Source organism: Clytia hemisphaerica, unplaced genomic scaffold, assembly GCF_902728285.1.
Source record: "Clytia hemisphaerica strain Z4C2 unplaced genomic scaffold, Clytia hemisphaerica genome assembly, whole genome shotgun sequence".
NCBI classification, from domain to species: Eukaryota; Metazoa; Cnidaria; class Hydrozoa; order Leptothecata; family Clytiidae; genus Clytia; species Clytia hemisphaerica.
In genome coordinates this window covers 1-235,077 of record NW_027103812.1, presented here as the reverse complement: position 1 = coordinate 235,077, position 235,077 = coordinate 1, and the positions used below count along the sequence as shown (strand labels likewise).

The window sequence follows — 235,077 nt, the reverse complement described above, 5'->3', positions numbered from 1 at the left end:
AATTGGCAAAGGTAGCTCTCAACGAAATTAAAAAATTACTGCTTCACCAAAAAATTGGTTACTCAACCAATTTAGAACTTTTAAAACTTTTTACTGCAAAATTAGCTTTCTTAAAGTATCTCGTCCCTTCCGTTTACAAGCCAGAATCTCGAACAAATCTGTGGGTTGTAGTAATTTTTCTTTGCAAAAATAACGCAGAAGTTGAATAAACAATAGTTTATTGTAATGATTGCGACTCACCCCATGTTAGAGAGGATATGAAAGATGAATGATTCTCTTGACCAATGGATATTTTGATCGAGGATCGAGGACCTTTCTTAAAATTTGTGGCTTAAAAGATTGAAAAAGAACTGTCCAATGAACCAAAAAAAAACCTTTGAAACTCGTGATGAAAGGAATCTAAAATGTCTCACTGTACTGGAGGAGTGAAATCACTGATTTGAATAACCTTTTTTTTTCTTTTGGGCTTTAGATGTTCGAGATATGAATGTCTATGAGAAGGTTTCATTATATGGAATCACGTCTCTAAAGGTTCCGTTCAATTCGCATTGAAAATCTTCTCTATCAAAGACGTCAAAGATTGGTCGAGATCGTCACATCTAAAATTCGGTGATTTGATGTGTCTTTCCACTGACGGGACGTTCAAGCAACCATTCTGGGTGACAGTCACTAGTAAAGATCACATGCAGGAGAAAGGTGTGGTTTTGGTCCAACCTTGTGATGAATGGAACGATTTCAAAGGTGCTGAGTTTATGATCTATCTCATGAGATCTAAAGGTGAATATTTTGTTTATGTGTAGATTTGTTAGCCTTTTCTAGTACTAATGCAGTGTTAAAAGTTCTTCCATCGCAGACTCAGATATCTGTCTCAGCGAAGTAACCGAGGCTTTTCCGTCTTGAAATTCAGCAAAATTTCAAATGTGTGTGCTAGTTTGCTTTGTAAAATCAGCTTTCCGTCGAGAAGAAAAACTTTAACCACTGGCTAAATGGGAACTTTTTGCTTAAATCTTTACCATTTTCTAATAGATTCATTCAAGTAGAAATTAAGACTCAGAAATTTTGCTTAAAGATTTTTAATAACAAATCGCCAATTACACAAACATTAGACAGTCACTAGCCCAAATCTTCAAAGTCAGGCAACTAAATTCCAAAAAATCAACAACAATAAACTTTGTTCATCTTCTTGTTTTTCTCAGGTCACATTTACATGGTAGAGTCACCGAACTATTACCGCTCCTATCAACCCGTCTTTAAAACATTGCAATCTCTCAATGTCAACCGCCTCAGTTTCAAGGAAGAACTCGTCAAGCTGGAGAAAGGACGACTACCTGATTTTCTAAACCCGTCACATACAATCGACTCCCGTCTTGTTTACCGGACTCCGACCATTCCGGACACGTCAGAACCACGTAAAGCAAAAGCAACCAGTAACTCTACTATAAATCATGATTCACCCGAATCCAATAAACCAATCGTAGCCGTAAATTCGCTATCCAGCTTGCCTCCCAATCAAACAGATTCAGCAACTAACCAAATAAATGCAACAACGTCGTCTTTAGCAGTGACATCAAATTCAGTGGCATCTGAAATAGCGAAGTCACAAAGTATGTCACCACCTACAACTCAAACTTCTTCATTTATAATGAAACTTAAAAAAGATATATTTCTACCGCCAACACCACCACAACTACCACCAACACAACTACCGTCACCAACACAACCACCACCTACACCAACACCACCACCACGTGACCGTGCATTCACAATGCAGCGTGAAAATGAAAAGCACAAAATAACATTAGAAGAATTTTTCGATACCTCACACAGTGACGTGAAAAGCATTTTCGATCCTTCGCAAGAGGAGGCCGTCAAAACATGTCTTCAAAACCGAATTGGAATCATCCAGGGACCACCGGGTTGTGGGAAAACATTTATCGGAGTACAAATGGTGCGTTTGCTACTGTCACTCTCTTCTCTGCACAAACCAAAGATCTTTGTGTTGACTTACAAGAACCATGCGCTGGATGAATTTCTCAAAGGAATCTCTAAGTAAGTATCGTAGATGTGTAGGTAGACAACAGTAAATCGAAAGTCCCGAAGGATCATTCTCTCTATAAAATCTAGCTGTTCACAAGAGTATTGGACATGATTTGATGATTTCTCATTTTTTAAACTTTCTTGGTTCTCCAAGACATATAGTTTGAAAAATAATGTTTTCTCCAGTCAGAATTACAAACCTACGTAAGACTGGCCGAATTCTTTTCTTCTTAGAAAGACAATCTTCTCTGGGTCCCTCTGACTTTTATCCTGGCTACATTACCATCAAAGTCGGGATTTTTATTTATAAGTTGTTTGATAAACGGGATGCTTCTCTTTTTTTCTATAGTCTGAATGCCACACAAAGATAGGAACTTGCCATAATCGATATTTTTTATTCTTCTTTTGTTTGTGAACTTCTCAGGATTGCTCGTTCTACGTTATTTTTCGAGGACTTGAAAGTTAAAGCCAAAGTTTTTATACAAAGAATGGGATAGTTCTCTTTTGGTAAATATGAAATATCACTCTGATAAACTATTGTTTCTTTATGTCTTTTAGATATGTTGGTCTAAGTAAACTGGTTCGCATTGGAGGAAGATGTAAAGACCCTGCATTGGAGAACATTACTCTCAGAAAACTTCGTAAAGAAAATCAAACCGAAATTACTGAAATGGTATTCAAAAATCGCTACGAAATGGATGAAAGCCGAGACACACTGCGAGCTACTTTTGAAGAAATTCGACAACTACCATACATCAGTTATGATCAACTATATAGAAGCCTATCTGATGCACATGTGTATTCACTATTAATTGGTTTGGATTGGGATTCCTTGTCGAGTGAAGAGACTAACTGTGTAGCATGGCAAGAAGTTGACAATTTGTTGAGAGGAGAAAACTCAAAAAGTTTTGAAGATATCAAGTTTTTATATGAAATCAAAGATATAGCTTTTAATCATTGGCTTCCATCTCAAGAGGAATTCGATGATTGCGAATATGAACTTACCGGTAAGTCAAAATTTCATTGTTATCGGTGAGTTTGGTGCGTTTCCCAATATATCACAGCTCTGAAGAATCTCTCACAGACAGGCAGGGGTTTCAATTCCAGTCCCTTGAAAACTCAATATTATTCGTTTCATTTTTTTAGGTGGCATTCAAAGCATTCAGACTTTCTCGAAATTGACGTTCAAGCAGCCAAGTGAGATTGACAAAGTGAAAAAAGGAGAAAAAGAAGAAGAAAATGGTGAAACTATGAAAAGTGAAGAAGAGATCATGGAAGCTGAGGAGGAACAAATGATGTTCAGTGAACAGCGAAGGTTACTTCATATTTCTTTATTTGTGCATTCTGTGAACGAATCTTCTTCAACCCAAAACCCAGTAGCATAGACTGGGGTGAATGAACATTTGCTTAGGAGAACAAATTTAAACGACACAATAATTAAATTTTTACACCACGAATAGGTAAGTACTTTGTCGTAAAAATCTGTTCTCCGACGCAAATCGTTCTTCACCTCTGTCTATGCTACTGAAAAGCTCCGTATCACAAACCCGGTAAACCTCCCTGTAGCGAAATCAGTAAAGAAACCTCGTCTCCAGTGAGAAAATTTGTCCCCTTTATTTCACCCCATTGGTTGAAAAAGTCTCACCAGACCGCTGAGACGGGGGTTTATCTTTTTTTAAATCTGAGAGAGAGGACCTTAGTCGGAAACAACCAAAAACCTTCCTTCAGCCTTTGCATTATAACCAGTTTCTAGATTAATACTTCCAAATGTCTGTCAAGGAATGTGTTCTTCCTTCTTGAAACAAGACCAAATAATTGCTGAATTTTCCTCGACTTCTAGTTTGCTATTCCCTCTTCTGACTTTATTAAAATAGTCTTTTGATGGATGTCTTCCCCGAAACTGATTATGGGTTAATGTGAACGCCAAACTTAATTGATAAATGTCTCACTCTACTGTGCTCCTCTCCAACCAGGTGCACGAATTTGGAAATTAAATGTTTCTTAAGCAATAGTTAAATCGTAGTTTAATTTTGAGTCGTCTAAATCACTCATTCCGCCTGTGGTTACGACCGGGGCGTCCCGCCTTACGAGTAGCGATACTTCTATTTGGTTCCGCGCAGTATTGACTATACTCTGAAAGCACAAACAAGGTGTAAGATGGTGGTGTTCAAGTCTCAAAATCTTTACCTCTCTCCCTCCCTAGAGATTTTGGTTGCCGGCAACCCTATTTCTAATTTATGTTAGTTTATCACTAGCTGGGAAGTACATTTTTCCCAAAAATGATTATGGTTTAGCCAAATATGTGAACGTCAAACTTAATTGAAAAATGTATCATTCTACTATACTCCCCTCCAACCAGATGAACGAATTCGGAAATTAAATAGCATTTTAATTATCTTGGTTATAGGTCAGAATTCGTAAATGAAGAGTTCAACAGTATTCTAAAGGTCGATGATGGAAATAGTAATCACCAAGGAGAACAACGAGTCAAAGGATTTTGTCCACAGGCCATCAAAAAGCTCACTGAAAATGGATATAATCTGCCTTACTTCGATGAGCAAGAGGACGTGTGGCAGTTGTCTATGCCAGATCGAATTCGATTGGTTCAACTTCTCATTGCCAAGGAAACAAACGAAATGTTGGAGAAATTTCAACGAAATTTACGAGAATTCAAAGACGAATGCAAACAGAAAGCAGAGCTGGAAACACAAAATGAGGTCGAGATTTTAAAAAGAAAACAAATTATTGCTGCTACAGTAACTGGTGCCTCGATCAACCAAGAACTTTTAAGAGAAATTAAACCGCAAATCGTCATTGTAGAAGAGGCAGCCGAGGTAGGATTGCTTGACGAATGAAGTAGAACTTTGCCTTTAATTCAACGGAAATCTTAGTTATTTAATCTCTGTCGTTTGCTTCAGGGAAATGTAATTGGCTATTAGAATTTACTTTTTTTCAAGTGACTCAAAGTTAAGGAGGTCTGTTATACAAAATAACTATATGCCTATTCTTTCTCTTCCCAAATAACTTCTTGAACTCCCCTCATTTTCCTTGCAGGTACTGGAACCACAACTAGTGGCTTCGATTGGCTCGTGGACGAAATACATGCTTCTTATCGGTGATCACCAACAACTACGTCCATCCGTTGACGCCTACCATTTACGTAAAGATTACAACTTTGATATCTCCATGATGGAAAGGTTGATTAACAACCAAATGCCCTACACCACACTTCAAATGCAGAACCGGCAACGTGTTGAATTCGCCGAACTCCTTCTAGACATTTATCCTAACTTGAAGACCAACCATAAACGAATCTCTGGACACAAACCAGCAACATGTTTGGAAAAATCGGTTTTCTTTTGGGATCATCAACATGAAGAAACAAAGGAGCGAAGCGTGAGAAATGAAGAAGAGGCGAAGAGAGCTGTCGATTTAGGTCTTTTCTTGGTTCAACAGGGCTATGAACCACGGAAAATCACAATTCTAGCTATGTATCGTGGCCAGACAAAGTTGATCAGAGACATGATGAGAGAACATGTGAAAATATATTCTCAACTTTTTTCATGTGACACCAGAATGAACAAGCTACAAACAGCAATGACAACTCATGCAGATAACAGAAAATCGACTACTATTCCAGAATCCAAGCAAAAGCAGAAAGCGAAAGAGAAACCAGACGAGCCAAATGTCATTAAAATCCATACAGTAGATATGTATCAAGGTGACGAGAATGATTTTGTGATTGTATCCCTAGTCCGATCAAATCGGGAAAGAAATATCGGTTTCTTATCGGAACGCAATCGAAGATGTGTTGCTCAATCGCGCGCAAGATGTGGCGTTTATTTCATCGGTAACTCAAGCATGTTCAAAGAACATAAGACCTGGAGACCGCTCATTTCCAAACTGGAAAGCGATGGTTGCCTAGGCGACAAGATTGGTTTGGTTTGCAAGGATCATCCAGAAGCCTCTTTCAAAGTTAAAGACAGTAAATTAATGGCATTACCGAAGTTGAAGAACTTTTGTCAACAACCTTGCGGTCGGGAAATGGACTGTGGAAAACATTTTTGTAAAGAAGGATGTCAAGTTCCACACACTCACTCAAAGTCAGCATGTAAAGAATTAGTTTTGTTTGAAGATGAACGTTGTCAACTGCATCATGAACCTTATCAGAGACCGTGTTGTTCACTCCGCAATTTTTGTAAAAAATTGGTACCATTCACTTTTGAAAAGTGTGGTCATGATGCTTTTAAAGAGTGCTACAAAAAAGCTGCATGGTTGGAATGTGAAACCCCCGTTCTTCATGCTATGGTGTGTGGACATGTACAGTCGAAGCAATGCCATGAAGACGGATCGAAATTAAAATGTAAGGAAAAATGTCAACGTAAAATGTCGTGCGGTCATATCTGTTCTGGTGGTCACAAATGTTTCGAACATTCGAATAAAAAGTCATGCCGAGATTGCACGAATATTGAGCGAGCGGAACGCAAGAAACGCCGAAAAGCCGAAGAGGAGCAAAAAAAGGCAAACGAGCGAAACGTAAGCTTTTCATTCACGCTTTGTCTGATCGTTTGTTGTGATTGATTCGCTCTTAATAAAAAAAATGACTTTGATCTGGACTAAAACGCTCATTTTCCTCACATTCCCCTCTCTTTTCATGGTTCTAATATGAGTATTCCTAATCGTTCTATTTTTGTTTGTTGTTCTTTTTCTTTCGTGACTTCTTTGGGTGTATTCACACTGTTGCTTAAAAGCTGCTTGGAAATATGGGAACAAAGAATTGCACGATCTTCTCCTTTGTCTTTTATTATCTAAGCTTGCACGATCGTGTAATCGTGTTTGAAGTGAACTTCAAGCCAAAAAACATGATTTTGTGTTGATAGTAAAACTAGGGGGGCACACGACCATACGTTCAGCCCAAAAAATAAGCTACGAAATTTGACACCCTAACAGTGTTTAAACACGTTTAGGTCATTAGCTTGAAACTTTCAGTGTGAATACACCCCAGGTCCCCCCTTCCTCAAAATTTATTACCCCTTTATCGACTGTTATCACCAAGAAACTTAGATAAAAGTTTTTTAAAGTTTCTAACCCCGTTCCTAACCCCGTCTACGTATTTCCAATTCTAAGATCTCAAGTTCAGATAAATGTGTTATCTGAATCTATTTTGAATAAGTTTCTGTCTATGCTATGTTTGCTTTTGTTCTCACAGGTGAAAGAACATATCAAGAAGCTTGAAAATTCGGAAGATTTTGAGAAGATGTGGTGTACCGAACTTACCAGAGAGAATCCAGAGACCATCGAAAAATATCTCAGAATTCAAGATGCAGTAAAGAAAGCGATCAACCAAGGACACCGTTTGTTTCCAAAGATTACGAAGATAGAAGAGGTGCGCAATTTGAAAGTACATGCTAAATTTCTTGAGAAGTCTCTTCATCTGTATGAAAATGAAATCAAATCCGAATCAAAATTATTCTTTCATGGTGTAAACGATACCATGCTTGAAAGTATACTGAAGGATGGTTTTACATTACCAGATGAAAGCCGGAGTTACGGTGCTGGTATTTATTTGACAATCGATTCTACACAGTCGCGAAATGAATCGCAAAGTGACCAATCAGGAAAGATGCTTTACTGTCAAGTTCATCTTGGCAGATCTTGGACTGCTAAAGAAGAATCGCCTGATTTCAATGCCGAGAGCTTACGAAAACTGAAGAAAGATTCCGTGTTCGCCCCGCGATCCACCAAAGAAGAGGGCGGTGAATCTCTCTCAGATCAGTACATTGTTTTTAATCCAGACCAAGTACTTCCAAGCTACGTCATCAGTTATGATTTGGAATTCCAGCCCTCTTTTATAGAAGTCTTTGGTTCTGATTTCGCGGCCAGCAAAAATATGATATTGCCGAAACGAGAGTTTAACACTGATGATGTATTGCAGAAGCATTTTAAGTTCGTAGAAGCTCGCTTTTTGAACATGTTGAATAAAGCCCGCAAACCAAATGTTTACGAAATCACTAAAATTGACTTTTACGAGAATCCAACGTTGAGAGAAAGATTTCTTGAAAAACAACGAGAATTTGAGGTAAAATAGTTTTTGCTTTACAATGATCCTTTTTAATCTATACGTTGTGAAAATAGAGAGCTGTACTATCAAATACAGTGGGCCTTTCCAGAAAAAAAACCGTTTTTTGAGGAGGTCATTTTTTATGTTCCAAAAGTTTGAAGCGTTTCTGAATTTGATTTGAAGTATAAAAATCGTCAAATAAAGTCGGAACTCTATGGGTGTAATTTTCAAAACCTTGTAACAACTAAGAATTCTTGAGGAATTTAAATCTAACAGTGCTGGGGGTCTGATTATTTTCAACCGGAATTTTTGAAAACTTTGACCTCTTCAACAGGGTGTGGAAGTGATGGATTTGAACCTTATTTTTTTTATTTTGGCCTCTAAAGGTTTATTCTTTCGTAAGTTTTACTGCAGTGTGTATAAGATATGACATATAAACTTTATAAACGGGACTGGAATAGTTTTGTGGAACGGAGCTTTTTGTATTTCGAGTCCAGATCCCAAGTGTGAATTATAGGTTCCCGATGCAAAAAAGAAGTTGACTACATGGGCATATTGCTGCAAATGAAAATTCTTTCCACTTTCTTGTTCTTATCTAGGATAAATATCCAAACTCATCCGAGGCTGAACCAATTTACGGATTCCATGGAACAAAAAAAAGCGACGTTGTTTGCGAGATCATGAACAACAATTTCAAAGCAAGTACACGAGGTAAATTTGGTGCTGGTGTGTATTTCTCGGAACAACCTGACTACACGTTTCGCTACGGTGGTAAAAACAACCTTATATTAGCACGAATCCTACCTGGAAAGATTAAAGAATGTGATCATATTAAATGGAACAGTGATTTGTGTACTGAAGGATATGATTCACATGGTGCATTCAAAAACGATGATGATACTTTTCAAGAAGTTGTTATTTTTGATACCGAACAAATTTTACCATGCTATGTCATCCATTTTAAACTAGTTTAAATAACAAACGAACATAACGAATTCTTGGATACAATATTGAGATAACTATTTTAAAAACGCGTGACACCGGGGATTACGATGCAAAAATTAATACAATACATATTTTTATGCATAAAGAGAGGTGGAAGATTCCACTCTAGCGTTTCGGGCTTTAAGCTCAATTGGCACCACTATTCTTCTACAATCAGGCGCTACTTTGAAATTTTCAGATTTTTGTAACCCTTAGAAAGACTTTGGAAGGTGAAACAACCGACCCTTATCATCCCTATCTAGCACTCATTTTTGCCTAAGTACCCTCCTTCGCGGGTGATGTAAATATATTGATTTTTTTTTGAAAATTTTTATAAGTTTTTTGTCTCTCATTTTTGTAATTTAAGCTAATTTTTTGGATTTTTTCGAAATCTTTTTTTTATAGCAGTACTACGGTGTGCCGTGTCAGACTGCACACGAGCGGGGAATGGTTTGGAACAATCAAAATATCGGTAGCATGTCAACTATCTTTATTGATATCAGAAGGTTCAAACTAGAAAAGTAAAAAATGACAAACATAAGGACTAGAAAAACAAAAAATAAAACAGAAATTTTCTAAGTTCTGAGGCTAGTGTAGTACTAGCCAAAGATGGCTCAGAGAAAGACAAGTCTTAAGACAAAACACTATTATCAAATTCATTGTATAATTATATGATGTAATAGTATAAAGTAAAAGTGAAAGATAGACTAAAAATATCTACCCTAACCTAAGTCCAGTGCTGTGCCTCAACACTGGACTGGTGAGCTGATGGGAGAACAAAAAGCAAAACAAAAAACAAAAATGTGGCCATGCAAAAAGGTTGCAAAAAGAGGAGTGGCAAAAGAAACTTACCAAATTGGCCACATGTGTGAGCTGGTGAAAATAGCCAAAAGAAAACACTACTGATGTGTTGACTGATCAGTGAGTGTGTGTGTGCAAGTGTAAAGTGTATTAACAAAAATAAAAAAGTGTATTAAATTTGTTGCATCCTCTCAAGAAAACATACATCTTGTCTCTATGAAGTATTCTCAAGAATGAATAGAAAAATGACACAAATCAACTCTTATATGCATGTGTGAGAAATCACTGCAGACCAATTATAAACTAATTATAAAAAGAGAAACGCTTTTTTATAAGAATATTTAAATCTAAGAAACATATTTTAATGCAAAATAAATGTGCTTATAAAGAAAATAGAAAATGATACTTTTTATAGGAAACAAAGTATGTGAAATATTTTAGCAAGAAGGAAATTATTTCCCCTTTTCTAATTAGACATTAGTTCATTTTACACTCCCCTCAAAAGGGGAATTATTTACTTTGTGGAAAGATCAATGTTTGTAGCAATCTTACCAAGACCAGTCATTATATCAGAGTCATCAGCTCTATGTATTACAACCAAACCACGTACAGCTCTCGATGTTTCACGAAAGACATTTTCGTTAGCATTTCTGTATTGGATGATCGCTTTTCGAGGTAAACCATCATTCGAAAGCTCCAAACTGACAACCTGACCATACGTATATGACTGACATATAATAGAGTCGATTTTTCGAAATATGATAACGTCACCAACATTGATTGAGTCATTGATAAACCACTTTTGTTGCTTCATAAGCTTGGGTACGTGTACGAGTAACCAAACTTCAAACCAGGTTTCATAGATTTTCTGGTTCTCCTTTAAAATTTTCGTCGGATTTTCACTTGTTAACATAATACCATCAGGACATCTTTCGTTGTTTCTTCCAAGTAGAAGACGATTAGGTGTGATAAGGTCCATAACTTCAAAATCACCTGTTATGTTCCCAATTGCCAATGGAAGATTATTTATCGTATTAGCAATGGTTGCTCCTCCAAGGGTTTCCCACTGCATCAGCGAGAGTCGATGGTTGTGAGCATTTTTCTCTATCGAAAGGTTGATTTCCTTTATCTTCCTCTCGACCTTGCCATGGAAGTTGTGTCCTTGGACAGGACATACCTTGAAATCGATCTTCCTGTTCGTCATCAGCTGAGATTTCAGATCTCGAATGTCCAGTCTCATGTCTTTGCACCCCTTTACAAGTTGAGTACCTTCGTCACAGAGCAGTTTGGCAGGGAATCCGTGATCACATGCAAATCTCGTAAAAGCAAGCATGAAAGCTGGTGTTGAATAATCGTCCATTAATTTGATCGAAACAGCAGACGTTGAGCAGCAACAGAAGACCACAAGCCATATCTTAACAGTCGTTCGTTTATGTTGTGGGGAATATGACATATGTGGTCCTGAGAGATCAATTTGGGAGTGGAAGAAGGCTGGTGCGATGGTCAGGTTTGAAACTGATACTGGGCCCATTGCAATGTTAACTGTCCGCTTCATGAGGTATCGACATCTCTCACATGACGCACTTGTTTCACCAACTGCCTCCCCTCGATTATGTACGCTTTCATCAAGACAAAACGGTGAGTTGTGTCAATGCCAGAGTGTTTGACTGTTGGGTGATTCCAATGCACATCCATGACAATGCTGAATGCCACAGGTGAGTTCTTCTCCAGAATTGGCACACAGAAAGACGAACGAGTGAGATCCTTCATCACTGTTGTGAATTGACCAACGATGGATACTTCTTGCTCGGGAAGAATTCGACCGGTGTAAACAAGAATACCATCTTTTTCTCTGGAGATCTTCTGGTATTGTTGTGGTTTCAGGAAGTGTTTGACTTCTATTGTTCCTTTCCTAAAGAAATATGATTCTGCATCCTTCATCAAATCTTGACTTGGTGGCTTAGAAGAATGCTTAGATTTCCGAGTTTGATTGATGAACTTCATGACAAAGGTAAGGATTCGAATAACCTTCTGAAAACAATGTTGATTAGGATCAATAATGTAACCTGAGAATTTGTAGCGTTTCTTGAATTCGTCTAACCATTCAGTCGTAGATAAGTGGACTTCGAATTGATTGACGGATAACTCCTTTTTGATTTCTGAGAGTTCGCTTTGTTCCAATGTGATCTCTTCAACACGTTTTGCCGGAAATTCAGACTTTGGTAGATGCATCCATGGTTGACCATTGATCCATGGAGATTCTGGTTTGACATCATGAATTGTTGCTCCTCTTCTAGTGCCAACATCAACAACCATTTGTTTTGACCTGATATGGTACCATTGATCTTTGGTGGTGAAACGATGTATCTCGATGACTCTGCTCCTAACCCATTGTTTCAAGGTTTTCTGGTCATTTGATATCCAGTGTAGTGATATCTGGCTGTCTGTGAATTTTGTGGATGATTTGAAGAAGGATTTGAAAGAGCGACGAACAATCTCTCCTGTATGAGCATTGATCAGCGATGCCATTAGTTCAGCACGAGGAAGTGTCAAATCTTTTGGAACCATTCGTGAACGTGCAAACACCAATTGACAAGAGAATGTTCCATCCTTTCGAAGGAATCTAGCATAGATGCCAACACAGATAGTTGTTTGACTGGAATCACCAAAATCCAAGGTTTCAACGTCAAGTGAGACTGCATCTTCTGGGACCACAAGGCGTTTGAATCTCAAATGATTGATTTCGGACATCATCTCAAAGTGGGATAACCAGACTGGTCTCAGTTCCTCTGGTATTGCATCATCCCAGCTGAGTTGGCGATCAGTTAATTCTCGTAAATCAATTTTCATTGCAGCTATCAATGGGACAATCTTTCCGGTTATGTCGAATATCTCTCCAACTTTTGATAGACAGTGTCGACGTGTCAGAACATCAGGAATCAAATTGGTTGAATTGGAACTTTTCTTACCTCTACGTTACGTTTGGGCGCAAAGTTGAGATCTGGAATAGACAATGACAATTCGTCAGATTTGGAAAACCACTTCATTCCACCAACACCAACGGAAATGCCATCTTCAGTCAAATGTGATGGTGGGTTTTCTCCAGAAATTGTGATGCCTTTCAGATTGAAAGCACCTTTGGATGTTACAATTTGAAGCTCATCAGCACGTTTGTAAGCTTCTTCTTTGGTGTCAGTTCCAGTAATGCAATCATCCACATATACGTCTTTTTGGATGATTTGGTTGACTTCAGGGTACTCCTGGCTGTTCATTTCAGCAATACGTCTGAGAGCGAATTCCGATTGGTTACCACTTGATTTAATACCATAGATTAGAAGTTTTGATAACTTTCTCTTTCGGAATTTTGGTAGGATCCAATTCTTCATTCCATAGGTAACGTTGCAATGTCCAATGATCTTGGTGTAGTTTGACAGTATTGTACATCTTGCTTACATCGCTGTGGATACCTACAGGGTGTATTTGAAATCGGATCATGAGATCTTGTAGTTTGTTGAGGTTGTTAGTTCCCTTTGCTAATATGTCGTTCAAACTGTGTCCGGATGCTGTTGGGTGAGAAGCATCAAAGACAATACGGCATGGAGTGCTGATGGATGAAGGCTTCCATACAGCTCGCCAAGGGATGAAGTTCTGGATACTGCTTAAACGCAGCATTTCTTGTTGTGAAGATGGAAGGTCTTGGACATAGGCGACAAAACCAAGGGTCTCCAACTTCTTCTCTGAAGTGATGATGTCATCCTTGTCCTGTTTGTTCTCTGGTTTGCAAAGTTTCTTGAGCTGCTGGTTGTAAACCTTTAAAGCAATGTCTTTATTTGGTGCCAATCTTGAAGGGTCTTTAATCAGTGGTAAGGTTGCAGTCACAGTGTTCGTTTTGCTATCAAAGGATACTGAGTTGTTTATGAGTTCTTGTTCAGCTTCCTCTCTGATGCTCAAATCATGAGTATGATCTGATTCCTTGCATGTCCTGCAGCTGCGACATTTCACACAACGATATGTGATTTCTGTTCCTGTGGTTTCAACTTCGTCAAAGCGTTTCAGTTTGGATGTGAAGGACAGTCTCTTCAGATCAGGGTTAATTTGTACACCCCATTTATAGAGCTTCAATTGATCGGTGAAGAAATCCATTGCTTGATCTTCACTGAAGTAGGATTGGTGGATTGCTGTAAAAATCTCATGGGGTCCTCCGATTACTCCCCTTCCACCATCGGCGTTCTTGAAAACAGATTCGTAGATACCCAGACCAGATGGTAGCTGATAGATTAACTTGGGATGATAACGAATATACTTCATACCTATCATCATATGGACGTCGCCACCAACCACTGGTGCAGGTTTTGGAAGAGTTGTAGAGGAGCCACTTGCGATGTGTGTGACTGCTTGATGTCGTTCATGACTTCGCTCAACGGGTACTGTGGAAATGTTTCTGTAATAGCATCCATGCAGATCCCACATACTGAAGCTTGTTTTCCATCAGCTAGTGGTAAGTGAATGCTGTAAATTCCATTGTTGGTTTCTGTTGATGTACCACCAACACCTCCAATACGCATGGTTCCTGATGACACTTGGGTTGCATTGTCACCAAGGAGTGAGATTGCTGATTTTTTGACGATAAAATCACTGCATCCATTGTCATAAAATATGGTCATACGATTCTTGTTAACATTGATAGTTTGAAGTAAATAGATACCTCTGTGCTCGTCCTTCTTTGGTGTTGAAATGTTGGATGGGAAGGCAGCATGAAAGATACTGATGTCCTTTGCAAATCTTGGTAGGTTGGCACTCTTCATGTATCTGTCTTTGAAGAGTTGAAGAACATCTTGATTTTCCTGTGAGTTTTTGTGCTCCTCACAGACCAGAACATGTTTGCGGATTGGATACTTCGCATGTGATGGATGTGGACAGGTGAATGTGCTTTGACATCTCCCATCTCTATGTCTTCCGGATGAAACATCAGCACCAGGGAACAAGCATTGGTGACAGAAGTCCTTCTTGCGAAGCAATGAATATCGATGTCCAGGTGTCATCTCGACGAACTTCTTGCAAGTGAAATATTGGATGAGTTGCATCTTGTTGGGTCCATTGGTTGCGATGTGGTCATCACTGCCGTCAGGACTGTCACAGATTGAACATGTTGGATTCGGCAGTGGACCAGAAGTGTAGGTGCTGTTTGATGATGAATTTCGATTGCCTCGATTGCCTCTTGAGTCTGAATTCTTTAGAGGTTGCTTTTTCTTGGAATCGGATGCCACTGAATTGAAGATAAGTACTTTCTGTTGTTCGAGCTGCAGTTCCTTCTCGAGAAACTTAATGAATCTCAACCATGTTGTTTTGGGGGATAACGTTTCGTTGGAAATTGAGGTTAGCCATCTGGTCAATCTGGTAGTGCCAATGGTGCGATAAATCTGGTTCAAGCCATCACCGTAGAATAAATGTTCTTCTATATTGTGTTCGACGGCAAGTTTCATCAATTCTTTGATAATATTGATAAGATTGTTGAGAGAGTTGATGAGATTGTCAGAATCTTGTTTGCGGTTGAGCGATTCATTTTCGGTGAGTGAATGTAATTTCTTTGATAAGAGTAGTTTGGTGTCACCATAAGCAGACTTCAGACGCGACCACATCTCGTCAATGTCATCTAGGGTCGTGACGAGTGACAGGGCAGCACCTTTCAGTAGATTGTTTTTCAGTAGGTCTGGAAGCATATGATGAGGGGTTGTACGATGATAAATCTTTTCGAATGCTGTTTTGAACGAATAGATATCCATCGGACTGTCGTAGCCAGAGAATTTGTCAAGACGTATGTTGAGTTTGGACTCATCGAAACTACGTTGTTTGTAGACATCTCTTGTGGTGAGTGAGTCATTGAGCATCTCTTGGTATTTGGCTTCTGATTTACAGAGTCCTTTATGCTGTTTGCCTATCTCGTCTAACTTATCGAGAAGTTCTGTGTCGTTGATATCTGATTGTAGTAAACGTTCATACCTCTCCGAAATTTGGATGACTGTAGTTGCTAGGGATGTCGAAGAATTTTTCAGCTCGATGAGTTGAGCATCACTTATTGCGTCGAAATCAGGTGATAAACTGGACTTGACGAGGGCCATACTTTGGGTGATGGAATCAATGTTCATGTAGATACGTTTGTACTTTGCATCATCAGAAGACTTGAGAGATCTTTCTTGACTTCGATTGAGTTGTCGTTTGTAATTATTTGAGTTTAAGACAAACTCTTTGATGGTAGCAAGGGTCGAGTTGATGAATGATAACAGCTTGGCATCTTCTGGACTGGGATCGTCAGTGGTTTCGTCTTGGTTGAGAACGTCCAAACGATATTGACGTAATTTGAGTCGAAATTGTTCAAGTCTTTCAAGCGTTTCATCTAACTGTGGTATTGGACAACCATCCACTTGAACTTCATCAACGATATCGGTTACTTGCTCGGACATGAGCATGACATCATTCATTACGGATGTCATTTTGGAAGAGCAATTTAACGTTCCAGCTCTGGTGGAATCGATGGAAGATACGATGTCTTCAAGTGAAGAGGAATGGTCTTCGAGTGATTGCAAAATAGATAGTAAGGATAATTGATGTACCTCAACAGATTTGATGATTGGTTGAAGTGTGAGTTGATCGGCTGAGGATCTTGAAGTGAGTTGATCGGCTGAGGATCTTGAAGTGAGTTGATCGGCTGAGGATCTTGAAGTGAGTTTGATCGGCTGAGGATCTTGAAGTGAGTTGATCGGCTGAGGATCTGAAGTGAGTTGATCGGCTGAGGATCTTGAAGTGAGTTGATCGGCTGAGGATCTTGAAGTGAGTTGATCGGCTGAGGATCTTGAAGTGAGTTGATCGCTGAGGATCTTGAAGTGAGTTGATCGGCTGAGGATCTTGAAGTGAGTTGATCGGCTGAGGATCTTGAAGTGAGTTGATCGGCTGAGGATCTTGAAGTGAGTTGATCGGCTGAGGATCTTGAAGTGAGTTGATCGACTGAGGATCGAGAGTTGAAGTGATCGGCTGATGATCTTGAAGGCTGAGGGACCTTCTCTCCAGTATTGTTGAAGATACGGTAGTTGATACGAGGATTTCGTCTACCAGACATACATACAGTGCACTTTGTTTGAATGTGCCGTGTCAGACTGCACACGAGCGGGGAATGGTTTGGAACAATCAAAATATCGGTAGCATGTCAACTATCTTTATTGATATCAGAAGGTTCAAACTAGAAAAGTAAAAAATGACAAACATAAGGACTAGAAAAACAAAAAACAAAACAGAAATTTTCTAAGTTCTGAGGCTAGTGTAGTACTAGCCAAAGATGGCTCAGAGAAAGACAAGTCTTAAGACAAAACACTATTATCAAATTCATTGTATAATTATATGATGTAATAGTATAAAGTAAAAGTGAAAGATAGACTAAAAATATCTACCCTAACCTAAGTCCAGTGCTGTGCCTCAACACTGGACTGGTGAGCTGATGGGAGAACAAAAAGCAAAACAAAAACAAAAATGTGGCCATGCAAAAAGGTTGCAAAAAGAGGAGTGGCAAAAGAAACTTACCAAATTGGCCACATGTGTGAGCTGGTGAAAATAGCCAAAAGAAAACACTACTGATGTGTTGACTGATCAGTGAGTGTGTGTGCAAGTGTAAAGTGTATTAACAAAAATAAAAAAGTGTGTTAAATTTGTTGCATCCTCTCAAGAAAACATACATCTTGTCTCTATGAAGTATTCTCAAGAATGAATAGAAAAATGACACAAATCAACTCTTATATGCATGTGTGAGAAATCACTGCAGACCAATTATAAACTAATTATAAAAAGAGAAACGCTTTTTTATAAGAATATTTAAATCTAAGAAACATATTTTAATGCAAAATAAATGTGCTTATAAAGAAAATAGAAAATGATACTTTTTATAGGAAACAAAGTATGTGAAATATTTTAGCAAGAAGGAAATTATTTCCCCTTTTCTAATTAGACATTAGTTCATTTTACATACGGTAGATATCTCATCTCATTGTAATCTTTATTCAATAATTCATAACAATTCTTAAAAGAAATTGTGCTTTCAAATGCAGTTGTGGGATTTTCTTTCAGATTGATTTTCTTGATCAATGACTGGACCCAGATACTTATTCATGTTATAAGTCTAACTTCGGCGGAAAAATATTTCGTCACTTACTAGGCCGTTAATGGTTTCTAACAATGGATCATTTAGGCGAGGCTAATTTGATTTGTTGTTTTACGGGCCAAGCTACCCAAAAAAGAGGGTCAGTCGGTCGGCGAAAAAATAAGAAATAAAAGTAGAATTTCACCTATAAAATCTCCTAAAAAGGCATTACAAACTACTACATCTTGACAAAAAGGCAAAATAGAAAATAAAAAGACACAAAAAGCTCGCATTAATGGAAAAAATGAAAATTGAACATAAAATTCTTAAAGCCTTAGAAAAACTACCAAAATTCTGTATAGCAATGAAAATAAAAATGTACTGCCAAAATCAATTTTATTTCTATTTCAATTTTTGGAATTTCAGGGTCGGTTGGGCCCGTAAAACAACTAATCAAATTGGTTTCGATTCGCCTATTTATTTACCAGAGTAAAGTCAACTTTTTGGAGGAATTGAGACTGGACTGGAAAACACTCATAAACTGGTGGGTAATTATTGCATTTCCTTTATTAATTTTCTGTGTGGCAATCCTTTCTCGTAATCATTTATGATTTTAAAGGATAAAAAATGTTTTAATGTATTAACCAAAATTCATCTATGGTTGAAAAAATGTTCATTTGCAAAGGTGCAAAAAACTTGAAGAAATTCGTTGGCTAAAAAGATTCTTCGGTAGAAAATTTTAGCTGGAACATTCTTAATTTCAAGCGCAGTTTATGATTATAAGAAGCAACGATGGCCAAAATTGTAAGAACAATGGGGGAACAATGTCCATATAATAAAAATGTGTATGTTTACGAAATGTATTTTGGCGGGAAAAATGAATTTCTAATAAAAATTTTCTTTACTCTCAGACAAAGAAACTCTCTCCCTTAGTGAATTCCGTATATGGAATAAAAGCACTCTCCCCCGAAGGTCTCCTTGGTGAAACTGACAAGTTTACTCTAAATTTTGGATATGTTCATTTCACATAGCCAGTTGCTTTTTCTATTGGCTAACGATCTCTCTTGACCAATCAGATTCAAGTATTTTAGATAGTTTCTTTTTTGAAGTTTTTTTAGATCACATGTGCCGGTGTATGGAAGGAATTTTATTTCGTAATTTTGTGAGTTGACTATCGCCATGGCTTCTCCAGTTTATTTGAAAACCGAGGTAATGGTTTTAATTTGTTTTGATTTATTTTCTCTTTGTTTTCTCAACTTTACTTGGTTATTTTTTGTGGTAGTCTAGGCCCTTTTTCTGTGAGCATTTTTTAAATGAATCAAATAAAAAAGGAGTTTTTGTATCGATGTGACCTGAATGAAATATTTTTGGAAGCCCTATATATTTGGGTTCCGTTTATCGTTGATATCAAATTATTAACCCTGAATTTTTCCGTAGATAGAATGTTTTTTTTTCTTGTTCTACCGTTTTATGCCGTGTATCTTCAGCGGTATGTAGCGTTTTTGGACATGGCAGGGTCACCAGAAGTTATTATCATATTGTGGTTTCAAGAAACTGAAGTCTTTTTCGAAAAAGTTTTAAATCAAAATTTCTAAATTCTAAATCTTTTAGAGCATAATTTTCATAATTTCTTTCATTTTTTTCTTTCGATTTTTTGCGTAGCTAGTACATGTTAAAATCTTTCGCATAAACGTAAAGTTTGATACAGGATTGTCTCGATGTAAACAATATCCAAAATGGCGGGAAAATGCACGAGGCGAAGACACGATTTTTTTTTTCGGAGAGTGTGGTGGTGTTTATGCTGAGTTGATTTGTGAATTTGTGATTTTTATGTCTGGGTCAGCTAGAAGAGCCAAACATAGACAGGATCAGGCTGTGATAACATTGTACCATAGAACATCACTGCCACTTTGAAAATTTGACTTTATCCCAAGTAGTGTGTTTTTTTTTTGTCTGAAATCCTGATTTTCCACCTTTTCTTCTTTCAAAAACATCTTTTTTTTTTCTTGAAGAGTTGATTGAAAGCGCCAACCATTAGACCCTCTTCTTCATTTGGATCTAGGCTGAAATCTTTATGCCAAGGTTGACTTGGTCATATTTTTTAAGGATAGGATCAAAAAATATAATTTTTTTGTGAATGATATGGATTGCTGAATATCAATGAAGATATTTATAAATAATGTTTTTATCTTAATCTAATCTTAGATTGAAAAGCATTACAAAGCCCAAAAAATACATTACGCCAACTTGGTAAGATTTAATGTTTAAAAGATTTAATATACAAAAATACATTCTGCTAAACTGAATACATGTTACAGTAACCAGAAATGTATGCAAAAGACAAACTTATGTAAAGTTGAATGAACATAGCCAAAACAGCCCTCAATTCTAAAAATTTAAAAGTTTTTTTAAAACATAAGCAGTTTTCTATTATATTTTAGTTATCATTAGCCATCTTGTTGTTTTTTATTACCATGATATTCTAAAAGCCCAGAATGTGGGGTTACTGTAAGTTGGTCTAATTCAACATCCCTTGTCCTATTCCGACACCCTTTTTAAACCTGGGAATAATGAAAGGTCGGAATAGCTGATCTCTAATGAAATGAAGGGTCAGAGAGGAAAATATTTTTTTTTTCAATCAGTGATTCCTACCTTCCTTTTAATACTATCACTAAGAAGGGTGTCGGAATTACATTAGACCAACTTTTAAGGTAATAATTTAGAGAACAGAAATTCTTTAATGCAGTGGAAATAACAGCAATTTTGTGATCCCAAATTTATGATACCAACTAAACACAACTTATTAAACCCGATTTCTTTTCTGAAAACTGGATGTGAGATTGTGGTTTTTGTATCTTCCCAATTTCAATTTCAATTTACTAAGAGACTTTGATGTTAAGTTGAAAAAGTTTAATTGGTTACTATTAAGTTGAAAAAGTTTAATTGGTTACTAACTATTTTGGCTAATTACTCTGTTCACTGGAAAAAATAATTTCATTGCAAATTTATTTGTCGTAAAAAATAAACCCAGACAGATGTCTGGAATTAAAAACCTATTGTTTTATTTGTGATAGGGCAAAAAAAAATTAGCAATGAAAAATGAAAACGTTTCCATTCTACATCGTTTATTATCTTTTACTTTGTCGTAAAAAAGAACAATAAATTTTTAATTCCAGACATAGGTATTTGCAACAAACTTATTTTTTTTCAGTGGACACCCAGCTTAAGGGTATGAAGCTTCATTTATACCAAAGTTATAAGTTTTCTACAGGACATTCATCAGTATAATAACCATTCTTTTTTTTAGCCATTCCATTATCACCAAACAATTTATACAAATGTTGTATGGAAAAGAGAAGGATCACAACGGATTAACAGAGTGAGAGTTTACAAGTACAAACATCAGGGTTGTATTTTCCCCAGACTAAGAGTAAGTGTTTCACTTTTATCTTTATTTTAACATACAATCTGGTAACATAGCATAAGCTTGCTAAGATGTCAACCAATCTCCTTTGTGACACAATATATATCATTGCCAAGTTTAGTTTGCTACTGTCAGGCTGAAATAAATTATTCTTCACACCATTGTATTGACAGTGAGGATAAGTTAGTTTTTGTCAATTCTTTCATCTTTAATTGTTATAACCTACAAATTGGGTCTCTGTTAAGCTGTCACTTCCAGATTCTTTTTGAAAGAAAAATTTTCCATCTTTATTTTCATCATTTAATTTCTTTGTGAAATTTAAATTCTACTTCCAGATTCTTTTTTGAGAGAAAGTTTTGATTCATCAATTCAAGAACATTTTTGCAGTAAATCTTTTTTCATCGGACTTTTCCTTATTTAAGGCTGACCTGCTAGTACATCTGGTTTAAGATTTATCCGTGTCAGAAACTATCAAATCAGCAAAATTAAACTAACCAACAAAAGAAAAAATGTCCACCTCAATGTGGTCTTGCTTTTTCAACTCAAAAGGAGAGTCTCTCATTCCCCTCTAACTAGTCAGGTTTTAGTTTATATTTACCTTATTTTGGCTCGGTATTTAGTTGTACAATTCCACCCCAGTAACTAGTTCCTCCTGTTTATAAAAGTTTTTCTAACCTCTCTGTTTATTAGGCATAAGAGTAACATTATTTAGGCCTACCTTTTAAAGCCAATAATCTTCTCTCTTTTGATTTTTGATGTGGAAGAGGTCAAGGTCAAGTAGGAACAGAAAGGTAATTTATTCACTCAAGTTTCATCTAGGTGTTTTCAAAAGGATAGAGACTTTTAATAAAGTATCTTATATTATGGCTTTTACAACATTTTATTGTTAATTCCCAGTATTTTTCAAGAAGATGTAACCGACTCATTTAGAAAATCTAACAAATGAAATTATTCTCTTTCTCCGAAAGTGGCAGAGTCCTATAATCTATTCTCAAAGATATCAAAAATACCAACAGTCAGTGAAAAAATTTGACCTAGAAGTACCATGCCATGATAGTAAATTTGAAATGGATCTCCAATTACATTTTATTACACTCCATGCATCAGTCTACAGCTTTATTGAATTGAGAAGTGCATTTTTGGCATACAGACTAATATTATGTGCCAAAGGAAGAGGCTTCTTATTGGACCTACCCGGTGGAGGTCCTATAAATAAACCCATTTTCTTATGTGCGTTCGTTACCAGCTTTTCTCAAGATTGGCTCATTCTATCTAATTTTTCTGATTTTTGGCACAAAGGTGTACGACTAATCCTCAAATGTGACAGAGCTTGATTTTCGAGAAAAAAATTTTTTGGGCAAATTTGGGCCAAAAAAACAGATAAAAGACAGGTTTATTGGACTTATCTATGGTTTTTTCTGAATTTTTGCACGAAAGTAGTGTATCCTCGTAGGTAACAGATGGGTCAAGCAGATTTTTGCAAAAAAAATGCATGTTTATCTATAAGAACCACTATTAATCACTATAAACCACTATTAATAAGCATAACCAGGTAGGTCCATAAAAGTATCGCTTGTTTTTTATTTTTTCATCACTTTTTATTTTCTTGTGTTTTTCAGATACCTTCAATTCCATCCCGAAGGTTCCAGAATTTACAAGCTCTTCCAAACAAAGGATTACCAAGACAAGAACAGAGATTATATTGATTTTTATCAATCAGAGGTGGAGATCTATAGCTCACAAGGACATGTGATGCTATCAGATACAGCAACCAGGGCTGTCGTTTTTCCAGTTGACAGTAAGGACAAAATGCTATTTTTTGACTTTGAAGAGATCAGTTAGACTTTGAAATTCACAGATTTGTTTTCAAAGTCTGATTTTCAAGATGCTGGAAATCTTTGTTTTTCAAGATTTTCATTGAACTTTTTCCTAACATTTCTTTGTTTTTTTTTTCACACAAAAACATTATTGATAACAATGCCCATCATCAAGCATGATTCAATTGTCAATAAAACTGATTTTTGAGGCCGATACCTTCTACAAATTGCTGAAAAAGCGGAGAATCGCCGGAAAAACGGTTTCTCTTGAATTTCTCGAGTATTTCTCATTACATTTTTTCATGAAATTTTGCACAGTGATGCAAAATAGCAATACCTAAAATGTGATGGAGCCTGATATTTTGGAGAAAAAAAGATTGCGGTTAAAAATGCCAGAAATATGCTGGAAAAACTGTTTTTTTGGCATTATGAAATTTAATGCGTTATGCATTTTTGCTAAACACTATATTTTCTGACTGATTATTTTAATTTTTCTCCTTATTGCTATCTAAATTTCATCATCAGGTAGTTCCATTCAGCATCTAGCTTTTTTTCTAGCTTGAAATCTCTTAGTGATTTCTACTTACTGTTTTAAATGCATGCCTGACCCCATTAAATTGTTTCTGGAAGCTAGACTCAAGTTTTCAAGGTTATTGTACTGTATCTGTTGTAAACTACAAGTTAGATTTAAAAGAATATCTCTTGACAGATTATAAAGTATGAAGTTTGTCAACCAATTAAAGAAACTTTTTTGAAAAAAGATTTTGAAAACAATTTATTATGACAACCGATTCATATTACCACCTTGGGAACTTAAAATTTTTGCAATCTGATGGTAAATTCTTACTTGTGAATCTAATTGGCTTTCAGAATATCTTGAGTCTTTGAAGGAGTCTTGATCTTTTCTACATTAAAAGAGCTATAACAATTCAAAGTTTAAGTCACTGTTCAAAATATATTAAAAGCCTTTTATGAAATTCCAATTAAGTGATGATTTTTACCTTTAGATTTTCTATTTAATCTTGTCTTATCTGTTTTGTATTGTGTATTTTGTTGTTGTTGTTTCATTCTTTTGCATTGATAGGCTTGTACAGCAAGCTCTTTCTAATAAGACAAAAAATTGTCCAATAGACCCTGTATTTTGCACATGGGAAATTCTTCGTAATCTTTACTTAAAATGGTCTAGGAAATTAATGAAATTTACATAGTACACATAATCTCATATTTACTGTTTGTCCTTGCTATTCTGTGTTATATTTAGTTATACCTAGCGTGAGAGAATAAAAATATCATACATAAAAATACAAAATATTTCATTATTTCTTTCTGTCTAGGTTTGGCACCTGCAACTCGGAGTAGAAAGCGACAGAGAGGTTAGAAAATTAACTTTGCACATCTTTGCTCTAGAGATACTCTTTATCCTCTTATTGTACTATTTCAACCCCCTTTGCAATTGGTCCTCTTATCCATTTATGAAATTTGGAAATTTTTCCAACCCTCTGTTCACCCCATTTATTTGATACCATTGCATGTTTTTTATTTCACTCTAGATGTATTACAGGAAGCCAGCAATGAAGCTAGTGGTGAACAACAAGGTGAATTTTTTTTATTGTCTTTTTTATTAATTTATATCTATAATAAAATCATTGTAGTTCTGCAGTGTCACTTTGAAATCCTATATACCATCAACAATCATTTTAAGTTGAAAGAAAAGATCAACTCTTGATTTCATACCAACAGATTTTATTCCCAACCGCGAAATTTAATCCCCGCGAAAGTTTATCCCATTAAAGTATACTTGTTGCGATTCAGCTCTCATTCATCTTCTGAAATTTCCTTTTTCCAGGAAAACGGACCTGAAGATCTATACGAAGCAGACAAAGAGCTTTACTACTGGAAGATCATGCGACGAGTTCAACATGGAAGGAGACGCAAAGATGGAGGACATGATGGAGACCAGGCACCAGTATCAGGCTATTTGCAACACATCAAGAGGATAATTGGTCAAACATCATCAGGGTTTCTGTACACACAGCAGTGGCCAAAACAACCGATGAGAGTGGTTCATGTTTTCCTTGCGGTGGTATGAACCAACTGTCATTCGAAGAGGCTGAAAAAGAAGCAGCGAACATGAGGTAGAGTGACGTCCCCTTTCCCTTACTTGTTGACTTAGGATACTCGAAAGTGTTTAATACTCGTTTTTTAAGGTGGTACTAGGAATGCTGGACAGTGGATATTGGCTGCCTGACATTGTTTACAATAGTAGCAAGAATTAACTGAAAGGGTTTTTTCATATTTTTCTCTTTGGGAAGGAATTTTTTAGAGAGTATTTACTTTGGGAAGTTTACCTCTAGAAACTGTAAAACTAAATTCCCTATTTTAAGAGGTTTTCAAAATAAAAGACGCAAAAATAAAAAAAAACAGGCAAAAATAGAGATTAAGGGTACTTCAAATAAACTACCAGTGAGACTGTGGCTTAAAATCAATGTGATGTTAACCTGCCAGAAATAAAGAAACAGAAAAATATGATTCTGAAAAAGAACTTACCGGGTGCACCACAAAAAGTTTAACATTTAAATTTAATTTTCTCAAATTATACAAATACCAGAGAGGTGATTTCTCACATCGGAAAGAGGAAAGATTAACTTAAATTTTGCTAGGCCACTTATCAAATTTGGTCTAAGCAAAAATTATGATCAAAAGAGTAAAGAATTTACTCTCAAAAAGTGCTCAAAATGTGCTCAAAAATTTAATATAAACACAATGACATTACACATCAATTTTTTTGTTAAAGTAATTAAATTTGTAATCAATTGTCAAATAACCTTTTGTTGAGAAAGGAAAAGTTGGAATTCACAGTGAACAAGAAAATTACTAAATAATTTCAAGAAATCTGATGAATTCCCTAAAATAGGTCAAACATGTGTTTCCTGATAAAATCAGTGTCATTCTGACTTTAAATTGTCTTAAATCAGAAATTGAAAGAGAATTCTGCAAAATAAATGTTTAAACTATTTTGATAGGGGATTTTATTTCTGTCGAGATGTGATTCCATAGCTTCACCCCCCTGGCTGCAGGGGGGACATAAAAGGTTCTACGATAACTGGTAACTAAAAATAGCTTTAGGTCAGGAGCCACCTCCTCAGCTAGAGGTCGCTTGCATTTATTCTGACTAAAATGGGAGCTAAATTCTAAATTATTGTGTTAATCGGTCACAGCGAATTTAAAATGGCTAAAGTCGTCGTCTGCGGTGCAAAACTTTGTCTATTTCATAGATTTCATTATACATTTTTTCACATTAATAAAAGTTCCATCTCAGTGAAATGGTAATATCTTTTAGGCTTTTTGTCAACAGACTTATGTGTTGCATTTAATTGTGCCTAACAATGAGATTATAGCACTTCTAAAGATTATCTTATTTTTCAAATTTTCTTAGTTAAACTAAGAAAGAAATTCTCAAGCTTAGGGGTCACCTAGAACTTGCTTATAAGCCATGGTGATCAATATTGCAAATAAAACCTCACCCTTACTTGCAAAAGCTCATCATCATTCTTCATTTTATACAAGTGATTTCTGACATTTTGATTTAAACACCATTTAAAGGTAAATTTGGCTCTTTTGATTACATAAAATTTTTTATCCAATTGAATAATTTTGATAAATAACCAACCAAAATTTTAAAGATTTATTTTGTTACAACTCATATAACTTGGAAATTAAATGTCTTTGGCGTACCTGCTACTTTTTTGTGAATTATTACTATTACCATTTACCATAAGAATTTCTGCCGTTACTGGAAAGTATAGCAGAGATTTAAGATTTTTCATTTTCTTTTTTTCTAGGAGGCTTCAGGATGTTCTGATTGGCATCAGGGTAAGTTTGGTTTGTCTTTGCAAACCATCTTTGTCGAATTGTTTCAAAATAAAGATTCTGAGATTGGCTTTTATTACAATTTTATTGGCTTATACTAACCAATCCAAGTTTGAAACGAAAAGCTGCCAAATCCAAAACTCTGGCTATAGAATTAGTGTTTTTTATTTGAACTCAGAGGTATTTCAAAACGGAAGCCCTCCCTCTGTTCTGAGAAGAGTGTTGTCCTCTCTCCTTGTGTCTGTTTGAAGAAATACGGCAGGGAGGGAATTGTTCAGATTTTTTTCTCGATATTGTTTCATATGTAAGAGAGGTTTTGGTATTTTTCTCGATATTGTTTCATATGTAAGAGAGGTTTTGATTTTTTTCTCGATATTGTTTCATATGTAAGAGAGGTTTTGATTTTTTTCTCGATATTAGCGAGGTTAAGCAAGAAGCTATCTATTACGTACGGAATCTATTACGTGAGTTTTTAGACTGGATCCGAGGCGTTTTAGCCTGATTCCTAAATCTTCACGGCATAGAAAAAAAAGTGGTTAAGCAAAAAGGCGATCTATGACGTATGACGTAATGTTTATTTTACCGTATCTCACTTTCGGCCCCAACTTATAAAATTTTATTTTTCTTTCTTTCTTTTCCAGCTTTCTTGTTGGTGGTTGGTCTATAAAATCCCCTTACTTTCAATCTTAATCTACTAAGTTTTTTCCCAAGACAAATGTTCTCACAAAAATTAAAACTAGACAAGCATAGTCAGAGTTTTCTCTGTATTACTTTTACTATTTTTATTCAACATTTTTATAAACAAAAAATATGTGTCTATGACTTATCATTTCAATGAATTCTTAACATTGCAATAAAGATATATAATTTCATAATTTCATTCCTAGTTTACATAGGTACCAATCATAAATTACTGCTTTATTTATATAGAAAAAAAAAATCTGTAAGAGCATAGTGTACAGTCTGTCATCCTTATTTAGCTGCATTTCTATATGATTGCTTCACCATTAGCATTACCAATAAAAACACTCTTATAATAAAGTGTGCAAACCAGGTCTCAAGTTTCATATCTGGCAGGTGTTCCTTCTTCTACTTCTTTGCATTCCAAGATATAAATATCACCTTTTTAGGAAGGGAGATGTCTCTTTAGAATCAAACTAAACTTTCTGCTGGAACGTTATAACATAATGTCGAGGAAGTTGAAGGATGACCAGTCAATAAAAATTTTTCAGTAAAGGATTGAGAACTTAAAGCAGTAGCGGTTGTCCAGAAGATAGAGCTTTATATAATTTTTGAGAACGGTTTGAAGTTCAGCGGTTGTGTGACATCAGGTTCTTACTCAGGCTGATTTGTACGTACAATATATGGTTGATGATGGAGAGCAGAAATTGAATCTCGTTGCTTAGTTGTAGCAGTTGAAATTGGGACAATAAATAAAGATTTCTTCTGTTATGCTTCGGATGGAAGGGTAAATTTATTTGAGCTTGGCAGAGCAGTCTTTTTCGTGTTTGTTGCTTTGGGTGGGTGACATTATAACTTTGGCTTCTTCGCACTTGATGGCGGCACCACAGAAACACTAAAAAACATGAAAAAGAAATATGGTTACATGCTGTTCATTGTAAAGGTTATTTTGGATGTATTTGGACTTTGAGAGCATAAAAAAAGCAAGATAAAAAACAGACGAAAAACAAACAGACAAAAAGATCCAGAAAGAAACTTTCTGTTTGTTTTGGTTTGATAAAAACGTCAGCAAAGGTTATTTAATTACACTTACATCTTGACCTTCTTTTGAGCAATAAATTCTTTCACTTTGTTTGTATGCATCATAGTTTCCACAGATGAGATTCAAAAACTTTCTTCTGTCAGCTCAAAATTGTCAGAAGTCAAAAAAATCTACCAAAGTTTCTTTTCTGTTTACATTTTTTTCGGGTGATTTTTGATCCTAAACGATTCAGCCCAATCTCCGTAAGGTAAATTTCCCTGGATCATGCTTATATCCTAATCGATATCTATTACGTGAGATTGGAGAATTTCGCGCAATAGATCCACTCCCCAAACTATGACGTACAGGTTAAATTTCACGGGACATAGTTAGCCTTGAGATTTGGGCGCTAGCCTGCGAAAAACTCACGTAATAGATTCCGTACGTAATAGATAGCTTCTTGCTTAACCTCGCTATTGTTTCATATGTAAGAGAGGTTTTGATTTTTTTCTCGATATTGTTTCATATGTAAGAGAGGTTTTGGTATTTTTCTCGATATTGTCTCATATGTAAGAGAGGTTTTGATTTTTTTCTCGATATTGTTTCATATGTAAGAGAGGTTTTGGTATTTTTCTCGATATTGTTTCATATGTAAGAGAGGTTTTGGTATTTTTCTCGATATTGTTTCATATGTAAGAGAGGTTTTGATTTTTTTCTCGATATTGTTTCATATGTAAGAGAGGTTTTGGTTTTTTTCTCGATATTGTTTCATATGTAAGAGAGGTTTTGGTTTTTTTCTCGATATTGTTTCATATGTAAGAGAGGTTTTGATTTTTTTCTCGATATTGTTTCATATGTAAGAGAGGTTTTGGTTTTTTTCTCGATATTGTTTCATATGTAAGAGAGGTTTTGGTTTTTTCTCGATATTGTTTCATATGTAAGAGAGGTTTTGGTTTTTTTCTCGATATTGTTTCATATGTAAGAGAGGTTTTGATTTTTTTCTCGATATTGTTTCATATGTAAGAGAGGTTTTGATTTTTTTCTCGATATTGTTTCATATGTAAGAGAGGTTTGGTTTTTTTTTTCTCGATATTGTTTCATATGTAAGAGAGGTTTTGGTTTTTTTCTCGATATTGTTTCATATGTAAGAGAGGTTTTGATTTTTTTTCTCGATATTGTTTCATATGTAAGAGAGGTTTTGATTTTTTTCTCGATATTGTTTCATATGTAAGAGAGGTTTGGTTTTTTTCTCGCTATTTGTTTTCATATGTAAGAGAGGTTTTGGTTTTTTTCTCGATATTGTTTCATATGTAAGAGAGGTTTTGATTTTTTTTCTCGATATTGTTTCATATGTAAGAGAGGTTTTGATTTTTTTTTCTCTATATGTTTCATAAGAAGGTTTTTGATTTTTTTCTCGATATTGTTTTCATATGTAAGAGGTTTTGATTTTTTTCTCGATATTGTTTCATATGTAAGAGAGGTTTTGATTTTTTTCTCGATATTGTTTCATATGTAAGAGAGGTTTTGATTTTTTTCTCGATATTGTTTCATATGTAAGAGAGGTTTTGGTATTTTTCTCGATATTGTTTCATATGTAAGAGAGGTTTTGATTTTTTTCTCGATATTGTTTCATATGTAAGAGAGGTTTTGGTATTTTTCTCGATATTGTTTCATATGTAAGAGAGGTTTTGATTTTTTTCTCGATATTGTTTCATATGTAAGAGAGGTTTTGGTATTTTTCTCGATATTGTTTCATATGTAAGAGAGGTTTTGATTTTTTTCTCGATATTGTTTCATATGTAAGAGAGGTTTTGATTTTGTTCTCGATATTGTTTCATATGTAAGAGAGGTTTTGGTTTTTTTCTCGATATTGTTTCATATGTAAGAGAGGTTTTGATTTTTTTCTCGATATTGTTTTCATATGTAAGAGAGGTTTTGGTTTTTTCTCGATTGTTTTTGTAAGAGAGGTTTTTGATTTTTTTCTCGATATTTGTTTCATATGTAAGAAGAGGTTTTGATTTTTTTCTCGATATTGTTTTCATATGTAAGAGAGGTTTTGATTTTTTTCTCGATATTGTTTCATATGTAAGAGAGGTTTTGATTTTTTTTCTCGATATTGTTTCATATGTAAGAGAGGTTTTGATTTTTTTCTCGATATTGTTTCATATGTAAGAGAGGTTTTGATTTTTTTCTCGATATTGTTTCATATGTAAGAGAGGTTTTGATTTTTTTCTCGATATTGTTTCATATGTAAGAGAGGTTTTGATTTTTTTCTCGATATTGTTTCATATGTAAGAGAGGTTTTGGTTTTTTTCTCGATATTGTTTCATATGTAAGAGAGGTTTTGATATTTTTCTCGATATTGTTTCATATGTAAGAGAGGTTTTGGTATTTTCTCGATATTGTTTCATATGTAAGAGAGGTTTTGATATTTTTCTCGATATTGTTTCATATGTAAGAGAGGTTTTGGTATTTTTCTCGATATTGTTTCATATGTAAGAGAGGTTTTGGTATTTTTCTCGATATTGTTTCATATGTAAGAGAGGTTTTGATATTTTTCTCGATATTGTTTCATATGTAAGAGAGGTTTTGGTTTTTTTTTTTTCCGATATTGTTCATATGTAAGAGAGGTTTTGATATTTTTCTCGATATTGGTTTCATATGTAAGAGGTTTTATATTTTTCTCGATATTGTTTCATATGTAAGAGAGGTTTTGATTTTTTTCTCGATATTGTTTCATATGTAAGAGAGGTTTTGGTATTTTGGACAAGTGTAACTAGACATCCCTTAAAATTGCTTCTTTGTGAATAAGAGGAGCTGCTTTATTCTCTGAAATCAAGATAATATGGCTTCGAATTAAATAAAATGAATAATATCAATAATTTTCTTTTCAGCGGTACGAGCACACTATTATTCCACAACTGTTACAGTAAGTTACGTTTTTAGTGATAAATGATTAGTGGACTTATAAATCAGTTAAAAAGCAAGAATATTCTAGCCAAAAGCAGATTGGTTTACAACATTCTGGTCTTTAATTTTACTTATCATCCTCAGGACCTTGATTTATATAGTTATGTAACTTTTCTTATTTTGTAGTGCGGATTTCTGTGTGGGACGTTACCCTCAATATCTCCGCAATATGCATGAAGTGTACAACAGAAGAAATTCAGATGTTGTGTTTGGGCCTAAGCCATCTGAGTTCACTGAGAATCAAAGTTATGTTGTCATGATGTTCACTCCTGAGTCTTTTGGTGATTCTATAAAGCCTTTGGTTGACGAATTTCCGCGATCCATAGGCCAGGCACGCTCCATCTTGTGGCAGATTGCCCACGGCCTAGCAGACCTCGAAGCTGATCCATTCAATGGTGAGATTCGTGATCTGCACCCGATGAACTTGGTTGTTGAGCAGGTAGGCTTTTTTTCTTTATTTTCCAATTTTTGCCTCAAGGGAACATATAATGAAAGAATCACAAGGGCCTCTTAATTTGAATACCTTTACAATGAGGTCTGTTTGAATCTTTAATTTAAAATATTAAACTAAATTTCAGAAAAGCCTGAATTCAATCTCATTTATCGTTTTGGCTTAACCCTTTTAGGTTCCACGACAAACCATGTGGCGTGGTGATAACCATTACTGTAACTATGGAGTACAAGTGGGTATAGTGAACACCAGCAGTATGCGACTGGACCTCTCCGGTGGTACAGATGGTATTGAGACGAACTTCTTTGACATCGGGCGTCATCAACATCTATTTGAAGGAAATACCATACTCGAGAAGACATACAGAGAAATGAGATGGGTGCTTGAGTAAGAATCATTCACACTTGTTTACAAACAACTTTGATAAAAAATTGGCTCATGCTCTGCTGTTAGTATTCTTCCCAGGCTTTAAATGTCTCTATGAAGTTCGCTTTCTTAGTATAAGTTTTTCTGAGGAGCAGGCTATTCCTAACTTTGTCTTCACGTTCAGCCTTGTTTTCCCATAAAATTGTTTTTATAAAAGAGTATTTTAAACCTTTGAAGATGGGTGTCTATCTTGTCAATTTGTTGTTTTAGATTTTCAGGGAGTATAAGTGATTTGGTCGTATTATCCGTTTTGGAAATGTCATGATGACCTTTAGGACCATTCGAAATAAGACTCTGTTGTTCTATTTTTCAGCAATGATTGGGAGAGGTTTGAACCAAAGACAAATATGCTCTGGTTGAGTTACCTGGCAGCCTTATTTTCCCAGGTCGTGGAACCTAAGGGGCCAGTTGCTCAATTGGCTGGTTTGGCTCAGACCTTCAAGAAGTACAGAAGTGCTACTGAAATTTGCCAATACTTGTAGAAGGTTGTAAGTTATCACTTGTTATTGTGTTTGTTATTGAGTGAGCAAAAAAATGCATTTGAAAAACAATTCCTCGTTTGTTTGTGGCTTTTGAAAAGCCTAAAATGTCGACAGGTCACTACCCCTTCATTTGCACACTAAAGATGAAAATTGAAGAAATTTTCGGTAAAACTGGTTAAAATCATATATTTTACAAAAGATTTCTCAAGCAACGCTTGTATTAACTTTTGGGGAAAAGGAATTTCCGCTGTCGAAGAACCACTAGTGCTTTTAAACCACCCTCATTTCAGCATTTTTAGTATAGAACCCTAGTCCCCTAGTCCCCTCGATTTTCACTGACGCTGACAACTGCAGAGCACCTCTTGAACCTTGGAAGCTTCTTAGATAACCAACCTAAAAAATCTGGATATCCACTTTTCAACCAATGCCCTCTGGACTCGATCAACTCAACTATCCGTTTTCGATCCAACTTAACCCTAAAGACCCTTTCACAGCCAAGGTCTTTCCTCAAGTTTTCCACTTTGACCATCCCTTTCCGACTAAGGTTTCAGGCTTTTGCTGGAAACATTTTTCAACGTTGAAAGTCTCGAATTCAAAACCATCTTGAACTCCAAACTACCCCTTTTTAGTGACCTAACCACCCTTCGGATTTCAACTACGAAGATCTCCTTTTGTCTTAGAAATGCTTGGATTTTGTGTGGTCTAGTCCCTTTTTCAGATGAATTGTTCATAGTATTATGAAGATAACATTATGACAGATGAAGTTCGTAGAATTTAAGTTAATTAACGGGTATAATTTTTAAAAGATTAAAATACGCATTTTTAACAAAATCTCTTCGCAAAACTCTTTACTACGTGGGGCTGATTAATATCATAAGTATAAACACGAGAGTTTTCATCTATTTTAGAAATAATATCTACAATAATTATGGGAAGAATGACAGAAGACGGACACTTTCTTTCTTTTACTTTACAAGATTTTGATTTAAATACTCTAGTACTATGAGTAATAAAATTTATGCAGATTTTACCAGATGAATATTGTGATGGTATGGAGTATAATTATTGTCTGGAAACACCTCTAAAACTATTCAAAATGAAGTTATCATTTTTGCACGTAGCCTCAGCATAAAATTGCATTTTCTTTCATAACCTATATGTTAGAATAATCTATGTTAGGAAAATTATCTCATGAGCCCATTTTTGATTTTTAAGTTAACTAAACGAAATAATAAAACGAAGAAATGTAAAAACCCTCATTACTTGAGGCAAACAACAAAGCTTTCAGTTGTTAATTATATTGTAACTTTAGCTGTCTTTTATCTTGAAAAAACTAGTTTTCAAAAATACTAAATTTAGTGATATCGAAGGGAAATTGTTTCCTGATTTCAGGTTTTATTATCCACCCCAAAAATGAACTGTCAAAACTTAATTTTGCAGATAATTCAGAGCAGAATTTTCAGTGTTTCTTCTTTAACGATGATGATAGTTTTTATCATCCTCAAAGTATTTAGAAGTTTACTATTTAAACAGTTGATAAGGGAAGGGTCTTTTTATAGGAAGATTGATCAAAATGAAGAGAATTTATTTCGATCGAGCAAACCGTCATTAACCCTTTTAAAGTGCCAATGTCTATATATCAGACATGGGCTATGTAGGAGGGCGAAGCCCTCCTGTAATGCCCAGTTTGAGTTAGAAATCGTCAATTTTAGTCTAACTCGTAGGAATTGGATGGGCTTCATGGTCAAGCAAAAAAAACAATCAAAAGCGAGTCTTTCCAGCAAGATTTTAAGCCAAAAAGTAAAAAAAAGATGCAAAAATTTGACAAAAATCCACTTTTTTAAGATTTTGACCGTTTTTTGACCAATTTTGGTCAACGCGTGATCCAAGAACCTCCAAATTTGGCCCTGTTTTACTTGATTCCGTCTACCAGCGAATTAATTTGAAGTTTTACCATTGGGCATCTTTCTATCATTCAGGCAGGTCCGCGCATTTAGAAAAAGAATGACCGTGGCACTTAAAGGGTTAAATCAAAAAATAATCACCTTGACTCGCTAAAATAAGTTCATGAAAATTAATTTTCTCCAGATGCGAACACAGCTTTTATATGTATTCAAGTCATTTAGATGATGTTTTGTACCCTTCATGATTTAGTAGCAGTCTCTTTGCTAGGACCATTTTGATTGTTGAAATGAGCTCTTTGTCACCACTTATCTTTTGTTGTGATCTGCTGAACTTTCCTGATAATTTTTCACTATATCACTCTCACTGTCACCTGGATGAGTTAAAGATCTTTGTCGGAAGAAGGTTTGGTCATGCCCATTCATTTTCTAATGTTGTAGTAAAGTCTCTCATGTTACCCATATCCCCTCCTCAATCTTGCTGGTCATTAGTATCCAGTTTGAAATCATTGACAAACACTTAGGAGTTTGTCATTTTAATTTCAATTGAACATAAAATTTGAAGAGGAGTAATATTTTCATAATTTTCTCTACAGTTTAAATATTGTTATTGGATCACTTATATCGTTCCAGAAACGTTTTATCAATACTGTTTAGACTGAATTATTTTGTTAATGATTTTCACTCTTCGATGTCATTGATTTTGATGCAAAGTGAGGAGAACTCGGGAGAATTCCACCTTTCTGGGGGATTAATTTTTCTTGTGAACTTGCATATCGTTGTACTGTTCTTATTGTGGCAGACATTGGTTAGTTGGTCAATTGAAGATCTTCTCTGTTCCTTATTCATTTTTCCATTTTTCGTCTCTCTTTTCAAGGATATTTTAGAGAGTTTAATTTAGAAAGAAATTTAGACTGAGCTTAGGCTACTTTAAGAGTTGCTACAGGGTGTTTGCTTGATGGTCAATTCAGCTGCGTTGCGATGATTTTCAATGGCTAGTTTTTAGGGCAACTGGGAGTGAATGATTATTGCTTGGTTCAGGGCATTTTGACCACAGTGTTGCGATGAGACTTGTCAGACACTTTTGTTTTGATATTCGCTCCTTTATATTTTAAACAAGAAGTGATAAATTTTATAATAAGTCTCATTTTATGAAATGGCTTTGTTGATTTTCTGTGTTTGCCGAGAGGTCTTATTTTGAAACAAGTGGAAACTGTTGTTGGTCCTGCACAACGTCACTCCTTATCGTTGAAATTTTCATACTGTTCAGTACTGTTACATGTTTTTTTTTTTATAAGCAAGTGTATGCCCCTTGGTCAGGCTCGTGTATGCTTAAGTCCTCAAAGCATCCAGGCATGGTTTATGCTTATTATATGCTTAAGAATTATGCTTATGATTCACCCCGAGCCAAGTTTTTTAGTGAAATTTCAGATATTTTGTAAAAAATTTGTTCAGATTTTGAGAGCAGTGGAATGTAGCTAGCCGTATAATGTCTTATTTTTTACTTGACCTCTACCAAACCAGATAAAAATGAAATAAAAACAGATAAAAATGACCACTTGAAAAATATTTTAGGCTGACATATACCAGACCCGATCAATCGAACTTGTCGAACCAATCGAACAATCGAACTAATCGAACTCCATCGAACGATTAAAGTTCGATTAAAAAAATTAATCGAACTCTAAGATTTTTTGAAAGATTGTGAGTGTTCGATTAAGTTCTCGATCAATGGGTTTCGGTTCGATCAGTTCGATAAACCAATTTTGTTCGACAAGTTTGTGCTGCTCCGCCACCGTATATTAGCTTCTTTTCAAAGCCAAATTCGGAATGTAAATCGGGAAATTACTTCCGACAACGGATTACATACTTTTCCTGTATCCTTTTTTAGCGCCAGAGGCGGTTTGTTGGGGCGTAGTATTCCGCCACTCGGCCGCGCGCGAAATCGCAACATAGGGGCTACGGACTTTATTCCGGATAGACAAATATCCGGGTACAATAAACGTCAAGCTGATAAGTCCGGGAACTGTCGAAATGGCAATCGCGTGCCAGAGGACAAAGTTTTTGCAAGCGAGGGAAGATATGAGGATTTAATATCATCGAACTAATCAAACTTTTTACTGACCGAACTAATCGAACTGCTATTGCTTCAAAAAATTGTGAGTGTTCGATTAGGTTCGACTAATTTTTTTAATCGAACTTTAATCGTTCGATGGAGTTCGATTAGTTCGATTGTTCGATTGGTTCGACAAGTTCGATTGATCGGGTCTGGCATATATGCTCATGTTATGCTTAGGAATTCTGCAAATCTGAGCCTTCATATGCTTATAAGCGTTATGCTTATAAAAAAAAAAACATGTATATACTGTTTATATTTGGTTCAAAAACTTTGTCAAAAATGAAGACAAGGCGCCCAAGGGCGTGAAGGCCCAGCTAAAAAATTCTGTAATAGAGACAAAATACAAGGATACTTGCTACATGGTTAATTTGAAAAATAATCCGCAAAATAGATTTTTCTATAATTTCCGCTTTTGTTTTATCTTATGACTTATACAGTAGATTGATTAAAACGAATTGATTAGTGAGGTTAAGTAAATCGGTAAAATCACGACGATGAACGAAAATTTAACAGGCTAGTGAGTTTCAACCAATCAAATTTCGTATTTTCACTAGCCTTATACATTTTTCGTCCGTCGTCGTGATTATCCTTGTACGCTTAACCTCACTATTGATTAATCTTAAAACGAATTTTTCAGCTATTTTCGAACTCCCGGTTATTCGAAGTAAATTCTTATCCCCCTTGGAGCTTCGAATAACCGGGAGTCTACTGTTTTTTTTCACATTGTAGGGATCGATGATCAAACAACTGGACGACCCATTTTGCATTCCCAAGGGGTTGTGTGAGGAGCAAGAGCTCCTGAATATGTAAATATCAATAGTAGTTTTTAACATGTAATATATCTAGACACTGTCACTTTTTAATGGTACTAATAAAATCTCCCTTCACTATTTCACCCCACCCCCCTTTTTTTGAAGGGAAAATTGTACCCTTCGCTTGCAAAATTGATTGTCACTTTCTCCCGTCACTATTTCACAAATTGTCTGATATGGAGAGTTCTACCATGACCACAAAGAAAGTTTTGAAGGGCTAGATCAGAATCTATGCGGCAAAAAGTGAAGTCAATTTTGAATGGGATTTCTTGACGTTGGCAGGCGTCAGCGCAAATTACCTCCGATTGATAGATTAGAAATAGAATTTTATCTACATTCACAAATTTTGTGGCTTGAAAATAATTTAACTATTGAATTTATGAAGAAAAATGATATCTATGGTCTTGACGGATTGGATTAAAACTTAGTTTTTTTTTCTCTTTTTACCACCAAAATAATGGTTTAAACGGATCTGTTCCCAAGTAGTAGCATTATAACAAATAATTGGGGTACTAAGCTAGATGGAGGTTCCCCGGCAGGGAATCCCCGTTGAGATAAGTGTGGAGAAAAAAGGGAAATAGGAAACTAAGCTAGAACAACGGAGAATTTTAAATGTAAACAAAGTCAAAGTGCAAAGTTTGAAATTTGTGTTAATTTGTGTTATATACTTTATTTTCAGTCCGACATTTGTTATATGTCTGAAAAAAGATTATTTCGATAGAAGACTTTTTTGAGAACTCAATATTGGAGGCTTTAGTACAAATAAATAGTAAACAGTTTTCAGTTTTTCTCTTTAAGATCAATCTTTTTCAATAAACTGTAACAAGCTTTTTATAACCAAGCTATCTAATGTAAATCCAGATTGACCAGAGTAGCTATACACTGAATGATGTGGACTTCATGAACCCTGAAAAATAAAAACAAAAACGAAATTACCCAAACAGTCACGTTCAACTGGAGTATACTACCATGTTCATAAATCGTAAAGCTCAGGAAGACACTTGCTTTTTGTTGAAAATTGAGGCATGCAAGCATTTATAGGTCACAATTTTTTCGCACAACATAAAGAACCCGAGATGAAATCTGATCATGATGTTTTACAAATACAAGTGAAAATCTCATTTCCAAGCTACCTTAAAGGGATAACCAGATAAAAAATAAAATTCAGCCCAAAGATTCCTTCCATAGTCCTTAGCAAACCAAATTTTACAGGCTACTTGTTTTTCAAAGTCGAAATATTTAGGTTTGTAATTTTTAATTTCTGCTGGAAAACAATAGAATTTCAACGTGAGGTACGTGTGAGGTACGAAAAACTGAGATTTCTAATTGTCATATCTTGACTCTGGAATGTTATTTCTCTAAAATATTTGGAGGGCTTACTAAGGACCATGGAAAGAATCTTTTAGCCAATTTTCATATTTTATCTTGTTATCCCTTTAAAAGTTTCAAAAAGGACAAAAAATTACGAATCAAAAAAAGAAATCCTTCTCTAGACTATAGCCAACAATGGCCTTCTCTTTACCACGTTTCCCCCAGCCTCACAAAGATTTTGCAGTAAATGGTAATACACAACTTGATTTTTCACTTAAGTCATTAGGTTACCAAGCCTTTTAATGATAAATCCTGAAGAAAATCAAATTCAAACTCACCTTAAGATTGGGTATCAATCAATCAGTGGGAACCAATCCGTCTGGATATGATGTACGATAACAGTCTTGATGTATATGGATGATAGATGGTCCAAAACTGTACAAAAAGAAAAACAAATATGATTCTTATTAACAAAAAGTACAATCATTAGGCATGACCTGGAGTAATACCTTTAAGGGAACATTTTTTGCCGAGAACTTATTTTGGCAAACAACTGAAGTCAGCAAAAATGTGAATAAATATATTATAAATTTTGATAAGAACTTATTTTGGCGAATGGCCAGGCAAATCTTCCCTTTCTATTACCTTTTTTAAATGATTGACGACAAGAATCAATTTTGGTTAGAACTGAAATTAGTGAATTTCAAGTTTTTGCTACCCAAGTAGAATTTTTTCTTCATTTTGACCAGACAATCTCAATCGAACGGAATTGAAATTCGATTGTCGAACACAACAAATCTCAATCCAACGGCAGAATTTCAGGTAATATTTGATTCGTTCGATTGAGATTTTCGTAAGCAGACGCCAAACGACCTGCGCTGCACTTTTTGTAAGTGGAATTGCCTGATTCTTACCCCTCCTACCTAGCCATCAATTTGAGAATTAACCTTGCAGAGTTTTTGTATTTCGCAGAGTGTCTTGTTGCAAACGGCCAATCAATTTTAATCGTTTGTTTGATTGCGTTCGATCTGGTTCGATCATTGGTTCCGTTCGACTGAGATCATTGGTTTCGAGTATCGACCGACCGACGTAATCGATAGAATAGCTGTTTTCAAAATAAAAGCAGACACCAAACGACCCAATAGTGACCGGCGCTGCACTTTTTGTATAAGTGGAATTGCCTGATTCTTTCCCCCTCCTACCTAGCCCTTAATTTGAGAATTAACCTTGCAGAGTTTTTGTATTTCGCAGAGTGTCTTGTTGCAAAAGGACAATCAATTTTAATCGTTTGATTGCGTTCGATCTGGTTCGGCCATTGGTTCCGTTCGACTGAGATCATTGGTTTCGAGTATCGACCGACCGACGTAATCGATAGAATAGCTGTTTTCAAAATAAAGGCAGACACCAAACAACCCAATAGTGACCGGCGCTGCACTTTTTGTATAAGTGGAATTGCCTGATTCTTTCCCCCTCCTACCTAGCCATGGTGGCCACAGAATTATTTTTTTCAAATTCCAGGACTTTCAAGGACTTTCAAGGACAAATTTCGACTTTTTCCAGGACTTTAGATCATCAAATTCCAGGATATTTCAGGACAAAATAGCATTAAACAGAAAAAATCAAGGATTTTCCAGGATAAAAAAATAAAATATTACTATCTCAGCAAGGAAAATATCAAATGAACGCAACTACGTAATAAAGAGGTTTTCCTAAAATAACTAACAACATAAAATACCACATTATAACATATGATTTTTATCAAAACGCATTGACACGTTAAGAGCTAGGCTAGCCTTTTACCACACAGGTTTTTTCAAATCCTTTAGATAGAAAAACAGCAACGCAAAGCTAATGCTATTTTTAGAAAAATACTCTATAGAATACAAAAAAAGGTAAATGCTGTCAACTTCATGACGAAAATATAAAAAAATAAACAAACTATATAAGTATAACTAACGAAAGAAAATATACAAAATATCAAAAGAAATCAAATCAAAAATACTTTTCGAACATAGTAAGTTTGGATCAACTTTAAAAAACTTAGATTATCAACTCAAACAATTGAATCCCTACGAAGGATTAGGGTTTCTTCCATTTTAGTAAACTTGTTAATTTCTGCTTTCTTCAATGCGGCTGCTTTTCTGAGATCGTTTGACCTTTCCAGAGTTTTGAAACATTTATTATCCTGAGCTTGTAGGGCCATACCGTCGGCATCTTTCAACAACTCGTCAATACTGGACTGCAAATGTCTCTTTTTTTTCGCGATCTGATTAATTTCTTCAGTAACCAATTTACTTTTAAGTTGTATATCACTTTTTGATTTGACTTTAGATTTTTTCTCCAAATCAGAGGTGTAACGCTGCCTCGAGGCTTTTACAGACCTGATCATATCTCGTGTGATTTTGATACTTTTTGCCTCTACATCCTTAGCCAGCATGTGATCATGTGCTACACGTAACGACTTCAAAGATTCTTCTGACTGGTTTTCTACTATGAACTCTTTGTTGGCTTTAAACCCTCGTTCGATGGCTGATTGCCCATGGCTAAGGCAAAAGATGATGATACAAATTTCCCGAAGCGCGGGATATTCTGATATGTAAGGCCACAAAAATGTGTCAAGGCGTTGATCAAATTTTGAAAATTCGGCAAATTTTTCCCGATTCTGTGGGATAGCTCCACGAAGAAATTTAGCGAATTGATCTTTCGCATCATCTGATAATTTAACGGTTATCTGCTTTTGATCTGTGAGTTTTTCGACAATTTTTCCAAATCGATTCTTGGCTGTTTCGTGTTTATCACTTATTGCCAATGTATTTGGATTTAAGCAACCAGAGGATCGGACAATCATGTACTTTAAGGGACATTTCTCGATAAAGTGGTGTGCGAGATTTGACAAAAACAAAATTGCTCCTTTATAAAATGTATGAACTAGACCACTTTTGTGGTTACGCGTTTTCTTGTATGCCTGAACAAGTAGCTTTGCACCAGTACCAATCAATTATTAGCAATAGTCAAGATTTTTATAAATTTTTATAAAAAGAAAAACAAATGATTATAAATCAGATAGCAGTCAAGATATAATTGCTAAAAAGAAAAACAAATGATTATAAATCAGATAGAGATAGCAGTCAAGATATTGCTAAAAAGAAAAAGAAATAGATTATAACGACAGATACATAGTCAAGATTTTTCCAATTTTAGAATGCGAAACGAAAAAGTCGATTGAAAAAAAAATATATTCAAAGAATTTAGAATATCCAGGACATTCCAGGACATTTTGAAAAATTACAAGAAATCCCAGGAGTTTCAAGGACTTTCCAGGAGAAAACATTAATTCCAGGATATTCCAGGAATTTCCAGGAGCGTGGCCACCATGCTAGCCCTTAATTTGAGAATTAACCTTGCAGATTTTTTGTATTTCGCAGAGTGTCTTGTTGCAAAAGGTCAATATTCTTATGATACTACTGGAGCACACAATAGAGATTTACCTTTATGAATGGCAGCAGCAGTCAGTGACAGTAAAATCTTGATTTATCTTCTTACTTCTTGAACTCTTTACTTCTCAGTCTTTGAGAGAAAAAGAGATCACGCTGAACACTCCACGTTGACTTGAAGATAGTCTATGTAGGTGGTAGACTATACGAAATACAGACAATAACAAGATACAGTCTTCAGCCATATATCAACATATGGCTTTGTTCGGCTTTGCTAGAGGATAGATAATTGTATGCTAGCCGACAGACAAAATTGACTATGACGATCCCTGTCGATCCCTCTACATTATAGCGCTATGACGATCCCTGTCAATCCCTCTACATTATAGCGCTAAGTTTAGCCTGGAAAATATATGTACTCTCGCGGAACACCGCCTAATTGCTTTGCGTAACTAACTAACAAACGTACGGGCACTGTGCAGATGAAAGGCCCACTACGCTGCGCTGCTGGGCCAAAAAAAGCAAATAAAAAAAAAACAGAAAAACTAAAACAACAAAAAACAAAACAAAAAAACAAAACAACAAAACAAAACAAACTAAATCAAAAAAAGAAGATAAAAAAATTACAATATAAAAAACTTTGTAAACAGGTTATTTGGAAAAAAATCATTTTGATTATTATATTGGACTGTAGATATATCGTTATTTCTTGTAAACAGAATGAAGCTAACGAAAACAAAACAAAAAAAACCAAAAAAAAACCACAAGAACAAAATATGAAACAAAGCAAAAAAATAACAAAAAAAAAATACAAAATTGAAAAAAAAAAGTAAAAAAAAAAGAAGATATTTTTTATTTTATTCGTGGGTGAAGTGAGAAACATCAAAATTAAAATGAACTTTTGTTAAAATTATTGGAAAAGAAGAACTTTATATGACTGGCAAATTGTTTGGTAAGGGAAATCCTTTCTGGAAACCACTTTCATTTTAGAAGGGCAATTTAAGATTGTGAAAGCAGAGATCAAGTTATTCAGACTTTTAACTTTAATGTGAATTGAGCATGAATAATTACAAACGAAATAAACTTGTTCAATGACTATTACTATGCATTACTTTCGAACAAAACATCTGCTGTCAATATCAATACCATTGAGCACACTGAGAACTTAAATTCATTTTAAGAAATGAACCACACCTTATAATGGCTGTGTCAAGTCAACCCCTGTTACTGTAATAACTGACATTCATTTAATTGAGAGTAGAAAAGAAAGTTTATATGAAAATGGATAATACTGTAATTCAAATGTAACAACTGAAAAGGAAATGTGGAGATAAATTCCCTGTCTATTCGCGACTAACAACCAACACAACCTGTTTTCCAAGACAACTGAGGATGTATTTACCAACACTTTCAAGTTCCTACTACTGGTGAATGATCATTGGAATGGATATGTCGAATAAAATTGGACGGAGATTGCTGGTTGGTTTTAATGGTCTGTCATCTCCTGACGTGGAAATAAATCTGGTTGGCTGACTTTCTTAACACTGATATTTGTCTGGGCTGGTTTTGCAAGAACACGTGCTTTTTCAAAGGGACACTTCACCTGCGCACCTACGTTATTTTGGTTATTATTTGATGTTATTTTCACGCAAATGTTGATAATTATACTGTTCTAACAGGGAGTCATTGATCGTTGCTTGCAGGGCCAGATTTCGAGTTAATTAGAATCTTACAAGATGAAAGATATAGCTTGAAATAAAAATTCAGATAAAAAGATTTTTACTTTAGTGTCCAAGTTTCCCATCTGTATCGTTTTGTCTTTAACCAGCTACAATCAAATTCCCGACTTGGCCTGTTGTACAAAGGAAGGTAACATTTCTGAATTGATCACAAAATCCAATGCTCAGTTTAGCACCTCCCTTAGATCCAAGTAGTATAGACAAACTGTATACAGCCAATATAGAAGTTAAGTAGATTAACGTTGTATGTCAAGGTTTTTCTTTGAAATTGAAAGCTTTGAAACTTTGCCTCATTTTTCGAAAACAACAAAATTCTACGAACTTCATCTGGATTTATGAAGATGAACCTACGAATGAACCGATAAAAATCTCTCGTTTTCCCATGTATAAAGAAAGCTCAATGACTGACTGTTATCCTGGGTTGGTACTTGCACTTGGGTAAAAAAGGACGGGGTGTTCTGCAGGATAGGATACCAAAGGGGACCAAATTTCAGTTTCGCCAGTCCTGGGTAGGGTAACAAGAACATCCCTTGTATATGCTGCCTTTCTGTTAAACATTTTTAGGTTTTAGTATCATTTGGGATGACTTCTTTCTTGAGATTGCTGATTTCTGTGAAAAAATAGGAGTTCAGAGATACCTAAAGAGGCATGGTAGAAGGACTTAGTTGGACCTAGTTGTAGATTGTTGGGGGCATTGAACTTTTTGTATATTGTCATTTTTGTATATTGTCATTTTTGTAGCTCGCAGATCGTAGGAGCTTTGTAGATTGTAGGATATATGAAGTTTTTATAGATTGAAGAGGCTTTTGACCTTTGTAGATTGTTGAGTATTAATTAGTGTGTAGAGCTTACGTCATTTTTCTCATATTCGAGAAGACTTTGTGAACATATTTCCATTTTATATGTCTCTCTGGATTTGAACTAAAATATTTCTAACGGAAACTTTCTGAGCCTGCTTACATTTGAAATGGTTTTGGGATTCTTCATCGACGCTTTCTGAACCATATTCTATCTGGAATAGCTTTCCCCCTTTTTATATGGGCCTTCTGACCCTGCTTTTCTTTTGAAATGACGTTGTGTAATTTTTGCAGAGAGGCTTGCTCTTTCCCTTTGAAATGACGTTTTGGAGTTCTTACATAAAGGCCTTCTGAACCTGCTTTCCTTTAAAATGACATTCTGAACTTTTAACATACAGTCTTCCTTAACCTGTTTCTACCAGGAATGAACTTTTTATTTATTTTCATGGATGCATTTTGATCCTGTTTCCCTTTGAAATGATGATACTTGTTTTTTTTTTTGCATACAGGCTTTCTGAGTCTGGTTCAATCTGGAATGATGTCCTGGACTTTTTGCATGAGTTTCTTTGCATTAACAGTTGTTTGTGATTTTAAAGTTCCCAGCCCTTTTTCAGTGAAATGTCGTTGAATTTTTGGACCTACCTCCGGGTACCCCGGTGGAGGTCCTTTAAATTAACCCCTGTCCGTCCGTCCGTTCGTCTGTTACTAGCTTTCCTCGGGATTGGCTCATTATTTTTTTCTGTTCTCAACTTCAGTTCTCAACTTCAGTTGAGCTAGAATCTGAGAATGTCTGTGTGTGTGTCTGTGTGTCTGTGTGTCTGTCACCAAAACTTTGGGGCAGGCTGGAGACTTCAAAAATGGTCCGATTGGGCTGAAATTTTGCACACTTGATCCTTGGGAAAATCCCTAGGGGTGTTTTTTTCATTTTTTCAAAATTTTGATTTTTGGGGCCTGGGGACGAGTTTTTCGCCAAAACGAGGCTAAAACTTTGGGGCAGGCTGGAGGCTTAAAAAATGGTCCGATTTGGCTGAAATTTTGCACACTTGATCCTTGGGCAAATCCCTGGGGGTGTTTTTTTCATTTTATCAAAATTTTAATTTTTGGGGCCTGGGGACGAGTTTTTCGCCAAAACGAGGCTAAAACTTTGGGGCAGGCTGGAGACTTCAAAAATGGTCCGATTTGGCTGAAATTTTGCACACTTGATCCTTGGGCAAATCCCTGGGGGTGTTTTTTTCATTTTTTCAAAATTTTAATTTTTGGGGCCTGGGGACGAGTTTTTTGCCAAAACGAGGCTAAAACCCAAAATGCTATAATTTTTCTTAAGCCATTAAGTTTACAATTGGGCCTACGAATGATTTCAAAGATACTGAAGTTGAGCCAGTGCGGTTAGCACGTTCGACAGTTTTTTAGCACAATGATGCAAAATGATGATTCCTATGCCGGAAAAACTGTTTTTTTGGCATTTTCTCGAGATTTTACCATTAGTTTTTTCAGATTTTTTGCTCAAAGATGCGTATTAACAATGCCCAAAACATGGCCTAGTCCGATTTTTGAGAAAAAAATTTTCCGGCCGAACATGCCGGAAATCGCCGTTTTTCCAGATTTTCATTGGATTTTTTCCTTATATCGCCTTTGCTTACCTCTTCCAACGTTGTGTACGAGTTTAAATGTCCTGGATGTTCTTCTAAATACATAGGGAAAAGTGATCGTACCCTATCTGAAAGGACCAGAGAACATGCAACTGTCAAGGGATCTGCCGTTTACCGTCACCTCACTAAGTGTGAAGGCATTAACTATATAGATTCCCTCTTGTTGATTGGCGTCACAGAATCGCTCACTGATGATGAAATACGTGATAAACGGATTAATCACGTTCGCAACAACATTCGAGTTGTTGACAAAAGCGATAATTGGTCTGTTCTTTTGTTTAAAGAGGCACTGGCAATTAAAGATAAAAATCCAGAAATGAACTCGGGTTTGAAAGCCTCTAGAGACTTGAATTTGTTCCGCTAGTTGATTTTTGATTTTTCTAGAAATTTGTTCAACATTTTCAGTATTACTATCACTCTGACGATGCTTTTGTTGTGAAGCGAAATATTAGTTTTTTTTCAAAAAATGAAAATTTTGTTGTTTGTGATCTGACTCCACATTGATCCATGGCAAAATCAATTTTCGGATTAAGTTTTATCTTGTTTTTCCTTATAATTGGTTGTTTTTTCATTAAAAAACTGACTGATTTTTTTCATTTTTCTTTTCGCATTGCTATCTAACTTTCATCATCAGGTAGCTCCATTCAGCATGTCGCTTGTTTTTTGGTTACTGCAATCGGGTTCAAATTTATCACTGGTCAAATGCATAGATTTAAAAAGCCCAAAGGGCTAAATATCGTGCTTTTGCTGAAGAGTGTAAATCAAAAAATCCTACCTAAGTCACGTGACATTACAATATAATTTCAGCGCTTGACCAATCAGAACCTTCGCGGGTTTTCGAAAACAATAGCAGAAATATTTTTTGCGATATTCACTTTTATTTGCTTAGAAGAGCTTAAAGCACGACATCTAGCCCTTCAGGCTTTATAAATCTACGGTCAAATGATGTTGAAATATCACTATCTGTGTTTGTCAATTCAATGGCCCCGCACAGCGGACGTTATATGACTAGAGCCTATAATCCCCTTCCATGCAAATTATCACATGATTTGGTACAGGCTAGCAGTAGATCCATGTTTCGTTGGTCTTCGAAATTATCACATGATTTGGTACAGGCTAGCAGTAGATCCATGTTTCGTTGGTCTTCGAAATTATCACATGATTTGGTACAGGCTAGGTAGATCCATGTTTCGTTGGTCTTCGAAATTATCACATGATTTGGTACAGGCTAGGTAGATCCATGTTTCGTTGGTCTTCAAGAACAAACGTTAAAATGATAGAATAGATCGGTGCTGGACTAATTACCCCTTAAAATACGAAGAGAAACCGAAAATAGGTTAGAAAAATAAGTTTATTGAGAACAATTTTAGATTTTTATAAATTTATTCAAAGAAAATAATAGTAGCGGATATGACAAGAAAAATTATATACAATATACACAGCAATCGTATCGATATGCAAAGAAATAAACAAAGAAACTTTGTTTCGATATTCTAACTCACTGTGGTATCATCAAAAAGGCAAAAGCCATTAGCAGGGATCAGGATATATTCATACACTTTGAATCTCATGCTCTTCATATTGGAGGCTACTTAATTATGCCAACAGCAAGGAGGCCAAAACTTTTGAGGCTTTGGGCGGATAAGATGCTGTTAGTTTCAAAAGTCCTGTCCACCTTTTCCCGATGAGATATTTAATTAGTCGAGCAATAATATAAGCATAAGGTCCAAAGGACATGAATTGTTCTGTTTCTCTGCTAGTTTCTTTTACTTAATTGATGAACTTCAGAGAGAATAGAATATAGAAACAAATTTTTTTCGTTCCTTTCTTCACATTTCGATACAATTGCTTTTGAAAACTTTGATTTTAGTAGAATCTTTCAAAAAAATCATTCAATAATGTATACCACATGGTACGACGTGGTTTCTGATTTTGCCGTGCAGATTCGACGGTATCTTTGTTGGATGACGACCCAGACTGGGCATTAGTGTCATTAGAGGGAGAGTCACTCAAATGGTCAGGTTGTGTCTTTTCGATATAACTAATTGATGCTACGTGCTCTATGTGGGCAGATTTGGTTTGCTCCACATCACAGACTGATGATACGTCCTCCATGTGGGCAGATTTGGTTTGCTCCACATCACAGACTAGTGCTACGTCCTCCATGTGGGCAGATTTGGTTTGCTGGGCATCACAGACTGGTGCTACGTTCTTCATGTGGGCAGATTTGGTTTGCTCCACATCACAGACTGGTGCTACGTCCTCCATGTGGGCAGATTTGGTTTGCTGGGCATCACAGACTGGTGCTACGTTCTTCATGTGGGCAGATTTGGTTTGCTCCACATCACAGACTGGTGCTACGTCCTCCATGTGGGCAGATTTGGTTTGCTCCACATCACAGACTGGTGCTACGTCCTCCATGTGGGCAGATTTGGTTTCTTCCACATCACAGACTGGTGCTACGTGTTCCATGTGGCCAGATTTGGTCTGCTGGACATTACAGACTGGTGCTACGTCCTCCATGTGGGTAGATTTGGTTTCTTCCACATCACAGACTGGTGCTACGTCCTCCATGTGGGTAGATTTGGTTTGCTCCACATCACAGACTGGTGCTACGTGCTCCATTTGGGCAGATTTGGTTTGCTCCACATCACAGACTGGTGCTACGTCCTCCATGTGGGCAGATTTGGTTTGCTCCATATCACTAATTGATGCTACGTCCTCCATGTGGGCAGATTTGGTTTGCTCCACATCACAGACTGGTGCTACGTCCTCCATGTGGGCAGATTTGGTTTGCTCCACATCACAGAATGATGCTACGTCCTCCATGTGGGCAGATTTGGTTTGCTGGGCATCACTAACTGATGCTACGTCCTCCATGTGGGCAGATTTGGTTTGCTCCACATCACAGACTGGTGCTACGTCCTCCATGTGGGCAGATTTGGTTTCTTCCACATCACAGACTGGTGCTACGTCCTCCATGTGGGCAGATTTGGTTTGCTGGACATCATTAACTGATGATACGTCCTCCATGTGGGCAGATTTGGTTTGCTCCACATCACAGACTGGTGCTACGTCCTCCATGTGGGCAGATTTGGTTTCTTCCACATCACAGACTGGTGCTACGTCCTTCATATGGGCAGATTTAGTTTGCTCCACATCACAGACTGGTGCTACGTTCTCCATGTGGGCAGATTTGGTTTCTTCCACATCACAGACTGGTGCTACGTCCTCCATGTGGGTAGATTTGGTCTGCTGGACATCACTAACTGATGATACGTCCTCCATGTGGGCAGATTTGGTTTGCTGGACAGCACTAACTGATGATACGTGTTCAACGTGTTCAGTTTGTGTCTGTTGACTAGCGGAGGATGGAAAAGTTCCAGACATCTTGCTACAAAGGAAAAGATAACGAACCTTGTCATTTAAAACAAAAGATAAACCCACTTACTCTACCGGGGAAAACGTTTGGGTTCTAATTAGTAAGGGAAAAAATTGACGGGGAAAAATTCGTCCCTTAAAGGTTTTGTTTTGATTTAAAGGTCTGATGATGCTGACGTAGCAAAAACAAGTGCCACAAGATTAGAATTTTTTTTTGAAATAATGAAAATACATCGAGTAAAAAAACATTCCTCAAGCAAAGGGACTTTTACTGATACTCTTTCGACTGTTTTTATGTTTATAATAAATAGAACGTTTTCTATCTTATAATCAAAACATTCGATTGTAAATTTGCTCGAAATCAACTTTGCTATTTTTTTGTTTACAAAAGCACTAGAATGTGAGTTTTGCAGGATATCGTTGCATAAAAAAGTAGTTTAATTTATCTGATTTAGCATGAAGACACTGCCTAAAATATGGTCCTTTTATTCCCGTAGAAAACCTTTAATTCTAATTTTGTCGCTTTTCCTAGACCAAAATGTTAAACTCGTCACAATTCAAAAATTTACAATTTAGTCACTCAATCGGACTAAACTCTGCAAAACAAATATTTCACTATCCCGAAAATAAATCTTCTTATATCGATTTTTAAAATCCCAATTCCGGTGAAGGCGTAAAACAATTTAGTGATAGTAAGAAATGGATAATAATCTAAAAAAAGCTTTGTCGGCTGATGATATATCGGGAAATTTTTTGTACGGGGGAAATTTCGTCACCCTTTTAAAGTTTTCGTTAATTATTTTCCTCGACTTTTTTCCCCTGATGAGGTATTATTTTCTAGATTTTAGTTCGCAACGTTGCAATTTACACTGTTGTTTAATCTAATTTTGAAACTCAACTGAATAGATGCATTTCACAGTCGAAATTAATTGGCAATCAGGACTGGTTACGCTCTAATAACCACTTAAAATCTTCAAAATATTTCAAAATTTTGGACCAATAGTAAGTCGTCATTAGCGCGCAGTGGTCCTGATTACCCATTACAGTTTGCGATAGTGAAATAACCTTTGGAAGGTCGTTTTTATTCGACAACAATTAATCGAGTCAAGTCATAATGGTAGACTTAGATGTAAACGAGTTCAAAAAAGAATCACATACCTTTTTACAAGCGCTTTCTCTCTTAATTGGTGTTTGGCTTCCTCCAATAAGAAAATCAATTTCGAGCATTCCGTGCTCAACTTATCAATGTGTTGTGATTGTGAGGCGATGGTTAGATTCCTCGCTTCTATCTCAGCCGTAAAGACATTAGACATTGTTGTTTTAAGGCTTATCACTTCGCCAGCCAATAATGCCTTTTCATCCTTGAGTTTCTCGATGTGGCATCGATACTCGTCGAACTATAAAAGAATGTAACATAATGCATATCAGACCTTAGCGGAGCGATCGGCTTTTTAAAGGACTGGAAATGAATTTACAAGGAAGATTTGCTCTCGGTGCACGGCATTTTTAGTCTATTAACTAAATCAAACCAAGCAAATTCCAGCCAAAACTCTAGAGGCATTTCCCGAGTCTTTGCGGTAGAGTGCAAACTATTTTCAGCATTCGTATGGCTTAACTATATTGAAGTTACTTTATCGCTTCAATGCAAGGGTATCTTAAATTTTTCACAAGAGCACTCCTACATTTGTGTTTCATCTTTCCGCGGACACGTGTTCCTTCCCAGGACATATCAGGCCGCGGTAAACGAGCGTGTTTCCACTAGAGTGCTCGAAACACTAAGAGTTAAAAAATATACCAGGTGCACCAAAAAAAAAAGTATACAGGTTTGTCGAGGATTTTTTCAGGATTGTTTAGATGATGCTCTAACTTGAATTTTGAGCTATCATACATTAGGTTTGAAAAAGTAGTTCGAATTATATTTCAAATAAACTGACTTTGATTTAATGTTGATAATGCCTGATTGACTAGAAAAGTGCAATGCAATTTTCCTACTAAGGGAGTGACGTTATTAAACAGTATTCCTGATTTTGAGAAAAAAACTATCAATTTAAAAAAAGTTAAAGCTACTCTTGTCTCCCGAATAGACGAATTTTTGTCTCCCCCCCACTTATTAGAATTAAGAAAATTTTCCTACCCCCTGCTTATTCGGACCCCCCTCCGTCTATTCGCGAGACAAGAGTACTTTTAAATATCTAGTAAAACTAGATTGCAAGAGTCAGGCCATTCGCGAAATTTTTTTTATTTCGCGGGAATTTAATTTTGCAAATCAACATAATATTCATTTTTTTCACGACCATTTAATTTCGCGAATTTTAGCAAATTCGCAACATTATCAACAGGTTTTATGTGATCGATCCAGACAGGTTACTTGAGTTTCTGTTTACCCAATTTCCTATCAATAACACAACATGTCGCCTAAGAACATTCAATTTCCATGGGTTGACCCGGGCAAAGGAACGTTCACTTGCCAAGTGAACTGCCGTGAGTGGGAATCGAACCCTGGCCTCCTGCACAGAAGCCAAGGTCGACTACCACTTTACCATGGCAAGCCTAACAAAAGACTTCCTTGCTCTATCAATGTATTTTAATTTAAGTAGTGAGCTGAGTATGGAAATAACACAGAAACTGAAAACCACTTCTAAGCTTCAAAATCTTCTTTGGGTAACGAAGGCTCATTGTGCTACAAGTGAGGGGACACTTCAAATATAATTATAAGTTGCCAGCTTCTAAAGCACTAGTAAAGTGATAGTAGAATCTCAAAAAAGAATAATTATTGTTATTCTCGATGTGATCTTGTTGAAAATTTAAGGAATCAAAAAAACTTACCATAGTCTCAGCATGTTGTTTAATTCGCTTGATTTGGACGTCTTTTTCCGACACCACCCTTTCGTGTTCTTCAAAGGGAACGCCATTGGGCGCCGAGGGTGGTTCAGCACCGGATGATTTGTTCCCCTCCATCACCACAACGCACAAATGTTTCAAGATGGTGTGCGTGCTATCGACTGAGCGTTTTAGAGAATCGATGTCTTTCCTCATAGCAGGAATGTCTGATCTCTCACCCTGAAGAACTGACAACGACTGTAGAAGTTGGGCAGTTGAAGTATTGTCATAGGTGGATTTAGTTAACTCTTGAGCTAAGCGCTCGATTGATGTCTGTCGGCTGCTGAGTGATCCACATGATGTGATGTGTGGATTTCGAATGTTCCCTTGGGAGCTCTTCTCGAGTTTCTCCAGGTGTCGCAATATGATTTCGTGTTGGTTTGGACTGATGCCAGAATCCATGTTGATGACACTGCGGGAAGCATCCATCAGTTTTTGTTTGTTGGTCTTCAGCCCTTGCGGGTGTTGTTCAGTGTTCTCATATTTACCCGTTGAGCTGGTTTTGTGAGTGGAGAGACCAGACATTTTGTTTGTATTGAAATGTTTAAAAAGCGGTCTTATGGTCCGTGCCTCGTTGTTTAAAATGTGTTATATTGAACGCTGGAATTCTTCGATGAAGTTTGAGCGTTTACTTCGAATGAAAATGTTGCGTTAAGACTGGCGTCTTGTTTCGTTGAGTTGTTTGTAGAAAAGGAAGTTTTCAAAGCTGTTGTACAAATTTTAAAAGTTTTTTTGACGTCAAAGTAGATAAAACTAGTTCAAAGTAGTAAATTGACGTCAAATATACAACGTAACTGATAAGCCGTCAAAAGCTTGTCTTGTTGCTATGATATGTCAAATATATTTATCTAACAAAGATATCATGACTACTGGGCGGTTCAAGGGTGCCAAATCACACCCTTCCGCCTACACTGTTCAATCATTTTCCACTGCTAGATTCTCAACCTTATCCGCATTTTTTTTTTTCATTTTTCTTTTTCTTTTTCTTTTTTAATTTGAGATGAACGGCTGCCATTTAACCAAACAATCCTACTATTACAAACAGAATGAACTGATTCCAAAAATGGTTTTTGTGTTTCAGAAAATTATTTTCCGATATTCTTTTAGACTTAAATCTTTTCTTAGTCGAACAAAAGAGGAAACGGATTTCGCCACCTCTGGAGCATTTGTCTATGCACTGACCCATTACAGCTAATTTCCAAATTTATTGCCATAGAGGGTCTCCTGTTGTTATTATCTTTTCTCATTTGAGATTTTGTCGACCGCTGCGATGGAGTGTTTGTAAGAGAGGGAAGACAACGAGAGAAGTGTTGCTAGATTTATAAATCATACTTCATCGCAGAGGTTTCCGTGCGGGAATTTTTTTATCAAACAGACAATGCGCACAGAGTGTACTACGAAGCGATAAACGTAAGATACACTCTGGTACAGAGTACTGGAGCATACATTTGATAAAATTATTGTTTCAATTCTGCTTTCTCAGCATATGAAACGATACGCCTCATTTTCTATATCATTGAAACACACAATGGTATGAGTGTAAATGTACCATATTTATTCTTTCAACATCGGTCTAGAGATACGCTCCCAGAACCAAGCTATATCCGCCATCTTTAATCGGTGTTTTTTTGGAATTGGTACCCGAGATGAAGCCATTGCAATGTTAGAAATTAACGTTTAACGGCGCTACATCATCAAAAGTATTTGAGGGAAAGTAGACCTAGCGCTCTCGATGCACAAATTTGATAAAATCTTTATGTCTATTATGCTTTGTCAGCATAAGATGCGTTCTTGATTTCTTTATAATAAAAAACAATGTAAGTAGGTAAGTGTATTCATCTGGTGGAGCCGGGAGTGAGGAAGAGCGCCACACCTACTCCACAGCTCACAGTAGCTTGGATACTTGAATCAGATAAGCTAATATAAGCTACTCATTCAATGAGTTGGCAGTGACCGGGGAATCGAACCCACAATCTTTGTATTATAAGCCGAATGCTCTACCGACTGAGCCACCCGGTCACTCAAAACAATCTACCTGAGTGTAAATGTGCCAACTTTTCTTCTTTCAGTATTGACCTTGAAATACGCGACAACAATGACCACGTTCCTTTATGGATGGCTATTCTTGCCAGCGGAAACAAAATCGAAGAAGAAGCCTCTGAGAAAACAGGATTCGCTTCAAGGCTAGTCGACCGTGGAAGTAGCGCTGATGCATTCAATCACTTAACAGGTGAAATCTCTTTTTATTAGCCCCTTTCTACACATCGGTTTTTATTGCTATCGAGAGGTGTTAAGTTGATTTAAATCCTATTCCGAAAATATTGATAGTCCGCACATTGTGAAACATTACCGAGTTTATGTATCGGAGGATATCGAGGGCGACGGTAAGTGAAATAGTACAAAACAAAGTCGAAAGTGTTGATGAACGACTCTATATCACCTTTGCTCACCTAAACTGACGACGGTATCTTGGTGTTTTTACCGTCATCGAGCAAAGTAGACGGCGATTTCGGCCCCATGTCAGCTTTGCTTTATACCGCCCCCTCGATTTTCTCGAATACATAAACTCGCTATTGCTCTTGAAGGAGAGAAGATATAATTAAAGGTAATGTCGCCTTGAAAAGATAATCTTAAGCGGAAGATTTGAACCTTCCAAATCTTTCAAACATTTTGAAAATGAAGATGAAAAATGAATATGAAAAAACGGAGATTTTTTCTCCACCAAAAATTTGAATTTGCACTTTTCTGAAATCTTTAGCATCAAGAACCATTTTCACGTCTTCGGTAAGACTCGACCGACGATTGAACCCAGGACGCTCGCCGTAGCCTTTATGCTACGACTGTCACAAATAAACAAAAATGTTAACCACCAAATCATCTTTCATCTTTCATGTTTTAGGGGATTCCTTGCTCCATCAAGCAGTAAATCATCTTTCTACATCTTTCATGTTTTAGGTGATTCCTTGCTCCATCAAGCAGCAGCGTCAAACAACCATTCAGCTGGCTTGTTTTTGATCGAACACGGTGCTTCACCACGTCAATAAAGCAGGGGAATCACCTCTTCGTTCGGCCGCTAGAAATGGTCTTGTTAAACTGGTCAATAAACTTCTCAAAAGGTAGATAGAATTTGAACTTGTGGCGGACATGATTATGAAGAGATGTTTTTGCTTCTGTTTGTAGATTTTATAACTCGACAATCAAACTGTTACGGTTACGGAGTTACGGTTACGACGTTCTGGAAAGGCTATTCCAGAAAAAGAAATTTTACTCTATGTCGAGGGAGCCAATAAGGACTTAAAAACCTAGAAACTCCAGGCGGAAATTACATGAGGAGAAGTCAAGGAGGTTTCTTAAACTAAGCAAAAAGCAGGGGAATTACCTGAAATTTAGACAAGAATTCGATGTTTCCTCAGAAATTTTCCAAAAATCCAGGATGTTCTGAAATTTCGATAAAAAATCCAGTGAATCTAATTCTAATGTTCCCAAAATGATCTCCTCGACGTTTGGGCAAGATGTTTTTTTTCTGAAATACTCCATTACAATAAAAGACTTTATTCCAATCTTATTATGCCTTGCTTTTGTATCCTCTCTTCTTCACTGTGATCAACAAAATTTCTTTGAAATCATTCACTGTCTGAACAACTGAAAGAACTGCAACTTTGTGCAGACAGGATCCAAAGTTAGAAAGGCTGTACTAAAAAACTTACCCATCTTATCTTGCAGTGGTTGTAATCCAAATATCGAAACCATCGAAAGTGAAGTCCTCAAAACACAATCGTCCGCTCGTAAAATGGAATTTCAAGAGAAATGCAAAAAGGCGCTTCACATGATTATCATGCTCGAAAAATCGAAAGCTATGAAGCGCGTAAAAGAATTACGAGAATTACGCGAGAAAGAAGAATCGGCTAACAACGAAAAAAAGCAACAAAAAACTCAACAACAGACACAACCCGAAACTTCCAATCCATTTGAAGATGAAGGTAACCCGTTTTTGGAAACCGGGGAATCGGGATTGAATCCGTTTGACGAGGATGATGATAGGGTTGATGGTGACGGGGATAACGGGATGAATCCGTTTCTACAGGAAGACGATAGTAAGTCTCTTAACACCTTTGTTTTATATTTTGTCCTTTTTAGTTTATATGATTTATATGATATTTCGATGACGAATTATCGGCAAACTACGCTATTATATAGAGGTTTTTCACATCTTGTTAAGTTACGTAACTTCAGCCATCCGTTTCTTCAGTAAAACGATAGTAAGTTATCTTCTATTCGTATCTTTGTATTACATGTTGTCTTTTCTAGTTTATATAATACCCGATAGCGCATTTTCGGCAAACTGCGCCATTTTTTAGAGGTTTCTCATCTCTTGTTAAGTTACGTAACTTCCGCATTATTGAAGCAAATGTTCGAATATGTGGAGGAGATCCATTACGCAAAGGCCCTCTTTTGAAAAATGAAAAACCTCTAAGCTTATTTCTCATTGCAGAGAAATGGTAGTCGCCGTTTGATGCGCCGACATGAACGTAAATCCGTAAGCTCTTAAACGTTGAAATATTGACGATATGAACGATTTATTGCGATGGGTCAAAGGATTCTAAAAGATAACCTTGACTTATTTTTTTAATTTCGCAGGTTCTTCGTCTTTCTACAATGACATGCAAGCAGCTTCTTCCGCTGCAATGGCGCTCACTTCAGGCGCTGTTTTCAACTCGACCACATTAACTACACCAGGTATGTGATTAATATTTCTTTTTTTTATAGTTCATTTTATAATCTCATGGTTGATTCAAATTCGATTGACGTTTTTTGCTTACGTTAATTTGTAATTACTGTAATTACTTGTTGCACTAGGGAAATTTCAAAATTGACCTCGGGAAATTTATCCCGAATTTCCCTCATAACTATGAGATTACTAGTACTAATTCGCAAAAGTTAATTTTGAGATTATGCCTTTCTTATACTCAAAATTTCTTTGCTTGATTTTGTTTTCTTTAAGAGTGCGTTTTCAGGAAGCTCGATATACCTCTCCTGTATTTTCAATGACTTTCGGATCTTTCCTCGTGGAGCTATCAGATTCCCTACCCCTCTTCAATAAGCGGAAGGGTTTGAATAATTTCGCCCTTTTGGCGTTGTACGCTTTGATTGGATTTTTTTTTTTTATTAGGAGGAAAGCGATGAGGAATACTGAATCTCCAATGGAAGATGAAGTCGCAACAAACAGTGGAAATATCATATCTGTAAGTGTATTTTATATTCCTCGAAATTATATTGGTTTACATTCGTGACATGATCGTATGGAAATTCTGCAGACTTGATATGACCTGGTGTATCGTGAGGTTTTTATTGTCGTGTTAATACGACTTTGATATTTTCGCTGTTGCCTAAAAAAAGTATACCAAAGCATTTGTGTCCAATGCTCACTTGTATTTCATACGATGGTTAAATAAAGAGTTTGTTTACCTCCTACATAAGCAAAAAATATGTAATTCATTTTGTCAGTATGTCTTTTCCAAAGAAACGTATGTTCTGATAATTTTTTTCTGAGAAACTTCACATAAAGGTTGGTCATTGTCAATCAATGCCAAAATCGAGCATTCCTTTATGACGTAATCATATATTTTACGTGGTAATCGTTCCTGTTTAAACAATAATGACGTGCTTTGTCAATTTTGAGCATTTCAAGTCACTGTCTTGTCATCAATTGTGAAACTTCTGAAAATTTCTCTCTGACACAATGACAATTGCGTTGACTTGGCATTTTATCAAAACTTCATGTCGACGCACTGTTGCAATTCCCTGACTTCATCAAAACTGTTGTTTGTATGTCTACACGGAGGAGAGGAACTTTGCACTCTATATTTTTGAAACGGTCATCAAGTTCGCTCCATCCTCGAGGCTCTTATGGACTCTTACCTAAGCAAGTCTTGATAAATCGGTCCTGTCTTGGTTAAGATCTATTTTACAGAAGATACCTATCATGATATTCAACAGATTCGTCTCATTTACTCGAAGTTACATTGTAGGGACTATTAGTAAAAGTCTCTAGTAATCGAGACATTATTTATTGACTTAGAAATGCTTTACATGTATAAAAAGGATTATAGATCTGCTCGATCCATTTAAGCCTCCTGTATACAGCAATAGGTATTTTTTAATATAATTCCTTTGAAGGTATTAAACTCAGTACGTTGATTTGATTTGATAGGCATTTTCTTTTATTGATTTTGTAATGTGATTGATGCCTACAGAGTTTAATATTAGAGGTATTTCTTATGTGGCTTTTTATGTGTTCCGACTTTTATGGTTGGTCTTGGACAAGAAGTTGTTGAAGTTGGACGATTTTTTGTTTCAGTTTTATGTTGTACTTGACTAGATCATTCTGATGCGTCTATTATATTGGATACTTCTTTGATTGTCTGAACTATCAAAGTTTAGCTTCAAAGTTTAGCTTATTTATTTATTAAACCTAGATAATACTAGTTAATGTATAAACTTTGCAGCATGAATAACTAACACAAAGATTGTTTTTTTTCAGAGGATTCCTATATCAAACAGGTTGTCGTAGATGGCTCAATATGTATATTAGTAAGTTTATTATTAGTGAAAAATATGAACCTCTTATATTTTACCTTTCCTTTTTATTGTAAACAACCCACAAACTTTGAATAGAAAACTTTTTAAGGCACTGTTTTGTGTATCACCATTTCTGTTATTTTAATAAAAAGGTTCTGTTTTTTTCTTTTGATTGATAGGATATTCTTGACACGGCTGGACAAGAAGAATATAGGTGAGTCATGCTTGCGAATATATACTCTTCTTGAAATCAGTGCTGCAAATAACGTCCAGTGACCGGTAATCACTGGCCATTTTTAAGCTAATATGTGTGTTTTATCCCGTGAAATTTTGATGGTTTCATTATTAGTGCTTTCTGATTGAGTAATCACCGGCCAACTTGAAATTCCTTTTTTGCAGCACTGCTTGAAATGCATGAAATCATTGTGTGCTTCTTCAAATTACCAAGATACTGCAACGTCCATAGACATATTAGTGTGTTTAGAGCTTTTCTGCTTTTGTATTGAAATCGATAACGGTTTTTTGGAAATGAAAATACGCATAAACTATGCTATTTTACAACGAGGCAAACAATAATTTTGATTTTTTCTTTATTCCTTCAATGCTTCGAGTCTCCTCAAAGACCCTTTACCTTCATCAAGTTGGTAAAAAAAAGTCAACGGTGAATAATAGGGTAATTTGTAGGAGCTCCATTGACCAAACACTTGTGATTTTGATTAAAGTTTACAGGTTAACTTAATTTGTTGACCAGTGTGCTCTAAAGTCACAATTTTGTCCTCAGTGTGGTTTGGCAAGAGGAAATAACTTTATCGAAAATTTTGTTTTTGGATTTTAGTGCGATGAGGGAACATTATATGCGAACTGGAGAAGGATTCTTGTGCGTTTTTGCTGTCACTAGTTTAAAGTCTTCCAAGAAATCGATAACTTCAGGACGCAGGTAATGTTTATTCTGCTAAATATAATCTTCAGCAGTGACGACTATACCATTTAAACGAGTTTGAATAAAAAAGTGGTTTTTGCTTGTTGGAAAGATATTCAAGAGTGGCATATTACGAACTAGAATAAATGGATTTTAAACATTTTTCATAGTAATAACACTCGAAGATTAAAGTATGGGGATTTCTAATATGAAAATAATGATCGAAATTTTCTTCATTATTTTTTTGGAATTTTTTCTTTTTGACAAAAAGTTCCACTCCTGATTGATTATCTTATAAACAAGCTAAAACTGCTTTTTGATTCAAATGCCCTATCAAATTCTTTCCACAGGTTTTATAATATTCAGCTTTTAAATCAAAACACACTAATTTGAATCTGTTTTTTTTTGTTCAACGCAATTCATTATTTTACCAATATAATATTACATCATTGCCTGATTTCCCTGCTTGTCTTTATATCCAGGCCCTTCGAGTCAAAGATGCTGATTCAGTACCTATGGTTTGTAAGTAAAACTTACCTTTAGCACTTAGTTTTTCCTTAAAAATTGAAGCTCTGAATAGAGTTTTACTTAAAAATTGGCATGGGTTTGTGGTACTTTTACATCCTGGGCCCAAACCGATCTCAATATGTTGTTCTTAATGGGAGAATAATAAGTATCGATTTAAATAAAATAAAAGTCAATTTACCATTATGAAGTAATTTTTCTTTGCAGTGGTTGGTAACAAAGTTGATCTTCCCAAACGAGACGTCTCAACGAAAGATGGAAATGAAAAAGCACAAATGTTCAACATCCCATATGTAGAAGCATCTGCAAAAACTAAACAAGGAGTCGTAAGTTAGCTTAATATTGTTACCAACTCTTACAAATCAAAATTTTGAAATTTTTCCTCTTTGGAATAAAACCTCTTTGTCATGCAAACACTTATCAAATATTGACTTAATTCCTCGATTTATTTTTTCATTCTAGGAGGAAGCCTTTTTTACTTTAGTTCGAGAAATCATAGCTGATGTAAGTTAACATTTTAGTCTTGAATTATTCTAACCCTTTCTTATGCCTGCGAATTTCGAATTCGTTGAGGAAATCTATCAAGAACTCTTTTATGGTTTAAAATAGCATAGTCTTATTATTATAAGAAACCGAGTTGCAGGGTCTTAAACCCTTTCTTATGCCTGCGAATTTCGAATTCGTTGAGGAAATCTATCAAGAACTCTTTTATGGTTTAAAATAGCATAGTCTTATTATTATAAGAAACCGAGTTGCAGGGTCTTAAACCCTAAACATGTCAAATTTAACTTAGGTACCCAGAGAAAGCAACCAGAAATTCCTTAAAATGTGTTATTTCAGCTTTGTTTCGCATTAAAAGCATGTATGAAGAATTTATAAGCAACCTTTACTGGAATTATGAACATTTCATTTAAAGTTATGTTGCTTTTTTCATTTTCTTAATTTACAGAGGCGTACAAGGGAAAACCAAAAGAAGAACGATTCAAAAAATAAATCAAAATTTAAATGTACCATTCTTTAAAAAAGTTCTATTCAACTTCAATGAGAAGTGCAACTATGTAATTTAAAGGATTAAGCAACCACCACCTCGCTTACTTAAAGACAATATCCTTTTGAAGGCCCCACAAAACAACTCGTATTACTACAAAAGACATTGATGGTTGGTGGCACATTAAAATAATGTAGATTTATTAATAATATACAGCTTTTTTGATGGTTTTTATACGATGACATTACTATTATAAAAATTGGATTAACTATTGGAAACATTTTATTGACAATCTTATTGTGAAGATGTCAAATGGCTCCCATTTTTGATTTTTTGTTTTTTTTGCTATTTATATTTTCATTGAAACTTCTTTGGAATGAATTAACTGATGAATGGAGTGAGACAAATGAATGGATGAATGAATGGGTGAATTATTATCGATTCTGGTGTTATATATTTGTTTCTCTCTATTTGAGTCGTATGTTTGACATAGGCTGGTCTAATTTCTTGACTATGCAATTGATTTAATCCTTAACCTGTTTAAAATTATCATTTATATGTTCACCCTTTCCTTAAAGATATGTACCTTTGCAATGTCTTTTGGCATTACAACGGCCAATTGGTTGTAAGTGATGTACTGGGTAGAAATAATCCAAAAATTACAGTACATAGTTTCCTGAAGTCATTGCAATGGTGCATATCATAAAAGAAGTGGGTAGCAAGAGTAGAGAAGAGTGATAAACAGTTATTATTTTTCGTGTATATCTTTATATCTTTATATCAGGACTTTTGTTTCCTTGTCTTGTCTTTTCTTACGAATTCATTTTATAATTGTTAACAATTTATTTTGTTTAGTTTTCTTCCCAATGGTGTATATAATATAATATTTGACTAGATACGTCTTTTAGTATTTACTTTTTGATGTCTTTGAACCTTTGATTTTTCAAAATGAGCATGTCTAAAATTCAAAAATGGAATTTTATTTATAAAATTATACAGAGTCCTCATGAATTAAAAGTTTATAAGATGCAAAAGTACATTCTTTTTGGTAGAAGACAAATCAAACAGTGTATATATTTCCTTCTTCCTTCGACGCGACTTTATCACTATACCTTCAGTTTTTATATGATTTATTTTTCACATTTGACTTTATACCTATATTTGTTTTATTTGATGGTAGATATTTACTTGTGGGCTTTTTTTCCCAATTGCCCTTTTAATTGATAGAAAAACCAATTTGAAGGAAAAAATTCTCCAACAACAAGATCGCTTCATTTTAAATTGAGTTTTGATCTTCTCTATTGTTTCTTTTTACGGGTATTCTAGTCTATTAAGCCTTTATTATGGTACTATAGAATAATGATATTTTTATTTTGAATATTTTTTCCTGTTTGTATTTTTTGACCTTCACTTCAATCTGGCACTCTATTTTTTCATTTCTATTTTTAACAATGTAAAACCCAAACCCTCTGAGAGGTAATAATCTCACCTAAATAACTTAATGATTTCGTTATAAAAAAGTTTTTTGAATCTTCAATTATGCTCTTAATGTCGAGTAAAGACTTTCTCTACGTTTTTGCTCAAATAATTGCGGATTTAATTTCATCTTTAGGTCATAAATATTTGATATCTTTTGTTTACATTTATTTCTACTTTGATCTAAATGTACCATTTGGGAAGAAAATGATACCTTCGTAATAAGTAGGCACCGCCGAAAAAGTTTTCTCCAACTGGGTACTCATAATATTTAATCTTGTGGACTTTTTTTTAATTCTAGGACATAGTTCATCTTTCATCTAATGAGCTATTCCAGCTCACCCAAAACATTCTCCTATAGTCATTTTGAAAGTTTTTGTTTTTAGGTAGTAAAAAAAATCACCTAGCATATTACCTTGGCTTTCCTTTGAAAGTATCTTTAAATCTCGATAGATATAATCTGTGAGTGTTGAACTTTTCTGAAAGTCCTATGGTCTTGCGTGCTATAAAGTGCTGCTTTCCCGATAAATATTTGATTTTTTAAATTAAGCCTTTCATGATAGTCATAGTCCTAGTCTTCGCATCATATCTTTGTTTTCATTATTTTGTCGGAAGCTGGGAGCATTTAAATATTTCTCAAATATTTATTGCAAATCTTGAATCCTTTACCCTTTCTTGGCTCTTATAATTCTTGATAAAACCTTGTTTTTGATTTTTGCAAGGTTAAAACAGACGATTCCCCAAAAGGTTTTAGATAGGCAAAGTACAGTGCGTACTGTTTGGTTGTTAGATTAGTAAGGGGGTCTGAATTCCCGAGTTATCTTTTTCCGAGTCATTTTTCTGAGTTATTTTGCACGTGACGTTATAATTTCAGTTTTGTGACGTCATGATGACGTCATCACAAAAATGATAAACTCGGGTTTTTATTGAGCTTTTAACTTTTCGAGTTATTTAGTGTTTTCTAGCTCTTTTTTTTTTTCGTGCCTTAAACTTTTAGAGTTATTTGGTGTTTTACTCGGTTTTTTTCCGTGCCTTAAAGTTTTCGAGAAAAATAACTCGGAAAAATAACTCGCGAATTCCAGGCCCCTATAATAAGTGACAAAAGTTGTATGTTATCCAAGCCAAAAAAAAGACAGACAATGGTTCTTGGCAATAAATCTGTCAAATTGTCAAATTATATCTTGATGTTCTCTCTTCTGCAGGAATATTACTAAAAACTAAAATTGATTAACCCAAAAACTAAATAACGATGAAAAAAAGAAACGAGGGCGAGAAAACAAGATTCGTGAATGAACATCAATCAATATGTCATGCTGTGTATCACGCCATACGGGTAAGATGTACTAGATTTCTTCATTAGCAATAGCAATATTTATTCTTTGAAATATCATTAGGAGTTAAGATGATCGTCTTCTTCTTGTCACAGATAAAATTGACAAAACAATTATGAATTTTTATGAATTTCTTTCTACATTTGACCAGTTTAATACTTCTCTGGTCGCTCTTTGTGTATATCAACAATTTAGGTTCCCTTAAAGAATTTACGTTTGGCCCTGCTTGAGAATTTTTTTTGAGGGTCGATGTTGGATTTGCTTGGACGTAGTCCGTCATTTTGCAAACATAGGACCTCACGATTTCCGTCCCTTTGTCTTGACTATCCACACTTTTCATTGCATGTTTTTTTCATTTCAACGGGCAACCTTTGAAACGTTTAAAACGTTCTATGCAATAAATCCATGTGAAGGATAATTGTATGTCTGAAATGACGAAGATTAAAACTACTTATTTACCAAAAATGGAATTTACACTAAAGGACAAAATGTTCATTTCTTTTCTTCATTTTTCATCTTCATTTTTTAAAATTTTCAAAAAATTTTTCTCAAAAATCTCTATATCTCTATGTTCTAAACCCAGGTGGTGCACTGATCTTGACGGACGACGGGGATGTGCCGCTTTTAATTCCACCCTGAAAATTGTCAAAGATTACCAAAAGTCGACCCTGTATGATACACATAGTAAAAATTAGTAAATTTGGGACCCTGTCACAGGGGCGTATCTAGGATTTTTAGGATACCCTGCAAAAAAGATTCAGCTATATATAGTGATTCAGCTATATATAGTGTCTAAGGAGGGCCCACCATGGTTGGGCCCGACGGGCCAGAAAATTTTTGAATTTCGACCCTCTAGATTGGCTAAAACAGCCACCTTTTTATGCCCAATGTACCATGAACCAGAGGTAAAGAATTAAAATTCATTTCATTTAAACACAAAATGAAGCTGGTAAAACTAAGATAGTTTTTTGGGTTAAATTGTTTTAAGAACCAAAAAAAGAGTGGCCTCTAAAATATGGAATAAATGAAGGAAAGAGAAAGGAGGTGTAAAAAAAATAAATAACTATCATGAATTTTTTAAAGAACTTTTTGAACTTTATATACAGAAAAAAGTGAAAAATGATAGCAAAATAATACAATAGCACACAAAAGATTATAAATTATACAAAAATCTTTATCTGATCGTGATGATAGCAATAACAATAATAATAATATTTACCAAACTGTCTAACATTTTTTATTATGATTTTGATTCTTATTGTGTCAAATTTATTTATCTTATTGCTGCCAAAAGGTGACTTAAATAATTTCAAGCAGTTTAATAATAAAAGCCTTTTGCCATTTCAAATGAAAATTTAGAGAAAAAGAGCAAAACTATTTTATTCAGACTGGTCAAGAAAAGAGTATTTCATTAGAAAATTGATTAATGTGATGCATTAAAGTATCCAAAACTAGAATTTGTACTGAAGCTGAAATCTCTATAGTTGGTTCATCTTGAAATTGTAGTCTAGCCCCATTCTGGTGTCTCGTTTGGAACTGTTTGCCAAATCAAGCAGAGAATCCTGTACCAGGGGTAAAAAGCCCCCAATCCGAATTGAAAACAAACCATATGTCATCAGAAACTCATTTATTCATTATGTACATAATGCAGCATGTTTTATGTTTGGTATCAAAATTCAGTTGTTGTGTTATAAATTTCATACATTATGCATCCAAATTCATTTGCATTGGCAATTACATATCAAAATCAAATCAAGATGTACTTTCCATTACATGACAAATATTGATATCCAGTTTACAGGGAAAATTTTGAATCCAAAAACTTCCAAGAAACTAAATGTTAGGTACACATCATCATTTTGATTGAATTATTCCATTCTGTTGTTTCCTTTAAGTTAAATATGGTTTCACTGATCTTATTAGCAGACTTTGTCAGTGTTTACAAAGATTTCGTACCAACCACGTGAAGGTGCAAAATAATCCATTGATCTAGGGGCTACTGGACAGTATGATGGCAACGGCAACTAACCTGAAAGTATATAATGAAGAGGGAATTAGGATCTTTGCAAGCTACACCTACATATTTAACAAACACAAAACAACAAAATTTAAGTCAAACGACAACTGGGTAACCAATGAAATTAATCTTATATAATAACCGACTGACTGTGGGTAACCGCCAACCGCAATGCTTCATGACTGAGCCAATCTACTAAACTTATTGGATGGGTTTTTTTGGTTCTGAGAATAATACTTACAATTCAGGAAAAGTTCTGCACACGTGCAAGGCATCGAAGTGTACCGAAGTGTATCCATCAAAGAATTGTTGCCCACAAGATGGAGAGAAATGGAACTGTACAGGCAATTTCCATTTGGAAGAGAACTAAAACAAAATAGAGAAATCATTTTTAAGATTGTCGTGCAGTTTTTATGACCAGTACTTGACTGGCAGGTGCTGGCCCGCAAACTAAACATAGTCAAATACAATATGTTTGTGTACCTCAAAATAGTGTGCGAAAGACCCACACAGATCTTTTTCTCTCCCCAGAAAAATTTTTTAACCGGCCAAAACATATTAAAAACATTAGGGTGTCAAGGTCAGAATCACAAAATTTTCAATGTTATTTTTTTTTCTCTTATTTCAAAATAAAACCACATAGGTTGGTTGTCCCTTTGCCTCTTAAATTGCCACATATTCATCTCCTGTCGTCAACCTTTTCTTAGCCAGAGTGATTGGCCAAACAAACAGTAAGTACGTACCCCGATTGATCAAATATCTTATAAATATTTCATGATTGGCCACTCACTCACCACTCACTCACCACACACAACAAGTGGTTTTGTTGATTACCAAAAATTATGACAAGTCATAGGCCATAGGCAGATAAGTAGAGAAAGAGGGGGAAGGGAAGCAGTTTTTCCTGCACTTATGCTTATCAGATTATAATTGATAACATGCAGGCATGAAAAATAATAGAAAAAAATACCACATACCTTACAGACTTGACTTTCCTTGTTGCAATGGATTTCAGAAGATAACCATAAGAAGAAAAACAAACATTGAGATGACCTTGATGGCAGCCCTCAGATGACGAATTTGGAGAAGATCGAAAATGTGCAGGCTTCAAATTCTTCAGAATTTGCGACAAAATAGATAAAATCAGGACTGTCTATTCTGTTTTTTCTTCTCCAAGCATCTAAACCCATTTGACGAGTCTTGACTTTTAACGTTTTGACACTAACAGCCATCAAATCCCGGGCAAACCCTGCATTTTGACCTCATCCAGGTCTTTCTGCAAAATTTTGCAGGGTGCAGGCCTGCAAAACGCTTTTGTACACAAAATCTAAAATACAGACTCGAATTCACGCTTCCTATAACCCGACTTGCTAAACAGTTTTCTTATATTTACCGCGGACTTTAAGTCAGTAAAATAAATTTAATGACACTAACGAATGATCCGGAAAAACAACTCGGGGTAGGCTAAAAACAAGCTGCGACAAAAAAGACTCCGGAGCATACCCTGCGAGTGCATGTTTTGCAGGGGTGTCGCACCGCCCCTGCTGTCAGATAACTTCAGAGCCTAAAAAAGGGACCCTGATCAGCGGCACGTCCCCGTACCCAATTTTCCCTAAGTGAATGCTAGCAAATCTAGCAAATCTGAATTATGTTCTCAACGGTATATAATTTGTTTTATTTGAGCATTGTCGGAGATTGACAAGCAAAACAAACTTTAATGCACACTTAAAGTGAAAAGACTTTAGATGAGTGTAGGCATGTCATATCTTCCTTCGTTTCGAGCGTAAAACTCCTACTCTTCAAGAGTAAGGCCTTAAAGCCTGGATCTGTCTATTGTGTAGACTAAGATGAGTGTGGATAAAGCTTTAACATTCATGATGTAAACAATCCCTTACTTTCGAACGCGCGTCACCATAATCAAAACCTTTTTAATTCGATTGGTCGATTTCATGCGACATTCTTTTTATATAAATGCATTGCGAAATCGACATGTTATCAACAACACGTTTTCATAATATTCCATTTTCAGAGAAATACTTCTTGAGTAAAGAAAGTAGCTAAGTTTTGTTTTGCTCTGGTTTAGATAGCAGAAATTCACGGATCAACTTATTGCAAGAAACATTCAAGTTGAAGAAAGTTAGAAAAGGTATGCATTTTAATGAATTTGATTTAGTACAAACATTCCTGTCATTATCGTCAGTGTCGTCAGTGAAGGGACCTAAAAAATATTTTTGAAAGCTGACACGGGGGGGGGGGTAACCAGGCAAAAAGAGGAGTGTGAGCTGCCCTTAACATTTGGTGTCTTTTGTAAGACCTTTAAAATCACAAATTTTCTTTTCCTCAAAAGGAGTCAAAAAGACTTTAATTTCGTTTTGAGAAAAGTCCGTGTTAGGGTTTTAAATTCCCAAATTTTCAGCTTTTCCCTTGAATTTAGATCCAAAACTTCCGATTTTTTATCCGGCGAGCTTAGTACCCCTGGGACGTTTTTACATAATCTAAAAGTCAAAATTCAAATTCATTTGTATAACTTTGAAAACAAACAGCCAGTATTTCATAATTAATTTTTTTTAAGTGCCTTGGGAGGGAGGGTCTTCACTACATTTATTATCCACTTTTTGAATAGTCTAGCAAGCTAGACGACTAATTTATACATAGTAGAAATAAAGCAAAAAATAATGAATGGAACAATTTTAGTCGTCTAGAAACCTTTGTGCACTAACTCCAAACAAAAGAAAAGTGTCAATATTGCAATTATAATTTTTTCCTGCTCAAAATAATTCTTGAGGAAAAAAATATGTGTGGATTTGTGTATTGAAAGTTTTTCATTTGAGTTGATTTTCGTTTTGAGAGTTTGTTGTTGCTTGATAAATTGTTTCTGCGTAGCTAGCCCCTGTATCTATAAGGCTGGAATACCGGATTCTTCCAGTCGTTTATACAAACTAAATCCCGTATTATTATTAGTAGTAGTATTGGTATTATTAGAATTACACGCATTATAAACGACTCCAGTCTACTTTTTGAACGGTTTTTTCATTTTTTTTGTGTCTTCTAAGACACTGTTCATTTTCATTTCTATTTGATCGGGTTGATTTTTTGATTTACCCCAGTTCGGCAAGTTGCATAGTTCCGTAGTGCTGCAATATTCCGCAACGTCGCGGTTTTCTATGCAACACTCCCGGTTGAAGCTTGTAAATTGAAATTATCAACGCTGACCAATTATCACAAAAACAAAAGTAAAATTAGGCAAAAAAACTCGCTATTTTGAATAAAGTAGCCTTACTTTCAAAACTGGTTGTGAAAATCCGTAAGAAAGAAATTAAAATCCTATGGTGGTGTTTACTTTTGGATATGTTCGTCACCATGCGACCCTGTTTTAGTTTCAAAGGAAAGCGTTGCCAAATCTGGCAGTGAAATAGCTGCGAAATTTGACAACGTTGGGAAGTTTGAATTTCGCAGCCCTCCGATTCTATGCAATTTCCCGAACTGATCCTGGAGGTCTCTGTTGAAGCGGATCACGAAATTCTCAAACCTTTGAAAAAGGTTTTCATTGAAATGATTCAACATGAAATCTTTTAAATCCTTTAATTTTCTTTTAATTTATTTACAAGTATTTAAAAAATATAATTATAATTACTAGAAATAATTCAAGATTTCAAAAAAGCAAAAAAGTCTTTTCAGCTACAATCACTGCAATAATATTTTATGTTAAAACTTATTTTCCCCTCCCTCTAAGCTTCAATGGTTGAGTCTACAGCCCTGTTGCCTTCTTCAACCATTGAAATTAGGGGGGAGGGGATTTAGGAGAGGGAAGTGAGTAAATCCAGTGTTTTTTTGAGGCTGGTGCCAATATATTATTGCACTGATTGTAGTAGAGGTCACGTAACGCTCTGTAACATTTTTCTCGTAATTCTAAAACGGGAGCTACTTAATCAAATCAAATCAAATCAAATTTTTAGCCCACCAAAATAAATTCTTGGGAAAGGATTATTATTTTGGTCAGTAGTAAAACATTACAGGAGTTTCAAACTGACGGTTGATTATCAATGATTTTTGTTACAAAATTTTCATAACACTTTATTTAGTTCGAATGATATGACAGCTATACGTCAAGCCTATCGAGATTTTCCTCGTAGGGTCATTTGCATACGAAGCGAATTGGTCTGTATTTTACACACGAAGACGCAAAAGTTTGTATGGTGATTCAGTATCTCTGACAAGTTAATTCAGCTGTTTAGTTTTGCATTTCCCTGTTCACCAATGGGTGCTGTTGTATGGTAGAATGTTTTTCTAAAATACTACGTCTCCTCGTCTTGTCGATCTTTTGTTTTACTATAAAAATAAAAAAATGGAATTTTTTTATCGAATGTCAGGTCTATCAATGAAGTTAACAATGATTTGTTGAAAAGTAATTAAAAATCTAATTTAGTAATTTCAGTCAATTTTCCCTTATAAAACATAGAAAATAGGGCTAAAATAAAAAAATAGTGTTTCCGGAAACCGGCCGGGTGAACAAAAAGTATTTTCTCACCCGGCCGCAGACTATGGGTTCATCTATATGGTTTTTCATAAAGGAAATCAAGTTGACCGTCCAAGCTATCAAACGTTGTTTGGTTAGATATTCCCGCTTGTAAACCAAGTTTTGTTCGTTAGTAGTTGATACAGCTGTATTCAGGGCTTATTTCATATTGTTTGTACATAAAAGTCATCTTTAAAGTTCTATTGCAATGATCTTAAGTTATCAAAATTAGCAAAAAAAAGCTTTTGCCGACCGGCTGCATGAGAGCCTTTTTCCTTCAGCCGCATTCCGGAAACACTGCATTTTTTTATTTTTGCCTAAATTCTAAAATTCTTCATTCACTATCGACCCTGTTAAAGTGAAACATTTTTATTCAGTTTAAAATCCATAAAATTATTCATTTTACCATAAGTTTGAAGTTATTAAATCAAGGTAAAAACTTTCTGGTTTAATCAGTAAATGATCAGAGTTAACATTTTTCTAGGCACATTAGCACTACAGGGTTGTGCTACGCAATGAGTACAAATAATACTTACTATTTTCATATGATTTATCGAGTTCTTTTTCTTCCAATGCTTTATCCCATAACGTCAAATAAGCCATTTCCATTTTCATCATGAAGCGTGCATCGACTGCATTATTCGGACGTCCGATAGTCATAATAGTGAACTGGACTTCCGGACGTTCAGCGGCCACGCCCTTGGTACTACCTATTTTGGTTCCATCTTGATAACCAGTTAACGTGTCTGTATTCCAAACAAAAGAAAGCTGGACCCACTCATCGTGTTTTATTTTATCTTTCGGTATTTCTAATTTCCATTGTTTTGTTTCGGTACTGATAACCATGACAAATTTACCGTGAAACCATAGGAAAGCGAAACCTGAAATAGAAAAATTGTGTAAATTAAATTGTAGAGCTCGTAGGAATTCTCAAGCTCGAACCGAGATTGTGCACAAGGCGAGAAATATCTAACTCTAGGTTGTCCGAATGAACTTCGAATTATCCTAATTACTTCTGATCACGTGATACAAAATCAATCCAAATTAATTATCCGTAAGGCGAAAATAAAAAAATGTAGTGTTTCCGGAAAGCGGCCGGGTGAAAAAAAGAAAATCAAGTTGACCGTTAAAGCTATCAAACGTCGTTTGGTTAGATATTCTCGCTTGTAAATCAAGTTTTGTTCGTTATTAGTTGATGCATTAGTATTCAGGGCTTACTTCATACTGTTTGTAAATAAATGTTATCTTTAAAGTTCTATTTCAATGATCTTAAGTTATCAAAAATAGCTTTTTTCCTTCACCTGCATTCCGGAAACACTATATTTTTTTATTTTCGCCTTACGTGCAATATTTGAATGTAAACCAACCTCGCGATTTCTTAGATTGTCCACCAGTGCTCAATATGTAAGCATCTCGTCCTAAAGCATTTTCTGTACTCTCCAATTCTTTTGCATCAATCTTCAACCAAGTGTATATGGTCATCCCGTTCAACTTACACAAGTCTGGATCACTAAAACAAGTTCCTGTCGAGGAAAACGTACCAAAAAATGTTACTTTGTTTTATAGGTGACACATGATGGCCATACTTTGGAGAAAATTATTTTAGCCTGGAATCCTTTTCTGGTCCTATTCTGGATATTTCACTTTTAATATAGGGGACGGCAAGATCCCAAATTTCTAAAATTGCCTTCCCAGTTTGCTTAAACTTTGATCGAGCCGCCACGCTACTGATGGTATCAAGTCTTTTTTCGAACTCGCTTTCATTTTTATGAATTCTAAGTACTGTGTCTAATAATATGATAAATGGTGTTCGTTTCTTACCATTAAAATCACCAGCGATAACGTAACTACCGTTCATTTTGGTGTCCAAAAACGAGTCGAAAACTTCTACATCCTCCTCTTCTTCTTCTCTTCTCACTTGGAGATGATTGGAACTACTTCTCTTTCGATGCGGTGGTATTTGTTGTTGTTGCGGTGGCATGTGACTGGCTCCTTGTGTATTGTAGTAATTTTGTTGCCCTTTTGGTGAATTTGGTGCTCCTTTGATGGAAAGAAAATGATATTGGTATAAAGAGTTTTGGATTCTTGAAGGTTATATTCTCTTTTGGATTGTCTAAAGGTGATTTTTCCTCAGTATTTTTATCGAAATTCTATCGTTCCCAGAATTCCTAATGGGATCTTTTATAGTGCAATATTTCTATTGAATTTCAAGTGAGGATGAAATCAACGTCAATTTACCATTGGGTAACATTGTAGGATATTTTTTTCCACCAGAGACGAAATCTTGGGTGAATTTACCAGTGGGGCGGGGGTCGGGGTCGGGTCTTTGACGCAGGAGTATTTAAGTGGTTGAAGAGTGTAGAAGAGGAGACCCTTGTGTATTTATTTGTATTTAACATGTATTGAAGGGTATAATCTCGGATCTTTAGACAACCCTTTGATTGATTTCATTGGGTCCCACAGATTTGTAAAGCCCGAAGGGCTAGATGTCGTGCTTTTGTTGAAAAGTGTGCCGCGGTTAGGTAGGAAATCCTACCTAGGTAACGTGACATTATAATAGAATTTCAGCGCTTCCAATCAGAAGCTTCGCGCATTTTCTAAAACTATAGAAACTATATTTCTTGCGATATTCACTTTTTTTTGCCTGCGATGGCTTAAAGCACGACATCTAGCCCTTCGGGCTTTAAAAATCTGTGGGTCGAACACCATCCGGCGGAAAATACGAAGATTCGCTATGGGGATAAGGTTTGCACTAGATTTGTAACTACTAACCTTTTTTAGTGATTTTAGCTCCACCCATTAAGATAGCATCTGAACCAGTGATCAAATCGCTTGTCAATATTCCTTTGTTTGTTTCGAACGGCCAAAAGTGAACGGCCTCGAGAAATGGATCCGATGCTGCAAGAAGTTATTGGTTTTAAATTATAATGAAGCTCTTTATTTTATAAGAGCAATTTTATTAGAAAATGAATCTCCTGAATCCTGAGCCTGAAATTGCTGAATTTCAAACATTTATAGGTTTAAAGTGCAAAATAGCCTCGATTTTTCGAATGCGAACAGAATAAGAACAATATGAAGCTCAAAGTGTCGAAATGATATGAACAGCCGAGTCGAAACAAGAATTTACTGGTTCTTATGAAAAAAAGAGGAATATATGAAATTATTTTCAGCTGCTTAAGTTTATTATCACAAATCGCAAACTCGTAGAAGACGTTTATGAAGACTGTTCTAGATTTTCGATAAACACACAAATACCATATTATAAAGTTTAATATGAACAAAACAATAAACAAACTTACTTAGAATACCATTTGATTCATCTCGCTTTCTGCCAGTAACCTGCTTTTGTTTTTCTAAAAGATTATCACATTTGCACATCAATATCACTTGTAAAAGAAGCCCCCAAAATATCAACAAACCCATCCTCCTTTAACTTTATAGGATCTAGTTCTAGATGCGGTCTATATATTTTGAAATGATATATTGCTGGGAAGAAGCTATGCAGTTTTGGTCAATCTGTTTATTTGCACATTTTGTGCATTTTTATTTCAATGCTGAATATGAGCTTAAGAATCGAAATCAGATTTACTCCAAGAATTTAACCTCCAAAGTCGCATCTCTTGGATTCCCGTCTTGGAAAAATGGAATATTCAAATAGCTGTTGATATTTGATCTACCTTCTATCTTTCTATCTACTTAAACACCTTGCTACAGAATAAACGTCCAATATACCGTATCTTGGAATATTTTATCATAGGGGAGGAGCGAGACAAAAAGTCTCTTCTCCTCAGAGTACACAATAACCTATTAAACTAACCAAATCAGATGGTTTGAATAAAGAAGTGTACTCACCAAATAGCCTCATGTTAGGCGGTGGTGGGTTGTTTGAAGAGTCTCTTTTAGCTACACTCCCCTCTTTCAAGTCTTGCTCTAAAGAGAGAAAAACATTTAAAAAGTCAATGTCGCGGCTTTCATTTTGACTGTTTTGCATTTTCAAATATTTAAAATGGAAATTTTGAAAGAGACGTGACATTGACGAGTAGCTCTCACTAAAACTTACCAACATTTATCTTGTTCATTACTGTGACTTCACACTCCCGCAGCAACAAAGTCGTGCGCCTAGTATAGCTGACCTCAACCTCGTAACCCCTGCGTATTAACGACTTTTTGATATGCTTACTGATAGCGTCAGATACAATAATATTCTCTGGCGTCCATCTTAACGTAAGTAGAGCCTAGAAATCTTCTCTTTTTATACCCTTTTCCTGCTACCCAGTAAATAACTGCTGCAACTAATCTTTCAAAATGGGACATTTTTCGACCCTCGACATTTTTCTACGATTCTAAGTTGTACGAAAAGATCAATCGAATTACTTTTAATGAAAAAGTTTGGGTCAGAGTCTTTGGTATACGTCTCTCCACTCGACGACAGCAAATTTGACTTTTGAACAAGATCCGCTTTTTCGTCTGCATGTACGTAAGGATTACTGCTACCGCCGAAATGCTGTACATTTTCGCCGTCTGTGTTTGAAGTTTTCGCGTTATCGAGATTGAATTGATTGAAATTTTCATGCACGGGTTTTTTCGTTTATATTCTTGATGGTTTAAGAGGTGTTCGGTCACGTTGGAAAGATGTTATTGAGTTGCTATTACCTATGTGAAATAGAGAGAAATAATAATCATAGTTCTTTTGGATTTTGATGGACTAGGTGAAGGAAAAATATATCGACTTGTTTTGCAACTTAAACCCCTCTAATTCAAATGCCTCCATTACTCGAACAAGTTTTATGGTTCCTTCAGTTAACAATGCCTTATAAATCTTTTTCCATAACTCGAAATCCCCTTAGCTCGAACAAATTTGTGTTCCCTATGCGTGCTCCACTGCATGCTCGTTGTTGAATTGAAAAGGACTTCCTCGGCTCATAGCTGATCTTTGGTCAACTTGTCGACTTTTACTTTCCGTGCAGATAATAATCTTTGATTATGTTCTGGGAAGATACTAAGAGACTTGCCTCGAACCCGAAAACTCTTCTCTCCTGAAAATTCTTCTCTCCTGAAAATATTGGGATCGAGCAATTCTCTGAGAAAGAAACTCCCCTTAAATACCATACCTGAATTTTTCAGTTCGGTATTTTTCATTTTATTCGTTTCAGCAGATTGTGAATGCTCAATCAGTTTATTTCCATCGCCTTGATACATCTCATTGGTCGATAAAGAATGATGTCCACCAATCATCTCCTCTTCTCCCACGTGACTAAAGGTAAATGATTCTTTGTTGTTTTCTTGTTGCTGTTGTTTCTTATTCTTTAACTTCTTAGCGTGATCGTTGATTACGTCAACATCTTCTTCTTGTGGCTTTGAATGCTGGGTCATACCTGGTGTTATAACATTGTTGAACTTTGTTAAGACATACTAGACAAGGTTAAACAATCGACGTACCTTTGAAACTTAGCGTTTCAACCTTTTCGAAGAAGATTTATTTTTCATTTTGTTTATTATTTTAGAAATATTTTGTACTATTTTGTACTGACCTGCGTTCAAAACCCAAAACTAACCATATCTGCCATTTTTATCTGACTTTTGAGAAACGATTAACTTTAAGGGTGGTATATTAACGGTATGTTATAGAATATAATACTTTACTACCCCAGGGCCGGCGAATCAATTTTGAAAGTGGAGGGGCCAAATAGTAAGTGTCTAAGAGGCGCCACCACGGTTGGTTGGTTTTTTTTTTCTTAGCAAAAAAGGTGGGGGACCATGCCCCCCCCCCCGGCCCCCCCAGTTTCGCCGGCCCTGTACCCATTATAAACATGTAGTGTAGAACTCTCTGGTCAAAGATTTTGGTTAGCCGGAAAGAAGAAATTGTCTCATATAATGTTTTTGTCAGATGTAATGTTTAATTTAATTCCTATTTGAGGCATTGCGGTTGAAAGAGACTTAGAACCAAAAAATGTCAAAATAAAATACCTTTTTCGCTTTCCGATGAAAAAGAACTTTGCTGAGAAGCTTCTTCATTTTCCTTTTGTTCTCCTCCTTTGCGTTGCTTTTGGTGATATTGAGAGCTCTCATTTTCTTCTTTTGACGACGACCCGTCATTTTTATCAGTCTTTCCGTTTCCCCTGAATTTCTCAGAACGCTCATTATCTTTATCCTGTTTATCTTGTTTACTTTCTCTAGACTCTTCCTTTGAAAAACGATTGATTTCATGTTCCATTTGCTGTTGGTGTGACTCCTCAGAGAAGTTCTCATTTTCATCTTCTCCTCTCTGGTGATGAGTTGGTCCATCAGAAAATCGACCAGCTTTTGTTTCATCATTGTCATCAAAATCATTGTTCCCTCTTACTTCATGTAAATGATGTAATTGTTTAGCTTCCTCGTTATCTTGAAACTTCTTCGGGCGTTCGTTGTATTTCTCAGTTGAATCGCTATCTTCATTTTCACCGACTTTTGGATTTTTCCAATGCTTATGATCCTCGTATTCGACCATGTTGTCGGAATTTTTATCGTTGAATTTCCACGACTTTTTAGGTTTATCGTGAACGAACTTCTCATCTTTATTATCAGAATGCCTTTCGCCATCAATAAATTGACCAACTTTTTCATCATTAGAATCTTTGGATTGTTTTAAACTGTTGAACAGTTTTTCTTCATTCTCTTTTTGCTCCTCATTCTCTTCGTGCTTGTATTTGATTTGATTACCTGGAATGAGTATGATTTATTACCACATGAACTTCTCTATAAAAATCAAAGGAAATTTCCCTCGTGGGATTTTGTTCCTGAAAGAGCCTTTAGAAATATACCGCCGAGGAAAATTAATCACCCCCCGCAGAATCTTTTACATTATCCTTGAATTTGCCCCACCTAGGAAATTGCTCCCATGAAAAAGTATATAGTCTCGCTCGTGGTCATTGGCGTACTCGATAACTCTACCTTTCATTAGCTACCTTTTGACTGTCCCCATGTTTTGATAAAAAGCACCTTAAAAGCCTAGCCTCTTTTCCATCCATACTCACCGTTATCTTTGATTTTCTTTTCTTTATCTTTTTCCCCATCACTGACTTTGATTTTATCGACGTTTTCACCTGGTCCATTATGGTCGCCCCCTTCTAACTGTTCTTGTACGCTCTCGTCACCTCCATATCTAGAAGAAATGAAAAAGATTGTCTATCAATGGCTTTCAAAGGAGGGCTGACCTGAGTGGTCAAATTCTTCCGTTCTTATGTTCCGTTCAGTGCATAGATAGTCCAACTGGTTTACCATGGACCCCCTAAAAACAATCAAAATTTAATAGTCCTGGGATAGTCCTGATTTTGGCTCTGTCATTTAGCTTTTGGACTTTGAATTAGGTTTTCTTTTCTCTTTAGAACTTTCAGCCCAAATATGTATCCATATTTTTTTGAACGATTGTTTTATCCAGGGTTAAGCAACATATAATCTGAGCGTGAATGAATTTCGGGTGAAATAATACGTACCGATGATTTGGGCTTGATTTCTTTGAGGTGATATCTTCGACTTTTTTATTGTGAATCCTGAATGTTGCGTGAGAATCTGCATAGCCTTTCACGTGATGGTGTTTACCTGTGTAAAAGGGAGAGAAATCGAATTTCATCAAAAGTGGCTTTCAAGGGTACAAAAATACCAAAATACTGTACTGGTTTTTCATGAAAAGATTTTTCAGGTACCGGTCAAAAATGTTCCGATGAATACTGGAATACCGGAAGTTCGGCTTTCATTAGCAGCAGTATGGATAAGGAGAATTATTTCGATTTTAAAAGTAAACTTAAGATAGTCTGTTGAAGACACATTAATCAATTACGCTGTATACCTATACTGAAAGCTTCCGACTCATTGGGAGCACTTGCGAACGATTCTCTGTTTGTGACTGATTGGTGTTCATTTTCGCCGTGTTTCTCTTGGATTTCATGGCTATGGTAAGGTGAAGTGTTCTTGTCCATTCCATTTTGTTGATGGCTTAGCGGCTGTCTTTCTATAATGTTGAAAATAGATTTAGTGTATTTTCTTCGGTCATCTCCTCCATCCGTTTTTTTTCAAGAGGTTAACTTCATCGACTTAAAATCGACCTAAAGGGAGTCATTTATTCGAAGGAGGGTTCAATTGAGGGAGGGGTGCTCATTAAAAATTTGTCCTCAAAGGAGTGGCGTTTATTCGAGAGGGTGGTTAAAAAAGAAGGATGCGTTTACAACGTTTTACTTTAAAAAGATTATCATTCATAAGCAGGTAGGAATGATATGATACCTTCTTCACGATTTTGATCGTCTTTGAATCTACTGTAACCAGGTTCTTTGGTTGGGTGATAGGATAATTTCTCCTCTGGCTCAAAAGGTGAAGGTGCCGTCCCCTCTTCGTGTTCGTGGTGGCTGCTCACTTTTGAAGGGGCGTCTGATTCCATTCCGCCCGTATTTCCACCAACCCCGCCTCCAGTACCAGTGAAGTCACTAACACCAAAATTGGCTCCGCCCACACTCGGTTTTGTCTTGATAGATTGTTGAGGAGCGCTATCATCGTCGGGGTATATTTTCTTTCCTTTCTTTAGCTTTTTAGGTTTATCGTCTTGTTGTTTGTTGAATGACTCGGTTGGGCCGTATCGGAATTTGAAACCTGTTTGAATAGTGTTACTTGTTGAATTTGAAAATCATTTCACTCAACTCTCTCTAATTCGAGTATCTATTAAGTAATAGAGTTATCAACTCTTCCTTAAATCGGCTTTCAACCATCTTTCTTAAGTATTCGAATTTTAGAAAGTAGGGAACATGTCTAGATTTTGAAAAATGGCCCAATCGAATCTCTGGTAGAAATTGACAATACAAAAGCTTTCGAATCACTTGAAAAACTTTCATTACAACGCATCGCGTTACCTTGGAAACTTTTGTATTTGTCATCATCTTCTTCATTATCTTTTTCTTTCTCTTTGTTCTTATCTTCAGATGTGAACAGTTCACCATTCTTCTTTCCATCTTCTTTCTTTCCGTCCTTACTCTGCTCGCCTCCTATGAAAATGAAAGGTGTAGTCTGGCTTATCTCTCTTAACCAGGAAAAAAAAGAGTAGCACATTCTTTTTCGCAAATACGAAGATACTTGAATGACAATTTTAAGAGTATCTATAAAGGAGTCTAGAAGTTTCTTAAAAAATATTCGAACTTCCATAAATTTCGCCATCATAACAATCACATTTCAATTCTTAATACGGATCTCCCTCTAAGACACGTAGCCTTGCCAAACTTCAGAGGATACACTTTATGTAGACCCTGATTTTACAATGGCTACACACTCCTCCCCTTCATTCAAGTTTCTTGTGATTTTATTGGCTGAAAGCAAATTCTATCCCTCCTGGGCTGTTTAAGTAAAGAATATTCCTACCTTTAGATCGGTCATTCTTTGTGCCATCCTCATTATTGAAAACATTTTTATATTTCTCCTCTGTCATTTCTTCACGCGTCATTGGCTCGTTTCCAATCTTCTCGTCCTCTCCATGGAACTTGTGTCTTTGTTGACTACTTTCACTTTCGTTTTCCATTCCATGTGATTCACTCGTTGGATGATGTTTATCTTCTTCTTGTGCGACATATTCGAATGGTAACTCGTGAGAACCTCCAGCTTGCCGCAGGGGTTTTGCGTCTGCTAAAACCTGTCAATTACAAAAGGATTAAAATGGAACTATAAAATATGAACAGCCTCACATTTATGGGCCAATCATGACTCCCCCTTGATGTGACACAAAATCTTCAAAATTTCGGATGTATTATAGGGATAAATTATTGATTGATTTTCATTGATTGCACTGTTACCCATCCTTAATTCATGCGACCGTTAAATGGCCTATTGTATTATTGCAAACCTGTTCCTCGTCTGCACGATGGAGTTTCCCTTCAGAATTCGATCCCATTCGTTCATCATACATTTGCTGTCCTTTGCCATACTGATTGTTATCTTGCTCATGCTGGTACATGTTAGCTGGGCGGCTCTGTTCTCCGCCCCCGCCTTCTCCGTGATGGTCTGATGGTTGGGAGTCCTCTTTCATAAATTCATGTCGATGTGCTTTCAAATAGTTGAAAACCAACCTATAGTTTTTAAGTTGAAAATTTCAAAATAAAATACTTAAACTTTAGAAAACAGTTGGAACAAAAAATATTTTTTTCAACACTATAGAAATTGGTATCTGCAGGCAACAAAAATAAGGGATGATCTCTTTAGTCAAAGCTTTGAATCAACGGATTATTCGATCCAACCTTTTACGAAGCTTGAGAAGATCTCAGTACAAGAGTTTGGATGACAAAAATTCTTATAAATAAAGGAGCTGAAAGGAGAGCGATGTTTGGGTTCCTTCAGTCATGTAAAGAGTCCACTTTATCAATAACAATGATTATTTGAATTTCTGACCTTTCTTTTTCTTTACTGCTCAGTTCACCATCACTAGCACCATTCTTTGATGGAGATTCATCAGTTTCCTTGCTATCTGCTTGATGTTGATGTTGTTGTGTAAACCTACTCTCCTCAGGGTATCTGTTCTCTTCCCTATTACCTGATGAAGGAAAGATACGGAGTTTTTTTCACGATCTCAATTTTCCAGTTTTCAAACATTTTTGACAACGTGACACAATCTTAACTAGTGGTGGTATTCCACTATGATTAAACTTTATTGTTTTCAATCAAACTTTCTCCTTGTTTTTAGTACCTATTTCGTTCCTCGTTTGGGTAATTGGAACCTTTGCTAAGTTCTGGTAAAAGCTTTTTCTTTAGACTAGCGGTAATTTACCTTCTTCTTGATGTGAGTATCCATGGTCTTCACCTTTGCTTTGATGTTGTTGTGTATATTTGCTCTCCTCCCCATTCCTCTCCTCGTCATTCTTACCTAAAGGTTGAAAAAAAATTATTGCATTATTGTGGTCAAGTGGCGTCAGTGTCGCAAGTCAGGAGTTCCCAAATTCTAGTCCTCGCTACAAACTTGTTAACTATGGACTCAGTAAAGGTCTACCGGCTTTTTGGAAGGAATGCTAGGATGGTATGGCCGTTGATGCAATAATGCTTTTGTTAATTTTGGGGCACTTGTTACTCTGTACCAGAGTGTATCTCACGATTATTATTCTCACGATCCTCTACGGCAACGAATTTTGAAACTAGCCGTAGATATTGGGTTTGTGTACAGACAAGGCACTTGTCGGCCATTGATTGAATGCTACCCGCTCAAAAATTTAGGATTTTGTATCTTGTAAAAATAAATTAGAATGCAGAAATTTATACCGGTTGAAACTAATTTTTCATGGTCTGCAACTTCTTGCTCGCCTTTCTCTCCTTTCAATCGATTGGACCATTTTCCCATACTGAACTTCCCTTTACCTGAGATTGAGACAGAGGGTGTGTATAGGTGTAAAGAGTTATTTCTTTCAGACAGAAAACATAAAAATCTTATGGCAAACGATTGACAAACGAATGTCTTCTTTATGTAATTAATCAAGTTTCAAAACCTAAAAAACATACGCAACTCTAATTTACCTTTCCAACTGACATCATTTGAAAAAGAATTAACACGTTGCTGCTCATTATCATTGCTGGGTGATTGTGTAAAATGTTGTGAAGATTCTCTCTGTTGTTCATCTTGTGTGAATCTACCTTCATTTTTTCCTTCTTTTCCTTGTCGAGAGTTTTCTTCGCCCTTCTCTTGTTCGTTAGAGTGATCTTTCACTTCTTTGAGCTTTTTTTCACTCTCTCCGTTCTTCTCTTGTTTGTCGTTTCTGTCTTCGGTATCACTCATTCGTTGTGGATGCTTGTTGTCTCCATCATATTTCTTACTTTCTTCTTTATCTCCATTCTTTTCTTTATCAAATTTTTGCTTATCTCCATTATACTCTTTGTCACCTTTTTGTTTATCCCCACCATTTTCTTTATCCGATTTCTGCATTTTCTCGTACATTTCCATCGCGTTTTCTTTCAATTTCGCTTCATACAAATCTAACTTCTTGTTGATGTTCCCAGTCCGCCTTTGTGAAGGGACGTTGACGCTTGTGGAGTTCACTTTATGATGCAATTCAGCCAATGGAGACGCATCCATCACTGGATGAGGGTTTAATAACGGTAACATTTTATGAAGCATCGCAACATTATCTCTCCGATGTCCCATTGCTGATATGTACCCGTTGTAATAGTGTCGAGGGAAGGCCTGATAAAACTGAAATGGAATTATTGTTACAGCAATCTCTGTAATTCATAGAAAAATTCTCAAGAGGTATTCGAGTAATGTAAAGTCGCACGTGATTTGTAAGTGAGAGGACAACAATAAATATACGACTTAAGGCTGACATAGTCGGTATCTAGCGGGAGCTGTGTTTAGGTGTGGCGCCCCACTACAGGATTCTCCACCTGCCCACCAAATTACTAGAACCAAAGGAATATTCGATGGAATGTCATATCTTCTACTATTGTCTAATCAACTTTACCTGGTTGCCTCGCTTGTTCCAGGGTCTATAGATAGTATTGTATTTAACAGCGTTTGCATCGCGCGGACTAGCTTCGACTGCTGTTTTGTAGACATTATAAAACGCTGCAGTCTCTTTATCTAGCTCTTCCTCTGCTTTGTCATCATTCTTGACGTACATGTTACACTTGCATTTGTCGACTGGCTCGTGTAGCATACCCCCTGAAAAAGATTCAATTTGAAATGAATTTCTAAGTGTTTCAAAGCTAATTTATATTTTGGATGTCAAATACTGATTCTCTGGTAGAGTATTTCATTTTTAAATACGCCAACAGAAATTAGAAAAGAGAAAAATATTTTCTCTGTGCACCATGACAAAACCTAGATATCATTTGCTCGAAAATCGTTGTCCGGCTTTAAAGCTTACCTACACACGCAGCTCGTTGAGTTCTACCAATAATGGTCGCCAAGCTGTCGTAATCTGCTGTAAACACGTGTTCCTCATCAGGATCTGATGCAATATCATTCAACTGACCACGGTCAACCTCAGGCCCAATCCCCACTGTAATAATCTTCACCCCCATATCCCGTAATTTCCTTGCCGGTAAAGTGACGTCGTCACTAGATGGCCCGTCCGTTAACAAGACAGCCACGTCCAATGCGTCTGCACGGTGTCCGCTATCAAACAACCCTTCTTTCGCTAGATCCAACGCCTGTCCGGTGTATTTTCCGGTATGTGGTTTAACTCGGACAGCATCTCTCGCCTCAACAATAGCATCTGGATCAGCATACCTGTAACGAAATCAAATATTTTGAGTTTTCTCCAAAAAACAGTACAGTAGCTCAATGTTATAAAGATAAAAAATAGTTTCTCCAGATCACTTATAGACTGATAAGGAACTGAACGACGAAAGAAAAAACAAGAAAATAGTTAATACAATCGTACCGGTGAAAATTCATCATGACTTGAGCATCTGTTGCGTATGTGATTAACCCGACTCGCGTTTCTTCCGGTGTTACTTTAAAAGCAGATGCAACCCGACGTCCAAACTCCATAGTTTCAGCCATCTTTTCTTTACCACCTTGTTCCGAACCAGCACCAGCATCAATAACGAAAGCAAGATCCAGCTTGGACGAACAAACTGTATAGAGAAAAGATGGTTTTGTTCGAATTGCTTGAAGAAGTCCAATTGCAGAAAGTAGTTTTATTAGGAACCTTCTTTGACGGAGATGGAGTTTTGTTTCAATTACACGTTTTTTTATAAGAACAAACTATATAGGAACATAAGGCTTCGATGGCCAAAATATTAAGAACTTAAGAACATTTTAAGGCTTTGCGGACTCTGGAGCACCCAATTCCTTACAGAAATGGACAAAAAAGCTCAGAAAATGCCAAAAATAAGAACATGTTAAGAAACATTTTAAGGCTGAAAACTCAAAAAATCAAGAACATCACAAGGCTTCAAAAATTTAGAATGTTCTCATAAAAAACGTGTACGAGTTTCTCATTGAGTCGGGGACTGAGTAGAATAACCAAGGAGGAGGTTTCAAACCATAGATACTGCTCTTACTTTTGTCAGGGCAAATGCAAGGTGGTTTATGTCCCCTGGCAATCGCATCTCCAAGCCGCCCAAATTCCTCGCCATCTAATGTCTGTTTTGACGTCAATACAGAGGCAGGAGGTGGTTCTTCTTTCTCGCCCTTTGCCGCCTTTAGATTTTTGACAATTTCTTTGACAATTTTGATGTTTTTCTCGGCTTGTGATTGCTTCTTGTTTTCAGTAACTTTGTTCATGATGTTTTTCAATGCTCCTGTAAAAAAAAGAATGAAACGAAACATGGACGTGACAAATGAAAAATTCAAAACCAAGTAACCTAGTTAGAACCCATTTTGTCTTAGACGCTTAGACCATACCATGGTTGTGGCTCTCGTGGTGTAAATTAGAATTCTTCTCCATCCCCAAATATTTTCCTAAGTACTATAAATACCTTTGAAGGAAGGTTCCTTGTTGTGCTGTTTTCCTTGGAAGTCTTCTACGATCTAAAATGTAGGTATACAAAGATTATTTATCATGATGTTTATTTATAAGATGTATAGTGCGGGCAGTTGTTTACAAAACGCAAAAAGACTCCCTTTCAGTTTTAGAAGACTCTACTACCTCCATGTCTAAAAAATATTCATTCCCCAATTGACCAAGAATAACGATCATCCAACACTCAATAATGTTGTATAAAGGTTTAAACTGCGTATTGAACCGACTGAGTCAACAATAGACGGCCTTGATGTAAACTTATCAAAACTAAATTAGTACCTGGTTATCCCTGGTCAGCCGTTGATCTTCATCTTCTTCACTGCTTAAGAAGCTTTGTTGAGTTATCTCTTCTTTAGGTTTTTCCACAGTTTGTTTGGTTTGTTTGGTTTCTTTGGGTACCCCGTCGTCCCGATACCTAAGATAAAAGATTGTGAGGTGATAGAGAAGGAAAATTTCTTATAACAATAGTTAAGGTCGATTTAGATAGTATCCTATACTGTATTATTGATTCGTGGGCTATCAAACTAATTCTAAAATTAAAGAATGACATTAACAGCAATCCCCTTCACAGGATAAAATTCCCCACCTTGAGCTACAAAACCTTGTACCTTGTACCTTGGTGACGGTACAAAAATCTGGAATGCACCAGCGTCTTTGGGGAAGGATAATAGTGTTAATGTTTTAATGTCGTTGCAGGTACAAGCAAGGATTTTCGGAAGAAATGCACAACTTACGAGTAAACTTCATTGGCCCATGATCCACCAAGACCATCCTCTAAAGAACAAAGAAAAAAATGATATCAAGTTGGTGAAGGGCAATGCTTCCCAGGTACCTTTTAATTTTGTTTCTATTGCTTGATCAGATTTTCTAAACTTTGGCAAAATGCATTGTTTTGAATAACCTCATCCTTTTTTATTTTTACTATAAAGAAACTTTGGGGTGTAAGGTGTAAGTAAATGTCAATGAAAAGTGTCGAAAAAATAGTTCGGTGACCCAATCATATCAAGCCAAAACAATTTATGGTGATTCAAGGTGATCGCGGTATTACCAAACGAGGGATATATTTAACCAAGTTTTTAGTCGGCCAAAGAAGTATAGATTGTGTAGAACTGTTATGGTAATTGCTTTGCTCACCTTTGCATTGGTCTGATGTCCCATAAACGTTATATCGAGATTCGCCTGTCTTCCCTCCAAAGCATTGTCCACCATTTTGAATTGCGAATAATTTCAATCCCTTATCTAAAGCAGCCTCAGCACATTTTTGTAGAGGATCTGAACGAGTCTTGTAGTCAGAATCCATGAGGAGTGGATGGTTTCCTTCCAAAGTTGGTATGGACCTGATCCACTTGTCCAAATAACAACCGACGTCTGTGAAGACTAGAAAAATAGTTGTTAAAGAGGAATCATGATATAGTCAATAGAATAAAGAACACAGTCTGGAAGAGGGTGGTCAATAAAATTTGGGTAGTCGTAGCCGTGGAAGACAATATAACGTTACCCAAATAATCGGCTGTAGATTCCTGGATTCACTAAATGATATTTCAAGAAAAAACTGTCACAATACGTTGTACATACCATTGTCTCCTAGGGAATAGACCCTCTTGCTGCCTCCTTTCTCCAAGTGCGTTTCTCTAGAAGGAGAAGCTTTACTCTCTTCAAACGTCTTCGTGATTGGTGCATGGTGAACTGCCACAAATGGTTTTGGTGTCGGTAAATGGAAGATCTGGGTCTCCTTCTTCGATGTTTTTGGTTTATTTGAAGTGATTGATTTCGCAGTTTGTTGCTGAGAATGAGTTTCAAAAGAGCTGCCGCCCGATGGTGGTGGGTTTAAATATATAGTGGGCGTATTTTGGCTAACCACCCTATTGAACGATTGGAACATAGCTTGTGTAGGTGAAATCGGAACTGATTCACTAATGATTGGAGAGGTTTCCATAGGCCTGCCCATAGACCCCCAATAAGGGTCACTTGTAGCCTGCTGTTGGTTAGGTAAAGCATACTCAATCAATTGTCTGTTACTCGAAGGTTTTCCAGCCTTTTGTTTCAAGTTCATAAAGTAGCCAATAGACGGTGAATGTTTTTCATTGTGTTTACTCGTTGACGGCTTTGTATTACTTTTTACAGCACCTCTTTGGCGTTGATGTACGTGAGGAGTTTTGTCTTTTTTGATTGCTTTTAATAGTTCATTGTAAAGTTTTGAAGTATCAATTTTCACTTCTTGGAACCTACTTGGTTTTACTGGGTTTGATTCAATTCCAGACCTCCGTTTTACATTTTTCTCAGTTGGTGACGAGTGTGGCCTTGAAAGACCTAAATGATAACAAATAACAACTGTTAGAAAAACCGTTAGTTCGAACCCAATAGTTAAAATATCGGAGTTTTAATTAGTCGGGGAAAAATTTCGTCATTTAGAGGCATTTTCGTCACTTTTCCCCGAAACGGTTTGTGAACAAGAATTCATTGAAAAAATCGCCACTCCGCACCACTCAATCGCCACTACGCTCGAGATTTAATATATGAAAAGGTCTATTTACCCGTGTACAATTCCTTGTGGGGTCAAAAAACTGACATCTAGAGTGCAGTAAGAGTTGTAAAGTTTGTAAAAAAGGAGGCATATTCTTGACGGGAAATAAAGACCTCTTCTAAATGCCCTCCCCTTGATAACCCTCTATACAAAAATTCCTGAGGCCCTGGAATATGCAATACCCTTGTATTTCGAATTATATAGATCCCGCGCGGCCTCTATTTCGACCTTTATAGCCCGAATGGCTTCAAAGTTCGCCACATACCTTTAGAGCTTCGTCCATTGATCAATACTGGCCCAGTTAAGAGTAAGGCTAAAAGCCAAGCCCAAAATAACGGATGAAAACTGCTACCAAAGATGACCCACTTCATTTCTGGAGGACTGTTACCATGATACAAACATACTCAATATCAACACAATTTTTCAATTTTCTAACATTTTGATAATAGTAATAATCTCCATCTAAATTTTATATTTCAGGAAAAATACAAAAATATTTCAAATAATAAAGTTTCACTAAAAGTTTTTATAATTTGGAATCTGCAAACAAAAAAAATAAATATAGTAATTATTTATTTCTCACAAACAATAACATACTTTTGATTATTTTTTTTCGTTCGAAAAATTACTATTCGAATGTCTCAAGAAATACATCATGCTGAAAGTGAGCTCGTTCGAAAATGTCGTTTGCGTCCAATTCTACTTAATTTAATTTGAATTATACTGAGTGCGAGTCGTTGAGGCTAATCTTAACGGAGTAATTTATTTAGTAACTTATTTTGGCCACTTCTCCTTAAATTTGTGGTAATAAAATTCAATTTTGATGGCTGTTTTTTATTTCAGCCTCACATTTCAGAAAATTATCCAATTTCATTGTAAACTATATATTATCGAGAATTTTGAATCTACTATTATTCGAACTTTGCTATTTTACAACCGGTATTCATTTATCAAACCTTTGGCGATTGAAGCTATGTTTAAAGGGATTAAGTACCACTTTACCAGGGTGCAGTGATCTTCTCACAAAGTAGAAGTTATTGCCCACCTGTTAGTGCCATTCAGACCTACTAACTCGAACCATCACACTTTGCATAGGGCTTAAAGATACATTGAGCATAAAGTTATTTTATAAAATTTGAATAAAAGCTATGAATGTAAATGTTTCTTACTAAAACGGCGCCTCAATTTATCTAATAAAATCAGTTTTTGTTCCTTTCGCACGTCGTTTACAAATGTCTCTACCTGATCCCCTTCAACAGGTGGACATATTTTGTTCCTAAATTGTGCTGGGAAATTCGGGTCCGTACATTTAGCTTCGAACTTCTTTAGTTCTGCTCGATAAATCCCTAAAAGTTGTTCAAAATTGTCAAACGCTGACATCTCTTCGTCTAGCCGTTTAACTGCATGCTGATAGAAAATAGCATCTATTTTATTGAAATTTATGATGAGTCTTTGAAGTTCCTCTGGTACGTAGACTGTGCTTGATGTTTCATGATTCTGTAGCTTTCGGTACGCTACATCATCTAAAGAGCAACATAGCTTTTCTCTCAAAATGACCATTGATTCATCAAATCGTTCAAAAACAACTATAAGGTTCATCTCATTTAGCCTGTGTACTACATCCTCTAAAGACATCACATCTGTTATTCCCAGGCTAAACGATTGTAAATTTAATCTGATCATTCCTAAATGTAACTTTTCACCAATCCCTATGTTTTCATCTGTTGCGTATGCTCTTTGAAAGTCTTCCCAATCTTTAAGAAATATCTCCATAGCTTGATTCTCTGTCAACCCTTTGCGACTTGTAACGCGTTGCACAACCTCTTGTATTTTCATCTGTCGGAACAACGAAATGAAATGTTGGACTGGATGACGAACAGAAGTTAAAGTGAAAACCTTCTCCGCCATGATTTTGTCAACTGAAAAAGTAAAATATGAAAGAAGAAAATGTAGAAGAGATCAGGCACCATCGGGGAACAACCCGTTTTATATAAGAATGTACTGTTTAAGAATATTCACTTTAACATTGGACATACCGCCAGAATATTTTAGGGTGATTTTTCCCTAAAAGTTAAGAATTAACGGAGATGAATAAATGGAGAAACAACATTCTTGTAAAAAACGCGTGTACTCGAAGATGAATTATCCTTTTTTTCTGACCCCCGGGAGTTAGTAGAGCTATAAAGAGTTTGCCGCCTTACTTTATTAGTCCTAATTTTAGTCTACTTCTAACCTTTTTTAAGGCTTTCAAGTAAAGTCTCTAATCTGGTAAGTTGGTCAATCCCCCGTTAATTATATTCCAAAAAATCAAAACGTAAAAGTAAAAGCAGCAAGTATAAAAAAAAGATATGAAGCGACTGCTTGTAATGAGTCATCTTTCGTGACTTCATCAACTCTCCAAAAACACAGGATTGTTCTGGTAAAATTAACTTAAGTGGTGGGTGATGGGTTTTTATTTAACTTGGGTTACAATGCACGGCTTCAATGAATCTTTGGTTCAATAACGACCTAATACCTTTTGTATTTGTGTTCTTTGACAACATCCCCCCATTCACCCCTCCTCGCATTTTTCAACATAAATCTTTATTTGATTCACAATCAAACTAATTAATCCTTGATAATATTACCTAATTTACTTGAGTACATAATTTCCTCTGCTACCAGCTGGCATCTTTCATTACTAGTTTTCGTCAGTCGAGATACATCGACTCCATAGGGCCAGTTCGCCCGATGGAGGTCCAGTACGTCCATACAGATAGTCAAATTGTATTCTCTCCCATAAATCAGTAACATATTTCTCAAGGTTGTCGAAGCGGCACGGTGTGTTCTGACGTAGAAAATTGAGCGGTGCGGTTTACTCTTAACACCACATTTGATTGGCTCATAGCGTGTCACGTGACTATTTGTTTCACCGTTTATGAGCTCTTTACTCCAACTTTGAAATTCTCCATACCTGCTCTCGAGAAGTTCTTTCGATTTATGCAAAGTTGTTCCGATGACGTGTGTGATGTTGCCGTGTTTTCGGGAAAATATTTCCCGGAGATTTGGTAACTGGATTAACGTTGAATATAAAGCTAAAAGGAGTAGCAGGCAAAAACTGTACCCACATTTGCATTTAGTACGCATTCTTGACACGGTGGTAGGATTTGCTCTCATATAAATGATAGTTGTGATTACTGCATTGGATTGTCTGTCTCAGATCATCTCTCAATCTTGTTCAAATGAACCAAACTTCTTTAAAATTTTCTGTTCGTATTTCTAAACACTGAGATAGATTTTTGCATTTTCATGATAGCTGTAGTGCAGTTAAAACTTCTTTGTGACCATTTGATTTTCATGCAGTAATTATTATACTAAAGAGGTCCACGTAGCTGTAATTATTGTACAATTCTGCTTTATTTTTCTTACATTTCTTTTAAACATTTTTCTCTATGGAGCGATTTTGTTTTTGCCTGGATAATGGTTTTCATAAAAATTTTTTATGAAAGGTATCTCAGCGACGAAATTTTATTAATAAGATAAGAATTGTTAATTATTCAACTTTTTATGAATTGAGAAATACTTTTTGATACATGTCTATGAATTCTACCTAGCAACAACGTTTGTAAATCTTCGAAAACCTATCTAGGCAGTTTTTAGCAGTCTTTACGTTCCAAAGAAGGTCTAAAAGGTCATATTTTCACATAAGTGTTCCCGTTTCATATCAGACACATATTTCATATCAGGGCAGTGTTTCTGAGAAATCTTGCTTCACATCTGTGTCAATCCAATGTGAAAAAGCTTGTGAATTAAAATTGATGAGTAAGCAAACAAACACTCTTATTTAAAAACAAAACCGTTTAAAAATTCTATTTAATGGAATATAAGACTACCAAACTTTTTACTGGATGCAATTCACGGAAGTCCGTTCCCCCTTGTGCACCTCTACAATACTGGGAAATTCACCTGGAATTAGGGGGATTGGAGAGCGGTTAGGAAACCCACCTTCACTTTAGCCTAGTTTCTGTTTAAGATTGGTATAGATAATTGTGTTAGTACTTCCAACATAGAATTTGGGTCATAATTTCATTGGATTGTAAATAAGTAGACATCCCAAAGCCTGAGGTCTTCTCTTAGCTTTAACCACGTAATACTTGGGCAGATCGGTGTGAGAAAGGGGGTCTATGCTGCTTTTCCAAGTCAGAATTTGGGTCACAATGTCATTGAGTTGTAGCCATTCGAAAGACTGAGGTCTTCTCTAAACTCTAAGTACGTAATACTTGGGTGGATCGGAATTTTTGTATGGAAGAAGAGAGATCTGTGCAGCTCTGCTAACCCAGAAAATTAAAGACCACGTTTGAATGAAGTTGAAATCATTACAACTTGTTACGTAGAGTTTAGTCCGTACGTTTTAGATTTAATTTAAACATCCTTGTCTCTGTGATGCGAGAAACCAAAGTAGCGTTGTACTATTCACTGTTAATTATTACCGTCGTTTTGGATTCCTTTCATAACAGTCATAACAGTCTTGGGGTAGTTTTCAAAGGCTCAAGACCACAAAATATTCTGTTCCTTGATTTATCTACTAGTAGATAGCACGACTTGTTTGCATTACTGTATATTCTGGCCAGCTAGTATGGTTTCTAAGTTACTGACCAGAAGAGTCTGCTGTTTGGAGGGGGCTCCCCCAGGGGCTGGCGTGACGCGTGAATGACCCTTTTTTCTGTCGTGAATACGTGAATTGGACTTTTTCAACGCGTGAATACGTGAATTGAGATATCTGCGTGAACGTGAAAATAAGATTTTACCAGCGTGAATTCGTGAATCGAGATTTTGAGCGTGAACGTGAAAAGCAAATTATTGTCTAAAACAAAACTGAATAAACCTAAATATGTAAAATTTATTTTGCTCGCTTCGCTCGCATTATCCTTCATATCATTGACCTATTGCCATTGTAAAGTTATTCAAAATAATCAAAAATTGAAACAGAAACACGTATTTTTTCCTTATTTTTCTAACGGCGCATTTTGTGATGCGAGAGTGTTTTGAGCCAAAACAAAAAAGTCTAAATGAGAAAATTTTCTTCGTCGGCGCTAATGATGGTCGTCTTTCTGTAATCGCTTATATTGTTACTAAATGCAGTACACAAAATGATACCGCATGAACTTGGAGACAGTGAAGGGTATTTGATTCTTCGATAATTTACAAAAGTAGGTATAGATAGTTCTAAAAATTTTTATATGATTGCATCATCGAACTGTACGAACATTCAGAAGAAAAATCTTGTGACGCCGCACCGTGTCAGGCAGGTACGTCACTCGCCGTACCAGATTTGTACCAGTAAATGGTCAGTGTTGAAAATAATCAAAGATTCTGAATGAATTGTTTGACCAAACAAGGCATATTAGGGTAACAATAGTGTGTTAAGGCCGTTTTCTCAGCAATGAAAGAGTGAAAGTTGTCAAAAAATTTTCGCGCTTGCTTCGCTCGCTTTTTCCTTTCCACAGCTTTCTTCAATGACACAGGGGGTCAAACTCTGGAATTCGCGTCCTCTGGTTGTACCACCTCCTTGAAGCTCGCGACTTTCCAGACCATGAATTTGGGCCAAACCTCGATTTAAATTTATTCTCAAAATAAAATATATTTAGGGCCTGCGACGAAGAAAATTCGGGGGGAAACCTTAAAGCTAAGGCTTAACTTTGCACTTACCTCCCTTAAAAAGCAAACTCAGGCAGGGTTTATACCACCGTACGCCAGTTTTTTGTAACTTTGGCGTGATAGACGTGATAGACAGACCTTAAACATTGCCCTATGAAAGCTCCAATAATTGTAAGAGGTCTTAATAGGTCGTCGCTGTCGAGAATAAGGTAAAAAAACTGCAGAAAACGTTATGTTGGCCATAAAAAGGTCAAATTTAGCCCAATAAGGTCACAATCGTTTAACAAAAGAATTAAAAGCAAAATCAGCGCGTGAACGTGAAAATGGTTTTTTTCGCGCGTGAATACGTGAATTGGCAAAAAAATTTGCGTGAATACGTGAATTGAGGGTCGACTGGGGGGGCCTCTTGGAGGCTATCCCTTGCTAACGAAAATAACCCCAATTGACAATTGTTTTACAGACGATATTAAAAAGAAAGTAAAATGTTTAAAAAAGAATTGACCTTCTGATACTTAGTTATAACCCCTTAAAGATGTGTGCAGTGTATACATTACAATTCTTTGGATTAACACTAAGGTGATAATGAATGGAATGGCGACTCTACATCTAACATCTCAACACTCTAAGAGATATGAGAAAATCGTCAGCTATCTTTTTTTGACAAGAGTTATTTAAAATTTCCCATGACACTTTTTACGAAATTGAACCAAAAGGCACTTTTTTTAAAGCTAAAAACAAAAATATCACAAAATCTAAATTTGATCAGGGATACGTGTGATACAAATTTAACAATTTGATAGCTCTTACGATACGTTCAATTCTCAACTTCAGTTGAGCTAGAATCTGAGAATGTCTGTGTGTGTGTGTGTCTGTGTGTGTGTGTCTGTCACCAAAACTTTGGGGCAGGCTGGAGACTTCAAAAATGGTCCGATTTGGCTGAAATTTTGCACACTTGATCCTTGGGCAAATCCCTGGGGTGTTTTTTTCATTTTTGCAAAATTTTGATTTTGGGGCCTGGGGACGATTTTTTCGCCAAAACGAGGCTAAAACTTTGGGGGCAGGCTGGAGACTTCAAAAATGGTCCGATGGGCTGAGATTTTGCACACTTGATCCTTGGGCAAATCCTGGGGGTGTTTTTTTCATTTTTTCAAAATTTTGATTTTTGGGGCCGGGGACGAGTTTTTCGCCAAAACGAGGCTAAAACTTGGGGCAGGCTGGAGACTTCAAAAATGGTCCGATTGGCTGAAATTTTGCACACTTGATCCTTGGGCAAATCCCTGGGGGTGTTTTTTTCATTTTTTCAAAATTTTGATTTTTGGGGCCTGGGACGAGTTTTTCGCCAAAACGAGGCTAAAACTTTGGGGCAGGCTGGAGACTTCAAAAATGGTCCGATTTGGCTGAAATTTTGCACACTTGATCCTTAGGCAAATCCCTGGGGGTATTTTTTTTCATTTTTTCAAAATTTTGATTTTTGGGGCCTGGGGACGAGTTTTTCGCCTAAACGAGGCTAAAACCCAAAATGCTATAATTTTTCTTAAGCCATTAAGTTTACAATTGGGCCTACAAATGATTTCAAAGATACTGAAGTTGAGCCAGTGCGGTTAGCACGTTCGACAGTTCTATAAATAATGTGAAAAATTGATGGGAGCTACAAAAGGTCGAAAATTTCAGAAAATACAGAAACTCTTTTGAGAGAAACATCTTTTTGTACAGTCTCCATAATTCGAACACGCACAGGGAACAGAACTTTGTTCGATTTGAAGAAATTAGTTGTGGAGATTGGTTTACGAGGCATTATTGTTAACTGAAGTGACCATAAAACTTGTTCGAGTTAAAGAAACATTCGAGTTATAGAGGTTCGAGTTAAAGAGACTCCACTCTATTTTTCTGCAACTTTTTCAGCGCGCCTTGGTCTAGAAGTGATTTCCTGTCAAATATAAAACCGCGAGTCTAAAGTCTACAATATCGACAAGAAATCTTAAATAAATGTGCAACAAATTTTCCAGCATCTCAATTATGGATATTTTATCTGCCTGAGTAATGGAATGCCCTAAGCTCTTCATATTTTGGCATTGTATCATTCTTCTGTGACTCAAAGTAATGACATTTTTTTTACGGAATGTCTGAGTGCATTTCCGGAGTTTCCAAATAAATAAATTTAACTCCAGTACACTAGATTAACACTGCCATAAGTTTTATCAGCCCTCTGGTCAAATCTTGATTTGAGTGCAATGTCATGTTTTCACCATGAGTTTTAGATTTAAATTTTGAAGATTTTCTCAGAAAAAAGTTTACCTCAAAGGGCCCATTGGAGGAGCGGCCGTAGAGTCTGATATCGAAATTGAAGTCATTTAAATCCTCACCGGTGATGAAGGGTAGAATTTGGCATCATAACTTTCACAGTCCACAGACGCCAGCTCCATTTCGTACGTCTAACCCTCCCATTTTTCACTGCATACCTTAAAAATGCTTCCATCACTTTAAAGCAATTTCCTCACGATTTTTCACTTTGCTTTAAAGTGACGAGTGATTGACATATTTGTATCAGTGAATATAACAGTTTTTTTTTAATTGAACCCCTAAAAAAGGGTTTCTGTAGTAGATACATAAATTATTGCACAAAACGATTATTCGGCCAAATGACTCGCCTTGTCAAGCTTCTTAAAGATTTTCAAAGTAGAGAAGAACCCCAAAAATGGTATATCATAATTCAAAGGTTTTAATGAACCTTTAACACGCTTTAGCAGAAAATTCATTTCCGTTGCATTATTATTTTTAACGCTGTAGACAACTATCATTTTTTTTCTATTTTCATAACTTTTCAGCAATGTTTAAAGCGGTTGAAGGAGATTAGAGGGATTACAGGGTATAAAATCTTCAACAAAACATTCTGGTGGTATTAAAGCTCATTATCGCCTTAAAATCTAATTAAAAAATAATTGGATCTTTGAGCAGTGTTTAATTAGGTTGATTAGATGTTGCCTGCACGAATAATGTTGTTTTTGCATCTTTTTTTTTCAAGCTGACTTTGCGAAAATATAATTCTAAAAAACACCTAAACCTATTGGCCTGTTGTGTGCCCCGTACTTAATGTTGTGATCTTAATAATTGCGGTACCTCATGAAGGATATTACGATATATGAAATCTTGCACTTTCTTTAAGGCCCATTTTATCGCATTGTAGATTAACAGTGGTGTAGTGGTCATCGCTCTTTCTTGACTTTCGTTTGAGAGAGCCAAGTCTCGTGTCACTGCATTTTACTTGGCAATGGAATGTACCTTCACCCTGGCTAACCTGTTCCCTTGGGGAATACACCTTTTCGACCGTAGTCGCGCTGTCAGCCGCGTGCCACTTTATTATTTAACTTACCACCCTAAACTCGACCCAATCCTTTTTTTTTACACTTTTTTCTATTGTCTTTAGGTGCGAAAAAAGGCTGGGACGGTTTTACGGTGGACAATAAAATGCCCGCAAGCAATTGGCGGCCACGGTCGAAATAGTGTACTGGATACACGTTTTTTAGAAGTTTTAATCCAAAATGTTCTTTAAAACTTCCTTAAGATTGTTTATTGAGACATGACACGCCAGAGGGGTGGTCTCGCGATAAAAACTTCTCCCAGTGTTGTTCGAGTGTTAAGGTATATGTCATGACTATCATCAACTCGCACCTGTAGAGTCGTGCATTTCCAAAGATCCGCAGGGATCGGGAGGCATTTTGCAAAAAAAGTGTAGTATAGATTTTATACTTTCCATAGCATTTCTAAGATTTGAATAGTTTCATCATAAGATTCGAATAACTTGTGTGTACAACAATAAAATAGAGTAAAGTTTCCATTAGAACACGCACGGGGAACGCAAATTTGTCCTAGTTAAGGAAATTTGGAGATTTGGAGTAACGTTTAAAGGTTTATGAGGCATTGTTTACTGAAGGGACGAGAAAACTTGTTCGAGTTAAGGAGACATTCGAGTTATAGAGTTAAAGAGACTCCAATGTAATACAAAATTAAATGCGATGTTTTGAAAGTTTCGTTGTGAAATGATTTTCAAACTCGTTATTTTCACCTTAGCATACCTATCAAAATGATGAGCACAAATTTTCTTTCGAATTTATAACTGTGATTGTTCAAATAAATATAATTTTGGTTTTGATATTGCTGCCCTCACAACTCACTTCACCATATAGTGGAACTCCCCATAGCTCGAACAATTAATCTGATTCCCTTTCTTGTCGTTCGAGTAATAGAGTATCTCTATACTTTAAACGACACGACAAAAAACCTTTGAAATCCTGACCAAAAGCAGTTATCAAGCTCATTCTCCATTGTGATGAAACAGCATCGTCACAAAAGCATTGCATGTATTTTATCTCACAACTTCCTGGTTTCATCTTAAATAGACTTTTTTTATAGAACTTTTCATAGGAGAGGTAAGAGCTTACAATCACTTACCTTCCGGTAATAATCTTATTATTCTGAACGCTTGTAATTGGATTCACTATCCTAGGTTCCGTTATCCTTTAACCACAGGTTATGCATGTAGCAGACTCCCGCCGAGGCTTCACTGATAGCTTTTGGTTTTTTTAAGTGCGTTGCCTTTAGGTCAAGGAAAAAACATCCGAAAAAGTATACCAAAAGAACAAAATTTCCTATAATATTTTTAACACGAAAAGCAGAAAGACCTATTATTATAAGGTATCTTTCACAAATGAATTAACTTTTTTTGCAAAATTATTGTGCTCTTCAAGTGAAAACTACATTTGACATACCCACCATAATGCATCTTTAAGCCTTGCCATCCTCGTTACAGGGACAATTGACCATAAGGCAGTTGCTCCCCGGGCAATAACTGCATTGAAATCATTTCCAAAATAAGCTGCTGTTCAGAGGTACTGTAATATCGCCCCGTTTATGTATTTTAATGCAATTTTATTAGAGCCATCTATCCATGTTCACTCGAGGCCAAGGAGGAGTAATTTTTACCCCATGAACGTGCCAAAAGCCTCCCGTCGAAATGCTGAATTTAATAAAAAATGTTGACTATTTCCCCAAAATTTCGGCCAAAATTTTAAAATTTATGACCCTTTTAGGGAGTTGATTTTTTATTTTCGTAATTTTTGAACCTATACAGGGACTCAATGTTTTTTAATGTTTTTTAATGGTTTTGTACCCCTTTGAGGGACTTTCGAGAGTGGGAAAAAGGGGCCCTTATGGCTCGCACATACCCGGTAATCATTTTGCCTAAGTTTGGGGGTTATGAGCCTGGAATTGGCCAGTCACAAATATCATCAAACTACAATAGAAAAATGGGATTCATTTTTCAGCAACAAATTGCACATTATTTTCCAAAAATATGAGGAAACTTGTATTCTTTCTATTGAGTCATTAAATATGCGGAAAAGGCTAAAAATGTTATACAAGTTAATCCCAACGAGGGTTTGTACGGAAATTTTTAAGATATTATTTTTCCAATAAGGTTCCCGTTCTCATCTGAATATTCGAATATGAATTCTCCACATTAGGCAAGACCATTTTTCGTGCAGTCCCACTAAACATCAGACTTTCCCCGACACGGTGCCCACAGACTTTTCGTGCAGTCCCACTAAACATCAGACTTTCCCCGACACGGTGCCCACAGACTTTTCGTGCAGTCCCACTAAACATCAGACTTTCCCCGACACGGTGCCCACAGACTTTTCGTGCAGTCCCACTAAACATCAGACTTTCCCCGACACGGTGCCCACAGACTTTTCGTGTATTGAAGGGTAAACCAATTCGCGTGAAATATTTGAGTAGTTATATAAGTTTAGGTAACTTAACAGTGACGGTGGAGCTGGACTGATGGGACATGTTTTCGAATTAGTATCTTCCAGACTGTGTGGTCGTAACTTCCCACCCCCCTCAGTATACAAAAAATTGCCTGAAAGACCTAGCTCCTACAGGAAGAAGATTGACCACGACTCTGTATGGTTTGTATTGGAATAGTTTAATTGAACTGAAACATCGAAAAATATGTCTTTAGGTGAATAATAAGGTGGCACACGCCTGACCGCGCGACTACGGTCGAAAAAGTGTACTAATCAAAAATATTGTAGTGTCGTTATTTTTGAAAAGTGACGTCATAGCGCGTGCGAATAAAAGATGTTCCGTTCGCACGTATATGCGTTGTAGGGTGTAGAATGAGAGAAACAACTGACCGGTACTCCTATAATTTGACCCTTAATAAAAATGAGGCACGCATCACATCATAACATAACGTTTCTTTATTTCATAGTAAACCTATATGATTCCTGATGTCCCGTCGATTCTATACAAATTGCTCTAAATCTAAAATACCTGTATTATGAATTGATAAGTACTGGAGTTTCCTAGGTAATGTATCTTACTTCCGTGATGTTTTGCTATAATGGTATAATGCCATACAATATATTAACAAAAGGTAATAAGATTTCCTATTACATGGTATTATATATCTCGTGTTATTGTGACGTCAAATTATGAGTTTTTGTGTGCTGGTAAACTCTATGGCTAAAGATATTACTGCAGCGGATCTGAGGCTCAAACTTAAGAACAATTAGAGATTTTAAAGTGAGAATAATACGTGCATTATAAGTATCTTCAAGAAATTAAGATCTTATTGTTTTCGTAAATTAGATCGGATTCTTATAAGTTTAAGCTAGCAACAAAGATGGGATGAGAACCTTTTAGAAGCCTCTTTGGAAAATAGAAAAGTTATTATTGTTTTGATGTTGTTGTAATTTTTGTGACAAGTTAAATCATCTCTTTCCGTAGGCGTAATTAGGTAAAAGTCCACCGAAATGAATACGGGTTCTTTTGTCAAAAGTGTTTTTCTAAATCCCCCATTTTCTAAAAAAACGATACTTAGCCTTATGGCTCATCTCTCTTTTCTCTGTTTCGAGTATTTTTTTTTAAGCTGAAGATATTTTTGGATGTTCTGTTTTTTAGAAGATTTCGAGTGAATAACCGGTTCGACTTAAAAGACAACTCTGTCAAGTTAATCTTGAAACTCTCTCTTAACACAATTCGTCTGCTGTCTCTCTCTTTTCTAACCATTTCCTCAAATGATGTCGAAAATTCCATGGAAAAGAGCGAAAAATTCACCAAAAGTACTCTTGAAATTACGACTAATTTATGTTTCAGTATAAATTCATCAGTCACTAGTTTAACTTAATGATTATTCTTTCTGCCGTTATTTTTTCTAAACTTTAATTACAAAAATGTTCCTTATTTACAAGGTATGGAACTGTTAGTTACCAAAAGATCTTATCCCCTCATCCTCCTCTAGCAACCGAACCTTTATTGCGCTAAAAATGTTCAAAATTGTTCATTTTTTCAAGAAGTTTTGTGTGACGATGGGAAAAAATATCAAAGATGGACTGTTTGAGATTTAGAAAGATTGTTTGGTTAAATGGTTAAATTCTAAAATACATCAAGCGCTAAAAATTTCATTTTAGAAGAGTTTTAATTTGGGGCAAAAGTTTGGGTAGAAAAGTTTTCTGTAATAAAACAAAAATTAAAATTGGAACAAAGAATAAATATTATTAAATATTTTTCGCTTAGTAATTAATATTATTAACCTTCTATATATAATAAATTTCATCTTTTTACAACATTTAAAATTTTTTTTTCTTGATTGAAAATGTATTTTAGAAGTATTCAGAAGTCATTTTATAGCTCTTCAGAAAAAATGACCATTTGTATGCATGGTATTACTTTGAAAGGGGGCCTGGGTTCTAATATTTACAGCACAGAAACGTTTTAATGTAATAGTAGTAAATTAAAATAAAAATATTCAAATGTAGATATAGATACATAAAAACAAAATTATCATTTCGACGAAAATGTTAAATTGACTCATATAAAATTTTCCTGCTCGTGACTGATCGCTTGTTTTTTTTCTTGTTTTTTTTTGCAATCGATTTTTTGCAGGAAAAAACTTAACTGTATGATTGAAATTGAACTAAAATTTACACTTCTTTCCAAAATATATTATATCTGTTTTCATTATTAATTTATTCATAAATTTTTCACTCATTGTAACTCTCAATCGCTCGCACTCTCACATAAAATCTATAAACACGCATAAATTACTGACGTCAACAACACCGTTATGCATAATGTGAATAAATTAGCATGAATTAAGTTCGTCGAATGAGAAGCTGTATCCAATTTTGCTTGTTGATGATGTTGAAAAAACCGCCAATCAGGAATGTTCAAATTCAAACGATTTCTCGTCGTCGAAGTCTTATCGGACATATCGTCTTGTCCGCCAATGTTCTCATGGACTATATATTTCTCACTTTTAGTATATAAGATTATATTGCCACCGTGTCCGCTTTGACGGATGGTTGAAGTCTTTTCTTCTTCAATAATATTGTCACTATTGTCTTGTTCATTCTTTGTATCTTTTTCATTCATGTTCTTACGGTCTGAATCGCGAATATTCGGCTCTTTTGTCTTTTTACGGCGATAACTTATATCATCACGCATTGTTAGTTCTGTTGGAAAGATTTTCTTGAGTGATTCAGCTCGTTTGACAGAGCAGAAGAATTTTCGAATGGGTAATTGCTTGTATTTAAATTCATCTAACATTCGTGAGAAAGAACGATGCTTTAAACATTTACGACTAAAGTTCGATGCAGACCTCGCGAAATCATTGCATTGGGCTCGATTATTTTTCTCTTTTCTATATTTAATAATCAACCGTTTGACCCGCCTACTTAGCTCCGGTTTGCACGGGATCTCGGTATTGGCTGGTTGTAAATTGATTTCATCTACGTAATAGTCTCCGTAGATATTCTCCCGTATGAAGAAAATATAACTACCGTATAACTGGACGACGGAATTGACGCAATCGACGTTAGCTTGGCTTACGAATAATTTATTTTTTGCGTCACTCAAATCGTTATCAAACCCATTCACAGTTATATATTTCTTAACTTTGTTCTTCGACTTCAAAACCATATGGACGGCTACCCGAACACTTATTGACTGTCCGTATTTATCCGGATAGGTTTCAACTACGGAACCAAGCACGATGATTTTAGCTTGGTTCGATCTCCTCAGGATAGAATGTTCTTTAATTGTATTCTCGCCGAATTTAGAACGTGGCGGCGAGCATGTCTGTGTTTGTTCTTGATTATGCATTAAAAACATAAATGTTAAAAGTAATTTATAAATTCGTCCTTGACCTTTCGACATCTTGATTCCGAAACAAAAAGTCTTTTAAACACTTCAAGCGTCTCGTTGTATGTAAACAGTAAATCAAATTTCGTCAGTTAATGGATACGAATCAGGGAATATTCAATGTAACTTCATGCCATCAATCAATCAACTGGATTCTTTATAGTAACTCGAACTCGATCGATCGGTGTTTTTGTACTGGCTCTCTTTACATAAAGCGTCTTGTCTGCTCGCCAACGAGATGGGTTAATGAAGATCTCAGGTTACCGTTACAACTCTAGACAGGGTATTTTGATGAATATGACTCTCCCTTGCGTTTGTGTGACTCTCCAATGAATCAATTCAATCCGCAATTATTCCTTATATCAATACGTCTTGATTTCAAAACCTCAGAAAGTTATTCTCCTTCTTCCCACAATTCAACAGTTTTTTTTCGATTTTATTTATTCGTTGTTTATCGATCTATGGAAGAAACAAAACGTGAAAAACATGATGATTGTAATATCAAAATTTAGGGAAAAGACTCACCACATACCTTGCACTCAAAAACAACTATGTTAATTTTTCATAACGGGAACTCACTCAAAAAAGCCGGATACCTTTAGTTTTTTACGGACGACAGCTCAATGAACAATCACCCTATCCGGAATAGCATGGCTATTCCTGTAGAAAAATAAAGGTTTCAAACGTATCATAAGTGTTTCTGTTATAGGTATTTGACTACATAATATTAATTATGAAAATGAATTCGAAAGACGATTTGCATAATTCAAGAGCCGGTATAATCATAAGAAGCATCATCGTTTATACTTCCCAAAAAGAATCCAAAAAGCAAAACAATGAGTCAATAAATCACTCGGGTTTTTGTCTAACTTATGTAAACCATCTGACATGAAACGTCATAACAACATTCATTTAACTTACATAACATACTTAAGATGTTAGGTGAACGTTGAAGCAACGTTATTGTGGACCAGCTCTAAAAGTGTCAAAGTACATTTTCCCTATTTCTTCCACCCATAGAATGTTATATCCTAAAATCAGATAAATGCTTCAAAAATGTGTTTATAGCACGTTGAACTAGATTACATGAAACTGAAAACCATGAACTCTACAATTATTTCTTTGACAAGTTGCAGTACATTCAACCTTAAATCCCTTGTCCATATGCACTCTGTTGAAAAGTGTCTGCTTTAAATGAAGTTCAACTTAATTTAGGCTACACGACAATTTGAAGTGACGTCAAAATGATTTCTTTTTTCACATTGATCAAAAACCATCCGCTTTTAATGTCCTGATCAAATAATACTCTCTCTCTAAAATCAAGTCTAAATATTACTCTTAATTTCCTCTTACATCCTGTACTATATACTTGTTCATTGGCCTCACTCACCCTCTTAAAAACAAACCGGTTAAATAGTATCCCCTCGCAAAAGGGGTATGCGTAACGGATATGGTTTTTAAAATTCCCGTTGAAGATAATGGCCTGGGAATAAGTCTTTGTCATCACAATACGAGTGTAAGGAATGGTATTCTCTAAAAGAAATCTTGCCACTGTTTACCATTACCTGAAGGAAATCCTTTCCTTTTCTGCAAAAAAGAGGCTAGCTATTGCATGGTCCCTACGATCTGCAACTACTGGAATGGATCATAAACTTCCCACATAAAAGAACTTTTAACTCTGGTCGTCAGCAGCGCGATTTGAATATTTTAAAATCTAAGGTAAATTAGAAATTACCATGGCGGGCTTGTCGACTTCAAAACTGGACACACTTCCACGGGAAATCTGTGAGCAGTTCGAATATCAGGTGTGTAAATGAATATGATATCTGTAGTGGTCCCCTGAGGTAGCCACTCGGCTTGTTACTTACGTCAATCGACCAGTGTACGACCCTGGAAAGTGAATCTAAGTTTTTATCTATCCTGTGAAGCTTATTGACTTGACTCAAATATTTAAATCCTCTAAAACCCTATTTAATCAATTCAACGCGGTACAGATCATAAGGCAATCTAAAGTCAATAAAATGATAATCCATAGAATCGATTGGGGAAAAAGTAACACATCAAAATGTAAAATATATAATAAAATCAACAACCATTAATCCTAATAGTACTGCAATAGTAAGCAGGAAAAAATCCAGAAAAAAGAAAAGTTTTCTAAATTTGAACGTTTTTTAAACGTCCTGTAAAACTGGATCATTTACCTACGGAATAAACCCAAACCACATGGTTCTTCAAATAATAATATAAGACATTTGTACTGTGCTTTTTCCTCGTTCTTTCAGTAAAATTGTCACGTCTTCAGGCTGAACTCTCACATCAATTGCAAATAAAATTCCAAGTAGATATGACTTCATACTTTTATTTTTGTGATGGGTGAAAATGTAATGTTATTGTTGCGAGAGATTTCGTGAGTCTGTTTTTTTCTCTCCGAAATTTTCTTTTGGTTTTTAATATGATGATTAAATGCCGTATGTCTTTGCAGATCATGCGGTATAAGAAGCAGCATTTTTTTCTTTGCTACATACCTCTTCTCAAAATCCCCTTGAACTTATAAGCAAAATTTTGAGACAATTGCATATGAGATTTAAGTATTATAGTATACGCAATTCAGCGCATAACACATTACTTTAGTAAATCATAAATTGCACAGATCGGACATTTGAATAAACGGGCACTAATACCTGGGGTTTCTAAGGTGTTGCCAAAACCTTCGAACTCTTATAAAGGAAGCTAATTTTTGGTCATAAGATTTCCCTTAGAGGATGGATGAGTTTTCGAAAATTATCTTACATTGAGAGACTTGAATCAATTTTCCCCTCAAAAATTGCGTTCGTTTTGTCTTGGCGAACGTTATGGCACCAGTAGCATTGTAACTTGTAAACAAACTTTAGTCTCGGGTTGTCATTGAAAATTGCAATGAATGACAAACCACACACTTGACTTCATAATGTAATTCGTGACAAACAAGAAAATTGCATTAAAATAAACAAAAATCACTTCGCACTCAGGGATTTTTCTAAGCACTATTTTACTACCGTATACCGGCAAAAATACTCAATCCAAGATTGAGTTATGAAACTCAATCCGAAATATAAAAAAAAGATTTACAAGAAAAAAGTTTCAAAGCAGTTTTCTCAGAAACGCCAATTATTTGTTTTTAATCAGTATAGAGTAAAGACAAGAGAATGGAAAAAAATGTGTTCTCTCGTAATGTTTCTTGGTACGCGGTCACGTCATAAATTCGATGTGTTTCATTGTTTTCATCAGAGAATTCATTCATTGCTACGTTTCACAAACTTTTTTGGTTTTCACTAGACCATTTTATCTATGTATCCGGTGTTTACCAAAAATAAATTCTTGAGGGTGAGATAATTATTGATCTTTTCAAGGAAGAAAAAATTAGAGAGAGATAGTCTCGTTCAGTTTGACGCCACAGCTTGATTGAATTATAGCTTCGGCGTGAAAAACAGTAGGGTGTTTTTAATGCGAGGATGAATTATAGCTTCGCACTTCGCAAAATGCGAAGTGAATTTTAGATTTAGCTACCCAAAAAGATTTCCTAACTCGAAAATGCGAAGTTAAAAAATTATAAGAAAACACCTATTTTGCTACTTCTTTCATTCGTTTATCTATTGCTTTATCTACTTGCCACTTCGCTACTTTATTCATTCGTTTATCTATTGCTTTATCAACTCGCTACTTCTCTACTTTATTCATTCGTCTATCTATTTCTTCATCTACTTGCCACTTCGCTACTTTATTCATTCGTTTATCTATTGCTTTATCAACTTGCTGCTTCGCTACTTTATTCACTCGTTTATCTATTACTTTATCAACTCGGTTACTTTATTCGCTCGTTTATCTATCGCTTTATCATCTCGCCACTTCGCTACTTTATTCATTCGTTTATCTTTTGCTTTATATACTCGCTACTTCGCTAATATATTCTCTCGTTTATCTATTGCTTTGTATACTCGCTACCGCAACTTTCTTCATTCGTTTATCTATTGCTTTATCTACTCGTTACTTCAAAACTTCAATATACTTTGCTTTGTCTATAACCTCTTACTTCTTCGCTTTTCTAGAGAAATGAACTGAAGATACTTTTGCATTTACTTCAAAATAACATCGCAAAATACTAAAAATGTTTCGACAACAATGTAAAAATTTCGCCTGCGGCGCTCCTTTTTTACCTCGCTTCTCCTTCGCTACTTTAAAATGCACTCGTTTATATATTACTTTATCAACTCGGTTACTTTATTCGCTCGTTTATCTATTGCTTAAAATTTATAATTCGAACCCTGGGCGTGAAATGGGCCAAAATCTTTCTATTTTTACTTAAGCGGCGTTATTGTTTTCACTTTTTGTTCTTGTTTAAAGCAATCCAGGGCCAAATTTGGAGTTAAAATTTTCTAAAGGGGGCTTAGAGCGCCCCCCCAGACCCCCTGCTCTAAATCACGCTCGCTTCGCTCGCGTATTTTTACGCATCTTAAACTCAATCTAATTATACAAAAACGGTAGTAGCTCAAAGTGCTTGAAAAAATCCCTGGCACTTAATTTATCTTTACTGTCAATTCTTGCGCTGTCTACAAGCTCATTGCGTTAAACAGAACTCAACGATAACAAATTTTCTTATCAGAGCACGCAAAATGGTTCCACACGGAGAATTGTACCGCAGCCCGTTCCGAAGGCTGAAATCCTACAACGAGTTTCGCGATCTAGAGATATTGAACCCGGCCTTAAGTTGCCGAATCTCTGATTAGAGATCTAATCGTAAACGCTGCATGCCTAAATATCAGTCTCCGGTCACTATTTAGCTCTCTTAGCAAAGTAGATCTTCACGAGGGATGAATATACTACTATATAGTGGATCGTTTGTAGAAATTAGTCGCTGATGCTACAGAAACCCGTCCTCCCTTCAATACTTCACCTTGCTAGCAAATCAACCTTGAAACTATTTGCATGACTACAAATTACTTGACTTGAAACTCTATCAAAACAACCATATAAAAGATAATAGGAGGCACCCCAAACGAATAACAGAACGCACGCGAGCATCATAGTATATTGTGTAGTATCAAGCTTCGTATTCAAGATTATAAAGAAAATGATTATTGATTAAGCGAATTAAAATAGCACAACCCAGTGTGTGACTTCCATATTACACTTGAATTATAATGATACACATCCGTATAATACGAAGGAATTTCACTCATCAATGCATTTCCATTACAAATAAAGGGAAAGTGACGTTTCACTGTATAGTAGAGAGACTATGGTATTTTTATCAGTCAGTCTGACTGCTTGCTGACATGAAGTTTCCGGGATTTCGAAAGGTCGATTATTAGTATGTATTGATATCTCTTTTATACACACAACAAACACCTTTCCGTGTCTTTCAGCTCTAAACAGAGTTACAATGTATCGGTTTTAAGAAATAGATTTTAAAGTTAACTCTCTCTCTCTAATTCGATCTTTAAGAAACCAAGACTTTTTTGCATGAGAATTAAAGTTACAAAAAGTGTTTCTTTATACGACTTCGTAGCTGGAATTGATCAATACTCAGTTCGAGCTATAGAAAGATCCGAATGGTGATGCTCGAATTAGAGAGAGTTGACTGTCCTATATTATTAATCTGAAATATAAAGCAATCTCTAAAGGCCTAAGCATGTTAAGAAATTCCTTCGAGAATGTATTACGTGCGAACTCTTATCGCATAACGCCAAAGAACAGATCCAACCGTTTACAAACAAGAGTGCAAAATTAACAAATCACTGGTTTCTTTCTATCTTTAGCAGAATTAAGCAAGCAAGCAGCTGTACACATTGCAACAACAGTCGCAATCGATTGAGCAGCACATTCAAATGAATGTAGTACAAAAATAAAACATTACAAACTGAAGCATAATAACACCTCAATTATATTACATCAAGAAAATGAACTTAATTACTAAAGTTGTTTAGTTGTAGAGACACAAACCAATTCTCCGCTCCTTATCTTCTACCCGAAAGCTATTTCATAGCATAATAACTCAAACGAAACACCGACACTCCTTAGCTAATTTGCATTACCCTTTAAAAAAAATAAATTGCAGAAAGCTAGATAGCTTTTTCTCCCTTTCTCTCTCCTTTCTATATTTTCTGTGTCCACTTTTCGCGTTCAATACTAATTTGTACAACTTTTAACTTGTAATTGTTTTTCATTTATTTGATTGATTTCGATCATTAGCATTGTGAGAATCTGGTGAAAGTTTGCAAAAGTTTGCACGATAAACATAAGACTACAGTATGGGACTTCTTTCGTGACTTTTCAAATCAAATGTTTTATTTTTTGATAACAAACCAAAAGCTGCGCATTTTCAAAGTCCATGTATCTCTATATTTTGCAAGAACTGCAATGTGCTCAATGCTCAACAGAAGCAATCGCCACATTCTCGATAATCAATTAATCAATTATTTACTCTAGTTTTCAAAAATCTGTTCCCTAAAATCCTCTCTCTAAATCATCAGAAAACCCTTCTAAAACATGAAGCGGTGTGAGCAAGTAAGCAAAATACAAAGCCCTTTCGCTCCCCTCCGATCGTACTTTCAAAATGATCTGGAGGCCATTCAAAAGTGACAAGCAAGTCAGCTCACTATTCAACTAATCCCCTTTCTATAACCCTTCAAAGAACAAAACAAAAATACAACACAAACACAACAAAAAAAGTATTCTTTTTTCTTTTATTCTGTTTCATTCAACTACTGCTTTGACAAAACTTGACAATGGTAAGCAGCTTCTCAATGAAAAATTCAAAATCCTTTTTGTTCATTTCTTTAAAAAAATCCGTCTTTTTATTCTTTTCGCATTAATACGTCATTTTGCCGTATTAAAACGACGTCGGATAATTTCCTCACTGTGTAGGAGAGATATTAAGTCGACCTCACAAAAAGAGATGACATCTCTTGCGAAAAAACACACTCCTTCCGGTGCGTAAAAATAGAGCGTGATACGTCACATAGCTGTAACGTCACATAAAGAGGTGCATTAAACGTGTTGTCTTGCTTTTATGATGTACTTACACTTTTCAAACTTTTCCATTGTAAAAACCAATAGACTGTCCAAAACAAAATTCCTCCTTTTTTAATAAATTTACGTACAGGAGACTATACGTACGCGTAATGCCTGCCATCCTCTTTCCAAAGAAGCTCTATCTAAACTTGGGATATGTTTTTATTTGATAAGCATTCTGCATTGACTAACGTTTCAATGACTTAACACTACATCACATGGTCGCTAGATGGACGCCTGATGGGCGTTGAAACAACGTTGTGAGCCAGGTGGGTTACTGGTTACAATGCTGCTATACCTTATTACTCGGGTTGAATTTTTTCCAATAATTTTGTGTTCACTTAGTCGGCTTGCTTAATGACGATAAAGTTTGGGAAAATGTCTACCTCGAATTATATCATGTATGCAAGTACTGGTTAAGGGCTTAATGTATACAGATTATTACAGATCGAAAGAACCTGAAAGGACATATCATTGAAACCTTCTATAAGCATTTATATGGAAATATCAGATACATACGAAAATTCGTGATAATTAACATCACTTTGATAAAAGGTTTGCATACGGAGAAACAGAAATTTGTTTGTTGTGACAAAAAGCTACCAAAATTATTTAGCGTTGGAGTGAGTTTAATCATAGCTCTCTATCTCCCTCTGCAGCAGTCAGCTAGCTCCTTTCCGTACATTTGCAAGAGAAATGTTGAACTTTGTAGGTGTATTTAATCATGAACATGATTTAATTTAAGAGCTCCCGTTGGGTATCTTTTGTAAATAATATGGGTGTCGAAAATGAATATATTCAACTATAGAGTTATGATTGCTTCTTCTGGAAAGTTTTCACACCCCTTAAGACAATAGATTTTTATTTCCATTGAAATTTCGATCGAAATTTTCATCCCATAGCCTCACTGTTGGAAAAAATTCTCACATGAGCTGTGAGACAGAGGTGTGCTTTCTAAATGGAAAATTAAGTTGCACCCAGAACTAAAGACATACTGTAAACAGCCTGATTGAATTTCTTTTCCACCCAGAGTATACCTAATATGAAATGACTTCATTTAGAGACGAGTTCCCCTTGTGATATCAAAAGTATGACAGCCAAGTGTGCCAAGCTACAGTATTATACCTTAGGTCGATTAAAAATTACAACCACCAAATCTTCTATCTTCTATCTGAACACCAAGAAGAGATTTTTTTGCACATCTTGCAGTTATCAAATTTCTACCTACAACAGCCTGCCAATGAAATTAAGTTTCAAGTACTTTCATAAACGTCTTTATTTCTCTATACTCTTGCCATGTAGACATATGACTAACTGTCATGGTTTGGCTGGCAGCAAGCACTCAAGTAGCACTTTGCACTATCGTAATTTGGAAAGATCCACTTGACAAATGGCCAATTGACAGCACACAAATCTCTATTAAAGAAAACAAAAGACTTGGTTGGATTTCAGAAAGAACAAAAAAACTTGCAGACTAAAAGATCTTTTACAGTCATAAGAAGTTTTATGCAATCATTTCAGATTATTCCAGATTTTCAAATATGGCCCAATCTATTTGAAACCATGAAAGGAAATTTATCATAGAATAGATACTAGATACCAGAATACAGTCATAAAAATAATCCCAAAACTTTTTTCCCAATTCCATAAAATCTTTGTAAAATATTACATAGATTCAGTATTTTTCTTGCATAATTTATTATTATCAAATTGTCAAACTCATATTTATCACAACAAAAATATCATCAACATAATTCAGCGTTGAAAATGTACAACCCCTTTGATAAATTCAACATTCCAATTAGCTGCTGTTAATTGGTTTGCAATCATTTTATTATAAGCGTAATTTTGAATAATTTTAATTTTCTGCTTTTTACCCTCAATTTTATGAACCGTCCGAATTTTTTCCTAAGAATTCTTGTTAGTGTCATAGCTGGGTTGGAAATTGTTAAAACGGGGAACATCTCATTAGATAAGAAACAATCCAGTTACAGTTTAAAGTTTTTATAAATATGACCTTACTTGTTCTTATAAGATGTCTTGTCATTTGTTGTTCACACCTTAGCAATTGTCAAATAATAACTTGACAATGGCTCTTAAATTGCCCAATTAGGGGCATAAACTGAAATTGTCATAATGTGTACGAAAATTTTTCAATGTTTTATTTTTCTTTATTTTTAGCTATGGATGATTTGGGACTAAGGTGATTCGTTTGAGGTTGTTATGGATAGGAGATTTGTCATGGTGTAAAATTTGAAAAATGGTGGTGTACATCAATCATTTAAATGAAATCTATTGGTAAGTGCATTACACGTCTGTAAGAATATCCAAAATTTTGAAGCCTTGGGATGTTCTTACCTTTTTGAGTTTTAAGCCTAATAGTGTTCTTATTTTCACCATTTTGTGAGTATTTTTTCTCCAATATTCTAAGAGATTGTGTCTGCGAAGCTCTAAAATGATCTTAACTTGTCCTTAATGTTTTGGCCATCGAAGTGTTATGTTCTTAAATAGATTGTTCTAATAGAAAACATGTACTTTTCTGTGGAATCAAAAACGAAGTTACAAGTCAAGTTTCTTGGCTTTCTTGTTCATTTCATATCATACATGTGTATTCTTTACGATATCTATACTATTATGAGAACAGTAGGCTTCGAGATTAGAATATTTAAGATTTTAAGGCTTATAATGCAAAAATTTAAAAACATTCAAAGGCTTCCACACTTTTGATGTTCTGTTAATGTGTAAATATACACGATAATTTCAAACTTGGTATGAAGGGTGAAAGTATCAGAAAACCACCACTGCAAAAGCTAGCTAGCTTATTATACTTTTGCAAGAAAATCAATTACCCTATTGTCTCTGTCACGACGTCATTTGGACGTCACAAAAACGTGTTTTGAATCCTTACAACGAAAACCCGTTTAAATTACAAGGTAATTGTTACAGATTTAAAGTGAGATTTAGCAACGGATCTAACCATTTAACGACGTGCTATTATAATGTCAAACATACCCTAATTAGTAACAAGTAGATCTTTGAAAATCTTGCAGAATTTCCTGCCCTGTTCTTTGAAATAAACAAAAAGAAAGCCTTAGCTCCCTTCAAAGTACTTATAACCCTTTCGATTGTTTTTCGATAAAGCTTCTTTTTCTCTAAACCAGCTTTAGAATCTATTTTTGATTCGACCATCGGACATTACAAAAGCTACTACAGTCTCCATCCGCATGAGCTTCTTCGTTGAATCTTTTTGAAATAAAAAACCCCTTTTGTGACGTCCTGCCACAATAACATTCAAAGATATCAAGGCGGAGTCTTTTATACGGAAGCATCCGAAAAAGACCGTTTTTCGGTTTTTGTCCAAAATATAGAAATAATGGAAAAGAGAAAGTGCTTTTGGGTGTTTTTCCGTTTAAAAGATTTCCTCATGGATATCTCGAATTTACCTTTAACGTGCGTTAATGATAGTCCTTTTCATAAATTATTTTGAGTGCAACGACTGCCTCATTTTGAAGTCATTACCAAGATGACTAAATTCCTTGAGTGTTCAAGTGTTACTCTTGTTTAGATAGAGTATACTTCTTATGATCTCTCTTCTGGGAATCAATTACCATGAAAATATTTTGAAAACGAGGTAAGAGTTGCTCGTGATGTAATTTATGAAAAGGTCTATTACTCGGTTCATTTAACCATTGCCACGCACTACTGGTAACTCGACATTACCAGCAAAAATGATTGAGACCATTCTACTGTCTTTGACATTCGGCGTCAGTTTATTTCAAGCAGATATGTTTGAAAGCGTTTATCTACAGAAAATTAATCTTCTTTACTTAATTAATCCAAAGACGCGCGTATTGCGTGCCATTAGCCTTGATATTTATAGTAAACTTAATCGTCTAAAGACTTTGATATAGGGTTCATTATCTCACTGTCCAACTTTTAGAAGGGTTCAGATTAAACTTCATGTATATATAGCCATCGTGGTTCAGTCAGTGAAGCTCCAATAATGCAAACTTGACTAGTTTCCTTCCTTCCATCCGTCTGTCTGTATTTCTACATGTGCATACGGCCTTATTTTGCTAGGACTTAAAAGCTTTTTGGTGTTGAATTTGTTGTTTTTCAATTATAACTATTTGTCTATCTGCCCGCCTGCCTATCTGCCTGGTATCTCTATTTTCCATGGTAAAATCTTTTACCACGAAAACTTTATTGATTATGGGAGAGTCAGAATCATGCAACAGCAAGTATCTTTCCATAATTAGCTCAAAGGGAAAAGGGCGACAGTCACTGCCGAAGTTTTTTATAAACCTATTAGCGAGTGTTTATATCATTTAGATCTTGCATAATAATTTTCCCACGGATTAACATAAAAAACATCAAGAGAGTCTTTACTGTATAATTTATCAGATAATTTCTCTCCCTGGATAATCTTGTTACGGCAGCGCCAATTCAACTTAATTTGTGCGTCAAATTGTTTTGACATCTGTAGGTCATGCATCATGAATATGCATCTCCTGCTTCAATAGGACGCGTAGAATGTGAATATTGACCTTGGATTAAAACTTGACAATTTTCTTTCCATCCTTATCGTCTCAAGAGGCGTACGTGTAAATTCTGCTTGGAAATAGGGTAGATGATGAAGTTCGCTCCTCTTTTATCCTGTTCTTTTTATTTTCAACACATTTCTGTCTCCTGTAACGATGATGTGGGTTCTGGAGGAACTATTTCTGGAACATTTGCATTGTATTTTCGCCCTAACACATAGAAGGAAGATGTAGGAGAATTAGATGGCTTCCAGGCCAAAACGTCGCGTCATCTTCAGGCTAATGAATTTTCCTTATCTACCAATTTCAATTGTGTATTATGTGACATGCGCGTTACGTGGGATGGGCGTGGTATCTTTATAGAGACAGCGTTAGGAAATTAGACTTATTAAGACTTTTTTTAAACTATCAGTTTAAAAATTTAGTTAAATTGAAATGGAGCAAGATGATTATTCTTACTCTGTATCACTAAGCCATTTGTCTTTCAGCCTCCACGGACAAATAAAAGACACCAAGGCATTGTCTTTTTATATCCAATTTAAAATGTCATTTATCAGCAATCCACAGCTTTTTAACCACAATGTGGATGATTCAATATCCCTATCTTCTCCACACCTACATCCCTTCCTTCAAACACCCACCCATCCATCCACAATTTAATTAGTTTCATAGCTTTTGCAATCATTGCCAAGTAATGCAGATATTCAATTCATATAATTGAATTGTTTTTTATTTAGTGATTAAAACCTTGAAATTTTCCGAGCAATTTTTAGCGGGCAATTGACTATCTATGTAATTGCACAATAGATGTTTAACCTTTTTCTCTTGATGAACCTGTGTTTTACTATGTAGATTTCTTATTCTAGTGAATCGATTTGAAGTTTTACGACTGTTGAATCCTTCCCAACAAACCAGTCAACTGGACTCTCGCCTTTCAATTGCAGCCCTACCTATAGCACGGGGTCAACTTAATTAAAGTTTTTGTATAGACTGGAAGGTGCCATTAAGTAGTGGGGTAATGGTAGTTTTCAATATTTGGACTCAGCGTCATCAATAATTGTTCTTTTCCAGAAAAAAAATCTTACCCCCACTGTTAAGGATATTGATTTTTTGAAGTATCGAACCCCCTGGATATCCTACTTTATTAGTATAAAGACCATATGAATATCCACTCCTTAAAATATGCTCAACCCCCTGGATATCCTCTCTTATAAAGATGCTTACCCCTGCCCCTGGATATCATATTTTTTACTTGAAAAGACACTACCCCCTCAATATTCGCTCCCTTGTAGATATTTACCCCCTGGATATCCACTTTGTCCGTCATACATTTTGAAACTCTTCAAGTCCGCCCCTGGGATCAATCAAGCATAATCACTTTCAATAGATGCAACCAGGCAGACAGACACCTATTACCTTTTCAGACAAATGTCACATCAACAAACGATGAATTTTCCAAGATAAGAATTATTTTTGTAGAATCGATTGAAAAAAGGTTTATCTAATCTAATAAAGACCTGTCCATAAAATTTTTGTACGCTATACGGGTTACTGTTTTCAACCGAGGAAAGTCTTTTTAAACTTCTGAATATCCTATCCACAACAGAATATTTCTAAGTGAAATCACCCAAAAAATTACATTAAGATTACTCATTACTCATTACTCATCGTATATGAATTGTTTCAACCTCGCTGATAACTAATGTTGCTGAAGCGAACCATGGTGCAGTGGTAGAGCATCCTGCTACGGTTCGCAAGGTTGTGGGTTCAATCCCCAGTCGGGTCATACCAAAGATTCCCAAAATGGTACTTGATGCCTCTCTCCTTGATGCTCAGCAATTAAGAGAAGGATCAAGGGTAAGTGGAGAAATCCAGAGAGAAAGAGTGGCACCCTCCCCTATCTTCGGGTGGTAGCTATCGAAAGAGGAGCCTTCGGGTTGCCTCCGACTGTGGTCGCAGACTTACTTACTTAATGTTGCTGGAACAATGGCACATTTTTGTGCTTACCTGGTTTTCGGAAAAAGCAAAAAAATACTTTTGATTGAGATAAGATAACAACATAACAAATATTCCTACCAGAAAAAAAAATTCAAGAGGTCACAGTCACACAAGAAGAATTCATCGCTCCTTTATTCATGTTATACGATCCATACCAACGAGAAAACAGGTAGAAAAACCTCCACAGATCTAATAATCCAATTAGTACTAACCACTATTGTGAAATAAGAAAAGCCAAGGGTTGCTTTTAGCCTGTAACTTCCGCGTTCTTTTGTTTTCCTACACTAGGCTGGGATGTGACGTCAGACAATAGGTCATGTAATACACTTATTCGATTCTAATATCCTACATGATATCTCCTAATCAATACTCACTCGCAGTCCAATTGTATGTTCGTTTGTTCAGATTTCCCTTGCACAAAAATGCATTGAAATTTTATTACGTTTTTACCTCTTTCTAAAGAGAAATATAATAAGGCTTTATAAGGCTGGTAATACGTCATCTAACGGTATATTAAAGCGACATGCATGAATCGTAATATCTCGGAAAATACTTTAAAAATAGTTCAGGACATCGATCGATAGAAAATCTTTCCACCTCTCTGACCGAAAATATTCCAAAAATTCGGGCAAAATTTACAGATTTTATAGCACTGGTTTTGTAATTGACATTTTACATTATTGTTAGCTCTTGCCTGTTTTTTCTTGAAAATTCACAGAATTTGTGTCTAATAAATAAGTAGACTTCAACCGCAGGATCCCCTTTCTTTAGCTGTCTACCCGAAGGTAGGGGAGGGGTCAATCCTTTTCCCTGGATTTTTCCACTTACCCTTGACTCTTCTCCTTAATTGTTGAGCATCAAATAGAGACACATAAAATACCATTTATAAATTGTTTAGCCGAACGCCGGTATGATTTGGAAAGAAAGAATCCTCATCAAAAAATGAATTGAATTGGCGAATAAGTGTATTAAAGGGTAAGTACTGATAAGTAGACTCATTTTAAACAAAATGAAATAGTCTACGAATTTTCAAATTTCACGGAAGGTCCGGTGCGTTTAGGGTGTGGGTTGATAAGGTAGAGTCATCGATCGGTAAAGCAATTCGTGGAAACATATTACTGCTTCCTCAGCTAAACTCATGGAACAAATGACGTCACACTTGCTGACATCACAAAACTAACTGTGGTCTAATTACAACCCACTATAGATTATCCTTCTCTCGAATTGGTTTCTTACTAATCATCGAGAAATATTGTTACGTAAAAAAGGTTACAAAAATAGTTTTCTGTGATCAAGCCAATAAGAGATTTCCTTTGGTCATTTATGACTTAAAGTTGGTTACAGATTTTATCGAAAGCATTACCTCCGATATTCTGTCCCTTTCTTTTATGAAATCCAGGCACTAAATTTTGCTTTGCTTGTTATTTCTCAGCCAATGCTTCGATATCTTAAAATGTTTGGTATCGTTGGGAAGGTAGGAAGGAGCTTATTAATTTACTGTTTTTCCGTGAAATTTGAAAAGAACATGAAGAAAAATGAAAAAGAAAAATTCTACTTTTTATAGATAGGTCGTATAAACGATATTTTTTACATCTTTGGAAAGCTTAAAGCTTGGCGATTTCAAATATCAATACTTTTACTAGGAAATATAAATTGAAATTTGCAATATTCAATTGGTGATTATACTACATCTCATAAGAAACCACTTTGTCACCCCCGGAATTTTACATTGGTGTAAGAAATTCTTTTCAGAAAAATCAGTCAATCTTCTTTACAATCTGTTGAATAAGAACATTCAAAATTTTTGAAGCTTTTTGGAGGTTTTTAACTTTTTGAAGGATTCTCAAAGTAGCGCAAGTAATTGAATGCCTACAGAATAATCGAATACATTTAATTATTTTATCAGCCTTCCATAATTTATCAAAGGAAGGATTTAATCCGTGAATATGGGTAACCCTGTGGGGTTTTATATTGGTCCGCTCGAGAAAAGCACTTTTCAATATTATGGAAACTGAGCATCCCTAGGTAGTCATAAGCTCGGGAAATTTCATTTCCAAAGCCTAGGGAATAAAAAATCCTGAAATCCGAAAATTCCTGACCACTTCAAACAGCTTGCAAATTTTCTCTTTCAATTTTCAATGTAAGGTAAATAAAATAAGTAATTGAATCGTCGAATTTATCATTTGGAATGATATCGAATATATCAGACCTCCAACAATTTTAACGTTCTGGCCTGTAAAATTACCCACCAGGCAGGGAGTGAATCAAAACATACAAATCATCTAGGCTATTCACTGCAAAAAATCGTTTCTTAAAGAAAGCTACATATCTTGTAGCCTGTAGCAAGAAAGCTAAACTCCTCGTAAGATATTAAACCTTATTATAGGTAAACACCAGTTCCAGTGGCGATGTGGGAAAATTTTTCTAGAAGGGCGAAAGTCAATTTTTGGACCTACCCCGGTGGGGTGGAGGTCCTATAAATTAACCTCTGTCCGTTCGTCCGCCCGTTCGTCCGCCCGTCCGTTCGTTACCAACTTTTCTCGAGATTGGCTCATTAGTTTTTTTCTGATATTTTGCACAAAGATGTGTAACTATAAACCCTCGAATGTGACGGAGCCCGATTTTCGAAAAAAAAATTTTTTGGGCAAATTTGGGCCAAAAAACGGCTAAAAAACGGGTTTTTTGGACTTTGTGAAAAATTGGATCATTAATTTTTTCTGATTTTTTGCATGAAAGTAGGTAAAAGATGGCTCAAGCAAGTTTTTGCAAAAAAAATTTTGTTGGCTCAAAAAACGCATGTTTATCTATAAGAATCACTAATAATAAGCATACATAAATGTTCTTAGTCAAATTACTCAATTTCTTTATGAGATAGATGTTTTTTTAGCTCACGAAGTCTTGAATATGAACGATTATTTCAAGAGCATGAAACTTTGGTTTCTAAACGTTTTTTATAAGAAAGAAACGAAAATTTTTAACTTTTTTCGAAACTTTCGCGGGTATAATATTTGTGTTCAGAATGATTGTTTAATGGTCACGCTCACGTAGATATCAATTATATGTGTGTTAAATTCATATCATAACCAGGTAGGTCCATAAAAGTATCACTTGTTTTTAAATGGCGCCCCCGATTTTCCAAAGTGGCGCCCTACCCACCAGTTTCTAAACATTTACTAATACAGTTGCCTAGGCATAACGAGGAAGGAAATATTTAGTGGATAAGAGTAGATTTCATTTAATGATGCTATATTGTACACAGAAAAACTTAGCTAGATTGCAAAGAAGTTACCAATTAATTTTATTGCGAGCGAAATGAGCGAAAAATATTGCAAGTAATTTAAAATTATCTCAGTAATATTGGTCTTGGGGCGCAATTTAAAGCGCATAAAGTACGATTTTTAAGATCTGGGCGTTTAGAAAAATCTCTTATGGCGCTTTTTGTTCTTCGGCGCTCTTTCAAAAAAGCTCTGCCTGGGGGCCATGACCCCCCTGCCACAACGCCACTGACCAGTTCAATGTTTTATATTTACTTAGAATATTCAAAAGTCGAATCTTAAATTCTTTATTCAAGATAAATAGGGGGGGTTGTAGGGGTTCGAATTACCGTTTTCCCGTCAAAATTTTTGCTGAATCCCGGAATCCCGAAAATTGAAAAAAATAATAACGCCGTCACACCGGTTTGTACAGGTTCAAATATCGTCACCGTCTGATTTTAAAATACCGTTTTCCCGTCTTTTTTTTCGTCAACTCCCGTTATACCGTAATAAAAAAGGCCCAGTCCCGTCACACCGTAAAAGTACAAACCTCTCTTAAATAATCTTACGGTGGAAATTTGTCAATAGTTCCCCCCTATTTTTCTTAAAATCATAATATTAATTTTCTTAAACTTTCTTGAAAAGGGCTACAATATAATTCAATAGCAAGCGCACTTTTTAACAATAGGCTCTTTTACTCGTATTAACATATTTCTTTTATCTTTCGAATATAAAAACATTTCAAAAGAATATTTTCCTGGAAATCGACGAGAAGATAGTGCTAAAATGCTATAAGAAGATTTACGCTTGTTGAGTGTTGAAAATTTTTCTATCGAAAAATGCACGCGGTGTGATAAGAGTCGTTAAGTAATTACATTGGAAAAAATTTCAAAGAATTTTAAGAAAGTTTTACTTACCTATCGGAATAGAAATATTTCTTATGTTAAGTAATTTGTTACCTAGCAGTGGCGTATTTAGGAATTTTGCAAAGTAGGTCACAAATTTGAAGCTGAGTTGTTCCAAGGCTGGTTCTTGCAGAGGTTTGTTATTCTTTGCATCACTTTTGTTTAGGCGTAGTTCAGATACACGTTTTTTTTTTTATAAGAACGTCAAAAATTTTCGAAGCCTTCGGATGTTCTTAGTTTTTGGATTTGAAGCCTAAAAATGTTCTTAAAATGTTCTTATTTTCAGAATTTTTTGAGCATTTTGATGTAATTTCTTAAGAAAATGCATGTTTTTAAGTCTCCAAAGCCTTAGAATGTTCTTAGAATGTTCTTAAATTTTTGGGCCTCGAAGCCTTATGTTCTTATATAGTTTGTTCTTATAAAAAAAAAAACGTGTATTCATTTTCGATCACAACAACAACAACCAAAAAGCAGGTAAGAAACAAAGTTTAGAGACTTTGAAAAATGCTTCATTTTTCCTAAAAAGTAACCATTTATAAGTTCAACTTACAACAGTGACAACAGGTGCTGATGCCCCGGGGGGGGGGGCACTGGGTTTGCGGACTGACGGTATGTGCGGGCCAAAAATTGGCTTTTAAAATTGCACCCTTACAGTGCAGCAAAAATCAGTGAAAAAATCATACCCTTAGAGTGCATTTCCCCCCAAATTTTCGATCCCTTTCGTGCAAAAAATGGTCTAAATTCTAGCATTTTTGGTCAAAATATCTAGATTTTTCAAGGAAATTTCTACCTTTACAGTGCATCTCTAGCTTTTCCGACCCTTACAGTGCATTTTAAACATATTGGAAAAGGTACCCTTAGGACCCGCACATACCCGTCGGTCCTTTTGCCCAGCTGCCCCCCCCCCCCCTCCCGGGGCTGATGCTTAATACCCTGACGATCAATTATAAAGCGATCGATCCACAAGAATTACAGCTTTAAGATCAGTTAAGACGTGAAAAGTCATTTTGACTTTCACAAAATTTCAGATCAAACTCAAAAAGTTAACTGGGTCGCTTCAGCCAATAAAAACTGTGAAAGAGATGAGCTAGGAAATATGCGAATTCAGTATTGTTTTTTTGTTTTGTTGACAGAGAAACTGTACGTAGCCTTATAGCTATTACCCCGATTTTTTCAGAAATTTTTTCTAGGTCGTTTCAGCTATAAGCAAGTTTCACAATTTTTTATTATATTTTTTATTTTTATTTAATTTCTCGGAAGTATGTCATTTGACCTAAAAATGATTGTTTGCGGTGTTGTTTTAGGTTATATCACTTGTCAAAATGCAAGTCATTAGTTGGTTGTTACGTCACTCACATCTATTGTTTTGGTGCAAAGTTTACATCAAGAATACTTCGATCGCCCAGTTCAGTATTTGTTTTTTGTGCAAACAAGTTTTTGTGTTGATCTAATAGAAACGTCAATATAAATGCTACCAGAAAACAAACCTTAAATCTAAATTGTTGAAGAAGAAAAAAAAAGATGGTTTGTACTATACAAAATGATGAAGCTGAAAAGTTATTCTACCGTAAAGGGCAGATCGAAGTTTAACTTCGATGTATATTCCTTGTTATTGGGACAATATTTTCGTTCTTTTATCTTGTCGGCAAAGGATTATCAGACTATTTCAAGGATAAAAAAGTGACGCCGGATGGAATGGCATTCAAGGCAGATTGTGTATGGAAAAGATACAATGTCACCGAATTAATTGCTAAAAACATAACCAAAGGTTCTATTAACTTTCAAAATTGCAGAGATACATATTTTGCAAACAATCACAATGTTTGCAACGGCACCGTTATATTTCGATGTGAAAGTGAAAATCATACAAAAGCAATCTTCTAGGGGACACTACCACTGGTATTTTCGTTTTCTTCTTTATTTCAATGATGCTCATTGTATTTTCTCGCCAAAGAGCTTCAATATTTTTCCAATTTCGGAGAAGATGTAACGAACCAACAGAAAAGCTAATAAGACAATTACACGTGTGTATCGCCACAACTGTAGACCGTGAAAGAATGAGAATAAGCATATGCAACACAATACCTTGATAAGTTTTTCATACAGACGTGTAAATCTTGATTTTCTTGATGGAATTGAATTGATGTTAGCAGGAAGTGTAGCTGAAACATTCAGTTTACCATTTTACCCAGGAAAATGGGATATTTTTAGGATCACATACGTCAATGTCAGATTTTGATTCATGATAACTTCAAAGAATGAGTCAGCGAGTTTAAAAAGAGACGTAAATATGAAATATCAAGTCATGTATAAAAGTAAGAACCTTGACAAAGGTTTTGTATATCTTCAGAATAATGAACTTGGAGAAAGGTTTCCTCTCTACAATTGAAAGAAGACTTTGAAAGTATGGTTTTGGGAATGAATATAAACGACTTTAATAATTCTTACAAACACTGTTGCCTGAATTACCTTTTAAAGTACTGTTGTTGCTGTCTCAGGGGAATGTCAGTTAAAGTGAACGGTCCAGCAATCACCATAGTTAGTAAATCAATTTTATCGAATGATTTTTACTTCGATATTACGTATTCGGTTCGTTGCAATGATTGGCCATCAAAGATCTCAAATTGGGGAGAGAGAAATGAAAAATGGCCTGAAATCCATCATATTGTGAGAATTAAAAATTATGGATGTCATCTTGTGCCCAAATCTCACTCTAATAAACACAATCAAGAAAAAACGTGGCGTATATCCTTTTCAAGAGCTGAAGTTGAGTTGTCGAAATTGATCCCACCTGTAGCAAGAATGGCCTTTCTTGCAATTAAAGCAATCAGAAAATATCATTTCCCTTTCCGCTCTTCTAAACTGTCTCAAGTATCAAGTTATTGCTTTAAATCTACTACTTTTTTTCACTCTTTGGAAAAAGCAGATCCTTCAATATGGCTGTCAGAAAGTGACGACAACATTTTAACCTGTTTTAATATTGTTCTTGGTGATGTAATCAAAGTTTTTGAAAATCAATTTTGCCCACATTTTTGGATACCCAACAATGATCTTTTCAAAGAAGTTCCGAAAGATCTTATCGAAAAATCCTTATCCATATTAAAGGACGTTCAAAAAAGACCAAACTTATACATCGGCTCTTTTCCAGTCTCTTACTTGGCACGATATCCAAAAATGAACGACGAAAGCAATGTTGAACATTTAGACGAAATGATTAGAAGAGTGTAAAATTATTCTATTTTATTTTATTTTTTTGGGGGGGGGATTTATGTAAGTTAGGCAACCAGAAAACTTGCTTGAGTTTTGTTTGAATGTTGTTGCTAACTGGATTTTATAGATTTTCTGGAATCGGTCTTCACGTTTTTTTATAAGAACATCAATAATTTTGCAAAGTGCAAAGTTTTTCTTTTTTAATTTATCATAATGGTCTTATAAGTGCATGTTTTGAGTGCATTTTCAAGCAATCTAGAGCTCAAATTTTCAAAATTTCCCCCTAAGGCCAAACCGGTTGGCCCTCGCGGTGTCACTAAACTTCAGCCCCCTTAATATGAAAATGCTTCCTACTGCACTGATCTGTAAAAATTCTTTAATCCTGATGCATTTACTTAAATTAAAAATCTGTCTGGCAAGGGATCTGCACCCTGACTTGAACCTTCAGTTCTCAGCTTATCTCTTATTTCTTAGGGCATTTATTCTATTTAGCAATAAGCTAAACTAACTGTTGTATTTGTTTGATTGTTTGAAAAGGATTTTCGAAAAAATTTGACGTGTCATTGGCTTAGAGGTCACCTAAAATATTTGGCAACCAGGGGTTACCTAAATCTTAGTGGTCACCTGAATTCTTAGGGGGCACCTTAAACCTGCTGCCAAGCCATGCCCTGAGTGACTCACGTGAAATACTGAGAGCTCCTAAAGCAATAATTGCTTTTACAATAATTTTTCTTTACGATACTTTTTTCATGCATTATTTGTGCGTCGTATGTACAATCATTACAATTTTCATATAAACAAAATATTAGTTCTAGTTTTTTATCTATAAATAATCAATAAATGAATAAAAAATAAGTGTCGATATTATAGAAAGAAAGTATCCTGAATTGCGATAAGTGTTTAGTCTGGAGCCCGGTGTTGGGGAATTTTTTTTGGGTAAATTTGGGCTGAAATTTAGGGTTTTTGGTGCTGAATCGAATTAATTTTTTCTGAATTTTTGGGCTGAAGATTTTCTTATTTGGGGAATTTCCCCTTTGTCATTTTCAGGGAAAATGAGCATTTTCGGGGGGGGGGGGGTAGTGTCCATATCTAGCGATTGACATGGTTTTATCTAATTTATGGTCCGTATTTTCTTACTATGTTACCGTTTTCTTCTATTTTCTTATAACATCCAACCTTAGGCAGGTCCATTAAGCATTTAACTTTAATTTTTTAGTTACAAAATTTCAAGATTTTTTAAGTAGTTATAAATAATCTACCTTAACGTTAAGTATATTCGCCACAATTTGACTATACTCCTTCAGGATGACAAGTTCTGATATGATGTTTCAGTTCTCCTCTTCTACCCATCGCTAATTTACAGTAACGACATCTGTAAGGTTTCTGGTCAGTATGAATGTGTGCGTGGAACTTCAAATTGGACAGTTTATTGAAAGCTTTTCCACACACTTTACAAGCGTACGGTTTCTCACCTGTATGTATCAAGATATGATTCCGTAAATTACCTTTTTGATGGAATCCTTTGCCACATGTTCGGCAGACAAATTCCTTAGTTTGGTTGTGTGTTCGGAGATGTGTTTTCAGTGTTGAAGATCTATTAAAGGATTTGGAACAGACGAAACACTTGTGAGGACGTTCTGAAGTGTGGATGATTTTGTGTCGGCATAAAGTGCTGGAGAGTCGAAACGACTTACCGCATATTGTACAAACAAACGGCTTCTGTGATGACGGAATGTATTCTTCGCCTTCAACGCCCATCTTTTTGGCATAAGAGGGCGCTCTTTGAAATTGTAACGGACCATTGTTCTGTCTCTCATATTCATAGATTCGCTTATGTGTTTCAGTGTAGCGTTCTTGGTAATAGATATCCTCATCATCATCAAAACTGTCGGAAACACTGCTTTTTCTATAATCTACATTATCATGGTCATCATTTTCCACCCTGTACCGCCCTCTGAGATATTCTTCTTCAGGGCGTTCGCCCTCCTCGCTTGAATTTTCTTCCGTCTTTCGCCCATATTGGTAGTGTGGTCTAAGTATATCCACTATGTTATTGTTGGCATCATAAATGATTCTGTTTTCTTGAGTTTGCTCCTCTGCCAGACGTCGGTCATCCTTGGCTTTCAAAGTTTTGTAGCTTTCCTCTTGCCGATTTTCGGTCTCTATGAAATAAATAATTAGTTTATAGTTATTATTCCAAGTAAGTTTTGGTGGCAATATTTTTATATAAGGACTTTTAGTTTTCCGATGGTTATGCTGGCTGGTCAGAACAATATCAGATCGAAAAAAAATGTATGAATGATAAGGCTAGATCTCTTATGGTCTGAAAACATGTAACATTTTGCATATTGTAAGTTGATAGTGTATAGACATTGCTTCAGTTTCTCGAGTAGATTCGCGTAATCTCAATTAAAATATGGTTCGGAAAACACAGTTAGAAAGTCTGGTATTGACGAGGTTAAAATGGTCAGCCTCTTGGATTCGCAATTAATTTTCTAGATTTGGAAAAAAAATATTCCCCAGGATATCACATCCTCAATATATGTGGACTCTTTCTAGGATTTATATCTAGGCCTCATGTTATATTAAGGCTAGACACTAGTTAGAAAGCCACGCCTATCCCCTTTTAAGGTGTGTACCTCTTACCTACCAGATTTTCTTTTAATTTAGTGTTTGTTTTTTATAAGAACACAGTTTGGTCAAAACCTCAGGAATCTTGTAGCTATAAGCAGTACTAAAAATTAGAAACACAAGAGAGCCAAAAAAATACAAGTTCTTATAATAAAAAGGCTTGTATTGCACAAGAGACTTTTTCGCCAAAATTCCCACAATACCACACACAAAAGTGAGAAAAAAATCAAAACAATAACAGTTTATCAGTTTTGAAGATCTTGGCATTTCGTTTTTATTGGTAATCCTTTCTTATCGCTTGTTTATAACCACCTTCTTAATTTCATGAAAGCAAAACATTTACTTTTAGTTCAGTTCCCTTTTTTTTCATTTCCTCTTTGTGCAATATATTTTGCATTAACCAGGCCCCAAAATACTCTCGTGAATTCTTATTCATCAACAATCAACAGTCACGTCCTAGCACTCTTATACCCGATTTCCCTGTATTTCTTGTACATGGCATGCCTTGACCTGGGTGAAGGAACATTCACTTGCAGTAATAGATAATCAATAGGCAATAAGAAATGGGCTGTACCAGAAAAAAATGTTGAAAAGCTCTTTTTCGGGAAAGTTGACACCCTGGATTTTTTTTCTCACTTTTTAGACTGCCCTGGATTTTACCTCCTCAACATATAGTTCTGCAGTCACACAGTCAGACTTGGATCTTGGACCATGCTGGATTTTCGGACTCATTTTACTGACCAACCTGGATTTTTTTAAACATTTTATACTGACCTGGATTTTGCCCTCCTTTTACTAACCATAACCAACCTGGATTTTTGACCTCATTATACTGACCATCCTGGGTTTTTGACTTCATTTTCCTGACCACCCCCCTCCAATTACCCACCGGTAAAAAACAAGTTTTTCGAATCATTATAAGAAAACTTTAAGTTGCTTTCCCATCCCCAGTGTTATTTGGGCCTTATTCTTTTCCCATGGTTAAAAAAAACTGTTACATTGTCACTGCATGTCCTAGTTTTTTTGAGTCGAGTTTTCCTATAATTAATCGCATCGCGTGGCTTTCATGCAAACGCTGGATTGAAACTAAAACCTGTCACCAAATCTCGAAAAATTGCCGCTTAAAAACAAAGAAAGGGCTAATGAGAATACTGAGAATTCTCTGGCCTTAAATCAAGAATTCTATCAAGAGTTGATGTCTTATTCATCCTAGTAGAAACGTAGCAAAACTCCTGACTATGTAATTCAAATAAGACTTACCGTTCAGACAGCAGGTTGTATAACTTTTGAAGGTAATAGTTGGTGATCTTCGAACGAGGAAAGCTTTTGGCATCTTTTCCGGTACAAAGGTCAGATCGTTGTATACTAGGCGTTTAGTGTTGTTGTCCTAGGGTCCGATTTGTTTCCGGCGATTTATGCTTCAGAGTCTCTTGCAATGCTATTTCAAGAATAAGCTTTGAAGTTGACTAGTAAATGTCTTTCGATTCAGCTGTAGTATGCCTTCCAAGGTGTTACCTTTGTCATTGAAATGGTCAAGTAACCTGGCGACGTTTTCTTTCTTTTCGGCGGGTGAAGAAGAGAGAAAAATCAACTGGCCACTTATCTGTTTAGCTGATCTCTTTCGTTTGCTTACGGCATGAGGATAAAAAAGTATCCACACCAAAAATAATATTTAAACAAATTTTCTATTTCTCTTTATCAGCTTTTATTGTTTGTTTTCTTTTGTTTTATGATTAGGCCATTGTCCTTTTTACCGAGGAAGAATTATTTTATTGTTTTTGATGGGGGAGAAAAAACAACGATTAGGTTTCTAGTCTTTTTTTAAGAAAGTAAAGATATCTGCAGATTTTTCCCATCTGTGCTCCTCTGGAATCTATAAACTTTATTTTTTTCTCATCAAAGAAAAAAATGGACTAATACAGACTGCACCTTGGACCGATGGGCCTTAAAAAATGGATTTAATTCTTTTCCGAAAAAAAATTCAAAGGAAATTTTGACGAATATAAAAAGTGAAAAAAAATTTTATGAAAAATGTTCGAAAATAACTCATCTAATAAATAAAGCTTTTATAATATTAGTTTTAGAGGATGAAAGAAATGGATAGAGTGAGTACTTACTCTTACTTAGATCATTTCTTGCCATCTGGGTCACTGACCCCCTGTCTATAAAAATTGTTTTCAAATATAAAGCCTTAGATTTTTCTTTTCTGAAAAAAGCAAAGGTTTTCAAATAAGTTTTTGATTAACTTTCCGTACATCGGCTTAAATCAAAGGAAAGTAAGAACTGTGTACTATTCTTTTGACACAACATAAATATTTTGGTTTGAGCTTTCCAGGCAATATGACCGTTTTTTATTGTCGTAATTACACTACTGTCCCTTCTTCCACAGAATTCTTTCGACTCTCTATTCTGACGAATGACACCATGCGAGTTCGCTGTACACTATTTTCTTTTTAAATTTTTGATGAAGCTCGGCTGCTCTTAATTTTTGGTATTTTGAACCTCAAATTGTTCTTATCCTGTTCTTATTTATAGGGTAAAGTTGAGGTATTTTAGCATCTATACTCAATTTTTACTACTTTAACCCCTAAATTGTATGAAATTGAGTACACGTTTTTTTACAAGAACCAACTACTGTATATAAGAACATAAGACTTCGATGGCCAAAATATTAAGAACAAGTTCAGAACATTGTAAGGCATTGCAGGCTCTAAAATACCCGATTTCTTAGAAAAATGGCCAAGAAAGAAAATTTTTGGATGTTCTTACAAAAAATAAACGTGTAGTAGGAGAGAATTTTCTATCAATTCACAGTGGTCAGAATCTTGAGGATTTTCGTTTCGCTTCTTTGTCTTTTATCGTCATTTTGTTTACTTTTCTGTTTCAAATGAATTCTTCCCTACTATAATATATTCCTTTTCTTCTCCTTCTGTACGCTATCACAACTTTAAATGACCGGCCAATCCCTTTGTCGAGGGGACATTGTTTTGATAAACTCCGACCGTTTTCAAAGTGTCCACCTTATATTAAAAGTAGTTGACTTTTAATCAAAACAAACTTTATATTAACTCACTGATAGGCTTATTCTCCTACTTGCCCATAAGGAAGAGGTTGAAGATGACCCAAGAATTTTGTTTCTATTGATTACGAGGACATTCCAAAATCTAAACATTCCTGGAAGTTTTGAACCTCTTTTGGAATGAATTTTTGAAAAAGTAATAAAAGCTTGACTAAAAGGACATTTTTATCCAAGATTACAGTAAAATAATTTAGCTCTCCCATTAGATGAAATATTGTGTAATCTATGAAATGTACCAGGTAATATGGAGGGGGTTTTGATGTTCGATTGAGCGTTTTTGTTCGTACGAACTCTACTTAATGTAAAACACCTATCGCCCACCTTTTTTAGCGTCCTATCAGCAGCTTTAGCTGACTTTCCAATTTCTGCTCTACACAAATTCGACTGAGTTTAAGTTTTTTTGCCAAAGTGGGATATCAAACTCAGATCTTCTGCATAGCCAACAAGATCGGTGGCCACTATACCACACCATGGCACTTAGGGTAGATCTAGTACGAGTAAAAAATCGGATGATTTGAGATCGGCTTGAGAAATGGTTTATGGTTGATAATTTCAACAGAAGATTTTCCAAGTTATCCTTGATGTGGAAACTTACACACATTTTATCAATATCTTGCTTTATTACAAAGTTGATGGAGACTTAAGTTGAAGGATAGCTCAATAGTGGTCGGGTTTTACTTTTATGTAAATCTGATAGCGGGTAGTAAAGAAAACATTGGTATAAATGATCCTTCCGAAAGTTATTCCTTAGGGTGAATTACTTTACTTCCCTGTGGTTTTCATGTAAAAGAACTTTCACCCAGATGGTAAACTCTCTTTAAAAAAGAACGGCGCGGACAAAACTTTTTTGAAGGGGCGAACGTTTTATATTAATTTCCTTCGGTTGATTCAGATTCAGATTCAAGAACCATCTTTACTTTCTTGTAGCCTCTATGACGTAGGAATAATCTGCAGGTAAACTATTTATTTTGAAGAAACTTTAGAAAACACTTCAAAGTTTCCCTTGGCCCTAAAGACGAATCAGATACCCCACAGTTTCCTGTAAAAATTCGTCCACCATACATTTCCGATAAAGACTTTAAATTCAAAATTTTTACCTATCTTTTCTTTTGGTTGTTTTTTATAAGAATCCGAGGCCAATTTTTTGAGTGCCTAAAAATATATCAATGTTAAAGCTCCTAGATCAAGAAAATGGACATTTATGGGTCTCCGTAACTCCAAAACGCATGGAGAACACAAAGTTATGGATCATAAGGCATTGTTAACTGAAGGACGAGAAAACTTTTTCGAGTTAAAGTGAAATTGAGTTAAAGAGACTTAACTGTATTTGAAAACAACCTAAGAAGTTTTGATATCCGTTCAAAAACCGCTGACTGGGGATCGGAACTCAGCAAATATTACAAATTATAAAAGAAATTAGTCAACGAAAGCTCATACAAAAAAGTAAAGTATAATTTGAAAATGGGAAATTATTGAAAAAGGGAGGAAAAACCTGATTTAATACTTAGAATTAAGTATTAGATTAAATGAACTAAAACAAGGTGACTCCGCCATCTTGTGACTAGGTTCCAGGCCTTCTCATTATTTTCGTTGTGATTATATTATTCGACAGAATAAATGAGCAAGAAATTTATAGAAAAAGTAAAGCCCACCTTGTCTCTATACTTTTCCCTTTTTTTTGAAAATTCGACCAAAATTGTTTCCCCTCCAGCCCTTGGTTTTTGTTGGTTTGTATATCAAATTCGTATTAAATTTCTTTTTTGGTTATTTTTCTTCTCTTGAGGGACATTTTAAGGAACTTAGCTGGCGACATACATCTTGTGTTTGGGCAGGGAAAAAAAGTTGATTTCTGAAGAAAATATGTCTTCGTATAATAAAACACAAATCAAGTGAAATTTGATAAACAAAATTTGTACAAGTCCAACATTTTTGCATAACCTTATAATTTTTCATCACTTAAAAGTTTCATTATGAGATTCATCGGGTCACATGATTCGCTGTGTTCATTTCATTGAAGTCATTTGGTTTCGGACCCTGTTTACACCACACCCTTTTCCCCGTCATTCCTTATCACAAAACTACCTCATTTCGGGCAAGGAAACACCCAACTGGTGTGTGTCATTTTGTTGGGAAAATACCATCATTTTTTTATGGTTTTTGCGGATTTGCATTCAGTAAGCGTTTTTATGGTAGTAAGTTTGCGACCGCAGTCGAGAGCGACCCGAAGGTGCCATTTTCCTTATTATACCCAAAGAAAGGGCGATTTCTCCTGGATTTTCCCATTTACTTTTAATATTCCTCTTTCATTGCTGAGCATCAAGCAAAGAGGCATCGGGCATCTTTGGTATCACCCCGCTTGGGGTTGGTGGAAAGCTCATTTAATATTCATCTCAAATCTGGATGAATAAGATCAAAGCTGTGCGCCAACCTGCGTAGCTTCTCTTACAGAGCCATGCGCAGAATATCAGGATCTGCTCGGAGATTACTCAGGTGGTCTAAATGTCCAAAATGTTCCCCGGTATGTCCCAACAGCTGTCATCATATCATCATTCATCATTTCCCAACGAACATAGTGGTAGTTTCTATCTTTGGATAAAAAACAAAGTTCAATTGTAACTACTGGCAACTCAAGTCCATGTAACGAAACCCCATAGAAAGTGCCATGAAGATCCTTCCAACGGACACTTGTTTACTAGTCTTACTGTGTAATGTTTACATTTTGATCACAGCAGTATTTTATCGACAGGTATTCCTCGTAACAGCAGGTGTTACCTAAAAAAACATATGTGAATATACTTTTCTTTGTAAGAATCAGATAACTTTTGTTCAGACTTGGCTGTTCATATTTTCGTCACTCTAAGAATTAAGTTGTTCCAATCATTTTACGGGCACAAAAATAGAGATGTTTTAATCTCAATTTTCTTAAGATTCAGCCGTTCCAGAGGCTCCAAAATTGCTCTTTTCTATATTTCAGGCGTTTTTAAACCGCTTCCAGCAGTTTGTATCGCCCCTTGTATACTCTTGTCATACGTTGTAAGTAGTATTCTTATTCCAAGCGTTTTGAACCTCAATGTTCTAACAAAAGTGTTCTTGTCGAAGAGTTTAACAGTTTGTATCATAAATGTCAACCCTTAACCATTTTGGTCAATTTTCAGACAAATCGGACATTGGCCTTTTTCTGTTGAACAATTACGATTGGAAATTTCACATTCCGATTTATACATCTTTATTGCCCGCAGGGGCTTTTGTTGCTTCACGTAGTGGGCTTGTTCGCCAGAAAAATATTCATGTTCATGATGTTGTTTCTTTTGATTCTGAGCGGGCCGCCGCGGTTAAAAAATGCTCGCGCGCACCTATCGTTTTATCTATTATGTTGCGACTTGTATTGATTTTTACGTTTTAGTTTTTACAAAGTAAACAATAGATGGCGCATAACATAAACATTTTTATTTTTCTTATAAGCGCCTACTTTATAAGCACCAAATCAATAACTCTTGATAGACGGTGATATACCCTTCGATTATTAGTTCTTACAAAGTAAACGAGGGACGGCGCATAATATGAGCTTATTCATTTTTCTTATAAGCACCTAATTTATAAGAATCAAATCAATAACTCTTGATCAACAGCCATATACCTTTGGCAATTAGCTCTTATAAAGTAAACAAGGGAGAGAGTGCACCATATGAGCATGTTTATTGTTCTTATAAACATCTAGTTTATAAGAATCAGATCAATAACTCTTGATAGACAGCCATATACCTTTCGGTAATTAGTTCATACGAAGTAAACAAGGGGTATCAAGATATTTTACTGTGTGCGCTAAGCTGTACACCTCGTTTCCTTTTTTGTCAGCCAATCAGAGAAAAGAAAAACATTTGATTTTGGTGTTTTTTTCTTGTGTAAAAATATTTTCGATATTGTACTGCTCACAATGGTTTCTAAGTCGAACGAGACAGGCGCTTAGAGAATAGAAATTTCTAGCTGTGTGCTTATTGGATGGCGCTCCAATAAAACGACGATCTGTTGGAATGCGGCCTTCAAACGTCCTTTCTCGATTATGAATGAGTTCGCGGGGCATTCATAGCGACAGCTTCTTGCTAGTTTATTGGTACCAGCAATTCCATTCATGATGTAAACAAGCTAAGATTACGTAATCTTTTCCCAATCGGAAAACATCCAATATTTGTTATTAAGGGTTTGACAAGTTTAAAGGGCCAAGATTCAACTTGCAATCTTTTATTTATAAAGTGTTTTCAATTTGCTCAAGAAACTCGACCAATGTGATTTCCCGCTGAGTTGAATGGCATTAATCTACACAGGAGCCTTTTACGAATATTCATTTTCGAAATTTTCCAAAGCATTGATTCTAAACCATATATATTTATCGAGTAGTATAAAAATAGAAATGGAAATCAGATGCCATCTTGGATTTGGCAAGGTGAAAAAGGTTTTTTTTTAATATCCAAGGCAGGCGCGTATCCTATATGTTGACAAAGCAGGATAACAATAGAATTTCTTAAATTTTGTGCTTTCGCGGTGCGAGAGAACGTTGTGTTTTTTTCTTGTTAATCATTTGATTAATTGATGCGTTAAATCATATCCTTTAAAGGGTGAGGTAGACGATATTTTTTATTTTGAGGACTGATTTTTCTTCCAAAATCCTTGCCCACCTATAAAGAATACGATGTTCCTGAAGATTATAAATTTATTTCAAACTCCGAAGCTAAAGATAGTACACCATTCAAGTTGCATGCGTTACGGCGATCATCGGGAGTACAGATAAATCATTTAGGATTGTATTAAGTTAACCCATAACGATATACTAGATATGTAGGACAGCAGTAATGTAAGGGGAGAATAAAGGCCTCAAGGCATAAGGTATCTGCATAACCAAGTAAGTTTAGTCACACCAATTTCCAATGGCGCTGAAGCTCTAAAGTAGTGGACCAATATCCATTCCGTCAATTGTGAAAATTTCAGTCAAATAGTCTGTTAATCAAGGGTAGGGTATATAATTCTCTTTCTGTGAATTTCGATGCGAGATCTTCAGAATAAATGGACTCTAGTGATGAGAACGTCTTTTTCTTTATCAGAAGACATCAAGATTTCTAGCACTACAAATCAAAAGAGTCTTGAACACGCACGTCGAACTAAGATTTGTGGAAGATTCCAGTTACAGTAAAGGATGTGTTTAAAACGGTTGTTAGCCGAAGGGACCAAAAAAAGCTTGTTGTTATGGAGACTATTATAGGATTCGAATTATGGAGAATCTTCTGTAGCTTTGGGGTTCCGTCTGCTGAAAATATTCAGCTTTGGTGTAATAAGGGTAGGTGTGATGATTGGCGGTGATTGGGACAGACAAAAACAAACGAAACTACATCAACAAAAAGATCATCAAGTGGAAGGATGAAATCATCCTCCTTGCTGATAAAGCCGCCACATATCCTCAATCGGCGTATGCTGCTTACGTAACAACATTTACCATGAACAATAGTTTGGAAAGGTATTCGAAGGATGCGATCACTACGCATCGGTACTGCTTCAATTCAATTTAAAAATAATCTCAATATTCATTTTATTTAACCTTCAGATGATTTGAAGACAAATGAATGAATGTGTTATTGTGTTTTTGATGGTGCAACGCATCACCTGTGGTGTAACTTTTGGTGGACCTTCTGGTGGACAAACGACAACTGTACCAGCACCAGCTGTATATAAGAAGCGTAAGTCAAGCTAGACTGGCACGCCAGTCGGGCTGGAACGGTATCACGTGGGAAAAGTTAGCGTAGGAGTTAGGTAAGCATAGGAAGAAACTTTGTCGGTTGCATAGGCTGAAATCAGTTACCTGTTAATCAGCAGCCTCTCTCTCTAACTTTTGCTCTTTCTCCTACGCAGCTCCTATTCTAGCAAACACCCGCCGCCTTTATGTTCCCGCCCTCTGACATGATTAATTAGCAGACTAGTCAAGCAAAATACACAAAATTCCTATCAGCTGATTCATGTAAAAAAGTCTAGTAATTGTCTAGTTAAAAATCACTCTTTTTAATCGATAACTCTGAACTATTCGAGTACTTCTAGAGCGAACTAACACCATCCTTTTAAAATGTATTTTATTTTGTTTTAGTTGACTGCAGTGATGTATACAATATGCAGAAAGTGGGCTTGTATCTCAGCCCTCTTGGAGATAAACGTGTGGGGTTTACAAAAAAAGTGCAACCAAACGAATACTTCTCTATATTTGGTGATGATACTATTAGTATGTTCTTCGTATACACAGTGAAGTTTCCATACCTCGATTTTGTTCGAGTTAAGGAAATTTCGAATTAAGGTTTATTAGGTATTGTTAACTGAAGGGATCATAAAACTTCTTCAAGTTAAGGAAACATTCGAGTCATATAGGTTCGATGCGTTAAAGAAAGAGACTCAATTACATAAGTAAGTATAAAAAAGTTCAATTGCTAGATTAGACCTACCCTGGGGGCAAAATTTTCGAATGAAACCTTCGACGGGTAATGAGACATTTTTGTTACTTTTCGCTAATCAAAGTTTTAGATTGTAAAGAGTGTAAAAATGGTTTTCGGAGTCTTTTTTGGGGGAGGGACGGCACTCAAGGTAAGCGAACTCCTGTTAGCGAGGAGGGTCCCATCTACATGAAACAGGGTCAACTTCAAAATTTATGGTCAGAAAAACAGAAAAACTCTTTGTTTTCTCAGGCAATAATTTTTATTTGTCGACGGCGCTATGCGGTCCTTTATTTTTCGATGATTCTAAAAGAACACTGAATAGGCCAACAAGGGAAGATGAATAATTTTTCTGGAAATGTAGGGGGATGATTTTAAAGACCTTCAAACATTTTCAAATAATATTGAGTGCGCCCCTACCGACACAGATTGAAGGTTCCGAATATGAAAATATTCTCTTTTCGTTTTTTGGACCTACCTCGGTGGAGGTCCTATAAATTAACCCATATTAGTTAGTTAGTTAGTCAGTTAGTGCGTTCGTTACCAGCTTTTCTCGAGATTGGCTCATTAGTTTTTTCTGATTTTTTTGCACAAAGATGTGTAACTATAAACCCTCGAATGTGACGGAGCCCGATTAATTTTTTCTGATTTTTTGCATGAAAGTAGGGTACCATCATAGGTAAAACATGGCTCTAGTAGATTTTTTCAAAACAATTTTGTTGGCTCAAAAAACGCATGTTTATCTATAAGAATTACTATTAATAAGTATACATCAATGTTCTTAGCCAAATTACTCAATTTTTTGATGAGATATATGTTTTTTTGCTCACAAAGTCTTGAATATGAAAAAGTATTTCAAGAGCATGAAATTTTGGTTTCTAAACGTTTTTTTTATAAGAAACAAACGACTAATTTGAATAGATCGTCACTATATGTGTTCTGAATGATTGTTTAATGGTCACGCTCACGTAGATATCAATCATATATGTGTTAAATGCATAACCAGGTAGGTCCATAAAAGTATCGCTTGTTTTTAAATAGGTTGTGATGTCAGAGTTATTGCCATCAAATCCGACTATTATTTGAAAGTAACCACAGATAAATCTTTTGATATTATCTCCTCTTCACTACAAGAACTACTACAATTGGATTCTAACTCGGTATGTTATGTACAACTAAAGTCTACCGTCATCATCACAGTTTAGTTTTCTCTGAAATCTAACCCGTGAGGACGGACTATAAAATTTCATTAAGCATATCTTAATTACATTGATATTCAAGGCTATTGTTTAACTTGCTGTTGTTCATTAACACTAGAGCTTCATTTTGGAGGTTGACCAATCATCCTCACTTATCCATTATTCCTTTTCTAGAGAACTTCATTTGTAACAGACTCCAACACAGTCAAACCGAATGACCCGCTTATTTTAAAGAAAGGTATGGAATGTACCTTTAAGGAAGAAATTTTGGCGGAAGGGAAACTAAGCTATTCACCAAATTGAATCCCTTTGAAAAACTTTTTCGATAACCCGTAGTCTAGCAAGCTGGACGACTAATTCAGACATAGTAGAAATAAACAAAAAGTAAAGGAGGGAACAATTTTAGTTTATGCAAACTCTAAATCCCGTAACAATAATCGTATTACCATATAACGCCTATACTACTGCATTACACGCATTATGAACGACTCCAGTCTAGATAACCCGCAAAATTGAATTTCCGCCAAAATCTTTAGGTAGTAATTATATAAACTTTGTTGACTAATATTTAGATTAAGTTCACATCAGGGAGGAAAAAATCCGAATGTAATATCCCAGGCAGTTTGGATTCCAAAAAATAATTCTTTACTATTAATTAAAAATGTATTCTCCTCAATTCGCAAAGTTTAATGTAGCAAATTTCTTTAAAAAGACGACAACCCCCGATATTAATTATCTGGGTGCCGCACAATTTTTCACGTGCCTTCAATTGGAGTGAAATGCTGATATCTATCTATTCTCTGCCGCGGAAATTCATGCGGCAAACTCTTAGATTAAGTATTTCAAGTTGGGAAACAAGCACTAAAAAAGGTCGATTTCTTGAGTTAAACCATTTTTATTTCACCATATTATGACGTCACACCGTGGCTGAAAATTTGTTTGGAGTGCATTATTATTCTTTTTCTCATTCAAGGATTAAGGCATTACGCTTCGTACACTGAAACCCATCTAACTTCAATAAAATACAACACAAATAAATACAAAGACGTGGCGACACCTCATTTACTTGTGCAAACGACACCGTTTACCCCAAATATGGAACTGGAGGTATATGTTGGTAAGTAATTATCATTTGCAACTCTTTCTTCCTCTCTCGCTCTCTTTATACCTCCCTCTCTGAAATGACTGTTACGGTTTGGATGGGACATGACCCTCGCTCGATTAGTTGCTTCTAAGAAGAATGAGTATTTTTATAACATTTTTAAAACTGGTACACCAATGACAACTTCATGCTCTACACGTTTTTTTTTTATTAGAACACCTAAAATTTGGCTGAGCCTGGATGTGCTTATTTTTTTTAGCAATTTTCAGCCTAAAATGTTCTTGAATGCGTTCTTAATTTTTCAGACTACTCTAAATCGACAATATGATACAAAACAAAGAGCACTTAAATTTGGCAAAATTTGGACAATATTTGACTCTCGATTTTTGAAGATCCACCCCTAAATTCGGTTAAAACTGCTTAAAAAGAGGAAAAAATTGTAGTTTCTTGTCATTTTTTTCCAAACTGAGGCTGCGCATGTTCTTAAGATGTTCTTAATTTTTCGACGAATTTCAGCCTATATGTTCTTATAAACTGGGTTCTAATAAAAAAAAAACTTGTATCCGATCAATAAAGCTTACAATAAAGTTTTCTTTCTCGTATGTTTTGAAGTTAAATGTATGAGGAAGAAATTTTTATTGCACTGCGACTCCTGTGTCACAGACCAAAGCTCCGCTGGAAAATTTGGCAGAAATTTCTTCCCCGGTGGAACAATTGGAATTGGTGGAATTTCAGCCCTTCTGGGAAATTGGCTATGATTTCATCCCCATTCGAAATTCAATGTTTAAGAATTGCACTTCAAAACCATTACCACTGAATTGTTCAACCTTTGAACAATAGAATTCCTGTCCCCGTTGGGATTTCAATATAAATTTTTATCTCATTGAGGAAAAAAGTTTCACCGGGGTTGTAAGACAGGGATGTTAAATTTGTAGCCTATCTGATGATCGGGTAAGGTGTGGACTGGCCAGTATTGTACAGGTTTTGAAAATACTAACACACGAAAATAAAGCGAACATAAGGGTGTTGTAGATAATTCGATAATGGAACGAGACCGGAAATGCGAGTGCCACCACGTATTATTAACGTCCGAGTTGGATTCGTCAAAATGGTGTGCACGATTGCCCTACATAAGCCGGTGTCACAGTTAATTTTAACTCCCCTAAATTATAACTCCCCAGTGATAATAAACTAGATTATTGTGACTCCCCAGTTAAAACACAGTAGTTTATTATGACTTATTATCTAAGAATGCGTGTCTGTTTGATACTGCATATATCAGAAAAATCTAAGGCAGCCTGAAGACTTTCAAAGATGTCGGATGGATGAAATTGGGTATACTTGTTTGTCCTGCTCCTTAGGTGATCTAGATGTGCTTGATGTCAAAAATTGACAGGGTAGAAATTTTCCTTATGGTTTTTTTTTCGTTCTCTTTTACCAGTTTTAATAATCACAATCTTACGCCATCTATGTTTATGTTTATGTTCATGTTTCTTTTCTTTAAAGTTGATGCAAAGTAGTACAATGTGTACTTAGCTCGAGGCTAATCAATATCAACTATTAATTACAAATCTATCTAGAATGTTGATACTCAAGATCAACTATTATTTACAAATTAATTTAAATTCAATCAATGAAACCAACGCCATGGATAAAAGTGCGACAGTTTCGGCAAGGACAAGTAGTGGGCCTCCATTGCTTGATTTCTTTTTTAAATTCATCTAGGTTTTTAAGTTTTTTTAAAGTCATCGGGAAGGGTAGCCCAGATTTTAGGTCCCAGGAAAGCTAAAGACGATTTTCCATTCATTTCACTTTCAACTACTCTACTACGAAAGGAATTCCTTTTTCTCGTTTTGATCTTACATTGGTTTTTGAGAAATATTTTACTTTCTGATTCATTGAGTTTTGATTTAAATAGCTCTGTGGATAAGGATTGAATTGCTCGTTGATGGAAGGTGGAACCGTTGTCAAGTTTCAACAGATCATCGAATGATGAGTTGTAGTCTGAGTAAACGATTCTCAAGCATCTTTTATGTAGATTGTTGATTTTATCCTCTAGAGCTCTGCTATGAAACATCCATATGAGAGGACAGTAATTGAAGTGGCATTTAATGAAAGCATTCATCAAGCGTTTCTTTTTTTCTAAAGTGAGATATGTGCTCATTCTGGCTAAGGCGGTTATTTTCAAACTAGCTTTCTTGCAAAGATTTTCTATATGCGATTCAAACGTCAAAAGATTATCGAAGGTTACTCCAAGAATCTTTGACGTTTTGGTATTGAAAACAGTTTCTTCTCTAATATTTAGATAGAGCGAGTCGTCAATGATGTTAACTATTAGCTGACATTTGTCAGCATTACCAACCATTTGATTAATCGAAAGCCACGTGAAGATTTTTTCTGCTACAGAGCTTAGTTTACCACTTACTTCAATCCAGGTAGGAGCACTAACATAGGGTGTCATATCGTCCGCATAATTCGCAACCTTAGTATCCCCAATGATGAAAAAGAGGTCACAGATATAAATATTGAAAAACAGAGGGCCAAGGATTGATCCCTGGGGAACACCATCCTTGATCTTGATCCAGTTACTCAGTTCGTTGCCTACTTTTGTCCTTTGTTGCCTATTTTCTAGATAACTCTTGACTAACCCAGTGGAAAGGTCATCGAACCCGTATGCACTGATCTTTGCTACAAGTAATTTGTGGCACATGCAGTCAAAGGCCTTAGAAAGGTCGATGAGCAGTGCCCCAAAAACATCTTTTTTGTCATTGGCTAGCTTCCAGAGCTCTTCCATTGGGAGAAGAGAGGTTTGAGTGGAATATCCTTTCCTGAAACCACATTGTTGTTCATCAAAGTAGTGCTCAAAGTATTCTGATATTTGATTGTGATATTTGATATACTCTTTCGTAAATTTTGGATATTACCGGCAGTATACTTATTGGTCTATAGTTACTTTTATCGTTTTTAGAATTTTTCTTGTAGACTGGGGTGACTGTCGCGAACTTGGAAATGTTGGGAAAAATACCTGAGCTGAAGGAGTCATTTATGCTTATAGAGAAGCAGCTTGCAAATAAGTGAGAGTATTTTTTGATTATTTTCGCTGGTATATCATTTTCCGTTTGAGACTTATTTGTCTTAAGGTTACTAATTATCTTCTCTACTTCGTCTTCGGTGGTGTTTCTAAACTTGAAGGAGTTTTCATTGTTTGATACCTTTTCTTTTATTTTGAGTATACTAGGGTGGTTTCTAAAAAGCATTATTTCATTTTGAAGAATATTATCAGAAAGTTCATTGAGAGGCACTGGTTCTATTGGTGGTTGATTGAGATCTAATTTTTCAGTGATATTTATGAAGAACTCATTAAACATTTTTCCAATTTCTTTATCATCTTTAATCAGTTCATCATTTTCGACTAAGGTTATCTCACTTATTGGTCCTTTATTAGAGAAAAAAGGGCGCACAGTTTTCCAAAATCTTTTATTGTCAGTGATTTGCTTTTCATCCAGAGATTCATAAAATCTTCTTTTAGTGTTTCTCAGGAGATATAAGCATCGGTTTCGCTGTTGGTTGTAATTATATTTGTTAATGTTAGAGGGGTCTTTTCGTTTAATGTTATTAAGTCGAGATCGATGCATCATGGCCTTTCGTAGTGATTTTGTCATGAAAGGTTTATCATTACCTCTTAGTATTTTAGTTTTTATCGGTGCTTCAGCGTTTAGAAGATTTACTACACTTTTCATTTTATGTTCAAAGTTGCGATTCGACTCAAGTACTTGTGTTAAATGATTTTTGAAAAGATCTTCGTTAAGATTTTTGTAGCATCTATATTTAATGGCTTTAGGTGGACACTTTTCAAAAGTGGTTTTTAAGACGCTTATTGTGATGTTGTGAAAGTCCGATAGGCTATTAGATACAGAGGAAGAGCCCTGAAAACTTCTTTTGTAATTTGTTAGCATCAGATCAATGCATTTTGGATTTTCTGCGTTTTTGAAGCACGTAGGTTCATTTATCAAGCTAGAAAGCTCCCTGCTAGCAAGAAACTCAGGCATTTTATGTTTGTCGATTTCACAATTGAAATCCCCCAGTAGTAAAAGTCGGTCATGATCTCCTATAGAATCAAGGCTATTTTGTAAAAGCTCTAAATGTGAATTTATATTGTCTACATGCGGATTATAAGAGCAACCCAGTAGCCATTTTGCTTCTTCAGATTGACCTCGATGAATATGGCTTCATAATTCTTGTCTTTTAATACGAGTTTAGAAGGAATGCCCTGACGTACGTAGAGTAGAAGACCTCCTCCCTGTTTGTATGTATGTTTTAGTGTTGTTTGGATTTATTTTTGTTCAAAAAGTTGCGTACATATAATGTTGTTTTGTTGTGTGTCCTTAACACATGAAAATATACATCCTAAAGGTTACAAATGTGAAGCAGTCAATCCTAACCAGTTGAAAATCTGTTGGCCGACACATCCAGGAGGAACGTACCAAATCAACAAAAAATGTGAAGGAGTAGTCAACGGATTCAACGATACAGAAATCATCGAAACACAATCATGCAATTCTACTATTGGTATAAATACATTTTCATATTATTGGCCGACCTTGTTTATCAAAATGTGAGAAAATTTGTATTTAGTTCGAGTAGCTCCCGGTGAGTTCGAATTAGGGTTTACACTTTTCAATCATCTCGCAATGCTTAAGATAATAGAATTACAAATTGACTCTACTATAGAAAAAAACTAACCTATTCGAACAAAAAATTGACCAAAAATCAGCCAACTTGAATATTTTGATAAATTGACATGATAATGATTTAATCTTTTTAGGCTGGACAGCTTGGTCAAACTGGCATCTCTCTGAAGAGGAGGGCGAGGATCCAATGGGCAGTGAAAATATCACAATATGGAGGAATGCTACTTCTTGTATGCAACAAGGCGATGGGATGTCCAACGAAACGGACGTAGATGAATATTGGTGTGGTGCTGAAATTTATCACATCAGGACTGTCCAAAAAGGTTTTTGTTATTTTCCTAAACCAAGTCTACGGCTTTGACTTTGAACGCACCTACAATATCTTCAGAGACTTGTTTTTTCATTAATTGGATGACTTAATTTGTATTTATACCTTTATAGCCACTTCCACTTCTGTATTTATCTACCCAATGTATACCCTTGAAGGGGTGGGTCAATATCCAAGCAGAAAATTAATGGGAAAACTTCAAAGAAACCATTGACTATACTACTAATATATAAATGTTAACATTCACTCCGTTCCTTTTAGATGAATACCGTTACAGTGATTACTTTTGGGCGGGAGATGGTGAATGTCAACTAGAAAGACAAGTCATGGATCATTTAAACAACCAAGAGGACCCTTCACCCACATGTGGGAACGGATTTCAAGTTTTTATACAGACAACTTGCGTCAAAGGACCTTACTCGTTAACGCCAGAATCACCAGATCTATGTCCACCACCTGGTTTCCACATTGTGGATTGTTATATTGAATGCCCAGGTATTCGTTGGTTGGCAATAGTAAATGTTGAAATTAGTAAATTTACTTGCGTAAATAATTTCCCTTGGTTTCTCAAAAAAAGCTTAAAACACAATTTTAACAATTTTAGCTTAGGATTTGTTGTTTATTTAGAATCTTCGGATAACTTTTGTGTAAAGATTCTTATTTTGTTCACCAAATCGATGATCTTTTTTTGTTACCGACCAATCAAATTTCAACCTTGTAGCTGACCATTAAAGCTTTAAATTCACCATGACCTTAGTTTCGGTTATTCTAACTCCAGATCAAAACGATTACGGCAAAAGTATTGAGCATGATGTTGAAGACCTCTTAGTGGACGAATTGCAATCAGAACACTACAATGAGTCATCACCACTCCGAATGAACATGAAATGGTTACCCGCGTACGAAAACACGTACACCAATGGGCTTCCCCAAGCGAAATCACCGGATCAAAACTTTATAGAATTACAGGTTTGGATATTTTCATTATCAAATAAAAACAAGTTTGACAGTATAGACTATTGAAGGCTTGCCGGATGTTCCCCTGAAAAAATTCTCTATCAATATAGATTATTTTGTTGGAAACTGATTTTTTTGTTTTTATCCTAGGTGTCTAATTTTTGGAAACTGTAAGAATTAAAACTATCTTTTGTCAAAATTCATACATTATATTTAACAGTTTAAAAACCTGATACCCCTGCACCGCGAAGATGGGCCTCCTTTAATACAAAGTGTGCTGTCAAAAAACTGGGTTAATTGGTAGGATTTTCTTAAATCTTTACGAAGGGGACTCTCGCTAATGTCACGCGAGGAAGCTGTATCAGACGCACACGGTTAACAAAAAATTGATTTAGAGTTATTCTTCGTGGCTTATTCTTCTCTTGTCTCGTAGATCAAACTGAATCAACCAGTATTCTTCGAAAGAATCGAACTCAAGCTTCAACCAATGCCAATTGGATATCCATATGGTCAAGTTACTTTTACTTCCTCAAAGGATTCAGGAAGAACTTGGTCGAATTCTAGTGTAAGCTTTTGTTCAAAAACCTCATCAATCTATTGTTTAAGAGCAATGAAATCTCAAGTATACACTAAGTTTATCGTAGGTCCTTGCTTGGGGTAGACCAAGTGACCTCAACTTACGTTTCAGTGCGTATAGTTCGACTCTCCTCGTTATTCTTTCCCCTTGTGAAGAAAATACTTCATTTCACCAAAAACATTGGTGTACAATCGAATAATATCCCGGGGGTCTTGGGTACAGGTGACGACGTGACGCTGGACAGGGTCCAGGCTCTAAAGATATTTGATTAGGTTCAAAATTCACTCATTTTTACGATGTGTGTCTGACAGGGTCGACTTTTCCTTATTTTGGACAATTTTCAATTTTTAGTCATTTTTGCCACTTTTCAGGATGGAAATGTGTAAGTTTTTCTATTTTTTGCTCTGACAGACTTTTCAAACTCTAGTGGTCACGGTCTGCCATCCCCGCACCCCACGGAATAATATATACCCGATAGTATTCGATTGAATCGCAATTATACTGTTTGAATTAATATTGATGAAAATATTTTATGTCGCGATTCTTTGTATATTCGTCCCTTTTATCGAAAGAAAACTTTTTAACGATATTTTGAAGATATCAACTAATATCGTATTAGAGAGCTTTCTTTGAATTCTCTTCGTTGTATCTCTTATAGAATGTAACTTACATGTCAAGCGGTGACACGTGGGTTGTATTTTCACCGATGGAAGTCAAATACCTCTCGGACATCAAATTTCACTTCGATATGCAGATTACTGACCAAACAATCTTCCAAGTTATTGCTTTAAATATTTTTAAAACGAAAAGTAAGAAGATGTTCTTTTTCTAGTCTAGCAAGCTAGACGACTAATTTATACATAGTAGAAATAAAGCAAAAAGTAATGCAGGGAACAATTTTATTCGTCTAGAAACCTTTGTGCACTAACTCCAAACAAAAGAAAAGTGTCAATATTGCAATTATAATTTTTCATCACTCAAAATAATTCTTGAGAAAAAAAATGTGTGTGGATTTGTGTATTGAAAGTTTTTCGTTTGAGTTGATTTCGTTTTGAGAGTTTATTATTGCTTGATAAATTGTTTTCTCGCTACGCAAGTTTCTACGTAGCTAGCCGGGGTATCTATAAGGCTGGAACACCGGATTCTTCCAGTCGTTTATGCAAACTAAATCCCGTATTATTAGTATTAGTATTGGTATTATTAGTATTACACGCAATATAAACGATTCCAGTCTATTCTTTTTCAAGATATTTCAACATCAATAATTGTTAGATAGAGCGTGATTGGTCTTAGGCGTCGGCTCTGAAATTTCCGGTTCAAATACCTGCTTCAAGAACGAACCGACCAGCTATGGATTCAATGAAAATAAATAATCGAAAGAAACTTGCCTTTGCGGTCTTAACCTTAATGATTGCAGATTCTGTGCATCAGAAATTTTGCTAGAGGGTTGATCTGCTGCTAAAGCCTGGAAAAAATCCCTCTAATGATCCCTCGCAAGAATGCTTTCGAATACATTCAACGTTAGATTTTTATGTGGTAGCGTCCTAGGATTGTATAAATGATATCGTAGATTCTAAGAGTTGGCCCTTACTGCAATTGAGAGCAAACGAATCATCAATAAAAAATTGCTTTCATAATCTTTTCGAGATTGATGTTTTTACCTTTTTGATTCATGATAATTTTTAAAATCAGAATGCAAAATAAGTTCTTACTATATGTTTTGTACCGTGAAAATGACGAAGTCATAATTCGACCTGTGATGACAAATAGTAATTCTATTCAGAGCGCAATCAACGCCGAGAAAAGACTTTCATCGTGCGTTATTCTTAGTTCGAATGTGATTGATAGTCTCTGTTCGATTCCCCTCATTCAGCAATTTTTTTTCGAAAATCACGCAATTTTTGTTCAGGCAAAGTTTTGCAATTCGCATACTTTTGTCTCCCGAATGGACGTCCCCCCACTAATTGTTAAGAGAAAAAAATCCATCTCCCCCGCTCTTATTCTGTCTTCAAATTACCCCCGCTCTTATTAAGACCCCCCCCCCCGCTAATTAAACACGAATAATTCAATATTTTATTACAGTGTTACTTAATTGTTAAAATTTCCCTTTTTGTTAGTATTGGTTCTTATTTTACGTGTTCATTTGTTAAAGTTTCTTTTTTGTTGTTGATCAATATCAATATATCAGTTAAAAAAATTCTGTCTTCAAATTACCCCCCCCCCCCTGCTTGTTAGAATATAGAAAATTTTCAGGGCTTATTCGGACCCCCCCCCCCGCCTATTCAGGAGACAAGAGTATTCACGCAAGTGAAAAACCCATTCACGCAAACCACTGGAGGAGAAATAAATCGCCTATTTATCTACCTTTTTTCATTTGTTTACAGATTGGGGTAATTGGTCAGTCTGGTCCAACTGGACCACGTGTACCAATCAGGATTGTCTGGCGGACAATGCCACTTGGTATCGTACACGAAATTGTGACAATTGGAGAAACGATGACATCATCACAATCAATGCTAAACAATGTCCTGGTCAATTTATGGAGGTTGCAAAGTGCAAGTGCTTAGGTATATGAAATCTTGTTTTTCGTCTTTCGTTTATTTTCTGGTACTGCGTATTGAAATGTAAAGAATTATTTGAATTGCAAATTCGAAAAGAAGATTTTTGCCGTAAATGAATATTAAGAAAACGCTCCCTCCAACCGTTCCCTTTGAAAAGCTATGACAAGTGATTCTCAAACTAAGAAAGCTAGATTTAAATGTATAAAGTATTCTGAGCCTACTACGATGACGAGTTCAAAACAGCGCACATTTTTTTTATCTATTTCAGACAAATTTAGATGGGACGAGGTGAACGAGTTAGAAATTTCACAATGCGAAGATTTTCAAACAAAAGGTACCTCAAGTCTTGAACCACCTCCACCAGATTGCGGCCACGGAGTAATCAACATCGCTCCTTCTCGATGCAGGTATAGAATAATCATATAATAGTACCGTGTGCGCCACAAAAAAGTTTCTCTTTTTAAAGTGAATTTTTCATTCATTTTAACATAACTTTTGATTCAATGAACCAAACTTAATAAATGGTGAACCATCAAAATTTAAGTTTATCTTTCTTCTTTCCAATGGAGAAGGATTGGTTCTTTTAGAAAATTTTAGACCTCGAAAAAAACTCATTTTAAAGAGAGAAACATTTTTGTGGCGCACCTGGCAGCCTGGCAGGGGGTGCAGGGTGTGCAGTGCACCACCCAGAAAGACCTGAGAGGGGCGCCAAAAAAGCTTTTCAAGGGGGCGCCAAAATTATTTTTGATGTTTGGTTGGGCGATTTTGCGCCCTTTGACACGTTTTTAGCGCCTTCTATAATCGCAATGTAATTTTTTTTTCGCCTGCGGCGCTTCGTTGTATTTTACGAATTTTTTCAAAACTACTATCAACATTGAATTGCGAAAAGTCAAAGCAAGAGAAGTGTTGTGTATCCACCAGGGGTTAAAGAGGATGCTCACCCCCAAAATGAGAGATTGATCGAAACTGCTCGCTGTGGTTTTTGTGGTTTTATGCGGACTAACTTTCTCCTTTCTAGAATATCTTATAAGCTGTTTGACCTTTCTTACACCAAATTTTTTTGCCTGCAGCGCCAGAATTACAAAGAACCCTTATTCTTGCCAACTTTCGAATTTTTGGGGCTTCTTTCAGCCATTGATCTTTAATGGAGAGTAAAGTAAGACCAGGAAATAACAAGGAAATAGATATCAAATTATCATACCACTTACACCACCTTCGTATAAATAAAAGTTTGTTAACTCAGAGATTCCGGGCGTTACTTTCAACCAGTCACTGCTCTTACAGTTTAATAGTTTCACTTAATGGTATAGGGCGCAAATAAGGACAAAAATACCAGGGGCGCCAATTTCATAGTTTGCACCACCAAGAAAATTAAGACAGGCCGCTACTGGCACCTGGTATTTAAATTTCCAGTGAAAAGTTAGATATGCACGGGCCCTTCAGACACTTACGTGATGGGAAAAATTTTCTAGTCCTTGATTATGACGCCCTTTTTAGTGCCCCTTTTTTTACATAAGAAGAAAGTTTTGACTGTATAAAATGACGAGGAGCGGCAATTTTAATTTTTCGAATGTCAATCTTTTAATAGTGGTACCTGAAAAGTTATTGTGGCCCTTCTCTTCTAAACACGTAAATGTTTTCAAATTGATGAGAGATGAAATGGAGAATGTCCCTATCCGTCATCGTAAAACCCATTTTCTACCCACTAATTTATTTTATTGTCTCATTTCAAAAGATACGAAGGTGGGAATACGATGGAATACGAAGATGAATATCCTCATCTGTGTGGTACAAAAAACATTCAATCGACACCTTGTGTGAAACCATGTAATGGCTCGTGTAAGTGTGTTGTTTCTTTCACTAAAACGACTTAAATGGCTCTCACATTTTGAATACATTTTACCATAGTCTTAAATTATCTCTCTGCAAACACACGGAATACATACGCTCGGGTAAGCGAGTATAGGGAAATCACAGCAATTACCAGACCTTGTACTCTGTGCTCACGACACATCAGAGCCGTGCTGTATCGATGATGATACTCGCACAGTACAGGAGAACCTTGCGTTCTCGCAGTTACTGAGCATATGAGTACCATCACCACACCACATTCAATGTCCAGCTTATCTCCCCATACTCTTGTATCAGAGTGATGGTACCCTATTCCCCTCACATGGTATGGGTTGACGCGGGCCAAGGTACATTCACTTGCCAAGTGAATCGCAGCACCGAGTGGGAATCGAACCCTGACCTGGCAGGACGGAAGTCAAGAACGATGACCACTAACTACACTACTGCGCCGCACACACAAAACACTAATTCGTAAAAATCCTTTTCGTTTTTTTTTCTCTCAAATTTAATATGACGATTTTTTTTGATTTTGTTCAAGCTCACTTATCAAAAGTGGTCAAATTTTTCTTAAGTTTTTATAGAAAGGGAATTTAACAATCATCAAAACAAGCATCACTCTTTACTGGCGGTGAAAATTTCCGACATTAAAGTAGCATGTCTATCGTGTGAAACACCTGTTAGAGAGTTTGAAATAATTTTGAGTTTTATTTCATTTTTCAGATCCCTGTGGTGAACAAGCTCTTGCAGAAACAGTGCGATGCTCCACACCGAAATATCAGGTAGTTGTCATAGCTTTATACACGGTATCTCATTATTAAAGTAAAGAATTTCCCGATAAGCGATAAACGCTCTCTTTCCTTCGTACCAGGATAGGAATTTAAACTAAGCGTTGTTTCAACTCCACATAAAATCTCTTTTGTTGACAAAACTTAAGACCAGACTCGAGAATTCCTCCCTCCGTCGTCTGTCGGCTTTTATTATACTAAAGGTTTTTTAGAGGTCTGCAATTCTGACTACCTCACCGTTCCACCTACTCCGCTAACAGATTTGATAGCAATATAGCTATGAAAATGTGTGAGTATACAATATGTCATTTTTACATGATATAGTTGATAAACATTTCAATGTATTTTTCCATAGCTATTGCCCAACGACGTAATAATCGAAAATATAACATTCCAGAATGTTTTTGGTCCCGTTATCGTCAATGCATCGCTTCCTCTTGAAGATTCGTACCCAATAGGGAGAACAGTAAGTAAACAAAGGAGTCCCTATTGAAAAATTGGTACGGAGCTTGATGATTCGTGCTCATCGTATAGCTCTTTTGTGGTGTAGAGGCCTGCAATTCAGATTAGCCCTTTCAGTGTCAATGTCGGACATATCCTACACGCGCATTTTATCTAATTGCCATTTACGGAAACATCTGACATGCATTACATCTGACCATTTCTGAAGTCGAAACCATTTCAGCGAATGAGTAGCTTAGATTGGGTAATCTGATCTAAGTGGTAAGTTACTAGGAGCTGAGAGTAGGCGAGGCGTTCCATTTTAGTATTCAATCTCCGAGGTCTAGTGTAAATAGAAAAGGGAGCAGACTCCCTCACTCCTGGCTCCGCCAACATCCGCCAGATGAATATACTTCTATGGGCCTACAGTCTGCTTGCTTTATATATTAATGTTTGTTCTCTTTGATAGATTAACCCTACTCCTTTTTTCTAGGCAAATTTCACCAAGGACAAGGATTGGACCTTCGATTTACCAGCTTTTTCTTTCAATGGAACTATTCGTTTGGACTGTCGTGGAGTTCAACAAGTAGCAACAGAAGTCACAGTTTTCTTTTGTCGTAAGTTTATTATCAATTTTTATATATGTTGATATTCCATAATATCTAATATCTATTTCATAATAAAGATTTAGAAGTTGTTTTTAATTATCGGAAAATCCCGATTTAAACCCACATTCTCTATTCCAACTAGACTGAATGACATTTCTTAGTAGCGTTATCACTGAAGCACATGAATGAAAAAATAGTTTTTGAAATGCAATGGACAGAAAGCAAAGTAAATGCGATATATGACAGTGCTAGCTTACGCAAGGTGCGTGGAACAGGCGTGAAGCTGCGTGAAGTGGGTTAACTTGTTCCCTGCGGAGCGCACATCCACGCTAATAACCCCATATGTTCAGATCTTTAACATGTTAATAATCATTAACGGCCCCCAAAGCCAAGTAAAAATATTAGACAAAAAATTCAAGTTTTTAATGTATTCAAAACTAAATATAATCTAAGACCATCAGATCCATCCTGTCAATCTATCTCACATAATTTACTTGTCTAACACTTTCAGCGGCACCATACTTTGATAAGACGTTCGGCCCATGGAGAGATGAGTGCGGGAATTCGTCAAGACCTGTCATTTATCAATGTCGTAACCCGCTTCAAGAAGGTGATCCGGTCGTGCATGACGCATTCTGTCCGTTCAAAACGGAGAACGTTACGGAGGATTACGGATATACGGGAACACCATGCTACGGTAAGATGAGTGCTGATATAAACAGTTTTTAGTTTCATGAAGCCCCCAAGCGGTTTTCGTAATGACGTGACTTTTTTGCAGCGTGATTACGTGATTTGGATTTTTTTCTTCGTGATTGCGTGATGAGAGGTCAAAACGTGATCGTGATTTGAAAGATTTTTGAGCCGTGATACGTGATTCGGACTTTTTCAAAGGGATGCGTGATTGTCCATTTGTTTTGTTGATTTGGGTGATCATGATTAAAGACAAAAATTGTGTGATATCGTGATCAGAGTTACTGCCTCTTTCATAGGGTGATTTAGTCTCATCGGAAAACTCATTGAAATTTCGAAAATTGCACTGTTAAAAGTTCTCCCGTCTCAGTAAAGTATATAAAATGGCTTTCCGTCCCGAAAATTCTGCATAATTAATACAGTTTCAAGAATATGTAATTAAATGCTGTGTAAAATCCTTTTTTCGTCTCAGACGAAAACCTTGTTTTTGCCCCTTAAATGAGTGCTTTCATAGTATAGTATAGCATGGGCTCTCCAACTAGCAAAGATCACGAAGAGCGAAAACCTTTAACAAACCTGTCTTTAATACTTTCTTTAGCCTCTTTAATTTTTTGGTGGTGACCGCTGATTGGGAAATTGGCTTGATTTTTAAATAACATATCTAGAAAAAAACGCTACTGATTGATATTTCTTTATTCGGTAACTTTACTGAAAATCCGTTCAATACATATAATGTTTTTATGATCGAATTCAGATAACCTGATACTCGATACACCTACGTATTAGAACCTTGCTCTTAAAGGAGAGTCATATTTTCGGTATTTTTTCTCAGGTTACAGTAACTGGTCGGAATGGTCCGGTTGTAACGAATCACCGTATTGCGGACATACCGCGAACCAAACAAGAACACGGAATTGTACTATCGATGGACTTGTTCAACCTGATGAGACTTGCTTGCGATCCAACTTCACTTGGGCAACAAACGAGACACAGTCTTGTTTTAATTTGAGAACACGCTGTTTTCGTAAGTCGCAAAGCTCCACAGTCTCAGGGAGAGAGGGATCTAGTCAAATTTTCTAAGCAAAAGTTTGTATTTCCCTAAATATTGACTTTTATAGTTACTCCGATATTCTATTTCCTGAGTATCTGCATTTTACTTAGCTAGAGATCCGACGAGATTTCTGTTTATTTCAAGTGAATCGCTGAGTAGATAACGTTTTTCGATTGATTATAAATGGGTTAATGTATCAGCGAGTCACAATCTGACGTGCGGCATGACAACTGATCCTGTGCATGGGGAAGTGTTAGAAGTCATTCCTTTTTTATATACCACACATAATCTTTTTGTAACTCCACTAAAAGAATCTTTCCAAAGTAAAAATGTTTGTCCTAAATATATAGCAAAAACGAAGTTAAAAAGTTTTTACGCTATATTAAAATCTTCATTTTTCATGGATCATGAATATACCCAACACCAATTATTCTTTATAGAGTTACATCTGACGTGTATTTCCTCTTTCGGTTCAGATCCTGTAACACAATGGACTGATTGGTCTGATTGCGATCGACCATGTGGCACAGGAAACAAAATACGGACCAGAGATTGCCAGGGAGACATAGACGATTGTAAAGCGTACCATTTCAAAGAAGAAAAGATATGCAATACAGATCTCTGTCCAAGTACTGATTGTTATAAGGATCCTTCTCTATGCTTCTGTAGAAAGCTGCCATCGAACTCCTTTTCGCATATTTTACATTACTCAAAATTTTTACAGTTTACTCTCGCTTACTCGAACTTCTATTGGAATCTTTCTTAATTCGAGCTTGTCCCTAGTCCCTGCCAAGGAGAAACTTTCTTAAAGTACTTTCTATAATTCGAATCTCTCTGTAATTCGAACAATTAGTGAGAGTCAACTGTATATAACACCTTTGCGGCTTTTAAAGTTCCTTTTACTTTTATGGGACAATTCTGTAGCCTAATAACAGATAAGATATAGTAACACATATTCTTATGTCCCTTCAGTCAAGGGTTTGGTCCTATAACAAATTTCTATATGAACAAACTTTAGTCCATTTTGGGTGTCGATTATGGAGACTCCATTTTTTAGGATAAATAACTAAGAAAATTTCACTTTACAGTTAATGCTGTCTGGACGCTTTGGACCGATTGGACGAGCTGTTCAGGAAGCTGTGGCACTGGCTCTCAAATAAGGACTCGATTTTGTTCACCGCCACAACACGGAGGGGCCGCATGTGGAGAGCCAGTACCCGAGGATTACGGAGAAATGATCTTCAAACATGTTGAAAACAGAGATTGTATTCACAATGCATCATGTCCAGGTTTGTCTTGTCGTACAACTGTAATATATTTTGTCATGTCTATTTTATCAACTATTGTGATTTTCAGGAAAATCCTTTGATTAGCTTCTTTTAACTTTAATTTGGTGGATCTCGCAGACATTTTGTCTTCCGTAAAATAAAGTCCTGATAGATTGACTAAATTTTCTACCGAGTAACCATAGCCATTTACAAGAAAATTTCTTTCTTTATAAACAAGGTTTTCGAATGGAAGTAGGGAATTGTACACACATTTGCCATGAACAAAACCTTGCATGTAATTTCCTCATGAAAAAGAATGGATCAGATATTGCTGACGCTGCAGGAATACCGTGTGAAGATTACACCGACCATGAACATCTCTACGAACCGGCTATTAACGAGGATGGCAATTGTCTTGGTTTCAATAAAGTTCCCGTTGAATTTAACTGTGATGCGAATTCGCCACCTGGCCAAAAGAGACTCTGCGACTGCGTGCCCAGTGGTAAGTTTCAGTATTAGACATTCTAGTAGCAAGAGTATTCTTTAGGATATTGAAATTGGGGGAGAAAGGGAATAAAAGATTTATTTAATAGTGTTTTGTTATTCTTTAATTAGACGAGCTTGAGTTTGGAGAATGGAGTCAATTCGGTGAATGTAAAGTTGTTCACACATCTGACTCCCTACCTGCTACTTGTGGTCAAGCAACGCGCATGCGTTTTCGTAAGACTGTGTCAGCGGATGACACCCATACACTGTTCGATATGCAGCAATGTGATCTTCCGGACTGTCCAAGTAAGTCGGGCTATATTCTTGTCAATTCACAAAATCTCTTTCTCAAGGTATTCTTAAGATATTCTTAGTAGCTTTTCAAACTGATATTCTTAGAAGCACTCTCTTTTCGTGGTATTTTCAGCGTGTATTGTTTCTGTGATATCAATTCGCGGTATTGTTTAAAATAGTTTACGTTTGATACGTCTAAGCACAAGGTCTTTTGTAGAATTTATACTTTTTTCGTGTTAAATTATCGTCTTGCGAATAAAAAATTAAATTCACGCGAAATCATTCCCATCAAACCCATTCGTATTATATACATTGCTAGGGCTGTTGTCATTTTTCTACCAGGTTTGATTATTCGCATACTAGATGTATACTTAAAGTTTTTTTTGAATGCTATTAGGGATATTGTGAAAATCTAATCCTTTTCTTACAGTTCCGGGCAATTGGTCGACGTGGACGGGTTTTGGTGAGTGTAATGTCACTTGTGGGGATGGAATGCGCAATTCCACCCGGAAATGTGATAACCCGGTTCCCCAAAATGGCGGTCGTAAATGTGAAGGGCCGGAAGTCAGATACGAAGAGTGTGGTGAACCCAAAAAATGTCCAGGTGAAGAAATTTATTTATATTGCTTTAAGGAGAAGGGAATACTGAATGGTTTCATTTGTCATAAAAATCAGATGTTTCCGAACCAGCATTTCATTAAACGTGTTACATCCTTCCTACATCCCATCTTACCTCACCAAAAACTGGAATTTTTTGTTGCGCAGAAAAATAGGCTACTTAGTTACATCCTATTTAACGGGTCATTCTATATCGACTAGGTTGTAATACTAATGATGTTAGGATTTGCAAATGTTTTTGTCCTTAACGAGGTGGAATCAATTTGATTTCATTTATTATTTCACCTTTCAAAGTTGTATTTAATAGCTGATGAGAATCGTCACAAATAACTTTTTTCCGTCTTCTTTTTTCTCAAGTACACGGTGGTTGGAGTTCTTGGTCTCTGTATTCTGAATGCCAAGGTGCTTGCCAATATGAAGATATCCCGATTTCCCGATCTTATATTCGAACTTGTGATAATCCCGAACCGGATTACGGTGGACGAAAATGTGCTGGAGACAAATTCAAATCTGAAAAATGTGACCTGAAACCCTGTCAATGTGAGATATTTGTCTTTTTGATTATTTCACTAATTTCGAATTTCAGGCTAAGTATCTGAGGATACATATACTCATCCCCTTATCAGTAAATTCTAAATACTATTTCATTCGATCATTGACTGATTTATAATGACGTAACGATTATTTCCTCCTTTTCAAGGAAGAAGCTTTCATTGATAGTTTCGTCATAAGGAATTTTAATTTCAATTTCAGCTGTAAAAGCAGACACAGTGGTACAGTTTTATGGGGAAAGATTTTCCACGGAGTTGAAGGATTTAAATTCACAAAAAGCAATGGATTTGAAAGAAAAACTTGAAAAAGGGGTAAGTAAGGGAAGAAGCTTTTCATTTACATATCCCAGCACATATCGATCGAATACAGGGTGTTACTCTGGGTTAATATCAACCTTCTAAAGTTTAGAAATTTGCTATTTGCTTTTTTGAATTTTGTGCTATGGCAAGCTTGAACATAGATACTATTTTATATTGCAGTATCTGAAAATGAATATTGAAAAGAGCATTATTTTTTTCACTTTTCAGATCAGGGAAGAATACTTATCAAATCATCCACAAATTGCTGAGGATTCTGATTACATTAAAGTCACCGTACACAGTTTCAGGTAACAGATTTCTTCAGTAAAATCTGTATAAGGTGTGTCTTGAATATGCGGAGCACGATTTATATAAAGAATCTTGGACTTATTTTAGAGGACCTTCGGTAGTTTTCATGATGGCGTGATCGGGGCGTTCTTCTCGCGAGATAAGAGTTGTTCTAAATATTTTCATGTTGGCGTGAACAAGGGGTGGAATAAGGAAAAATGGGAAAATTAAGGTGGCCATCCACTGGAAATTGAAAAATCGACCTTTTAACTTTAAATGTTGATTACTCAATAACTAAAAATGATATGGGCTTGAAACTTCCAGGTATTATTATTTATGACCTAAAGTTAATATTTAAAAAAAAATTTAAAAAAAAAATTGGAAGACGGGGGTTTGGTACGACTTTTCGGAAAAATCAAAATAATCTTGTGTCAACGTTTTAGAGAAAACTACAAATACTTGGTTAATGATTTTTGGTATGTAGAGGCACTTTAGAACAAAGAATGGAATGAGCGAAATTTTTTTTTGAAAAATCCAAAATCCGGGGGTAAAAGTCAAAAAAACAGTTTTTTCAAAATATGAGATCTGGAATTAGTGAAATCTGAAAAATCCTTCGCTCATTCCACAGCCCTCAGAGATGTGCAAATACCCTGAAAAAATCAGACCAATCGGACAACTAGATCCTGAGATTTTTCCGCCGCAGTGATTGGAAACCCCCGGATTTGCGTTTTGAGAAATCGTGCTTTTAAAACATAAATTGCGGTTAAATGAAAAGATTATAGTTTTCAATAGGGATTTTTTTATGATTTGAGCCTATAAGGGAGTTTTCTACATTACTTCAAAGGAAATAAGGATTTAAAACTATTTACAGTGAAAATTTTGGCCAATTTGAGTGACATTTTGATCATTTCCAGAAAACCGCAAAACTTTGAAAAAAGACCGCAAAACTCATATTTTCACCACGAAAACCACCCCGAAATGTAAATAACAATGCCCACATTCATTGTAAGACTATTTTGGACTATTCCTATCAGAAGGGATTAAAAACTTAATCGCACGATGAGTTATTTTTTCTTCTTTGGCACGCCTTCAAAGAGAGCAATTAATCGTTAATTGCATCCTGTAGAGAGCAATTAATCGTTAATCACACTCTTCAATGAGACGCCAATATTTACAAAATTGATTTTAATGTTTTTTCTTACATTTTTTTTGCATCGAACGTTTTAATTGCATTCGAAATTTATTTTGTGAGAAAGAAAATCAATAAACAACAATAAAAGAAAGACATAAAGAGAAGAGAATAATATAAAACTCTCAGTGTAATTTCTGTAATTTACTTTCCTAACTGGGAAAAAGTAGTGAAAGCCATTGTGCGATTAGCTCGTAATCACATAATAACTCGTACAATTCGGAAATTGCACTCGTGATTTTTTTGTTTCGAATTTTCCTCGTCCTTTCGGAGGACCCTGCCGACGCACCGGACGTAACGAACACCGGACACGCGAAAGTCCGGTGTAAAATTAGAATTTTTTTTACCACCGGACAATTTCTACACCGGAATTAAGGAAGTCGGATGTCCGGTGTCGGAGAAAGATATTTTTTCCCACCGGACAATCAAAACACCGGACATGACCAGTCCGGTGCGTCCGGTGTTTCTTATTTTTTGTTTCATAAATGTCCGGCGTCCAAAATTCCCTGTATGCAACACCAGACTGACACCGGACTTATTGCGTCCGGTGTAGCGAAAGGATACTTTTTGCCACCGGACAAATACACCGGACAGTCCGGTGCGTCGGCAGGGTCCTCCTTTCGGACTCGGAAAATTAATAACAAAAAAATCACTCGTGCAATTATATTCGAATTGCACTCGTTATCATGTGATTACATATACAAATCAATTAAGTTAAAATATTCATTCAAAAAGCTCTGGAACTGAAGACTCATTATCGTGTTACATGGCACTTTCACTTTCACTTTCATGCCACTGCTGAAAGCATAACGAAACCGCCAAAATCTAATCCCACACAGTTGAAAAAGTAATTTGAAGATGATTGTGTTGTTTTCTAATAGATTCCTGGCAAAAAAACATTAAAATAGCACCAAAAAAAGAATATACAAGCAAACAAAAGTACTACATACCTTTGGCGCACTACACAACAACCGACCGTGCTCTTAATCAATAGAAATCACAAGTTACATCATGATTAAATATTCCTTAGAGTTTTACAAACCTCCTTGTATAATAAGAGAACCATAAAACATCATTTACAGCAACAAATGTGGATGAAACACTCAGCAAAAGTCAGTGAGCTTCATCCTCCAAAACTGTCCAAAAACCATCTTTAAAATTCGAGGGCGGTCATTGTTTACAAAGTTTAAAAACTGAATATGGGTACACCAAGCGACTTCAAACCTTCTAGAAATGTTTCTAGCGACTTGAAGACGACCCGTAAAGATTTTCAAGCCGTTTGAGCAGCTAGAGAAGGTAGAATTGCTGTTTTACTAACGGGCGGGAAACAGGGCGTCCATGGGCGAGTATTAAAAGCTTAAAGGTAGGTATTTTAAAACCTAAAATTTTCTGCTTATTCTTTACTTTTATGAATTGAAATTTTCAGAGGTTGTTCCAGAGAAGTTATACTTGACTTTCAGCCAAAAAAATAAAAAACCACCAAAAAAGTATCACTATTTTCAAACTCAGTGGATGACCTTAAGGCGTGATGGCGTGATTTGGGCGATTCTTTGCGTACTAAACATAACTTGGTGAGGGGGCTCTCTAGTAAGTATGGACAGCGCTTAACATCTTAAAGTCATACCATCATGAAAAATACGCAGTGGTGGGTCTCATGTCTACTAACATACCGGAAATCAACCTCGTTCCCTGCGTATTGTTTGCCTTTTGACGCTTACTGATAGCGCTAAAAATACCCTGGCATTGTTTGTTTATTTTCGAACGTCTAAGATTACGGAATTCAAAAGCTAAACGTCAGATTTCATTTGTTCCTGGATTTAAAACCATTGCATTTTTCTTTAACGCAGATGTTCTACGTCCAACAGCAATGTAACTTTGTAACGTCAGATTTTTTTATGACGTATTGTTTTGAAAAGTTCCCCCTCTGAGAGGGGGGCTCGCATCAGCCAACACCAGGGTATTCTCTGGCGTCCATAAGTATCGTAAATAAAGGGGACGAGGTTGACCGGAAATGTAATGAGAATGTAGAGATGAATGAACGAAAGTCTAATCTGGTCGACTGTTCAACCTCGTCCTCATGTATATCAGGCTTTATCTTTATAAGCGTTTATAAACGACAAGGTATTCTTATCTAGTGCCATCAGTTAGATGATAATATGCTGGATAGGTTGAACATTTTGTCTTGACTTTAATACTGGAAATTTTGTCATTTCAGTGACGGTAGTGGTTTTGAACCGAAGGCGATAACGAATAAGAAAAATTGAAGAGCAATGTTTTGACTATTAACAGACTCAATATATACGGAAATTATACACTGTATGTGGTACACAGAGTAATGTGTTTCAACAAACGACGACGAAATTATGGCGTGGATTTTCAAAGCTTTATTGAGCAACAACTTGATAATTTCGGCCAATCATCTCCAAGAGGGCAAAATAGAGGTTGCGGTTGGACTAGAAAGCCTAATACATAACAGTTAGGTAGAGTCGTAATAATATAATGGAAATGTGAATCCCTCTTTCATAGCTGGAAGATTTACCCAGCTCGTCTCTCTCAAACAGGAAGAAATTAGAAACCCGGAGGGGGGGGGGGCACTCCGAGTAAGTGACCTACCGGACGTGCGGCCCTTAAGGGTAGGTTTTTTGGACTTTGGAAAGTGCACTGTAAGGGTTGATTTGTGAGCAAGTGGGAAAAAGTGCACTGTAAGGGTATAAAATTTGAGAAAATACCAAATTTTGAGGTAAAATTTGAGAAATTTCAAAAAACTTTGCCCTGAAAAGAGCAAAAGATTTCGAAAAATTGCACTATAAGGGTTGATTTTAGCCAGATTTTTCCTGCACTGTAAGGGTCCAATTTTAGAGACCTGATTTTTGGCCGAACGTATGGTCGTTTTCAAAATCCAGTGCCCCCCCCCCGGGATTAGAAAGCTTTAGCATCTTAGTCTAATTCAGAGTCACTATTCAAAAATCATCTAGAGCTTAAACCTGGGATCACTTATGGCTTTTTGATAGACTGGATGGCGCCGATAAGTGGCCCGGAGTAATTTAGCAGATTATTTCAATCTGAATAAACAGGGTTTGGAATAAAGTGTCTATATAACTTTCAAAAAGTAAATTTATAATATTTTATATTTTATAACTGTAATTGGTTGAATGAGCTATTTCCAGGTAATTTTGCACATAATAATTTATCATTATTTATTTGTCAGCAATATTTTCAATAATACGTAATACATTTAATGTTGGTTGTATTATACAAAACTGATTATTTCAAATTCGATTTCAAAAAGATTGAAGGAAATTATAAATATTTCCTCATACAGGGCAGAAGCCTTGTTTCCAATCTCAATAAATGGACGGGTTTACGCATGCCCGCAATCAACTTTCCGCGAATAAAATCGTTACTGTCCTCACAGATATCTGTAAAGCCCGAAGGGCTAGATTTGCAGCCTTGTTCAAAAAGTGAAGCTCATCTTTGGAAGGATTTCCTACCAGAGTCACGTGACTAAAATATGCAATTTCACCGGTTTGAGAGATGTGAAATAGTCGAATGTGCGCAACGCACTGGGCTCAACTTCAGTGGCTTCAAATTATTCATAGGCCCAATTGTAGACCCCCAGATATTTACCCAATGAACAAGTGTGCCAGATTTCAACCAAATCCGACCATTTTGGAGGCCTGTAGGCTGCTTCAAAGCTTTAGCCTCGTTTTGGCAATAAACTCGTCCCCAGGCCCCAAAAATCTAAATTTTTGAAAAATGCAAAAAGAACCCCCAGATATTCACCCAAGGAACAAGTGTGCAAAATTTTAGCCAAATCGAACAATTTTTGAAGTCTCCAGGCTGCCCCAAAGTTTTAGCCTCGTTTTGGCGAAAAACTCGTCCCCAGGCCCCAAAAATCAAAATTTTCAAAAAATGAAAAAAAATACCACCAGATATTCACCTAAGGAACAAGTGTGCAAAATTTCAGCCAGATCGAACAATATTTGAAGTCTCCAGACTGCCCCAAAGTTTTAGCCTCGTTTTGGCGAAAAACTCGTCCCCAGGCCCCAAAAATCAAAATTTTTGAAAAATGAAAAAAACACCCCCAGATATTCACCCAAGAAATAAGTGTGCAAAATTTCAGCCAAATTGAACAATTTTTGAAGTCTCCAGGCTGCCCCAAAGTTTTAGCCTCGTTTTGGCGAAAACTCGTCCCCAGGCCCCAAAAATCAAAAATTTTGAAAAATGAAAAAAACACCCCCAGATATTCACCCAAGAAATAAGTGTGCAAAATTTCAGCCAAATTGAACAATTTTTGAAGTCTCCAGGCTGCCCCAAAGTTTTAGCCTCGTTTTGGCGAAAACTCGTCCCCAGGCCCCAAAAATCAAAAATTTTGAAAAATGAAAAAAACACCCCCAGATATTCACCCAAGGAACAAGTGTGCCAAATTTCAGCCATATCGAACAATTTTTGAAGTCTCCAGGCTGCCCCAAAGTTTTGGGACATACACACACACAGACAGACAGACACACATTCTCAGATTCTAACTCAACTGAAGTTGAGAATAGCGTTTGCCGCATACGTTTTTTGATCTCGCGCTCCGAAAACAATTAAAATGCTAGATCCTATCCATCGGCACGAAATTTAAAAAGTCAAATTTTTGCTTCACTTTTTTTTGCTGGAGAAAGCTTAAAGTTGCCTATCTAGCCCTTCGGGCTTAGATATCTGTGACTGTCCTCCTCTCAATTTCTCTCAAGGCCCTATGGAAGCCCAAATGCACAAAAAGATCGCAAACCTAGGTTTACGCTAGGTTTGCGGGTTTAGGTCTTTTTACTAACCAATCAATACTCATTCTTTCCTGAACCTTGTTCAGGGCGTAAACTAGTCTACACAATAGACAGATCCAGGCTTTTAGGCCTTACTCTTGTGCTATAGCGCACTGCTATAGACGGCCACGATTTATCTGGAGAATTTCAATATTCAAAACAAGAGCAGTGCTCATAGCTCGAAGAGTAGGAGTTTTACGCTCGAAACGAAGGAAGATATGACGTAGCCTAGGCGTAAACCCAAGTTTACGAAGTGTAAACCTAGGTTTTAAAGCTTAATTCCAGGTTTACAAAGCGCAAACCTAGGTTTGCTATATTTTTTGTACATTTGGGCTTCCAAAAGGCCCAAGTATAAAAAATAATGTGAAATCTATGTGAAAACATATCCTCAACCGCTGCACATATCTGTCGGTCAATTTGGCTGACTCCCTCCCCCCGGAAGTCACTGCAATGAGAAACACATAAACGACTGTAAATAGCGCTCTACCATACGATACGGTTCATTATTGGATGAACCAACAGTATTTCACAAATTATGGAACCATCCTATAATACATGATCTAAAGTGACATGAAATACTATTCATTTCTCGCGAAGATTTGAGACTCGTCTCTCACAGTAAATCCAGAATAACCTTGACCATACCTTGAAGGATCCATATTGAGTCCCAATAACAAACACCATTATGCTGACAGCTTCTTCAAATGTTTTGAGCTGGTTCAAACGTTAAGGATGATCAATTTCTTGCTGAACCGTCTTTGTATGCATTTAATAAACTGATGTAACTGTTGGATCCCATTGTGGTTATGTTCGGTGTCATTTTGCCCGAGGCACTCATATGGTCCGACCCACGGCATGTGCCGTCTTTAAAGGCAATTTTGTAAGCCAACTTTTTTTGGTGACACATAATGTCATTTAGAAATCGAGTGCCCCCTCCGGGCCTGGAAGCCTTAAAATGTTCTCAGTTCTTCTTACACATAAATGGATCAATTATTGGCATAGTCATTTACAGAAGACGAGTAGATTCAATTTATTTATTTTGCTAAAAATAAAAGAAAAACAAAATATAATGAAACAAATAGAAGCCAAAATCTCAGTGAAACATAGAATTGTTTTAAACGCAGCAAATTTGCACCAGTACAATTAGTTCTGCCAATAATTGAAGAAACTATTTTGTGACGACACTAAATTCCAGTCATACCAAACTAAGGAACCCATAATCATTCACACAGACAGATATATCTAGCTCGTCTGAAGTTTGAGAATCATAACAACAATGATAGAATTTTACCAGAACGCAAAGAATATTTCTTTTTTATATTTCGTTAAATTTTTACACAACAGAACAGTTTAATCAAGACGTCACACCCTTCATCCCAGCCCAAACCTTCTTATTTCAAAGTAGTATCAAAAAGGAGTGAAAATTGGACTGAATAAAGTGCAAAAGCTCAAGCTAAGAATCAAATGACCCCTGAATATTGGCATTTTAGAGAAATCGGAGTTTAGAAATTGTGCAGGAGTTCATATTTTCTCAAGTCAACGAAAAGAAGGGTGCTAAAACATGGGTGCCGATTTTATACTACAATATGAGTGAGCGGTTATGGTCTTTCAGACCTAAGCTTTTTATAAAACATTCCACCAACTATCGCTAGTGGTTTCATACCTTTTTTATTAGTAAAAATAAATAAAACCAAAAAAAAACTATATCTAGAAAAATGGACACGAAATAAGTTTCCTTCGCCTGACCGGTCTGGTCCTATTTTAGGAACTATGTTACGAACGGAGGCTTTCGCTAATAAATTATAAAAACTCATCTACAATATGAAAAATATCTCCTAGCTTTAAACCAACAACCAATTACACATGTCTCAGCTCAAGGCTCGTGATCAGTCTTTCGCCTAAGAATTGAAGAGATTAGTTTATATAAATGGGACTCGCAAGACAGTCTCGGCCTAACGAAAATATTTTCGCTAGTTTCAAGGTTTTTTCACACCGTCTATCAGACGTGAAAGATTAAAAGGAAATCAAATGGATTCAAATGGTATCACATCTCTTGGACGTGGAGAGCGAAAAAGACTGCTTACCTTCTTGAAAATAAGTTTGGGTTTTAATGAAATTTCAAAGCAAAAAAAACGAAGATTCCAGCAAAAAAAAACCCGAATTACCTTTTAGGAGAAGATTGTCCGTTTTCCCGAATTTCTCGTCGATCTCATCTTCGTAACCGAATCGGGTGAAGATCTTCAGAATCGGTATCCGATTCGGAAGAACTGGAACTGCTGAACTGCTTGAACGTGAATCGGATGCAATGCCACTGCTACCGGTGATGTTGACTTGGTCCGCTATCTTGCTATCTCCGGTCGATACAATCTATGAAAAGAAGTGATTTTATTTAATACTGTATTTGGTTGGTTGTCCAATTCCTAACTTGACTCTTCTAAATTTCAAACGTCTTTTAAGCCACTGATGCTCTGATTCTAGTTTTCCCCATTCACTTCTTTATCCCTTCAATGATGTATTTATTTTATTTTATTTGCACATAAAGTATTTTCGAGATTAGTTTATCCATGTACTTTAAAAGTTTATAGAGTGGCTGCCATCAAGTTTGAAAAACGCATCAGCATATAGCCTTATACTTGGATGCGAAATTAAAAAAGGCCATTATTACAATTCACAACTTCGCAAGAACTCTCCGAAAAAGTTTAAACTTCTTCCTTGAAAATTGGAATAGATTTGTACTCAATTTTAATACGTAAATAAACCAGCCGAGGCTGGAAGGTCAGCCAATAGAGCTTAGCTAGATAGCTTTAATAAGTGGGTTAACAGATGTAAGAGATGCACTGAAACAGAGTAGACTAAATATGTTGAATAATGTACAAAATGTGAAACATTTGATAACTTGATTTAAAATTATGTAAAACAAGCCTGAGAGCTCCTCCAACCCCCTCCCCCCCACGAGAAGCTCAAAGTATACTTCTCTTTAGCATTGTCCATATAGTACATACGCAAAGATTTTCCAAATATTTGACACCCCTCCCCCCTTGTACGCAGAGAACAATAGAAATGACTTTGTTTAAACAATAGATGTACGCTTTTGCTGAACCCCCTCTCCCCCCTTCACTGTGTACGTATATACTATATGAATGGCCCCTCCAGTCTGGGTAAATAAATTTTGTAGTTTAGTAACCGTCAAGTTACACAACATGCACACAACCATCTTGAAGACTTTGCTGGTCGCAAATGATAATCGAAAGCAAAACTTAAAATTCATAACTATGCGGGGAAGCTCATTTTTCCCCCGTTTTGCTTTAAACTCGCTTTTGATTGGTCTATGAATTTGGGCGATTGATTTACCGCCTTGGCGGAATAAACACACAACCATAATAAATAAATTCAACAGGGCAGCGGTGTAGGAATTAATTTCAACTGGGAGTCCTCTCTTCTGTGCCAAGCACTGGCAGTGTTTTTTAAACTTTAAAACAATGTTAAATGAAGACCAGATTGATCTGTTTGTTATGGCTGTGCAAGTTGTGGTGAGAGTGTGCATGTTGTGTAACTTGACGGCAGCCCGCTTTCGGCAAGTCTGATAAGAGATATCTATAAACTGTTATCGCCATTCATTCCATTCCATCATTCAGTCAAAATGTGTGCCAAGGTTAAAAAAGGTTAGAAAAACACAATCTGCGTCCGGAACTGCGTGAAAAATAGTTTGATCAATTTCAACAAGAACTGTATATATTAATATTAATATAATTATAAATGATCAAATTCCAAAGACCATTTGTCATAATTTTGCAAGTCCAATAATAGGAGATGTGATGTCATCATTTGGTTCCCGTCATCTGATTTACGGTCAGCAGGTAGAGCTGGAGAGTCGGAAAGCTTTTCTGCTGCTTTGCTGGATTTCCACTGTCGACCTCTGCACGCTCTGTGTTTAAAAGTTTTCAAATCGAAGTAGAGAGCCGCATGCTAATGGAGAGTAAACCGAAAACACCAGTTTATCCACGGTTTCTCAATTTTAAAATTCGGATCAGTCCACACGAATTCCCTTTCAACAAGACGTATAGCTGCTTCTTAACAGGAAAATTAGACTAGTAAACCACGTCGTTGTATTTCGCTGCAGATTAAACTTTCAATGGGATCTATTTTTTAAAAATGTTTTCTGAATACTTTCCAATCCACTCTCCCGCGGCAATTTCTATTTTTTATAAGAACTCTTTATTATAAGCACTATTCCCGCCTTCCTGTGTCCAAGGAAAGACAGACGCTTGCTAGTCTACAGAAAAATATTTTCGACTGACCGGCCGAACGACTCCCACTTTTTAAAGTAGAAATGACGGGAACCAAACATTTTTTTGCGATTCGACTTTATCACAAACACGTCCAAGTCCAAAAAAGCACGATTGCATCCAGTCTTTATATCAAATTTATACAGTAGCTGTACTTTTGTAAACTTTATCAAATCCCAATAACATTATAACACCCTCAACCCCCCTAGAGGCAAACAAGAAAAATATGTTTTTATTGCAAAAACTATTAAAAAGCAGCAATAAAAAGTATATATCAGAAAATTCAACATAAACAAAAACTTGAGCAAACGGCTTTAAACCTTCAAAGGATGTAGAAAAAGAATCCCCTTGATGAAAATCATGTGTTTGATTTGCCGAGTTAAAAAAATAAATGACAGAAATTGAAGCTTGCAACAGATTTACACTGGAAATACTTTGGTACAACACTGACTTATCACATCTGACTATCGCTTGAGCCGCCATCTTGAAACTACATTATGATCTGTAAAAACAACGCACGCTAAAAGTACCCAAAAAGTTAACCCGATCGGAAGAAAGTTTAGAAATAAAAGTGAGATCGGAAAATCGGATTTTTTTTTTGTCGTCTTATGATGGAAGAACTGAATTTTACCTATTTGAATGCTCAGCTTAGGCTGACCAACAAGGCAAAAAATACAGTACTACTTACTCTGAGTTGACTTAGCCAGTACTTAGATAATTTGGGTCGACTTCGAACGGTCTTGTGCCAGACGATGTGAAAGTTAGTAGGTGAAGCGAAGTTTTGTGTGACAGCCACTGTTTGACCCAGGTTCAACACGACATGCCACCATCCACCGGGTACGAAGACAGTCTCCCCAGGCTTCTGTAGGATCTCCAACTACAAAAAAGCCCAACGATGTTTAGTCCGATTTGGTTCAGAAAGGGGTTTTCAAAATGAAACTGCTGGACTTAATCGCCCATTTCAAGGAAGAAAATATTAGGTAATGCCACCGTGATTTGTCAAGAATATTCAATATTTCATGTAACTTACTTCAAGCCTGAAACATCCATCCTCCATTCAATACTGTATTTCAAACGAGATAGGTACTCATTGTTTCCTCGAAATGTTTCTGCTGTTACAAGAAATTTCTTATTCATTTCGAGCCTCGGCTTTTGTTTTATTCTTACTAGATTTTTGCTAAAATTAAGCCTTGTTCTGGAAATTTAAAGAAATATAAATTTGCATACCGGAGCGTATTCTTTCGGCCATGTTGGACTTTTGATTTTAGGGTAGACTTTTTGGAACCACTGAACGCCTTCTCCAGACTGGTGTTGACCTTCGCCTGTGAAAAAGCAAGTTCAGTTGTTTATGTTACATAATAACATTGTGTTATTTAATGGTTGGCAATTATAGCTCTTCACAAAGGGTCATTTAGAAATTAGGAAGTGTCGTCAAATCGTACCATAGGAAAACATGTCGGCCGACAATTTGTTCAGAGAAAGGGGTCTTGGGTGAATTTATTTTTGATGTCGAAGGGTATTAAACTTAGCCCTATAATAAAGAATCGTGGAATTATGGCGAATCTATTTGCATAAAGTAGTTTTTTGGAGTTAGCTTCTTAAACTTGAAATTAAAAAGATAAATATTCTAGCTAGCTACACGCTATCATGACTCATATCCATTCTACTCAAAAAAATTCTATAAGCAGACCTTTAGGTACGGTGATCATGTGTTTGGGTGTTTCCGTTGGTAGCATGACCCACCACTTATGTCCGCTTAACAACGCGTTCCAAGCACTTGTGCCCAGAGGGTCGATGTGTATTCCAGTACCTGAACGAGATGGTCCGATCACAACCCACCTGTATTATAGAAATTGGCGACATTTTAGTCTACAGAAATAGAATGGTTAGAGGGTGTGGGGCTTAGCGAGGTTAAAAAAATTCTCCTAAAAGTGTGTTAATTAAAAAAAATAGAAACTATAAAGGCACTTTTTCAGGGAGATCTATAGCCAAAATTTACCTAAAAAATCTGGGGCCTGAAATATTCTAAAAAATTTTCAGAAATCAAACCTTGTACTAGAGAAATTCTCAATCACAGCAAAATTCATAATGCCCCCTCCCTACGATGTCAATATTAGGCCTAAACCTTAATTATGTGTATGAATGTTAAAAAAACTTCATTTTTGTCAACTAACCTGTAAGGAGGTCTTCTTTTCTCGCTTGCATACCGAAACAAATCGTCTTGGAAGAAAGTCGGAGGTGCGTAATCTTGCAGTAGCTTCCTTTTACGTGAATGCTTGATGAAAAAAAAAGAGGCGGAAAAGACATCATAAACTCCGAGCATGTCTGATTGCTCCATTCAAGGCGCACATGTAACCTAATGGTTGGCTACACAAGATAATCTGCGAAAATTACTGGTATCTGTGCCTTTACGAAGATATAAATTAATATCTTAGTCTTACTCTCAAGTACCGAAAAAAAACAGGCTGGAAGGAAAAAAAGTAAGTGACTTTATATAAAGAAAACTAATGGAGAAGAACTCTTTGAAATCTTGTGAATTTATTTTCTAAAATTGACGAAGATCCTTGAGCTCGTCTTGCGACCACAATACAAGGTGGCTCGAAGGCTTCGCTCTTTCGAAACCTTTTACTCGAATGTAGGGTGAGGGCGCCACTCTTTCTCCCTGGATTTTCTGCCTGGATTTTCTACATTTACCCTTGATCCTTCCCTTAGAAAGCTGAGCATTTAGCAGATAGCCAGCCAGAGATTGAACCCAAAACTACCATAATAACCAAAACGATTAATCCAGTTCTGAGTCCTAAACTTTTTAGTTAGAAAACTTACCTCGCCATAAGAACCATCAAATATGTAGAGAGGACTGTCATCGTTCTGTCGTTTCAAATATTCGTAATAATATTTGAATTTCATTTTCACCGAATAACCATCGTCGTCCTCGCCCACTTTGAACTTTTGATTGCGATATTTCTTCGCTAGTTTCTATGGTAGTAGTAGATAGTAAAGAGTGAAAGCTTAACGGAGGCAAGTCGATTCGCATACTAGACTTCCATTCCACAATACACCGTGGATGAGGTGAGAGTTCGCTTGCCTTAGGGAACTAAGGATCAGAGAACCGTCTTACGCTATATTTTTTTGATCAAGTGCGTTAATCCGCCATTAGTGGTTCGCGCCGGATTAACGCACTTGATCCAGAAAATAAAGCGTAGGACGGCTCTAACGAGACGACTCATAGACCATTCAATACAGAACCGGGCATCCTTCGTAAGGAGAAGCAAGTCATCAGATAAGAAAAAATGTAAGCTAAATAAAGCAGGCAGGCTGATTCACATACTGGGGTTAATGATCAAACGCTAGGGTCTAACAAAAATATCACTTAGTCACCTTCAAGTAATTTAGAGCTAATGTTGTGCTATTTTTCTCTGTGCATCTCATTTTGTAATGTAAATCAACATCTCAACGGCCTTTATAATAACGATCGAAAGAGAGTACGAAAGTAGATTTTCACAATTTTTGGAACATTTTTCGTTTGGAGATTTTCTTTTACGAATTCCTACCCATAGTGTATTATTCACCTTTAAAGTCCACTTCCTATTGGCCAACCAGTGTTTCTGACATCCAGTTAATACAACAGGTTTACATTTTTTCTCATATTGTTCAATAAAATCTTGGTGTGATAAAGTACTGCAATCGACCCTTGGCACGTTATCACACGGCCTGCTTAGTGAAGCGTCAAATGAATCAGCGTAACCAAGTCGCTGCCAGCCTTCGAGGCTTTTCAGTTCTGAAGAAAAATGAGAGGGTATTTAAAGCAATTCTGAAGTTTGAGGACTAATTTCGTTCGTCGTTATTAATAGCCCCTCTCGCCGAGAAATACCAACCTTTGCCTCTGGTAACTATTTTTAAAGGAATGAAAATTTGAAATGCCTTGATTGATACACGGATAGCATGAATTCTTATATCGATTATCATTTCTAAAAAAGTTAAAAATATTCACCAGGTCTGGCTCTCATTTTGACGTCTTTAATCACCTCTTCAGTCCTTCTCTCCATTTTGTTGATAGTTTTTTTATGTTTTGGCTATTTAACAAGATAATATGAGAATATGAAGATAATTTGTCAAAGTAAATGTATATAAACGATGTCTGAAAAACCAATGAAAAATAACAAATTCATCCCTTTCAAATTGAAGCGTATTGGACATTGTATCCTCTACTTAATAATGTTTTTGTTAAAGAGGGCCAACCAGTAAACAGTCAGATTAATAACAACAAAGGACAACTTCACACATTTAAAAAATTTATATTCAAAAGAAAAACGAAAGACTAAAATTTAAAAAATGGCTAAAAAAGTACAATCTCCTATAAATTTAAAACAAGTTTAAGACCTGCGATACACGTAAAAACGAAAAACTTTCACGTTTTGTATTTCGGGCAGACAAGCTCGATGATCAAAGCTAAGTCCTGCAAAGTCATATGCTTGTTGAATTTTATAAGCACAACATACATAAGAATACCAAGGTTCAGAGTTAAGTTGAAAAACTGACTTGCTGATTAAAAAAACAACAGAATGAATTAAGCTCAAGGTACAGACACTTGCTCGCGTGAAATGAAATATGTCAACGTATAAATTCCATTTTAGGCCAAACGTCCGTAGTAGTATCGAAATGGCTTTATTAAAAGAAACCAAAATTATTGTAAAATATTAAAGTAACGAGGCATACCCTTTCACATTTATTGAAAAAACCCTAACCCTAGATTAAACGACGGCGCATTAAAGTCCTAAAAAATACATACAATAATAAAACAATATAATATTTGAAAAATAAAAAAAGGAATGGTAGGAATTTTAATTATTCAAATTAATTCTGGTAAAATTCATTCGAAATCAAAATCTTTCAAACTCTTTCTTTCCAGACCTAGGCGTGATTTAGATCATGATATCTTAAATATAGCAAACTACATTGGTATAGCAAACTACATTGCTCGCTAAACAGAATCGAGCAAATCGAAACATAAAACATCAGGCCAAGTCTTACAAAGCACCATTTATTGTTAGAAAGATAATAGCTAAATTAAGTAACATTGGTATAACATGTCACAAAAACCTCAAAAACTTGCCGTTTTTAATGAGCATGTCCAGCAAACTACATTGGTTGCTAAACAGAACAGAACAAATCGCATACATAAAACATCCTACACATATTTCCTAGGTATAATTCGTGTGTTCTTCTTCTCAACCAACATTTCTCCATTCATTGAAACTTTCAAGTGTTCCTTGATTCGAAAATGTCTGTCATCTCCTTTAATTTCCTCATAAGCTTCAATGAAGGTTTTCATTTTCTCATTATTCCCGATATCGAAATTGGATTCAATAGTATTGATACTATCCATGCTGGCATATGTTACTAACTCATCTGTGTAATATTTTTCTTCTGTTCTACTGTGACATTCGTAGCCAAGATGGGGGAATCTTGTCATGCCTTCATCAGATGTGGTTTTAAACAGATAAGAGTTATGATCAACTTTTTCTGAAGACATCTGAAGCTTATGCTCACCTGTTGTTTCGCAATCTAACTCTAACAAAGGTTTTGGTTTGTCAAAAGGTAGGTAAGGCTGTGATTCTTCGCCCACGGTTGATTGAATAATAAGGCAAGACTTGGATGGGTGGACAAATAAACCTTGGTTATTGATAGCTGGATACATCATTGGATAATAATTTGGTGAGATACTGATTAGGATACAATGACCAGGTTTGACAGTATACCCAGTGCAATTTAAACCAATTTCAAAGATGGTTTCATCACCAGAGAAATGACCAACCCATCCATTCTCATGATTGCAAAGATTCAAACAACCTTTAGTGATCAATGTTGATTCACCAGATTCAAATTCATCACAGATTCGAACCTGTAAATTGAAACTGCCAGCTTTCTCAGCTGAAATACAAACGTAAAATTTTGAAAATCCAGCAAAAACGAAATCGTTGGTTAATTTCTCACTTTTCCAGCAAGCACTATATGCGTTAGCTTGAGCTTGGTCACCAGGAAGACCGTAATCAGAAGTAAACCATTCACCACAATTTACCCCTTGCAAAGCATGAGGCTTTAATTCAATCTTGTCTGCAGTGACAGTTGGTTTCTTATATTCGACAGACATTGATGACGAGATATATAGATATCTCAAATGTGAATTAGCAAGTGAATCAGGTGTCGCTTTCTCGTAATCTGAGAGCAATTTCTGCCAGTTAGGGAAACCGATCCATTTTCCAACAGCGTCACTGAACACTTCATTGGCAAGGTGAGAATCCTTTAGATAAAATGATAATCGAGGTAATTCAAGAGTTTGTGATTGCACCTCTGGTTTCAAATGTTGATTCCACCAGGACAAACAAAGCTGTAGAAAATCTATATTTGGACCGCAAACTGATACATCAGGCCAGTCATGAACCCAGGGGCCCATAATAAATCGTGATGCGTCGTTAAGTTTGCCTGCCATACGCAAAATAGCATTTAAGTATGCATCTCCTAAACCACCAATAATAAGCATGGGAATTTTGACTTTATCATAATCATGACAAACTGAACCATGTTTCCAAAAGGAGTCATTTGGATCTTGATGGGCCAACCAATCACCTAGGAATGATTCACAGCTATTTTCTAATCGATCCAACCAAAATCTCTTCCAAGCAGTGATATCATTGAAATACTTTGGGTGAGGAGGTCGTGCATTTATAGCATACATGAAATTGGACCAACTCAATAGACCATTAGGAATCAAAGTATTCCCTTGGTGATGTACGTCGTCTGTTGCTCGGTTATCAGTCAAATACAAAGATATTGTGGTTTTTAAAGCTTCTGGCTGTTTGTAAGCCATTTGTAGACCATTGTAACCTCCCCAACTTTTACCGTACATTCCAATGCATCCATTTGACCAGCTTTGTACAGATAGCCAATTGATGAGTTCAATGCAGTCATCCATTTCAGCTTGCTCATATTCTCCATAATAATAGCCTCCAGAAGAACCAGTCCCGCGAAGATCAACACGTAATACAACATAACCATGTGAGCACATCCAGGGATGACGTTGATGATCTCTGGAAAGTGTCATAGAACTGTCCTTGGCATATGGAAGATATTCCAAAATACAAGGAAACTTTTGTCCAAATGGAGATCCCTCGCTTGAATAGATGGGGTTGCTCAATTTTTCAGTGTCACCGGTCAAAAGACTTGAAAAGTATGATGTTTGATCAACAGAAGATGGCAGCCATAACTTCATTCCAAGCTGGACTCCATCACTTAGGGTGTAAGTTGTGTGCTCAACCTCAGTGACGGAATTCTTTCCAAAGTTTAGCTTTTCAAAATTTACTGACATCCTGAAAATACACAGAGTTTTGTTTTTATATTGTTACTTTAGGCGTATAAACTTTTTCAAGTCAAAACTTTCACAATGTTCATTGGCCTTTTTTGGGAGTTTTAGCTTTTTTTGTAAAAGCTTATGCAGCGGCGGATCTGAGGGGGTTCAAATGGTTCAGCTGAACCACCCCAACCCTTTTAGTAAATAAAAAACAAAGACCTAACAAAGACCCTTTCTTCAAGTGAAATCTAGTTTTCTGATCGGAACTGATTTTTCTTTTTGGTCATATCTCGATATTATTTTACCAGGGGTTGTATGCATGTGGCTTATCTGGCACCCGATGTAGAAATTTTCTTCCGACACGCTAAAGCTCTGAAGGTCGGGAAAATTTTCAAACTTACAAACTTAGCTTTTTCCGCGCTAAAAAATCTTTAGGTTATGTGTGTACGGCGTAGCTAGCTTTCCCGCGCTGTAAAAAATCTTTGTTATGACTTTTTTTTTGCGGGATTAATATCTAGCTGTGTTCTGTGCTAGGAAAATCTTTGATTTTGAACCTGGTTCAGAAAATGCATCCAGTGAAATGGCAAATTTGAGGTGGTTCAAGAAAATTTCTCGAAAATACGAGACCGACCGTTTTGAGCGTAAAAGATTTTCCTACAAAAATAACTTTCAGTCGCATGTCGTCGCCGGCAAAATATTGAAATGATTTGAAGGGTAGCCATTCGTACGGCAAACGACCTCACTTCTTTACAAGCGTTTAATGCAGTGTTTTAAAGAAAGGAATTGAAGTCCTGAAAAGTGGTAATAATAATCAGGCAATTACTTATCTTTTTGAGGACAGTTTTGGTTCAATTTAATCAGTAAATTTGAGAATCACACAACAATATCAATCAATGTATGATGATTTTGACAAAGACTCTGTGTGATGGAATTTTCATCTGCTTTTGTTTGATGTGGTGAAGAGTGATAAAAGAAAAAGACTTTCATTCTGAGGAAACATTTTTGTTTTGGTTTATCTTTAGAGGAAAAGCATTCATACCAACAAAAACAAAACTTAAATCAATTTTGCTTGATAAATGAAGTTTGGAATTTATTTATGGGAAAGGACTTATATTTGTGAATATTTGGTGAAAGTTTATTGTGTCTTGAATATAATCACGAATTTACGTTTGGCTCTTCTCCCATCATCGGGCATCGGGAATATCACGGGGAAAAATCTACCTAGCTACATATGGATCACAAGATTTGCGATTGGCTACGTTTTGAGAGGTTCCTCTCCCATCATTGGACATGATGAATTTCACATTGCTACGTTTCGAGAGATTCTTCTCCCATCATTGGACATTGATGAATTTCACATGGAAAAAAAGCTAGCTAGCTTTATTCTTGAAAACTATTATAGAAAAACAAAACAAAATTTGTTTTATAACAGAGACTGTAAGAAAGGTTAGGGAACAACATTTTAGCAATTTGATTGAATTTGGTTGAAGAATGAAATTTCTGGAAAGGTGAACCTTCATGCATGCTTCAAGATAATGTGATGCGAGGAAATATTTTTGGTTTCGTCATGTCATAAGAAGAGAGTTCATACCACTTTATACTTGCAAAACAAAACTAAGATTACTTTTACGTGATCATATGAAAATGTGGTGTACTTTTATACAAAAAGAGACATCGGTGACCTCTGAAAAAATTACCCTCTTGTGCTTAATTGTAGGTGGACATTTTGCAATTTTTTGGAAAAAATCACCCAATTAGCATTTTGTAATGACCTCCAATTTATGAAATTTTCCTGATAAAGTGCCAAACCTTCATTTTCCTTGGGTTTTTGGGAAAATCACCCCAAAATCAGTTAATAATGACCCCCCATTTTATGAATTTTCTCTGAGAGTACTGCCCCTGCATCTTCCACCCCCTACAAGTAAGCATAAAAGAGTACGGTTGAATGCAGAATTTATGAAATGATATATAACAACAATCTCTACCAAAAGAATTGTAAACAACACTCCATATCATTGTGAAAGTTGAAAAAGTGCTTTCCTACAGATTGTTGATGATTACTGTTAGTACCTTTAATAATGCTTAAAAACATCAAACGTTTTACTTTGAATGTAAAAAGTACTTTTTTATGAGATTATTCATCTAATTTGAGAGCTAGAATTTCTTGAGTCTATTTGCACATAAAACACATTATATCAGTACTCCACTGGTGTACTCCACTTTTTGGCAATCTTTTATTTTTCCATCTTAAGAATATTGTATTCCCTTGTATGTATTATATAAATAATCTCCTTTATTTTTTAACTTGATCACTGTTTTCAAAATATTATCGATTTCTGGTTTTATAATGTAAACATACTCAACATGAAAAGTTTTTGCTTGATTGTCAGCCAATTAATTCGCTACAAAGAAATTCCATAAAAAAATGGTTATAAGAATAAATTATCGAACTTTTTTACTATGTTTTAAATATTCACGAAATGAAACTGAAGTGTGTAAAGTATTTAATATTATAAATTGGCTTATTTTTCTTCAAACTTTTCTTCAAAACCATTTATTTGCTCTATGGCTTTCTCAAAAACATTTTCTGCAAGAACCATGAATATATAAAAGCACCAAACAAGCAGTTCTGGGCATGCTCTGGGTGTCTGTTTTATCAAAATAAAAGGTCAAACCAAAGAAATATAAGAAATATAATACTAACTATATTTCCGTTTTATGAACGTTTTGTGTGATAAGATTGAAAAGAAGAAACTAGATGTGCGCAATTGCAGTTAGGGAATTTCCCAATGTATATATGAATATCACCACAAACGATTATTACACGTTCAGCCTCTGGCTGTTCAAGCCGGGACAAACAAAAAATTGGCTTACCGCCCTCCTTTCAACGCATGGGACCTTTCAAAAAGTACGTACGCTCGAGAGGGGGGGGGGTACTCCCAAAAGCGTACGAGGGGGAGGGGGGTCCTTGAGGAGAAGTACGTACGCTCGTAATTTTTCCTACACTGTCTTTTTTGAGAGAAAAACGCAATATTTTCACATCAAAGAATGGTTTTTGCGATTGTTATTTTCATTTCTCCTTTGGTATTTTTGTTCATCTTATAGATTCTTTTAATTTCTTGAGACTTTGTTATAAATACGATTGGATACCTACATATTCTACTGTTACAAGAGTTACAAGTTTCGACTTTGGTTAGGGGGGGGCCGGTGTACTAAAAAGCGTACGTACGCTGAAGGGGGGGGGGTACACATAAAGCGTACAAAAGCGTACAAGGGGGAGGGGGCGTCAAAAATTTGCCTTTTTCGAGCGTACGTACTTTTTGAATGGTCCCCCGCTGAGGCCTATGTTTGGAGTTCATAGGTAATGGGAACTGCAGACGCGCAGGCGCTCATCAACATCCCCCATGTTGAATGGAAAAAAGGTGACACCGCCCAAACAGGGCGGGTGCAAAATCTACGCCCAAAACGTTTGTTCCGAAAAAATTTTTTTGAAAAGAGATTTTTGAACCCCCTCAGAAAAATCCCAGATCCGCCTCTGTTATGCCTTTTATTAAAACCATTACTAGGGCCATTCACAAAAGTTTGTGCTTGGGAAATTCTTAACAAAATAAAAATTCTGTAAAACTTCTAACTTGATAAAAATGTAAAATTTAATGGTACATTTTAGCCTGTGATTTTAAGCCTCTTAACATAAATGTCTCAATCTAACTCAAGAAGTATTTATCCAGGGATAAAGAAGTGAGAAGTTTTTATAAAATTTTCATGTCAAAATTTTCATTTTCATGTCTTGATTCACAAAGATTTATACTCACAAAAAGGGTTATGTCCTTAAATTCACAAAAGTTTATGGTGTAAATTTTGCGTCAGGCAGGCATCAAGAAGCGTTCAGCTTGAGAAAGAGTTTATATGCCTAAAGTAGACCTGTATGGACAGGAAACTCAAGATATAAGGTATATAAATGCGTCAGAACTTTTACAATAGATTATAACATTTTATCTCTATTTACATAATTCATAAAATAAAATTTACTTTTTCCAATTGTTTAGATACCTAGGAAAGCATTCTCTCGCTTCAAGCAACTATTTAACAACCACCTTTTTCTTAATCTTTTGTATATATACCTCTTTTGTTTAGCATTTTGTTGTAGTCTTCCTAGTTTGGGTGGTTGTTCTACTTTTAATTTAGCCAATTTTAAGCTAATTAATTCTTTTGTGTCCTCTCTTAGTGTTAAAATGTCACAACTGAACGCTTGTATTACTAAAATTGAGGTTTTAGGGGTGTAATTGACCACACGCCTGGAACTTTCAATGATATGTAGCCTGTACTGTCTGGATAAATTATAAAAAAAGTAAAAATATGCAAGCTACCCAGTCTCACAGTACAGCTTTTCTATTTAATGTTTTATTGGTTTAACATAGTGTCCTCCCCCTCTGGATTCAGGGGGGAATGGGTTTTGAGGTCAAAAGGACGCATAGGGGGGAAAGAATTTTTTTTGAAGCCAGGGTTGGGTGTATAGCATATGCTTAGTTTTTCTTTCATTTATTTCAACCAGCAATATTACGGTTTGAAAACAACCATCCTTTCCATTTATTCATGAATTAGAACTACCTTAGGGAAAACAATAAGCATTAAATTCATCAAATTACAGCTTTTTATGCTTGAGGGGGGGGACAGAGAAATTTTTGGAGGCAGGGTGGGGAAAAATGAGGGGGGGGGATGGAAAATTTTCATTCTAGGTATGGGGGGGAAGAGACCCTGAAGGACACTATGTTTCTTTTGTTGATTGCTTTATCACTCACACACAATTTCTTGAAATAGAAAGTAGAGCTGCAAGTGAAAGCTGTGTAGTTCATTTGTTTTGAAATGGATGTGGGTATTAATTTTTTTGTGAAATTTGGCCCTTTTCACGAAATTGAATATCTTTAAAAATTCTAAATAAGTCAAAGGACAATTGTTTCAAGCCAATCCAAAAAGTATTTGACCTTCTAAGCAATTTTTTTCATGTGAAAATTCTCAATTTTACGTCTTGATTTGCGAAAGATATACACAGGAAAATTATTTTTCCGTTAAATTCGCGTAGTAAAATGTCGTGAATTTTGCGATTTTTTGTCCTCTCGAAAGTTTCTGCTCAAAAACTCAAATGGAATACACTTATTGCTGCTATCTGTAAGAGTAAGCTAACCAAAAAACATCATTCTTACAAAGAAATATGTGACCATCTAAGCAATTCAAAGGATATCTTAGAATATCTTTTTGTAAGTGTTTATTTTGCGAAATATAAAATTTTTGCGAAATATATAAACATTTTCTAATATGGTCTACAAATTAGCATTTCTAGAATTTTGATAATGAAAATTTAAATATATAATGAAGAAAAAAATAAACCGTTTCAATTTTTTTTTATATGTTTAACCCCCGGAAAAACAGTATTTTCTTATTACGTCACTTTAAATTTCCCGACTTGGTAACTCCCAGAGGAATTCCGATTGTAAACCCAATTGGTTAATTTCGGAACATCTTCATAATGCATAATGGCAGATAATTTAGAAGTGTCTACTCTTAGGTTCCAAATAAACGGGGGGGGTTCGAATAAACGGGGGGGTTGGAAAATTTTCTAGATTTTAATAAACGGGGGGGACCTAATTGCCGGGGGGGTTGGAAATTGTACTTTTGAAACCCAAAAATAAGGTAAAAATAGGCTATAATCAGGCTATTTAGAGCAAAATAAGGGGCCTTCACTTTGACAGCTGAAAATATTCTTAGAGATTAATAAACGGGGGGGTCCTAATAAGGTCCGGGGGGGGGTGGAAAATTTTCGAAAAATTAACAAGCGGGGGGGGGCGTTTATTTGGAACCTAAGAGTACTGTGGAAAGGTCGTGTGAATTTGTTAAATCTGGCAAGAAAAAAGTAAACAGGTATAGCTTTTTCTAACCAAGGATCTGAAGGATTCGATCCACACTCTGCTCTGCTTGATTAAAAATCAAAGCACTGTCTCGGGAATTGAATGACAAGATTTGGTTGGTTTACGGAACGACCTGCTACGGTCCGATTTTCGCACAAAAATGCGTTCGTGTATGCTACCCTGAGATTGGGTAACTTGCATCAGTGGAGGCTAACGTATGCATAGCCCTCAAATGAAAGAACTCGCTGGTCATTAAAATACAATAAATCAAAACAAAAATGGTAGAGTAGAGCTGTGAGCGGAGCTGCGTAGTTGTATTTTAATGACCAGACAGGTCATTCATTTGAGGGCTATGCATGTTAGCCTCCACTAATCAGTCCATCACAAGGTGCCATATAAACAAAACTCAACATTCTCACAAAAGTTGTCTTTTTGATTTCCCAAACATTCGTCTAAAGCGTTCACTTCCACAATAATTTATGTAATTGCAATTTCGGTCAGTCCACAGTCGGCTTCAACATATACACATGTTTTTATTTATGTGACCGAAATGCCTACTAAAACAATCCGGGGGTAAGTGGCAAAGCAACACAGCAGATTATTCGTAAAGTAAAGAAATATCTTTTGGCATTGACAATCAAATATAATATATTATATTATATTTCCTTAATTCAAAAATCAAAAATTCATTTTTCATTCGCGAAAAAAAAAAAAAAAAAAAAAAAGAATTAATATTACATACTAAGACGCCCCCGTCTTTTACTCTCGTTTAATTTCCGATCTCGGAACATGCAAAACGCCTGTCCGCCCAATATCCACCCAATCAGCTTAAATTCACTTTACTTGTCCTTTGACTTTCAAAAAATAGTATTTAATATAATAATTACAAAAAACGAAAAGTTTGATACTTCATTACTCATGGTTTCTGCCCCCCTTAAAATAAGAGGGGGGGGTCAAAATAATTGCCTTTTAAAAAAGGGGGGATTTTTGTCATTTTTTTTAAATAAGGGGGGATTCTTTATCAAGGGCTGCAAGAATCTATCATAATAAGAAAAAAGGGGGGATTAAAATATTTGGTTTTATTGATAATAATTTTCTTTGTCTAATAATATCTTCTTTCCCGTTTTTGTGCTCACAATCTCATGCCCACTATTTTGCAGACCATGCTACCTGAAAGTTATGTACATTAGAATGACCTTTAACAGACCAAATCAAACCATAAAAACTATTATTCTCCCCAATTAGATAACGTTTTAAGCTGTTTTGAGGGTGTAAAAAGTGAAAAATTTTCTTCGTCGACCAACCATGGTGGGCGACATTTCTTTCCTAAACCTTCCCCTCCCCCACTCAAATGGCTCGCCGTGGCCCATGAATCTGCATACTCTCTTCTCTCTCTCTCAATTGTAAAAATTGTTTGCTGAAGGGTACAAAGATTTTCTTGAAATAGTTGGTCGACATTCAATCATCTTTGACATTAATGATCTTTGACATTTTCAGCTCTGTCACATCCAAAATCAATGTCATAAGCATGAAATCTTACTTGTGTTTTACTGCCTATAAATTCTCTACTTGGGAAGACCACTTACTCGACCTAACTTAAACTAGGACTACAATTAGAAAACATTCCCAGTTCAAATCTAATGGTAAAGATAATTTCCAAGGCCTAAGATATGAGCAAAACACAACTGTTGTACCAGGTACTGCATCTTTAGTTTGGTTTTATTCATAAGAAGTTTTATTTGTATCATTTGATTATAGGATCCAGTTTATTTTCAATGATTTCTTTTTATTGAATTTTATTTAGTTGGATATCATTATGTACCTAATATAATGTTGATGGCATTGATATCAAACCAATCGTTGTACTTTGTTATTGTCAAAGTCTAAAAATAGGGGGGGAGGGTGGATTCCCTTTTTTTTTCATTTTAAGGGGGGACATTCTAACAAGGGGTACCGGTAATTTTTGTTCAATTTAAGGGGGGAGTTTTCTTTAAGGGCAAAATTGCATTTTAACGGGGGGGGGCTGAAAAAGTAGGCAGAAACCATGTTATTGTAGTGAAATATTCAATAAATTCCGAGTTTCAATTTTCAGTGGGCGTTTTTCTAGGGCTTCGTTTATCGCGCAATTTTTGGGTCACACAAACTTTCTTGGCTGCTCATAATAATTATGCATAGACCTTTTTTCAAAGAGGCCATCCTGTTGAATAATTATGCAGTCCAGCAGAAAAACAATGATAAAACCATGCATAATTACATGGCATGAACCCCCCCAGCCCGCAGGGGGGGGGGGGCTACAACCAAAATCTTCCTGAAAAAGGCTGGGGGCTGGATTTTTTTTTGAATTTCAGGGGGTACCTATGATCTCTGGGGGTATCTAACTTTTATGCAGTAAGGTCTGGGGGCTTGGGAACTATATTTTATCTTGCTTTTATCTAACTATCATTATTATTTTCATTTCTTGACATATACTCAAGTCACAGGGGGTACCAATCACAGGTGGTACCTATTAACGTCTGTTGTTTGGGGGTACCTAAAATTCAGGGGGTACCAATTTTCTTAGGGGGTACCTAAACCCCTGGTCCATGCCATGTAATTATTACAATATGCATAATTATGCATATGGCTCTATCATTGTTTTTATGGCTTGACTACATAATTATTCAACAGGACATCCTATTTGAAAAAAGGTCTATTGTCAAGTCAGGATCGATGGTGACGTCACCTAAGCATAAAAAAGAAAGGATTTTGTCAGTTTTATGCATATATTAATTTGCAAGATATTCTATTCCCCGCGCGAGCGCACTTTTCGTAGACTAGTCGGAATACTTTCTTTTACTTGCGGGATTGATGGTAACTTTTCATCTTTGTTATTTTTAAAATGAAGCACAACCGAAAAAAAACGAAACTTCAGAAAGTTGCCTATTTCCAGTGAGTAAACGATTCTGACAATTAACAAAATTGACGATGATGATTTTTTTTCCGTCAGGCAAATGTCTCGTATTAGGGGTTCTAGTCTTGACCCTAAGCCTAAGCGAGATTGAAGCATTTGGGTAAATGAGAAAAAACTCCAAAAAAGCTGGTGTTTTGAAGCACTTCTGTGCGATCGAAATATCGCTGTTTGTGACGCACTGATTAGGATATTGATTGCTATTTTTGATACTTTTTTGTATCATCCAATTTAAGATACTCTCCTAAGCAGGGGGGGGGGGGTCAGTGTACTAGAAGGCGGCATGTATGGTACTACAAGGTATTTTTCAAAACTTGACACCCACGCCACCCACCCCTGAAGTACACCATACTACATGGAAAAATCCCAAAACCACCCCATACCCCCTATTTACTACCGGGTAGTACCTGGAAAAAAAACAAAACCACCCCATACCCCCCATTTACTACTAGGTACTACCTGGAAAAAATCGGAAAATCGGGTAAACATTTTTACAAAAATCGGGAAATCGGGGAAACTTTTTTTCGGAAACTCAGGAAATCTGGAAATCGGGAAAACAAGAGAATTTTTCTCAAAAATCCAAAATGCGTGAGAAATCAAACTTTTCAAAAGTTGCGTGAGACCATGTGATAATGTGTGAGTCTCACACCCCATGTGTGAGTCCTCTGATGTTCGAATGTTCGAATTTGAATGTTCGAATATTTAAATTGACTCGATAAACCTTCATTTCAGTGGGATCTGGTAGGATTTCAATTCATTCCAAGAAGTTTGGAAGAATGATCTTGGACAAACTTGGCTTGATCAATTTATAAAAGAACAACTTTACATTTCTATTTTAGCAGATAATTTCTGAACCTTTTTGTTTCCATACTGTTAACATCGATTTTGGACCCAACACCCCTATTTTGGTAAACAGGTAGTAAAAATCAAAATCGATTTTGGACCCAACACCCCATTTATAATAGTACACAGGTAGTACATGACAAAATTTTTTCTCAAACACCCACCCACCCAAGGATACATGCCACCTTCTGGTACACTGACCCCCCCCTGTCCTAAGTAGGAGAGATTGCTGCCGAAGGTATCCTAATTTGCACTTGTTCTTGACTGTTTGAACTTGATTCAGGTAACTCTCATCTTTCAGTTACATCAATATAAAAAAAAACATTTTGTTCGATCACCTTCACTTCAAGATAGGCCACCATAGAATGAACTTCCTTTTATAGGATGAACCATATTCATGTGGCTTTCAGCCTTGCACTAAAAAATTCATCACGTGCAAAATGTTGTTTTGATTTGGATATCTTCGTTCTGTTGAATAAAAGCATACTAATTAGTTTTTAGTGACTACATCGTTAAAGTTTTCTTTTCAAAAACAACCTACTTCACGTTTCTTACATTTCAACAATCTGTGACGTGATATGGAGAGTACAATTTAGTGATTGATTGATAACTTTGGTATGTACAATATTTGTTTATGTTTGACTTTTTATTTCGAAGACCAGCCTACAGCTATGTTGAAATAACAAGACGCATGTCGATATTAAACGACTCTACGGAATTCTTTTTAGATTGAGAAATTCCATCTTTTATTGTTCTAATGATTATAATATTTATTTATAAGATACTTTGTTGTCTTTTTAATGATGGAAAGACGAAAAGGTCTATTTCAACTTGGTCATTAGTCAAAAAAGTCATTAAAATTGATTAGCCTCTGCGATGGAGTGCAAGAGGCTGAAAGCCATATGAATATGGTTCATCCTATAGTATAAAAGGGAGTTCATTCTTTGTGGCCTATCTTGAAGTGAAGGTGGTTGAACAAAATGTTTTTGGCATATTGTGTAACTGTCTGTTGAGTTGGGTGTTGTTGCAAATACATCCTGTCAGTTAAGTCACACTACGAAATCTAGCTTTCAGAAAAAACAACATCAGTCATCTACAGGATGTATTTGCAACAACAATAGGGTGCGCACTTGTCGGGATTTTTGGCACGGAACGAGGAAGAATTTACAAAAATGAACTTCAATACATTAGTACTTACCTTTAAATCATCCAAATCTGTTCATTCTTTTTTTTAAATCAATCAGGAATTATCAGGGAAACAAGTAAAAAAAACTGCATCCAGGTATCTATTTTCTTTCCAAAGATATTCAATGTTTTTTGACGTCAAGGTGAAAACACGATTTAGCGCTGACCACGGCACCGGAAAATTCTCAACCCATGAAACAAATGGCTGTTGCTATTGAGCTAGTTCATCTTTTCAATCGCAGTTTTTTAGTAAACTCAGGGTAAGATTAGGCTACAATCTATCACAAAGTGCTTTATTTGAAAATCTACAGGCCGTCTGGAATTTCGAAAAATAAGAAGAAATTGAGATTTTTTAACAAGATTGCGGATTTTTTCATTAAGCACCATACACCATCTGAAAGCTGAGGATTTCATCTTAAAAAATATACATGCTTGAATTTCACTCTGTGGAAACTTTTTTTTCAATTTTTCATTGTATATACAACAGAGATAACGTGAATAGAAGCATCAAGAGCAAAAATTGAAAAAAAAAATTTCTAGGGGGGGAAAATTTTTTTTCAAATCTCAGGGGGGGATTTAAAAGGGGGGGAGAGGGATTTTTTTCCATTTTCTAGGGGGGGCAACCTACTAGGACACTATGATTCCAGCTCATTAGCGATAAGCTAAAGTTTAACAGTCATCGGGCCGATTTTCAGACCGCACCGGCAAAACTCCTCACACCCCGCCACACGGAGACTAGATTTCATCCGCCATTTTCGGTGCTTCCGAAAATTATGTCTTGCTGGCGTGGTGTAAGGAGGCGATTCTTTGAAAAGGTGATTTTTTTGTGTTTTGAAAATGGAATAACTTTGGGAATATATACTTCACCAATTCTAATAAATGACCCCTCATTTTTCTCACAAAGGTAAGGACTTTCAAATAAAATAGTTTGGTTTCTAAAAATTGAGGGGAAAATTTTGGCCTGTCCACCCTAACAACAAGGATGAGAGTTATCCTGAATCAAGTTCGCAAGACAATTAATTAAAACAATTGAAAGTTTGAAACAAAATAAAACTTGCAGCAGCCAAAATCAAACAACCAAATTTTGTCATTCAATACACCTTTCCCGTAATTCAAATTTCTCAGAAATGGCCCGGGAAAATGTGCGCTCCACCGTTGTGTATAAAATTGTTTGGGAGGTAAAAAACGCGTTTAGGGAAAGTGGGATTTGAGCCTGCTTTCTCCAACACCACATCTCTCTTAACTTTTGACAGCGACCTTCTTTTGGCAAAATATTTTCAGGGTGGTATAATATCATGAATAGATTGTACATACTAAAATTTGAGGGGATTTTGTTTGACAGAACTTAAGAAAAGCTCAAAAAACCAACTTTCCCTAAGGGAACGCAGGCAAAAACGGGTTTGTTTACCTCCAGAGACCAAACGGTGGAGAGCATCAAAATAATGCGCGCGCATTAGTTTTACGAATTACAGGAAAGGTGTATTCCCAAGACAGCGCTTCGATTAAGTTTTGCTGTGCATTTTTTTGCTTAAGAGTCAAGTAAACGATATAGCGCTTTCGCAGCATTAATCTTTGATATGCATTTTGGCGGGACGCTAGTGTGACTTACTGCCTGTAGGTACCGTGAGTGGTCCTAAATCCGACATCCCTGCCTAAATCCGACCCCTCAAATAACTGCTATGAAAAAAAATCTATGTTTACCAAAATTTCCTCTCCAAGTTGAGCAATAAACTATTGCAAGAACTCTGGAAACAAAACATCTAACAAAATGACTATAATGTCAAGATGTCAATTAATGTGATCAATTAAAATGTGAGTTGTAAAAATAATTACCTCTATTGTTCTGAATCCATTGCTCCTGTTTAAAAACGTTTAACAATTTTGTAATAAAAAATTATGTTTTGTATAAGAAGCAATTGTTGTTATTTGGTTCAACTGGTTCAGTGTATCAAATCTCTCAGTTTAGTTGACACTTTGGTATCTTCATTGTGTCACAGCGAAAGGTTTGTTTTTATTTTAGTTTGTATCTTTGAAAGACCCCATCGGATTTAGGCAGGGCTGTCGGATTTAGGGCCACTCACGGTAGACTGCAGTGCTGGGGGTGCATGTCACTAGTCCGACACTTTCTAGTCCGACAGTAAAATAGTCCAAATCTATAAAATAAATTTACAATTTAGAAGTCTTTTTTTTCCGACGTCACTTTTTTGTCCGAAAACGAAAGATTTTAGAGTGTCGAATGTTGAATAAGGGTTTTTCACTGAGATTTGCGTAAAGATAATATATAGCAAAAAGAATGCACCGCCTTTAAAGGTCCCTTTTTTGCATGTTCAGAATTATGCTATAAGGTGGTTGTAAATCACAAACTTTAACTCCAGCCCCAACCCCCGACCCAAAGAAGGGTCGTAAAAACAGCTAATTCTAAATCCAATGTCTTGACTCTTGAAAGCCTAATCCTAATAAGCTTCCCAAAATTTAAGAAAAGTCGGGTTTAGGGGCCAAACCTCAGAGTCGGAACTTTAGATTTTTATATGTACGCGGTTGCTTATAAAATATGTGCCTCCTCTTTGGTGATTCATATTTCGCTTTATATGTTTTTTGACTCGTTGTCGGACAAAATTGTTGTCGGAATACTGACGCGTTCGTCAAATCCAACGTCGGGCATTTTCACTGTCGGACTACTGACGACCTCCCAGTGCTGGTGTAGATGAGTTTAGTTATGTTGTTATAAAACTTATAAAATATACAGGGCAGTAGTAGTTAATGACAGCTAAAAAGTTAATGATTATCACAAAACCTATCTATACCTGTAGATTTGAATCTTGAAAAAATCTTGACATCTTTACCGCTCTCAAACAACTAGACAACCTTGACTTGTCCAACTTTCCAAACTTTTAAACTGTTCTCTCAATTGTCTTTCAGTTGGGTTAAACTAGAAAGAAAAATTAAAATAAGAAAAAACATCATACTATACTCGCAAAGTCAAACAGTGAGAAAAGTATGTAATCAGTTATAGAAAAATGTTTTATTTTGAGAAATACCATAGTGTAGGTTTGCCAAAGCCGACTGCAAATTTTTCGCACATTTTTGAGTTTGAAGCAATAGCCTAGAGACTTACTTTTATTTTCGACCAAATGGAAAAGAAGCGAGTAGACCAGCGGCCGAGGTAGTGAATTGTGTCACTTCGTAGGGCACCCTGGACTAGTAAACTAGTGGGTTATTACTTATAATCTTATAATAAAACTGTCAATCAAATAATGTAAACACTAATTAAATATTCAGCGCGTGAGAGAAAAGGAAAAGCCGAGCCCTCTGGCTCTGACCTGAGCGCTAATAATATCACGCGCTTGATTGGTTGGTTATAAAGTTATGGATGCAAACCCGGGGGGGGGGGTACTAGGGTTGGTAAACGAGGGGTATGTGCGGACGGGACCTCCGAAAACCGACCCTTAGAGAGACCAAATTTTAGTGAAAAAGTGACCCTTAGAGAGACTTTTTCGAAAATTTTCTCTGATTTTCAAAAATTTCCTACCCTTAGTGAGACTTTTTTGTAATATCTTCTCTCAAAATCAAAATTTTTTTCTAAAAATCGTGATTTTTCCCACCCTTAGAGAAGAGAGACTACTTTGAAATTTCCTGATTTTTGTAACCCTTAGAGAGACTTTGAAAGGTGAAAAACCCGACCCTTACCGTCCGCACATACCCAGCACCTATTTTTGCCTAAGTACCCCCCCCCCGGGGATGCAAACAAATCGTCATGATTATTACTTCTCTCATTCGACCAAAATTCTTTCCCACAGTCCTTTTCATCTTGATTCAAAAGTCGTGAAAGTTACAAAAGTTAAACTCTTTTAGATATATACCTTATCGGAGCAAACTTTTTTGGCCAACTTTTTCTCCAATAAGATGCTATTGCTCAACTTTTACCGGGTCTTTTTGGTAGGTTGATGTCCCCTTTTTGTCAACAAAAATTCAAAAGAGAGATGATGGAAATGACAGACTGTATCTTTATAAATAAAGATCCGGTGTGTCCAGTAGCTTACGTTACATGCTTCACCGTCTTCTTAATTAAAAATCTTTTCAACCAATAAAAATGAAATTTTGACTGTAGATTACCATAGCATGAGGGAAAGGAACATTTTCTAAAAAAAGATTTTTTGCGATGACGTCATCATTTCAAAAAGAAGGGGGCGCCATTTCAGAAAAAAAAATAATTCCAACATTTGATGCACAGGAATTGAAATTGTGAAAATCTGATTCAATCTTGAAAGAGAATTTCATTAGCTTTATGATGGCGAAACAGAATTTAAAAATATTTCCTACATCAAGAGCTACAAACAAATGAAGTATAAGCCCAGAATCAAATCTCCTTGGTAGGATTTGAAAGCTACCGAATCCTATCAAAGTTGTGCGGCCTAGCGCGGTCCGCTGACAGATTGAAACTAACATTTACACCTGAATTTCGAAAAAGATATCACTCGAAGCATAGGAATCTCTAGATTCAATGCTTCGTCAAAAATACGGCGCATATTTTAAGGCTTCACTTTTTCTTGCTTGAGAAAGGTTAAAAACTCGATTCTAGCCCTTCGGGCACATACTTCATTGGCTACAACCGTTTCAATTGTCCAATTGTTGCCATTTTTCATAATTTTCTCATAAAAATCTGCTGACGTCATCATAAATAAACTCTATATAGATGTTTGCATGACATTTCCATCATTTTTTTCAAGATTTTATGGTGGGAGGTTGTGTCCACCTTGATTTAATCTCAGCTCTTGTCGGTGTTATCGATTTCACTTTTATTAGTAAAAAAAAGAATGGGGTGGAGACACGAGAAAGCGTTTCAGGTTGGTAGGATGGAGCATGTGTTATTGCACCAACGCGAAAAAAACTTCTCGTGTCCCCAGGCCTTAATAGATTTTTCAATATTTTAGACATACCTTCAAACACTACTGGAGCCTGGCAGAAACATTTGTATCGTTTAAAAGATTACTCAATCTTTACTGATCATAGGTAACAGATCATAGGTAAAACACATAGAGAATAGAGTTCAATGATTTGAAATTTGCTATCTTTTCTGTATTTCTAAATTTAATAAGAATCTATATCTAGGAGCATGGCAAAATGAACTATTAACCCTTTAACTGCCGTTCGTATTTTTAAGGGTGTGACCTATTTGCCACGGAAAAAATGAAGGTTCGACCTATTTTCCAGATGTCAGCATACGCCGACATGAGCGACCACAAAGTTTACCGTCACATTTAGCTTTTTTCCGAAAAATATCAGAAATATAAGTGATATGAGTTGAAAAATGTATAATCATGAAAACTTCGTTGAAATATATCTTAATTATTCAACTGTGCTATTTAATGAAATTTAGTTCAAAATCGAACTTTCAATAAACTTTAAAAAAACCTCTGGCAAGGGGGGGGGGTTATGGTTGGCGGAATTTGGTGAAAATTTAGACGGAATTACGGAAATTGGGTTCTGAATTTGAAAGGGATTTTTGGAGACAGATTTTTGGTTTATTTTTAGACGGTTTGACGGAAATTGGAGAAAAAATTGGCGGAATTGCGAAATTGGGTACCCCCTGAAACCCCCACCCCCCTGGCAAAGAAACTCTTGGAGAAATTCTCTTGTCGGCCTATGCCAACAGTGGCACGGACAGGGTTAACGGGTTAACATCTACATAGCCCTTGAAAAAGTGCAGTAATTAAAGTCTATTCACGATAAGTGTGCACTCTTTTTTCATTTACTTATAACTTTTGAAGGAATTCTTCAATCTTTATAAATTTGGTATCATTGGAAAGATATTAGTTAGTGGAACAATTTGAAATAAAAAAATCTTTAAAATAATTCTAAAAATGAAGATGAAAATGAAGAAGAAAAAAATGAAGATCTTGTAGAAAAGTGCTATAACTATCATTTTCACTGAAGTGAAACCGCGATTATCGAACGTCATCACTGTGAAAAGATTTCTCAAAAATAATCATTCAGTCAAAGGGTCAAAGGATATCAAACAAAGTTATAAGCTGATTGACGTCTAAAAACGCTGTTTTTTGCTGTTTTCTGCTGATTATTGGGGTCAATCACTTATTAACTTTGTATCATAACTTTGTATTGAATAAATATTTCAGTGAAATTTCTTCACAGTAATGACGTACAAAGATCAAAGAATCTCTCCAGTGAAAATGAAAGTTATAGCACTTTTCTACAAGATTTCTTCATTTCATTTTCATCTTCATTTTTAGAATTCTTTTGAAGATTTTTTTATTTCAAATTGTTCCACTCACAAATATCTCTCCAACGATACCACATTTATAAAGATTGAAGAATTCCTTCAAAAGTTATAGGTAAAAGAAAAAAGAGTGCACACTTATCGTGAATAGACTTTAAGTACATGAAGTTTGAGATTTAAGAATGGTTACGTTCTTATACACAACATGAAGATGAGATTTTTTAAAAAACTTTATTATACCAAACGAAAATTTTAACATAAACTTAAAAATTCAAAATTTAATTCTAATGTCAGCAATCGTTTGATTGCTATATTGTTCTATCGTTTCATTGCAACATTGCTCTACTGTCCTATTGTTCTATTGTTCCATTGTTCTATTGTTCTTTTGTTCTATTGTTCTAATATTCCATTGTTCTATTGCTCTTTTGTTCTAATGTTCCATTTTTCCATTATTGTCCATTGTTCTATTTGTTCGTCATTCATTTCTTCTTATTGATCATTCTCCAATCGTTTTTTCTTATCAACCAATTCTCGATTTCTTCTTGCAATTCGATTTTTGATTCTTCTGATTTTGCTCCTCACTGAACCATTGTCACTGTCGTCATCATCCTCAAGCACTTCTTCATCAATTTCCACGGTTTGCAAGAAATCATGACCTTCACCTTCGATAAAGATTTGAGCTGGTGTTTTCTGTTTCATAGTTGCTCCAAGAATAAGTAAAATGATATCGAGGATGACACCAACAACTGCCAACACTTGACCGACGATTGGAACAAAAGCAAGATCTGTTGTAAACTCCAAAACTACAAAAACCATCTCGCCAATACCAACCATCAACTGCAAAACATAAAAAATAGGAAACATCATAATTTAAAAACTAGTAAACTTTGAGTACTTACATCGGCATGGTGATATCAAATTATTCCTTAGGATATATAAGTTGATTTAGAAATAAGATAGACAGTATTACAATGGCCTACAATAGCTTCACTACTTGACAGGGTAAACGATCTACATCGATCCAATTTAGACGAGGTTGTTAGGTCATATAAATTTTTAAACTCGAATTAACTCTGGCCATAGTGAATTTCTTATATTTGCCATGTACAAAATATAATATCTGCCTGAAGCAGCGAACAAAACTTTGACGTGTAATGCATATTCTGTTAGGACAGAATAAAGCCGAAAATTTGAGTTCGTCAAAGAGATGAAAAAGAAATGATGAAGATCTTATTTTCGGTGAAAAGAAAATATTTAGAATACTTTTTTTGTGGTATATGGTGTATCTTTGGTTGAAATAAAAATAGATCTTCAGAAAATTTTTGTGAAGGCTTTTTTGTCTCAAAATTTTAAAAATAGTGTTTTTTGCTCAATTTTTCATACAAACGCATTCATAGTTTTTGATACGGCAATTTAGAAAAATTTTCTGAAAATTTCCAAATAGTTCAATTTTTTGCGGACAATTCATGAAAATTGAAACAAAAAGGTTAATTACCCATTAAAACTAAGCCCTATGTGAAAGAAGGTAATAAAACATTTTATTAACGTCCTCTTAGTTGAAATTGTCATTTTTGTAATTCAATTCTTAATAACTCTTGACGGAAAGAATCCAGAATTAACTTTTAAATTACAATTAGTCCAAAACTAACCTGAAGCCCATCAATGACTTTTTGGTACATTGGAGCATCATCTTTAAAATCTTTGTAAAGTTTGAAACCAAGACAAGCGGTGTTTGCAACGGATAAAACCATTGTAAATCTTTTTAGAAAGTCGTCACCGAGTTTGAAAAATTTTTTGAATCTTCCTTCCAATTTACCAGCTTCTTCAATGTCTGCTAGTGATTCTGCCATATCAGCTTCAAAAATTGATTCATCAACTGGTGAAAAAAATTGAGATAAAATGTTTTTTAGAAGGTAACCACAAGAATTGATACACGATTTTTTATAAGAGCATCCAAAATCTTTAAAGCCTTCGAATGTTCTTAACTTGTTCTCAACATTTTGGTCATCACAGTCTTATCTTTTTTAGTTTGTTCCTCTGTTAAACTGTATATTTTTATAAAAAGGGCTAAAACAAGAAATTGACTCATTTTGCTTGAAACACAACGTATTATGTGCAAAAATAGTCTCATAATTGGGTGAGCATTATTCTTACTTTTCTATTGTTCTAAACAATAGGCCTATTGTTCTAACTCTGAAATCTCACCCTGATATTCTTACAGAAGTTATTCTTTTAAAAAAGCGTGTAACTTACAATCAAACTTAGAATGAAGACTTTTCGCGTGTTTTCCTTCACTAATGCCAAGGTTTTCACAAGCTGATCTAAATTGCTTGTTATTTTTCCAATCCCACTTTCCATTAACGAAACTTTCGTCCACATAATCACCAATACTGAACATTGCTCTCATGATTTCCGTACCATATCGCATAGCATCAACGGTGATTAAAGCTTTTTGGTCGGCAGCCAACGTGTCCCACCTAAACAAAAAAATCAATACCTTAAGGCATGTTCATGCTTAAGGGAACTAGTTTTCACAGGAACTAATTTTCGCGTTTTTGGGTGTTACCGCGAAAATTAGTTCCGCAAAATGCGACTTTTACTAAAAATCCTCTTCAAAAACCCCTTAGGAATACGAAAGAATTTCGGGAAAAAGTGGGTGTGAGCCGCAAAAATTAGTTCCGAAAAATGCACCAAATTAGTACCCTCGCACTGCGAAAATAAGTGTTCCGAGAATATTGGTTCCCACAAAAATGAGTGGGAGCTTGGTTAGCTCATTTGACCAAAAATGAAGTTTATTGAATAAATAATGAGCATTTTAGCCCTAACCAGTGGGAAACGCCTTAAAACTTTTGGAGATTAAGAAATGAAGCCAATCTATTGGACACAATTTTGGAGCCATCGTCATTTTTAACCAACAGAATGGCTTCATTTTGTTTCTGAATAATACGGAACCGTCACGTGGTCTTGGCCAAAAAAATGAAGCAATCTAATATCTGACTTAAAACAGTTGAAAAAAAAAAAATGCGCTCAACTCTAGCCTATACTAGACGTTACGGCTTTTTTCTACGTAGTAACAGCTGTTCCGCTTTGCGATATTCGAATTTTAATTTCCGATATGATTCCAACTCTTCTGTTGTCGAATAACCAAAGTTGATTCTTCAATCAAGAATAGATTGACATCCCTAGATACCATCTGCAGGGACACTGGGCTCAAATTCGGATTCTTGAGACAGCTAAGGGAGCATTCTGATAGTTGGCAAGCTAGAATTAAATCTATTGTCTCGACTGCGGTCGAGAAGTCATCAGAGTGTGATTCACCAAGAAGCAATATAATAAAGTTATTGATAATACACTCTTCTCGAGATGCATAAATTTATTGTTGTCCTCGTTTTCAAACAGATTTCATTGCTATAAAATTACACGTTCACAATGATAATATTGTTGTTTACATCTCAGGAGACATTTTGAATTTCAAGTACTTTTCTTTTAGAGTTAATGTTTGCCTTTTGGGAATTTAAATTGGTTTAAATGTATAATTTCATAGCAACGAAATCTTTTTGAAAACGAGGACAACAATAAATTTATGCATCTCGAGAAGAGTGTATTGAAGTACTCGCTTATTCAACTCAAGCGTGTATTTCTTTTTTATGACGTATTAATATTCTCCAAGCAAGTGTGACCGCAACGCGTGCAAATGTAGACCTACCTTTAAACGAAAAAAGTAATTACCTCATCAATGTTTGCACACAGTTCACGAAGCCCATAGCGTAAGCCAATCCAAAAACACATTTACCCATAAATTTGACTTTCGAGGTAATGCCGTAATTGTCGCATACTTGTTTGACGGCAGGGCAAAGTCTTCCTTTAAATGAACCCTCCTAAAAGAAGATTTTTGATTTCGTTTAAAGATGAACCAAAAACATAAAGCCCAACCCACCAGGTCCGACGCAAACAGAAGCATCATGGGCCACCCTCGATCTTCTTTGTAGGGAAGTTTTGTATCTAGCCTGTCCCAGACGGGCACGGGTTTTTTCCATGTAACATTCCGTCTGTTAATGTTTTATATTTCTTCCAACATGATTCCGTGTCGGATGACTGACACCCCTTTATATTCATTTCGGATGAAATTTGGTATCAATATATCAATATTCCTTTTTAACGATCCACGGACCATTTAGAACAAGATTGTCGCTTAAAATATGACATTAATACACGTCAGCCTCCACCTCTAACCAAACACACTGTTGAATATCAAGCAGATATTCAATGGGTAAAAGTCGGCTATTGAGACTTATTAACCCGAGGTGATGCAATTCTCCCAAAATACATATCACCGAGGGTTAATAAATTCAATAACCAATGCAAACCTATTGAATATATATATTTTAACATACGTTATCTCATTTCACTGAAGATTGGTGCCTGTGCACCATGAAACTCTGAGTTTGAAACAAAGATATTGTGTCAACTCTTTATTATATTTTAACATATATGTTTTATTATATACCTTGAGGAGCCCCCCCCCTCCAAGCGGGTTTCGTGATGGCGCGATAGGGACCTTTTTCTTGCGTGATTACGTGATTTGGAATTTTACAAACAGAAAAAACAATGAAATTGACATCCTTAAAAAAGATAGTAAAACGTTCGAGAATGTCATAAAAAGAGAGAAATACTGAATGAAAAATTAATGGTAAAAAGTAAAATGCTTTTCTGCTAATTAGTGAACGATAAACCATTGAGTTTCAAGCCCGAAGGGCTAGAGGCGAAACTTCAACCCTTCTCAGGCAAAAGAAATTGAAGCTACCATCCAAAACTCGTATAGAAAACACCGTAATCATGACGACGGATTGTATCTAGCGGTTCCTTTGTTTTGGAGGACTACATTTTTTGAAATCTAGCGATGATTTTAGTTTCAAACCAGCGTTTGTGTAAAAACTAAGCGCGGGCGTTCTGGATGGGAAACAAGTGGTTTCATTTCCCATCCAGGAGTCTCGTCTCTAGCCCTTCGGGCTTGAAACTCGATGCGATAAACCATGTATTCAACGTGAAAATTGGATATCGAAATTATTAAGTCTCGCTTGATGATTTTGCAACCAATCAGCTGTTGTGAAAGTGACATAATGTCAGAAAACATTACAATGGTGAATACAATGAATAAATAAATGTTATCACCTTAATTTCAAAGAATGCAATATTCACAGCATTAGCGACCATTGTCGCAAAGGTTTCCTGGAATTCGTTCATTGATTCAATTCCCATATCTTTTTTTAGTTCCATCAGCTGAGCTTTGATTTCGTTGAAATCCTCTAGTTCACCTAAAATATTTTATGATATTCAAAACTGCTTCAAAGATGACGTCACTTTGCTTGTCAATTGGCGTATTCTTTCAAGATATTGCAGAAGTAGAGTCTACAAACACAAACAATTCCAGCAATACACCCAAAGTGGCTCCACCACCAAGCGGAACTCTTTTAAAGGTGCGCCGAAGAGCAAGGGGCACGAAAAAAGATTTTTCTGAACGGCCAAATCTTAAAAATCATACTAAATGCGTTTTAAAGAGCCCGTTAGGGAGACACCTCAAAAACATTCTCATCAGTTTGGAGCAGTTTTGAGAATTTGAAAAACGAAACGTCGTAACAGTCCATTTAACATTCATGATGTCCATCTAACGTCAGGTGGATGTTGAATCAACATTATTTACACCAGGCTAGGCTAGATATTAGAAGTGCACTAACCACTGTTTAGCTTTGACAAGATTGCGTTAGTAAAAACGTCAGTTGGGCTAGATATTTAAAGGACACTTACCACTTTCTAGCTTTGACAAGAATGCGTTGGTAATGTCTCTAATCTGTTCGTCCACAATTTCTGGTTCTGTCCCTTCAAAGTATTCATTCAATTCTTGTAATTGGTACGTCACGATGTCCGTGTGGAGCTCCTTCACATGATCTGTATCGGGCGCCAAACAAAAGAGCAGCATGACATACTTGTGGTACGGACTGCTTCCTTTGGTGATGATCTCAGCAATCGCCATGTCTTGGATAGATTCGCGTGTACTGATGACATCATAAAGGTTTTCTGCCCATTTTGCACCTATGTATAATAATGAAGAGGCTAACTAAAATAAACTTGCAAATTGACATGTAAGTTGCTTTTGAGGTCCGAAATCTTGCACAGTTTCCTCACATCGACCCTGGAGACCTATGGCTAAGGGAAGCAGAGTTTATAAGACCTTGGCAACCGAAATAATGGTTTTCTTGAGTTGTCAAGGCATCACGATATTTCTCTTAAAAAAATTTTCCTCAAACAAAGAACATGGACTCTCTAATTTGAACCATGGTTATTACAGTTTTTCGCATCTTTGAGACTGTTTATCTAAAGAATCCTGCATTTACTAAAAATAGGCAAAAAGAACGACAAATTTCATAAAAAACGACAAATGTCGCCATCCATAACCCCGACCGAAAATGTGCCACCTCTACGTTTTCCAGGGCCCGCGCCACGATTTTGAAACTGAGGGGGCCAACAAAAATATAGTGACAAAGGAGGGCCGGAAAATTTTCGATTTTGACCTGTCTTATTTGGCTAAAACAGCTTCCTTTTTGTTCTGATTTTCTGAAAGAAAACTGTTAAGTTTGTTTTTTTTAAACAAAATAGTATAATTAGACTTATTTAAGTGTCCATCTGTCACCTCTTAGAAAGGTTCTAACGTTTTTATTGGCACGCGCACAGAAAAGAAAAAGATTATTAGGTGAAGAGAAATTTTTTATTTTGCTTTGCAAAATGTGGAGGGGCCATGGCCCCCCCCGGCCCCCCCGGTGGCGCGGGCCCTGTTTTCATTCCCCTTTGATTATCACGGGAATTAATTACATATGGTTTAAAAACGACAAATTACGCATGCGTGTTACAATACATGGTTTTCTAGAAGGACAGAGTGTTTATATGATTTGAACTAATCCAAGCTATCGTTAATTTAGAAAAGTTTATCTTTCGCTCGTATTTAAGGACACGAGAAGTTTTTTTCCCCATCAGCGCAACGCAACATGCTCCATCTCTGAGGCTCTTAAGCGGTTTGCCTAAATGAGTGGATGGGCTTTTTCGGTTGCATCAATGCGTGAAAATTGAAAAAAAAATTGCGTGAATGCGTGAATTGAGAAAAACTTGCGTGAACATGAAAGTCCATAGCCTGCTAGACGAAAACTGCTTTTTTTTATCGCGATTGAACAAAGAAAATATTTGGTTTGTGTGAAGGTACTGACTAGAAAGTCCACTGATTGCGTGAATGCGTGAATGTATGCCACTTTGTACGTGTGAAAATGTAAATCTCCACTTTTTTCCACCGATTATGTGCAATTTTCCCGGTTTTCAAATGTTTCCCTGATTTTTCCTGAAAGTTTTTTTGATTGTCTGAAAAATTGGGTTTCCGTGAAACTTGAGAAAAATTTGCGTGAATGCGTGGAGTTGATGCTGGGGGGGGGGGCTCATATACCACCAGCACAAGAAAAAGGTGTATGTCTGATGGATTCGTTTCATTGGACAAAAATTGAGAAAAAAAACCTAAAAGACCCGCGATTTTGTCCCTGGGCAAAATGGAGCGAAAATGATTCAAATCAATTTTGTTCTATTGTCCCAGAACATTATCAAGTGTTTTCAAGTTCATTTTCAAAAGGGGAAGAAACGGGCTGGCAAGAAAAACTTTACAGGCTGGTGGAATAGAGCTTCACTTGACCCCCTGTGTGATTTCCGATTAAAATAGACAAATAAATAAGTTATTATTTTCCTGCTTTGACTTTGCGTAATTTGCACAAAAGAACTATCGAGGATAAAAAAAACTCTGATTGGCTGAGATTTTCGCATAAAGTAAGTCTGTGACCGCAGTCGGAGGTGACCCGAATGCTCCTCTTTCGATAACTATCTACCCGAAGGTAGGGGAGGGCGCCACTCTTTCTCCCTAAATTGTTCCGCTTGAATTCATCCTTGATCCTTCTCTTGAGGGCTCTAGCCAAAGTATATTTTTTATAATTGTCGTGTTTAAAATATGTTTTCTGACTGATGTGCCCAATAAAACTATGACATGTTATACATTTTCTGTTAGACAAACTATTCCTGAATCTGAAAATTCAACAACTGCATTGAAAAAATTTGAAGAAGAAGAAAATGAAGACATCTGCGAAGACAAGTATTTCGACTTTGAGTAGTTTATTTTAGGCGAAGAAAAAGATTTTGAAAATTTTTTTGCACTAGATGGGGCATCTTTAACCAAACTAACAATAGATTTTCGGAAATCTTTTGTAAAAGCTTCTTTGTCTCAAAATATTGAAAATAGTGGCTTTTGACCTATTTTTTTTTCCAAATTTTTCGCACAAATAAAGTCATAACTTCTGAAACATCAATTTAGAAAATGTTTAGATACTTCAATCTTTTGCAGACACTTTAAAAAAATCGAAACAAAAAGGTTACCCATTAAAATTTAGCACTTTTTGTAAAGGAGGGTAATATAACATTCATTAACGTCTTTTTAAAGTTCATAACGTAATTTTTGCAAGTAATTAATTACTAATTACTCTTGATAGAATAAATTCAGAAACAACTTATAAGGACAATTTTTCGTTAAAAGTGACAAGGAACTAAAAACAAAAGTTTTATCTCCATTTCTGCGTATTCGATCTTATGAATTGGTCAGAGCCCTTAATTGCTGAAGCATCAAGTACCATTTTAGGAATCTTTGGTGTGACCCGGCTGAAGGTTGAACCGACAAACTTACGCACCGTAGCCGGATGCTCTACCACTGCACTACGGTCGCATAGCTTTCTTTGTATGCTTAATGCATTATTGAGGGCTAACTTATCCAATCAGAACTTTTTGTACTAACCTCCATCATCCATATAATCCTGTAACGTTTGATCATCGTCCATTGTAGTAAACTCAATGGTAATCAGGCGATTCAAAAGCCGTTGAGCTTCGGCGTAATCTTTGTCTTGTGATAAACAATTCGTAGTTGTTCCTTTCCAATACGATACCAATCTCTGTTTGTCATCCTCAGTGAAAAATTTTTTCGATTCGTCTGATTGTAATAATCCTTGCATAAGATATGCAATACCAAACCTAAATGTAACGTGGTGAATATGATATACAGATATACGTATGTATATGAGATGAGATGTTCTAGTTTCGCTAAGTTACGATTTCCGCCATTATTAAAGAAAACATTCGATCTCAGCTGGCATTCGACGTTGTTTTAACGTTCATAAAACGTTATTTGAACGTTATAAACGTCAAATGGACGTTGTTTTGGCGTGATGTGTCGGATGGATTCGTTTATAAGGAATCACCTCTTTTAGATCGAACGTTTGTCCATAATGGTGGAAATTATGTAACTTAGCGAAATGTGAAAAACCTATATAAAAGAGGGGGTCGGTCTAAACCTTACTGTTCCCAGTCGAAAGTACAATGTATTCCAAAACATTTTTGAGAGGAAGGACGGATTTTAGGCCCAGGAAAATCTTTTATGATCAAAAGCAAGAGTGATGCAAATAGAAAAGGCAAAGCTGCAAGGGAAAGGGAAAAGTAAAAAATAGAAGATTTTCAAAAGGTAAAAAAAAAACGAAAATAATCGGTAGCAGGGAGGGAGCCATAACAAAATTACATCAAGTTTGTGATTTCCCCTTATTTAGATTTTTTTTATTCTTGCAATTTTTGGACACAAACATAATAAAAGCAGGGGTTATGTTAAAAAGCTTTTCGAGGGTTTGAATCACTACCCTTAGATTGTTTTCTTCTTTTCAACTTTGTACCAAGTTTGCGATCCTATGTTTCGTGTTAAAAATAAAGTGAACTGAAAATTGTTACTAGCTTTTGAAGTGATTTTTTCCCCAAAAAATGTAATATACAATATACGCACGCACTTTAGATACTTACACTACGTATGTACGAAGAAAAAGTTATCATCGTGAAAAAATAAAAAATCAACTCAAAATTTGATCCAAGGAACAACTCCACCAAGTTTCAATCCTTTGTATTTTTTGAAGTGTTCTAATAAAATTGTTCTTTCAAAAAAATCTTACATACCTTTCATTAAACATCTTTTTAAAAACTGGATCTTCAGCAATTTTCTTCACATCGCTGAAACCAATAAAATCAGGATCAGCCGCTCCCAGGATGTTAGTTCGCAAATCACCATCAATGTCGTGGGTAACGCACATACTCACCCTATCCATCAACATGCTGTTGCTGGCTTCTGTATCAGGTGGGTTAGAATATTGTAAGTTTTCAACACTCAGTTGGCCTTCATAGTACGATCGTGCAAATCTCAATGCACCATAAGAAATGTATTTTCCAGATGGTGAATTAACATCTTTATTCATTTGCATGTGATGGAAATCTTCGTCAACATCATGATGATTGTATCTCAAGCATGCCATTTCCTTTGCTTTGTCAGCATTTTTTGTGAACAACTCTGATGGAATTACATCACCAACCCACTTATACTTCGTACCACTGGTTTCGGGTTCGGGTGGCTCGTATGCATAACAAACGCCGTCCACTCTGTGATGGACTCCTGTTTCAATATCACCTGTGTGTAGGTAAGCAAAGATTATTAAGAAGGAGCTTTTATAAATATCATATGCAACCCCAGGGCGGGGTACTAGGTTTTTCCGAGCCAGAGTTGGAAAATAGGCGCTTAGAGAACCTGAATTTAAACGTTTTTTGCCATCCTTAGAGAGACTAAAAATTTCTGCTTTGGGGGAGCTGATTTTTTATTTTCGTAATTTTAGAACCCTTGCAGAAACTGCATTGCTTTTTAACGGTTTTTGTGCGCCTTTGAGGCACTTTTGAAAAAGAGACCTCCCACATACCCGGCACCTATTTTTCTTAAGTCACGGATCCAGCAGCTGATTGGTTGAAAGTGACATAAAATCAGTCAATACGTCACCTTCAACCAATCAGCTGTGGGGTCCATGAATTGACGGGGAATTGTCTCTATGGATTATCCTTTGTGGTGTAGTACACTCCATTCTCACAGACCAACTGGGAACCGTTCCCACTGGAAAAACTGGCCAAAATATTGTCCCCAGTAGAAAATCATGCTTTAAATTTTGTTCCCGCTAAAAATAATCAAATTAGCAAATGCTATTTTTTCCTTTCCCACATAATTGAATTGAAAACAATGGATTTTAAATCCCCAGCCAAAAAAAATTGGGAATATCATTCTTCATCGGGTTTCAGTCCATTATTTTTACCCCCATTGGCTGAAAAAAACCATGTCAGAAAGGGGTGAAGTGCAAAATTGTTGAGATGCACCTTCTTCACAGCTTGTTAGAAAAATCTTAAACCATCTTAAAACAAGTTTTATTATACTCCAATGAATTGTGAAATTTCAGTCAGAGAAAGACAATAGATTTGATATGTCTAAACGTTCTCAAAAACTCTCCAACAGTACACATTATAAATTATTTTTCAAAGATTCTTATTTTCTTTTTTGAGGAAGTATATAGATTATAGTTGAAAGTTAGAACGACTGGAACGATGAAGACGAAAAACTACTCTCGAGTCTCCATTTCTATTCTTGTCGTAGTCTCAAAAACCTTCGAGAAAGTAGCACATCTCCACATCGGCTCTAGGAGTACGGGTAATGAGATGAAAAACAATCGAACCCGGGGGTACTAGTTTTGCAAAGGTGACGGATATGTTCAAACCAACAATCGAAAATAGACATCAAAAAGACAAAAATTTGATATTTTTTGGGGCCCTCAGAGAGATTCTAAATTTTGGTCAATTTTTCCCAAATTTTGGTTAATTTCTTTTCTAAATGTTTTTCTTAAAACTTAAGTCGAAATTTCTGGAAAATGTGAAGAGAGGGAGATTTTCGATTATCATGATTTTGGGACCCATTCAGACATTCAGCACTAATTAATGAATTTGTACCCCTTTGAGAGACTTTTGAGGTATGAGAAAGGATACCCATCACCTGTTTTGCCCAAACTGACTGACATTTTATATGCAAGCCAGTTCATTTAAATCATAGAGATTCTTTTCCATATAAATGACGTCTTTTTGAAATTATTTATCTTTTTCCAATCTTTGATCTGTATGAAAATGAATACTTGCATATAAATAACATCAAAGGCAAAAAGGTCTTGGAGCTTCAATCAAAGTCATAATATTTGAGAAAAAAGGTAATGTCCCACGATAAATCTTACAACCACAAACGATTTGGAAGCGCTGTAAATTAAGTAGGTTGGACGGGTTGAGTTTTAACTCTGAGTTTTAACGCTAGAATTAAGACTTAGGACCTTAGGATCTGAGGAACTAAAAGTCCAAGAATGGTCCAATAGGGCTCAGAATACAGCCTGGAAGTCTGCCAACCCCTCTCGAAATGAAATATTCGAATAAATTTATTAATATGCCCAAAAGTGACCTTTTCGCTCAAACTTTAAACTGCTGAGGAATTAACCAAAATTCCCAATATATTTTGACCGAGATTGAGGTTTTTTTTGGGTATAAGCCAACACAAGCTACACCAAACGATTCCCGTGCAAAGTAAGTCGGAATACCATCCATTTAAGACGTCATCATGAGACGAACAAAGACGAACGAAAAGCGTTTCATTTTGACGTCGTCAAGACGTCTGGCGAACGTTGTACTTAGACAACGTCTCGTCAAAAAAAACAACATATTTCGACGTATTCTGGACGTCCTATGTCCAATGGATAGCGTGAAAAATACAGTTTAAAACAAGTCTTCACTGAATAAGAAGCACGAACCTTGGTATCCTAGAAAAAAGACAAAAACGAATTCCACTTAAAAACGAGTCTGCTGAATTGGGTGGGTTGAAATTGTTCGTGGGTTCGTGGGTTCGTGGGTCCAAAAAAATCACGTGGGTTAAAAAATTCCAATAATTTTCCAAAAATAAGAAATAAAAGTCATCGGGTATTTTTTAGAGTAGTCGAAAACGCTATCTACGACCTATAGTAAAGCAAAAATTGTAATAGTTTAAAATTGAAAAACTTCCTCATTGTTCTTCGTTCTTCTCACCCTATAATCAACTCAATAGTTTTTATGAGAAGAAAGAGCGAAATGGAAAATGTCAAAAAACATTTCCAGCTGCTGATCTGATTTTAATATTAATATTTCTACCGCTGACCTTAAAAAACGACTTCCATCGAAAGCTTTATGATATATATATAGCCCAATTAACGTCACTATGAGGAATCTTATTTTTATCTCCCTTAACGGTTTACCATGTTCCACCTACCACACAATTAATACAAGAGGTCACAGTCTTTTAAAAGAATCGTTTAATTTATAATTATTAAAATAAAAACATTTCCTGGGTATTTATAAAAAGTCATGTCTATTGGTTATAACATTAACAATTCTTCTTCAGACGGTAAAATTGCGCAAGGGTTTCAAATATCGAAACACGCGAATCGCAAAGAAATTTACAAAAGAAAAAATTGAATCATTATTAAGTGTTTTAGGGTTTTAGAAGATGATGGATTTAAGAATAGATATGAAACAGCGAAATGTAAACAATGTTTACAGCTCTCACTGCTTAAAATATCATATCTTACACGATCTTACAGTATTGGGATTTTTGGAATATTTTGGACCCACGGGAAAATTTGGACCCACGAGCGATTTTGACCCACGAACCCACGAGCAATTTCAACCCACGTGATTTTTTTTTGGACCCACGAACCCACGAACCCACGAGATATTTTGACCCACGAACCCACGAACCCACGAGACATTTTAACCCACGAACACCCACGAGGGCACGAACCCACGAACCCACGAACCCACGACACGCACGTAACCCACGTAATTTAGCAGACTCCTTAAAAACAGACCAATCATAATTTTTTTTAATCTAGAATTTTTTTAATCACGTCAAAGTTTTGAAGCACCTGTTCCAAGGGTTGAAAGATTTTTTCCTGTGTTGCGGGATCGAGGTTCTGGATTAATGTTAGCTCACCTTCAAATATGATGTACTTATCACAGCTTTGATCGAAGGGACCATCTCTGCCAAGGTAATCTTTATCGATTTTGATTTTAGTGTGGAATTTCATTGTTTCTTCATCATAGGAGACCTCAGAGTCAAAAAATTCTTCTTCGGGCATGCCAGGGTAACAAATACCACTTTCAACTTGAGGTTCTCCAGTCTGTGCATCAAATGTAATAGCCACACTCATTGTTCCAAACTCAATGAATTCTAAACAAATAAATTTAAAATACTTTGTTGAGGTTAATTTTCAAGGGTATTGAGGGTTGAGCTCATCAGTGAGATTTTAAGATTTCAAGGGAACAATGTTTTCACGATTTTGTGCCTTCTACTGTCAAATCATGCATGTTGGTTGTTGAAATACGCATTATTAGCGCCTCTTTAATGTCAGTAAACATCCAAAAAGTGTTTATTTGACATTTTTGAGTTTTGGTTAAAAATATTTCGCAGCTAAGGCCTTTCCAAATTTCCATTACAACTTAAAATCGCGGATGAAAAAATCACCCAAGTAGCATTCTATAATGACCCCCCCTCAATTTTATGATTTTTTTTCCTGAAAATGTGTCAAAACCTTGGGAAAATCACCCCAAACTCACTTAAGGGCTCTGACCATAGTGAATTTTTCATAATTGCCGTGCTTAATATGTGTTTTCTGACTGATGTAACCAACAAAACTATGGCATGTTATACATTTTCTGTTAGACAAACTATTCATGAATCTGAAAATTCAAAAATTGCATTGAAAAAATTTGATGAAGAAGAAAATGAAGACTTTTGCGAGGAAGAGTATTTCAACTTTGAAGAGCTTAGTTTCGGCGAAGAAAAAAGAAGAAAAAATATTTAGAAAATTTTTTTGCAGTAGATGGTGTATCTTTTACCGAACAACCAAAATTTTTGTGGAAAATTTTTGTAAATGCTTCTTTGTCTCGAAATCTTCAAATTAGTGGTTTTTCATCAATTTTTCATCTGGATTTTGCTTAAAAAAACAGGCATAACTTTTGACACACCTTTTTAGAAAAATTTTCCGCAAAATTTAAAATTGTTCAATTCTTTGCGGACAGTGTAAAGAAATTTTGAAACAAAAAAGTTAATTACCCATTAAAACTAAGCACTTTTTGTAAAAGACGGTGATGCAACATATTATTAACATCTTTATAAAGTTCATAACGTCATTTTTGCAATTAAATTCTTAATTACTCTTAAGGGATTCGATTAAAAAGCAATTTATAAAGGCAATTCTTTGTTAAAAGTGTTAAGGAACCTGAAATATAACTTTTATGTTCAAATACCAAAATCAATTTTTGGACTATGGTCAGAACCCTTAATACTGACCCCTCCATTTTATGGATTTCCCCCTTTAGTACCAATCCCCTGCTTATTCCACCACCCCTCCTACAATTAAGCACAGAAAAGGTAGCTCCGATTATACCTTCATTCTTGACTCCACTTTTCTGATCGTCTTCTTTATCAGGGACATCAGGGATTTCAGCAACACTTTTTTTCATAGCATAAACATTTGCCACAGCTGCCGTCAACTCTGTGCTCGAAATGATCTGTTTGCAATCGAAATCTTTCGATTTGACCATGATGCATTTGGCATGACAGTTATTCTTTCGCAAGGTGAAGATTCCATGATACCAGAAACCATCATTATCACGTTTTGACCAAACAATCTAAGACCGTATAGAAATTCTGCTCAGTATAACATTTTAATCTATGCTAATGATATATAATTATGCATCGTTGGAAAGAAAATTTTTTCGCAGGTTAATTTTCTTTTGAAAATGGACGGAAAAATTAAGATGAAAAATGAAGAAGCCAAGACAAAGCTATGCTAAAAATTTCGAATTGATATTAATGCAAATATTTGAACTTCACTGCTTCCAAACCCTTTGAAGCGGGAAAATGGCCAAAAGCGCAAAAGTGGACTCACTTCGAAGGGCTGTAACTTTTGCTCCTAGAATGGTATGAAAAATCTGAGCACAGATTTGGAATCAGCGAAGTTCAAATATCTTTTTTTTCTCATTCAATTTTCATCTTCATTTTTCAATTTTTTAAAGAATTGTGAAAAACTGAAAACTGGTTTCTACAAAACATCAATGCTATTGAAGAAAACCATAGTCAGCGTACTTTCAACAAAAAAAGTTTCAGCCTAGATTATGAGATAGAGGGTGCCGTCTTTTTGTAGGTTTTAAGGGGTATCTAGGTATCCGGGATCTTTCAAACAAAAATGTAAAAAAACAAGGTTGTAAGCCACAAACATCCTAGCTGGCACACAACGTCAAACAACGTCTATCTAATGTCGATGACGGTCCAAATAATGTTATTTGAACGTTAAAACAACGTTGTGTGCTTGCTGGGATAGAAATATAAAGTTTACAGCCTGGAAATTGATGAAATTCGTCACTGCAATGGGTTCACAATTTTTCCCGCTCTGACGTCATCATATCGCGATCAAAGTGACTAAAATCATTGATCATATTGACATTACAACACCCACCTTCTTATTTTGATAAACTTCAGCATTTGATATGTGGTTACCATCGATGAAGAGTTCACCTTGATGATACGACATGTGTTGTGGAACAGATTTAAACTCATCATTGCTGTTTGATACAAACTTCATTTCAAATGATCGATCTCCAAGTAATGACGTCATTTTCTTTTTCGGTTTCCCTCTATTCAGCTTTGTCTCCTTCAAACTCTTCATGATCACATCTGACATTCCATCACCAAAGATTTTCACTAAAGTTGGTCTCAACTTCATCATCTCATCTTTCCCTTCTTGATCAAGATTTGCCACACCTTGTTGAAGCCTTGCCAAAGTGATTTGTGGGTAATTTTCACAAACGACATAACCGTTGGCATGGTAACTTTTGCCTCCACTTACAGTGTGAACACCGTATACTTTTTCTTTCGATGATGCAGATTGGTAATGGATCTTTTTAATTTCAACCCATTTATATTTAGGGTTTGACGACTCAGAAACAGCTCTCAACACAAAATCACCAACCTCTAACTGACCGCAATGTAGTGAAGGATTCTCGCTTTTTGACTGAACAGGGAACATTGATTTCCAACCATGTTGTGTCCAGAAGGGATGAACTCCAAGAAAGAATGGTTCCTCATCGTTGAACCCATACACACGGTATCTGGTATCATGCTTATGCTGAACTCTTTCAATTGAGATGACCCCAACTTTACCCTTTGCACAAGCAATTTTGTCACCAACAGTTAAAGACTCGATTGCTTTTGAAGAACCATCTTTCATCAAGACATCTGTGCCCCCAATAAAACAGCCCATTGGATTAACGATATCAAAATTTTTAGGATCGTGGCCTGTAAAATGAGATATTGGAAGTTATTAACCTCTGCTGACATACAATAGGTCAAAACAACGGCTAATAAACATTATCTTTGCTGTTAGAAGACAACAGAAGTCCTAAATTAGTGCTTACACAAGCTTCGACATTTTTGAAGTCATTGGGAACTGTAAAAAGAATTACATCTCAACTATTTTTCTGTAGTCTACTAGGCAAAGACAGCGCATAGTTTTGCTTTATTATTGCCTGTAAAATCAGGAAAAATATTTAAGAATTATACACCCCTGTCTCAAAGTCCCGCTTGAATTTTTTTCTCAGTGGGGATAAAGATTCCTATTGAAATCCCAATGGGAATAGAAATTCTATTGTTCCAAGGTTAAAAAATCTAGTGGGGATGGTTTTGGATTGCAGTTTTTAAACATGGAATTTCGAGTGGGGCTGAAATTCAAGAGTATTTTTCCTCCGGGGACGAATTTTTGCTAAATTTTCCAGTGGGGCTGGGGTCCCAGCGGGTCTGTGACACAGGGGTGTAATTATTAATGTAAATGGAAGTTACAGGAGTGCGTTCGTACGTTACCCTTATGGACATTCAAATTCTTGTTAAAGATGGTAAAAATCAAATAATCTAGCCCTCAAATGGTTGAGAAAGATAGCTTTCCATTTTTGGGCTAGAATTTTGGAAATTTTGGTTGGTTTTGCTCTTAACCCTTTCAGCTCTAGAGCTTTGCAATTTTTGAAAATAAAACTTCAAAGGCTCAGCACTGACGTCATACATCAGCAAAATTTCATGCTCTATAAAAATCGTAGCTACGAGAGAAATCTCTTAGTTCTGGAGATAAAGCCCATCAAAGTTGGGACCAGAGGAGGTACCCTCACTTGGACTAAATGGGATATAAGGGATGCAAATAGTGCTTGTAAGTCACGTCTACTTCTCAGTTTTTTGAGTTGATGAATAAATACTGAATTTCAATGAGATTGGTGTCAAGCGAGGAAGGATATTACCGTAATTTCTCTAATTTAGTTTGGCCGATGAAATAATTATTTTTGGGGGTGCCGCACTCATAATGAGAGGAAATAAATTAATTTGAACCTTTGACTTTCCCTTTTAATTCGTAATTTCACTATTCAGAACTTGAATTTGTGAAGAAAGAGATTCTAAAGCAGAATTTTAACAGTATCTGTTATGGTCCGTCGGTGGTCCGTAGTATACTTTAGAGAAAAATTCTGCAGGATTTTACCCAGATGATCCTATTGTCACTAAAAAAGGAAATAGTTTTGGAGGTGGTTAGCCCTGGTGGAGTAAGCAGTAGCTGAAGCCGTGGATTTGCCTTTGCGTATTATAGATGATTCGGTTCGACCATTTTCAAGACAAAAAGGACACAGCCAGAAATCTTTTTTTTCGACACTGGCTGCAGCATCTCCTTGTATGATTTCTTTTAGGTAGTTTTTTTAATTTAAATTTAGAAGACTAAGTACAAACCACTACAAGCAATTGAAGATAAATCTCAAACAAAAAATTCCGAGTGAAATTTCATCAGCCATCTTGTTTGGCTCTTGGTTTGGTTTGCACTCAGTTTGAACAAAAAAATACAAGCTCTTCTCTAAGGAAAACCCACCTACCTGTCTCAGAGGTCGGTCAGGCAAAGTCAGGCTAAGATTTTTATGTTGAGCTGTGGTGCCAAATTGGTATCGTCCGTTTGTTCCAAACTCTACCGCCACTTTTTTCCCGTAAACCGCCCTGACACCCTGACTCTGCATCGTCTATTTTTACCCTATTATTCAGAAATAGCTAAAAAGCTCCTGCGTTAATTTTTAGAGGAAATAAATTGATTCGACTTTGTCGAAAAAAATAGTTCATCCGCACGAAGAGAAATAACAGTATGGTGCAAGAAGCCATAAATCTTCTTTCTTAATCAATTTTGTGGTTACAAAAGAGAGATTAGAAAGGATCACATTACTAAATAAGTTTGGCAATAATTTTCGAAGGACGATTCCCTATCTGTAAAAATATTTCGGGAATGCATGCAGCCTATCTAGAATGTGGGGGAGGGGGGTACCTAAGCAGATTGGAGGGTGGGCTTATCCCCAAACTGACACAGAGCGTTATTTGAACGTTCATCTAACGTTATTTGAACGTTATGGACGTCGTTTTAATGTTATGTGGTCACCTGTAAAAAGACTATAGTCTTGGGCTTTTGAATTCAACCAGTCAACCACGTCCTGACCATACAAATAAATCGTTGTTTGATACCCCGGTTCCGGTGGTGGGTACGGAGATCATAAACAATTTTCAAAGCATTACATTTCCTTGTAATCTCAGTTTTGAAGCAATCTTTGTCTGTTTTAAGACGGTTGCGACACACCTAGAAAGAAAAGTTGAGATAACTTAGCTTATGTGAAACTGTTAAAAACTTTTGCCCAGGTTTTACTTGAATTTTTGCGACCAAACGTGCGACCAAATATTAAGCCTTTGTGTTAATTTAGGCGAAAAATCGACCCTTACGGTGGTTTTTGAAATTTCTATCTTTTCATAGGCAAAATATGGTCAGATTTTCCAAATTTTACCCCCTTTAGGGTGCACTATTTCTCATCTTTACTCATTTCGACATTGGGAAGTATGGAAAAATGACCCTTAAGGTCAGTCGTTTACCTTGAGTGTCCCTCCCCCCAGGCCAAGTTTGTTAACAAATTGAATGCAATGTATTACAAATCAAAAGTCATATATAAAAAGGAAAAAGCAAAAAATAATTTAGATTATTTCTATTCGTTTCATAGCTCATTCGTTTTACCAGTTTGTTTTAGACACGTGTTTTGGAGCAGGAGTTTTACACGTCAATTTTGTCGATCAACACAAAATCTTTAAAAAATAAAAGCAAAATTCGAGCAAGAATCTAACAAGAATCATGCCAAAATCTGTGCCGTCTGTGAAATCCTGTGAAGAGTTCACAGATTTTTCAAAATATCGGAGAAGTCGTTGCATTGACGCGAGATCTTGCTTGAGTTTGCTTTATGGGAAGTTTCAGAAATCGGCCAACAAAATTGGCGTGTTAGTAGGGGGCCAAGCCTTGGGTTCCGGTTCATTTTTTCTACGACCTAGCCAGTGGCGTATTTAGGAATTTTGCCAAGTAGGTCAAACTTTTGAAGCCAATGGTTCAAGTCTGGTTCTTGGAAAGGCGTAGCCATATGAAATCTTTATACATCCATGTCCCCCGCAAAGATCCGACCATAAAATGCTGAGTCATCATAACAAATAAAAAATCGAGATTCAAATTTTATCGGGCCTATTATCAAGAATTCACATAATTAGTATAATTCTCTAAACGAATATTTTTAAACAAAAGATTTTAACAAAGAAACTTTTCACAAATGAAACGAGAGGGGAAGAATTTGCAAAACAAACAAAACTCTCTCCTCCTTATTGATTTAAACTTTCTTTTAAATGCTACAATATAAAAGACTATTAAATAAAAACAGGAAGGGTGAGGGTGATATCTTCGGTTGTTTTGGAAGAAAAAAGTAATGTTTAAAAGAATAGTCGTGTGCGTGTGTGTGAGAGAATGCTTTCAAAATAGACTATGATTTATCGTTTAGTCAGGTCAGTATGCTGACTCAGCAGACCATGGTTGGATCTTTGCGGGGGACCTCGAATACCCCTTAAAAAGCCGTATACATTCTTTAATCGCTATCCGAGTTATTCTATGCAAGCTTCCACCTTTGTTTAGACGGACGTAGTTTGTATCGCACTCGTACTATGTAACTAATTATGAGAATTTTTTACTCAACGTATACCCCTGTCTCACGTTTTAACTACCTTTTTACGCTAATTAACCGCTTGTGGTAAAAAAATAGATACTGATGTGGAGCAATGTCCGATTCCCCAAAACAAGAAATATAGATGAATTATAGTTGAGTTTATAGGCCTTTATATCCCTAAAATTATGTTTTATGTTTTGAATTGAATAGGAGGTAATTAAATGGTGTCAAGTCATTCTAATATATTCATTTCCGCTCACAACAACAACCAAAAAGCAGGTAAAAAACAAAGTTTTAAAAGACTTTGAAAAATGCTTCATTTTTGCTAAAAAATAAACATTATTAGTTCAACTTAAAGCAGTGACAACTGGTGCTTATACTTAATACCCTGACGACCAATTCTTAGCAATCGATCCATAAGAATTAAAGCTATAAAATCACAGTTAAGACGTCAAAGTTACTTGGAATTTCACAAAATTTCAGATCAAACTCAAAAGTTAACTGGGTCGCTTCAGCAAATTTCAGGAAACTGAGCTTCTCTCAATAAAAATTGTGAAAGAGATAAGCTAGGAAAAGTGAATTGAGTATTGTTTTTTAATAAACTCGACAGAGAAGCTGTACGTAGCCTCATAGCTATTACCCCGATTTTTTCAGAAATTTTGCTAGGTCGTTTCAGCTATTTCTAGCTATGTCTCTCAGCTTCATATTATCTCTAAATGAAAGGCGGCCAGATATATAAGCAGTCACTCAAGGTCATTACACGTGAATTTTTAGAGAAATTGAGCTCGGTAATAATATGATCCCGATTTGCTAGGGCGAAAGAGGTCAAAAAGGGTGTTGCTAAGTCACTCAAGCGGGGCGATATGAGTCGGGCGGTATTAGATAGGTTTTCGGATTATCAAAATAAAAGCCTCTAAATAGCGAAAGGTTCACTCACAAAACATTAGAGAGGTAAAACTGCGGAGATAAATTTTAGTCTAAGTTTTAACTGCCGCACGCATAAAATTGATAAAGTTGATACAAGACATGGCATCTGAAGGGGACTGTGTATCACTAAAAGGAATAAGTAAGCCTGTTTCACAATTTTTCATGTTTTTCAATTTCTCGGAACTATGTCACTTGACCTACTTGACCTACCCTAAATACGCCTCTGCTAGCCATTCTTAGTCTATTCAAAAGAACAGTATATTACAAGATATTTTTGAGAGGGAGGTCGCGGATTAGGTCCGGGAAAACTTTTTATGACAAAAATAGTGACGCCATAAGCAAAACTGCAAGGGAAAATAGTGGTAGAGAAATAGCTGATGTCAAAATAAACGAAAACGATTGATACTATCTGAAAGAGCATGAAATTCTGAGCAAAAAAATGTATTTCAACAACTCTCTGACTAAAACCATGAACATATAAACGACTGGACATCTATCTTTTATTGTCTCTTTGAAGCGAGCTTCGTTGCCACCTGTTTTCACAATTGGTATGAAAAATCCGACAATATTCCGTCATAATTTTATTTCTTTGAATTATTTAGGTGAAAAGATTAATAGAGCTTGAACATTACTCCTAAGGCACAAAAAATTATTATTTTCGTTGGATAAGTTTGTAATATATTTTATCAACTTTTTCAACTCTGAAATGCAGAATTTCATCTGCGTGTATACTTTTGAATCCCTTTTGTCACTCCAATAATTTTTTTTATGACTTGGAAAAAATAGCTTGCCAAAGTTGAGAGCCTGTGTAATAAGAATATCGAAATTAGAATGTGACACTGTCTAAAATTATTAGACACTTTTAAGTCAAAATTTTGAAATATTAGTCGGAGTTTTGACAAGGTGACGATGATTTTGCCTCTGTTATCTTTGTTATGATATAGCTAAAAGACTTGAGAGAAGTAAAACAACAGAGACTTTTGTCGAAGTTTTGACGCGTTGTTTGTTAGCAAGGTATTCCCAATATTTTCACTATTTTGGTCATAAAAAGTTTTCCCAGGCCTAATCCGCGTCCTCCCTCTCAAAAATATCTTGTAATATACTGTTCTTTGGAATAGACTAAAATTGGTTAGGCCCCCTACTATGTGTAAGTCCAGGAAATTGGCGTGCGTAAATTACATTCAACAGACCTCCATAATTTCGGAGCCGTGCACATATCCTTCAGCCAGATCAACTTGTTTTTCTAAATCCGATCCAAGCACATCCTTCCAACGTTTAATAATGTCATCAAGTTTTTTCGATTCCAGCATTTTCAAAACAAACAACTTCATGGAAGCCGGGTTCACATTCTTTAAAATGATTTGCTTTGCAATGGTTTCGATGATAAACTCTTCCTATAGAAACAATTAATTCATGCGCATATGTTATTTATTTGGAATGGGAAGGTACGTAAGGAAATAGGTGCTAGGTTACGATTAAAGTCCCTTTTTGACATCCCCAAAAGTTTCTCAAAATGTTGCCAGCTTAATTCTACTATAAGACACGCAACTGTTAACGTAAAATCAGCTGACAGACAATGCACAGCCGCTAAAGTTGATAAATCTACTGAAGTCCAGCAAAAGATTAAGGCTTTACTTTTACCATGAAGTTTAAAGATATAGATGGAGAGAAAACATCTCGGTAATGACCTAAATGGTCGTTGAAATCTTTTATAAATCTATTCAAAGCGACTTTTCTTTGATGTACCATCATTGGAAGCAAAAAAACATCAACTTATATGACTGTATAAGAACAGAAAGAGACTGTTCGGTTGATTTTTAAAAACTTAATTTTGCCGAAGAGCTTTGTTAAAATTCGATTCGAAATAGTTTCAGCTGATATAACACTAAAAGAATGTATTAATTTCATAAAGATACATTTTTGGGTTGCCATTTTTGGTAACATTGAGAGTTGCATCATTATTGAAAGTTTCTTATCTTAAAATCTTCATGTCTAATTGGGCAGCAGTCTTCATACTCTGTCAAAATGAACAAGGTTTCTAATCGTAACTACTCTGTACCAGAGTGTATCCCACGATTATCGTAGCTACGGCAATGAATTTTGAAACTAGCCGTAGATATCGGGTTTGTGTACAGACTAAAGTCGTAACATGCAATTCTTTTTTAAATCTATCGATGGCTTTATGGGCAGCTTCCCCTAGAAGTTTGGAGTATTGTGCTTATTATGCGAACTTTTTTTCATTTTTTTTCAATTATTACTTTTTTTCCAAACAGCTGTTTGCTTCCGATGATAAATCAGAATAGAACAAAATGAATTGACTCTCATCTATCTTTATTACCTTCATGCTTTTACAAAAATCGGGAAATTAGAAGTTATGCACTTATAGCCTCTTTGGTAATTCAATGTTAACGCTGTCACCTTGTTTGCTAGTTTTTGGGTCAAAATTTACTGGCCCCAGCATATAACGTTAAATGAGTGTAATACTGTATTATATGTCAACTGGCTGTCTAAAAAAGCTTGTGTATGGTGCATACCTGTACGTAAAGATCTTCCAAAGCTTTGCTGTAAGCCTCTTTAGCTTGCAATGCGGTATTCATACACGTGTATGTCTGCTTACATTGTTCTGCTAGCAGCAATTGAGCGAATTCCAATTTAAAATATTCGGAGATCATATCGCTATTAGTATTATCAGAGTAGACGCAACTATCAAAATCCCAATCATAAACCTGGAAAGGAATTTGGAATTGTTGATTTTAGTATAAAGTAGTCGTCAGAAAAGCCCTGTCTAATAACCCAAGTGAAATCCATGTCTCATAATTGCAGTAAAACTCCTGTTTCGTAGTCCAAAGTGGTATCCTTGTCTCACAACCCAAGTGGAACCCTTATGACGTAGTCCTAGTTGAAACGCCTGTTTCACAACCCCACTAGAACCCTTGCCTCACAATCAAAGTAGTCTCTGTCTCAAAATCCCAAGTGGAACTCCCGACTTATAGCCCAAAAAGGGCATTTTGACCAGTATAAGAATCGAAACAGACCAATACTAATTCTTAGTGCAAAATTCTGGGACTGAAAGGGCTAAATAAAAATCAACTAACAAACCTGACTCATATTATTACAAATTGTTGCAGTAGAAAGATGATGAACTTTATCAGTAACATCTGAGTACGCATACTGTGTTGCTGACTTTGGGTTCTTATCGAAGAAGAAAGCGCCTTTCTCACAATTTTTGAACGAATCCAACATGATGCTGTACATGTGATCAGTTGGAAGCTCCAAGTAGGACTCCGTCATCGTCAACAGGTCGTTGACTATTCCCTGGTCAGCCATCCTAAGAGTTCAATACATGTAACCGTAGACTAAAGATAGGGCATTCGCCTAATGTGTGCCTGGGTGTAAAAGAGGTTTTATTAATGAATGGTCGAAATATTAAGAACTTAGAAGTAACAAACTAGAAATCCAAACAGAAAATAGACAACGAAAAATGTAAAGTCGAGTTCTAAAGTTCTTGTAAAAACGACAGTAAAAATAGTTTTGCTTCCACTATCACGGCACACAAAAACGCTTTCTTACTTCTAATTTATTCTTTAATATATACTGTAGGATATACTGTTAAATTTCACAATGGTTTTGGAAAAATTTTAAAGATATTTGATGAAAACCACCAACTATACTAACAAAATTCGTTATATCTTATATTCAATAAATTCAAATAGAACATAAATGTTCACAGTCGCTTGAACTTTTGGAGAGTGAAGGAAGGTTATCTTTGCTCCATGGAGTTCGACTGCCCCGGAGGCACAAGAGAACTGAACTCAAAAGAGCAAAGACCACCTTTCTTCTAACCCAAGTTGTTGTGACTGACAAAGGTTCATCTCGTTTTTCGGATAAAAGTTCACTGAGTCTTTTATAGAAGCACTTAGTCTCTCTTCCCATGCCGCCCATAGCGGTAAAAAACAATAGGAGTGAATGAGCCGTGCTCAATTTGTAAAATTCTCGAATTGTATACGCGCCTCTTTTCTTTCTCGTTCGAGTCACATGCTTTGGAAATAGTGGAATTCGAGTGGAATTCCGGTTATTTTAACGTTTTTCAAGATTTAAAGTTAAGGCGAGAAAGTCGATTTTGGGCTATCTCTTTAATATAATCGAATATTTCCATTTGAGAGGGGTTGGTAGATACTTCCAGGCTATATTCTGAGCCTTATTGGACTATTTTTGAACTTTTGGATCCTCAAATCTAAGTCTCATGTTAAAACTCAGAGTTAAAACTCTACCCTTCCAACCTACTTTAGAGCATTTACAAATCGATTGTGGTTTCAAAACTTCCCGGTGCATTTCCCTTTTTTCTCAAATATTACGACCTTGATTGTAGCTAATTTGAAATAGACTTTAATTTCCCATGAGGGGCTATTATCTGTAACGCAATTGATGCGACGCAATGCAAAAGAAACAAAGTAGCCTCACGAGACGCAATGAAATGAAAAGACACCGAACAAGGGAAAGTAAAATTCTTTTTTTGCTTATATCAGCATAATAAAAAAATAGCAAGACACTGTCCTGAAACGAAATATGTGTCTGGTATATGAAACGGAAACACTTATGTAAAACTAAAACTTTGAAAATAAAGGATTGAAAACATTTACTATAATAAAAATTTTGATAAGACAGAAGCTATCACTAAAAGGTTACCTTGCACAAATAAAGATCCTTTCTTCTTTTTCTTTTTTTCTCCCTATTTGCGAGCGTTCAGCACCTTCTCCACACAAAAGTCTATTTCAAATACTTTCACCAGATACTTATCACTAAACGCCTGTACTGATTCCAAGCCAAATAATAAGTGGTCGCAAAGATGATGAGTAACTGATTTTATACATTTTTATGACCACGTGACTAGTTGTGGCTGTTAAGTGTAACACATCGTTCAAAGTTTAAACAATTAAATCTATTGTATTTATGATATTCATGATGTAACCTTTACACATGAAAGAGTAGACTCTTGGCAAGTCTTTATTGAAAGCCGTGTGCAATTTATTTCCTAAAGAAAACTGACTATCCGATAGCTGCGGGTTTTTTCTACCATTTTTTTTGACAGGGTACTTCAAAACCACTTTTACACTCCTGTCACACAGACCCGGTGGTCCCGCCCCCACCTCACTGGAAAAGTTGATAGAAAAAAACTCTAAAATTTTAACCCTACTGAGAAATTGCCCTATAATTTTATCCCCATTTGAGATTGAATGGAAAAAATTGCACTCCAAAACCATCCTCAACTGGCATTTTTTGAGCTGGAAACAATAGATTTTCTATCGCATTGGGAAATTCGGTAGAAATTTCATCCCCACTGAGGTAAATAGTTCCATCGGGGCACTGAGACAGGAGTGTGCTTTTAAATTTTGGCTGCATTCCGGAAAGATGACATTTTATCCTTCTTTTTGCGCCTACGGTAAGCAAAACAAGTTTGAATGAATCAGGTAAAACAAGTTTTTTTTCAGACAGTGCTCGTCAATTTCGAACAAAAATTATTGCACGCTTTTTGCAGGAAAAATGCCCTTGAAATGACGTGTTCCATTGAAAAGAAAAATGTTCCAAAAGTAACAAAACTAAAATTGCACTCATCCTTTCATATCTTGAAAGTAAAGAGATTTTTCTCTGTTTTAAGCGATTCAAATGACAAAGCCGGATATATATGTCATGGACTATTACATACCTAAGTAGTCTGGATTTCCAGTTAGCTAAAGGGCTAGACTCGAGACTCCAGAACGCCCGTGCATTGTTTTTACACAAACGCTGGATTGAAAGTAAAATCTATCGCTAGATTTAAAAAAATCTAGTCCTCAAAAACAAAAGAACCGCTAGATACAATCCATCGTCTTGATTGCGACGCGTTCTAAGCTCTTCAAGAAAAGTTATTTTTATGCGCTCTCGCAAGCTTTTGATTATTAGTCTTAGAGCAAAACATCCAGATAAGGTCGCAATAGTTAAATTGTGAAAAAATATAAGCTGATGCGAACTTCTGGGCATTGTCGGTATTAAGATAACTTCTAATCCTCATGAATGCATTCGTTTTGTTATTTACTATTTTACAAATATTGGAAATATGATTTTTATATGTTAATTTAAATGTTAATTTATATTCAATTTTAACTCCTAATAATTTAACAGACTTTGAAGGATAAACAAGGTTCCCCTTAGCCTGGATATCCAGGCTCTAAATTATTTCACAGTCTAGTTTTTGATATTTTATGTTCTGGCTTACAGCCTGGTCTCCCTAGAGCGATTTGCATTCCTCCATATGACAATGCAGTCCGCTTGCTTGCGCTCACTTCGCTAAAGCCGTAAGGACCAATCTACACGGCGCGGAGCAATTTTGAAGCAAAAACAGGATAGTCCTCCACTTGCTGGTGAAGATAGAGCTTTCTGTTACATGAAAACATGAAAAAGAAAAAAGCAGAGGTAAGTTCATTTTCCAAAAAAAACATGGTCTGATGGTTGGTCATGATAATGCATGCAAACTCGTTCATGGACTCTGGTGTAATCTTTGGATGTTTTAGATGGTTTTAGATCTTGTAAGGCTAGTTCTGTTTTGCTGCCCTGGGTTGGATAGGAAAGTTTTGGAAACATGGGTTTGCACTTTCATTCTCTAGGGAGACCAAGCTCTATAATTTTAGAACTTTGAATGTTGAGGTTAATTTTGTTTTTTTCTAAAATTTTGAGCTTAGATATCCATGCTAGGTTCCCCTCAGAATTGAAAAAATATACTTCTGCCTGATCTGTGCTTCGAAGAACATCTGAATGTTTGCAAGAGAGGAGAGTGGGCTTTGAAAGTGGGATTAAATCCATCAAAGTAAACAACGGACGGGTTTTGACCCGCAACCTGCAGTAAACATGTGGACCTGCATCTTCTAGAATCCAGGCTAAAACAGCTCAAGAAAGAAAAACCGTGAAAATCTTCGTTGTTGAACAAAGAAGATATAACATCTACTTTGCTACCCTTACCATCTTGCAGAGAAAAGGTCCGTTCGTCGCGTAGATTTATCTTTGATACTTAACCTCCCTATTGATATACTACGATCCAGATCCAGATAATTCAAGATACGCGGCCGCACGTTTAAGACACGCGGCCGCACGTTTGTGATTTTTCAAGACACGTGGGCGGGACGTTTAAAACAGAATACAAACACACTTGTCTAAATCAGACACGGTCTGACGGTATCTTTAAGTGTTATTTTAACCAAAGTCACGAAAGAAATGTCACGAGAATTTGTGATAGCATTATGGACCAGATTTCTATTAGAGAAATAGCGCTTTCTTGGAGATTGTATGATAAAGTTTTATCAGATTTTATTCACTCTCAAAAAATTTGTAGAAGAAATCTCGCGGACTTGATTTAATAAAAGTTAAAGTCAATTAATTAATGAGAATCGTGCCGGGGGTTTTGAGAGTTAACAGATATGTCTGAGTCAAAAATCGAAAAATGTGGCGTTTTTGGGACCCTTACTTAGGGAATCTTTTCCCAAAGTAAGTGAGAGAAAAATAACGTTTTTGCGACTTTTCTCAAAATCTTTGTCGATTTTCAATCGATTTTTTGTCCAGATTTTTGAAAATTACGACCCTTACAGAGACTAAATTTGTTTTTAACAGTGTTTGTACCCATTTGAGAGATTTTCGAGGTTGTAAAAAATTGACCCTCGCACATAACCGGCACCCTTTTACCTAAGTACCCTCACCCTCCCTGGGAATCGTGATAAATGACAGTGGAAACTTAAAATACCATTTGGTTTCCGCCGGGAAATGAGGTAAATAAGTTATAATAAAAGTGTTTAAATACTTTAAACGTTTTGGTTGTTCTACTGATATTCGGAAAGTTAATCTTATAATTTCCACAATAAAATTGAACAAGAAATGTGACCCTGAAAGTGCGTCATGCCCACCAAAACACGAGGGTGATTTTTTTAAATCATATTGAAATAAAAACTACTAGGCCCAAACAAGATCATTTCTTTGGCAAAGGAAAAAGCTTAAAACTGAAATACTAGGCTCCAAAAATAACGTTTTGAAATGTCGTAGGTTGCCGGGGGGGGATATTTTGGCAAAATGGGTGCTGGGTATGTGTTCAAAATTCACGAAAATCAAAATTTCCTACAACGCAGCAGGATAATCCCTACAAAAAAGTTTCCCATAGCGAAAATTTAAATTCCGTTTTCAGCTGCATTCCGGAGACACGATAAATCGCGTGTCTTTAACAAACTCTGGATGTTTTTTTAGTCAAGAAACCTTTGGAAATGACGCGCTCGATCGAGAAAACCACTTGAGGATTTTTTTTAATCTATAATGACTGTGTCTGGCAACTCGAAAGTTTGTCAACAACAAATAAACCTCGAACTGTGATGAAATCCAAAAAGAAACAAACACATTTGAAATATGTTGACAATAGCCCTTCCACCACGGAGACTTTTTTCAAAGAATGATTTTTTTCAAGTTTTTCCTGTTCAACTTTAAACTTCAAAGTAAAAGCATTCGGTTACATTTAAATCTGATAATCTTCTTTACTTTACTTTGTATGTTTATCCCCTTTAACTTTGCTCAAGGACAACTAATTTCAAACACTGTTGAAATCCAAACAAATGATAGAGAAATGCCCAACTGGCACACAACATTGTTTCAAAGCTTATCTTATGTTCACAGCGTCCAAATAACGTTAGATAAACGTTGTAACAACGTTGTGGGTTAGCTGGGCATAGTCTACATTAACATACATCAAAACGCTTTACAGCTGGGACTTTAGTGGCGAGCAGGATTTTTCATTCCGTTTCTTAGCGAGTTCCACTTTATCGATTTTTGAAAAAAAGAAGTCTTTCAAGTGCTTTGACGCAAATTCGATTTTTTCGCTACTGCAGGAGCTTCGAAAGTTAAAAGTGATGTCATAACATTGAATGCTTGGAGCCCGAAAGCCTGGGCTCCAAACAAATCACAAAGTGGAATAGATGTTACTGCGTAGAAAAAAAGCCTTAACGACTAGAACATTCATTAGTTACATTAGTGAAAGTTCAAATTGCAGATGTAGAACGATAAAATAGTATACATTCACTCGCACTAACATTCTGCCGATTGGTAGTGTGAAGGTTTCGATCACAGACTTGCCCCGTAAGGGACTGTGTTCGAATCCCAAGCAATTCCAGGCAGGGTGTAAGGGAAATATTTTCGAGATTTTAATAAACGGGGGCGGGCGGGGGTAGTATTCTGAAACCCAAAAATAAGGTAAATATAGGCTAAAATCAGGCTATTTAGAGCAAAATAAGGGGCCTTTCTTTGACAGCTGAAAATATTCTTTAATTTAGAATTAATAAACGGGGGGTCCTAATAAGGTCGGGGGGGGGGTGTTAGAAAATTTTTGAAAAAAATTAACAAGCAAGGGGGGGGGAGGGCGTTTATTTGGAACCTAAGAGTACCTGCACCAAGGGCACCTAGCTTAATAATAAGTTTAGTGCTTTGTTTGTTGAGATCTTTTTCTAAAAATGTTACCTTGGATATCCAGGCTAAGTTACAGCCCGATTAAAAGTATCGAAATATAGCTCTGAAGGTTATCTCGAAAAATAGTACACGTTTTTTCATAAGAACCAATTATTCAACCTCTGAAAAGGTCCAAATCGAAAGTTCTACTTCCAAATTGGTTGCGAGTTTCGAAAATTTGGACTAAAAGTGAGTGAAAATCGTCCTATTCGGGACACCCTGTAGTAAAAAATGTTTAAAAAAGCATTCTCATCAAAGGATGGCCAATGACGTCACCTTAAGTGCTCTGACCATAGTCCAAAAATTGATTTTGGTATTTGAACATAAAAGTTATATTTCAAGTTCCTTAACACTTTTAACAAAGAATTGCCTTTATAAGTTGCTTTTTAATCGAATCCCTTAAGAGTAATTAAAGAATTTAATTGCAAAAATGACGTTATGAACTTTAAAAAGATGTTAATAATATGTTGCATCACCCTCTTTTACAAAAAGTGCTTAGTTTTAATGGGTAATTAACTTTTTTGTTTCAAAATTTCTTTACACTGTCCGCAAAGAATTGAACTATTTTAAATATTGGGAAAAATTTTTCTAAAAAAATGTGTTAAAAGTTATGACTGTTTTTTTAAGCAAAATCCAGATGAAAAATTGATGAAAAACCACTCTTTTGAAGATTTCGAGACAAGGAGCATTTACAAAAATTTTCCGCAAAAATTTTTATTGTTCGGTAAAAGATACACCATGTACTGCGAAAAAATTTTCAAAATGTTTTTTTCTTCGCCGAAACTAAGCTCTTCAAAGTTGAAATACTCTTCCTAGCAAATTTCTTCATTTTCTTCTTCATCAAATTTTTTCAATGAAATTTTTGAATTTTCAGATTCAGGAATAGTTTGTCTAGCAGAAAATGTATAACATGCCATAGTTTTGTTGGTTACATCAGTCAGAAAACACATTTTGACAAAGTTCATAACGTCATTTTTGCAATTAAATTCTTAATTACTCTTAAGGGATTCGATTAAAAAGCAATTTATAAAGGCAATTCTTTGTTAAAAGTGGTAAGGAACCTGAAATATTACTTTTATGTTCAAATACCAAAATCTATTTTTGGACTATGGTCAGAGCCCTTAAGTGTTGCAGAATTGATATTGGTATATTGAAATGATGATTAAAGTTTCCGTGTTAAGCCTCCAGGCGCACGGAACTCTACAAAAACGAATTGATTGAACATTTATTTATATCGTTCACTATTTCTTCTTGAATCACACATAATGTATAGAAAATAAGAATAGATTCTTAAAACATTAATTAAAACATTACATAGAATTTCAATATTCTAAAATCGAACGTGTATAAAATCATTTCAATAAAAATTTTGTTTTTCAGCAAAAGATTTTCGTTTTCTTAACAACCTCGACAACCTGGCGTACAAATTACTTATAGACATTTTATCAAACATTTAACAAATAAATTGGTCTAAAAAGTTCTGCTCGCACAACCTTTTGTGTCTAAAATTTTAAAAATAACGGAAAAATACTACGAATGACAAACTCTGTAAACTTGTAATAAATAGGCTATTCAGAAATATATTAAAATGATCGGGTTTAAAAGGGGAAGAATCAGCAAATTCCAGTGAGTCCAGGGAATGGGTTCTGGCCGAGAAGGTGAAATCCAAGCGGCTCTAATCTTCTGTGAAAACCCAAGGTTGTCCAGGATGACTTTCTAAACAGTGTCTCTCTTCGCAACCCATAAAAATCTGTTCTAGAATAGCCTAATGGAACTAAATTGTAATGTTACATAAAATGTCAGATGAGTGATATGTAACAGAAGAAAATTAAAAACCCTAAAGTAAGAAACTAAAAGAAAAATTTCACTGCAAATAACAAACCGCAACACTTGATGGTTGAGTTAACAAACGCAGGTACTTTTCAGCGTGCGACTGTTTAATGAAAAGCATATGTGTTTATCATGTACATACCAAGAAAAGTTAAAGTAAAGCCCAATCTTGTAACGAGAGCCTATTGCACCACTTACTGATTTTACTGATCGATGTTTTTCACGCTATCAAAAAAGCGTGCTGAGGGGCTGGGTCCGAGTTTGAAAAATACTAGTAATTCATCGCCTATACTTTTGATTACGACAACCGTTATTCTTTACCTACAGAGTCAAATCTCCAAAAACTATCAAATAAAAATTCTCGTTTTAAAAAAGAAATTTTACTAAAATAAATATAATGGTTATTGGTGCCACTTATGACAAAATATAAAATAAGAAATTGTAACACGAAAAAATACTGTCTAAAATAAATAAAACGACGAAAAATAGAAATTGTCATGTCATAATCTATATTGATTCAAACAGAAAAATTAATTAACATAAATTCAAAATTATCATTTCCATTCTTTGCACTAAGGCCCTGTTACACCAACTTCGGTATCAAGTAACTCTTTGAAACAAGAAAGAGCACCAAATTAACAAAAACATCGTGTAGGTGACAGTTTCGTTCGTAAGGATCTTGTTACTAGTTGATAATATCAGGCATACACGGAAATCTATCCCTTTATACTCTGTGTGGCAGCATTAAGCGGATGAATCTTTTGTTCGCATTATAATTGTTACAATTAAGAGACTGGGTTACAGTTAGCCGGGAAGGATTGACATCAAATCTGCCGAAGTTGTTTCATTGATATCCTTACAGATAGCACAGACTTTGTGACGTCACTCCTTCCAGTAAATTCCATCCCAGTCTCCCTTCGCTTCAATCGTTGACAGGTTTGCACTGGCAAATAAAAATTTTCTTCATGAAGCAGCGAACATAGAGACTTCACCGCAGTTATTCACAAGACTCTTGTTACACTAGATCTCCATCCTCGTTAAGAGTAAACTTTTCCACACGACAACCGTACGCTACAGGTGTCAATTTGAAGACTGTGTGAATGGGAACTTTGATGTGTGCAACCTCATCTAAAAAGAATAAATATAGTCGAGTCTCCATGATCCGAACAGCAAGCAAAGAAAAGAACCAGTTTGGGTTAAAAATAACGTACTGAAATTCGATGGGGATTGATATTCCCATTTTTTCATGGTTGAGGCTTTCAATTTCATTGTTTTCAAATAAAAAATTCAGTGGGGATTGAAAAAATAGGACAATATTTTTCTGTGAGGCTTCGCTTATCTGATTATTTTCAGCGGGATCGAAACTTGGAACAAAAATAAAATGTAACAAAAGTTTGACTTTTCACTATCTAGAAGGTGTTGCATAGAACTTCGTGAAAAGCTACTTAAACGAGATAAAAACAGAATTTTTACCTTGTCAATAATTAAGATAATTGTAATTTGAAAGCAATAAATAGAAGCAATAAAGAGTATCTTATTATACGACTCCAATACACAACGAGAGTCTGCAAGTAATTTTGGTAAACTCAAGTCATTAAAGACATCCACTTCAATTCATAATTACATTTTCTTCTAGTTTTACCTGGGTTGTGGTCGAGAAAGTAAGCCATCAAGCATCTTGCTGTGGTCTGTAAAGAAAAGAGGAAAGAGGAAGGGTCAACTATTTTGGAAATATTCAATGGGACAACACTATACGTACAATCAATATCTGCATTATACGATTACAGCACATCTTCACATTTATGCAAAAATGGATTTTGAATTGTTGTATGAAAAATGCATTCCATACAAAAATTTTGCCCAATATTTCAGCACAACACACTAACGAGCTTATATTTAAATAAAAAAATCCTCCAGTTTGGAGACCACCACCAATCTTCGTAGATCGATATTTCAAGAGTTAAAGCACAAAGTTGTTTCGTATCATACCCTGTGAGCGACGATCAGAACATCATGTTGTCTCTCAAGCTCCTATCGACATGAAAGCAATGCGTAAAAGTAATTGGTGAATTGTCTTTACGGGGAAACGTAGTTAAAATTTCTCATATTTTTCAGGGTTTAAATTAAAATGTCACAGCGACTGAAAAATCAAATTTTCCGAATGAAAGAATATTCGCTCTCATTTTCGTAAAATATTTAGCTAAAAGAACTTGCATAAGATAAAAGGTTAAACATATTCTCATTTCGATAGTACACACCATTTCAACGGACAGAAGATTGTCTTACCATGATGACAGGCTCCAAGCGTATGAACATATCTTCATATGACTGAATAAAAGGAAAGATAAAATGTTGAGAGGTTGTCAAGTTCAAGAATCGGAAAGTGATTCAATACACCTTTTCGACCGTAGTCGCGCGGTCAGGCGGGTGCGACTTTATTATTTAATTTACCACCCTTAACTCGATCCAATCCTTTTTTACACTTTTTTCTATTGTCTTTAGGTGCGAAAAAAAAGACTGGGATGGTTTTAGGGTGCTAAAACGGACAAAAAAAATGCCCGCGCGGCAATTGGCGGCTACGGTCCAAAAGGCGTATGGAGTAACACAAAATCAATCAAATGGAAAGGGGCTAATGGAAGCGAGTCAAAGTTTGATCTGAAGTCGATTTTGTTTTTGTTTTCTTTTCTTCATCAAAAACACTGGTAGACTTATACCATTATATATAAATACAGATCAGGGGGGGGGGTCAGTAGTAAAATCTCAGACATAATGACGTTTACTATGGTGGTGGTGTGACAAAAAATCGAAAAAAACTTTTACTACCCAGGGTAGTTAAATACTAAAATGGGTGGTATCTATGTGTTGAATGTTGAAAAAATTTTACTACCTGGGTAGTTAAACTGGTAAAATTAGCAAATTTTAGCTATATTTTTGTAATTTTCTTAATTTTTTGGATGACTTTTCCGCAAAAAATCTGGAAATTTTTATAATTTAAAAAAATTTTCTGTTGAAAAGTTGTTTGCTGCAAACAAAAAATTCTCAAAACTTTTGGTCAATATAAAAAAGACTTTAATTCTGAGGGCAAGACATTAATTTTTGCACTAAGTGTCAAATGTGTCACAGAAATAATCATTTTTTAGCTTTTTTTGTAAAATCAGTCCGAAAAGCAACAAAAAAATAGGTGGTCTCCATGACAAATTGTCCCAAACGCTTTTACTACCAGGGTAATAAAATACCTCTTCCAAGAGTCTGGGTGGTGGTATGTAAAAATTCGTAAAAACCCTTTTACTACTCATATATGTCTGAGATTTTACTACCGACCCCCCCCCCCTGTACAGATACTACAATAAATATAAACATTACATCAAGTTTGACGATTTTAGAGGGTGTTCAATATTTGCTTGAAGTATCCTCTTTCAATCAACAGCTTTCAATAATTCCCCTTTCGTTTCTTTCAACAATGGTAAAACCAGAAGACACAGGAGACACAAGAAGACCATCATAGTAGATGTTGCCAACGGTGACCAGTAAACAAACTCTTGGAAAATAAACGGTACCAGAATGCAACAGAATTTTGCGAATGAAGAACATAATCCTGATCCTGTACTACGGACGATCGTTGGCAGCAGTTCTCCAGTATACAAAAACATAATGGAGGAATAACCGCATGCAATACCACGTGATATTAAAACCGTTACTATGGAAACCATATGGGGTAAACAAAACAAAGTCGTTATGTAGCTCGCTGCATTTAACAGTAGTCCAAGAGCTATGGTCGGTTTTCGGCCCAATAAATCGGCACATAACAAGACGATAAAATATCCGGGAATTTCGCTTGCACTAACGAGCACAGCTTGCAACAGCTCACTGTTACTTAATTCCTGACAATGCACCATTTTTTCACGTGTTAAATGTCGGTAGCATTGATCGGTTTGTACGGTTAAGGTGGTCATGTAGATGAAACTATAATAATTCATATGTGAAACCGCAAATAATAGCGCACAGACTGATGTGACATATCCATACCTTTGAAATAAGAAGCGATAACTAGCCTGTTGATGCACTGGTCTGTCATCGACGTTGATGTAACGTTTTGGAATCGGGGCTGCGATGATTTTTGATACTCTAGATAGAGTTTCCTTAAATTCGTTCTGTTTTCCAGAAATCTGTAAGAAGCAAAGTGATTCTGGTAGCCAAGCAATAAAAGGTAAAAAAACTAGAGTGGAAGAGCTCATGATGAATACGTATATTCTCCATCCAAGTCTGTTCAAAACGAAATACGCCACGAAAGTTGAGAAAAATAAACCAGCAGATTGCGCACCTCCGATGATTGAGAAGACAGCAGTTCGGTGTTTCGATTTGACGGATTCGTTAGCATAGATACAGGATATCACTAGGGCAGCGCCCGCAAACGCCCCGTTGAAGAAACGTAACACCACAAACATGGCAAAAGTAGTAGCGCTGGCGGCAAGGGCGTAAAAATATACACAAAATACGATGACACCGAGTAGAATTCTCTGACGTCCGTGCATGTCAACGAGGCCACCGAAATAAATGGAACCGATACTTTCTCCGAGGTAAACGGAAGATGAGCTAATGGCGGTCTGGAAACGAGTCAAATTCCATTGGCACTCGATGTAGGGCGCAATATGGGCGGCAACGTGGAGGGAGGTACCGACGACAAACCAAACCGATGCCATGATAATGGTGACGATATACGTGAAACGATTGGATGGTAGTTCTTCGATGAAACGATGGTTCACGCCCCCGCCAACGCCTCCTGATCCTTTCTTGCCCATGATGAATATGCGTATTGCGTAGAACAATCGATTTTGACTTGAATAATTCTTTCTTTATTTAATTCATTATCTGTTTTACTTGAAATATAAATAAGATGTAATATTATCGATAAATCTTTGATAAGAAGACAAACAGATAGAAGGCTAATATCGACCTGGTGGGTTTGAAAAAATCTCACTTTCTACCTTAATCAGCCCACCAGTGAGTTCAACGAGCTCATCACATAGAATGCACCCCCCGAGCTTAGGGGAGGGGGTGCTAAACCATTTCAATCATTGCTCGATTGGGGCTGTATCTTTTAAAAATACTGCGTGCTAGCTTGGTAGTGGGCAGTGCTGTTAGGCTAAAAATATTTTAAATTATTTTAAAAATCTATGCTGTGGGGAAGGCTTTGACTCCTCTTTATTAAATAAATGTTGTCTGTTGTGCAATAAATTTATTGAGAATTTGCATGCGAAACTTCTTCGATATTTTGCTCCTTAGCTTCCCCCCCTCTACATTTTATGCATCATGGTAGAAATCATAAAGGCAATTAACTCCCGCAAACTGACGGCATGTGCCGCTCTTAATCTTAATGGTGGGTGTTTCGCGACATTTCCTCGAAATTCACTTTAAGGGTGTACTTTTGATAGATTGCACTACAAGGATCTTCTTTTAGCTGGATAAACTATAAGGATGTGTTTGAGGACTGCTGCATTGCAAGTTTTTAGAAATCGAGTGCCCCCCTCCCGGGAATTAACTGATGTTATAGGTTCTAAAAACCTGAGAAATAGGAAGAGATCTGTAGAATACAAACGAAATCTACTTAAATAACTTTGTGACCGATTGCCAAACTCTTGTGTAAAAATGTTACAAAGGTTGACCCTTACATCTTCTAACTCAACTTTATCCCCTGCAAAACAAAACCAACACCGATTCAGCTTGTACACCGCCATACTTTCCTTTATTTCAACACGCACATAAGCCCCACATAACTCAAGCTGGACTTTATCGTTTAGAAAATTGCTGCTTTAATTGCAAAGATTCCTTTATCTTTTGTGAAAATATCAGCTTTTACACGTTTTTTTTTATAAGGAACCTTAACTTTGCTCTGAGCCTGGAGTTCCTTATTTTTACAGAGAATTTCAGCCTCAAAGTTCCTTATCGAGTTCCTTATTTACATAGCTGCTAAGTTTGGATAACCATCTCTTACTGTTCCTTAAAACTTGTTTTCTTATTCTCAGCCTGAGCAGTTCCTTAACAATTCCTTATTTTTTGGAACATATTCAGCCTCGAGTTCTTTATAAACGTGTTCCTTATAAAAAAAAAACGTGTAATTGATGTCTCGTTAGAGACATATTAACAAAATAATTGATTTACAAAGTTAATAACGGTAGTAAAAGGTTTTTTCATCAACATTAACAAAAAGTGATCAAACCATAAATCAACCCACTGATCCCACTGACATCATTTTTCTTAGCCAGGGTGTATACAAGCATTTGAACTCAAAAAATAAATATTTGAAAATTTGAAGTCAAGGAGTCAATTCGAATTTCGAGCTCAAATTTTTCTTATTTTCCTGAACAACCATTGAGCTTAAAACCCGAAAGGTTAGAGAGGACCGTCAACTTTTCCCATGCAAGAAAAAAAAGTGATTATTACACCTCATTTTGAATGACCGATTGAATCTACCAATATCTTTATTTTTTGGGCGGTAAATTTAATTTTTCGAACCCTTGGCTTATTTTTAATCTGGCGTTTTTGTGAAAACCACGCGGGTAACGCGGTATGAATGAGAAATAAGTGGCTTCATTTCTCATCCAAGATTTTCCTCTCGAGTCACTTCGAGATTTTAAACTCAATGAGTGAGCCTTACCTCTCCACCGGGGTAGCGCCAACCGATATCAAGAGGGCCAGCACACGACGTGAACACACTGGGAAACTTTTGCTGCAAATCCCCAAACTTCATACCGTGACATTCACCCTATTATAGTGAGATAACAAAATATTAATATGATAAAAAATTTTTTTTGATAACGATGTTTGCGTTGTGTGTCTTTTAACTTGAAACAGAGCGTCGAAACATCGTTATCAATTTGGCCCAAATTTGCCCAAAAACATTTTTTTCAAAAATCGGGCTCCGTCACATTTGAGGGTTTAAAGTTATGCATCTTTGTGCAAAAAATCATAAAGAATGAAAGAGCCAATCTCGAGAAAAGCTAATACCTAAGTAATTGATAATGTGCTTATAAAAAAATATCGAATTTGGCCAGTTTTTCTATAAAAACACGCTAAGCAACCAAAATTTCATGTCTAAACACACATACTCTCTAAAAGTAAGCCCTCGTGAGCAAAAAAAACATCTATCTCATAAAAAAATTGAGTAATTTGACTAAGAACATTGATGTATGCTTATTAATAGTGATTCTTATAGATAAACATGCGTTTTTTGAGCCAACAAAATTTTTTTGCAAAAATCTGCTTGAGTCATCTTTTACCTATGATGGTACCCTACTTTCGTACAAAAAATCAGAAAAAATTAATGATCCAATTTTCCACAAAGTCTAAAAAACCCGTTTTTTAGCCGTTTTTTGGCCCAAATTGGCCCAAAAAATTTTTTTTTCGAAAATCGGGCTCCGTCACATTTTGGCCACCACCATTTTGCACCTTTGTACCAAAAATCAAAAGATTCCTATGATTCAATCCTGAGAAAAGTTGGTAACAGACGAACGAACGAACGAACGAACGAACGAACGAACGAACGAACGAACGAACGAACGAACGAACGAACGAACGAACGAACGAACGAACGAACGAAACGAACGAACGAACGAACGAACGAACGAACGAACGAACGAACGAACGAACGGACGAACGAACGGACGAGCGGACGGACGAACGGACGGACAAACACAGGTTAATTTATAGGACCTCCACCGGGGTAGGTCCAAAAATGATTTAAATCCAGTTTTAGACTAACCTCACCCTCCAAAACTTCACTGTTGGCTTCTTCCTAGATATTGATGAATGGTGTGACTGTGACCCCACTGGATATTTATGGGTTTCTGGTTTGAAACAGGACAGAAAACTTTTACGTGGCCAATGTTTTAACCCCTTGAAATCAATGCTTGTACCCAAACTCGCACCTCTTTTACAAGGTAGTACAGAAAATAAAACAAAAAACAATCCCTCGTTTAGAAAAATCTAATTCTGTTTTTATACATTTTTACTTTTAGGTGGACATTGTAAAAAGGTGTTTGCAATAAAAAGTTTGCGACAAGAAATTTTGTACATCGCAAATTATTTTCAGTGGACACCTCAGCTTAACATTAGGTATTAAATTTAAAGTGAACAAACACAAATGGTTTAAGATCAATATTTTTCACCTTTTTGGCAAAAATTTTTTATATAGAAATCCTTCATATTATTTGAAGAAACCAAAAAAATTGCTTACGTTATCTAAGTAGTTTAAGTTCCTCCATATTTCACTTGTTCCAGGTAGAAATTTGCTGGTTTCAATACATCCTTTGGCTGGACTCGTCCACGTCTGAAGCAACAATGGTTAAAGAAGGTCGTTTCTCAGCTGATTATGTCACAATATGCACTTTTAAGGGGAAGTCTTTTAGGACAACTTTGTTGGCCGGCGTAAGAAAAAGTCACCAACTTTGCATCGATTAACCCTTTACGAGAGGTGTGACTCTAAGTACTCAACAGAATAATCAAAACATGAAACTTGTTATCTCACCTTTAAATCTTTCAGTGGTTCCTTTTCAGTGTATCTTTTCAAAGCTTCAGCAAACTAAAAAAGAAGTGTAGAGATAATAAGCACACATACGATAAACGGTATGTTATTTAATTCGTGCCGTGGCACGAAAGGTGCGTTAGTTAGCCATATCTCTTGCAGAAATCTTATGTACAGGCTGGCAGAACAACGCGTTAATTTTTTAAGGTGAAACGATCTTTCAACTTTCTTTTATTGCCAAAACGTTAAAGGATCTCTCCAGCCCTATTTATGGTGTTTACCAAATTTGTATACAACGTCAACGGTAACTGTAAAGTAATGTTTCAACAGTATCAATGACTGAACCTGTGTTGAAATAGGACACAATTAAAAGGTGGATTTTCCATACCTTGACACCTTGTTGTGTTAGTCCACTGGAACCACCAACCTTCTGGTCAACGTTATGTTCACATTCGCCGTGCTGTAAAGGTGTAAAAAAGCAAACTTTCATCTACTATCTTCATCGTTTATCAGGAAATCTTTTTGCTAACTGATACCCGCATAAAGACTGGGATGAGAAACATCAATTATCAAAGAATTGTCATTGGAATACCGATAAAAATCTCATCAAGTTTAATAAGACAAATTAGAGACTAGTAGATAAACGAAAATATTAGATAATATTAGATAATTTTAAGTAGGTAGAAAGTGAGAGTTTGAACACAATGGGTATTGTTAACATGAATAGAAATGAATGGATAGTGTTAACACGAATAGGAGAGTTTGAACACAATGGGTATTGTTAACATGAGCAGAAAAGAATAGGTATTGTGTTAGAGCAGAAATGAATAGGCATTGTGTTAGAGCGGAAATGAATAGGCATTGTGTTTACTTTATCTCAATAATATTAAAACAAAAGGGGTATGGATCGAACTAAAAATGAATGGCTATTGTTCTCAAGATGTCTATAAGCAGAAATGGATAGGCATTGTGTTAGCCCAAAAATGAATAGGCATTGTGTTAGACCAAAAATGAATAAGCATTGTTTTATACTGCGCTTTGATTAAAACACTAAACATGAGCAGAAATGGTTAGACATTGTGTTAGAATAGAAATGGATAGGTATTGTGTTTACTTTAAGTCGTTAAATTTAAAACGACGAGGTATGAGTAGGGCTGAAAATGAATAAGCATTGTTTTATATTGCGCTTTGATTAAAACACTAACATGAGCAGAAAATGAAGAGGTATTGTGTTAGAGCAGAAATGAATAGGTATTGTGTTAGAGCAGAAATGAAGAGGTATTGTGTTAGAGCAGAAATGAATAGGTATTGTGTTAGAGCAGAAATGAATAGGCATTGTGTTAG

At 35.9% G+C, this 235,077-nt stretch overlaps 15 protein-coding genes, 3 long non-coding RNA genes and 1 pseudogene across 19 annotated transcripts; 6 read left to right on the top strand and 13 right to left on the bottom strand.

Annotated features, from left to right (window-relative positions):
- Positions 1 to 404: 404 nt before the first annotated feature.
- On the top strand, positions 405 to 9,072 carry LOC136806618 (NFX1-type zinc finger-containing protein 1-like). Its single transcript, XM_067063206.1, has 9 exons — positions 405 to 414; positions 532 to 777; positions 1,197 to 2,049; positions 2,596 to 3,044; positions 3,184 to 3,352; positions 4,445 to 4,871; positions 5,092 to 6,573; positions 7,247 to 8,116; positions 8,698 to 9,072. Exons 1-9 carry the CDS (start codon positions 405 to 407, stop codon positions 9,070 to 9,072), a joined length of 4,881 nt encoding a protein of 1,626 aa, XP_066919307.1.
- Positions 9,073 to 10,397: 1,325 nt separating this feature from the next.
- Positions 10,398 to 11,438, bottom strand: LOC136806616 (uncharacterized). The gene has a single exon (XM_067063205.1). It carries the CDS (start codon positions 11,436 to 11,438, stop codon positions 10,398 to 10,400), a length of 1,041 nt encoding a protein of 346 aa, XP_066919306.1.
- Positions 11,435 to 13,155, bottom strand: LOC136806615 (uncharacterized). Its single transcript, XM_067063204.1, has 2 exons — positions 12,864 to 13,155; positions 11,435 to 12,738 (listed from the first exon to the last, which is right to left on the bottom strand). Exons 1-2 carry the CDS (start codon positions 13,153 to 13,155, stop codon positions 11,435 to 11,437), a joined length of 1,596 nt encoding a protein of 531 aa, XP_066919305.1.
- Positions 13,156 to 23,165: 10,010 nt separating this feature from the next.
- Positions 23,166 to 25,133, top strand: LOC136806632 (uncharacterized). Its single transcript, XR_010846583.1, has 4 exons — positions 23,166 to 23,230; positions 24,584 to 24,622; positions 24,800 to 24,844; positions 25,096 to 25,133. It is a non-coding gene; the product is annotated as an uncharacterized lncRNA (long non-coding RNA).
- A 201-nt stretch (positions 25,134 to 25,334) lies between these two features.
- On the top strand, positions 25,335 to 33,150 carry LOC136806614 (uncharacterized). The gene is made up of 6 exons (XM_067063203.1): positions 25,335 to 25,384; positions 27,092 to 27,122; positions 31,716 to 31,750; positions 31,918 to 32,230; positions 32,418 to 32,629; positions 32,982 to 33,150. The coding sequence occupies exons 1-6, from the start codon at positions 25,335 to 25,337 to the stop codon at positions 33,148 to 33,150; spliced, it is 810 nt and encodes a 269-aa protein (XP_066919304.1).
- LOC136806627 (uncharacterized) lies at positions 27,887 to 28,989 on the bottom strand. The gene is made up of 2 exons (XR_010846582.1): positions 28,894 to 28,989; positions 27,887 to 28,695 (listed from the first exon to the last, which is right to left on the bottom strand). It is a non-coding gene; the product is annotated as an uncharacterized lncRNA (long non-coding RNA).
- Positions 33,151 to 48,778: 15,628 nt separating the features above from the next.
- Positions 48,779 to 53,860, bottom strand: LOC136806613 (uncharacterized). Its single transcript, XM_067063202.1, has 3 exons — positions 53,120 to 53,860; positions 51,452 to 51,690; positions 48,779 to 50,306 (listed from the first exon to the last, which is right to left on the bottom strand). Exons 1-3 carry the CDS (start codon positions 53,696 to 53,698, stop codon positions 48,779 to 48,781), a joined length of 2,346 nt encoding a protein of 781 aa, XP_066919303.1. The 5' UTR covers positions 53,699 to 53,860.
- Positions 53,861 to 56,939: 3,079 nt separating this feature from the next.
- On the top strand, positions 56,940 to 63,686 carry LOC136806612 (ras-like protein RAS1; annotated as a pseudogene).
- A 7,516-nt stretch (positions 63,687 to 71,202) lies between these two features.
- On the bottom strand, positions 71,203 to 76,100 carry LOC136806626 (uncharacterized). Its single transcript, XM_067063215.1, has 8 exons — positions 75,899 to 76,100; positions 75,377 to 75,454; positions 74,824 to 74,877; positions 74,297 to 74,422; positions 73,346 to 73,564; positions 72,892 to 73,047; positions 72,061 to 72,405; positions 71,203 to 71,337 (listed from the first exon to the last, which is right to left on the bottom strand). Exons 2-8 carry the CDS (start codon positions 75,387 to 75,389, stop codon positions 71,240 to 71,242), a joined length of 1,011 nt encoding a protein of 336 aa, XP_066919316.1. The 5' UTR covers positions 75,390 to 75,454; positions 75,899 to 76,100; the 3' UTR covers positions 71,203 to 71,239.
- On the bottom strand, positions 75,899 to 91,945 carry LOC136806624 (trichohyalin-like). The gene is made up of 25 exons (XM_067063212.1): positions 91,138 to 91,945; positions 88,776 to 90,429; positions 87,562 to 88,296; positions 87,121 to 87,363; positions 86,721 to 86,760; positions 86,266 to 86,401; positions 85,943 to 85,994; positions 85,526 to 85,765; positions 84,901 to 85,096; positions 84,382 to 84,746; positions 83,977 to 84,176; positions 83,036 to 83,708; positions 82,784 to 82,879; positions 82,299 to 82,394; positions 81,923 to 82,064; positions 81,381 to 81,603; positions 80,903 to 81,170; positions 80,401 to 80,532; positions 79,781 to 80,143; positions 79,350 to 79,511; positions 78,997 to 79,102; positions 78,538 to 78,665; positions 77,492 to 78,223; positions 76,636 to 76,899; positions 75,899 to 76,177 (listed from the first exon to the last, which is right to left on the bottom strand). Exons 2-25 carry the CDS (start codon positions 88,879 to 88,881, stop codon positions 76,113 to 76,115), a joined length of 5,763 nt encoding a protein of 1,920 aa, XP_066919313.1. The 5' UTR covers positions 88,882 to 90,429; positions 91,138 to 91,945; the 3' UTR covers positions 75,899 to 76,112.
- LOC136806625 (semaphorin-5A-like) lies at positions 86,748 to 160,893 on the top strand. Of its 2 annotated transcripts, XM_067063213.1 has the most exons (10): positions 86,748 to 86,814; positions 112,583 to 112,699; positions 154,413 to 154,613; positions 154,831 to 155,094; positions 155,208 to 155,384; positions 155,803 to 155,976; positions 156,348 to 156,530; positions 156,744 to 156,853; positions 157,070 to 157,149; positions 160,534 to 160,893. In XM_067063213.1, exons 2-10 carry the CDS (start codon positions 112,687 to 112,689, stop codon positions 160,580 to 160,582), a joined length of 1,251 nt encoding a protein of 416 aa, XP_066919314.1. In that variant the 5' UTR covers positions 86,748 to 86,814; positions 112,583 to 112,686; the 3' UTR covers positions 160,583 to 160,893. The 2 variants fall into 2 exon arrangements, with proteins under 2 accessions (XP_066919314.1, XP_066919315.1); XM_067063214.1 differs by lacking the exon at positions 155,208 to 155,384.
- Positions 135,628 to 154,316, top strand: LOC136806630 (uncharacterized). The gene is made up of 21 exons (XM_067063217.1): positions 135,628 to 135,745; positions 136,147 to 136,278; positions 137,525 to 137,643; positions 137,857 to 137,920; positions 138,656 to 138,799; positions 143,198 to 143,353; positions 143,610 to 143,798; positions 144,065 to 144,298; positions 144,582 to 144,772; positions 145,194 to 145,325; positions 145,996 to 146,146; positions 147,722 to 147,904; positions 148,167 to 148,305; positions 149,634 to 149,737; positions 150,470 to 150,528; positions 150,890 to 151,000; positions 151,469 to 151,592; positions 152,095 to 152,280; positions 153,106 to 153,297; positions 153,765 to 153,953; positions 154,297 to 154,316. Exons 1-21 carry the CDS (start codon positions 135,628 to 135,630, stop codon positions 154,314 to 154,316), a joined length of 2,937 nt encoding a protein of 978 aa, XP_066919318.1.
- Positions 160,894 to 164,403: 3,510 nt separating the features above from the next.
- LOC136806623 (uncharacterized) lies at positions 164,404 to 165,332 on the bottom strand. The gene is made up of 2 exons (XR_010846581.1): positions 165,289 to 165,332; positions 164,404 to 165,021 (listed from the first exon to the last, which is right to left on the bottom strand). It is a non-coding gene; the product is annotated as an uncharacterized lncRNA (long non-coding RNA).
- A 490-nt stretch (positions 165,333 to 165,822) lies between these two features.
- Positions 165,823 to 171,491, bottom strand: LOC136806611 (bifunctional arginine demethylase and lysyl-hydroxylase PSR-like). The gene is made up of 8 exons (XM_067063201.1): positions 171,401 to 171,491; positions 170,979 to 171,187; positions 170,233 to 170,385; positions 169,584 to 169,684; positions 169,100 to 169,248; positions 168,637 to 168,731; positions 168,098 to 168,286; positions 165,823 to 165,834 (listed from the first exon to the last, which is right to left on the bottom strand). The coding sequence occupies exons 1-8, from the start codon at positions 171,453 to 171,455 to the stop codon at positions 165,823 to 165,825; spliced, it is 963 nt and encodes a 320-aa protein (XP_066919302.1). The 5' UTR covers positions 171,456 to 171,491.
- Positions 171,492 to 172,142: 651 nt separating this feature from the next.
- On the bottom strand, positions 172,143 to 188,502 carry LOC136806622 (cocaine esterase-like). The gene is made up of 2 exons (XM_067063211.1): positions 188,440 to 188,502; positions 172,143 to 174,776 (listed from the first exon to the last, which is right to left on the bottom strand). Exon 2 carries the CDS (start codon positions 174,773 to 174,775, stop codon positions 172,598 to 172,600), a length of 2,178 nt encoding a protein of 725 aa, XP_066919312.1. The 5' UTR covers position 174,776; positions 188,440 to 188,502; the 3' UTR covers positions 172,143 to 172,597.
- Positions 188,503 to 192,314: 3,812 nt separating this feature from the next.
- LOC136806631 (uncharacterized) lies at positions 192,315 to 193,742 on the bottom strand. The gene is made up of 2 exons (XM_067063218.1): positions 193,520 to 193,742; positions 192,315 to 192,707 (listed from the first exon to the last, which is right to left on the bottom strand). Exons 1-2 carry the CDS (start codon positions 193,718 to 193,720, stop codon positions 192,360 to 192,362), a joined length of 549 nt encoding a protein of 182 aa, XP_066919319.1. The 5' UTR covers positions 193,721 to 193,742; the 3' UTR covers positions 192,315 to 192,359.
- A 1,836-nt stretch (positions 193,743 to 195,578) lies between these two features.
- Positions 195,579 to 211,449, bottom strand: LOC136806621 (uncharacterized). Its single transcript, XM_067063210.1, has 9 exons — positions 211,364 to 211,449; positions 208,373 to 209,211; positions 207,302 to 207,545; positions 205,846 to 206,082; positions 201,936 to 202,440; positions 200,740 to 200,972; positions 197,676 to 197,960; positions 197,043 to 197,185; positions 195,579 to 195,748 (listed from the first exon to the last, which is right to left on the bottom strand). Exons 2-9 carry the CDS (start codon positions 209,174 to 209,176, stop codon positions 195,596 to 195,598), a joined length of 2,604 nt encoding a protein of 867 aa, XP_066919311.1. The 5' UTR covers positions 209,177 to 209,211; positions 211,364 to 211,449; the 3' UTR covers positions 195,579 to 195,595.
- A 13,252-nt stretch (positions 211,450 to 224,701) lies between these two features.
- On the bottom strand, positions 224,702 to 234,193 carry LOC136806620 (6-phosphofructo-2-kinase/fructose-2,6-bisphosphatase 2-like; the record flags this gene model as incomplete). The annotated part of the gene is given in 8 exon segments (XM_067063208.1): positions 224,702 to 226,340; positions 226,855 to 226,900; positions 227,202 to 227,243; positions 227,499 to 227,540; positions 231,868 to 231,975; positions 233,446 to 233,538; positions 233,737 to 233,790; positions 234,122 to 234,193. Coding segments are annotated over 8 exon segments (570 nt in total), but the record flags the coding sequence as incomplete, so codon positions are not given.
- On the bottom strand, positions 228,332 to 231,374 carry LOC136806619 (synaptic vesicle 2-related protein-like). Its single transcript, XM_067063207.1, has one exon. It carries the CDS (start codon positions 230,009 to 230,011, stop codon positions 228,629 to 228,631), a length of 1,383 nt encoding a protein of 460 aa, XP_066919308.1. The 5' UTR covers positions 230,012 to 231,374; the 3' UTR covers positions 228,332 to 228,628.
- Positions 234,194 to 235,077: the final 884 nt, after the last annotated feature.

Bases quoted from the DNA above. Each gene is read 5' to 3' on its own strand.
- LOC136806618 (XM_067063206.1), top strand. The intron at 3,353-4,444 runs GTTACTTCATAT...TCTTGGTTATAG, and splicing joins ATGTTCAGTGAACAGCGAAG to GTCAGAATTCGTAAATGAAG. The intron at 6,574-7,246 runs GTAAGCTTTTCA...TTGTTCTCACAG, and splicing joins AAAAGGCAAACGAGCGAAAC to GTGAAAGAACATATCAAGAA.
- LOC136806616 (XM_067063205.1), bottom strand. From the start codon at position 11,438: ATGAAGCGGACAGTTAACATTGCAATGGGCCCAGTATCAGTTTCAAAC.
- LOC136806615 (XM_067063204.1), bottom strand. From the start codon at position 13,155: ATGAACAGCCAGGAGTACCCTGAAGTCAACCAAATCATCCAAAAAGAC. The intron at 12,739-12,863 runs GTAACGTAGAGG...TCCCATTGATAG, and splicing joins TCTCAACTTTGCGCCCAAAC to CTGCAATGAAAATTGATTTA.
- LOC136806614 (XM_067063203.1), top strand. From the start codon at position 25,335: ATGAACCAACTGTCATTCGAAGAGGCTGAAAAAGAAGCAGCGAACATG. The intron at 25,385-27,091 runs GTAGAGTGACGT...CTTTTTTTCTAG, and splicing joins AAAGAAGCAGCGAACATGAG to GAGGCTTCAGGATGTTCTGA. The intron at 32,630-32,981 runs GTAAGAATCATT...TCTATTTTTCAG, and splicing joins GAAATGAGATGGGTGCTTGA to CAATGATTGGGAGAGGTTTG.
- LOC136806613 (XM_067063202.1), bottom strand. From the start codon at position 53,698: ATGTCTGGTCTCTCCACTCACAAAACCAGCTCAACGGGTAAATATGAG. The intron at 51,691-53,119 runs GTAAGTTTTTTT...ATTCTTTTATAG, and splicing joins AACAACATGCTGAGACTATG to TTCGACGAGTATCGATGCCA. The intron at 50,307-51,451 runs GTATGTGATTCT...TTTCCTTTGTAG, and splicing joins GAGAAAGCGCTTGTAAAAAG to CAAGATGTCTGGAACTTTTC.
- LOC136806626 (XM_067063215.1), bottom strand. The intron at 73,565-74,296 runs GTTAGTAGTTAC...TTTCCATCAAAG, and splicing joins AGCTAAAATCACTAAAAAAG to GAGCACCAAATTCACCAAAA. The intron at 71,338-72,060 runs GTAAGTATTATT...TTATTTTTATAG, and splicing joins CGATAAATCATATGAAAATA to TAAAACAAAAGATCGACAAG.
- LOC136806624 (XM_067063212.1), bottom strand. From the start codon at position 88,881: ATGAAGTGGGTCATCTTTGGTAGCAGTTTTCATCCGTTATTTTGGGCT. The intron at 85,766-85,942 runs GTATTTATAGTA...TTTTTTTTACAG, and splicing joins CAAGGAACCTTCCTTCAAAG to GAGCATTGAAAAACATCATG. The intron at 82,395-82,783 runs GTATAAATTTCT...TTCAACCTTTAG, and splicing joins TGAAAAATTAGTTTCAACCG to GTAAGAATGACGAGGAGAGG.
- LOC136806625 (XM_067063213.1), top strand. The intron at 156,854-157,069 runs GTAAGTAAGGGA...TTCACTTTTCAG, and splicing joins AAGAAAAACTTGAAAAAGGG to ATCAGGGAAGAATACTTATC. The intron at 157,150-160,533 runs GTAACAGATTTC...TTGTCATTTCAG, and splicing joins GTCACCGTACACAGTTTCAG to TGACGGTAGTGGTTTTGAAC.
- LOC136806630 (XM_067063217.1), top strand. From the start codon at position 135,628: ATGAATGAATGTGTTATTGTGTTTTTGATGGTGCAACGCATCACCTGT. The intron at 143,799-144,064 runs GTTTTTGTTATT...CGTTCCTTTTAG, and splicing joins CATCAGGACTGTCCAAAAAG to ATGAATACCGTTACAGTGAT. The intron at 148,306-149,633 runs GTATAGAATAAT...TCATTTCAAAAG, and splicing joins ATCGCTCCTTCTCGATGCAG to ATACGAAGGTGGGAATACGA.
- LOC136806611 (XM_067063201.1), bottom strand. From the start codon at position 171,455: ATGGAGAGAAGGACTGAAGAGGTGATTAAAGACGTCAAAATGAGAGCC. The intron at 169,249-169,583 runs GTTAGTTGACAA...TCTATAATACAG, and splicing joins AAAAGAAGACCTCCTTACAG to GTGGGTTGTGATCGGACCAT. The intron at 168,732-169,099 runs GTCTGCTTATAG...GCTTTTTCACAG, and splicing joins CATGATCACCGTACCTAAAG to GCGAAGGTCAACACCAGTCT.
- LOC136806622 (XM_067063211.1), bottom strand. From the start codon at position 174,775: ATGTCAGTAAATTTTGAAAAGCTAAACTTTGGAAAGAATTCCGTCACT.
- LOC136806631 (XM_067063218.1), bottom strand. From the start codon at position 193,720: ATGGCAGAATCACTAGCAGACATTGAAGAAGCTGGTAAATTGGAAGGA. The intron at 192,708-193,519 runs GTTAGTTTTGGA...TATGTTTTGCAG, and splicing joins AAGTCATTGATGGGCTTCAG to TTGATGGTTGGTATTGGCGA.
- LOC136806621 (XM_067063210.1), bottom strand. From the start codon at position 209,176: ATGGGCTGTTTTATTGGGGGCACAGATGTCTTGATGAAAGATGGTTCT. The intron at 206,083-207,301 runs GTATAATCGGAG...TTATTTGTTTAG, and splicing joins AAGTGGAGTCAAGAATGAAG to AATTCATTGAGTTTGGAACA. The intron at 197,186-197,675 runs GTAAGTGTCCTT...AAAATATTTTAG, and splicing joins CTTGTCAAAGCTAGAAAGTG to GTGAACTAGAGGATTTCAAC.
- LOC136806619 (XM_067063207.1), bottom strand. From the start codon at position 230,011: ATGGGCAAGAAAGGATCAGGAGGCGTTGGCGGGGGCGTGAACCATCGT.